Below are 283,587 nucleotides of genomic sequence, written 5' to 3'. Positions count from 1 at the left end.
CAACACCCACTACCTTCATTATGAAGCAGAATGACACAACCATGTCAAACTTGTATGTTTTATCTCAGTGTTTATACCTGACAAGTATTTATACTGCTGTCTTACCCATTTTACCTTTCACTGTGGTTCCCAGAAATCAGTAATAAAAAGGGAGGGAGATTGAAAAATAGGAAGTTGTGTTGTTGCTAAGCTGAAATGCAGAGATAATTGCCTGAGATTCAACTACAAGAATCTAAGCCAGCAAGCCATATGTTACTTCTCTGCTGTTTTCAAGACATTCCTATAAAAGATAAATGTGGCTTAATTTCAAAGAAAATGAGCAGTACTTGTTTGGAAAACTATAGCTGTTAATTGATGAACTCGTTCAAGAAACATTAACTGTTATTTACTTAATAGCTTCATTCCCTTTTGAAGACATTTGTTCTGGGACAGCTATTTTGCTTCTCACTGAAGTGTTCTTTTGTATTAGTGTAGAGTTATTTTGCTTGTGCTGCAAAAAGCTTTAAGTTGAAGTCAATAAGGTCAACTATCACTCTCACTTTGAACGCGAGGAATCACTCTGGGATTTATCAGCAGGGATTGAAAAGTCTCAACAGAGACCGAGTGTGTAGTCTGTCACTTTGAATCCAGATTTGCGTAGACTTTGGTGAAGGGCATTCTGGGAAAAGCAAGCTTTTGATCTAGCCCTGATGTGGTTGGAACGGTCTCTACCCTCCAGTTAGGTTTTAATGAGAGCTGAAGTTTAAGCCCCATGAGCTTTGGTCTTGATGCAAGCCAGTGTCAGTTTTAAATAAGAAAAGGCACAGGCGAAACCAGGGTGTTTCCTGATGAAGTGAATGGTGATGTCATTGATATGGAAACTTTTGCTGTGGCCAAAAACAGTGTTTGGGTCTTTGCTTAGTCAGAAAATGAGCTCATAGTGCAGTTTCTCGTACATTATTGGCGTGCCTTGTTCTTAATGTCCAACAAGCTTAAAAATTGAGACTTGATTGATTGGCTGTTTTGTTTTGTGTTGCTTTTGAATATCCATTTGTCTTCAGAGCTCAAGCACCCAGTCCTGTTTTCTGCAGCTTTGTGTTTTGCACCACTAGGCCCTAAATCGCTGATATTTGCTGCAAGCACTGGATATTCTGACCCCGTGATCTCCCCTTTAATCCCACTTAACCAGAACTTCAGGACTTGTGTTTAGGGAAGGGGTCAGAATCAAGATTTCCTCTCAAAATCCCTATCTGGATCGCTCCGAGTGCACAGCATCATTCTGTTTATCCCACTTAATCCTGACTTTCGTTATTTTTCCACATTTGTAGAAGGTTTATCTCAAACGTCCATGTTGAGGATGATTTAAGGACACATACTCTCATTGACTTGTAAAGAAATTGTATTGTAATTGAGTTGTTTGTTCAGCCATATTTTTTTTTTTCCACAAAATGGTAAATTTGAGGAATTGCAAACTCCTCTGCACTTAAAATGCATGTTTTCAAGTCTTATTTAAAAAAGATCAAACTGTAATGCACTCGTGCCTTTGTGCAAAGGAAGGGTTTTTGAATATGTAAATATTTTCAAAAGGATCATGCATAGTTCTTTTTTTATGTGATTCTTTTGAAGAAATTTTGAATTTAAGGAATTGATTTTTGGTTCTGGTGTCGTGTACTTCCGAATGTATGTATTTTCCATTACTTTTACATTTTAACTTTTTTTATTATGTGGCCTTGACAAAGCCAGTAATATTATCTTGTACACATACACTTAGGTTAATTCCTAAAAGGATGTTCAAGTTACATCCATCAGTCAGTCCTTCAGACTGTTCTCACTTCTTTTCTAATTGTTTGGAGCTTTCAAGCTGTGCTAACCAAACATATTAGAAGTGGCTATATAGTGGCCTAGCTAAGACTTGAACTTCAACAGAACCTTAAAACGTTCAGGCTCAACTTTCTCCAGCCGACATTCAAAGTTTCTCTTGAAGACGAAGAAGTTGTTACTATTTACATTTGCTGTCTTGTACAACCAGGTCTGTAGCGTTAGCAGTGTTAAGCACACATGCACTGTAGAAAATATTGTTGGTTTAACTTAAAAAAGTAAGTAAGCTGGTTGCCTTAAAATTTTAAGTTCATTGAAATGGAAAAAGGGAGTTGATACAATGAAGGAGAATGATTTAATCATCCGAAACTCAAAATGTTGTAATTACTAATCATGAAAAGATTTTTTTTTTTTTTTTTTACAGTGAGAACATGTGCAAATCATTAATGCCCTGACTGTTTGAGAACAAGCCCTTAAACTGTGTTCAGGAGATCAACTTCACACTGCTGCACTGTGTAGCTTCTGAACCATTCTGTGCAGTTTTGAGTTCAGTGTGTTTGTGAGAGAGAGACCTGTATAAGTTCTGGAATTTGACACTCCATCTCATCTTAATCTCAAATTAAATGTAAATATTTATTGTGGGTCCCCCTTTAAGTCTAAAAGCTTGTTAGCCAATTTTATTTATTGATTTTAATTTCCTCTAATTTGTTAATTTTGTTGTAAATATTTACTTAATGCCTGATTTGTATTTTGTACTGGCCATAGCAGAATTATAATTATTTTTCATTGCTTTATGTATTGTGTACAGATTTGTAACCGAAGTGTTGAAAATCATGATCATTTTTGTATCGTCTTTGAAGTAGAAGTGCAGCTATAAGCTCACTGGCCCTGTTTTAATAAAATTGCATTTGTGATTTTACAAATGACGTGTTATGTGTAGTTTTTTATATTTGTATTTTTGCGGTCAAATCCTATTCAGTTGTCATATTTCACTGATCTTTTCAGAATTTGAGTGATTTTAGTTTTAATGCACTTTAAAAACGTATCTTATGTCTCAGTAATGTCACCAGCATCAATGCAGTATCCATTTGTGTACAGTATACTGACTGGCAATACAAACCAATACAGGAAAGTATTGTTTGTGTGTTGTGTAGTTCTGCAGGCCTTTATTTAGATTCTGTGATTTAATCTCATGTTATCAACATGGGTAACATTCACGTATAGTTTCACTTAAGGGAAGGTGGGTAATACGAAACATTATACAAATTTACATTAGTGTGTCAAAGTTAGTTCCTCAAATGTGATAGGCTGAGCAGGGTTCCAAGATACAACAGTAGGCCTATTGCTTAAATGTATTAAATTCGCGTTCTTCACGTTCAAATTCTTAAATTTGTACAAAAAAGTCTTATAGACTTCAAATCCACTGCCATTATAAAGCTTGGAAAAGCCAGGTCATTTTTAATATAGCCTAACTCCAGCTGCATTTGTCTGAAAGAAGAATGTCTATTTACACCTAGGATGACTTGAGGGTGAGTAAATCATGGGGTAAATTTCATCTTTGGGTGAACTATCCCTTTAAGTGTGTTAACTGTGATTTCCAAAGGGGGTGCTAATGTAAACAGCCCACTAGAGGGCAGCAGTAAAACAGTTCAAAAAGGAACAAGAACGATCTGCTCCTCCCGAAGAGGAAAAGGTCCCCTGACATTTTAAACCGTGGAGCAGAAACTTATTAGCATTGAGAATTAAAGAATATGAGCATAGCAAAGACATTCTTGTTTGATATGTTTTTGCTTTCTTTCAAGGCTGTATGTATCTTTCATATTTTACTACGCTGTATACATTGTTATGCTATGTTGTTATAATTCTGTGAAATCCAGTTGTCATTTCCGGTAATTTTGCTTAGTTCCCAACCATTTCTTTTATCCCTCTGAGATGAGTATAGCTTCGAAACGTTTTGTATGCTTTTAACAGTGGCATTCTTTAATCTTTCTTACATAGCACAGTCAGTCTTTGTTTTAGAGTGACACATTCTAGGCTATTCTTAGACTGCTGTCCCACTTTAGCTTTTAATGAAATCAGGAATAGTATTCCGTCTCCTCCCCTTCTCTTATCTGGGTGTTGCACGTTTGTTAACGTCACCTTGAAGTTAATCAAAATACACAATTCTTATTTTTTAATTGAATATTACAGTATCTATTGTATATGATTCATCTATTAATTTATTTATTGATCATTATTTGTTTAGAATTCTTATAATCTTTCAACAAAATAACTTCCCCTCCCTCTTGCAGTGACATCTCTTCTCTTCACTGATGATGCGTTAACTGGCCAACCTGTCACTCACATGACATCACAGCAACAGCAAACCAAACCCATCCAAACCATTCCTTATAGACCATTTCACAAGATGTAAACAACACTGGTCCAGAAGCACTTTCTGTTTCAGTTTGTAACTGTTTTCTTTATTTCACATGTAAAGAAAACATCTTAAAGATGTTTGTTTAACTTTTTGATTCAGTTTTAAATGTTCTGTTGGTTGTATTTTATCCCAGCTTTTATGTAGTGTTAAAAAACTGAAACAGGAAGTGCTTCTGGACCAGTGTTGTTTACATCTTGTGAAATGGTCTATAGACAAAATCAAGTCCCACCCTACCTTTTCACAACTACCCTATCGCAACTTCTGGTTGATGATAAGTCACGACTTTAAAAACTGGCACAAGCTCGGTTGAACAAAACGAATTAAAATCAGGCCTGACCATAAGGCTGTAGCCTACTTGTGACCAATAAATCTCAAGAGTGTCAATGTCTTGACTTACTATGAATTCACAAATAAAGTTTACAGATGATTATGGCTAATGTTATAAGTGACGGAACAGGGAATATTTGGTGGTGTGTGAGAATTCATTATCTTCCAAACATTACAATTATGGTGGCGGTGGCAGCGAGAGGAGAGGGTGACCAGATTTTTTTTTTTTTTTTTTTTTTGATTGTGTCTGAATGAATTCATACACATAGAAATTTCCTGTTCATTTGATGCTGCTTGAAAGTCATTTGATGCTGCTTCATTATGCAATACCACCATCAAGGAGGTTTTAATGTAAAAAAAGCTTTTTTAAGCTAAGCAAAAACAACTAAATTGAAGTCACCATCCACCATTTCTTACTTAAAGTTTGACATAACCTAAAGCCTCTAGAAATACAAAAATTCTCACATAAAACATGATAGTTAGGGATTAGTTGATATAAATCTGTGTTAATCTTCTGGCGTTGGCCTGGGTTCTTTTAGGCACGATTTTCTCATCCTCCTCACTCGTGGTGTATGAGTGTAAGCGTGTGTGGAGGTGGATTACACTTAAAAGGGAGACTCCGTAGACTGTTGCTGTGAAATGATAAGGTCATGTGTATCCAGGACACTAATCTCCCCTGTGCTCGCTGATTTCACACTTCACTGGGGACAGAATGGGATCAGAGGGATTCCAAGGTTTTGACGTTTCCTGGCGTTTCCTTTATAGTCTACTCTATAGACCATTTCACAAGATGTAAACAACACTGGTCCAGAAGCACTTCCTGTTTCAGTTTGTAAGTGTTTTCTTTATTTCACATGTAAAGAAAACATCTTAAAGATGTTTGTTTAACTTTTTGATTCAGTTTTAAATGTTCTGTTGGTTGTATTTTATCCCAGCTTTTATGTAGTGTTAAAAAACTGAAACAGGAAGTGCTTCTGGACCAGTGTTGTTTACATCTTGTGAAATGGTCTATATAGACCTCCGTCCCTTTTTAGCGCTGTGCTCGTTGTCTTTTGTCTTCCGGTCTGTTTTTTCACAGCGAACTTGCCTATGGACCATTTTGCAAGATGTAAACAACACTGGTCCAGAAACATTTCCCGTTTCAGTTTGTAACTGTTTTCTTTAAAATCTTAAAGGTGTTTGTTTAACTGTTTGATTCAGTTTTATATGTTCTGTTGGTTGTATTTTATCCCAGCTTTTATGTAGTGTTAAAAAACTGAAACAGGAAGTGCTTTTGGACCAGTTTTGTTTACATCTTGCAAAATGGTTTGTTAAGACATTTGCTTTAAACATTACAATCCTCATGATAACTTTCGTTAACTTTACATTAAGTAATTCCACTTCAAAAGCTAATTACTCCTGGACAGCGAAGCCAGTGCAGCTGCAAAAACTGACAATATTCTAAAGATGGTGGTGTCCTTTTTTCTCTGGTGCATAAGGTCTATAAGGGAAGTACTAGTAGGTCCAAAACAGTGGGCTATATGACAAAATAAGTATGTCCGAATTCACTTTATTAATAAAGAGTAAGCAAAAATATCCAGATGGCAGAAATTCTGAAGTGCGCATACGATGGCCACTTTACTATCCCATGAGGCCACGGGAGAGGATTTGTGAATGGCAGTGAAGTGACGCAACTGACGCTGGTAGCTCATGTGACAGTGACATAACAGCGAATGTACAACATCCGGATTACATTCATACTAGGTGCTTTTCAATATCCCTCCTCCTCTCCTCTCTCCTCCTATGACCTCAGAGAGATACAGAAAACAAACATTAATCCAAAGATCCCCAAAGTCTGTCAATGCAAACCACTTCAAACAAGAAACGCAAAGGCAGTGCACATATAGACACTGGCTATTATCTTCATTGCAACCTCGGTCAGGAAATAAACTACACCATTTTTCTGAGTCAAGACAAGACTGGGTTATAGACTCATAGGTGAATTAGGACATTCATTTCAAGCCTTTCCTTGTTATCCTTCTGTTTGAGCCTGTAATCTGCTAATGCAGCCTTAATAGCATCTTCTGAAAGTATGGAGCAATGTAGTTTGACCGATGGTAGACAGTGTTTTTGGTTTGCAGGGCTTCATCGATTGATTTCCCCTTCATCCGACCACTCTGTGTCCAGTGAGATGGAAGCGATGGCTGAGCCACAGCTAAATGTTTTGAATCTTCCATCTGTTATCTTTACATTCTCATCCTAAAACCTGTAGTTTCATTACATCACCACATGTGTGTACATAGATTACTTTGAAACATGCAATCCTTTAGGTAGGCCTACTTCTAGAAATAAAAATGTAATTTGCGTATAAAATATAGCTCGTCTTTGCAGTCTACAGTATATACTGTGCTGTGCAACAGTAATGATATAAAAATATTTGGCTACGATAAAATTCTTGAACCACTTATAAAAAAGACCAACAGATACTTGAAAACCAAAAGGTCTGTTCATCCAGAGATAGGAGCAAGCATCAAAGGAACCGTGCTTTTTGTCTCTGCTGATCATTTTCATTTGCAAGCTTTCAGGAATCATTCACTGTTGACAAATTGCATGCAGGAGCGCCTACCAAACCAGTGCCCACATTCTTGGGTTTTCATAGTGGTCCACCACCTTTTTATGATAAGAGTAGGATTTGAGCTCTGAAGAGTGCAGAGGCTGCAGAGAGCTTGGCTGCCGCTGCTAATTCCATGATGACTTACTCGAGGATCGAGGAGTGAGGAGGCTTCCTGAGGAGTCATGAGCGAGGTGTGTATATGCCGAAGTGTTTATCAGCTAAACGTGACACATGTATACATTCTCATTCCCCTTCACATCGGTCACAATAATTGTAATTTTTACTTTACCTTTGCAGTTTATATAAACCACTCATCTCAAGAAGGTATCTTGCTTTATTATTATTTATGAGGACGGAAGGTGCCCACTTGAAGACCCTAGAGATGTCCCCTACTCGGCTCAATCCAGACGGTTGTCGTGCTGGTCCACTGGGGAGACCACACTGTAGTTGCAGCCGTCGTGTGCTGACGCGCCAAGTAGGCTACACTGCAGGACAGAAGGGGATTCACATCACCAAATGGAAAGAAGCGTAAAACAATGGAGAAGCATGTTACTGTAAAGCTACGTCTTAGTTTATGCTTATCTTCGCGAAAGCCGAGTACAAATCAGCATGAAGTTTTAACAACTACTCTTGTGTAATGGAAATCATGAATTTCTTAAATAGGCCTAACCAGACTTCAACAACAAAATTGGGCTGATCCTTTGAGCGCTACTGACGCTAAGTGACGCTCGAGTGATCAAGTATTCCAATCAATGTATACAAAGCTTTCATTTGATTCCTCCGTCCTCATTTTCTTTCCTTGCAGCCTTCCCTCGCATCCTCGGGGTGGAGCTGAGATTCGAGGAAAGGTAATGAGGATGCACAAAAAAGAAATGAGAAGCAGCCAGTTTATAGAATAACACAGTCTCATCCCAAGACGTCATATAACTGACGTCTTGGGACGTCTTTTGACCATACGTCAATATCCGCATTTTTAGGGCCCCCTTAAACGTCGGTAGATGACGTTATTGGATCTTAACTCTACCCCAGACCTAAACCTAACCCTAAACCTACCCCGTCACCTAACTGACGTTAAATGTAAAGCATCAGTTGTATGACGGCCCGAGATCGTCATCTACCGACGTTTAAGGGGGCGCTAAAAAGGCGGATATTGACGTATGGTCAAAAGACGTCCCAAGACGTCAGTTATATGCGCTGTATAACGTTTAGGGCCTAATTTTGAAGCAGTCGTGATGTATTTACTATTAAAGTAAGCCTATACTTGCTCAAGAGAGTAAGAGATTTCGGACGCAGTTTTTCTTCGATGCAATGAGACCTGCTTTGTTTGTTCATGTGACGTTCGCCATAAAGTAAACTAAAGTAACATAAAAAACTGGCTACATTTTTTGCATACTGTAATGATAGGTCTTATTTCTTGCATTTTTTTGAATTCTTAATTTAAAAAAAAAAAAAGATTTTACAATAGATATAGCCTGGGCTATTTTATGATAGATCGATTTTTTATATAATTAAATATGTTTATACATTGTATTAAAATATGAAATAGCATAGCCTATTCCTATCATATGATAAGTTTAGACGCAGCTCCCCGGGCTATATTGCATCCTGCTAATGCTAAGCACCTCTACATATATTTTTCAGACGACATGAAATGTAGCTCACATTGGTCGAGCATGAGGTTGATGTTGTCTCCACCTCCCTCGCATGTGCAGCCCACCCCTGATGATGTGTAAGCTAAACCCCCACCTCTTGTTGTCCCCTCGGTAATACCGAGATGGAGATATAGAGAGATGCGTTCTGCCGGTGGACAAATTAGGGGTAGCCTACAGAAGAAAAGCTGTTGACATTGAGTCGTGGTTTGAAGAATTTATTGATGAAATTAATTCATTCTTAAGGTCTAAATATCCCTGTTATCTTTTTGTTTCTTTCCATTGCTGATTTTTTAACCGCCACCCTGAAGTTTATCGTTGTAATTTTGGCCGCCGGGATGGTGGCATTTATCGGAGCGGTCATCTGCATCATCGCCGCAGTCCACAGCGGATCTCCACCGGCATCCGCGGCCGCAGCACAGCCCCTGGCCGACAACCAGTCGCTGTCACCGGGCGCAACCGGGAAGGCTTTTCCCTCCGGATCCGTCGCTCGATCAGGACCGCTGGACGCTCTCCACGGCACTGATGCGACAAGCAGAGAACGAGGAGGACCGGAGGCGCCAACATTCTACGGTTTGACGGGACTAGGGACCGGTGGAAGCGAACAACAGGTCACCTACAGCAGACTCATCTGCACCCCTGTCCCCGCCGGTGAGTGCAACCCGAAAAACTTTCAGCAACAAGCGGACGACCAGTCGTTATACGCGGGAGAGGACTGGGGGTACCTCCGCACCACCGCCGAGGAGCTCCGACAGACCGTCCTACAGCAGAAAGATGAGATCCTCACCGATCAGAGAACTATACGGGAGCTAACGGTAAAGCTTTCGGAATGCGAGAGTGGCTTGAAGGGACGGAAGGTCCCGGAACGGAGCGCTGGACTTGGGGATGCGCGAAAAGACAATAAGGAGCAACTCATGATGCGGGACGATGCGGGATCCTCAGTGCGGACGGCTCATGCGGTGGAGGAGCTGGGGTATGCCATAACTCAAATGAAAGACCGCATTGAGAAACTGGAGGTAAGAAAACCGTAAGATCTTGTAAGATAGGCTATTTATTGTGGCTGAGAATCAAGTTAAATGATAATAGATGTTAAGAATGGGACATATAGCTTATGAAATAGAAAATTTAGTTTGTATTAATGTAGCAGTCATGTTGATTCCACATATTTGTAAAATAATAATAATAATAATAATAAAACAAATAAATTGGCCTATAGAATAGCCTATGACATACTTATATGTAAGTAGGCGAGAAAAAAAGCGTAGGCCCTAAAGGTAGGCTTAAATAGGCTACTGTTCTTGGATATTATTTTCCAAAAAATAAATGCTGCTGTTTAAAAAAAAAAAGAACATTTAAGAATAAAATATCTGTAAAATTACATTTTTCAGGCGTGAATCTGCTGTCAGTAACCTAATCGTGGCTTTTATAGGCTAAATTAGTTCAAAATTAAAAACTTAATGATTAAAGTCACATGACAACAAAATCGTTTCTTGCATATATTACGTCACACTGTCTTTGAAATGGCTGGAAAAAACTTTTCTCAAATATAAATATAGGCTTTTAAGCAAAATATCTTCTATTGCAGGCTAATTTTTGTTAAAAAAAACAATAGCATACATTTCAGTCATTTAATATAAATGGTCATTCAAAAGTATTTTGAATGAGCTGGTGCTAGATGGCTACTTTCTGACCTGTTGATAAACGCTATTAGTAGGCTATAGCAACCTGTTTTGAACATGTAAGAATAGGTGCTGCAGTGTGCTTGTAAAGTTTATCCCTCCGCGAGTCTTGAATTGCGTTTCAGCTCACGTACGATCGTGCGCCTGTGCCTTGATTTATCGCTGTGCGCCAAGATGCGCGTCTCTGATTGGGGTTCGATGGAAACATGGGCTAAAGTGAGTCGATTTCATGCTTTACGAGCCGATGGGAACAACAAATTACATCCTCATCAGGACCACATTTTAGCATCTGATTAACCTCGATCTAACCCAAATCTGTCAGTCTTATATCTAGATATAGCCTGCTTGAAGGAGCAGTTAAACAGCAGCCTATTTACATACCAAAGAAAAATAAAGGGTAAACAGCAGATATACTGAAGAATGTATGTTTAAAAAGCAAGGAGCCTGAGTTTATCAGTGACTCCAGCATGTGTGACAGCAGGGGAGAGATGAGAAACATGACACACTTCACTGAAAGCATATTATGGACTCCTGCAGCTGTGATTGGGAGCTCTAGGGTGCAGATGCCTTTGTAATGATCCCATCATAATAGAGTAGAAATGAACTTGTTATTTCCATGCAAGTATTGGGAAATTGAAATTGGTCTCATTACACATCCAACCTCTCTCATACTTGCAAGAAGCCCCATCAAGGGATGCATTATTTGCTTTAAAATATGATTCTGTTTAATTAATCATTAATATGACATGATGTATTATTCAATCTTGAATTTAGGCAGTGTTTCATTTGTTCGGGAGATAAGATGCATAATTTACTCTTGAAAGGAGGTTAATAATTGCATTTTGAGTAATAAGAATGAGTAGTTTGTTAAATGCATTCACATTGCATTCACGTAATATTGATAGATGAGGTTGCTACATTACATCACACAGTGAAAAAATGACTGACTGTCTTTTTTCAGTCTGAAATGTCAGTGCCAGCGTTCAATCATTCAGACTCAAGCTCACAGAAAGCAGCAGGTGCTGCCTCTAGCGCTGCCCGTACACCAGTGGCAGCTGCACAGAGACGAGTGGAGGATCTGGAAGGAGAACTGAAGAGAAAGATAAAACTGCTGGAGGAAGAGAGGAAAGCTCTGCGCAAAGAGACACAGAAACATCAGGAGGATATTGATTATGGACTGGACACTGTACACCAACGGATAAGCACTCTGGAGAAAGGTGAGGAAGAGGTCGGATTTACTGCTGGATGAAATATTGATTTTAAAAGACTGATCTGACAAAAACTTACAGAGATATAGTTCGATCAAAAAAATGAACCTGCCATCATTCACTCGCCCTCAGGTTTTGTTGCTTTCTTTCACCTGTGAAACCTAAAAAGATATTTCAAGAATCGAAAAGAAATATGTATACCATTTTTCAATACAATGGAAGTCATTGGGGTCTAATGTTGTTTGGCTCCCAGTGTTCTCCAAAGTACCTTCTTTAAAGTTTTGGAACAGCATGAAATTTGAGAAGATGACGAGATAATTTTCTTTTACATATAAAACATTTTTTTTTTCTAGATTTCCATTGTAAGTGTATTACAATGGAAATCATTTTGCAATGAGTCAAAACTAATGTTCTGATAATCACCACAGATAGATTAACACACTGTCAACAGAGGTTAAATTGTATTGAACCTGCCCAGGAATACTCCACTACTTTTTCATTTTGAACTGTTATTTCCTTAATACAGTTACTCGAGCAGTGGAACTTGACCTAGGACGGTGACACAAAATAAAACGTTGCACTTTTCTAAGAGTGTAAAGTGGATATATATTTATGGCGGAATACCACACCACAGCACTTCGACTTGGCGCAGTATTATCATCACTCGTGAAAAGTCCACTCACTCTCCGGAGTGATGATATTACTGCGCCAAGTCCATATAGGCTATATATGCGCCGAGTCGAAGTGGCAAAAGTAATTCAATGCACTCTTTGCCTTTCATTTGATTTCTCACTTTTTTTTTTCACAGGTGTCTCTGAGAACAAGTTTCCAGAGGGTTACAGGCTCTCATTTCCTGTACGGAGCGCTTCCATGTATGCTATCATAAAGCAGGAAATCCCTGTTCTCCACACTCTGACTGTCTGCATGTGGCTCAAACCTGGAAAGAGCATCTTGGGAACAACAGTTTCTTATGCTGTTTCTGACCAGAGCCACGAGTTTGTGCTTCAGCAGTTGGTTCATGGGCCCATTGAGCTCATCATTAATAATGAGGTAGCGCAACACACCATGATATTTGACAGATGTTTTTAACGATTCTGATTCTGATGTTGGTTCCTTTAAAACAATTTGTTGTTCAACACCGTTAAATCGGTAATTCTGGGAACTCTGTTTTTTTTTTTTTTAAATATAGTGAACATCTGCCTTAGCAAAATAATTCACTTGTGTGATCCATTGACAGAACTGACTGTCATTTGCCGAAAGACTTGAATGTACATGACTAGGTATTTTCTGTGCTTTTAAATTGTAAGCATCTAGTGCATGTTTAGACTTAAAAAACAATAAAAAGCAGTGCAGTGGAATCCAAAAAGGTTCTGTGTAAAAGCCCCTTAGACTATAATATATTTGGTCATGCCACTGATACCTGATCACTGACTCAAATCTGTACTGGAATCTAAAACGTATTGACTTGAATCATCAATGGAACATAACACAACTGGGACTGATCAGACCCATATTAATTAGTTTAGAGCCATTCTCACCAAGAACTATAACTATGAATATAACAATAATGATCCAAACCTGCCGCTTTAAATGCTCAAGCTCGGGTTCTGATTGGTTGTCAAAGTTTTTATCCGTCATAAGCTGGAAAAAAAAACATTCTGAAAGTGATTTCAACAATATTGTTTCTTTTTTTTTATTGTAATAGCTGTCATTCTATTAGGATTTTAAGGGATGTTTTTGGTAAAAGATGAACAGATGCTTAGATTGACCTCTGACAGCTATTACGGAATGTTACATCAATGGAATTTTTTTGCCTGTGTGTTTTTCAGAGCTGTAATAGTGGACAGTAAGATAATCTCTCAGGCTTTCAGGCTGGTCTCAATTATCTAAGCACATGGACCACAGGATCAGTCTTTGGTTTGTAATTTGGGATTTTCTTTTTTGGATCCTCCATCCTTTAGGTGGCGCTGATACCTCTCAACTTAACAGTGGGCAGATGGCAGCATATGTGTGTGAGCTGGAACCGGAGAGCTGGAGCGTGGCATGCCTACCTAGGGGGCAAGCTAAAGAGTGAAGGAAGTGGCCTGGCAACCCGTCACAGCATCCGACGGGGAGGAACCCTCATGCTTGGCCAAGAACAGGTACGTCAGACTTTGGCTCTTGTAACTGGTTGCCAGATGGTGACAGGTCAAGATGAGCAGCATTTAGGATTCACTCTGCACATGCTGTAAAACTCATTATGTTTGTTCATCTTTTCCTTTACCTTTTCCTGCCCTCTTCATCCCTCTTTCATTAAACTCCTGCATACCTTACATTAAAATCATTCTCTGGTCTATGTTGTAGTCTAAGGTTGTGCTTTAAAGGGATACTTCACATCTGGAAAGATGAATGTGTATTTAAAAGGGGTCATTTATGTAGAAGAAATGTGAATTTATTTTTGAATTTTGAGCTTTATAGACTGAAAAGCCAGAAAATGTATTGTTGGCTTATGTGGATGAAAGACAACTCCCAGAATGCACTTGCTTCGCTGATCTAGAAACGGTAATGGAGCACAGTAGTTAAACAACAAGTCTAGGCTACTAGTGAGTCTCCGTGATGAGTCTGCCCGGGATTTCGAGATTGTCCAAAATGTCCGGGATTCGGCTTTTGCGTTCTACAGTCGCCATTTGTTATGTTTACTGTGGCGAGCAGGACGAGACTGGGGACGAACTGGGGGCTTTCGGGAGAATGACGCGAGGTTGGTGGCGTGATTACCGATGAGCAACACCTGTGAGACACCGGTCTCGTTTCTCTCACAGAGGAGCGGGAATTTTATTAGCAATGTTAACATGCACATCAACCGATCACTTGTTTAGCTTTCATGTAAACACTACATTCATTCCAATTGGTGAATCTAAATGTAGTTAGATTGAAACAAAAGGTGTGCAAATAAACTTTGAATGTCGACTGCAGAAAGCAAAAGCTGAATCGCGGACATCGACGGCCGGACATGTCTGGCAAAAAGAGGATGAATGGTAACCCCTACTACTCCGCTTTCTCCACAGAACAAGAGCCTGCTAGCTTAGCTTAGCTTCCAAAAAAGATGGCTGACACTATGTGTACATTCTGTGAGTGATATCCCACCCTCTATGGGCGGGTTGAAAACATGTGGGACAGCCCCTACTACTGACTGTAGTCTTTAGCCCCTGGCCTAAAAATCCTCCGATGATGCAAAATGACAATTTTTGCGTCATCTGAGGATTTTTTCCAGACAAAAAATACATAAATCTCTCGTCTCAGAGGGATATGAGAGTAGAAAGTATGGTAATTTGAAAATACTACTGGTTTTCTACTAATACAAAGCTTAATGCTAAATCATGAAGTATCCCTTTAAGCTGTGGACTGCTGTGATAAATAAATAAATATATATATATATATATATATATATATATATATATATATACAGTATATATATATATATATATATATATATATATATACAGTATATATGTAAAGGAAACCTTGTTTCCTAAAAACTTGTTTCTATGTTTTCATTTAGCATGGAATTTTTCTGGGAATTTTCTGACATGATACAAACGGGGCAGTTTTAGTGTCCTTGGCTATGCAGAGTTTTTATAATACATTTGTGAAAGTGTCCGGGACCATACTTTTAGGGCTGGATGAAGTTTAAGTGCAATTTTGGACAACAACAACAAAATTGTGTATTGGGTTTTCACACTATCAGATTTTACACTGATAACACTAATATTTTTTCATCGTCTCACTGGATGTTGCTTCTTAAGTTTGTTTAGAATTTGACTGTTGCAATGAGTGCTTCTGAGGAATTAATAAATAATTTAATAAAAATCATTAAATAAAATAAAAAAACGTTTTACAAAAAACACACAAAAGCCCCACATTTATTATATATATATATATATATATATATATATATATATATAACCTTATATATATATTCATTTCAAATAATATTTAGAATTTCTAATATGATATTTTTTTTACAATAATTAAAAAATAATAATAATTATATTTTGAATATGATTTCCTGTCTCCTGCAGAGCTCAATGGGCGGTCTTCGTTTCGAGGTGTCGCGGGCTATGGTGGGAGAGCTGTCTCAGTTTAATGTGTGGGACCGGCCACTTTCACACGTAGAGCTCTCTGCTCTTGCCCACTGCAGCACAGGGATGCTGGGTAACGTAGTCCCGTGGACCAGCCGTGAGGTAGAGGTTTTCGGAGGCGTCACCAAGCAACCGGCCGAACATTGCCAGCATCGCACCAGTGCCATACAGTGATGGACACCTGAGGGGTTGTTTAAAGGGTCAGAGATGGTTTCAGAAATAGAAAAGATTCATCAGAAACCCAAGCCACCATCAGATATGTATGTTGATTTCAAGGCAAAGGTTTTTATTAGTGGTGTTTGCTGAAACAAGCCTCACTATCATTACAGCTCAGGGTTAGTGTTTTGAACAAACCCCTAACCCGTAGTGTTAAATTTCAGCGCATATAGCTCGACCCACACCATTTGTGCTACAAACAAGAATGATACCTCAAATTGTGTGACTTGTTGAGGAAGAGTGTGCTCTTATTTTTTAAGCAAGCCAAAAAAAAAATGCACTTGGTGGATGATAAAAAATGGGTGCAAATATCCTATAGATTTACTGAGTCACATTTACTGTTGTTTGGTGAATTTTCGCAAATAAAATACAGTCTTTTTAAAAGGAATCCAGGCGAACAATTTAAATTGGTCATGTGATTGACCAAAAGAAAGCTTCTTGGTTTGAAAGTGACTTGTGAGCTGTTCTTTACATACTGTCTGCGAATTTTGGAGTCTGGGAAATTTTCGGCCAAATTCGACCATATCTAGGGACCAGATTATCTTATCCAATATCATTGGTTCTTTACCACTTATCAATGTCCTAGCAACCACCTTAGCAATGCTAAAGACCATTCTGGACGACTTGGCAAACGCATAGCAATGCCCTAGCAAAACCTTAGCATCATGGGGTGGGTTTTGCATGAGAATGTTTTAAGTTATTGACATTTTTTGTACTAGTGGCAAACATTATTTGATGTTCGATCTTCAGTCTCAGTACTTGATAAAAGGATTTATTTTTTACCACAGTTCAAAGTTTGCATACTCTTTCAGATTTGTTGTTATTTATACAATGTAGCCTATTTGATTGAGATTAGATTTGAAAAACACACACTCAAACTGCTGGGAATTTGTTTGCTTTCACTCTGCCATTTTTTATACTAGGTTTTTTTGTATGTTTGATCTATTCAAGTTTTTTTTTTTTTTGATGTTTTTGAATCACACTGTTTCTATGGTGATCACTCTAACAGACTGAATCCTATTGGTCAGGCCAGTCCTGAATTCTCCTCCATTAAAAACCCTTTAACATCATCAGATTCACAACGAATTAGAACGAACGACAGAAACATGAGCTGTTATAGAAGGCATTTGGCTAGCAATATTTCAACGAATAGCTATTAATTAACCTTTAAAGCCATAGTTTTGAAACCCTTTATAATGTGGCATCTGCAATGACATGCTGTTTTCAGTGTTCCTGTTCAATGTAATCTGCAAATATCCACAGACAAATAAATATCTTCTCATGCTGAGAAATGAGCAAATATAGCATATATAGATTTATATTAAAAAAATCTACTCAAAATTATATTTGTAAAATAAGCAACAAACATTCCATATGATTAATGTATATTATTTACACCACATGTATATCCCACCATCCCCCATGTCTCGACTTCAACTGTGACTGAATAGAGATCTCTTGATAAAAAGCTTATGTAAATTACATCACAAATATGATATGCTTTATGTGGATTATACTCAATATAGTTTCTATGTAAAATGCAGCAGGCTGAAAAAGGCCTATTTTGTGGCCTTGTCAAACACAAGAATGCTGTCCCAAATGTGCAATCAGACAAGACATATATACGGACACACAAAACTGAGATTATGGATGTCATTTTGTGTGTTGCAGTTGTTTTTATTGGCATGTGTTTTGAGATTCCGTGGCCATAATTGAACTGCACATGATCATCATAATGTTTTCAGCTCTGAATATTTTTTCTTTCTGATGTATAGTTGCTATTGTTAGTGTAATGCCTGTTTGTTTGCATTTCAGTGGTCATTTTGTGATGGTAAATTTGTACATGAACAAGCTTTGAATTGTATTCAGAAAGAGTGGTTTACAAATGATTGCTAAATACTGTTACCTTTTCTGGAATATATTTGTTTTTGAGTGAAGTCTTGGAAGTTGGATGTAAAGTTCTCTCTTTTTGCTTGAACGTTTTTCTACACAAAGGATTTACTCATTTACATTTTTCTAATCTTTCTTCTGTCTTAATGTTCATTTCTTGAATTCTGTCTTTGTGTTGAAATTGAGATAAAAATGCGTTAATATCTAAGATGGCAATGAGAATAAAATATATATAGCACAACAAAGGCAGTGTACTCTTTCATCTCTCTCGCCGTGTTGTTTTTCAGTTTTTTTTTTTTGTTTTTTGTTTTTACAGAAGTAGGGGATGTACAAATATCCATGATGTGAGAGAATGTAATGTTTTTGAGAGGCTGTGCTCTATTTCTGTTTATTAGTCCCATTCATCCTTGTACATATTGACTGAATGTAATTGTACACCCAAAATGTCTAGTTTTCTAGTGTTATAAGACAATCATTGCTCAAAAAGAGTAAAATGACTGATAAGTAAAATAATACAAAAATTAGAGTGAATACAGTATATATTAAATAATATTATCAGGAGCCCAAAATAATCTCCAGGGCATCACCAATGCAAAGAGGAGGAGACAGAACAGGAAATGATGTTAGTTTATGACATCACATCAATTAAAGGGGAAACTGTTATCTCAATCAGGCAGGTATATCCGCAAATAAACCATTTTGGGTGACTTCTAACAAGCAATACATGTATTTTAACAGTGTACTTTCTGTACCTGTTAAACCACGTTACACAAGAATGAACCTAATTAGTTCTTGCAAAAGCTCAAATGTGCTGCGTAACACGAGAATGAACCTCATTGGTTCTAAAATCTTCTTCACAAGAAGAAAATGCTTTGTTTAAGAACCATATTCATGTGATTAATCTTAAATCAAGTGTTTAGCAGGGAATCTCCAACTCTGTTTGCTGCTTTGAGTTTTTTTACAACTCTAAAATTCCAATAAATAAGTAATGCATTAAAAAAAAAGACACCAGAGTACCCTGTGGAGATGTGAATAGTTTGGGAAGGATGTGTAGGAGGTATTTTAACCTCTAGTCTCTGTTATGAAATCCTGTTATTTGTGTTGGCGGTGTGGGCGGTGATGGCAGCCAGGCTTAATAACATCTGCACATGGACCAATAAATAATAAAAGACGTGTGAGCCATTTTAAACAATCCTGATCAGAACTTTGGTTAGATTAATGCAGAACACTAATGTGGATGTCCCACATTACCTAGTTTCCTTAATCTCCAAAATGTCATAATTCCCGCTGGGATTACACCTCTCTTTCACAGATGATTCATGATTGAACTGCTTTAATGCCATTATAAGCAAAATAACAAAAGGTTTACTGACATGCGTGGCATACCAACCGGCTGACCCTGTTTTAACCATGAAAGCTTTTAATCTTTTTTTTTTTTTTTACAGTCTATGGTTTAACACAAAAACACATTTTTTTTTTTTTTTACTGTCACTGAGCCACCACTTGCAAAAAAAAAAAAAAAAAAGTATACTGTGGTATTCTTAGATATATGACTTCGAGTACCGTGGAAATACACCAACAAAAAAGTTAATGCTACTGTCCGAAAATCATATGGCATAAAAAGAAATTCAGCGGACGGAGGCGGAAATTAACAGGTCACGTGGGTCGGAGGTTGCCAAGGCCAGTGTGTATCCATGACAACACCAGTGGAGGAAAGTGTCTATGTTCAGCGCGACAGAACGGTACGTTATTGAACTGTGGTGGTAACGTTAAATGAACTATTTCAGAGCTTTAAATGGTTTACATGCTTATATTTGTCGATTGTTTTCAGTAATCTATCTGTCGTAGCGTTTTAAGTCATGGTGTCGAGTTAGCAAGCTAACATTAGCTCAGAGATGCTAAAAACAAACGCTTACTCGACACGTGTTTTTTGTATAATTTTCATTTACTTTTACATTATAAGTTAATGCACTAAATACTGAAAACATGTAATTTTGCACTAGCCGGGTTTTTTTTTTTATTTTTTATTTTTACTTGGACTACGACAACTTGGTGTGAATTTAGTCGCAAGACTGGTTCAGTTTGTTATATAAGCAATCTGTTTTGGGACTACTCTCACCGTTCTCTCTAATAATTAGTTTTAAACAATTCTGTGAACATCTTTAACTGATTAAATAATTGTCTGTTGACTGTTCTTTAGAGTGAAAGTATTTGTCCAATGAATGCAAAATACTTTTACGGTAACAATTTGTGTTACTTAAAAACACGTGATAATAACAGTTTACGCGTTACGAACTTTACATTTGCTGACTTTTCTTTTTCAACATCAAGATTTTAGATTAAAATACATTTACGTTTGTATTAGAACTGGTCAGTCCTTCAAAATTTAAAGTTAAAGTCACCAAGAAATCTAAATTGACAATTATTGTTATTATTATTATTATTTTGTGGAATATTGCAGTGTTATTTATAATAAATCTGACGACATGAGGGTGAGACAACCTGTCACTCACATGAGATCACAGCAATAGCAAACTACAACCATTCAATTAATTTCCCATGGACAAAATATAACCCTAATAGAATATCACAACTGTTTCATGTCTACTTTAAATTTGCCTTTGTTAAAGTTTTTAAGTTTGTTTTAAATGATTTGTGGTTTGACAAATGAAGCTATAAAACTACAAATATTCCATGTAATCTCTCAGTATGAGGTATTGAAAACTCTGAACAATAGTTATCTGTTATACAGTTAGAAAAAAAGGTTGTTTTAAAATTGTTTTAGATTTGTAAGTTTTAAAGTAATCACTACTGTCACACTACTTTCAAGATAACAGTTTTTAAGATATTTTAACATATTGTTTCAGTGAAACTCCTACGGGACTCCATTCCATGTCAAATCAACCAAATTTCCGAAACTTTCCATATTCAAATGTTCAAAAATGTAAACAAACAAAAGTCTTAAGAAAGACAAATGTAAATGGTGATGGAAGCCAATATTTTGTCATGGATGTATATTTACTGAGTAATCCACTATTTTGTAGATTTGGATGTCCTGGCTCTTCCCATCTTTATAATGGCTGTGAATGGCCGTTTCTTTTTTTGAAGTCCATAAAAGTCTATCTATCCATGATAAAAATGCTCCACACTGCTCATGGGGTTAAAAAACGCCTCCTGAAGTGAAGTGATCCCTTTGTATAAGAAAAAATATTAATATTTAAAACTTTATAAAGTAATATAACTAGCTTCCGGCCAAACAAGCATACGAATTCGACTTAAGTGTAAAGCGCAACTTATGCGATTAATGTGACATGCACTACTCCATGACGCACTACGCTACTTCCGACATCACAAGTTGCGTAAGTTGCTGTTTAGACGCAATTATACTGCTTTTGGCCGGTGTGGTGAAGAGATGAGTCCCCCTGAAGAGATGGGTCCCACCTTAGGACCCCATAGTATGCCAGTAGTATGCCTGATCTAAATATGTTCTCACGATAACTTGATAAAAGCAGTTTGTTGCCATCAAGTTAAATGTTTGTTCAGCGCTTTTCAAGTAATACGTTTATTAGTAGGTTGCGTCAACAGAAGAGGAGAAAATATTACTGTTATTGTGTCATGAAATGTAATTTTAAGTCGAGAATATAGTTGTTTAAAGTTCAAATCTGTGATTTATTTATAAAGATTGCGCCTTTTTAAAACATTGTTCTGACGTTTTCGGAGTTGTCAGAACCAGGGATCAGCAGCACATCTAACTAGCCCGCCTGGAACAGCCTTAACTCGGCTAGTCATTCTGACGTTTGCCGCGGATAAATGCTATGCTACTAAGCAAACTAAAAACAATAAGAACGAGAAATGTTTAAATTTACAATCTACAGCTTCGGTTATACTAGTATATGAAACATATAAGTTAAAATACATTAATGATTTCTTATAACGTACTTCAAATGTCTCTTATAATAAACTAATTTTCTCTAATTTGTAACCAGGCACTAAAGCGTTTACCCATAAAACTAGCTTTGAACCAATCGGATTGCTTGGGTCCTAAGGTGGGACTCATCTCTTCAGGGGGACTCATCTCTTCACCACACCGGAAGCTAGAATTTTACTTTGTAGCGTTAGCGTCTTAAATATGAATGTTTTCTTACACAAACTAATTGCTTTGCTTTAGAAGGCCTTTATTAATTTATTTACTTGATGTTGGGGTACTCATTTTCAAAAATCATTATCAAAGTTTCCCAAGAGCTTTATAAATAATAGCAATATATTTAAGAATAGTATTTCTATCCTCAATGTTTTTTTTTAGTTTTTTTTTTATAAATTTACATATTTGCTGACAACAGTCAACCCGCAAGAGAATGTTGGCATTTTGCTTAAAAACACAAAATAATGAATGTCATTTGGTAATTTTGCTCACAAACAAATGTTTTTCATTCTCCCTTGCTGAAAATATACGATTTTTGCTCTTCTGCAATTTTTTGTTACTTAATGGGGTGAGAGATTTGACCTAATGTTCTGGGTTTTTTTCATCACTAATCCCTCTGTTTCTCTTTCTCTCTTTTTAGTAAAGAAAAGGATGGCTGAAACCGGTGATGGTAAAAAAGAGGATGCCGACTACAAAAGACTGCAAAGCTTTCCGCTCATCAGGGTGGGTGCAGCTCGACTGATGCTGTGACCTAGATAGAAAGAACCAGTTATGAATGCATCTGTCTGTGTTTGTCTGTATTAGGGTTATCATTCAAACTGCTCCCTTTTTCATCCTTAAAAAAAAGTTCAACATCTTTATCCATCATGCATTTTATTTTCACAATCTTAATATTTTGCACTGCCTTGGTCAATTGAACATACTGCACCTCATTTTTATTCAACTATATTTTCAAATGTAATTTATCCCTGTGATCAAAGCTAAAATTTTAGCACCATTACTCCAGTCTTCAGTGTCACATGATCCTTCAGAAAGCATACTAGTATGAACATTTGCTGCTCAAGAAACATTTCTTATTATTATTATTATTATTATCATGAAGGTTGAAAACAAGTAACCCCCTTAATATTTTGGTGAAAACTGAATTCTTTGATGAAAAAAACAGCACTTATTTGAAATAGAATGTCGAAATAGTCTTTACTGTCACTTTTGACATTTAATGTGTCCTCGATGAATAAAATAAAATAAACCATACTGAGCCAAAACATTTGAACTGCAATGTATACTTCATATTACTTATGGAAATACTTATGCTACATATAATGTAGGGGCCTCAGAAAATAATCTAGTTTTTTTTTTCTTCTTTTCTACAGCACACGGATATGGCAGAGGAGATGCGCGTGGAGACCATGGAGCTCTGCGTCACAGCCTGTGAGAAATTTGCCTCTAACAATGAGGTCAGTCAGGTTTGTGTGTGTTAATGTTATTAAGCACAGGCTTTCAGATAAATGTGCTTCCCAGGTCACACAGGTAGGGTTGGGCTCTGGGTTTCCGTCTAGTACTGAGTCAGGACGTTTCACACACTCATAGTCGGGCCATCTGGACTGCTCTACTAGCCTACATGCTTTCATCTTGCTCTCTTTCTCGCTGGTTCGCTCTATTTTCAGAATGCTGCCAAAATGATCAAGGAGTCCATGGATAAGAAGTTTGGCAGTTCGTGGCATGTGGTGATCGGTGAGGGGTTTGGGTTCGAGGTGACCCATGAAGTCAAGAACCTGCTCTACATGTTCTTCGGGGGAAGTCTGGCCGTGTGCGTTTGGAAATGCTCCTGATGTCACTTCCTGCAATGCCCACACAATTGCCAATATGAGATATTTATACTCGCGGACCCGTCTTAACTATGCAGCCCTATTTGACTTGACGTGTGTGCGTTAAGCGTGTGAAATTGTGTATGAGGGGACGAAAAGATACAGATTCCTATTTCCTATGCACTTCTCCAGATGAGTCTTTTTCCGTCTTGATTTTTAAAGTATAGGCTACGGTTTTGAGTTTAACACACAGATTGTAAGATTGTTTTTATAGCGTTTATAATAAACGTAAGAAGTTTATTGCAACTGACTGCAGGACCTAGTCAAGAAATAGTTTTCTTTTTGTCCTCTTCCTGTCCCCTTTACTTTCTCAAATCATGTTTCCGGTCTTATCATGCGCAGTTCATCATAGCACATCATTCCAAAGAAAACTTTTGCATTTGTAATCTTTCAACCTTCTCACAAGAGACTTTCCTTTTCAGCTGATGCCACCAATCCATCTTATTTTAAAATCTCGCCTGTCAACATTCTGGTATGAAACAGCTACTTTTCATGAGACATTCAGTTCCCAGTGGATAAAATGAAGTGCAGCCTTACGCTTTTTTCTTAGTGAATGTCATTTTTCATTCAGAAATGCATTGTGTATTACAGTAATTGGGTTGCAAACTAATTTTTCATGTTCCAAACAGAATCTGCTTTCCTTTTCTGACAACACGGTTGTGTGTGCTCTTGAACAATGTTTACCAAGAGCCAAATAGCTATTAGTCAGTCTTTTTTGTCTGGCAGATTAACTGGTATGTAACGCTCACCCACCAATCAAGTCCTGCTCTTGATGATGAATATCCTATTTCACTCAGAAATACACTACCGTCAAATGTTTTGGGTCTGGAAGATTTCCTAAGTTCACTAAGGTTGCATTTATTGCATAAAACACTAATATTGTGTCATTTTATTACATTTTAAAATTTCTATTTGAATCTATTTTAAAATGTAATTTATTCCGGTAATGGTAAAGCTGAATTTTCCGCATCATCCCTCCATTCTTCAGTGTCCTTCATAAATGATTCTAATATGCTGATTTGAGGCTCACGAGTTATTGTTTCAATATTTTTATGGATACCGTGATGCATTTTTCTTCAGGGTTATTTAAATAAATAGAAATTTTTAAAAAGCATTTATAAGAAATTGAAATCTTTTGTAACATTATACATGTATTTACTCTCACTTTAGTTAAATGTTATGCCTCTGATTGATAAAAAATATTAATTAAAAAAATCTTTCTCATCTTAAAACATTTGTACAGTAAAGTGTGTAACATTAAAGAGGTAAATATGTATTGTGAGCATTAATGCTGTTTAATGTAATTCCATCCCAATATCTGTTTCAGTGCATTTGGTACTGAAGATACACGAATGTCACATTTCTGTCTCTCAGAATACTCCGTTGTATTTGTCTGGCAGGTTGTCGTAGGAGTGTGTTTGCTGTGTGAGGCTGTTCAGGACAGAACAGTCTTTGCACTCCATTTCATGTGTCGTTTTAAAAATCCATTCGCTTTCTCTCTTTCTCTTTCATTCTGTTTCCTGTCCAACAGTGTCTCTCTCAGTGGGCTGCTTGGCCACCTGTTTCAGATTCCCCTTTCTTTTTCACTATTGCTTTTTTTTATCCTTTCATTCTCACCCCAGGAATCCTGTGCACTGTCCTTTTCCCAGCATCTGTAGAGCATGAATACTTGAATGTGAGAAAGTTATCTGATTTTTTTTTTTTTTTTTTTTAAACTTCTGCAGGTTTCTGTAGTCATGCAATAATACAATTAATACTCTTTTGTACTACTTTGCAGACTGTAGTTTCACAAATGTCATAATTTTCAACTCGTTATGAACTAAATCCTGTTCTAATAGTTTGTAGCACTATTAGAATGGTACATTTTACCAGGTACATTGTAGTATCTATTCTTCACGTTTGATGCAAGTCTGAAATTACATCTCTGGGTTTTCAAGAATGACCTGTACCAAATGTTATTACAACAAAATTTAATTTTAATATTTTTTGACCATTTCTAAGTTAATTGTTTGCTGTTTTAACACTTTTGACTTTTAACTTGCTGCCAAAGTTTTTTCACAGAGGAGGCATGCAATTTTGTTACAGACTGACATCATCCTGAGAAACTATTATAATGCAAGTAATGGTGCTTTTGATTTGCTGCAAGATTTTATCAGAATGTTCCATCCTAATGTTCCTGCAATGTTTAAATGCACCCCTAAAACCCTATAATGACTTTATTCTGATCTTTTATTCAATGTTTAAATATTTTTATTGTCAACACTGTGCAATAATTGCTGTTTAGATAAATAAACATTAAAAAAAATGTGAATTGTGGGTTTCTCCTATACACCTGACTTACGTTAAACCAGGTGTCCCCCTTCACCTCCACCCTGACTATGTTGGTAACCCCTGACTCCTTACAATAGCTACTCTGAGCGCATTAGACCATAAATTACCATGCCTAATTAGATGCCTAATATTAATATTCTGACTGCATAAGACACCTATAGCTATACTGACCACATCAATTGCCTAAGAAATAGCTACTGAAAGCATCGGTGACCCAGGACGTCTAATAGTCTCACTCTGAGTCGGATGACTTCCCGTCCCCTTTGAACGCTATCGCCCTCGCCCTCGGATCACTTGGACGTGACTGTGATTACAAGAGGTAAGAAAGATATACATACTGTTCATTTTCTCACACAAACCGCTCATTTCGTGTCTTATGCCATCTGTGTACTTACATTTACGAGTCATTAAATCATGTTTAATTTGGACTTCTCTTTGCATGCTCTTTGTGTTGGTGACCATTGACCTCCATTATATGACTGACAGACAAGAACTGTGACCTCAAAATATCAAAATTAAAACTACTGTGGAAACAAAGACACCTACATCTTGGATACCCTTGAGGTAAGCTAAAACATATCAAAAAGTAATTTCAAAGTGAACTATCGCTTTAAATCCAGCATCCTGTTTCATGTTTAAAGGCTATAAGCTCCTCCTAAAGTCCATGTCCTCGTCTGTACACTTCATCAAGCTCCTTCTATCTGTTGCTCAATGAGTTCAAACTGTTTCCTCTCTTAACACAACATCTCCCAGTCTCTTCTCTTTCTGTTCTCTCCCCCTCCTCTGTATTTCTGAAAAACCGAGCTCAGTTGGCAGGGTGTTGCTGTGTGCCTCTGGCTCGCACTCCTCATTAACAGCTTGGCTCTCTCTGGGGGACTGCAGGATCTGCCTGACATTTTGCTGACCAGGAATATACCACAGAGAGACTCGGCGGGAAGAGGAATGAGAGCCAAAGACCAGATTAAACGAGATCATTAGATAGAAAGAATGCATCACGCCTGAGATTTCATATGCAAAAAATATGCACTAAAACCCAAGAGGGTGAAGATGGAAGAGAAAAGAGTTGAAACGAATTTGTCATTTGCTGCAGAACCTTCCTGCAAAAGAAAAGAGTGAGAGAAAGATTGAACGGAGAGATGAGTGATTTATGAAAGACAGAGCAGCAGTTGAGGAAGATCAGCACAGTGATTTGTAGACCATGAATGTTCAGATAAAGCAGAAGAGGGATTACACTGATTACAAAACTGTGTGTGCTGAAAGAGGAATGAAGAAGGGAACAGGATGTGAGGATATCATCAGTGAGGGGATGAGATTGGGTTTGAGGGATGAATACAAATCTTTTCAGCATTCTGTATACTACTTTTTACAATACACATTTCCAGTTTGTGCGGATTATTCAATGCCCTGCACGTTTTGATCAAGCGACAGCAGGTTTTTGTTTTGATTATTGCTTTTGACAGTAGAAAAGGCTGAAGTGTGTTATACAATGGTCGTTACTGTGATTTTGCTAACAATATAGCACGGCTTCACAGATATTAGAGTGCAGTGGTATGTCCACTTGTTTAACAGAATGGGTTCATATTCTTTTCTTCATAGTGATTTAAAAGAATTCTTTGTAACACATTAATTAAAACCATGTAAAGTAACAGTATTTATAATGTGCATGTTATGATGCATTACACCTGAGGTGCTCTATCCTGCAGAGTTTAGCTATAACTTGCCTCAACCCCTGCCTGAAAGTTTTTTGTATTCCTCGTAAGACCTTTGCTGCGTCCAAACACTAAAAAAACGCTGCCTTCGCAGGACACATTCCAAGGTCAGAAGGCATCAAGGAACGTCCGAATGCAATGTTTGTAATTCCTGTCTCCTGAGATGCCTTCATCTGATCGATTTTTGAAGGTAGCATAGATGTAATTGTTATCGTCATTCTTTGATATCCCAGAATCCTGTGCTTTCCAGTCTGTGACAGTTCCAGTCGTCAGTTTGTGTGTAAATGTACATTTTTGATCAATGTTTTCCACTTGTGATGTCATATACTGAGAAATTGCTAGTCATTAAAGCTGCAGTCCGTAATTTTTTGGGTTAAAAATTATCCGAAATAAATTTTTGAGCAAGTACATAACTAGCCAGTGTTCAAAACTCTCTGCTTGCCTTAGCTCGATTCAAAACGGTAAGCTTAGTTGTAATAATCTTTTTAATTCCAGTGGGACTGGTGGATTTCTGCGGGAAATTCAAGCATGTCTTTGGGTCATTATGAATCCCTTTCGCAATTCTTGTTTTATGTTAAATGTTTGATTATTTGTGTTAAAATGTAAAAATGTTAGAATAGAACAATAAATTAAAAAATAGTAGGCCGATTTTAAAAATAAATAGACAGACCTATGAGGCCTATATGTTTATTCACATGTTTAAAATAAAGCCAACATTTAAAAACATTTTGACATGCTTTTTTGCTTTTTGGAAATGTTCTTAAAATATGTTATTATAAACTCATAGGGGCAACAAATGAACTTCCAACTCTCTCCTATGCCACTCAAAGTAAATATAAGATGGGCTGTTATTGGACAGTAAAAACTAGAGCCAGACCGATATATCGGCAGACCGATATTATCGGCCGATATTAGGCATTTTCCAAACTATCGGTATCGGCAGTTATAATGGCCGATAAATGAATATTTCAAAAATAAAATAAAAACGGACGAAACACGCTTGAACCATGTCATGAGTGTATAGTTTGTCCACCAGAGGGCACTCTACGCCGTCCCTGTTGGCAACACTCGTTGAGCTGGTTACGATACATACATTGCTTGAATAACGATTAAAAGAACATCCCCATCAGTTCTCTTAACTCAAATAAGCATGACAAAATTTTTGACTATCATGTCCAGTATCGGCCGATATATCGGAATATCGGATTTTAAAACACAAAAATATTTGTATCGGTATCGGCCTTCAAAATCCTTTATCGGTCGGGCTCTAGTAAAAACTCTGTCGGTCATTAAAGCGTGGTAATGTCTGCACTTAGGTTTTATTACGCATTTAGGAGAGTATTGGAAGAAGCTGCTTAAATTAAATTTACTTTCGATGAAAAAAATACAATCGTGATTTTTCATTAAAAATTATGCTACAATTGTAGGCCTTAGTATCAGATACCTTGGTATCAGCTTGTTTTCAGCAGTGGTATACAATTACAATGAATTTGGTTTGTCATGACTAATTTGTGTTAAAAAAAATTTCTAACAAGAATAAACATATAAACAATTAAATAATTATTGTAATATTAGCTAATTATTTTTAACTATTTTGAAACTATTCAAGCAAACTATTTTGCAAGTAATTACATATTTAATCTTGTCTTGCCTGGATCTTTGGTGTAAACTCGAGAACGCCCCCCTTTCAACAATCTTACTTCCAACGCCCCGCGTTGTCCTCTGAACGCCCCCCTACCGCCCCCATTGAGAACTACAAACCGTAATACTGCCTCAGAAGTCTGTCCGAAACCAGTTTCACAAGGTAGGCCTGTATATCTTCGTGTGCAAATGCTGCCTGCAAAGTTATTGTCTGATAAGGCAGCAAGACAACAAAGTTTTCAGGATTGGACACCCCTGTAAATTTGCAGTATAAAGTTAAAATGCAGACAATTCATTCCATCAATAATTCAGACTTTTGTATTTGTAAAGTTGAAATTACGATTAATAACAGAAGCTATGCCTTGAAAGGTTTATATGGAATATATAAAAATTGATTTCTCTATGATTTTAAAAATATGGCTTAAATGTGTGTCATTTCTGCTCCATTAGTGGCACCTAAATTGCAAAAATGACTGTACTTTAACAGGTTTCTCCCCGTCCGCCATGGCTTAATTATATAACTGTTGACGATAGTTATGACGCCTCTTGTAATCTCTCATCTCTCTCGCTCTATTTTTCTCACTCTGGGCTGAATGAAATATTCATTGCTTGACAGTGCATGCGAGTGAGTTCACCAGCAGAGTGTCTCAAACATGTTCCCTCCTTCACGTGTGGAGATATGTCACTCACACTGTGTTATTTGTGTGCATGAGTTGAGCTTTCATCCATACATTTCTTATCCAGACAGGAATTAGACTGCTATATGCATCACCCCAAGCTTCCTCACCCTCCATCCTGCAGACTCCAGCGGTTCCCTCTGAATTACAAGTAACAGACTGGATGTCCATGTGGAAGTTGTTATGAGGGAGTAAGCTTATTGACAGAATTAGGAAGCTAATACACAAGAAAACGAGCACAAAAAAAAAGATGGGGGATGAATATTTAATCATCTGTCCCTGAGTTTGACAACTAGCCGCTTGACGCATACAGTATTAATAAACATGGCAGGCTGCTCTTGTGTATTTATGAGAAAACAGCAGGCTGTTGTCTTGAAGATGCAGCAAAGGAGTGTAAAGTGTAGTGCTTTGTAAAATTGAGGTAAAAATATGCACAAAAAAAGTGTTTCCAGAACAGGAAAATCAGGAAATGCATCATATTTTAGTGAATTTTAAAAAGCCATTTTGTTTCTTATTTATTTGCTTTCATAATCAACACTGGCAATGTTTGCAATGGAATGACATTCAGATTCCGGCATATGGAACAATATATTGAATATGAACACTTGCTATTTAAAAAATGGTTTTGGTCATTATGTCATTATTAGGGCCCAAGCCCTGAAAGGGCGAAGGCCCTATTGTTTTCCTAACGATTATTATTATTATTATTATTTATACGACTATTTGGGCACTTTTGGGGCCCTTAACATGCTCAAAAACTCTTGAAACTTTGCACACGGGTCAGAATCCGCGGCCATCAGGGCCGGGCTGAAGATGGTACCCGGGCGTGGCAGGGGGGCTAGACAGCGCCCCCTGGAACGGGGTCCGAAAACTTGGTCCATAAATCAAACACGCTTGCATGTAATAATATGAAACTCGGTGCACATATAGATCTCATCGTTCATATATACCTCAAACTATTACTTTTTACCCCAGCCCAACAGGAAGTCGGTTATTTAGGGTTGTTCATAAAACACTCGCAATGGAATTTGAAGTACTCCTCCTAGAGAATTCAAACACACGGCACGAAACTTGGTCAGCATGAAGTCAAGGCATTGAGGATGAAAGTTTGCGAGGGGATTTTTGATATCTCGAACGGTTTGGCCGTGGCGAGGAAACGAAATTATGGCGAGAATCGTGAAACAGGAAGTGTGTCAGAACTTCAGCATACATTAACTGATCTTGATGAAACTTCAGCAGTTTGTTTGCTGTAAGAGGACGATCACATGGATGTGAATATTGTGAGTCAAAGTTATAGCGCCACCAACTGGCAGCAGGAAGTGTGTCACTTTCAAAATGCTTTGAAATCACCCTCTTATTTTTACCCGATTTGCTTCAAACTTAATCTGTATAATGTAAATACATAGCAGATGAATACCTGTGAATGGATTCTTGATATCTTTGATACTGTTGCCGTGGCAACGCATCAAACTTTAAAATTCTTTTTTTTGATGATTTTGAGACTCTTAGCGGCTTTTGGGGCCCTTAACGGGTTTGAAAACTCTTGAAACTTTGCACACGGGTCAGATCCCACAGCCATCAGAGCCGGGCTGAAGATGGTACCCGGGTGTGGCAGGGGGGCTAGACAGCGCCCCCTGGAACGGGGTCCGAACACTTGGTCCATAAATCAAACACGCTTGAATGTATTAATATGAAACTCGGTACACATGTTGATCTCATCGTTTCATCTATACCTCACACTCTTACTTTTTACCCCAGCCCAACAGGAAGTCGGCTATTGAGGTTTGTTTGTAAAACGCTCGCAATGGAATGTGCAATACTCCTCCTAGAGAATTCAAACACACGGCACGAAACTCGGTCAGCATGAAGTCAAGGCATTGAGGATGAAAGTTTGCGAGGGGATTTTTGATACCTCGAACGGTTTGGCCGTGGCGAGGAAACGAAATTATGGTGAGAAACGTGAAACAGGAAGTGTGTTATAACTTCAGCATACATTAACTGATCTTGATGAAACTTCAGCAGTGTGTTCGCTGTAAGAGGACGATCACATAAATGTGACTATTGTGAGTCAAAGTTATAGCGCCACCAACTGGCAGCAGGAAGTGTGTCACTTTCAAAATGCTTTGATATCACTCTTTTATTTTTACCCGATTTGCTTCAAACTTCATCTGTATAATGTAAACATACGGCAGATGTAGACCTGTGAATGAATTCTTGATATCTTTGCAACTGTTGCCGTGGCAACGCATCAAACTTTACCCTTCTTTTAGGATGCTTTTAGGATGCTTTTGAGACCCTTAGCATGCTTCAAATTGCATGAAACTCGACAGACACATAACATTTATTAGCCAGTAGACATGTGCAAAGTTGCAGAAACGGGCGTGGTGAGGACTCAGTAGCGCCACCTTTTGACAAAAGTGGGGTGGTTAGTTTTAACTAGAGTTACAAAAATTGGTATGTATATTGTACTCCTCGAGCCGGACAACTTTCTAATTGACACTTATTAGCTAGGACCCACAGAAAGTCAGATATTTTTGTTTGAATATGGCCACTCTGAGCCTACATGTCTCTGTGTCTCTGTGTCTTTGGCTGGCTGGCTGGCTGTCTGTCTGTGTGTGTGTGTGTGTGTGTGTGTGTGTGCAGGGGGAGGGGGCTTAACCATTTCACTGCTGTGTGTATGACCTGCATAAAGAAAATACATTTCTCAAGCCTGGTATTTTTTAATTAAGTTTTTATTTTTATTTTTTATAAGTAAAGGCATATAACCAGTTTAATTGTAGTGAATTGACAATAGTTTTATATAATTAGTTTATTAATCAGATTAACTTGGTCAATAAACTTGGTCTGAAAATTTGGTCCATAAATCAAACACACTTGCATGTAATAATATGAAACTTGGTACACATATAGATCTCATCGTTTCATATATACTTCACACTCTTACTTTTTACCCCAGCCCAACAGGAAGTTGGCTATTTAGGGTTGTGTTTAAAACACATGCAATGTAATTTAAATTATTGCTCCTAGAGCACTGAACCAAATTCGCCGAAACTTGATCAGCGTGAAGTCAAGACATTAAGGATGAAAAAATGCCACGGGATTTTTGATATCTCGAACGGTTTGGCCGTGGCGAGGAAACGAAATTATGGCGAGAAACATGAAACAGGATGTGTGTTATAACTTCAGCATACATTAACTGATCTTGATGAAACTTCAGCAGTGTTTTCGCTGTAAGAGACCGATCACATGGATGTGACTATTGTGAGTCAAAGTTATAGCGCCACCAACTGGCAGCAGGAAGTGTGTCACTTTCAAAATGCTTTGAAATCACTCTCTTATTTTTAACCGATTTGCTTCAAACTTCATCTGTATAATGTAAATACACGGCAGATGTAGACCTGTGAATGAATTTTTGATATCTTTGATACTGTTGCCGTGGCAAAGAAACAAACTTTAACATTCTTTTTTGATGCTTTTGGGACTCTTAGCATGCTTGAAATTGCTTGAAACTCAACAGATACATCACATTTATTAGCCAGTAGACATGTGCAACTATGGCAAAAGATTAAAGTAATGTCAAAAAAGTAAACACTAAAAGCCTCATATCTTCTAAAAATGTAATTATACATCATTTGTTTCTAAATTAAATTATACAAATATTATAACTTCCCCAATTTTTCCTTTTTTTCATTTAAGAATTATGTTTACGTTCAAAAACAGCCAGAATTGTTGTAAAATTCAGAAAAAAATAATAATCTGAGTCATACGTAGTGCTATACTGCCCTCTTGTGTTCAATATCAGGTAGGCCTATTTTGTATATATTTCCACCGGTTAATCAACGTGTGACTCCGCTGGGACTTGGGAGCTTTTAAATCGCTTACTTAAAACCGAAAGTCGAAATACGGATGTCCGCACAAGACATTAATGGTGTGGAGTAGAGCGAGCATTTTAAATAAATTCCTATTAAGTAGGATTGAACTAAACAGAAAGAATGTTCACTCTGTTCTGCTGGTTCCTCGCTGGTGGATCATATGATTACTTTGTCATAATCTATGACAAAAATGCTATTATAAACCATATTAATAATAGATAATACACATTGCTCTTATTTTTGAAAAATACATTCATGAAAAACAAGATAACAAAAATCATAAAAAAATATAGCCATGGCTGCTATAAATGTTTGAAATGCATAGGACAGATGTTTAATGACGCAGCAACATATAATTGAAAGGCAATTAATAATCTGTCATTACGTCACTGCATTATGATATTACGGCTCCAATACGGTGCAGCACAAAGCACTTATGTGCATCCCGAGCGGAGAATGATGTGCTTGAAGCCACATGAAGTTACAGCGCATTGAGTCCGTATTGAAAAGTTCAAAGCACAAAGGAAATACATATTTATGAACAGTGTATTATACATTATCTATCTATGCAATAGTTTATTGAGCCTTTTCTTTTAAAGGTTTATAATTTCAGTTACTGTGTGCGTGAAGAACAATTATAGTGCTCTGACTCTAGTGTTGTGATCTAACCGACAGCGTCCGACACCCGGTAGAAAGTAACACGGTTAAGTTACAGCAATAAAGTCCAGCAAGAAAAAGTTTCTTCATTCGAAAATATAGACCTTTAGACCTTTATCTTAAAGATCCAGTATAATAGGATTAACATTCAATCATCTTGAAGATCGTTTCATCATTGACTGTAACCGAATGTGACGTGCTGTTTGAATGCTGAATGGAGAATGACTGACAGGCGCAGAGAGGGAAAAGTTTGTGTTCTTGAATTTAATGACTTAAATATTAATTTCTATATCACATAATAGCTTCAGAACACTAATAATACAGTACACAAAAACTTTATGGTACTTTAGAAAGTTTTTGTGCCTTTGTGCCTAACATAGAATAGTATATATGCACAATATAGAATTTGAATCAGCCTCGTCAAAGATGGCAGTGTCAGAGCCGATACCGATCCTGAGTATCTAATCGGCGCACTTCTTTTCAACATTCAAATTTGAAATTGAAATTGAAATTGCTTGAAACTCAACAGATACATCACATTTATTAGCCAGTAGACATGTGCAAAGTTTCAGAAACGGGCATAGTGCAAGGACTAAATAGCGCCACCTTTTGACAAAAGTGGGGTTGTTAGTTTTATCTACAGTTACAAAAATCGCTATATACATTGTACTCCTCAAGCCGGACAACTTTCTAATACATAGTCATTAGCTCGGACCAAGAGGAAGTCAGATATTTTGGTTTGAATATGGTGAGCCTCTCTCTGAGCCTACGTCCCTGTATGGCAAGCCCTTTTAACATTTAAAAGCTAAGTTTGCCTGTCCGGAATTAACATTGTAGATATCAACAACGTCTTTCTGTCTATTCGTAATTACATTTTGGATAGTTTGTATTATCATTTAAGATATCTGTAACATAATTGTGACTAGTCGAAATGACAGAGTATGGCAAGCCGTTTTAATATTTAATCATAAAAGGGCCAAAGCCTTCGGCACCGCCACCCGGGTGCATATAGGTAACTAAAGGAACCGGGGTTGCGGTGCCACCGGCTTGGGCCCGCCATCGCTGCTCGCAGCTATATTTATTATTAGGGCCCAAGCCCTGAAAGGGCGAAGGCCCTATTGTTTTCCTTCCGATTATTAGGGCCCAAGCCCTGAAAGGGCGAAGGCCCTATTGTTTTCCTAACGATTATTATTATTATTATTATTTATACGACTATTTGGGCACTTTTGGGGCCCTTAACATGCTCAAAAACTCTTGAAACTTTGCACACGGGTCAGAATCCGCGGCCATCAGGGCCGGGCTGAAGATGGTACCCGGGCGTGGCAGGGGGGCTAGACAGCGCCCCCTGGAACGGGGTCCGAAAACTTGGTCCATAAATCAAACACGCTTGCATGTAATAATATGAAACTCGGTGCACATGTTGATCTCATCGTTCATATATACCTCAAACTATTACTTTTTACCCCAGCCCAACAGGAAGTCGGTTATTTAGGGTTGTTCATAAAACACTCGCAATGGAATTTGAAGTACTCCTCCTAGAGAATTCAAACACACGGCACGAAACTCGGTCAGCATGAAGTCAAGGCATTGAGGATGAAAGTTTGCGAGGGGATTTTTGATATCTCGAACGGTTTGGCCGTGGCGAGGAAACGAAATTATGGCGAGAAACGTGAAACAGGAAGTGTGTTATAACTTCAGCATACATTAACTGATCTTGATGAAACTTCAGCAGTGTGTTCGCTGTAAGAGGACGATCACATGGATGTGACTATTGTGAGTCAAAGTTATAGCGCCACCAACTGGCAGCAGGAAGTGTGTCACTTTCAAAATGCTTTGAAATCACCCTCTTATTTTTACCCGATTTGCTTCAAACTTAATCTGTATAATGTAAATACATAGAAGATGAAGACCTGTGAATGGATTCTTGATATCTTTGATACTGTTGCCGTGGCAACGCATCAAACTTTAAAATTCTTTTTTTTGATGATTTTGAGACTCTTAGCGGCTTTTGGGGCCCTTAACGGGTTTGAAAACTCTTGAAACTTTGCACACAGGTCAGATCCCACAGCCATCAGAGCCGGGCTGAAGATGGTACCTGGGTGTGGCAGGGGGGCTAGACAGCGCCCCCTGGAACGGGGTCCGAATACTTGGTCCATAAATCAAACACGCTTGAATGTAATAATATGAAACTCGGTACACATGTTGATCTCATCGTTTCATCTATACCTCACACTCTTACTTTTTACCCCAGCCCAACAGGAAGTCGGCTATTGAGGTTTGTTTGTAAAACGCTCGCAATGGAATGTGCAATACTCCTCCTAGAGAATTCAAACACACGGCACGAAACTCGGTCAGCATGAAGTCAAGGCATTGAGGATGAAAGTTTGCGAGGGGATTTTTGATATCTCAAACGGTTTGGCCGTGGCGAGGAAACGAAATTATGGCGAGAAACGTGAAACAGGAAGTGTGTTATAACTTCAGCATACATTAACTGATCTTGATGAAACTTCAGCAGTGTGTTCGCTGTAAGAGGACGATCACATGGATGTGACTATTGTGAGTCAAAGTTATAGCGCCACCAACTGGCAGCAGGAAGTGTGTCACTTTCAAAATGCTTTGAAATCACCCTTTTATTTTTACCCGATTTGCTTCAAACTTAATCTGTATAATGTATACGGCAGATGTAGACCTGTGAATGGATTCTTGATATCTTTTAAACTGTTGCCGTGGCAACGCATCAAACTTTACCATTCTTTTAGGATGCTTTTGAGACCCTTAGCATGCTTCAAATCGCATGAAACTCGACAGACACATCACATTTATTAGCCAGTAGACATGTGCAAAGTTTCAGAAACGGGCGTGGTGAGGGCTCAGTAGCACCACCTTTTGACAAAAGTGGGGTTGTTAGTTTTAACTAGAGTTACAAAAATCGGTATGTATATTGTACTCCTCGAGCCGGACAACTTTCTAATTGGCACTCATTAGCTAGGACCCACAGAAAGTCAGATATCTTTGTTTGAATGTAGAGAAAATCTTAGAATTTTGCCAGTCTCTCAGTGTCTCTCTGTGTGAGTGAGAGGAGGGGCGCCTGTCAGGTTAATTTTAACCCTTTATTTGCTGTGTGCGACTTCTCTGGCATTTTCGGGGGCCTTAACATCCTCTAAAACTCTTGAAACTTTGCACACGGGTCAGAACCCATGGCCATCAGGGCCGGGCTGAAGCTGGTCATCGGGCGTGGCAGGGCGGCTCGACAGCGCCCCCTGGACTGGGATTAGAACATTTGTCCATAAATCAAACACACTTGCGTGAATTAATATGAAACTCGGTACAATTATAGATCACATCAGGCCAAACAAATTTCGTGCTCTAAGTTTTACGACAATTAAAATGGAAGTTGAGAATTATGGGTTGTTTGAATAGTTGTCCTAGGAGAAATGCATCAAATTACAACGCATATGTTTACCAATCACAACCAAACTCGGTGTGCAAGAAGTCAAGACATTGAGGATGAAAGTTTGTGAGGGGATTTTTGATATCTCAAACGGTTTGGCCGTGGCGAGGAAACGAAATTATGGCGAGAAACGTGAAACAGGAAGTGTGTTATAACTTCAGCATACATTAATATATCTTGATGAAACTTCATCAGTGTGTTCGCTGTAAGAGGACGATCACATGGATGTGACTATTTCGAGTCAAAGTTATAGCGCCACCAGCTGGCAGCAGGAAGTGTGTCACTTTCAAAATGCTTTGAAATCAACCTCTTATTTTTACCCGATTTGCTTCAAACTTCATCTGTATAATGTAAATACATGGCAGATGAAGACCTGTGAATGGATTCTTGATATCTTTGATACTGTTGCCGTGGCAACGCATCAAACTTTAAAATTCTTTTTTTTTTTGATGATTTTGAGACTCTTAATGGCTTTTGAGGCCCTTAACGGGTTTGAAAACTCTTGAAACTTTGCACACAGGTCATATCCCACAGCCATCAGGCCCGGGCTGAAGATGGTACCTAGGCGTGGCAGATGGGCTAGACAGCGCCCCCTGGAACGGGGTCCGAAAACTTGGTCCATAAATCAAACACGCTTGCATGTAATAATATGAATGAAAAACTTCATCTGTATAATGTAAACAGATGAAAAACTTCATCTGTATAATGATGAAAAACAGATGAAAAACTTCATCTGTATAATGTAAACATACGGTAGATGTAGACCTGTGAATGGATTCTTGATATCTTTTAAACTGTTGCCGTGGCAAAGCTTCAAACTTTGAAATTATTTTAGGATGCTTTTGAGACTCTTAGCATGCTTGAAATTGCATGAAACTCAACAGACACATCACATTTATTAGCCAGTAGACATGTGCAAAGTTTCAGAAACGGGCATGGTGCAGGGACTAAATAGCGCCACCTTTTGACAAAAGTGGGGTTGTTATTTTTATCTACAGTTACAAAAATCGTTATATACATTGTACTCCTCAAGCCAGACAACTTTCTAATTCATAGTCATTAGCTCAGACCAAGAGGAAGTCAGATATTTTGGTTTGAATATGGTGAGACTCTCTCTGAGCCTACGTCCGTGTATGGCAAGCCCTTTTAACATTTAAAAGCTAAGTTTGCCTATCCGGAAATTAACATTGTAGATATCAACAATGTCTTTCTGTCTAGTCGTAATTACATTTTGGATAGTTTGTATTATTATTTAAGATATCTGTAACATAATTGTGACTAGTCAAAATGACAGAGTATGGCAAGCCGTTTTAACATTGTAGATATCAACAATGTCTTTCTGTCTAGTCGTAATTACATTTTGGATAGTTTGTATTATTATTTAAGATATCTGTAACATAATTGTGACTAGTCAAAATGACAGAGTATGGCAAGCCGTTTTAACATTTAATCATGAAAGGGCCAAAGCCTTCGGCACCGCCACCCCGGTGCCTTTAGGTAACTAAAGGAGCCGGGGTTGCGGTGCCACCGGCTTGGGCCCGCCATCGCTGCTCGCAGCTATATTATTGTATTTATTATTTCATCTTGGAAATGAAAAGAGTCATTATTTTAACCAAACCTTAATATGTGGCCTTGTTAAGGGATGATCAATGATATTTGCTTCACCTGACTGGTCATAATGTTTTGGCTCATGGCATGTGAAACAGTTTCAAATATTATACAGTGTTGTCATGTTGCATGCATTGTGTAAAATTATAACATTGTGGTAAATAGTACTTCATGGAGGGGTTGATTTATTGTCGTAAAATATAGTATTATAATTTAATACATTTTTTAATTAAGTTTTTATGTTTGTATTTTTTGTTTTTGTTTTAAATTTAGTTAAAATTGTAGTATTTTTATTTTTTATTTTATCAATTTAATTAGGGCCCGAGATCGTATTGGAATTGGAATCGGATATTGGAACCGTATGGAATTGCTCTGTTTATAAGTTATTTTTTTTAAATGTCTATATGTATGTATATATATATATATATATATATATATATATATATATATATATATTGTATTTAAATTTGAATTGTTTTATTTTAGTAAGCTCATGGGTGAAAAAAAAAATCAAAGTAGTAGTTTATTCAACTATCCTTTGTTTCCTGTCTGCCATTATTGGACAAACCGATTAATCCAGGTGTGCCTGACCTCAGTAGTCACAACAATAATCAGACACACCTGGATTAATCAGTTTGTCAATAATGGCAGACAGGAAGCAAAGGAGCTGGCTGAAGTTCAAGGAGTATTGCAGCTGTGCATAAAGCCAATTTGCATAGGCCTAGGCCTACTACTATGCACACCATAGTGTGATAGTCTATTTCAAATAGAGGCTTGCTCTTTTCATTCTTTTAGAGTGCACTAGATTAATTACTAACAACTTGGTAATTTGTTTGTGCTTTAGGGTAGCTGTGCATCTGTTGTGCAAGATGAGTTGAGTTGTGTGTGTGTGTGTAGAGACGCAAAAGCTACACGTAAATGATTTTCCACTGGGGATCGGATCTGATTTAATGATGTCTGTGGCGCTGCGCCGTACTTTAAGGATAAAGACATGTCAAATCCGCTCCTGCCTTTAAAGGCTGATTTTCCAGGTCTCTTCTTTTACAACTGCTGTGTGTTATGTAAAGGATCTTTTGAGATAATCTGAGGTCTGTGACTGTCTTTAGGCTGGTGCCGGTCTGCGTATGGCAATCTGATCATGTGCGTATGTTTTCTTTATTCCAGGATTTCTGACGTCAAGTACCTTTTGATGACATATTGAGAGGGTGCCTGACGTCTCTGGTTTGTTTCTTATGTGTTTTCATTACTCTCTGATAAGAAATGTAAATTAGCATTTTAAAGGGACTTCTCACTCAATTTGAAAATCTGTTATCCTTTACTCGCCCTCATTTCTTTCCGTATGTCTTTCTTGTATAAGTTGTGTACTGTAGACTTCTAAAGTAATTTGATATTGCAATCATGTCTTTGCTGTTTGTTTTGTGTTTGTATTGGTGGCCTATTGGTGGTAATGGTGCAGTGGACAAGACACATACCTTTGGTGTGAGAGACCTGGGTTCGAATCCAATGTGAGACACCAATGTGTCCAAGGTTAAGGTCAACTTTATTTATATAGCACATTTACAAACAGTCACTACTGCACCAAAGTGCTGTAAAACAGCATAAAACAACATACAATAAAGCATAATAAATAACCAAATAAGACCCTTATAGAACAATATTTGCCAAACAACAGTAAAAACAGACCATAAATAAAAACTATGTTAAAAACAATCCTGGAAAAAAAAGCAAAGACATTTAACCCCTAGTTGCTCCAGAGGCGTGCGACCTCTGACATATATAGCAATTGTACGTCGCTTTGAATAAAAGCGCCAGCTAATTGAATAAATGTAAATGTATGTAGTTGGTGTTTTTGGTTTGTGATTTTGAAATTATCTTAGTGCTTATGGTTTGTTATCCTATTCCCAGTACCAGATTATCCTTGTTGCTATTTTGTTTTGCCTAGCTTTAGCTCTTGTGCTTTATAATCTAGAGAGTTCTCTTTTTCTTTTAGAATTTTATTTCTAGTTATTTTCTTCAGTTCTTATTTTCCCTGTCAAGTGGAAGGCTTCTCTACTCCAGAAATATCTTGGTTGTTTTTCATTAGTTTGCTTTTTATATATTTGTTTCTCTATGTTTTGTTTCTCTATATGTCATTGGTCTTATCAGTTTAGGTTTGATTATATTTATTGTTGCTTTATCTTGTCTGTCTTGTCTTGTACTGTATGTTCTTCTGTGTGTTCCTGCCCTGTATCCCAAGTTCCGTGCACTGACTCTTGACTGCCTGGCAGCCTGACTGCTTCAGCTATATCTAGCTGTGTCGAGCCTATAGTTTTGTGAGCCTTTACCTGGTGGCAAGACTGCTACATCTGAAGAGAGATAAACAAGTAACACAAATGTTGTGTGTTAAAAAAAATCTTGAGGATACTAGGTGGTTGTCCACAAAAAACTAAATGTATATTAAATGTATATAATGTATATATTAAATAATGTTAATTTAGCTACCAACCTATTCAATCTATTAAAATGTGTTATTGTAAAATATACTGATAATAACACACATCATAGAGGAAGTAGGCCTACACAGGAAGTACAGAAAATTAGCTTAAAGTAACTTCTCCAGCAACAGTGCAGTGTTAAAATACCATAGAGGTAATAAAAATGACAAAATAATGCAGTAAACATTAACTAAACAATATTATGTGCAACATAAAAACTTCAATGTACATAGCTGATAACAATAATAAGAGAAACTAGGAGTTAGCTTTTCTTTTCTTTTTTGTTAGGTCTATTATAGGTTTTCAAACTTAATTTGAACAAACAATAGGCTATCTCACTAGCTGTATTTTGCTAGATTTCCTTTTCTGTGTTATTGCGCCCTCTAGTGGACAAAACCCAACTATCAACACAGATGCCTCAAAAACTATATAGGATGGTCACTTCGAGCGAGTAATTTTATCATTAATTTATATTCATTTTAAACTTGTTTTATTTTTTTCGTGATATATTCGCAAATATTTGTATTTTTAATCCAAGAAGTGAACATTTATTTTAGCATTCGCATAGCCAAGTTAACAGAACTCTGACTCCTAAAATGAAATGAAAATCCCAATCTGAGTCTGAGTTTAGTTTAGTTGGACGTCATTACGTTTCGAACTTTGAACGGGTTGGTTAACATTCGTTTTCCCTACATCACTTCCGCTCATACTTTTTATTATCGTTTATGAGTCAGTTCCATTTACGGTAGTCCTATTCAGGCGGGAGATTTGGAAACAACAATTTCTGTTTCGTACCTGCTCGTATCAAGTACAGAAATATTCTTCCAGACAGCTCGTCATCGACAGGTACGTAAGAGTCAACTATGCAAATGTTTCCGGACTCAGATGAGTGTGAGACATTGCTTCGTAATTATGTAACTTTTTTTGACACACTGTATCTGTTGTGTTGTATTATTCTGCAGGATATTGCAAAGTTGCTAAACGTAATGTTAATCTGTCGCCCTGTAAATATGTGAATTAACAGGACACCGCGGCCCAATGGAACCGTTAGACTTTTTAACGAATGAAGAGTTGTTGCTGTTTCTCCACCGCAAGAAGACGGAGATTTCGTGCATAGACCAACCGCACGCTTTTTTCACTCAGCTGCGCGACCACGACCTGATGACGGAGGAACTGTTTAAGGCAGGAACACGCCCAGATAGCAAACTGACATTGAATCGACGTGGAAATATGACATCGAAACAACGTTGATCTGACATTGTTTTGCTCATCGAATTAACGTTGAACCAACGTCAGATGCGTCATTCTTTCAAAACTAACGGAAAATCAACTTGAAATCAACGCGTTGTTTCAACGTTATGAAAGCAAACTAATTTTCGATTTCATTTAGCTTTGAAGAATGCCGCGTCTGACGTTGGTTCAACGTTAATTCGATGAGCAAATCAACGTTGTTTCAATGTCATGAGAGACGTCGTTTCCACATTGATTCAATGTCAGTTTGCTGTCTGGGCGCCCACCCCCTACATACCCTCTTTACCAACTAAACCACCCATGCATTAAATGATCTGGGCTGGGTTTCCCAAAAGCATCGTAAGCTTAATTGCCACCAATGGTCTACGATCAACTTAGGCGTACGATGCTTTTGGGAAACGCAGCCCTGTCTACTAGTATCTCTTTCATAATCATTCATGTTATGGTTTGATGGGCATGATCTTTTTTGGTTATGTACCATGGCAATAGTTCTGTTTCAGGACATGTAATTCAGGCATGTAATATGGCAAACCCATGTTTTGTCATTTTACCATTAATAATACTATGTTTTTGGACATAACAAAATTGTGACTGTAAATAAATAAACACTGTATAATAAATACATGTCAAATATAGTATGGTAGCATGCTGTGTCCAAAAACAACAACAACAAAAAACATGTTATTACCATGGTACTCGTTTTTTTAAGAAATTGATACAGGAAAGAGGATTGATCGAATGGTCAAAAGTGACAGTAAAGACATTTATAATGTTGCACAAAAAAAAATCCTGGAAAAGATGTATTATGGATTCTGTAAAAACAGTATAGTTATCTTCAACATTGATAACATTTTTCTTGAGCATCACATCAGCATATTAGAATGATTTCTGAAGGATCATGCGACTGAAGACTGGAGTATTGATGATGAAAATACAGCTTTACATCACAGGAATACGTTACATTTGAAAATATAGTCAAATAGAAAACTGAATTGAAATTAAATACTGTTTTTATTGTGTTTTTGTTCAAACAAGAGAAGAGACTGCATTTAAATGAGCAGATAAATGAGCATAAGAGACTTCTTTTTAAAAAAAAACAAAAAAAAAAAAACATCTTTACTGTTAGCCCAGTTAGGTCTTCTTTCAAATATATGCAAACAAATCAAAAACCTTGGAGTGATCTTTGACTCTTCATTAAGTTTTGATAAACAAATTATTAGAGCTTTTTCCATTTAAGATCTATTGCAAAGTTGATGAACAGTCTTTCACGCAAAGATTTAGAAGTAGCCTTCCTCAATCTTCATTATCTTGATTACAAATTGTCCAAAATGCAGCTACAATACTGCTGACTGGGTCTAGAAGGAGAAAAAGGACTTCCTCTTCACCCTTCCCCTTCACTGACTTTCCATTAAGTTTAGAGTTCATTTTAAGATCCTGATGTTTGTTTATAAGGCGTTGTCTGGCTATGCACCAAGGTATATTTGTGATTTTATTGTGCTATACTGTCCTGCCAGGGCACTCAGATCTTCAAATCACTTGCTTTAAATGTGTCACAAATCGATGTCACTACAAATCAAAGTTTCGGGCCTTTTCTGTGGCTGTGCCCAAGCTTTGGCATGCTCTGCCGTATCATGTAAGGTCTGCTCCTTCATTAGACAATTTTTTAAATCTACTTTGAAAACACATTTTTTATTCTTTAGCTTTTGGAAACCTGTAATTTGTTGTTGTTTTATTTAATTTTTATTTTTTATAGTGTAGTCCTGCTATGCAGTATCTATGTACTTTAGATCAATTTTATTGTGTTAAAAGTGCTTTATAAATAAAGGTTGTTGTTGTGACGTAATGTATATCAAAGTACCATGGTATTATCATCGGTTACCATCACTTTACAGTACATCCACTTTTAAAAGCTGGTGTGTAGAAGCACACTGCAGATTTACCTAATATATTTAATTATTGTGCAGATATGTTATTGTAAGCGCTGTTTTTCTTATTGTAACCATACTTCGGTTTTCTTTAATGTCTTTCTCTGTTTTGTCTGTAGAAGGTGAAAGGGATCCGCTCTCGTGACCAGAAGCAGACGCAGAAGCGCATCTATGAGGTTCTGGACCGGCTGGAGAAAGAGAAACCTCTGCACATGCATCAGTTCTGGCACTGTGTGTTTGAAAATCATATCATGCAGCTGTACCCGACGCTACGCCTGCTCAAAAACAGCTTGCTGGACGGTCAGTGCTTTTCACTGTTATCGGCTTAGAGCTTAGCCCTAGGTTCATGCTGCATTATTACACTATTACAGATTGAGACTGTGTTTACAGCAGTGTTACTCTTTAGTATCAAGATTTAAGAATCTTAAGAGGATCAAGAGTTTCAGTTTTAGTATCTTTTCATTCTCAGGCACCTTCAAATTCTATGAGAACGCTGCGGATGTTGAGACGCAGTCGGATAAGAGTGAAGGAAAGGAGGAGAAAGGAAAGGAGAAGAAACATACTCGAAAGAGAAATAAAGATGATAGAAATAGCGAGGATAGTGATGGTCCGGGTCCTTCCTCTGCTTCCACACCAATTAAGAAGAAGAAGAAACCTGCATTCTGTGAGTCCCTGAACTACAGCAGGTCCAGGTTCGCTGGTGTCTTATGCCTGTATGATATGTGTTTCCTTCTGTTCTCTCCCTTTCTCAGCAACTCCTGTGAAGAAAGATTTGGAAGAGATTTGGAACTTTCCTTTATATAAAACTCAGCTTCCTGTAAACTGTGGGGATAAAGAGGGCACTCTTTATCGGGAAAAACTGCGTAAAGGTTCATCTTTAAATTTTTGCTGTAATTCATTACAATATGTATTTATCATACTGTTTATGGGTTTAAATGCATGCAATCTTTCTCTCCTGTAGGGGAGAAGTGCATTTTGTCTAATAAACAATGGTTCACCCCATCTGATTTTGAGAAGTTTGCGGGGAAGGAAAGGTGCAAGAACTGGAAACTCAGCATCCGCTGCAGAAACACACCGCTTAAGAAACTCATAGAGGTAAATAATGGCAGGCACTTGCAGATAGTAAAATAGTTACAGATTATAGGGATCTTTATATTTGCTGGAAACACATTAGGTGTTTCTCAATGTCAAGGATACTTCCTTGGCAGGATGGGTCCTTCCAAGTCATTTCCTTCAGAGGCTAGGCAAGGGTCCTCTTTAGCATTCGGAGAACACGTAAATGGAACAAGCTAGCAAGTGCACGTCATTGCGTCATTACATCAGTGAAAGGTCCACTTCGGCGCTGCAAAAATCATAGTGCTGGTGTACTGCACTGTTTGTTGACAGTCCTTATTTTGTCTTGTCAGTCCTCATAGAAATAAATAAATAAATAAAGTATAAGGGATAATGTATAACCAGGCGGTTGTTATAGTGAATACAACCCCGCAAACTCTAAAGCAGAGGGGTCTTGATTGAATCAGCCTGAAGGGGTTGTACCTACCAAACGGCTACCTACCAAATAAATCAATAATTTGACACAAAATATTTATTTAAAAAGGAGTTTATTCATTCAAAAACGATTATATTACCAGAGTGAACAGAACTAGCACTACATCCATAGCAACATGATCTAGCTGTTAAAACACATGCAATGGTAAAATATGTGACCAACAAAAAAGGCTATAACGTTATATGAAGTAAAAATTAAAAAGTTAATCACCAGTAAAAGGGAACAGCTTTAAATCCCCTCAACAAATTTGAGCCGATATGTTAAATAGTTTAACAAACATTAAATAAATGGCTAAACTGAAATTATACTTGCTTACACATTTGAAAGCATATTGCCGTTATCACTCCGACTCCGCTAACGGTCGACATTTTTTTATTTTTTGAACAAGATAGCAAAGCTGCGCATAGGATTGTGGGTGATTTAAGAGCGCGAAGGCTACACATATGCATCCTTTCCTGTGTATGGGATATTTTCCGAACGAAGGACTCAGTCCTTGGTTGAAATTCTGAGGATCCTCGACATTGGAACAGTCCTTCGACGGACGTCGATGACGTAGCATCCTCGAAATTCCGGCTTCCGAGGATCCTTCCTTGACATTGAGAAACGCCTATTGTCTGCTGCAGAAGTACTTACTTTTTCAGTTATATATTAGACTATTTATTTATCAAAACAATAATGGTTATGTACTATTGAGCTATAGATTAGGCCTGTAATATAATATAGGCTAATTTTTTGTCAATTGTAATTTAAAATGATCTTACATTTAGCTAGAAATAAAAGTGTGTTTTATCGTCTAAACCATTAACATTGACAGTTGTGCATTCGTTTACGCTTTAGGCTTCACACACTTCTTCATATTAAAAGTTAAATGGAACACACACCCCAGGTCACTTAAAAAGGCTGATTTTAGCCAATAGATAATCGCAAAATGATCATGGGACACCACATTTTTTTCTAGTTTGTCTACCTATTACAAACAAACACATTTTTATTAGCATTTTTTTATTCTTTTATTCTACATCACATTAAATGTATATTTATTGCATCGATATAAATTGATATATAAATAATTATCAGTTGTTATGTTAATAATGTTATTAAGTTATATTATTAAGTTAAGTATACATGCCAGGGACCAGTATGTGGTGCTGAAATTCTGCCACAGAGATACACTAAAAACATGCATGCCCATAAACCTTGCACGCTGTATACAATAATATTAGACACAAGAACTTTACTGAACAATTTAAACAACATAAATGGCCTGGTACAAAATATGAAATGTCTTAATCAGACAACAGACAAGCATCATAGCATGAGAAAGAAGTATAAAAGGCTCAGTAGCTTCTGCAGCACGAACACAAGCATGCAATACGCAGTTGTTGTTGCAGTTATGTGACGTAGCCGTGTCTGACTAGCGGGGTGACGACATCATCGTTTCACAAGATATACAAATTGGCTGTACACACGAAAAACGTCGATTTTTCCACTCTTGGACGTGGACGAAACGCTGATATGAGACAAATTGTTTATGTATTCAGCTAAATGCTTCTCTGTGTGGACAAGGCCTTAGTTGAGGGAAAATGTACCTAAAACAAAGCAACAGGAGTACAGCACATACTTTAGTATCGACCATTTAAGATTAAAACATATGAGGTAAATAAGTAGCCACATAAAATACAGCAGACCCCTCAGATACACGTGTGACCTGACATCACTTCCCTTTTCATTCTTTCAGGAGAAGCATCTTCAGTGTCCACCGATGGAGAGAAAGAGGAAAAGTGCCCCAAAAGTACTGGTCTATACGTACAATGTCAGATTTAGTTTTTCCTGTTTCTCTTTTGAAATTCATTAAGTTGACTGTGTTCCCTCCTGCAGAACATGAGAGAGCTGTCTTCTGAGAGCTCAGCCGAGAGCTCCAGCACAGGTGAGCACCGATCGTTCACGCTCATTCGCACACAACCTCTGCTGTCTGTCTGAATGCAGCCGTGTGTTTTATTCCTCAACACTCAGAAACCAGCGTCATTTCGGTTGAGGAAAGCTATGATGAAGATTTCCAGGAACAGAGAGAGAGGGGAGAAGGAACAGAGTTTAGAAGGAGGGTTGAGGACGAGGAGGAGGAGGAGGAAGAAGAGATGACAGATCTGTCTGTTTTCCAAGCTCCCTGTTTACCAGTCACCCGCGGTTTACTTACTGGGACTCTATACAAAGTCCGGTTTGCATCAGGTACGGGTTGCTGCACTGAAGTGTGTACTGCTGCAGAACTCAAAATGCAGGTTGTTTTGTCTGTATCGAATGTTTGAGTGGAAAGTGTTTGTTTACTTTATGTTGCAGGGAGTCGAGGGAAGTGTATACGGACTGAGGAAAGCTGGTTCACTCCGGAGGAATTTGTAAAGGAGGAACCAACTCTCACTGATGGACACTGGAAAAAAGATATACTGTGCCATGGAAAAACTCTCAACTTTTTACTCAAGGTATCAAACTGGATAGAACATGATACAAAAGAGAAAAAACATGATTATTTATTTATGTATTTGTTTATTTATTAATGTCATTTTCAGAAAGAGATCCTGCGCATCCATTCTCTTCTGTGCGAATGTGTGAAATGCAGACCAGAAGACCCAGTAAGAAACATCTCCAGCTGACATGTCTGTCATTCATAATCAGTCAGGATAAATATAATTAATGACATTCACTCGAATTCTTAATAGCATGTTAAATTTATGCATTAACCACACAAGGCAGTAATTAAAATCCCTTTCATAAACTAAAGATAGCGTGAATCTTATGAAAAGTCAACATAAATTATTTAATGAATTTTCTGCTTAAAGAAAGTGACACTTATTTCTATTACCCTTACTTACCCTTTTTTTGCACTGTGATGTTAGTTTCATGACAATTTAGCAAATCCCCCCATTCCCTTGATAAGCCATTCTTGTTACTGTGAAATTGAAGAAATCTCTGTTATTTCTATTATAATCTATTATTCATGTAAGTATTTATGGACTATGGTAATATTTTTAGCACTTTGATTGCTGGTTAAAAAAAACTTGAATGCAGTAGGAAAAACACTGTATTACAGTATGAGAATCTAAACCCTATTGGGAATTACTGAACCACCCCACCCTCAAACAAACAAATAAACTAACATTAGCTTAGTTTTCTCTATCCAAAATGAAATTTATTTTTTCCTTTCACTTTTGGGATAAAAAAAGAGACATCAGCAAATTGCATTGGAGCAAAATGCCTTTGAGCTTATTTCCGTGATAATGATAACATGTTGTATCATGTTGTGTTGTCCTGTGACTAGATGGCACAGCAAAATGATGATGAGTGTTACACATGTCACTCTGGGGGAGATCTGGTGTGTTGTGACGAATGTCCACGAGCTTTTCATTCACACTGTCACCTACCGGCTGTAGATGGAGACTCACCTGGGTGAGACACAGAAAAACAACAAACAAAATCATTAAATCACACAAGTATGTGTGTTGTACATTCATCCTTCTGTATATATGTGTGTGTGTGTGTGTGTGTTTTCTTGTAGGGAATGGATTTGTACCTTTTGTGTGTTTAAAACCAGTCAGCAATGGCGTGACTCCAGTGGCATGACTAAACAAGAAGCTTTAAACGCCCCTGTGTCGCAATTCAGATTGGTAAACACACACACAAACACACACACACACACACACACAAACTTGGCACTTTAATATAAAGGATAACCACAAAAATTTAAGATGACTACATAGGCTGCTCTCTACGTTTAGAAACAGAATAATTGATGGGCCTAATGTTGTGTGTGTGTGTGTGTGTGTGTGTGTTGTTTGTCTTCTTTAGCACTGCCACTATCTCTTGTTACATATGTACAAGGAGGACACCCAGAAGGTGTTTGTAAAAAATCCATATCAAACAGTAAGATGTCTCCTTATTTCAACTTGCGCTCTTTTACAAACCACTATAAATAATAAAAAAAAAATATATATATATATATATATATATATATATATTTATTTATTTATTTATTTATTTCTCATGCCTTTTAATTAATTTAATGTATTTAGAATTGAATGTATTTAGAAATGTATTTAGAAATTTAATGTATTTAGAAATGGTAAACTTTACATTAAGAAAAATAAATAACTAAAAAAGATTAACCAGAATTGTTTTTGAACTTCCAGGTGTCCAAATACTCTCAGTTCATATCTCGGCCAATGTGGCTAGACAAAATAAAGCAAGATCTGGAAAGTGACAAGTATCAGAAGGTTGGGGCGTTCGTCTCGGACTTTCAGCTCCTTTTCAGGAATTGCAGCACATTTAATAGGGTGAGATTACCTGAAACACTGAAATAATTACGACATAATTTATAAAGCGCCAAACAAAAACAAAAAATTAAAAAAAAAAGTAAAAACAATAGATCAAAATCATACAGATGTATATCTTGGTCATGATTGATGATTTTTGTGATTAACATGATAAATAATCAAAAAAGAGAGGACACTTGTTTTTTTTTTGTGTGTGTGTGTGTGTGTGTTTTGTTTTTCACTGTTTTGACATTTGTTTTGTATTTTGTTCTCTTTTGCTCTCTTAAGGACAATCAGTTTGGGCAAATGGGCGCCAGGCTGAGTGAAATGTTTGAGAAGGAGTTTAAGAAGATCTTCAATATCCAATAACAGCCCCCAATAATGCAATAATGCACATTTTTTTCTTCATGGGTTATGAATGGCAATTCCTCCTTATATGTACAGACACTATTCACAGTCAGCGTCCATGTACTGTACCTTAGGTGAAGTGTACCAATACTGTAATTGCAAAAATAACGATCAGCAGGTTACAATTTTATATACAGTACTATGCAAAAATCTTTGGTGCACAGTAGTGTTTTCACTCCTAAAAGACTTTTTTTAAGACTTTTTTTCTGGTTTTAAGACTTTTGCTGTAGTTTGTCAATAGGAAATATCAGCCTACATTTCGAAACATTTCTTCTTTTCCATTAATTGTAATAATTCAGTGAGATTTTTGTATGCACAAAGAGTCTGACAACAGCCGTTAAAATCTGATCTCACCATCATCGAGTCCGTGATAATTATATAGATTTGAAACTCATGCTTTTTCCCATTATTGTTCAATCACGGAGGCTACACCAGTTACTTTGCCAAGAGATCTCATATTTTCTTATGTTTATACATGTATCAGACAGAGAAACAGTCAGAAGGCGAGGAGGTCTTTATTCCAGATTTCTCTGTCCCCATTTCTCTATCCCCTCACCCCTTTATGCCAGCTGTAAATGGTTTCTCTGGGTTTCTCCTCCCTCAGCCCCTCATCTCTATGTTTCTCCTTCCTCTCACCCCCTCGTACAGTAAGGATTGAGCTATACACCCCACTCTGGAACTTACAACTTCCTTGTAAGGTAGCAAAACATGTTCCTTATGTTTAAAATGTATACCTAATGCTTACACATGATACAATCCACTTTCCATATTAAGAAACTTTCTCAGTGTATTAATTTGTGGTACATTTGCATCAGTTCCTTACCTTTTAAGTGCCTAACATGCTTTTTGCACAGTATATTACAGCATTATGTGTAATTTTATTATTTTACCATTTGTTTTTATAAATAAACTATCTTTATTTTAAAAAGTCTTAAATTCTTACTTTAATTGAGTTAATGTAAAAATGTTGTCATGAATTAATTATAATTTTTTTTTTTTTTAGTGTTAGGGTAGCCTAAGATTCACCGAAACAGAACATACAGTAATTAATAAAACACCACATAAAAAAAGATCAAATGCTGTCCACAGAATCAGATTACAGTTACTTTTATGGATTACACCATTACATAAAATTATTCACACAATGGTGGTAAATTATTCATAATTTATTGGTTTTGATATATGCTGCATCTGCGTACAATGCGACCGACATCTCAAGCCAACATCCAAAAAAACAAAACAAAAAGATCTTTTTGGGTGTCATACCATTTAGCTTTGACTATATTCAAAGAATATTGAATGGCCATGTAAAGAATAGTGTTTTAAATGAGGGGACAAAAGCATCTCTCACTACCATGCATCATGCATGAGATGAATAATTATACAAGTTATTAAACACTGCTGATGAAGAGTTCAGATGCAAAAGCCTCTAAATGCCATTTGAAATTTTCTTCTTTAATGATGATTTTTATCAAACTTGTATATTTAAGTTCAGTAATTTCAACAATTAATAGGTAATTATCATTGCCATTTAAGTGAAATTACTGAACTTAAATATACAAGTTTGATAAAAAAATCATCATTAAAGAAGAAAATTCCAAATGGCATTTAGAAGCTTTTGCATCTGAACTCTTCATATATATTGTTGTGAAACACTATCTTCATATTCTGACAGTGACGCTTAATTATGGATCTAAACAAAAGTCAGGACAAAAATATTGAAACCTGCAAAGTAATTCATCATTGCTGTTTTCATGTTTACTATTGTTTAATAGAGGAATTCAGTCAGACAAATTAAGCCTAAAATATTTACTTGGAGACCCCTGCGATTTAAAGTTCATTTTTCAATAACAAAACATTTGCATTTTGATGGCCACATTGACATGCAGGTAAACAAATAACATATTAATATTTTTAGTGTTCAATATTCAATGTTCTATTTTATTTTGATTGTTTTAACTTTCAAATAATATATTATTTGTATATCATTATTTGTATATTTGCAGTCTATGACCCTGCCTGCCTTTACAGCGCTGCACTCGTTTTTCACAGAATGAAGGTAAGATACGGATTTTTGAACTGACTTTTGTTATGACATCCGTTTCAAAAATTCTAATGATAACTTTCGTTAACTCTACTATAAGTAAATCCACTTCAATAACTAATATCTTCGACAGCAATAATGAGATAGAAATATAAAAAGCAACCGCAAAAACAGAAGTTCAAAACAAAATGTTAAAGATGGGTGTGATTGTGCATTTATATTGTTCAATAAAGTTTTTTGTGGGGCGCGCATAGGGGGGCGCGCCTGCATCTTCAGTCATACCATACACGCCCCCTTCCGTGCTTCATTCCCCAGCCTAGATCCCCCCTCGTGCATCACTCAGAGTATTGAATTGAGTTTCAGGTAACTAACAAGGTAATGCTACAGTTGTTATTAATGACGAGTACTATTCGAATTTTGTTGCCAAGTTGCAATTTGACAATAATGTTATCTTGTTTAATGGTTAAAAAAATGATAGCTGATTTCTTCTACTTAATAGTAGTATTGTTTGTATCTTATGCTGCAATCAGAATGTTACGCACAGAGAGCATAAATATTAACTTATCTACTAGTAAGTGAATATTTTATTGTGGCGTTTCCTAAAACAAACACTCCACTGAATGTGCAAGTTTCGGTTCTGTTTGAAAGTGGTCGTTCACACAGAACTTATTTTGTCATTCCTAGGCGCTGCTTTTCCGTCGTTGTTTCCACATCCACGTGCTAGAGCTTGGCGATACGTTGTCGTATTTTGCAGCGTCTCGCTCATGTGTTCTGAAATCGCGCTGCTAAAGTTAAAAGTTGTTCTACTGTTTAAAAAAAAAAAAAAAAAAAAAAACCGCGCGAGAGAACTTCCAAGCTAGTGTGACCAGACAGACACTTGGACCCCCATTTACACCTGGTATTAACATGCGATCTGTATCCAGATAAGTTATCCGGATAATAAGTACCGATTCCATTTACACCTGGCCACATAAAACGGATATAAATCCGATCTTCAACTCCCGCGTTATATGCAGATTTAATGGATTGCACGCCACCAAAAGCAACAGATATGAACTGCATTTTATTGATCATCAGCTAATTTCCAAATCAAGACATCAATAAGAGAGAGTGGCAACAGCCCCTAACATTTTACAACCAATTGTGAATATCCACAACTAAATGATGGCTATGTTTTAGAGACCCACATGAATGTATACATGGATCCGGGCAGCCCTTCAGAATCTCACTGGCTGAGCGAGATGGAAAAAAGTAAAGGAAGACAAGGGGAAAAAAGAAAGATGAATAAAAAAAATGGTAACAAGAAGAAAAGAGTGAGAAATAACACATCCAGACTTCCAGGTAAGCAAAAATCAATGATATCTAGAATACATATTGTCAACTTTGAATAAAAACAAATGAAGTTAATTTGCAGATCCAGTCAAGTAAACTAAATATGACATAACATTTGCCTCTCATAGACCTGACGAAGATGAATGTTGCATCAGTTACGAGGCAGAAGCCAGAATGTGAATTGAAGGAAAACTGCTCAGAAACAGGCTTCCGTAAAGATGAGAGAATGAAAAGATACTCAAACATCTTTGCTCAAAACACAGATGTTTTTCAAGAGGTCAGAGATAAGAAACAACTAGTTGTTCGTTGTGGAAACATGTCAGGTTCTCTTCACAGAGTAAAGTATGACACTGGTAAGTTTTGTGTAGATTTGTTTTTTACATGGTGTGAGAAAATTAAATTGCATGTTTAGTTTTTAAAAGTTAAATTGAACAAATTTTTGTCTGTTTAAAAGGTGAATAGACCATACATATTTTTTAAAATATGTACCTGAGCACTAGTGTATTGTGATTTTCAAATATTTGAACAAACCTACATGTATTATTTCAGTAGCACTTTATTTTACAGTCCTTTTCCGCATGTACATCCTATCTACACCCATTTCTATGTTCTAGGGCTGCAACCAAGTGCGTAACTTTGGGTGTACCATTGGGGGGGTTAAACTCGCACCATATTTATTAATTTATTTATTGAATAATTTTCTTTTGTAAATGATAACATGCTTATTTGCCGTTCCTGTATTAGAAATACATTGTGATACTTTTATTCCCCACTTCTGAGGTGGGAAAGGGTTCCGAGCCCCACCTGTCCCCAATCAACCCAACAAAATGTTAAGAAACTAGGCTTTAAGTTTAACTGTTAAAATGTATTTTATTAACATCACATTGTAAAAACTTAATATCCAATAACAGCATTAAAAACTTTCAAATAGAGGACAAAGAAAGTGCAATTATATTATCACTTTGCATGAAATGCGACTCAAAAGTAGATAGAAAAATTGTGTTTGCATTTATATAGCCTCTAATAACATAAAATTCAGAAACTGAGAAAATTGTGGACTAACGTTGTGCTTTGATTCATTTTGTCACTTTGCAAACTCCATGCTAAAAGAACAAAAAATAAAATCATAATAATAATATTATTAAATTGAGCTGAAGGTGGCAAATTCCTAATAATGTACGTATAAGATACCTAAAATACGTTGCGCATAGCCTACAGCAAAGGTGTTTTAACAACAAAACACATCCACTTGCACATATTTGACAATCGAAATATCAGATCCTAATATAGCTAGCAAATTGTGAAATTCTGAATAAAAAAATAAATAAAAGCAGGTCATCAGTCATTCAGCTGTTGTGGCTGCGGTGTGACAAGCAAGGACTACGATCTCCATGGGAACCATAAAATGATACTACGATCAATAACGGTCGCCTTGAAAAACTTTTAAACTTACCGGTACGTGTGAAAAGGTTAAGTAAGGTTTACATTTAAATGTGTCTTTGTTTTGTTTTGAGTGTATGGTCAATAAATAAAGGAATTAAAAAGATGGGCACAAAACCTGTTTGTCGTGCCCCACTCGTCTCTATTCCCCACCAGTGGGCCGCGCCCACGCGCCGCACTTTGAGAAACAGCTAACTTAGCAATGGGGTACCTCCGTTTGGTCAGGATTTTTCCTTTTTTGGAGCCGACCAACAATTAAAAAATCGTTGTCTGGCTGCCTTTCAATGTCCTTTCCATCTTTCTATCCGTTAGCATGCAACTTCAGCTATTTCCTCAAACCATTCATCCCAGCGACTGCGCAACATAAACAAACTTGGTAGAGAAAGCGGGTTGGGTAATACCAAGTCGGTGCGGTGGGCAGAGGGTACATTAAAATATGATACTATCTATCTTGTTGGCAAAATGTATTTAATATTAATTCGGAATCTGAATGATTCGGAATCTATTCTAATCTGAATGATGTGATGATATTCGGGGGGTTATATTAGCTGGGTCTGATTTTTGAGGGGGTCATAACCCCCCTAACCCCCCCGCAAATTACGCCTATGGCTGCAACTAAGGATTATTTTGATAATCGATTAATTCGGACGATTAATTTTTCGATTAATCGGATAAAAAAATTATATTCCATTTTTTTGTTTATTATAACAAAATAAAACCATAAAAACCACACTCTTTTGTGTGTTAAACAATCTACTTAATACAGACAACTTCATTATAAAGAAAAACAACAAATAAAAAATATATATATATGACCATAACCTATGACAAAAATGATATTGTAAACTAGATTAGTGGATAACTCAGCAAAACTTGGCCTAGAAATATCACAAGTGCACAATAATTGTATAAAATCTGAACATTTAGTGAAAAAAACATTCCTTAGTGGGGAACAAATAAGAGACAATAAGTGTAGCACTAACTCTGGTAAAACGTACACATTGCTCTTTGTATTGTTGTTATACATTCGTGAAAAACATAGTAAAAATCAGATGCACAACTGTTTTAAATGTAAAGCACAGCTGTTTAGTGAGGAAGCAAAATATAATAGATAGGACAGAACAAGAAAGGCTATTAATAAGCTTTCATTGCGCAAAAGTATTATGACATGATCATGAAAGAGCTGCACAAAGTGCTTATGCGCATCGCGAGCGCTGAATGATGCGCTTGAAGCAACACGGAGTCACAGGGCGGCGCGCAGCTCTTCAGTGTCCGCCGCATTAAAGTTAAAAGCACGCACCAAGGAAAGAGAAAGACATACTGACTGTGTATTATACAGTATCTATGCAATAGTTTATTAAGCATTTTCTTTTAAGAGTTTTAAATTTCAGTTAGGCTACTGTGCACGTGAAGAACAATTATACTGCGCCGACACTACTATAGTGTTGTGATCTAACAGACACTCAGTAGAAAGTGATTAAGTTACAGCAATAAAAGTCTAGCGAGATCGAAAAACCATCATAGACCTTTGTTGGCTACTTCACATTTGTACATGAATACTAGTATGAAGTTCCTTACATTCTCCCAGACTCCCACTGGTTATTTTAAAAATTAAAGTAACAAATTGTTGGTCCATTGTCACAATAACAAATTGTTGCTAACTTCAACTTCGTCCCATATCAAAGTGCGCACCTGAAGCGCTCGGACCGGTCTAGCCTGCGGAGGATTGTTCTTGTCGCCTAGCAACTGTGACTGACAAGCTGACGACGACGAGCGGGAGTAACGACGTTTGCACTGGACTTTTTATATCCAACTGGTTTAAAATATTCAAATAGGATTGACAGCCTGTATAATTATATTCACCACGGTCCATTTATTTTAGACAATAAAAATAAAACCCTATTAAATCGCATCAAGGTACGATTAACATTTGAATATAGGCTATATATGTGCCTATGTTTTATCATTATTATTTTTTAGGCTATTTCATTACAATATTTACGTAGGTTAACATTCAATATTTGAACAGTGTACAGTGTAATCTGACTATTCAGGACGCAGCCTCTAGCATTAAACCAGCTCTTGCCAACTCTTGAGCCGAAAATACATGACTCGAAATATTTTTTTAGTGGTTAGCCTATGTGAATTGAAATTATGTGATTTTATATATATTGCCCCTCATTTAAAGACAGGAAAATATAAAACATAAAATTTCCCGTAAAATATAAAACAACAAAATGACAATAGCCTGTCTCCATAGCTGTTTACTCAGTTTCATTAAATGAATGATCAGGGTGGCAGCTGTACTCTCGCTCCGTTGCTTGGCGCCAGGAGCAGTAATAGGGAACACATGGTTGCGCAATTAGGAAATCCCACGAAGGCTACATAAAAGCGTCCTTCGAAGGCCAAATAGGCTGCATCCTTCGAAGTCTACAGCCTTCGAAGTACGCAGCCTTCACATTGGGACACAGCTTGCATGTGCGCCTCATGAAGCGCATGTAAGAAGCGCATGTTCCATGTAAACAATCCCCGTGACGTAATCAGACCAACTAATCGATAATGACATTCGTTGACAACGATTTTCATAATCGATTGTAATCGATATTATCGATTAGTTGTTGCAGCCCTACCATGTTCTGTATCATGTTTCTCTGTCTTAAGGAGAGAAGTGTATTTCATGTAAAGGGAAGTGGTATAGTCCCCGTGAGTTTGAGGTGATCGGAGGGAAGGGGAGTCACAAGAGGTGGAGGTTTAACATCTATTACAAGCCATCAAAAGGCTTTCAACAAGTGCAACTACTGAAACTCATAAAGGTATGTATGTATGTATGTATGTATGTATGCAGTCTGGATGTTTGGCTGGCATAGGAGTAATTTACGGGTGCGACATGTCCCCACCCCCGCCACTTTTTTTTTAACATCTCACTACATGGATATGTCTAATGCAAAGGAAACCTATCCAGTTGATGTTCAAACGTGTTAAATAAGAGGCGATCTGGCACTTGTGTTGTTTTTGAAATCATGCTGAGTGTTTGTTGGCAGTGTTATCACACAGTCAGTGTAGATACTCTATTCTTTTCAGGGTAATCACAAAACAAACTGCACAGAAACTCATCCTTGGTCTTGATATACAATCATTGATGAACATTTTTGATTTTAATGAGGGTGAAAAACTCTTCAAGGGTGATTTAAAACTCAGAACTTCTGACACAAACAAAAGTTTTACTACCAGACCATTAGGGAATCCCATATTCTAATTGTAGATCTATGTCTATTCACTAACGTAAATAATCTCGAGACAAACAGTGAATTGCATTATACATATAGTAGATGTAAGAATGAAACTGTCACATTAAACATGAGTTCTCAATGTACCATAGAAATTGATTTCCGGACATCATAATTTTATTTTTTCCTGCAATTGTTATTGTACATGTCTGATATAGCACCCCCACACACACTCCTTTCCCACCTGCTTTTTAAAACAAAGTTATGCCACTGATGGATGTTTTAATTTTGTTACATTTTCTGAACATATTTAAACCTCATTTTACCGGTCCTCGTCTGATTAAAACAAACTCTTCTGTTTTTCTTAGAGCGGGGTTCTTCCAGAGTTCGGACACCTGAGGAAATCCTTTAGACGGGTATATATATTTTATATACTGTAGCTGAACAAAAGCAAACCATATTCATATTTTGTAGTTCAAACTGACAGCATTACAGATTTGTAATCTGTGAATTAATTTTTTTTACCTTGTTTGCCTTATAGATTTCATAACAAAAATGATGATCCATAGAGGAATGGCATGCTTTATTATCACTACCATTTTATTTGACCATAGGTGACGCAGAAAGATAAAAGGCATGCAAACTCTGTGCAAAATCTGACGAGGAAAAATGAATTGATAAATGCCTTAAAAGGTTTTCCAGAGTCCTGGAAAAGATTGTTTGCCAAGACTGTTTCAATACCTGTGTGTGGAATTGAAAAGGACACACTGCAGAGGGAAACAATCCGGCCGGGTGAGTATCTGTACATTTCTTGTCTTTTAAAACCCACTTATGGTTGCAAAATATATGGGAGAGCATTGCTATAATTTGACTATATCAGATAAGGTGTCGGGTCAGAGTTCATTTTTTTAGGTGGAACCAAACTCGTGTCCGGGCCATTACCAGAAGCCATTGATTCTAGTTTTTGAAGTTATATACTCTAGTCACTCCCATTATAAAGATTGGAAGAGCCAGCACATTTTTTTAAAATATAACTCTGATTGTGATGGTCTGAAAGAAGAATGTCATGTGATCATCTGCATTAACTGAGCCTAAAATGATTATGGCTTTTGCTTGTTTTCTACCACAAATACTTAGACAGTTCTTCAGGTGAATCCGAATCTGTTGCCGGAAGAGTCAAACTGGTAAGGTGTCCGTTTACAGATAAATTGAAAAACAACATTATTATATTATTGTGTATTACATTGTATTATAATGTAAATGAGATTAGCATATACATGATGTATCGTCTAAAATATTATTAGGAGATGTGTATTAATAGTATTGTTGTTGTTGAAGGGATGTCATAAAAGCTGCAAACTCTGCCTATAGTTAAATCAATAGCTATAATAACAATAAAAGAAGTAACAAAAGCTTAAGTTCTGTGGTAGTAATTTTGTGGTAGTAAAAAAAAAACTTTAACTTTATCCTTAACCCTCAGTTACTGAAATGTACCACAGTTATTGTGCCCAACGGCTGTGCCCCGACATTAAGGATTACTTATATCTTATTCTTTCTTTTTCATAACAGAACAGGAGAGAATCTGTGGTGCCAGCTGAAACAGTCAGTAAAAATACCACAGATTCAGTTGGATCTACTGCCAGTGAAAAGGGTTAGTGAGCTCTGCAAATTTCCGTATGTATATGTGTATATATACATATATATTAGTGCTGTCAAACGATTAAAATATTTATCGCACATTTTTATCTATTCTAAATGTCTCTTGATTTCTTTTTGTCCCGTTATTTTTTTTTTTCTCATTTTAATGCTCTTATTGACATGGAAAAGTGGATCGGCTTGCTTTGTGCAAATGTTTTTTTATTGAACGACATTTGCATATACTGCTTTCGTACTTCATTGACTACCAGCTTCCTCCTTGGAGCTGGGCTTGCCTTGTGCCATTTAGGAGGAGCTAAACTGAGCCCAAAACCCCCTCTTCCATGCTGTACCTGTCCCACAATATCCCTAATTTGAAGGGCAGCCTTTGGCTTTACTACAGAATTGATAATGAATTGTGTTTGTATTGTTACATGAATCATACTACAGTGAAATGCACACTCTTTGTCCAGATTCACATCCTGTAGATCCTTCAGAACCTGGAGTCTCTCCTATCGTAGAGGAGGCCGTCCAGACCACAGGTGACCCAGCCGGAGCGGGTCAGCTCGACGTCAGCGCTTCCCCTGCTGAATGGCAGAACCCTGTTGCTTCTGAAGAGACTCAGGGAACAAGACAGCTGCAATTATATGAACTTCTGGAAAAACAGTTTAAGAGCATCAACACCACCCTGCAATCAATCGATTTGTCTTTAAAGAAGCTGGTGGAAAAGCATGACACACTGCCACAATACATCAGTATAACACCGGCTGTTATAGAAAATCCTCAGATTCAGTCCTTAGTCAAGCAGGAGTAAGTCACAGATGTTGTAAGGACTTGATTGGTATTGGATGGGCTAAGGTTTGCGATTAAACAAAAGCAGGCCAGTACTGATGAAGTAGCAGAGTGGTCTGAGAGGCTGTGATTAGATATGAATCTTCATTAACTAATAGTGTATTATTATATATCTTTTTAATGTGCATTGGCCAAGAAAATAAACATCTCTTTTGATAATCATTTACTGTTTTTGTTACATGACAACATTTGTAATGCCACATTCTTGTTGTATTGACATTATTTTCTGTCACTGCTTGAGGACAATACATAGGTCATAGTCATTGTCTATTTTTCACTCCATTTCTGGCCTGTAAACCTTTTTCAAAACTTAAAGCTTTAAGCCAATGTTGTCTTGACAACCATTGCTTTTGTAGTTCATTAGTCTTTTTTTATTTCATTTTTAGTTCTACTGAAATTTGAATTGATTCATTTTGCATACTAACTCAGTTCAAATTCAGGAATAAAAGACATAGGGGGTGCTTCTCAATATCCCTTCTCGTCTCCTCGCTCCTCCGTCCTCCCTCCTATGACCCGGAAACCGATCGAGCTCAGCCATCTTGAAGGACATCTCAATTCTCTAATTGCACCGTGAGGAGTCGAGGATCGAGGAGATAGGAGGCTTCCTGAGGAGTCATAAGCGAGGATACACAGGTGCATCCTACGCGGAACTGTTATATTGACTAAACGTGACGCACGTGTCAATTCTCCTCCCCCTTCACATCGGTCACAATCATTTTAATTTATACTTTACCTTTGCAGTTTATATAAACCACACATCTCAAATATTTCAACAGTATAGCCTATCTTTATTATTATTTATTATGAATTTATTAAATAACCAAACTTCAACATCATAAGGGCAGATCCTTTTAGCGCTGCTGATGACACTGTGGAGTGACGCTCGAGTGATCAAGTACTCCAATGGATATAAAAAAGCTTTTATTCGATTCCTCTGTCCTCCTTTCCTTTCCTCGCTTCCTTCCCTCGCGTCCTACAGGGGGTGGAGCTGAGACGCAAGGAAAGGAAGCAAGGAAAGGAAACGAGGATGCACAAATAAGAAATGAGAAGCACCCCGGGTGTTTTTCACCTTAAAGGGGTGGTTTAATGCCCTTTTCACAGGATGTAAAATAAGTCTCTGATGTCCCCAGAGTGTGTATTTGAAGTTTTTAGCTCAAAATACCCCGCAGATATTTTTATATTATACGTTAAAGTTGTCACTTTTTGAGGGGGGAGGGGGAGCAAAAACACGTTTCTTTTGTATTGAATTTTTTTCTTTTTTTGTATTGAATAGTCTTTCAGTGACTCATAAGGTTAGCGCTGCTGGAAGGTGTGGTTGGGTAGAGCATGTAAAAAAAAAGTGATTTGAAAAGTGTATGTCATCTGTGTGTGCGCGTGTGTGTGTGAGAGAGAGAGAAAGAGAGTGCTAGAAAAACAGACAAAGTTGTGGACACAGCAAGGTGAGTTCATTAATGCTATATTGGTAGTAATTCCAATTTAATGTTTTGAATATTTTCTGGTCTGATGTTTTCTCTCTTTTTTTTTTACTTCGTCTCAAACTGCAAAACAGGAATGAGTCCTGGAAGTAACTTTCATTTGCTTCACTTTCGTGAAGTAACTTTCACTTTTGTTTCAGTGTCAATACTCGTTTTGAACATTCATTAGATCTTAGTCTCATTATTAACTGTAACGTCTTAATTATTTCTTAAATGACTTGGGTAACTTCTGCAAACAGAACAGCCTGGAGATAATTCATTAAAATAATGTTGACAATATGATGGTTTGATGATGATTTCCATGTAAAAAAAAAGTATAATCAATGTTTAGTGTGTTTGAGAACCACAGGTCAAGACATGGAGTCTGAGTCTGAATCAGAATCTGAATGGAATCCGGAGAGCAGCACAGACTCTCACAGTCTGAGTGAGAGCGACAGAGAAAAGAAAGGCAAACGAGGTACGGAAAGAAAGATGAGGAAACAAACGTGTAAGCAAACAAGACCATCCTCTTTGGCCAAGCCAAAGACCCCATTGAGGTTTCCAAAATACATAACATTAAAAAATATATATTTACTGAGGAGAGATTGTAAAGATTTTAAAGAGATCATTAAAAAAGATTTGAGACACAATTAACACTGCTCTGTCTCTTATATGGGCAATCTGAATCTCATTAATGCCTCACATCTGTCCTTTATTTCAGACTCCAGACAGAATTTGAGACAAATAATTGAAAACAAACGTGAACTTCCTGTCACATGTGGAGATAAAGATGGTGTCCTTTATGTGGAGAAATATGATAACCGTAAGTATAGACACTTAAAGTAGTTATGAGTCTCTTGTTGAAGACAAACATTATTCTGAAAGTTCAGTACACACCCAGATGCTCTAAACATAAGTCTGCAAGGCAATCCAGAATAAACTGTACATCAACTTCTGTTTTCAGTGCAGGCGTGCATATTCAGTGAAGGCGAGTGGCTCATGCCCACTGAGTTTGAGGAATTTGGAGGGAAAAAAAGGAACAAAAAGTGGAGGAACAGCATCTTTTACAATGGCACTCCACTCCAGTACCTCATTAAGGTGCATAAGAACAGCTTCATTACTCACAGTTTCAACCAATGAACACTTAAGTTCAGTTATGATTAGCATTCAGTAATTGTTAATATGGCCATGGGGATTTATTTCGGATGTGCCAATACACATAGTGACGTGCCAGATAACATGTCAATTAATGTTAATACTGCTACTGGTGTATTATTAAATCCAAATGTTAGGGTGTCAGTTTAATTGAAACATTAATAATGTATATGTGTTGATTAGAAGCTGAGCACATCTTTGTCTTTTCTATCTGTTAGGATGGTCTTCTGTCGCCCTTTCTGAACCGGAAGAAATTTCCGGTTCAGAATGAACAGGTTTGGCTGTTTTTATACCTAACTACTTTGGAATATTTGTATTTGACATGTAAGATGTGTATATAGAATAGCCTACTCAATGATATAAATGAAAACATGATTTCAGGCCTATGTGATTGACACTGTAGCCTATGTTTCACTTCAGCTGAAATTGCACTTTACTATTATATATATATTGCAATTTGCAGCCATTTGCTAAAATCATTTAAGTTCCATGTGATATTTCAGTTTTTCTTTTTTAATAAATGTGTTTTTTTCTGTCAATATGGGATGCTGTGTGTACAATAATGACGGAAAAAACTAACTCAAATGATTTCAGCAAATGGCTGCAAAATAACAAAGAGTAAAAACTTTAAGGGGGTCTGAATACTTTCTGTACCCACTGTATATGTTGTGAAATATCTTGTATTTTCACATTATATGTTCATGTCTATCGCACAGACTGACTCTCCTGGATCCTCCCCAATTACTGACCGGCTCAGAAAAAGGAAGGTTAGATCCTGATGTAATGACTAATTGTTGTTGATGACAAATATATTTTGTGAAAAATCTTATATGTATTTTCACACAATATGCTCATGACTGTCACACAGAATGACTCTCCTGGATCTTCCCCAATTACTGACCGGCTCAGAAAAAGGAAGGTTAGATCCTGATGTAATGACTAATTGTTGTTGATGACAAATATATTTTGTGAAAAATCTTATATGTATTTTCACACAACATGCTCATGACTGTCACACAGAATGACTCTCCTGGATCTTCCCCAATTACTGACCGGCTCAGAAAAAGGAAGGTTAGATCCTGATATAATGACTATTTGTTGTTGATGTGTAACCCCTCCACCCGGGTCCCACTTGCCCCGCTCCGAGCGGGCCTCGAACCCCGGCCTCCGGTATGAGAGTCAGGCGCTCTAACAAGGAGGCTAAAGACTGCAGCCTCTAGCGTCTGTCGCTAGTGCCTATTGAGATCAGGGGAGTGAGGTTTACTCGCACAGCATCTACTAGCTGGCCTTCGTTACAGATGACTAATATGTTCTTAAAAATCTTGTATATATTTTCACACTATATGTCCATGTCTGTTGCACAGAATGACTCTCCTGGATCCTCTCCAATTACTGACAGGCTCAGAAAAATGAAGGTTAGATCCTGAAGGTTGTCTTTTGTTGGACGAGAGGTTATTAAATGCTTTTCATGTTTGTAAAGCTGTTTGACACATGTTATAACAGTTTAAGTAATTCAATCTCACAGTGCTTTCAGATGTAGCTGCGTTTACAGAGCCGTACATCAGTGACACCTGTGCATACAAAATAATTGAAGCCCTTGCAATTCCAAAATCGTGTTAAGCCATCGTGTTTTAAGTGGGATTACATGGAAATTGCGATTAATTGTGCAGCCCTAGTCCGTAAGCTCAAACATGCTCTGGAGCAGGCTTATTTTAATTTAAACAGGAACTTTTTTTTTTAGGTGGAGGCGTCTCATCGCAAAATCTTTACAGTTCACTGAAGCGTTCACTCCCTAAAAAGTCCTACACTGCACCATGAAACCCAAGGAGCATCAATGCTCACTATAGCTGCGTTTCCACGAAAATTACCCGCAACTATTTGTCCCAGGAACTTGTTTCCCAGACCTATTGCTGTCAGCGTTTCCATCGCGGTCTAAAGTACTGTGAAGATTAAGCAAAAAAGTCCAATGGCGTAGAATGCATGTTACTTTCCAGTTTCTGCTGGATTTCGTCCTCCTCTTATAATCTTAATAGTCTAAACCTCGTCATCGGTCCATCATTCGTATTTTTTTAAACTGCATTGTTGATTTGAATAACAAACAACTTTGAAAAATGGTGGTTGAAATAAAATGCTGCATGGAGTCACCCAATCAAAATGCTGCGTGAACTCAACCATCAGTATGTTCGAAGTCCCAACCCCAAAAGTTCCTAAACTTTGAAAAAGTATTACCCAAGGCAACCTTCCAGTCTCTCCCTCTTGAAACCAACATGGAAGTGACTCGCAATTCATCGACTGGCCACTAGAGACCCTGAAAAGACAAGAGAAAAGTGTTTTTTACAGGAGACAAAAAAGTGTTTACAGCCTGGTGCAAAAAGTTGTTTTGGTCTATATAGATATATGTTGCCCTTCATGACAGCTGTGAGGGGGGTGATTTTTTTTTTTTTTTGTAGCTCATCCATTTAAATTATATTAAGCCTTTTCTGCATAATTAAGGGCGTGGCCACTTGAGTGACAGGTGGATTGGAGCTGCTCTCACTACTAGCCATTTGTCTGCGGTCTTTTAGCCGTAAAGTCACCTCAACTAATCCCGCTTTTTTGCCCATTTTCGGTTAATCGGGAGTGACGCGCTACGAAGATGGCATCGGCCAGTTACGCCCACTTTGGGCTTCAAAAATGCTCTTCAGAAACAGACGTCAGGTGATGCCAGGGGACACTACGTCCTTATTTTTTTTAGTCTATGGTACTACCTCACGAGCAGGGACTTTCTGAGGTTGATTTTTTTTTTTTTTTTTACTCTGAACCACATAAATTGTGTAAACCAACTCACTACACATAATGACACAAATAGATGTATTGAAAAAAACAAATCGTAAATTTTATTTCAGCATAAACATACATCACTAGACACAGGTAGTGATCATAGTGACATAATCTAGCTAATATTTCTAATTAATGTATGGCTAAAATGTTGAAGGTATTTCTAACAAAGAATTTAACCATAGGAAAAACCATAGAAGTCAAATAGGTTGTACTTACTTTTTCGTGTGTGTGTGTGTATAGATACTGTATATAAAAGATCACATCATATGTTAAATATGTTTTCACTTAATGTCTGTCTGTTTCACAGAATGACTCTCCTGAATCCTCACCTGACAGGTTCAGAAAAAGAAAGGTTAGATTTGATTTTATATATATATATATATGAGGGAATTTAACAGCTGTCCTCATGTTCCACATCTCTGACATGCATCTTTTCTTTTTTTTCACAGTGCAGAAAACAGTTGCGCTACTCCAGCTCTGGTCCGTACATACTATGTGTTTGTATGTGTATATATATTTGTATATTTGACAACATATTTAACATATATACAAATATATGTATATTTGTTGTAGAATCAGAGGGGAGGATCAATGGCAGTGAAGATGGGGATGTTCACAACGATGATGTCAGTGACGTTTTTGACATGAGCGTATTTGAAGATCAAACCCTACCTGTCACCTGCGGTTCTGGCTCTGGCATCCTACACAAATATCGCTTTGCCACAGGTGTGTGAGTGGGCATATTTCTTACATTAATGACTACAAATGTTAAGAAATTGTATGTTGGTCATAAATGCTTTACATTTATAAATACAATGGCTCCAAAAAGTTTAAGCACACCTAAAATGTCTGATTGATGTTGCATTCGATACAATTATGAAACCAAGTGTCATAGCACAATCTAGCACAAACATACTTTATTACTTTATTTTTTACATATTATTCAGGCAAAAACATGTTTAGTCAAACATATCCATACATACTTAATCTAATTAACTGCACCTATGGTAGAGTATATATACACTAAAAATCACCAAAATGCCAGCTTATTAAAAGTCACTGAGCTAAGGTAGTCTGTCTCAATTGCAGGTGTCACTTAATTTTATATTTTGTGTCTATGGCAATGACATTCAGATATTTTAAATACATTTTTGTGATGATGCATAACTATAAAAATTAAAAAAGATTCTTAAACTATGGTACAGAGTGTGGTTCAATGTTGTTATCTCAGGGCATTGTGGGAGATGCATAAGGACCAAAGACTTCTGGCTGAGCCCTGAGGATTTCACCATATTGAACAAACCAGATGGAACATGGAGGAAAGACATTGTGACCTATGGGATTCCTCTAGGAAAACTAATAATGGTAAAAATGACAGAGAATTCACATTTAAATCTCTTTGAAATAAATTCACTCACCATTCTCACATTCTTTCCAGAAAAGAGTTTTGGAACCGCATATGATAAACTGTGATTGTGAGATTTGTAAAGGACCAGATCTTTTCCTAGTAAGACTTCCTCATCATCTCCCAATTACCATGTCAGAATATCAGCATGACCACCAAACTTTTCAGAATTTTTGAAATGTTTTATTTCTTTATGAACTTTTGTCCCAGCAGAATGATGACGTGTGTTTCGTGTGTGACTCTGATGATGGAGATCTGGTGTGTTGTGACGAATGTCCACGAGCTTTTCATTCACACTGTCACCTACCAGCTGTAGATGGAGACTCACCTGGGTGAGAGAGAGAGAGAAAACCTTTACCTGGTTTAGATAAGATAAACAGTTGACTTGTGTAATATTGTGTGTTTTGTCTGTACTGAAGCCAGTGGAGCTGCACATTCTGTGTGATAAAGAATATGGAGGACTTCAGTCGAAAGACCCAACAGGACGTTTTGAGCAGTCCAGTCTCTCAGTACACACGGGTAAAAAAGATGTACTTCCTGTCTCCCTTTAAGCCTGTCTTAGGCATCTTACATTATGGACTTTGCAGTTCACGTCTGCAGTCCTCATGCCTCCTGCTGCAGGATTAAGGTATGTTCACACAGGTGATCAGGGAGCCTTCAGCATCTTTCTCCTAGTGTTTTTCAGAGTTCTTAGAAAGGTCTCTTTAGTGTCCTTAAAGGTACACTCTGTAACTTTTGGCCTCTATATAGAAACAAAACTGCATGCATTTTGTGGAATAACATGTATTTGGTTGTGCTTTGCGTGAATGTGCAGATGACTATGGTTCTTTCTCACATATATATATATATATATATATATAAAGAAAGAGAGAGATTATCCTAGTGCTCATAAAATATTCACTACTAATGAAAGATATAATCAGTTTATATGGAAAGGATCTCAAGCTATTAGATGAAGATGTTACTGTAGCTTTACTTTTTAACAGACACGGTACTTCCTTGAAAATAAATTCCAGCACAAAAACCATCATGAAATGACTCTTCACTATAGATAATGCTCTACAATGAACTCTGTTGGATAGCTACATATGGCAGCTTATCTTTTCAATAAAATACCGTACTCGGCTGTTGAGTAATAAAAACACCATCTCTGCGTCACTTTTACAATATTTCCAATCCCTTAGTTCTCACTATCTCCAAAAAGCCAAGCCAATGTTGATTCTCATTTTATTAAACCCTCTGTCACACTTCTCCATTTACGGATATGACGAATGACTTATGTACGCAATTTACCGCGAAAACTATTCAGACTAAAATATAAACACTTGTTTTTGTCCTCTAACCAGATGTACTGTTATGATGAATTGACAATGGCATTAATGTATTTTAAGATATGTATTTTGCTTTCAGTTAAAACAGCTCTACATGCATTTTTTGTCTGGGACTACACTTGAGCCTTGTCTGTGAAACCAAGCATTGGTGTCTTTTATGAACTGTTCCACAGGTGCAATAACTGTTTATGGTTCATCGAACGAACATGAAAAACATTGTTTAAAGCCTTTCCAGTAGATCTGTAACGTTTTTTGGGGGGTATTTTATAAATGTATCTTTAAAATACAGCATCCTGAAAAAGGGACATTTATAATTTTTGGGTGGGTTGAGTAGGATATTTTTAGCCAGATGGCATTTACACCTTCATCCAGTTTGACTGTTTTTTTGTTGTTGTTTTTTTAGTGATCTGATCACAAAATGCAAATTGCCGATCCCTGGCTAAATGCAAATTGCCACTTACATATTACATACGGTTGCATTAAATGAAACCTGTCTGAAAACAGTGCTGTGTTTGGTGAGAGAAATTAGAAAAACAAGATTCTAAGCGTAATCCGAGTGAAATAAGTAATATTTTTGATCAGGTGAGTCAACCATCGTAGTGCAGTTTTGGAAGCAGAAAAAGTAAAGCAATAACCTCATTACATGTTACTTGCATTGCTGAGTGGAGATTATAAAAGCTAATTTGCATTTTCACCTTCATTAAATGAGATCAGCATGTGTTATAGTGATCTAATTTGAGTGGGTCTTGAGTGCATTTACACCTGGCTTTCAATGTTGTCAAGTGTGATGATCCGATCATGACACTGTGACAGATGATGCACATAGAGTACACTGTTTTAACACCGTTTTTTTTTTTTTTTTCCAGCACTGCCAGTGTTTGCTGTTAAAACTGCTGCATGACTGCATGACTGACCCCTGCAGTAATGTAAATCTCTTCTTTATCTGTCTTTATTTGTCATGAAATGATTTGTCTGTCATTATTTAAAGGTCTTATATGTGATGTAAAAAACATGTGACGTCGGGACTGGTGTTCAGGTTCCAGGATACAGTAAGAATTTTTGTGGACCCATGATGCTGGGCAGAGTGAAGCTGGAGCTGGAAAATAACGATTATCAAACAGTGCAAGAGTTTGTCTCAGATATTAGACAAATTTTCAACAACTTTTGCATCTCCAGTGCAGTGAGTTTTTTTTTTTTGTTTTTTTTTTCAAATGTTGAAAGAGTTATTTTTTTTCTATGTTGCCTTTTATATATATATATATATATATACTCACTTTCTCTCTCTCTCTCTCTCTCTCTCTCTCTCTCTCTCTCTCTCTCTCAGTATAATGACTCCAGCAGAATGACCTCTAGACTTAAGGAAGTATTCGAGAAGGAGTTTGAAACTGTCTTTAAGCTCCTATAACATCATATGCAGTGGGTTGATTTGTCAAAACAGAAGTTTCTATCGGGTCTTTCTCTTCCAGGTCTTCTGCAGTCTAAAGTTACGTTCACACTCACACTGCAATTTAAAGCAATAAGAGGACATTCATTTTAATAACTGATAGTTGACGATTTGAATGACAGCAACAATGGCCATCGAATTTTTTTTGTTTGTAAATAAATGGATACCATTGTTAAAAATGTGGACCGATTTAAAAAAAAAAAGTTTTTACATTTTAGAAATTCTTCAAAGTTTTTTGTGTAAATGTCAAGTAGTACAGTAATAATAATTGTCTTTGCGTCGGTCAGAATAAATACAGATATTGGCATATACTATAAGATGACAGGTAACAAATAACTTATTATGTATGCTAATCAAACAAAATATCTCTCACAATGAAATATTTGGGTGAGCACATCTATTGTATCCTCTTATTGAATAATTCTCTTTCCATTGTTGAATGCCAAACAATCAGGCCAAGAACCAAATATTGCTTCCGGCAAGTTTTAAATGTACTAAATAGCATAGCAATGTTATAAATCTGTAATTAAAGTGGAAGTTTATAATGAAATACCTCTGTGTTCATGGTCCGTTCTTTATAATTTAATAGAATTTCTGCTTGTTTTTGCTGAACTTTATTCATTCAGATTAGTGGATTATATGTTTTCTGTTCTTATACTGTGGCGTAATCCATTTTGTCTCTCTATCACATTTGAGTTCAAATTAATAGGCTATATTAAATGAATTGGCAAAAAGAATGTTTTGGCAAAAAGATTTTTACAACCAATTCTGAATATACAAATCATGCTATATTAAATGATAATTTACCAAACCATGTGAGCTGGAGAAAATGAAGCTTACGTACTGTAATGAGAGAGGATATGTATGTATATATGTATGTGTATATATATGTATATATGTATATGTATTAATGTGTGTGTGTGTGTGTGTGTGTAAATATATGTGTGTGTATATATATATATATATATATATGAAGAGTTCAGATGCAAAAGCCTCTAAATGCCATTTGAAATTTTCTTTGTTAATGATGATTTTTATCAAACTTGTATATTTAAGTTCATTAATTTCACTTAAATGGCAATGATAATTACCTATTAATTGTTATTTAAGTGAAATTACTGAACTTAAATATACAAGTTTGATAAAAAAAAAATCATCATTAAAGAAGAAAATTTCAAATGGCATTTAGAGGCTTTTGCATCTGAACTCTTCATATTATAGTGTGTGTGTGTGCGCACTTAAAACCAGGATTTATCTATTCACTGCCAGTTTAGGGACACCTGATAATAACTGATGTGTTATGTTAAAATATGTCAAATAAAACTGTAGGCTATATTAATTATAATATATATGAGTATCGTTTGTTATTATATAAAGAAATGTTATGTGATCAGGGCATGGCAGATCTACAGAAAGGTGTGGAGGTGGAGCAATTAAGGAAAAGGAAAGCAGACTAGGCTATTCGACTGCATAAAGAGAGATCGAGAGACCTCGACAAACAGACAGCAAGGTGAGTAGCCTATATTAATTATTATTATTAATTCCAATTCAATTCGATGTTGTTGTGTTTTATGTGTTGTTTTCTTTCACTTTTATTATCACTCAAATTCCACATAACAGTCAAGGCGTGTGTTTCCCGAAAGCATCGCTATGGTTGCAAGTTCCGTCGTCATCATTCAACAGTCGATGTTTCCCGAAACCATCGTTCCAACGAACATTCGCATGGTTGGAACGACGGCTCTCAAGCTGGTTAGACCTAGACGCATGGTTTCCAGATTTCATGAAATGTTGACTTAACAAATACGTATCTTGTGCAAAATAAGCAGAAATTCGGTACAACCGGTGTTTTTTTTTTATCTATTTTTTATTAGAATAGCCTACATCCAAATGTAATTTACGGGCATGTGGAAACGATGTGAACGAGATTGAATCTGGAAATAGCTGAGACAAAATTGAAATATTCCTCAGATGCCATGTCTGTAATTTATACCAAAAAATCTAGCATTAATTCGATCTCAAACAGTTTCGTTAAAGTAAGGTATTACCACCTGCGTGACGTCATAAACCAACGCGGTTTTGGGTGACTAGCTAGTTACGTAAAATGTTTAATTAATAATAAAAAAAAAAATAGCTTACGTCGTTGTACGGGAAACGCACCCCCAGGTAGGCACGCCACTTTCAGTTTCGTTTCTGTCAGAGTGAGTGGCTTGGTACTGTTACTGCAACAAAGTAGTAGCTATGGGGGAAAGACAAAAAGCCTACAGGTCATCTTTCTGTAAAATTGTGTAATGGTTACAAAAACAAATATATATATAAACATTTTATGTAACTAGACTGTCTCTGTCCACTTGTAAAAATATGTTCAAAAAATAGCTTACAGTTTCTTGTAATTGTCCTGAACTGATTTTAAATGATTTTATTGTTAGTGTTAAATTTTGAATCATGCTGAGCATAGCATGTGTTTCCTGAAATTTTTTGACAGGAGTTTTGAATGCACAATATGTTGTCTGTAAAACTAATAATTTAAAAAAAGTATAGGGCATGGTATGCATGTGAGCAGGTTGTAACTGCATTCCAATGAGTCATTGAAGGTTTGGGTGGATGTTTGTTAGGCGTACAATACAAGGGGGTAATCCATCAGCCTGAAGTTGAAGCCTCGCGGGATCCGCCATTGTAGCAGAACTTCACCTGCTCTTGGCATCCCATTGACTCCTATTCATTTTGGCGTCACTTTGACAGTGAATAACTTTACATCTGAGGGGTCCAAAGACTTCATTTGTCCATTATTTACTTCTAAAGAAACAATGTATAAAATGCCCCATTACTTTGTATCTTACGTTACGGTCCCGTAGAAGCCGTTTTTGGAAAAATAGGCTAAAGATTGCATCATAACCTTGGGATTTTCTGTCTCACAATTGAGACGTTACCATACGAGGAGAAGCTCGCAGGCAATCTTTTACTGTTCATGAGCAATCGGGGGGACATGAAGGCACAAAGTCAAGGTAGAAGCCCATAAATAGAGAGTCATAGGATGACGACAAACAAACATGATAAATGATTGTTTGAGCAGAATGTATTTATTGGTACACTTCACAAAGTCAATAATTGACAATCTATTCTCTTTTGCAGAATCAACTATATTTAAAAGAATCATCACTATGGACTATGGATTTTTCGAAGATGAAAAGTTATTGGAAGTTTTCCGTCAAAACAAGACAAAAATATCTACTATAGAAAAGCCGTTGACATTTCTTCGCCATCTCAAAGACAATGGACTCATTACAGATGAGCTTTATGTAAGATGATTGTAATTTTAAGTGTAAAAGAATAAGAATTCTATAGTAAAAACCTGTTAATTGGTTAACAGTTAGTTTCTAATTCGTTTTTAAAATTGTAGATTTATGGGTTGTTTTGTAAATGTTTACATTTTTACAAAATACTTCTGGCAACTGCCATGTATTTCACCTTAAAAATGATTTTAGTGTTGATATTAACCTTCAGACCAATAATATATCAATATAAAAAACAAAGATTTACCTTTTTTGTCTCTCTTCTTTTTTGAAGCAAAAGCTTCAGAAACGTGATTATGATTATGGTGTGTATGATGCATTGGAGTATATTCAAAAACATGGAACAAAGAAAGTTAGACATTTCTGGAAATGTGTGGACCAGGAGCACATTTTGCAGCATTACCCCCAACTCTCTGAAATCATTGCAACTCTGGAGAAGTGTGAGAAATCATCTGTTTAGCTATCTGTCAGTCTGTCTGTGACTTATCACATTGAGGTCTACAGCATTGCTGATGTATTTCCTAATTCTAGTTTTTATCTCAGCTCTTAGTAGAGAACCAGACAGCAAAATAAGGGAGAAATATGAGGATCAAGGCACAGGAAAAGAAAGAGACGGGATAGAGAAGAGCTATGTGAGTAACCAAGCTGGCCCGTCGTCACAAATCACCGACAGACTGAAGAAGAAAGCCAAACACATGGAGAGAGGTGAGTTCTCTCACAAAATCAGATACAATCTTAAAAATAAAAATTCTTATTGGCATGAAGAACCTTCAACATCTTTGGAACTTTTTCATAGCACAAAATGTTCTTTATACAAGAAAAAAAAAGGTTCTTTAGAATGAGTTCTTAAAAAAAAAAATCTTCGCATGTTCAGTCACTGTTCAGTAAAAGGTTTTTTGAGGAACGTTTCGGTTACATATAGTAACCCTCGTTCCCTGAGGAAACGGAGACGTACATTTATTTGGCAGAGCATATGCATACTTGGACGGAGATGGACAATTATTTAATTCTAGTTTTTATCTCCTCAGCTCTTAGTAGAGAACCAAACAGCAATATAAGGGAGAAATATGAGGATGAAGGCACAGGAAAAGAAAGAGAGGAGATAGAGAAGAGCTCTGTGAGTAACCAAGCTGGCCCGTCATCACAAATCACCGACAGACTGAAGAAGAAAGCCAAACTCATTGAGAGAGGTGAGTTCTCTGGCAAAATCAGATAACCTTCAACATCTATGGAACATTTTCATTGCACAAAATGTTCTTTAACCAGAAAAAAGGTTCTTTAGAATGAGTTCTTAAAAAAAAATCTTCACGTGTTCAGTCACTGTTCAGTAAAAGGTTCTTTGAGGAACGTCTTGGTTACATATGGCAACCTTCGTTCCCTGATGGAGGGAACGGAGACGTACATGACGTAACCAACAAATAGGAATCTTGTAGAGAGGCCAATCTACTTTGAATGAAACTAAACAAGTCAATGCACATTGGCGTGCAATCATCTCCGTTCATGCACATCATCTCTGTGTCCGACTCGGGCAACGCTGCCACTCCCGAAGACTGCCACACACATATTATATATACAGTATATATATATATATATATGTGTGTGTGTGTGTGTGTGTGTGTGTGTGCGTGTGTGTGTGTGTGCGTGTGTGGCAGAGCAGCTGCTGCAAATGATTTTACAACAATGTGCATGGGAGAAATAATTAGTAGAAATGATGGTCCTTTGGCATTACTGTTAACAATTAGCAATCTGTATTTTTTTAATTTTTTTAAAAAAAATTGTATTAGTTTGAGATCCGCAAACTTACTGTTTTGTATTATCTAAAAATTCTCCAGATCTTCAGAGTTCTCCAGACTCTACCAGGGAATCAGAGTCATTTTCCCCTCCATCCTTAAGTATGTAGAACACTTTTTTGTGTGTGAAAAAGTTGCTGAACACTTTAATGTCTTATTTTTTGTTTGTTTTATTTTAATCCCTTTAATTTTGCTTTTTACGCTCACCACCCAAGAGGAAGAAGTGAATCTCTGGGATAAGCCTAAACACAAGAGATGGCTCCCTGTCACATGTGGTAACAAAAAGGCTTTAATTGACAGAGTCGCACTGTCGCACAGTAAGTTACCCTCACTGTTTAAATGTTTCAAAGCAGCAGCAACATATCATTCTCAATCACATCACTCTATGAACATTATAAAAATACAGAGTTTTATTGTTTTATTATATAATTTATCCTCTTTTGTACTGACCTCCACATGACTGTTTCAAAATTAAAATTGTGCTTTATGAATAGTAACTTTAATTTTCTGAAAATGTAGAACCTGAAAATGTAATTCTTAAAAAAATTGATGTATATTAGAAACAAAATATGTGTATTTGTGCCGTAGAATGAATTAATATTTGTATATTAATATTTTAAAACAAATAGAATATTTTGAATGACCCTACAAGTTTGAACTCTCAAAATATGAGAAAAATATTTTATATATGTAATGTGTTCTCAAGATGATGACAGACTGACAGAAGGCAGGATTAAAAGGTTTCACATTGGATTAAAAAACAAAAGACAGACTGGTGTAACAGTGTGTCAAATGCAAACACAAGCATTAACACAAATAACCGACAACTGAAGGAAAACTAAGCAACTTAAAAACTGGCTAGATGTGGGAACAAATAAACAACAACTGTGACGATTAAATGATTGTCCATGACAAAAAAGGAGAAGCTGTTTGGACAAAGAAACATAGAATGCAAACTAAAAGCGTATGAAGGGGACTTCTCTTCCTCAACAAGTCAACAAAGTAGTCTAAGCGCTGTCTTGAAACAGAGATGATGATGAACAAACAGATAGATCACAGGCCATACAGTTCTTAGTGCTATCTTGAAATAGATTCAGGACAAACAGATAATACTGGGTGGGATAAGGTGTAAGGCAGTACCTCCGTATCCACGTCAATCAGCCATTCCTCGAAGTCCTTTCTGCTTTTTCAGAGAACAGGGATTACAGTCAAGTTACTGTCATGTGAGGGAACTTTCACTCAGTCGCCAAGCTCCACGAATAAAGCGGGTGTTCAGAGGGTGTTTCCCCACTGAAAGCCGCCAATCGGAGCGTGGCAAGCCAAAATGGCGGCTACAGATTTTCTGAGAGTTGCAGGACATGTGCCTGCTGACAGCTTTTCCTGCAGAAGCTTGAGTGCTGAAACAATCTGGCAGCGGACTGGGTCTGAATGATGTATTGTACACAACCTTTTCAAAGATGTGCCACTTTAGGGCATACATTCTTCTAGTGGAGGGAGCCCTAGCACTCAGAAGGTTGAAAGTCCAGCATTTCTTAGCTGGTCCCCCTCATGGACCAAACATGAAGATTCCATGACTCGGACCGGGGATCGTCCCCTGCACCTGAGACAAGAGATCACTCCTGTTCGGTATCGCCAAAGGCAAGTCGTCGAGGAGAGATTTTCTGAGAACCAGACACTGGTTGGCCAACGAGGCGCTATCAATAGGCATGGCCCTTGTTGACGGACCTTAGGACTCCAGAGAGCAGAGAGATAGATGGAAACTTATATAGATACTTCCTGGCTCATGCATTGGCTATGCATGGGCAATGGTTTCCAGACCCGGGGGGCTGGAGGAGTCAGTGAGAGTTACAGGGGATATTGCACTGTTTCTTATGAAACAAAGAGGTCCGCCTCTGCTTCATAAAATCTTCCCCAGATCTGACTGACTACATCGGGATGGAAATTCCAATTCCTTTGATCTCCTGTCTGGACAATAGATCTGCTTCCACGTTCATGCTTCCGTGAATGTAAATTAACCTGAGGGACAGGAACTTGTTCCAAGCCCAAAGCAGAACCTGCTGCGCTGGTTTGTTCAGGGCAGTCTGCCCTGGCGATTTATATAAGCGACTACTGCAGTGTTGTCCACCCGCACCATGGTAGCCTCTTGACTGCCGGAGGAATATTTCAGGGCCAGAAATACTGCTATCAATTTGAGGCAATTGATTTGCCATTTGAGATGCCAGCCCTTCCGGAAATCGTCTCTTGTTAGCATCCTGCGACGACAACACCCACCTACAGTGGGAGCCAAGGTGAGGTCTGAGCTACATAGAAAGTGTTTGAAGCCCACAGCGCGTAAACATTGCCATAAGCATTTTAGAAAAGGGAAAAGCACTCACCTTATTTGTCTCTGGGGATTAGCCCTGGGATGAAATCTGCTGGCTCTGAGCCACAGCTAACTGTCTCATGAGCAGAAGGCTCAAAGGTATCACTGTGGACACAACTGCTATAAGACCTAGAACGCTTTGAAGTCATTACAGTGCCATTTACATTTAAGCACCACACATACACATACTGTATTAAAATTCTCATATATTCTCAGGAAAAAGGGATTGCATTAACCATAATGGAAAAATGATCTCCCCTTATACATTTGAGAAAATGGGTGACAAAGAAGCACACAAGAGCTGGAAAACAAGTATATTATGCCAAGGCAAAACCCTCAAGAGTCTCATTGAGGTGAGAACCTTAAAGAGATCCAATTGCACAGTATCTAATGTGTTTCACTTTCAGTACTTATTTAGTCTTTTAAGTTTTGTAACTTTTCCAACCTTGTTTATTTTTCTTTTCAGATGGAAATTTTGAAGATACCTAAAGTTGAGGGAAAATTTACCCTTCGTAAATGATATGTCCTATGTATCATTAATTCAGCATTTTAAATGACTCTACTGAGCTCATAAATCAACTTTTGTTCCACTTTTAATAAAGTCTGTCAATGAATGGATTGTTTCAGTGTGAAATAAAGCTTCCCTAAGTTACATTTTTAACTTCACAAGAAGAGGGCAGCAGTGTGACATTGAAGGCTAATTATAAATATAGGATCAAATATTTTCAGACTACACGCAGCATTTGTTCTTTAGGTGGCCCAAATAGAAAATGGACCTTTGTTTTTGGCTGTTTATCATTGAACTGATAAATAGAAAGTGGGCAATATGGAGGGCCTAAAGTATCCAATAATTATCTATAGCCACCTGACTTCTTTGAAGGGTTTGAAGTATTATCATTCACCTACAAAATACAGATGAGAAAATATGCACAGCCAGTTGTCCATGCACCAAGACGGGTTCCAGCACCACTTCCTGATAAGCTGAGTCAAGAGCTGGAAAGAATAACATTAATGGGAGTCAAAGAAAAAGTGGGAAAGCCTATAGTGGATCAACTCAATAGTGTGTGAAGAAAGCCAATGTTGATCTACGTGTGTGTATGGATCCAAAGGACTTAAACCCCAACATTCAGAGAGTCTTTTTGACTTATAATTTCCTCACGTGTCGGAATTTGACAATTCCGGAATTACATTTGATAATTCCAGAATTGTCAAATTCCGACAGGTGAGGAAATTGTAAGTATGATGGCATGTGCAAAGTTATTTACAGAGCTGGATGCGTCTATGGGTTTTGGCAGCTGAAACTACATGAGAACCGCACAAAGTATTGCACATTCAATACACCCTTGCTTTCGGTCGAAAATACTTCTTCAGGATGCCGTTCGGAATTTCCTCAGCTCATGAAGTATTCCGCAGGGATATGAAACACATAATTGAAAGCATCGAGAGTGTGCGTGTGTATGATTTTGTGTTGTGGGGATCCACAATAGAACAGCACAACAAGAGGCTCATGGAAGTCCTACTACAGCAAGTAAGGAAGTATGGGCTGAAGTTGAATAAAGACAAATGTCAGTTTGGAGTGAAGGAAGTCACATCCGGAGACGAGCTTTTGGAAGGGGGTGTGGAACTAGACAGGAGTAAAGTACAAGCAATAGCCTACTTAAAATGGCCACAGACAGAAAGGCTGTATTGAGAGTGATGATCAATTGTGTTTGAAACTTCATACCAAACTTGTCTTCTAAAGCCTAGTTGACACTACATGATTTTAAAACGTCGGGCTGAACTGTGCGGTGCACAATACATGATTTGCACTCTGTGAAACCAGGAGTGTTCAGGTTGTTGAGCTGTTCACACCACAGGACACAACGTGATTGATCCGCAAAACGATTCGTTGGCCGAACAACCATTACTTATAAAAGTAATTGGATCAAACATAAAAAATTAAGTATTCATGACTTTTCAACGTTTACTTAACATATATAGTGTGTGTAACACAAAAATATAAGTTACTAGGTGCACTTAAATGTATGTATAAATAAAATTAAAAATACATAAGGCATGTCAACTTGCGTCAAAATTAAGTAAATCTAGCATATCATTTTAAGTACTATATGAGCCACGTGATATGCAATTTCCCGTGATGCCTATCCAGACAAAAATTAAGCCATTTTATTTCACAGCACATGTGAAGACGTTGAGAAGAGGTAAGCTTATTTTTTGTACTTAGGCCTACACATGATCATTTATTGCATTTTTTGTCAAGAAATTTACTTTTAACTGAATTTCAGAATTGCTACAAATTTTGCATCAACAATTAGAAACGTGTTACTTACGAATGTAACGTTTGTAGTCTACATGTTAATGAATGAAATAAGTGTTTTGCACGCGAGTATTTGAAGAGTATATTGTGTTTTTTCAAAATATATGACCATGATGTTGGCTTATGCATTAATGGTGTGTTCACACAGAACGTGAATTTAATTATTTGCGATAGCAGATTACATTCATAGTCAATGCAAAGACGCGAAGACGCATCATTCGCGCCGGGCGTCGCGAATTGGGTGACTCGTTTGCCGCGAACGTCTTCCTCGGTAGAAAAATTTGAACTTGAGCGGGCTGCGGAAGATTCAAGCATCTAACTAGACGCGACGTGTTTGACGCGTTCGGTTACCAATTCGGACGGCGCTTTTTCCCCCACGGATAGCCTAGATTATAGGCCTACTTTGTTAGCGAGTTGTTTTTGGATAAAACAAATGTACCTTGCATATTTACAAATTCCCATATTCTCCATCTATACATGGATCGCAGGGAAGGGGGCTTTGGGCGCGGGTTAGCCTACTTTTGGTAACGTTAACATAAATATTACATTCAAAAACACATTGCCTACAGCTCCGTGTGCACAATTTATCATTAAATAATGGCAATCTTGATTCTAGCACAATATTATTCCTAATGACAGCGACAATTCAGTAAATTAAACCTTCAAAATTATTATCAAAATAAGTAAATACCCTTAAAACAAAAGTTTAGCTTCAAATAAAGGTTATAAATTAATAGATATTAATAGACTAATTTTTATATTTATAGGCATTTAATAATGGACTAATTTGTTACATTTAATTGTTTTTTATTGATTTTTGAAAAAAATAAATATATAGGCCTATATATCTTCTGCCCACCAAGCCTTCATTTCTTTGATCCAAGAAAAAACTGTAATATTGTGACTATTATTATTATTATTTAAACAACTGAAGAGTTCAGATGCAAAAGCCTCTAAATGCCATTTGAAATTTTCTTCTTTAATGATGATTTTTATCAAACTTGTATATTTAAGTTCAGTAATTTCACTTAAATAACAATTAATTATCATTGCCATTTAAGTGAAATTACTGAACGTAAATATATACAAGTTTGATAAAAATCATCATTGAAGAAGAAAATTTCAAATGGCATTTAGAGGCTTTTGCATCTGAACTCTTCAACTATTTTCTATTTTAATATATTTTAAGATGCAATTTAAAAGTTTTGGGTAAAAAATAAATAATAAAGTGAAATGCTTTATTGTGTGTGATTTGCATGTTTAATTTATTTTAAGACACGTAAGCTGAAGATCTAAAATAAGTTAAAATGGTTGGTTCAACTGATTTAATTGTCTTTTTTTATATATATAAATGAGCTTAAATGTTAAGTAAACAGAACTAAGATTTGTTTTGATCTCACATGGCCTGCACTGTGTTGGATTTACTTAAAAGATATATGCACCATTTTTGCGTCATACTTTTTAAGTAATCCGTAATCATTTAATTAAGTAAATTTTTAACTTGGAATAATTTTACATAAAAAAAAACTTAAATATTTTAGTTCACGTGACATTCTTTACTTAAAAATATAAGTATCGTGATGCATACATTTTTAAGTAAAGAATGTTGCGTGAACTCAAATAATTAAGTGCATATAACAAAGATTTTCTTGTTAATTTTAAGTAAAATTATTCCAAGTTGGGATTACTTAAAAAGTATGATGCAAAAATGGTGCATATATATTTTAAGTAAATCCAACACATCATTTTTTAGAGTGTACACTAGGTGCTGCTCATCTACATCAGAACAGCAGTGTGTTCACCTTGGGCTGGTCTCATCTGCCACCCTGTCAGCTGGCCTGTCATTGTGCTTTGTTTCCTGCATACTGTTTGGACTGTAATCACCTCCTCACCCACCATTTCTCATCTTGTCATCAGTCTTTCATTAAAACCCATTCTGCGCTTGAGTCTTCCCTCATAGATCCGTAACAGTGAACCGCCGAATTCCTTGATCAAGAAGTGACATCTTTGAGCCAAATATTGGTAAGCTTTATTTTCATGTAACATTCATATATATATATATATATATATATATATATATATATATATACGTATACATATATATATATAGAGAGAGAGAGAGAGAGAGGTTCTGAAAGATATTTGCATTATGTGGACAAGCCAAAAAATTATGTATCCTTTCTCATCTGTTGTGTGTAGATATATATATATATATATATATATATATATATATATATATATATATATATATATATATATATATATATATATTGAAGAGTTCAGATGCAAAAGCCTCTAAGTGCCATTTGAAATTTTCTTCTTTAATGACGATTTTTATCAAACTTGTATATTTAAGTTCAGTAATTTCACTTAAATGGCAATGATAATTACCTATTAATTGTTATTTAAGTGAAATTACTGAACTTAAATATACAAGTTTGATAAAAATCATTATTAAAGAAGAAAATTTCAAATGGCATTTAGAGGCTTTTGCATCTGAACTCTTCCCATCCTTGACAACGGATCGTCAAAAATAGCACTGTAAAAAATATTTTCAAGATTTGTTTTCACAACATATTTTCTTTTGTCAAATCAACTTTATAATAATTTGTTTAGTTGAGTTAACTTATTATTTTGAGTTTCTGATGATTAAATCAATCTCCTTCATTGCATTAACTCACTTTTTCCCAGTTCAATCAACTTAAAATTTTAAGGCAACCCAGGTTGCTTACTTTTTTAAGTTAAACCAACAATATTTTTTTACAGTGATCACAACATTTTTTCTTTTGTCAAATCAACTTAAATAATTTATTTACTTCAGATAACATAATTTTGAGTTTCTGATGATTAAATCATTGCATTAACTCACTTTTTCCAGTTCAATGAACTTACTTTACTTTAAGTTAAACCAACAATTTTTTTTACAATGCATGTCACATAAACTTGATTATTTATATTTTGTACTATAATTCATGGTTAAACTTCACTCTATTATTAGCCATCACTAACTGACACATTAAAGATTAAGTGATATAGATGTTTAAGTTGTCTCTGTGTGAAAGAGGACAGTAAAATAGTTAATAATTTCAGCATGTTAATGATTTTTTTATTTTAAATATTACAACACTGCTCTGAAAATCCATTCCATTATCTTCTAAATATCAAATGAGTTGAATGAATTCTCTATGCTTTTGAGATTTTGCTTTGTTATAAAAGTTACCATTGTGATTACTGAAATTTTGTTTTAATAATGTATTCTCTATTCTCTGTATTTGATATCTGAATGCAGTAACAGTGCTGGCTTATTTAGCTTCCAGAAATAAAATATTAACTTGTTTTGAGTTTTGAGAAAGGTCTTCAACGTGTTAAAACATATACGTCATTGAAGCCAATAGTTTAAGGGACCATTTCTTTGTTTAAGCCTTACTTTCCAGTCAGACTAAAGTCCTCAGACTGCGCTCCTTAAGAGAAAGAACGCAGTATCTTGATGTTTTAAGATGACTCTCCTGTTTATAGTTAGAGCCTGGCCAAATCCAACCTTGGAAAAGCTGTGTGTCTGTGTGTGTGTGTGTGTGTTAGTTATTTTTGTTGCAGGTTAAGGAACCACTGGCATTATTGGAGATTGACTGAGTTGTTGTTCTGAACAGGCTGGCACCCAGCAACCCAAATCTGCGACCTGGAAGGTCACGACGTGCCTAACTTCAGGGTCCGAGTGTCAGCTGCATAACCAATGGAGATATGCTTCCGTCTATCTGTGTGGAAAATTACTGTGTTTGTCTATTTCTTAGCCAATGAGAATCATTCAATCTGTAAGCAAGGACGTAGCTTAGACCTTGGTGAGGGGTTTAACTGCTGTGATCTTTGTAACTGGAACTGGAGCAGCCTACAAACTCCATGTGAGTCTTGAAGCTGACTTTTGAAAATACAAACTATCTTCAGTAAAACTTTTCTTTAATATATTATAATTCTGACTCTGGGTCTTCATTCATCATATCTGGTCCTGGGTCTTTGACTGTTTACCCCTAACAATAGTTTTATTTTTCACTCTCCATCCAGAAGTCATTCCAGCAATGGTTGAATAAACCGAAGTGTAACTTTCTTGAAGGTAGACCAAAAAGCAGCTTTCAGTTTCGCAATGTGAGAGGGAGGCACTGCAACTCAACGTGGTGGAACCCGTCTACTTCCTGCTGTTCAAATAATGCAGACGATGCAATCGCCTCCTTCATGAAATCACTCTTGAAGAGCATTCCAGTAAATGACTGGCTGAGTGAGAACATCGTTAGAAATAAAGGACATCTACGGATACAAAGAGGAAGATGGAGAAACAAAACTCTAAGAAGAGACAGCCGAGGGGATCGTCCTCCCTCTGCACATCAGAGAAGAAACAGGCAGAGGGACAAAACTGCTCCAGTGAGTCTAAAGCATTTTTACAAGACAGACTAATTAACAGGAAGAGGTGCACATTTAATACTCTGCTACTACGTTTTGAAAAGGGTTTTCACCTGATTTGATTGTACTTGTTTCAGAATCATCTACAGGACAAAAAAATGATCAACTTCCTGTTACATGTGGTTGTAAAGAGGGCGTCTTGCATTTGAAGAAATATAATAACAGTAGGTGCATAAATGTTTCTGTGGTAAATAATTCCGTAATGTTTATGAGGAGCTTGCTGTAGAATTGTTGTTGAATGTCTCAAGATTGTTGGAGCATCTAACATCCAAAAGCTCTGAAACAAGTCATGCCAATAGTGGTTGAATAAACTCTTTCTGTCCTTAGAACAGGAGTGCATCCTCAGTGAAGACCAGTGGTTCAAGCCCACTGAGTTCGAAAGGTTTGGGATGATGGACAGGAACAAAAAGTGGAAAACCAGCATCCTTAGCAATGGGATTCCACTCCAGAAACTCATAGAGGTGCATAAGATTGGTTTATACATAATCAATACTAACGCTTTCAACTAAAGCACTTGAGAGCAATTACCCTATTTTTTTAATCATGGCCTTGGTGATTAGTGAGTTAATTAGAGAAATTACAGTTAAATAACATTTCCCTGATATGAAAATGGACACAGGGAAGAAAACATAAAACTGATGATGTACATATTCATGACATATTCTTAATTTGTGCCATTTTTTATTCATAGGATGGTTTTCTTCCATCTAAAACCTTTCAGAAAAGCAAGGTTCAGGACGCACAGGTTTGGCTGTTATTGTATGGTTTTCTGATTTGCACCCTCAAGTTGTGCTAAAACTGAATGTTATTTTCTTCTGGTGAACAAAAAGGAAGATCATTTGAAGTATTTGTAAACAGTTTCTGGTCCCCATTGACTTCCATAGTATAAGAAAAAAAATATTGTGGAAGTCAATGGGGACCAGAAACTGTTTGGTTATCTACTTTCTTCCAAATATCTTATTTTGAGTTCAGTTGAACAACAAATAAATGCATACCGGTTTAGAACAACTTGAGGGTCAGTAAAAAACGACAGAACTTTAATTTTTGGGTGAACTATTCCTTTAACCTTTCTAGACTGAAACAATCACATGCGACTTAAGATGTTCATCAACATTTCTCATTTTATGTTCTACAGAAGAAAGAAAACCCTGTGGGTTTGAAACAACAGGGTGAGTAAATTATGACAGAATTGTTTTGTTTTTTAAATCTAAAATTAATATTCATTTAAATTCATTTTAAACAGTTATTCCGAAATATATTTACTAAAATATTCTGTATCATGAGTGTTTGTGTATTTGTTGTAGAATCGGATGAGAAGGAAAATCATGATGATGATGACGATGATGATGGTATTGACTTGAGCGTGTTTAATTGTCCAACCCTACCTGTTACCTGCGGTTCTGGCTCTGGCATCCTTCACAAACGTCGCTTTGCCAATGGTGTGTGAGTGAGAATAGTTATTTTGAATATTAATATGTTGACAATGTGTTTTATATAATATTAACATATGTTTTACATTTCTTACTGTAAAAACAATTCAAGTTCAGGGAAGAAAGAGGAGGGAACTGACAAACATAACTTTTAATCACCAAAAAAACAAACAACAAGACGACTCGCAGACGACTGCCGCGTATAATAAAACACCAAAATAAATTCCAGGCCTTCATGGTCCTCTTTCGTCCTTCAATGTCGTTGCTCCTCCCAGAGCTCCTCAGTGAGACTCAGCACCGAGCAGGTGACCCTCGTTATAGCACCAGCGCCACCAGCCTTGCTCCCACGGCTCTCGGCCCCGCCCTGCTTACCATACTAACTTAAGTGTTTCGTAAGACATCATTGACAATGAATGTAAATGCAGTGTTTGACTGCAGTTTTCCAAGACTTTTGCACTCAGTTTTGTCTATTTTTCAGGGCGTTATGGGAGATGCATAAGAACAGAGAACTGCTGGCTGAACCCTGGGGAATTCATCAGATCGAACAAACCAGGTGGAACATGGAAGAAAGACATTATTGCCCGTGGAATGCCCCTTGGGAAACTTGTAACGGTAAAAGAAAATATATCATATAAAGCTACAGTATTAACCAGACCATGCTTCAATATCTGACGCTTTAGGCGCCCTTTAGCATCAGTTAGATGACGCCCTAGGATCGCGTGTAACCTACCCCTACCCCAGACCTAAACCTAACCGCGTCCTCTAACTGACTCTTTCCTTTAGCGTCAGTTAGATGACGCCGTAGGATCGCGTCATGTAAGTGATGCTAAAGGGCGCCTAAAGCGTCAAATATTGAAATCATGGTCAAAGGTGACGCCTTGGGGTGAGAATGCGTTGTATTAACTGACAATGCGGTTAAATTGAGCAGTGATGTCCGGGCCCTTCAGAGTCGCCATGAAATCAAAAATATTTTGCTTTTAGTGTGAATATGTCAGTCTTAAGCCTGGGATGCACCATGCCTACAATCGGTCGCCGGGCATTGTCTGGTCGTTTTCGAGCATCCGTCGACAGAGTTTTTTTGGTGTGTTGGCTCTTGTCGGACACCGTCAGGTTTTTTGGGGGATGATTCAGCATGAAGAATTGCAGTCGGGGAGAGAGAGAACAATAGGTTACTGATCCTATCCCCGGTTTTCTGAAACATCAAATGGAGAGATCCACATATGGGAAGGGCATCCACACCAGACCCCTCCAGAAGCATCCAATTGCACCAAGTCTGGCCTTACAGACAGAAGCGCGGGTCCAATGCCCAGTGAGGCACCTGCCCCTTACCAAGTGCCTATTGCTGGTCTGTACGAGCAATTTCAATCTGGGGTTCGACCTTGCGTGTTGAGACTGCTCTAAATAAGATCTCCAATGACATATTATTAGCTGCTGACTCTGGACTTTTATCTATCTTAATTTTACTTGATCTAAGTGCAGCATTTGATATATCACACAGCGTTATGTTGCACAGATTGGAGACTATTGGAATTACTGGTACCCCTTTGACTTGGTTTCATTCATACTTTATGGGTTGTACTCAATTTGTATAGCTGAAGCAGTTCTGCTCAAAGAGTTCGTCAGTACAGGTGTCCCGCAGGGCTCAGTATTGGGTCCTCTTTTATTTATCATTTATCTTTTACCCCTTGGCAATATTTTTAGGAAATTTGGCTTTTAATTCCACCTATATGCCGACGACACTCAACTTTATCTCTCCTTGAAATCTTCCGCTAATTTTCCTCCATCTGTCCTCTCAGACTGTTTGGCTGTGATCAAAGAATTATGCTATTTTGATTCCAGATATTCACTTGTTTTTTCCTGAATGTATTGATGTTTTGACATCTTGTCGCCACCTACTGGTGTTTCCACCACTAGTGCATAGACTACCAGTCTGTCTGGAACTGTCTGTAGGATGGCAGTCGCCGATCAAGTTTTATTGCAGTAAACACAATAACCTGTGATGTGTTTTCACATACTTTCCAGAAAAGAGTTTTGGAACCAAAAACAGTCGACTGTGATCAAGAAGACCCAGTAAGAAATCATCAGTCACAATTATAGTAATTTCAAAACATCACATTCAAAATGTGTTTTAAGATGGAACAGTTTTATTTCTTTATGAACTCTTGTCCCTGCAGAATGATGACGTGTGTTTCGTGTGTGATTCCGAGGGAGATCTGGTGTGTTGTGACGTTTGCCCACGAGCTTTTCATTCACACTGTCACCTACCAGCTGTAGATGGAGACTCACCTGGGTGAGAGAGAGAGAGAGAGAAAACCTTTACCTGGTTTAGACAAGATATACAGTTGACTTACAGTTGTAATATTGTGTGTTTTGTCTGTACTGAAGCCAGTGGAGCTGCACATTCTGTGTCATAAAGAACATTGAGGATTCCAGTCAAAAGACTCAACAGGACGTTTTGAGCAGTCCAGTCTCTCAGTACACACGGGTAAAGTTTATGCAAAAGTCATTGGGGTCCAAAATAACATTTCTTTCATCGTCTAGACAAAAAAGAAAAGAAAAAAAGCTTGTGAGAACCCTCCCTTTAACAAGTTTGTTTGACTGTCTTTTATCTTTCAGCACTGCCAGTGTTTGCTGTTACACCTGCTAAATGAGAGCATGACTGACCCCTGCACTAATGTAAAGCTTCTGCCTGTTTTAGATTATTTAAAGTTGGAATGTAAATATATAGTATGTGTATGTGACATCTGCACTGATATTGTTCAGGTTCCAGGATACAGTGAGAGTATTTGTGGTCCCATGATGCTGGGCAGAGTGAAGTTGAACATGGAGAATAATGATTATCAAACAGTGCAAGAGTTTGTCTCTGCTATCGAATACGTTTTTCACCACTGGGCTTCCAACAGGGTGAGTTTCTCCCAGGCTTGCAAATGTTACAAATTACAGGAGTCTTAATAATGTGCTTATATGTTGTCTTATTTTTATTAACTGAATTTGACATTGTTCTTTGTCTTATTTGTAGGAAAATGACTTCAATAGAATGACCTCTAGGCTAAAGGAACTTTTTGAAACAATCTTTAGGCTCCTATAACATGACGCCTTAACAAGAGGTCCTTCGACGTGACCTTTGAAGGCTATTTCACAATTTAGACTTCATAAACAATCATTACACAATCCTACTTCATAACAATCATACACATTACACAAAAGAACAATCATTATTAATTTGTGAATTTTGTTTCTCTCACTTGTGAGCTTATATGATACTATGGAAGCTTGTTTCAACATATGTCTAATATATCTTGAAATGTATTTTTATCTTGCAATTCTGACTTTATTTCTTACTATTCTGTAAACTTGCCAAGTGTCTGACCATAAAGCCAAAATACTAACTTTGGCAACAAGGTGTTAATCATTTAAGCTACACTGTGTGATTTTTACCTCCATCTAGTGGTGAAAATGTATATGACCATCCAGTGAATATTAGTGTCTGTTCCTCTCATTTTCGATTTCGTTTTAACTCCTACGGTGGCCAATGTAGTCCAAGATTAACATGGCTTCCAGTTCAACCTCGTCCATGAGTGTTAACTCAAACGTAAACGCGAAAGGCGAAGCTTGAATTAACGGGTATGTCCCTCTTTGGCTAATGTAATTTCAAGATGGCCGAGTCCGACATTAGAACCCCTTACCCGTATGTATTTTCAATGGTATATTATACACTCATGAGAATACTTTATTAATGAGCACATATATTTGTGAAAGAACTAAGTGTTTTTAGCTAAGAATAAAAACAATTACACAGTGTAGCTTTTAAAAAAAACAAAAAACTTTTTCCTGAATAGTAAAGGTATGGAGGCGTATTGCATTCTCTTGAAGAAAAAAAATCTATCCTGTTTTTCTGAATTAACGAGTTAATTTTTCATGAGAAAAATTTGTTTTGCTCTGTTTTTCTGAATTAACGAGTTAATTTTTCATGAGAAAAAAATTTTGCTCTGTTTTTCTGAATTAATGAGTTAATTTTTCGTGAGAAAAAAAGTTTTTGCTCTGTTTTTCTGAATTAACTCAGAAAAACAGAGCAAAAAAAATCCATGAAAAATTAACTCGTTAATTCAGAAAAACAGAGCAAAATATTTTTTTTTTCATGAAAAATTAACTCATTCATTCAGAAAAACACAGCAAAAAAAAAAAATTCCATGAAAAATTAACTCCTTAATTCAGAAAAACAGAGCAAAAACGTTTTTTCTCAGGAAAAATTAACTCATTAATTCAGAAAAACAGAGCAATTTTTTTTCCTCATGAAAAATTAACTCGTTAATTCAGAAAAACAGAGTAGATTTTTTTTTTCTTCAAGTGAATGCAATACGCCTCCGTATAAAGGTTCTACACTAACCTGCAATTTTCACTGGTTTCAAAACACACCACGCTAGATATAACCTGCCATGATAACATATCCTTGGATAAACTACTGCGATCCAACAGCTAATGCCAACACAACACATTGCCTTCACATTGCATAATTTATTTCACTCATGTTGGATGTCACATTGGAAGAATACACAAATGGCAAACTGATGTGCCATTAAAAACACTGACACTTTGAAAGGCATACTTGCAGTAGGTAATTTACTGTTGTACATCGGTATATTCTTTTAAGCAGAGGGAGCACTGAGACAGGACAATCCCCAGGATGACGGAATAACATGAGCATGTAGTCAGTGTTAATCGAGTCCTTAAGCATCAACTGGAAGAGGTTCAAAAGAGAGAAAGAATCTCTGACACATCTAAGTGAAACTCAAGAGGAAGGAAAAAGACCCTCACAATTGCTTTACAGCAATGTTGGAAACTGGCCAGCAAAATAATTAGGTTTTAATTTTTATTTCTTTTTATCCTGAATTTATTTTTACACTGTTCTACATATCACATTTAGCAACAGGCAGCAGATGAAATGATACTCAGTTACCCATGTTGTTTTTATAATCATGAAATATTTTCCCCCAGATCAATCAGTGAACAACTTAAACAGATCAGTTGATATAATCATCCCTGACCGGAATTTGAAGAATAATTAGGCTTTGCTTTTTTATTTTGACATTTTATACAGATTTATTCCACTGGAACATTGTGATATTTGAATTTGTCATATTAAATAGCAAGTATTATGGAGATTTGTGTTGCGGTGATTCATTTAGATTGCAAGGAGAAGATATGTTTTGAGGTATCTTTATTATTCATCATAACTTAGTTGCATCATAACTTAATTGAGTAGAATCTTTATTTTAATTTAAGTTTTATGAATGAATAAAATGAATATAGTTCTTCATATCTTAAGGGAGAGAGAGAGAGAGAGAGAGAGAGAGAGAGAGAGAGAGAGAGAGATAATCCTGCTGTTCATAAAACATACACTATTAGGGTTAAGAGATATAACCAGTTTATATGGAAAGAATCTCAAGCTATTAGCTGAAGACATTACTGTAGCTTTACTCATTAATAAACATTCATAAATTCCAGCACAACAACAACAACCATAATGACCCTTCACAATAGATAATGCTCTACAATTAACTCTTTTGGAGAGCTACACATGACAGTTTATCGGTTCAATAAAATACTGTACTCAGCTGTTGAGTAATAAAAACACCAACATTTCAAATCCCCCAGTTCTCGTAAGGGATGCACCTATACAACTTTTTAGAACTAGGCTGATACCGATACTTTCATTTTTGTTAGAATATACTTGTCAATACTGACACCTGTATTTTCATTGTATTTGTAATTTTTTTTATATATATTCGGTAAAGAAACCAAAAGAATATAAATTGTATTCATTGGTTTAATTCATTGGAGCATATATACATTTCTTTCAGTTGTTTTAATGCTTAATTATACCTGTTCAAATGTATTAAGCTACTTACTTCATTATTTAAATGTTGTTAATTTTGAACAAAATAAGGTTGCGTGCGGCTTTAAGGCCATAAACTCTTTCACTGCCAGCATTTTCTTTTCTTTTTTTTAAGTTGCAAACCACCGCCAGCATTTTTGATTGAATTTTCACAAAGATCTCATGGCCCCCAGAATATTTTGTTGAATATTTTGCATAAATATATATATATTCTAGCTTCATGCATTCTTTTTTTAGCAACACTTGAATATGGGCAAGTTTCCATATAAAAATAAAAAAAAGTCAAACAAAAAATATATTAGAAGAATCTTACTGTGCAAGCCAGACAAATATCCATAAAACACAAGCATTGTCAAATATTTGTACAAATAAGTTTCTAAACGGAAGACTTTCGGTCAGGGTGCCGTTTGGCTAGTTTGATTGAGATTTTTTGTTTAGCTGGATTTTCAGCCATTTTTCTTGCATCATTTTCTTCCATCCTCCAGAGTTCCTGCTTTTTTCTCTCCACCTCCTGCTCAGTTTTGCTGTGCATCATCAGCTCTCTCTCTTTCTGAGCAATCTGGTCTTTTCTCATCTCTAAAACTTTCTCCATTTTCTTCTTGATCTTTCTCTCAGAGGCGGGGTAGAAAGACGTTGTGTAACAGCTCTTTCCATTGATGGCCACAAGGGTCTCGACCTTTTTTAGGAGTTCTGTCACGGGCTCATAGTTTGTCGTCTCCTTGTTATTGAAAAACACAAACCCACCGCTGCACTTATGGATGAAACTGCGTAAGTCCTTGTCCGAGTATGCGATAACGTCATTCGCCGACTTCCCCTCCAGACGATCTCCGTGAGTGAACACAATGATGCTGTACTTCCAGATGCTCTCCCCAAACATGCTCTCGATCAGCTTATGCATGCTTTTGTCATCATTACTTAAGTTCCCAATAGGCATAACCAGCAGAAACACGTGTGGTCCTGGAGCATAGAGAGAGGTGGACTTCAGGATCTCTCGGGTCACTCCCTTCTCTGTGTGGCCTATCCTGCTCAGTCCCGGCGTGTCGATTATGGCCACGGGCCGGCCGTTGATGTTTCCAGATGCCCTTTCACAGAACTGGGTGACTCTGCTCAGTTGCATGTCTGATTTAAAAGCACTGTACCCGAGGATGGTGTTTCCAGTTGAGCTTTTTCCAGACCCCCTCGCCCCCAGTAACATGATGCGCAATTCCTCTGCCAAAATCATGAAATACCAAGGTTTCAATCATACAATATAAGAGTTTAATATAATTGCTTAAGATCACTCAAAGATCACTTCTCCAAGTCATCATGAAATCAAAATTTCTAACTTTTTATGAGGAAAAACAGTATTTATTAATTTATATATTTTTTTTAAATTCATGTGCCATCGTAATATTTAATCAAAATAACTTCAGTAGTGCACCAGGTTGACACTACTACATTATGTTTTTGAACTGATTATAAACAAAAGTTTAAAATGTGAATATATGGGTGTCATATAATCTCTTACCTTGTAAGTCCATTGATGCAGTTAAACTGGTTTCCTCTATGTCCTGCACGTTTTCATACAGTTTTTCTGATGTTGCATCTGTGAATAAAATTCTGTTATTGTTTAAGTATTATTCACACACAAATCTCTTTGTGTTGACAGACCATTTTCTATGTTATCTTCACATTTTAAAAAAAAATGATAGACATTGAGCTCCCTGATCTTAAAGTTGATAGTCATTGACTGTTGGAATATTGTATGGAATTGTTAATAATTTGGCTTTTTGGGATGTCATAAGATGTTGTAAACGTTTAACTCCGTGACTCACAGCCCGTTGATGATTCCAATGCTGAATCATTCTCATCTTCCTCAAAGTCAATCTCATCTTCCTCAGACTCGTCTAAATCTTCATCTGCTTTCTTACTGTCCATCTTATCCTGAAGAGTAATTTTCTGATGTAAAAAGAAGAGAATTTCAATGATCATGCTGCAGAATACCATTATCTTATTCAGTTTTTTGTCCTGTTTTTCAGTAAAAATATTAAATTTAAAGATAACATATTTTAAGATATTAAGAGTGTATTTTTCTTATCTTGTTAGCATGTCTTTTACTTGTTTTAAGCATAAACCTCTCCAACTTTCCTTAGATTTATGCTTAAAACAAGAAAAAAAGTCTCTGGTCTATTTTTTTTTTTTTATGAAAGGTTTAGTTTTACTCTGTTTATTCTGAATCATCATATAGTATAACATCAAGAAACGAGACAGTCAGTGACTTACCACAGTTGGTAAAGTTGATAGTGTTAAACCTCTTTATGCAATAAATGCACCGATCAGCACATCCACACTTGCATGAGACGAGGAAAATTGCAGGTTTCATTTGCTGAGTTTAGTTGTGAAAGATATGTCAAATATTCCACACAGGTATCGACTTTAGTTAGAGGGCTGGTCTTGTTAAAGGATGCAATCACTTCTCTCAACAAGCGTTTCTTCCATTGAGGCATGAAGACTCGTTTAACATGTTAGTCAGGAATTTTGAGAGTGTTTGGCAAGTACTTTTTTTTTTGTTTCAATAAAAAAAATGCTCCTCCATCGTTGAGAGTGGAAGCTATTTCAATTTTAGTAACAGTAGATTAAATTGACAACATGTGAGCACCCAAGTCACAAAGATAATTCACTGTAGTCTGACTCTGAGCAATGTTGGTCGGCTGAGTCACCAAGCCAGCATTTATTTGATTAAAAAATGTTATTACAATTTTAAATAAGGGTTTTCTAAATATATAATGTATTTCTGTGATAAATCAAAGCGCCTTACAACAGCACAAAATGTGCACTGGAAAGGCTCTTTCCAGGAAAAACATAAATGGACAACAATGAATAAAAACATAATAAGTGTACATAATAAGCAATTGAATCGAGGCAGAATCTACATGTTTAAATAAGTGTGTTTCAACTGCGTTTTAAAAGTACTCAAAGAAGTAATACTTCGTAGTTGAGGTTGAAGTTGAACAAATCTGAATTTTAATCAGTCTACTCCAGTCTTTCGTGTTTAGTATTTTAGTAGTATTTTGCATGACTGTTTTAGAAATATTTAAAAAAGAAACCCATTTTATTATATCTGAGAAGGTTATTTCTATTTGTTATAGTTCCCCTAGAATGTGTCTTCTCAGCATAATAGCCTAATAAAAAACACTTCCAGTTCCCTTTTATTCAAACATGTAGGAATGGTTTACGTTACTGATTGGCTACACAACGCGAGGTCAAGACAACTTTTGTCCAATCATCGTTGAGGAACTCAAACGGACCCGGAAGTTGATCAGTTTGGTGTTGACAGGGAAATCTCTTTTGGAGCTTTCATTCCCAATTCTGAACTCAGAAGCCATATATTTTGTTTGTTATCTACATAAATTAGGGGAAAAGTCACTTTGCAGCTGCATTTTCCAGTTTTCGAGGATGGGATCCAAAGATCTGAAACTCCTGGATGTTTTTTCATACGAGAGTCTCGTGCATGCAGTCGCCGGTGCGATGGTAAAACTCAGCTTTACATGATCACGTTACATCTGTAAGGTTTTTATATGATCTCGTTTACGGATTTTTGAATGATGACACGTGTAGTTATCACACATGTTGGTCCGCTTTTCTGACGTCCACCTGCTGCACGACAACATTAAAAACAATTCAAGGAAAAATCAATAAACCAATAAGTGTTTATAAAACGTGGATTTAAATTGCTTCGGACCTTTAAAGTCAGCATATTAAATGTGATACAAACAAATTTAATATAGTACATTTGCACTATATATATATATAAATTTGCAGTTACTATACTATAGTTGCAATACTATATATTATATACTTATGCACACACACACACACACACACACATATATATATATATATATAATGTTTTTAATATGAGTCATTTGTTTGCAGGGCAGTGTTACAGCAATGACTGTTTTCTTTCCTCTTGACACAGCTCGGCTTCGGCTGCAAGGTAAACAGTGAATCACATTGATTTTTGATTTCCTTTTTGCTCCTTTATATTCTGGTTTCTGTGTTTCAAAATATGTGACCCTATTTCTTTCTGTTTCTGTGCAGTTGATGAAAAGCGGAAAGCCAAATCTACTCCAGCCATTCTGTCAGAGATCATCAAGGAAGAGGGTCTGTAAGTTATTTCACATGCATTAAATCAAGCCGTAAGGTCTTTTTCATTTTATTTTAAGTTGCAAGCATAACCAATAACCCTCTCTCTCTCTATCTCTCTCTCTCTCTCTCTCTCTCTATCTCTCTCTCTCTCTCTCTCTCTCTCTCTCTCTCTCTCTCTCTCTCTCTCTCTCTCTCTCTCTCTCTCTCTCTCTCTCTCTCTCTCTCTAAATGGATTTAGAAGTCATCTATATATATATATATATATATAAAATAAAAAATAAAAAACAATCCCATAGCGCTCCCATCTCTCAATTCAATTCAATTCAATTCAGAAAGCTTTATTGGCATGACAAAAAATACATTTTGTATTGCCAAAGCGTCAAAACAACATAGAAAATGATTTGGAACATTTAGTACACAAAATATTAAAACTGATATCATAAAACAATAATAATAATAAAATGAACAGATTAATAAATAAAATAAAATGGATTTAGAAATCATATATATATATATATATGTATATATATACATAAAAAGAAAAATATTGAACATTATATACATGTGTGTAGGTCTTAGGCTGTGAGTGAGTGTGTGTTTAGTGTATGTTTGCTGGTTTCTGGTCGTCCCTCAGGATGTGGCAGGATGCTACAAATTTTGCAGCTATATTTGAGCATTTGGCTTCTTCGCCAAGAATGAAACAAAGTTTTTGGGTCGGATTACAGGTGTTAAATTGGGGAAATATATTATTAATTTTGGGGTAATAGTGGTCTCTAATGTGTTCATATTTTGGGCATTCTGTGAGGAAGTGCAGCTCGGTCTCCGTCACTCCCAGGGTGCAGTGCGGGCAGAGTCTGTCCTCACGGGAGAGCCAGGTCTGTCTGCGCCGGCCCGTCTCGATGGCCAGGCTGTGCTCGCTGAGTCTGTAAATCGTCAGGGTTTTCCTGAGTCTCACATCACTCACTGTGCTCAGGTAGTTCGCAACGGTGTACTCTCGATTTAGTGCCGAATAACATTCCAGTTTGTGTTGGTTTTTAATGGTGTTTGTCCAATGGGTGATGTACTTGTCTTGTTCTGTGTTGATAATTTGTGCGGGCCGAATGTGTGTGAGTGTGTGTGTGTGTGCTGAGGCGAGCTGATCTCTGCAGGAGAGAGCCCAGTCAGTCTCAGCACCAGCTGGCACAGGGGACTCCTCGCTATGCTCAGCTCTTGGTGTTTTAGGGCTTGGTAATGGTATGTGTTGGGGTCGCTTGTTTTTAGGTGTTTCCAGAATTTGATGGCTCTTTTTTGGATGTTTAGAAGGAGAGGGTATTGGCCTAATTCTGCCCTGCATCCGTTGTTTGGTGTCTTTCTTTGGACTTTGAGTATTCGTTTACAAAAATCTAAATGTAGAGTTTCAATTGGATGTTTTTCCCAGTTTAAGAGATCAAATTTGTTAGAAGGACCCCACACTTCACTGCCATATAAAACAATTGGTTCAATTATGGATTTGAAAAGTTTGAGCCAAATTTGGATTGGGATGTCAATTTTGATTGATCTTTTTATGGCATAGAAAGCCCTTTGAGCTTTCTCTTTGAGTTCATTCACAGCCAAAGTAAAGTTGCCAGTTGGAGTTATTTTCAGGCCGAGGTAAGTGTATGTTTTTGTGCTCTCGATGGTTCTGTGTGATAGTGTGAATGTGTGTGTTGGTCCCTGAGATCTGGAGCGTTTCTGGAACATCATGACTCTAGTTTTTTGGAGGTTGACGGTCAGGGCCCAGGACTGACAGGACTGACTCTCTCTCTCTCTCTCTCTCTCTCTCTCTCTCTCTCTCTCTCCCCAGGTTAGCTCCATATAGAGGCTGGTTTCCTGTAATCTGCAGCCTCTGTTGCTCAAACTTCGTCTACTTTTATTGTTTCCATAGTCTGAAGGCCACCTGGCTGCAAGGTCAGAGGTCAACGCCAGGGCGAGACCTCATCATTGGCGTTGCTGCAGGTTTGCTTATTTGAAAATGTTCTGTATGTGCTTCTCATTAATTTGCAGGAAAGCTCAATTTCCCTTTACATTACAAGAGGTCTCACTCTGGAACCATTAAGCCACAATTGCCCCATGATATTTGATCATAATTACAGTAAAAAAACAGTAATATTATGACATATTATCATTTAAAATGAATAAATGTTTGATTAACTTTTGTTTGAATAAATTTTATTTAATATTTAATACAAACAACAGCATTAATTTCAAATAGAAACGATAACATGTATAACATGTCACTTTTAATCAATTGAATGCATCCTGAAAAATAAAAATAAAAGCAGTGTTATTTTATAATGGTTTATAAAATAACGGAACATATAATGGAACACCAAATCATCATATTTAATGATTTCTGAAAGATCATGTGACGCTGACGACTGGCGCAATGATGCTGAAAATTCTGCTTTGACATTACAGGAATAAATTATGTATTAAAGTAGAAAACAGTTATTTGAAATTGCAATAATATTTCACAAAATTACTGTTTTTATTGTAGTTATGATCATCAAATAAATGCTGCCTTGGTGAGCATAAGAGACTTCTTTCTAAAACATAAAAACAATCTTGATTTATTCCAAACTTTAGGCCAGTAGTGTATATATTTAAATTATTTTTGGCAATGGTATTAAATTATATAAAATGTTTATTTATTTATTTTTTCATGTTTTCTCATCTTCTACTATATGCATGTACTGTAGCTTGTGCTAGGACTAAAATCAAGCTAACTGTCTGCCTTTAGGTGTAGTGAATGTTCTTGTGACCACTCCACTCTGGGTAGTCAATACCAGACTGAAACTGCAGGGTGCGAAATTCAGAAATGAGGACATACAGCCCACACACTACAGAGGAATTATGGGTAAAATATATCAGACATGATACTAAATGCATTCCCTTTAATTAACATGTGTGATATCATTAGTTGACCTGGCTGTCTCTCCTCAGATGCGTTTGTACAGATCATGCAGCAGGAAGGAGTGGGAGCGTTATGGAACGGGACGTTTCCCTCCCTGCTGCTGGTGCTCAATCCAGCTGTGCAGTTCATGCTCTACGAGGGTCTGAAAAGGCATCTCCTGAGGGGCGTGAACAGACAGGTTAGACTACTGATACAAAAACATTCTGGGGACTTCTTTTATAATGTCCTAAAGTTAGTCTGAAACGTACAATATAAAAGACAATACAGTAATGGATTATCTTCATTTAGAGGTTTTTCTCAGCAGACCCGATTATGGCAGCACACGAATAAACAGATGAGTCTGTTCACAAGATCTCTGTTGCCTGGGAAACAGTAACCGTAGAGTGTGTAAATGATGATTAGAAATGTTAGAGTGGATCTGCTCATTCAGATCAGCGCTCATGAGCGAGCATCTGTCGAGGATGAGTGAACCACAACACAGATAGTGTATTGATACCATAGTGGTATAGCAATACGATTAAAGGATTAGTTCACTTTTGAAAAAACTTTTGCTGATAATTTACTCACCCCCATGTCATCCAAGATGTCCATGTCTTTCTTTCCTCAGTCGAAAAGAAATTTAGGTTTTTGATGAAAACATTCCAGGATTTTTCTCCATATAATGGACTTCAATGGGAACCGGATGGTTCAAGTATCAAAAGACGATTAATAACTGTTTCAGATGCAGCTTCAAATGTCTTTAAACGATATCAGACGATGAATAAGGGTCTTATCATGCGAAACGATCGGTTATTTCAAAACTTATTCCAAAAATTTAACTTTTCTAAGGACAAATGCTAGCCATGCTATATTCTGTGAGGCGCGTTTGCAACGTCACGTATTACGTAATTACGTTCAAAAGGTCACGGGCGACGTAGCCAGAAGTACAGAGTCAGTGTTTACAAGTTGAACGTGCAAACTAACTCAAACACCGTTTACAAAAAAAGGAATTAAAAGGAAAAACAACGATGTCGGACGATTTTGATTCTGTACTTCCGGCTACGTCGCCCGTGACCTTTTGAACGTAATTACGTAATACGTGACGTTGCAAACGCGCCTCACAGAATAGAGCAAGGCTAGCATTTGTCCTTAGAAAAGTTACATTTTTGAAATAAGTTTTGAAATAGCCGATCGTTTCGCATGATAAGACCCTTATTCATCGTCTGATATCGTTTAAAGACATTTGAAGCTGCATCTGAAACAGTTATTAATCGTCTTTTGATACTTGAACCATCCGGTTCCCATTGAAGTCCATTATATGGAGAAAAATCCTGGAATGTTTTCATCAAAAACCTAAATTTCTTTTCGACTGAGGAAAGAAAGACATGGACATCTTGGATGACATGGGGGTGAGGTAAATTATCAACAAAAGTTTTTTCAAAAGTGAACTAATCCTTTAAGCAAACAGGGTTAGTTCACCCAAAAATAAAAATTCTGTCAGTAATTACTCACCCTCATGTTGTTCCAACCCCGTAAGACTTTCGTTCATCGTCGGAACACAAATTAAATTATTATTGATGAAATCTAAGAGCTGGATCACTTCTCCATAGGCTTCTATAGGATTGAAACTTGCCGGCCCAGAAAAGTTATTAAAGACATCGTTAAAATAGTCCAAGTGACTATAGTGACTCAACCTTAAGTTTATTTAGCGTCGAGAATAATTTCTGTGCGCAAAAAACAAACAAAAATAATGACTTTATTCAACTATTCATTTTCTCACTGAAGAGTGGGTTCACGAGAGCACCACGACGCATGCAGGAGACAGCCTATGGAGTGATCCGGCTCTCAGATTTCATTAAACATATTTTAATTTGTATTCCGAAGATGAACAAAAGTCTAACGGGGTTGGAACCACATGAGGGTGAGTAATTACCGACAGAATTTTCATTTTTGGGTGAACTAACACTTTAAATGTGCTGTTTCCTCTGTGTTGATGGGTAAATGGGTTTAAATTGAGATTGAAATGATTGATTTTCATTTTAATTGATATGTTTCACTATGAGTCTGTCTGATTGTTAATAGCTGTCCTCATTGGAGGTGTTTCTTATTGGAGCCATTGCTAAAGCCATAGCAACCACCATAACCTACCCACTACAGACAGTTCAGTCTGTTCTACGGGTAAGACCAGAATACATTTGGATTATATTTACCCAAGCAGGTCTCATTCATTCAAAGGTTTGGGGTCACTAAGAAAGACAAGTTTTAAAATTAATTCATACTTTTTCAAAAGAAAATGTCTTTTTTGATATCCAAAATTTTGTTTTTTATTTTGTTTGTGTACTGATAATATGGTCTATTTAAACTGTCCTGTTCCTCTGTGTTCAGTTCGGACAGCATGGCAGGCCTGCAGATCGGTCCAAACTCCTGAATAGCCTGAGATCTGTCATGTATCTGCTCATCAATAGAGTCAGGTGCAATAACACACACGTATTCCACTCTGCAGCTCATTTTTAGTAGCTTACTCACACTGAACGCCTCCTGTAAAACTGACATGTTTGTTGATTGATTTACTGCAGGAAGTGGGGCATGCTGGGATTGTTCAAAGGCCTGGAGGCGAAGCTGCTTCAGACGGTCCTCACTGCCGCACTGATGTTCTTGCTGTACGAGAAGATTGCCAACACCACCTTCAGGGTCATGGGGGTCAAACGCACAGTGATGTCCCACTGATGTCTTAGGAACTTCACACGCTGACATGAGTCCTTGTGTGTTGAGCAGTGGTCAAATGATGTGTGTTTTATAAATGGATGAAATATACAGTACTATATTAATGCAACGTTGCCTTAAAGCCCTGGTCTCTATTTGATTTAGTATTTTGAACTAACCTTGTTTACGAATACCAGTCCAGATACAAAGTGTCAAATGAATGTAATGCTGATGACGGATCTGTTTTGTGAGAGAGATCATTGCTGTCAACAATGGACCCTGATCTCAGATCAACCCTCCTGCATTGATGTATCATATATACAATATATACTTGATATACAACCAGGGCTGCGTTTCGTATCGTAAGCCTAAATTAATCATAGAACAATTACCACCAATGATCTCTATGATCAATATAGGCTCACGATACTCATGAGAAACGCTGCCCAGGCTGGTTTTTCTGGTTATGTTTAAGTGGTACTTGACAACTCCAAGCCACTGAGACTGAAACAGACCTTTAACCTAAAAAGTCTACAGCCTAAACTTTAAAATATTGTATTTTTATCTTTCTTGAAAAGAGACTGAAATAACCAGTTAGTGAGTCAGAATCACCACATCTGAACTCTGAATGTTGCACTTGTACACAGAAACTGCAAGACACTTGAGGATTACATGCATGCTTCACAGACTCATGGGAATCCATACTGAGATTAGTATGCATTTAGACAGTAAAAGTATTTCAAAAGTCTCTCAGTGCTGATGTCCACACTACTGAAATGTAAGTGGACTCATCAGCATACAGTTACAGATGTTTATGAATGTAAAATGTGGATGTTTTTTTTTTCCTTGAATGTCAGAATGAATATTAACATTGATTGATTAATATATTAATAATCCCAAACCTAGTCAGATGATTCAAACTATAAATACTTAGATATTGTATAAATTGATAACTCTTTTAATTTTATAATTGATGTCACACAAAATTTGTGTAATATATATATATATATATATTACAATAAAATAATTGATCAATGATAATGTGGTACAAAATGGAGTCGTGTGCATTCATTTCAAGTGAAACGTGAAACCTTAATATTGATGGGGACAGACAAATAGATAATTGCATAAATTGGCCAGCAGGTGGCAGTATATCGCTTTTCTTGCGCTGTTCGTCAACTCAAAGAGTAGAGAATTTTCCAAGGCTCAATGATTTTAGTGACTCATTAATGTATTTTTTTTTTAAATAATTGAATTATCATCATTGTTGATTTGTTTGTTTGGAAACTAACAGACAAAAGCAGAATCCTCCATTATTGACCACAAAAAAAAAACTTTTTTATGTTATTGGAGATTTTTGTACACTTTAAAGTATATAGTATTTAACATATAAGATTTTTTATTTTATTTTGTAAATGACGTACAAACTAACTTTCATTTTACCATTTGGTAAATCTCAACGCTGAGCTCCCACCCTAAACCGGTGAGCATTCCGATTGGCTCTCAGATTGCACCGAGAACTGTGAGCAGTGATGTGATTGGTTTAGAAGGTCATCGTTCAACACAGTCGACCTCTTTGTTGTCCCTGTCACGGAAGTCATTCAAATGAGCCTATTGGTTATTTGCAATGCCAGTCTTCTCAGTACTCGCCAACTATTGGATGGATCACAAAAAATGGGCGGGGTTCCGGTTGAAGTTTGCTGGATATCGGAAACGATTAGTGAAGTCCATACCACTGGAATACCAATAGATGATGAGATGAATCAACCATTGTAAAGTAAGACAACTTTTACATTTATGCCTTGGTTTGACGCGCTACCGCTGTGCAGATGCAGGTTTTTATTCCAATATTTTCAGGTTGTTTAATATTGCATCATGAGCTTGCTGGAAGTTGCATTGTGTAGTTGGGAACAAGCACATGGTCTTGAGTTTGTTTGGCAGGAGACTGTGCCATATGTTTGCTGGGTGAGACAGCATATTTTTGGGGTTTGTCCTGGGTATGACTGAAGATTAAAAGGGATACAGGTCACCTTGACCACAGTGGGCATAGGAGGGTGCTTGTGGTCCTGATGCTGTGAAGTTATGTAACGTGCATCATGACATGGTGTCTTTATTTTATTATTGAATGCATCTGTCGTTAGGTGAGTTTGCATATAATGTCAGCTCTTAGAACATGTTATTTAAAGCTTTTGAAGTGTGTTCTTTTGCCAAAAGTACCATGGTTATGCTGCCATATGTTTTGTTTTTGGACAGGATACCATGGTAAATAATACAAACAATACCAAATAGTTTATTTTGACATTTATGGTATTATCATACCACGTGCAATATCTTAGTGTATGTGAATGTGGTATCCAAATTCCATGTGAGTATTTCTTACTTTTTTTAATTAAAAATTTTAATTAAAAAAAATATATAAAAAGAATATATATATATATATATATATAAACATAAATATGTTTGTGATAAATATATCTAAATTAAAAAAGTATTAATAAAATAAATTAAAAGTAAAATAAATGGGTTTTAAGTGTTTTGAGGTGTAATGCATGATGCGAAATATTTATTGATCTGTCTTTGTCACCTCAGCATTTTAAGTGCGGGTTGGAAACATTATATGAGATTTAACATACACAATAATACCACACAGTTTTGTGATCAACAGGCATGCCTTCTACTTCACACACTGTGTGTGTGTATCAACTAGGTCAGCTGATGATTCATAGTGACTAAATAAAGTGGGACAAAATGAACTCCAACTTCTGCGTTTTACACACTTATAGACATTTTAAGGCAAACCAGCTTAAAATGATAAAAACAACAGTCCTCACTTATTTCTGTAATATGTTTCTTGTGCCTGCCTCTTTTTAGTCACTAATACTTGTGCTTTTGTCTTGCAGCTCAGGTTTCAAGGAATGTTGAAGTTCAACTTTATCAGCAGCAGAAATGTGCAGCTTGTACTTTTGATAAAGCACATTAATTATTCTGCTAAAATTGTCTAATTTATCCTTTTAATTTTGGCATGGCTCTTCTATGTGGATAGACTTCTAGTTATGCTCTATCGTCTTAATTCTAATGTCTGGATGTGGGTCTGTGTTAAGAATCTTTGTGCCTACTGAGAGATGACGAGTCAAAATGATTTTCTGTGGCATGCTGTTGATAAAGCTTTTATTGAACTTAGAACATGCCTCTATGCAACAAAACCTAATGTGTTACAACAAAAAAAAAAAAGGCTATACTACAGTCTATACTGATATTGTGTAAATAGGGCTCAATGAGAGAGGGTGAGGGCCAGTGTCTGTTTACATCAAGAATGATAACTAAAAAAAAATAAAGTTATCATTATAGTTGTTATAATAGTTGCTATTCTTTAAAATGTAGATTGATTTTTAGTACTATATCTTTATCATTATTGTTTGTGTTATCATCATCCTTGGTGTGAACGGCTTAACGAGTTTGAGGCCTGTTGATACTAGTGTTGTTATTGTTAACTAAAACTACTAAAAGAATATTTTCTGTAATTGAAATAAGGCTGAAAAAAATATATAGTTATAAGGTTAAACTTAAACTTGAAAACTAGAAATTTTGCCTCGGCAAAAAGCTGAAATAAGTTGAAGTTCTAAAATGACTAAAACTGATATAAAAATATAAAACAAAACTTAATAAAAATGACTTAAACTAATATCAAAGTGAACATGAACATTATTATTAATAATATTATATAAATAATAGTAAAATAACACTGTTGGTGCTGAAAATCTTGAATTGATTGAACTTTTTTGCTAACTTGCAAGCTTTTTGCTTTCTGTTACGTATTGCACATTATCTTTGTGACAAATCAGCAGAATTTGCAACAGCAATGTTATCTAGCTTGTTAACACGGATGAGGGTTTTGTGGGAAATGATTGTTAGCTGATTTCCAGCTTTTTGTTATGTAGTTTAAAGAAAAATCTTGTGAAGAAAAATATGAATATTTCTAAAATATTTATTAAAATGAAATATATTAAAATAAATCATTCTTTTGTGGTGGGGTCAGTGAAAATGTTGACATGGTGAGTAAAAAATAAACTACTGGCAAATCCTTATTGTTGAATCCTGATGATGTTTTTACCTAATACCCCTAATGTAACCAGATCTCAGATATGTTTTTGGTAACACTTTAGTTTTGGGCCCAATTTCACTATTAACTAGTTGCTTGTTTGCATGCATATCACTAGAATATATGTTATTTATTAGTATAAAGCAAGCACATATCAATGCCTTATTCTGCTTGGCCATATTCTACATCCCTTAACTTAACAACAACCTTACTATCTATTAGGCAGTAATTAGGAGTTTATTGAGGCAAAAGTCAGTTAATTCTGAGAATTGGAGTCTAAACAAAAGTGTGACCATGTTTTTATTAACTAATCTGTTGCTCTTTCTTTTTCTATTTTCCTTCTTGTAGTTGGTGGTGTGTCACACCTGATATGGAATTACTCCGAGTCCGGACTCTTTTGAACAGGGAATAATTCAGGTAATTGAATCAAAGGCACCTACACATAAACATCTCTGGGTATTTTCCACCTCACAGCTCCTCTTATTTATTTTACTGCTGTTTTGCATATGCCATTCATCCCCAAACCCTGATATGCTCTTTAATTTGGCGTAGTAGGTTAATATAGTTCAAACGGCATGTGAATTGGTCCTCTCTTCCGCTTTACACTGTTGCGTTGCATGAAATAAACATGAATGAACATCAGAAGGTATGTTGAAAGATACTGTACAACTTAGCGTAATTCGTATCATGTCTCATGTTATCGCTCAATACGCTGATTTTACACAGCTGCCATTTTGAAATCGAAAGCGAGGCTCTGGTGGTAAGAATCCCGGAAGTACAGATAGACAATGATGTCTTGGACTGTATCAACCTGAAGCTGCTGCCGCGATTTAAACTTTTAGATGTTAATATCCAATATAGGATATGTATATAGTTCGTTCCTGCTTCTTTTTTATGTTCTGAATTTATATATAAAATTGTATTTATAAATTTCACTGTATATAGTCTAAACTATGAAAGAAATGTATGTACATTTTTAGAATAACAAATTTCTACATTAAACACAACAATACGCCATCGCTTTCGCGACTCTCCTATGATTAAAGGTGACGCTTCGGGTTTTCTTCCCACTGGAGCCATTTCAAAATAGAGGCTGCGTGCAATCAACGTATTAGCATTTCAACTGTGGCGAGATGTCAATAAACTAGCTTGTAAACAATGTGTCACATAACATTACATTTACCTCAGGAAAGCATTCAGTGACCATAAACGTGTTAGTTAGCTTGAAAAGTTAACAATATTCTACAATATTTCATATGTTTGAATAAATCTGTCATGAAAACAAGCTTTTGACAGCCACCTTTAAATGTTTATGTTTAAAAATTCGACTTAGATTAGAACCATAATTGCATAATTTAAAAGGCATTTATTTTTACACAAATCAACTAATTGTAACCTTTAATAGTCATGTACCAATTTACAGGGTTACAGCTTTTGTTGACAGATAATAAATAATAATAAGTTAAATTGAAATAAAAGGAATCACAAGCTTGTGAATCGAAATCTAACCCAGCCCTAGTTTGTATTCATGTAGCCTAGGCGTAAAAGTCAACTTGAAACACCATGCGCATCCCATTTTGCATTTGTAATCTGATATATCTCAGGAAAACAAAAACAAAAACAGACAAATTCAGTTGGGCTTTCAGGCCACATGGATACTGTTGGCCTGGCCGTTTCTAGCATAGATTAGCCAGCTGCCACTTTGGAGAGACACCAGGCACACGGCATGATATTCTGACTCCGTGACCTCATCTTTTGGCGATGTGTGTAGTCTTAATATGATGTTGACTTGTCTATGCCTCACGTGTTTAGCTTCATAAACAGAAGAAACAACCATCCAACTGCCTGCTGTTGAAGCCATTAATAAGGCCAAAGTGTATTTGTAGAGGGATAATTTATACCGGAGAGAATGGAAATGTCCCTGACCACGATAGTCAAAATAAGAAACTTGACCACAGTTTTACAACTCAAAGACCTGAGGGGAAAGACCTTGCTAATGCTGATTCCATTCCTCACCCATAAAAGTAGCCAAAACCCCCAGAATTTTTTTAATTGGATTGTCTTTTTTCTGGGAGTATATTGGAAAGACTAACTTCTGGGTTAGCAGGGGAAGCAGCAATCTTCAAAGTGATGTACGATTAGTGATGTCAGTAAGTGCAATATGTTCCCAGCAGTTGAGCATCAGTTTCCCATAAAGATCAATAAATCATTTACATTTTGTGTAAGTGTATAGTGTAATTATCGTGAGTGTGTGTTGGATGTCAGAGTCAGGATGTCTCAGTTCCATTCATCCACCCATCCTGCTCATCAAGGCTGCATTTATTTGTTTATTAACGCAAAAAATGTAATATCAAGAAATATTATTATAATTTAAAATAAATGATTTTTATTAGAATCTTTTTAAACAATGTATTCCTGTGATGGTAAAGCTGAATTTTTGGCATCATTACTCCATTCTTGAGTGTAACATACGGAGGCGTATTGCATTCACTTGAAGAAAAAAAATCTACTCTGTTTTTCTGAATTAACGAGTTAATTTTTCATGAGAAAAAAAATTGCTCTGTTTTTCCGAATTAATGAGTTAATTTTTCATGAGAGAATTTTTTTGCTCTGTTTTTCTGAATTAACGAGTTAATTTTTCATGAGAAAAAAAAGTTTTTGCTCTGTTTTTCTGAATTAATGAGTTAATTTTTCATGAGAAAAAAATGTTTGCTCTGTTTTTCTGAATTAATGAGTTAATGTTTCGTGAGAAAAAAGTTTTTGCTCTGTTTTTCTGAATTAACTCGTTAATTCAGAAAAAGAGAGCAAAAAAAAAAAAATCCATGAAAAATTAACTCGTTAATTCAGAAAAACAGAGCAAAAACTTTTTTTCTCAAGAAAAATTAACTCATTAATTCAGAAAAACAGAGCAATTTTTTTTCTCTCATGAAAAATTAACTCGTTAATTCAGAAAAACAGAGTAGATTTTTTTTCTTCAAGTGAATGCAATACGCCTCCGTAGTAACATGATCTCTCAGAAATTATTCTAATAGGCTGATTTGGGGCTATATATGTAAATCTCTATACATCTATATCTATATAAATTCACATTCTGGCCCAAACAGTACATCTGGTGTTTTGCAGTCCCTTTTTCCAAACTTCCCTGTGTTCATCGTCGCTCTCAGCACATTTCTCTTACCACAAATACTCCCACTCATATTTTTAGTATTACTTCACAGAAATGTTCTGTGATCCAATAAAAGGGAAGAAAAAAAAGCATATTACAGAGAAACAAATGAGTTTGCAAAACAATTTTACTGCAGTGCTGAGAATCTGAGATGTAAACACAGAATGCACCTGTCAATCATGTTTTCCCATTGTGACATCATTCATCACCATGGCAATATATTCCAGCAGCACTGTTTTGCTCAGATGGCCTGATGAGAACTAATGTGTGTGTGTTTTGTGTGACTCACTCGGCACATGACTAAGCTGTTATCTGCTCCTCTCTTTATATCTGTACTCGATCCCTGTGGAGAGAAATGCGTTTCTGAAAGCACCTGACACTCCTTCTATCAAAACCAATTCTCTTGTTCTGCAACAGTGTTTTGTTTTCTGCTAACGCTCAGTGTAGAGGGATAGTTTGATCCGGATGACTTTTTCTATTCCACAAAATAAGATTGTTTAGGATATCTTAATGTAGCTTTTTCATATTAAACAGGACAAATAACACCATCAAATCATATAGAACTCAGTGAGAAGCCTTACTACAATGAAATCCACTGACATTTTCATTTGTGATTCATGTCATTGTTAGATGAGAACAGAACGAAACATGCTTTACCAATGAAATAAACTAAATTAATTGAGTTTGAAGCTTTGTTGATGCTTGCAACTTCTCAGTAAACTAGCTGAATTAACAATGTTATTTCCCTATTATTCAAAGTAAAGTGATAGGATCTGGCAATGATCTTTTTTTTGAAGAGGGGATTTTGTAACTTGAGATCAGTTCTGATGGAGAGCTTTAGGCATTTTCATTGAAATATCATTCAATATGAGAAGTCTGTGAATGCTTTCTGGATGTTAAAAACACAGTGATGCATTGTAGAATATTTCAAATTGTCCAGGTCTTACTTGTAGCAATTACAATAAATTATTCAGGACATTTTCCATATTCCATCTTGACAGATCCAAAATTTTGTACACAATTCTGATTATACAGTATTACGTTAACGATATTTTCTACATGTTATGCTTTTTTTTTAACATGCATCCCCTGTAGTCAATAATTTAATCCCTTAAAACTCATATTTGAGCACCAAAATGACATATTTAAACCTCTTAATGTCTTAAAATAGCTTGAATGCAACACGTTCATCATAACATCTCATCATATACATAAATCACTCACTATATTGCTAAATGTACCCAACCAAAAATAAACAGTAATAAAGTTCAGAGAATGTAAGTTATGCTAAAGCCATGTGATTAGTTACAAGGTAGTTTGTGACGCAAGAAACCAGCGATCTCAAACTGCGTTTTGAGACTCTTTGGTTCACTGCAGTTTTAAAGAAGATAAATACTCGGCAATGGTGTTGACTTATTTGCACATATTTTATGTAGCATATTAAAAACACACCACAAATAAACAACATTTGAAAACTTGATTTTTATTTTTCACCACAGTGGTCTTAAAATGTACATTACTTTTTTTTTTTTTTAAACGGATTATGCTGTCATTCTTCAATTCTGCTTTTGAACATTTAAATTTTCCAGATGATGCAGACATTCTAAAATTTAGTTTTTGAACATTCCAATGTTCAAGATGTTGCAGAGTGCAGACATTCTAAAATTCACATTTTTTGAGTGTTCTTGATATTTCTGGCAATCTAAAATTCAAATGTAGATATTGCTGAGAAATGAGACATTTTTTTCAATATTCAAAATGTTATAGATGTTGAATACATTCTAATATTCTGCTTTTGAACATTTAAACAAAAAAATATTGTCCCATTCAGCACCTGAAACTATCTTTCAGGTTCTGTAATTGAGTGTAAAAAGTGTAATCTGAGCTTTAGGTTTGACCGGTACATTTCACCATGACACAGAATATGTAAAGGTCAGAGCAGACACGCTCTCGATTTTCAAATGATCTTTCAAGATTTCTAACATTGGAAGTTGATGGTTGGAAAAAGTGAAGCCCATTAGCAAATGTTGCCATGACTGAATTTCTGACTCAGTGTTGATTCCTTCGCAACCTGTCACTGCAAAGATGCTGCTTTCTGCATGTGAAGTGTTATAACATGTTACCATGGTGATGGTGTTTGTCATCTGCTTAAAATGCTTGCAGAGTTCGTGTTACCACTGTTTTGTTTTTTTTTCCTGTTGCAGTGAGATCATATCTCTTCACTACACACACACATTCTGAGATGAATGCCTCTTTTCTTTTTGAAACTAAAGGTCATATTCACAATGTTGTACTTTTTTCCTGGAAAATATCCTTTTACATACATAAACTGTTGTCAGAAATTACTTTGTTCCCTTTAAAGCAGCATTATGTTATTTTTGAAATTTTGCTCTCTGGGTCCCCCTACAGTTGGGAAACAGTATTATCTTCTACTACTGTCGTAAAATCTGTCATGGTTACACTAGGATAAACGTCAAAAGATTGCGTAGCTCACGTTTACAAGCTATGGCAGACGTATCAACCTATTGTAAGTCGATGTTCCATCTCAAGGATTTTGGAAAACAACATAGTGCTGCTTTAAAGGGACATTAGCCTACTAAAAAATAGCATAAAAGTATAAAGTAGGTTAACGGTGAATGACTAATATAATTGTTTTTAATAATCTGTTCTCTTTTTTCCTTTAGGGCTGTTTTTGACCATGGCGACTACGGGGGAGGAGTCAAGTCCCAGTGTCCCCACCCCTTCTCTTCCTACAGGCTCCGCCTCCAGTCCACAGAGTGAAGCCGTAGCCAATGAGCTGCAAGAACTGTCTCTTCAGCCCGTCCCCAACTTGCTTCCTATTCACGAGAGAAAGAATGGTGAGTTTATTTTAATGCCAAAACAATAACACCTAAACACTAAATCTTAAAACACTGAAACTTGAATAACTGAGTGGTACCGGTTTGCGGTTAGAACTCGAAAGTCTAATTCACTGCTGGTTCCTTCTAGATTTTCCTATGGGGTTTTATAATGGGTTTTTTTTAAAGTTATGAATAAAATAAAGCCTGTGGTAAACATAACTAGATGACTGCACTCACTTACACCTCAAGCTGTCTTTGAAAATGTACATTTAGAAAAATGAACTTAACTGCTTTAAAATTCTTGGTTTTGCTATGGGTGTGTGTAAATCATGTTGTAGAGCAAAATAAAGTAAAGTCAAGTTTTGTTTACCACAGGCTTTAGTTTACTTTAAAATGGTACTATTATGCTTTTTTACATGTTCAGTTTTCTTTAGTGTGTAATGTTGCTGTCTCTTCAAATGCCTCATTGGTTTTTAATGTAGCTTGAGTCACATTAATCAAGTAAACAAAATCATAACACTTAACTTAAATATGGTTCCATTTATTAACATTAGTTAACTACTATAACAAAAACTAACAATGAAAAAAATAACTTCTAAAGTATTTATTAATGCTAATCTCAACATTTGCTTATACAGTATCTGTTAATATTATTTAATGGACCGGAGCTAACAAACTAGCAATTAACAGTTGTATTTTTAATAACTAATATTAACAAAGATCAATCTGATTCTGATCAAATCTGTTCATCATATAAAGTGATCGTGTCTCATTAGGAAATTTGGACTAAACCACTCAATTCATATGGATTTGTTTTATGATCTTTTTATGAACCTTTTGAGGCGTTAAAGTGGTTGTTGTGTAGCTGTCAACAGAGGCACAGAAAGCTCTTAGATTTCATTAAAAAGAAAAAGATTGTGTGTTCTGAAGATGAACAAAAGTATTTCGGGTTTGGAACGATATGAGGGAGAGTAATTAATAAAAGAATTTCCTTTTTTCGCTAACTAATGGAACCTTATTGTAAATTGTTACCAAAATCATAAACGGGACAAAAAGAAAGTGCTTCAACTGATGTGCACAAGTGCATAATAACACACTGGTATGATCTGATATTATAAGCCTAATGTTATGATTAGCAGAAATGTGACATGCTCACATGTGGCTAAGCTGATTAACCGTGTTCTGCCTCATAGCAATGACCTGTTTAGCATGTGGTGACCGGCTTCTGGCTAATAATGGTTTATTTTGTATTGCTTATTTTTGTAAACACCCACACCTGCCTCCCACATTCTCTGTATGTTCAGGGTGAACATTTGGTTGTAGGAACTGTTATCTGTGAGGTGTCGTTACTGCCATCCAGTGGATCCTATCAGCACTTGGTATACTTTTTTTTTTTTTAAATCCTGGAAAAGTATTGGTCAGCCTTAAATTACTTGTACTACAGGGGTTAAAAACAATGATACTGAAACACTGGCCAAATAGTGTTGGTGGTTTCACGCCGTTATAAGCACAGCCTGGTGGCCAATGTTCCCAAATTTACATTAGTATACATCAGAGTGAAGGTTGACTTAGCACAGCAATAGTACAGCTGCACATACACACAACATAATGGGAGACATACAGCATCAGAGTTCAAAAAAGGACAACTTCTCACTGGCTCATCTGTGACCAGGACAGCAAATCTTTGTGGTGAATCAAGAGCTGTGGTTTTTAGGGTAATGTCGGCATATCTCCACATAGAACAAATTTCATCCAACAGGAGTAACTGTAGATGCAAGAGGAAGCTGTCTGAAATGATTGTCCAGTATTAACCCAGATTGTCTCCAAAAGACATAAGTTGCCCAACTCACTGCAGAATTAAATGTGCACCTCGACTCTCCTGTTTCCACCAAAACTGTTTGGTCAATATTAATGGTCGAGCTGCTATAGCCAAACCTTTGGTTACATGTGATGTGCCAATGTCAAACGTCGGTTTCATTGGTGCCAACAGGGCAAATCTTGGACTTGAGCTGTGGACAGTGTGAAACATGTGTTGTTCAACTTCACAATCTTTACTATATCCATGGGAGTTATGGTGTAGAGAAGCTTAACAGCCGGACTGTTGCTGCCCAGAGTGAAGCACGGGGTGGTAGTGATGGTTTGGGCTGCGATATCATGGAATTCCCTATAGTGCTTGATGGACGCTTCACTGACTAGGACTGCCGAAACATTCTAGACGACCGTCTGCACCAAATGCTTCAAACACTATATGATATGATATAAGCTATAAACATGATAATACACCTACATATACATATAGAGCAAGACTTGTGACCAGATGGTTTGATATACATGAAAGTGAAGTTGAACAATTCCCATTGCCTGGATAGTCACCAGATCTAAATATTTTTTCATGCCACTTTGAGGTGTTTTGGAGGAGCAAGTCAGAATTGTATCTGTATGAACTGTATGAAACTAAGTGTTTCAGTTTCATTGTCTAACCGTATATACACAGTCTTGCAAGTAAGTATTCATTTAGCAGATGCTTTTAACCAACCCTGATTGACCTGATTTGAAGTGCCTTGTTCAGGCTAATGGATCGGCCCGAGAGAGAAGGGTCTGGCTGCAGACATGCACTCTACTCTGTCTGGATGTGCACTCTCTTGCACAGGAACTGGAAATAAGTTGTTGTAAAGATTTTGGCACTTTGATTTTTTTAAAATTTGTTTCTTATAATAATTATTTTGAAACAAATACAATGAAACTCACATTGATGTGTGTGTTGAGAGGACATCCCAAAATTAATAGTTGGATGCTTTTATATTTTGTTATTTAATCCAAAGTCATTTATTTTATCCAAAGTCAAGCGTAACTTTCAGCAGGTGTCTGAATAATTTATTTGCAGCTAAATAAGATAAATAATCTTATTTAGGTTAGAAGCGGCTTATCGAAAAAGAAAAAAACGTATGGCGACCCGCCTTTGCGTCAATAAACACGTCATCAGAGAAGTGAAGAGATGTCACTGCAAAAGGGGGAGAAGGAAGGCATTTTGATTTGGACACATGAATTAAAAATAATTTATAATATATGTTGTAGTATTAAATAAAAACACAAGAGTTGTCCATTTTGATTTCGTGGTCACTTTAACTGTAACCACATTGATGAGAGACATTTGTCACTCAGGATGTAGGAGACAGGACTATGTTTGCATATACCGGTACAGCAATTTTATTCTTTAAAGGGTTGGTTCACCCAAAAATGAAAATTCTGTCAGTATTTACTCACCCTCATGTTGTTTCAACCCCGTAAGACCTTCGTTCATCTTCGGAACACAAATTAAGATATTTAAGATATTAAGATCGCTCCTGCATACAGTCCATAGGCTTCTTAAGGGAATGACTCTTGCTGGCATCGAAAAGTCATTAAAGACATCGTTAGTCCAAGTGTCTACAGGGGCTCAATCTTAAGTTTATCAAACGACAAACACTTTTGTGTGCAAAAAAACAACAAAAATAACGACTTTATTTCAACTATTCGTTTATTTCTCCCTCTGCGCGAGTCAGGTTTAATAGCGTAAGCTTCTGTTATTGTACGTCACACGCATCACACACATGACCAGCGTCGGCCAATAGTGAGCCTACGTGTGACGTAGCTTTACGCAATCACGCTACGTTAACTGACTACAGGCCCATGGAGAAGGCAGTGAATAGTTGAAATAAAGTCGTTATTTTTGTTTGTTTTTGCGCACAAAAAGTATTCTGGTCATTTGATAAAGTAAAAATTGAGCCACTGTAGTCACTTGGACTATTTTAACGATGTCTTTGACTTTTCGATGCCAGCAAGAGTCATTCCATCAAGAAGCCTATGGACTAGTAAGCAGGAGCGATCTTAATATCTTAAATATCTTAATTTGTGTTCCAAAGATGAACGAAGGTCTTACGGGGTTGGAACAACATGAGGGTGAGTAAATACTGACAGAATATTCATTTTTGGGTGAACTAACCCTTTAAATGCAGTTTTTAGTTTCATCACTTTTACCCTTGAGCCCATCACATTTATCCATAAAGCACATCTATCTTTCTTGATTCGTCGCCTCCAAGGATATTTTACACCCTCACACTTCAGTGTGTAAAATCAGTGTGCGGATCAGGAAAGAGCCTGGGCCACGTTTGCTAAAAATGGCTCCTAAAACACCCGCCAAACAGAGCGATTTTACACCTCAACAGTGAAGTGTGGCTGTCAGACAGACTTTAGATGCATTTCCAAAAATGCTGCGGTCTTAAATAGCTGCACCAGACAATTATGTTCTCTCCACAGCTGCCAGAAAGTCTGCACATTTTTAGGAAGTCATATTTCTAAGATTTTCATTTCAGCCATGTATCCATACTAAGAAATGAACGTACATATCTTTGTGCCATTCTGTCGGCAGAGTCAAGTCATTGAGTGCAGAGTGGGTTGCTTTAAAAAAAACACACAGCACTCAGCACAAATGTGTGTGTGTGTGTGTGTGTGTGTGTGTGAGGAACGAATGACTTGAGGAACAGCTGCGGTAGTACTGTCACACACACACACACACACACCTTTCCCTGCAGATAACTTCAGTCTCAATGCTGCTACTGCAACAGCAGGAGCTCTGGATCTTTGATGTGGCTGATTCTTCTCATCAGAAATCTCTCTTCTTTTTATATTTTTCATTTCCTTCTTTTCCATCATCTTCTACTCTCTTTTTTCCTCATCTGGATTCCTGTGAGCAGATCAGCAGCTCGAGTGTTCTACATGATTGACTGAAACGATGAAATATGAAAGACACAAAGGCTGAATTAAGTTTTTGAACTTGAACGTCTCTTTGAAGGAAAAGCAGTGAAGCACTTCTTCTTGCCGCAGAAAGATTCAGTTACATTTTGAAAACATGACCACCATGCTGGACACCAGCTCTTGGCTCCACACTGGCCCCGCCCCTTTTGGATCTGCTCCAGTCAGCCGTGTCATGAGGAAAAAAGCTGTCCGATTGGACCGTGAGCGGCGTGCTTGCCTGAGTCTGAGAGAAGGTGTGGAGTCGTGTTGCATGTATGCATTCAGACTGACAAATACACTTAAAGCCTTTAGCAAGTGTCTAAACAAGGCCCTAACTCAACCGCAAATTCCGCATAAATATTGATATTATTCATTATTTAGAATATTGCTAAGAAAGTTATATCTTTAAAGCATTAATAATAACACACCTTATTTAGTGGCACAGAAGTTTGAAAGTAACTATATTGCCCTCTGGTGTACTGAGTTTTGTTACTTTAAGACTAACAGATGAGTGTATTTTAAGTATGTTCAGCCAGGTCATACTTGGGCCAAGTGCTCATGTACTCGCATAGAAAATGTTATTAGCCTAATACAATCTACAAACATGCAACTGTGCAGTTGAAAATCTATCAAAACACAGTATCTTTCTTCTAAAAGCCTGTTTTACATTCATTCAACAAACACATAATTAGGTGTATAACTAGTTTAGAAATTGGCAATCAGATCTAATTAGATGAATTGTGGGCTGTGATGTTGTTTTAGTGAATATTTTATCAGTGAGATATGTAAACACAGGGATGCACTGAGCTGTTTGCATGTGTTTGCGTGACTGTGCGTGCTGTGCTTGGCATGCCGTGGGTGATAAGGGAACCAGAGTGATGACATTTCTCTTGATCCAGGATGAAGAAGCATCAGCTCATGCATGCACATACGCACATATGCTTTAACAGCACATTTAGGTGTCCTGCAGGTTGCAATTTGAAACATGAGGCATAAATTACAATGATATCCCCAATAACTCAGCGGCAGCTCAGCAGCCTGCCACACAGATTGAGTGTCAGGTACAGAATAACTGTCGGGACACAAATAGAAACATATGGAGTACAAGGTATCAAGAAAAATGGAGAGATTCCTAACAACTATACAAGTCTTGCATTGTGAGCTTAACTGTGATATTTGTGGTAAGAACATTGAAACCATTAGTAAAGCAACTCTTTTCAGTTTATATTCTGCCTTTGTTGAATCCTCGATTCTGATTGACACATTTTGCAGGATATTGATTAACTTTCTTTGACTACATGGCTATAGTAGTTTCAGGTTTATAAAATGTATAACAAAATATTATAATTTATTGGCTTTTTTCTTTTGGGGAGACATTATGTGGTGGTCACAAGAAAAAAGTAGTTTGTGTGTAATCTTGCTGGTTGAGCATAAACAACATCTGCAAAATTACGACGTTCAAAGTTCAAAGCAAAGGGAGATTTTCTTTTAAATAAATTGCTTTTTAAAGCTACACTGTGTAACTCTTAGTTTATTCTTAGCTAAAAACACTTAGTTCTTTCAAAAATATATGTGCTCATTAATGTATATTTACTTCGTTCAAGTAATAAAGTATTCTCGTGAGTGTATAATATGCCATTGAAAATACATACGGGTAAGGGGTTCTAATGTCGGTCGCCATGTTGCCCCTCCATCTTGAAAGTACATTAGCCAAAGAGGGACATACCCGTTAATTCAAGCTTCGCCTTTCGCGTTTACGTTTGAGTTAACACTCATGGACAAGGTCGAACTGGAAGCCATGTTAATCTTAGACTACATTGGCCACCGTAGGAGTTAAAACAAAATCGGAATTGTGAGGAACAGAAACTAATATTCACTGGATGGTCATATACCTTTTCACCAATAGATGGAGGTAAAAATCACACAGTGTAGCTTTAAGGACTAACAAATGACTGTTAGGGACTACACAAGCTTTCTCCCGGGTTAGTGATATCATTAACACTAACATTTACATAAACTCCACCCCCGGGAAGGTGATTTATATTATCATGACAAAATATGCTAATCAATGACTAGAAGATTACTACACTTTAGCTACAAACATTCATTCAACTAACCATTCAGAAATGTTGTCTACATGTTGTCACTTCTTCTTGAGTCTCTCCATTTTTGTGTGAATCCGGTTTGAACATAAAAGGCTAAACGTTATTGAAATTTTCAGTGTAAGCTGTTGAAGCTCCGCCCTCTGTGCCAGAAGCAGCGGCTCATTTGCATTTAAAGGGACCGACACGAAAACAGTGCGTTCACTTTCAAAAAGATACAATTTTAACATGCTATATAAAAATATTGGTGTGATATTTTGAGCTAAAACACTCTGGGGACAACTGTGTTGCAAATGTATTTATGGGATATGATTACATAGGCTGTAGTACTATGTTTTTTCTATATTTTTGCTTTTCATCTAAATTACTATTTGTATAATATTTATATATGGATAATATTTACGAATAAATTATATTTTATATGTGATTTCGCAAGAAAGTTTTATTACTGATAAAAGCCTAAAAATATTTTAAATGTTAAACTGTTAAATTCTAAACAAATTTGCCCTTGATTAGTTAGAAGCATCCTCAACATGGGATTAGGAGAAATTATAAACCCACTATAGAGCAGAATATTAGGATGTTGGGCGTGTGTACATTGTACAGCCTATTTAGGACCTGCATCCCTTTATTCTCCTCATTTGTTCACACTCTTCAGGTCTCTGATGTTGATTCACGTTTTCACTTCAATACGTATGAAGTGTTTTGTTTTGTTTTTTGCTCCAATTTGTGCTGAAACAACTAAGAATTCACACACACGTCACATCATACACACACAATCATGCCAGACTATCTTTAAATCCTTAACACTGTGATTATGAGTCATAGGCCTTAATTCTTTCGCTTACGATGGGTATGACGATCATTAACTCGCAGTGTTGAGGTTTAATGTCTGTTAGCGCCGTGGTCTCCCTGAAACGTTTGCACACGCCTCCTGTAAGCCATCTCGATTTCACCTCCCGAGCATCTTTAGTGACCTCATGCCAGATCAAAATTCAGAAGCCCATCAGCTGTTGCGTTGATCAAACGTCAGATCACAAGTTAGCTGCGCAACAGGTGCAACACTGGCTCTACTCCACAACACTAACAGGTGCTATAGACGCTTGCTTAATAAATCGAACCGTACTGACAGGTTCTGACCTCAACAACAGTAGCCATGTAAAAAAAACACACCTTTTCAGGCTTTATGGTTGTCAAATGAATGTTAAAATGATTTTGTTATACAAACTGGTACCTAACTATGTGTGTGTGTACTGTATTTTATTTACAATTCATTTAAATGGTTGGTTCACGCAAAAATGTATATTCTATCATCAAATACTTTTGTTCATCTTTGAAACACAATTTAAGATATTTTTTAAAGAAATCTGAGATTTTGGTCACTCCATTGAAAGTCTATTCATCTTAAACTCGGATGCTTCAAAACGTTCATAAAGAGATCATAAAACTAATCCTTATGGATCGAGCAGTTTAATCCAAGTCTTCTGAAAAGACACAAACACATGGTGAACCCATTTGATTTAGGTTTTATTCGCAAATAAACTCTGATCAGCGAACACACACTCAAATGTAGTAAACAGAAACTCAACCGTACTTTTTTGACGCCCGAGAATCAACTTCATTAGTTCCTGTGGAAGTGTGATAAAAGCATAAATTAAATCTGTTTGTCATATAAAGCGATCGGCTCTCTTCATAAGATTAGATTTATTTTAAGATCTCTTCATGAACATTTTAAAGCGTCAGTTTTGGGTGAATAGACTTTCATTTGAGTGACAGATTACATTGTTTCAAAGATTAACAAAAGTGTTCAACATGAAGGTGAGTAATTGATGAATTTTTTTGGGTGAACTAACCCTTTAAGGGATATTAATAAACAATATTTAATAAAAATGTTGTATCTATAATATATTGTTAGTATTGCAGACTGGATGTTTCGCTTGTCTATGTATTAGCAGCTCTTACTGTAGTTCCACTAACATATAGATTCATGTTCATTTTACACCACCACACGGTTAATGACGACACCAGGGAGCAAATGTGACAAAATGTCAGATGCGAGAACCAAAACCACAGCTAGAGATGGCTCGATATAGTCTCGTATCATTTTATTCATCTAACACAGAGAGGCCTGTTCCCAACACATGGTGTTTAGTTGCAGATTTGTTACATTAACGACTTGGATGCATACTCGTATACTGTTTGAAACCGGCAGGGATATAATGCCAAAATACAATTCTAATGCTTTGTTTCTGATAAAAGCACTGGCACATGGCAAACATTTTTTTAATTGCACTTCTGTTGGTGTTTCTTCTAATGAAGGAGATGATGATTGCCCGACATTTGTACTTGACGAAACTTTAGTGCTGTTGATGAACTTTGGTTAATGCAAATATGAGCCAATGAGCAAGAACCTTGTGCTGTTTGTTTCCTTCTTTTACCTCATGTATTGTGGCTTTACTGCTAAATCACTTGATTAACATAATGTATGTTGTCATTGTATCTTTGAGGTTTCAGTCCAACCCCAGATAACCTGAGAAAATGTTTGCTTGAAGTGTAAATGTCTATAACTCCAGCATCTATATTGTATTATTCATGTTAGAAGTGCCAGGATCGTTTTAATCCAAGTTTCAAGGTTTAATCGCAACACTCTTCAAGGCAGTTTCATGGAATTGACAGTCTTTCGTCCTGTGGTAAGCCGTGGAAATATCTCAAACACTTGCTTCTGTTTTTAATTGTATGTAGAAACAGGAAGAGGAAGTATGTTGTAGTCTGTACTCTCTCCTCTATGACTGATAAGCTCTCTGTCGGCTGTCAGGAAGAGCTTGTTCGAGGGGAGGATGAAGGAGACAGATCGAGCTGCTCGCCGGGTATTTGATCAACTTGTGTGTCTTCTGTCATGATGTGTTTCCTTACGTTTATAGCCTGCTGTCTCCTGAACATGCAAATATTGAGGCGTCGAATCATTTAGTGAAGAGTTGGTAAAGTTTTTTTCAGTTCAGATGCGTTTCTGTTTTGAGAGATTCAAATGTGTTTATTGCACAAGACCTTTTTGCACTCTTGTGTTTTTTACTGGGTTTGCAGCATATGAAATGTTTAATTTTTGCGTGTATATAAGTATGGTTTCGTATTTGTGCACTTTTGACGTACAGTTGATGCAGCTTTTTTTGTATCTAAAAGTGCAGTTTATCAGTATTTTCATTGTGTAACAGTGCAACATTATATCCCAATAATTGATGAAATGAGTTAAATGAGTATTTTTAACCCTCTTTGTTAACCTGTTGTTTAATTTAGAGTTGAATCAGAGTCGCTCCTTTGATAATTGAATATATATCTCTTAATCTTTGACTTTATTTTTTTTTTCCAGTGCTCCAACTCAAACTTCAGCAGAGACGGACTCGAGAAGAACTGGTTTGCCAGGGGATCATGCCACGTAAGAACCACTCACACTCTCCTAGAAGTACTAGTTAATATTCACTTCTGTTAGTGGATCTTTCTGTATTACATCTCAAATGTTTTTGCACAAGTTTTGTCACACCTGGCACACACAAGATTCATTTTCATCCTTAAATGAATCTGGGTAAAATGTAGTTGCGTTGTGGTTAAACTTAGCAGATATAGCTAGTCTCTCTCATCCTGTCTAAGATGCAGGCTGATTTGGTTTGGTAAACATAAGATAGAGTTGAACTCACTTCCTTTGTGCTGTGGTTTCACAGAGCATGAAAGGTTGGCCCATTCATCTCAAAACTACAACTTTGCTGCTTAACTGTCGGGTCATCGTTATTCTAATGGTGCTTACGCACTCGATTTTGTCAGTTTTCCATCTTGTGTTGACTGGAAATGTATGATTTGATTTTAAAATCAAAAGATGATTTAATTTGGTGTAAAACGAGTACCTAGAGGTCTCACCCACACATGGGTGTATGTTTGAACAAGCTTTTTTTTTTAGGTCAAAGCTTCAAAAGTAACTCAACAAATCTCTCACTCTTTTCCTTTTGTACTTGTTCTACTTCACCGAGTCTCATATAGAAGAATGGCCATATTATATGCAATTACTTGTTACATCTCATAGCTAAGTTGGTCATTGCTAAGATGTTGTGCAAGCAGGTTTTTAGACATTTGGAGTTTGTGTCTGCTAATGTTATTTGGGACTTTTGTCATTTTGAAGCCGTTTTTGTCTCATGATGGTTCTGTTTTTTAGCTGTTGTCAAGTTTAGCCAGGTGAGAAGTTTGAGTCACGCCATTCTATGTCAGTGGTGAGTCTGAGACAGTCATGTTAAGGGTCTTGTTCACACATACAGTAACTGAGACTTTAACACAAAACTTGCCTCACACACAGGATGCACAGTTTAAAAATGCAACTCTTTTAGACGCATAAGCTGGGGACGAACTAAAACGCCTGTAAGACCAATTATAAATGTAATTTGATATATATGACTGGACTGATCATGCCCAAACGTGCTAAGTCAGAGAGTTGCATTCAGTCTGTGTTTAAAACCTATGGCCGTCGTTGCAAACAGTCTGTTGTGTGTTCAGTTCAGTCTTAGAATGTTTCAGCTAGTCGTCAAGTGTTTCGGCATTAAAAGATCTGAATACTTAAAGTAATTAATTTATCAGCCTTCAAGAATATTATAAAAACTTTTGCATTGGCTATGGGTGATTCTGATGTGTTCCTATAATAGTTGTACACAGGGCCAAAAATGAGTGGATTTCAGCAGTGATGTTTAAGGCAGTCACTCCCATTAGCCTCTTGGACGCGTTCAATTTTATATAATATACATTTTCAACTGTAGTCTATTTATAAAGCACCTAAAATGATACTAAGTGTAATCTAGTGTTGTCAAAATATAGATTTTTCGGTATATTGATACTAAAATATCTGAAACTATTCTGCAGGATACACAACACAATTCCAGCTCCGCGTTCTCGCTCTCTAATCTCTCCGACAGCGAGTGATACAAACCCGCATCCCTTTATTAACTCGTTTCATTTGCTCCGGATGAATATTGTTGGTTACAGGGCTTTACTCTTGCCGTGGGATTGCATGTATTCAGCATAATACCCCATGTTATCTATTAATGTTAAAATTGTGAATTGTTGTGAATTGAACAGTGAAAATGCTGAGTAGATTCATAGTAACTTTAGAAAACCACTTGCCACAGTGGCTGGTGAGCAGTAAAGTTAATGTCAGGACAAGCCCTGGTTGTGTATTAGATATAAACTTATGAGAATATCGATCTTGTTTTATAATACAAATGATTGGACTGATGTGATGCTTGAAGCTATAGAAACCATTGAAACCATTGCCTTGCTCTGGCCCTTTATCTGAATCTGAATGTGAGTTTGCATTTTAAATATTTATTTAAAGGTCTTAAATTTCATTTTTTCAAATGTGTAAATAACCTGTAACCATGTCACGTTGTCTCCAGAGATCTGGTCTAGCTAATCAGAGATCTCATTTCACAGACTGATTGATATGTATTCTGCATTTTTAAGATTTTAATTTACAGTAGGAAATATGATCGTTTAGTATTTTAGTTTGCTATTTGAATTGGTTAAAAAAATGTCAGTTTATGTTTGTTTTGTATTAAACATTGGTTGTGTGAGTGGCTCTTTAAGAAGCCGCGTCGAAAAGTGGAACCACCAAATGCTTGCTTAATATCACTTCTTAGAATCATCTTAAAAAGAAAATTAAAAGCAGAAACAGAGGGTTCAAATGAGGTGGTGCTTCCCTTTAGTAGTTTTATGTAATACTTCAAACTGGTCCCATAATATCTCCCAGCATCTGTGATCCAGTTTGAACCCAGTGTCTGCTGATATCAGCATCTCGCTTGGCAGTGGCACACTGACTAGACTGTCAACACTGTTCAACTAAAGTTTGGATTTTTTCCTTTTAGAAAGTTATACTTAGATATTAGATTTCCAGATGAAATCATGGAAATCTAATGTTGTCTACATGTAACGATCCCTGAGCAAATTAGAGCCATTTATTACAACATTATTACAGTGTTTTTAATTTACTGACAATGTAGATATGTCCAAAAAAGTTCAGAATGAATTGTTACATAATAATAGAACACTGGAGCAAAGTGTGTGTGTGTGTATATATATATATATATATATATATGAAGAGTTCAGATGCAAAAGCCTCTAAGTGCCATTTGAAATTTTCTTCTAGAATGATCATTTTTATCAAGCTTGTATATTTAAGTTTAGTGATTTCACTTAAATGGCAATGATAATTACCTATTAATTGTTATTTAAGGGAAATTACTGAACTTAAATATACAAGTTTGATAAAAATCATCATTAAAGAAGAAAATTTCAAATGGCATTTAGAGGCTTTTGCATCTGAACTCTTCATATATATATATAAACCTGAAAATGAACAACAAACACATAGTGCAGCAAATAGTGTAAACAATTGTGAAAAATGTCTTATGCAACAAAACTACAAACTATATAAGAAGTTTTAACATATACAAAAATGAACTCTTGGCTGTGCCAGTGATCTCCGTCGGATACAATTCCACTGTGACATTGTGTAGCGACTCGTTTGAAAATATAAATTTTAGTGCCTCATCCGATTTGTAAAGCAGTTATACTTGTTTTTGATTTATGTTATGCTTTGTTAGAGAGTGCTTTCATGCAAATCTGTTATTTTGTGTTTGTTTCCATGGACGCAGATATGCATGCACACACACTCATGCAACTACTTTCAATATGCTTCAGTTTAAATTTCCAAAGAAAGATGCTAATTGGTGGTGCAAAAGACTGAAATCTATGTTTATTGGTTGAGTAGATGATACTTTCAACCAATCTGGGGACAGGGGTGGGACTAAAAGTCATTGCTAAGAAAATTAATTTCCGCTCCTCCGTGAGAGATACGAGACCGGTAACTTGTCACCGCTGTCACTCATCGGTACTCACGCCGCCTCGCGTCGTTCTCCACATGGCGCTCACTCGTCCCGCTCACCACAGTAAACATGATGAATGACGACTGTAGAACGCAAAAGCCGAATCCCGCGCATTTTGGGCGTTCTCGAAACACATTTTCGGCCAGACTCACTCATCACGGAGACTCACTAACAGTCTTCACTGTTGTTTACCTGCTGCGCGGTTACCGGTAGGGCAGCAAAGCAAGTGCATTCTGGGAGTTGTTGTCTTTCATCCACATAAGGCAAAAATACATTTTCTGTCTTCTCAGTCAAGAAAGCTCCAAATTCTACATAAATTACCACTTTTTAAATGCACATTCATCTTTCCAGAAGTGGAGTGACCCTTTAAATGAACGACTACAAGTCGACTAGAGAAATCTTGAGTGTGTAAGATTAAGATGTTTTGTGTGCTTTTACTCGTAATGAGTGCATGACTAGCCATGCTCTTCATTGGGTGGGTTACACACAAACACATGCACACATAGTCGAATCAGTGAGCAGGTGATAAGCAGTGTATTTAAATACATGCCATGTTTCCCATTATATCTGTTAGTAAAAGGTCAGACGCCTGCTATACTCATCAAAGCCATTTGCTTTCCAAATACTTTTGATTATACGAAGCAAACCACATACTCTGTAGAGAGAATATAGCAAGCTGTTTGGAAAGAAATGGTCTTTCCAAAATAGAAATAAACACTAATGACAGCAGATGGCAACTTAAAAGGGGATCTTTACAGCTCTCACCCAATAACTGTCTGGATCTAAATATGGATCCCAAGGGGAAGGAAAAGCCACCAGCAAATCTGCAAATGTGTATCTGCTCTTTTAAAGTATTCCTAGGCCGTTCTTTCACTGTCATCTCCCTTTCACTTCCTGTGTATGTCTGCACTTCCTGTCAACTTGAATGCCCTATTTCACTCTTATCTGCCTTGTCTGATCACCCTTGACTGCGTCAATATGCTTCCCCCATTAAAACACATTGCAACCTTAGAAATAAGGACAATTTGACCTGATGCATCACAATCATCAGCCCTGAATTGAATGCTTATCTGTTTTATTTCCAGTTTGTCCTTCTAATTTAGATTTGTTTTTAATCATCTGTTTTCAGTCTAACTTACTTTTAGCTTTACCTAGTTTAAGTTTAGTTTTGGATTTAGTTTTAGGGTAACACTTTTTAGGGTAATAACTTTGCAAGTACATGCCAACTTATTCTACTAACCCTGAACATCAACCTTAGTCTACTAATACTCTGAGAGTTAATTAGCATGTGGTTGCATAGTAACTTACAGTTAGTAGAAATGAACACACAAATCTAAATAAAGTGTAACCACTTCTGGTTGTTTATGTATTTATGTAATGCCAAAGAGTACTAAATGATGTCATTACAATTGTCAGGGCTGTCTATAGAAGTCACATGTTATAAAATAGTTTGAAATATGACACTATATTATACTCATGTCGACTATTCTGCATCAAAAACTAAAACTGAAATCAAATTGTGGCCAATTTTATATATTGTATTATTTTAAAAATGTGTTTTTCAGAATAAGTTAATACAAAAAATGTTTGGATATATTTTAAGTTTGCGTTACCTTAATGATGCTAATCACACTGTGTTTGTTGGTGATTGATTTAGTCAGTAGACGTGTTACTGTTGAGAATCATTTAAATCTGTGTTATTAGCACAGTGAATCGCATATCCAGGATGCAGTTCAGAAAGGAAACCTGAAGATTTGAGCCTGAGTTATGATATGGATGTGGTTACAGGGACTTTCTGATTACATAACCTAAAACAACACAAAATGTCTAATGGCACTGCATAAAGCCTCTACAGACATCTGGGAATGCAGTTATGAGAGGTTTTACAACACAAACCAATTGTGTATGTGCCCAAATTTTCACCTTTTCTGCCTTAGTAGTTTCTTACCAGACGATAAACGACAAACATCGCCATGTTTTTGACTGTGGCGGACCATTGTGAATGTCAGCTTTAGTAATTGGTCTGTTCCAAGATTTTGATGTCAAATACAGCAACTGTATTTGACCCCAATTAAACAATGATTCTCTAATATCAAGATAAGACATGGTGTTTAATAGGGTTTTAGAGCTGAAAATGACGATGAGCGTCTCACATGAAGTGGTTTTTCGCACTAACCTCATAATTTCTCTCTCATGCATTATTCTCCCTTCAGGCAGATAACTCCATTCTGTCTTTTTGCTGGTCAGGGTTAAAGGGCATTGTGTGTGTATGTGTGTATGTGTGTGTGTGTGGAGCTGAATGAACCACTTTGACCCCATAGGTCATAATCTCTCAACAAAGACTACAGAACTCATCTTTTTTTTTTTTGCTTCTTTTCAGCCCACTCTTTTTTTTCTCTCTTTCCACATGCTGTCATAGAATAATAACAAATCTATAATATAAGAGATAAAAGTCTGTGGATTCTCATTCATTGTAGGCAGAGTGCAATGTATAATGGACATTAAAATGAAAGATTGAAGTGGTCTTAAAAAGTACTTAAATAATTTTACATGTTTTTTTTATATAATTACTGTGTAACATTTTGAAGTATGCAGTATGCAATAGAAAATTGTTAAAAAAAAAATCATTCTCAGTTGTTTCAGACTGAAAATGTTATTTTTAAATCTGTTTCACAATTTTATATATATATATATGTACATGTGTATATACTGTACATACATACATGTACAGGACAACACCTCATGGCCTGTGCATGAATTACGAACCACCAAATGATTGATTAATAAAAAAAGCTATTCTGGTGTAGATTTGTTGGTGTGATTGTGATCATTGTCCTGTTGCGTGACACAGTTTGGTCCAAGCTTTAGCTGTCGGACAGATGGCCTCGCATTTGACTCTAGAATAATTTGGTTTACAGAAGAGGTCATGGTCTACTCAAAGGTCCTGAGGCTGCAAAACCAGCCTAAATATGAGTTGTTTGTGTTGGTATTCTGTGTTTGGTTTTCTACAAACGTGGCGTATTGCATTAAATGGCCAAACATCTCCACTTTGGTTTCGTCTGTCCAGAGGACATTGTTCCAGAAGTCTTGCTTGTTCAGATGCAACTTTGCAAATCCTAATCCGTGCTGCCTTCCAATGTTCTTTTTAGAGAAAGAAGCTTTCTCTGGGCAACCCTTCCAAACATGCCATACTTGTTCAGTCTTTTTCTAATTGTACTGTCACAAACTTTAACATTTAACATGTTAACTGAGGCCTGTAGAGTCTGAGATGTAGCTCTTGGGTTTTTTTGTGATTTCTCTGAGCATTGCACAGTCTGACCTTGGGGTGAATTTGCTGGGACGTCCAATCCTAGGAAGAATCGGCAACCGTCTTGAATGTTGTCCACTTAATAATAACAATAATCTTCCTCACTGTAGAACAATGGTTTTTAGATTGTTTGGAAATGGCTGTATAACTCTTCCCAGCAAGATCATTGCTGATGTCTTTCCTCTTTGACGTTGTGTTTTAACACACAGCTGAACACTCCAGACCAGCAAACTGCCAAAACTTCTGCTTTTATAGAGTTGATCACACTTTCTGATATCAATTTATCAAAGCCATTTGATTAGCAGCGCCTGACAGCTACTTACCCTCCTAATTCCTATGGAAGCAGTAGTTTGTCACACATGGCTTCTCCATTTTGGCCTAGTTTTTGTTAAATAATTAACAAGTACTTAGACTGTGAATCTGCGGGGTTAAACTGTCTCTCAGATGTGCCTGTTGCTGCGATATTATTTTTAGATTTTGCATGCACAAATGCGTATATGCGCCGGAAGTAAAGAGATGCAGTGTAAAATGCTGTTCCTGTTTCAAAGTCTTTATATTATATTTTTATCTGTATAAAAATAACATGTTCACCTAATCCAAACTAAAAAGCTATGAAAGGTTTTTGCAAGTTAACACACTGAAGCAAAACCGGTGCCTGCGATCTGCAGATCACACGTTTGCTATTTATGATTTTTTTCTAATTTACCGAAAAATGTTTTCCATTCTCACAGCTCTTTTTTTAAACAGAGGAACGTTATACATTTATATGTCAACTTAGGCTTTAATAGTCTTTTCACTTTGTATCTTTTTGCCTTCCAGCACTGAAAAGTTCTGCGTCCTTTCATGAGCAGAGACGAAGTTTAGAACGAGCTAGGGTAAGTCCTACAACAAAGATTTGAGTTATTTTCACTCTCACTTTATTCCTCATCATACTTTCCTCCTGAATCTCAGACTGAGGACTACCTGAAGAGAAAGATCCGCAGTCGTCCAGAGAGGTCAGAGCTGGTCAGGATGCACATTCTTGAAGGTGAGTATTTTAATAACACAGTTCCAACACAGACACACACCTCACAGAGAGAGCAGGGGTTAAGACGTACAGTATACAGTGGCTTTCAGAAGGTTTAAAACAAAATAACAGGGTTATATACAGCATGTTTAACTGTATGTATTTCCTGTATATAGAGACGTCAGCGGAGCCATCTCTTCAGGCCAAGCAGCTTCTGCTGAAGCGAGCTCGTCTAGCTGACGACCTGAACGATAAAATCTCCCAGCGGCCTGGTCCAATGGAGCTCATTCACAAAAACATCCTTCCAGTTCACAGCAGCCTCAAACAAGTCATCATAGGTACTAAATTAAAGCCAGAAAAACAATAATGATCACACAGCGGAGTAAAAGCTTTATTTAGTTATAGGTCAATATACAAGCCGAAAACAATTGACCATTTAACATGAGTGGTAGTTTACCCTTGTATTAGTTCTGTTTAATTTGAATTCATTTGCCTTAACTTACTTTATACTATTATGCATGTATGTCAAAAAATGTTCATCATTTTATTGAATTTCTATAATATATTTAGGACTACAAATAACAATTAGGTTGATAATCTGTTGTTAAATAAATATTAAATATATAATAATAATATACTATTACACATATAACAACGAATCAACAAAACTGACAATAAAATAATAATTAACCTATTTCTTAGACAGTTACAATAGGCTTTTGTTTTTCTTTAATATTATATATTAATTTCTTTAACTTATTTATAATCAATATTATTTCTAGTTATTTCAACTGGCAAAAAATGCATTTTGAGAGCAGTTTATATAGTAATCGCTCAAAGTATTTTATATATATTATTAAAGAAAAACAAAAGCACAAACCTACTGTAACTGTCTAAAAAATTGGTTAATTATTTGTATTATTAGTTTGTTCTGTTGATTAGTTTTTGTAATTAAAATCCTTTATTTATTAAATTCAGGAAATTAATTGAATCTTAATTAAAAAAAAAAAAAACTGCAAGCCAATAAAATAAAATAACCACACTTTTATTGTAGGCTAACACACCAAAATTGGACAGAAATATTTTAAAATAATATTAAGACTTATTTATAACCTATATTTTGTAAATATATTGCATTATATCAGTCAAAAAATAGGCATTAAAAAAAAAAAACAAATCGACCCAGCACCAGTTTTGAGTAAAAATCCTCTAAGAAACTCTAAGATAGCGGTTACAACTTTATTGAACTTTCGCCCTCTCTTTCATACCCAGCGTACTTAATCCATCTAAATCCTTGTCTGTCTCTTTATTCACTGTTTTTTGTGAGTGACGAAGCAAAGCTCTATTTTAACGAGTTGGATAATTTCCCCTTCAACACTTATATTCACATTTATATTCCTCTCACTCAACATTTCTTGTGGATCATTTGCTTTTTTCCTCAATCTACAGCATATCCATTCACAGACACTTCAGTTCTCATTCCAGCGCCGCTGTTAGGTGGTATATGCGAATTCATCTTCATATTTATATTCCGCCACATTCCTGCAGCGGTGCAGAGGGCGATAATTTGATGCAGAGTTATGGTAATGAGATCGGTGTGCGTCAAACACCAAGTTAAATTAATTAGAGGGGAATTTACATTCATGTTCATACAGTATATGCCACTCTCAGTCGATTAACCATGAAGTTTATGCAGCGTCACACAATGCAGCACAGAGAAGGAATGCTAAAAAGATGTTTGCACAGAACCACCTAAACTGTTTTAATCCCTAAATAACCTAATTAGAAAGTTAATGGTTATCGCCATAGAAATATAATGCAGCATATTATTCACTGTAGTAGGACAATATTAATGCAGTGTAAGTGAAACAGGGAAATTGTGCTGTTCAGTGGTTTACTTCGTACTTTTTCTTATTTAAGATCACTGAGCATTTCTATTTCTAAAACAATTTATTTATTAATTTATTTATGTAATGGCAATATGGAAAATCCCATGTTTTAGCTATAGGCATGGATCGTATTACTTTACTTATTTCAAAATAAAATTTTATGCAATTGTGAAAATAAACACTCTTTAAAATGCAAAAATAAAAGAGTAAAAACATTTTTTTGTGCCTGTCATCAACCTCTTGGATCATCTTAGCACCCACCACTGATGTTGCCTTTAGAAAATGTTCACATCTTGCATGTCTACCCTAACCGTCCTTCTTTCGCTCTCTCGTCTTCAGAGACGGAGTTTCCAAAAGTAGAAGCGGAGAACTCTTCGTTTGATGAGGAGAGCAGTGACGCTTTCTCACCAGAACAGATACTCTGTCAGGACTCTCCCCTTGTTCACACCCAATTACCTTCTCCGCCTGAGATACCAGCAAATGAAACACCAAAACAGGTACCATAAAATAATTTGCTCATATACTGTAACATTATACCTCAGAGTAATGGAAGTATACTTTGGGCTATAGCGGCGTCGACATGAAGCATTTTAGCTCATTTAAGACTCTGCTTATGAGTATATTTGCACAAAACAGACATTTTTTGACAATTTTGTGTGTTTTTTTTGTATGTTCAAGCATAATAAGGTGCAAAATGAGAGCTCAAACCAGTGCAGGGTACTCTGTTTGAGAGCTTCACAGACAGCACACCAGTACTGAATTTACACGCTTAAATGGTTTAAAACTAATTGAATGAATTATGATCATAGGATAGGCCTACTACAGTACATGCGAACAATCCTTGGCCAGCTGCTCTCTCTCACTTCACGAAGCTGGTAATCCAAAAAGCGGGATCATGCACTGTAACGATAGTCGAAGCATGTCAAGGAAAAAAAATGGATGCTGCATTAATTGTGTTAAATATTTTTAATGCGTTAGTAAGAAAGGAAATATTAATTGGAGAACTTTACATGTAACTTTACATGTTTTAAAAACTATACAAATTCAATATAAATACGAGATATTTATATTTAAGAGCAAATAGCTGAATAAAATAGGTACTAAAATAAAGCTAAATAGAAATATCTTAAAATAACAAATGATAAAAGCACATAACATTTTGAAACAAACTAAAATTTAAATGAAATCTGAAAATTTTCAAATAAAGGTTCATTCATATTCATAAATGGTAATATATGTAAGGATTAATTGTCAACTCGAATCAATAATTTAATGGCCCGGAGTCAATTAATTCCGCTTATACTACTTTTACCACACCTCAAGACATTGCTCAGATCATGTATTTCAAGACATTTGTCAGGTTTTTGTCCTTAAAACTCTATTGAGTGTAAAACTAACTTCTTGCACATCTCATCCCATGCCTCCATTGCTAATTGACGTAATTTTAGAGCTATGGAGGCTTGAGCCACTGATAGCAGACTAACTTAATGGGGTTATTAGAGAGAGAGAGAGAGAGAGAGAGAGAGAGAGAGAGAGACACCAAGATATTAAGCGTATGTGATTTGCCTGAGTTTGTCTCTCAACAGTGTTCATCTCTATTGTAAGTAGTGTATCTGGTCCAAGAACAACGCCATTACCTCGCTAGTGTGAAATGTCCGTACACAATAAAACGTAATTTTGTTGCAAAAACATGTAAATAATTTGTCATTTTTATCCGATTGTTTACTATATCTATTTGCTTGGTCAGTGTCGTTGTTCTTTTGCTGTTGTCGGCTGTAAAAACCTATAACTAAAATAATCGAAATCATTTGGCGGTCAAGAAAGACCTACCTGGGACTACTTTAACTGTGCGTTTCCCTGAAAATAATTGCACACCTTAGAACATCAATCAGACTCTAGCATTCATCATAGCCCTATAATATAATATAATATAATATAATATAATACTAAAACAACAATGCAAACAGTATGTGATAAAGGGATTAGTGGGATGTAGTATGGCAAACGTATATACTTTCCCATCACCAATAGCATGTATACTTCAAGCGCATAGCATTGAGTGTCTCAAAACATAAAGGTAGTCTCAATTTGTTTTCCTTAAACCTGTGCAAATCTTGGCAGTTTCAGTAAATCCCCTCTGGCTTATAAATAATAATCTATCATCATCAGAATATCACTCACACACACTTGGAAGTATTTGTGTAGCTCCTCATGCTCAGTCAGCTCTCTAGAGCTCTGAATTATTTGCAACGCTCACCATCTTCCTTCAGCTCATTAAACATCCACTCAGACACTTTCGCACACACTTTAACTTACTAGCTTTTTCTAATCGCACTTGATCATCTGCATGCATTGATGTTTTGGATAAAGCACACTCTGAAAAAAGTCACAAAGTCGTGATGGAGTTGCTAAAGTTCATGTGCTCCTCCTGTTTCTCTTAGGTCCCGCCCCCTCCGCCTCCACCTCCATTGCCTAACGCAGCTGGCCCCGCCCCTCAGCAGAAACTAGCCAATGGAACAACAGGCCACAAGCAAACTCCTGCACTACAAAAGGTGACGGTTCCTCATATAACCCAGGACAGCTGTAATTACAATTTAAAGTATTGCACATGCATCCTATCATGCACAGTGCAATAATGCCACAATATAAATCCTTTTTCATGCTGGTCTTAGTTTTTGCCCAATATTTTTTGACATATATATATGTATATGTATCCAACACGTATCCAGTTATTATGAAAGACTGGAAACGTCTTTATCATCAAAATGTCATTGATCATTATTATCCCATTATTATCCCTTTGACCAGGGATGGGGGTTTGGATAACTAACATGTTAATATGCTTAATCATAATCTCTTTTTTGTCTTCTTTAGGGTGGTAAAGTGAGTGGTGAGCGCCCTGCTCAGCGCCCTAAGAAGGTGAGAGACAATAAACCCAAAGTAAGGAAGCTGAAATATCACCAGTATGTTCCTCCGGACCAGAAAACTGAGCGTGAGCCTCCGCCTCTGCTCGACTCCTCCTACGCCAAACTCCTCTATCAACAGCAGCTCTTCCTTCAGCTACAGATCATAAACCAACAGCAGCAAAACTACAACTACCACACCATCTTACCTGCTCCGCCCAAGTAAGATACGTCACATACACATATTTGTATGTTGATTATATATTGAACTATGCATGTTTTACAAAAAAAATAATAATAATTAAAAACAATATTGTAATAAAAAAGATTTAAAAAAAATTAAAGGATAAACAAAAATGAAATTATATATTAAATTATAAATATATATATATATATATATATATATATATATATGTGTATATATCTTACAAACTTTAAGATTTTTTTGGTAACATTTACAATAAGGTTCATTAGTTAAAATTAGTTAACTACATTAGTTAGCATGAACTATAAATGAACTGCACTTATACAGCATTTGTTAATCTTTGTTAATGTTAATTTCAACATTTACTAATATTTTATTAAAATCTTGTTAACATTAGTTAATGCACTTTGAACTAACATGAACAAACAATGAACAGCTTTATTTTTATCAACAACGATTAACAAATACAGTAACACGTTTATTGCTTATGGTTAGTTCATTTTAGTTATTACATTAACTAATGTTAACTAATGAACCTTATTGTAAAGTGTTACCAGGCTGCCTTTATTTGCTTAAAAAAAGTAAAAACAGTAATATTGTGGAATATTATATTATAAATTTAAAATTCAATTTCATAATATCTAATGTATTGTTTTATTCCTTTTGATGATAAAGCATTTTCAGCAGTCATTACTCATGTGTTCTGTCACATGATCTTTCAGAAATCATTCTAATATTATATTTTTCTCAAGCTGCTTTGATGAACAGCAAGCACTGCGCTGATTTGAAAATAGAAAATAGGCACTTTTTCACATTTGATCAATTTAATGCTTCGTTGCTGTTTAAAGTATGAACATCTTCAAAAAAAAATTATAAAAATGCACTGACCCAAACTTTTGAACATAAGTGTATATATTACTATTATCATGTTTTTACACTTTATTTAGGCCTCCTGCTGATCAGCAGCTTGCCTCAGCCAATGGCCCGTCATCATCCAGGAATGACACGCAACCTCAATCAACATCCACTAATCTGACAGGTCAAAATCAGCAGAACACTGCAAATGGAGGCGGGATTAAAATTGGGCCTCTGCCTCCTAACCTGGATGAGCTAAAGGTTGAATCACATGCTACACTTATCATTCTTAATTACACTACTTATTACTGACTGGCTATTCAAATTGCATTAAATCAAATGACCTTTTGTCACATCCTGCCGTTCTCTTCATTTCCTGCAGGTGGCAGAGCTGAAGCAGGAGTTAAAACTGCGGGGCTTAACTGTCTCAGGCACTAAAAATGACCTTATTGAACGGCTGAAGAATTTTCAGGAGCAGCACGGTGGCACCAGTGCACCAACATCTTCTAAAACCAGCTCACACTCAACAGCTGCCCCTGTAGCGGGAGGAGACTCTTCCCTCTTCCAGTTAAGAGAAAGGAGCATGGTGGTTGCTTCCTTCCCATTCGTTGCCACTGCTGAAATGGGTGGAGCTCAGGTGACAGCACCACAGATAATGCAGTTTGGCAGCACTAGCTCCTCCCCTCCGGTTTCCCCTGCCCACTCAGAGCGCTCATCGACTGGACTGAGCCCAGATGAAACAAGCTGTAATGGGGATGCTTTTGGGGAAATGGTAAATGCTTTCTTACCACTAGCATTTTCAGACAAACGAAAATGGGTAACTTCTGCATTAGCGATAGTAAATGTTACTAAGTGACATTTACAGAAAACCTTACTCTGGAAGGGAAGCGTCTAGTGTCAAAACGGCATGACGCTTCCGAATGTTCACTCACCACAAACCAATCAGATGTGAGCTTGAGGCTAGACTTCAGCAACAGTAAAATGAAAATAATGAAAATGAAAATTTATTTGTAATGAAAATATGTTTGTTATTTAATTGATGGTAATATAACTAATATTTTTGTTAATAATAATTTAGATTGTTTCAGAATAATAATTCAGCTAGAGTTAAACAATGGTAAAATGAAAATAAAGTCCCACTTTTAATTCAAATCTATTGGTTATGTACAGTAAATTATTATAATATTATAATCAATTTTATAAATAGTAATTTAAATAATTTATTTTATTTAATCAAATAATTTAGATTAAACAGTGAAGTAAAAGTTAAAGCCTACTTTATTTTTAATGAAATTTATCTGATGTAATAATTTATAGCATCATAATTCATTGAATTAATAATAATTTCAAATTAATAATAATAAAATAATTTAGTAATTATTCATCTATATATTAATATATCTGTGGATTATATGATTATAAAATCCATTGCTATGAATTGTATTTGTTAATATTTCTAATTATTCATTCATTTATTTGGTTAAAAAATAAGTTATTACACATTCTACATAAGAATGTGTAATATAGTGTATGTATGTATATATATATAAAACTAAATTAGTGTGTAAAATAGCTGTTTGTAAAGTTTAAATGTCAGAAAAAAATTAAAGATCAAAGTGCATGGCAAATAGTTATTTTCATCAAAAGGATGAGGTCTGACCAATCAGAGCAGAGTGGACCAGTTACAACAGACTGGGCCATCCGACCAATCAGAGCAGAGCAGAGTAGATCAATCACAACAGACTTTGTAACAAATCTGACCAATCAGAGCAGAGTAGATTAATCACAACAGATTGGGCCATCTGACCAATCAGAGCAGAGTAGATCAATCACAACAGACTGGGCAACTGATCTGACCAATCAGAGGATAGTAGGATCGCTGAAATGAGAGGTTTAGAGAGACTAAATTTTCAAACAAACCTCTTTGAGAAATTAGGTATACAATGTATATTGTGATAAAATATATGATAAATAAAATGTATAGCAATCAATTATTTATGTATGTCCCGTTTAGGTGACCTCTCCTCTTACCCAGCTGTCCTTGCAGCCTCCTTCCCCTCTCCCCTCAGCGATTTCCATTAAAGAGGAACCCGGAAGCCGGACGTCTCCTTCCTCCTGCTGCCTGCCGTCCCAGTCTGCTGCGCCCCCTGTAGACAAGGACCAGATGCTGCAGGAGAAAGACCGGCGCATTCAGGAACTCACCCGCATGCTTCTGCAGAAGCAGCAGCTGGTCGAATCGTTGCGCTCGCAGCTGGAGGGCAAACAGGTCGGCGTGTCGGTCCAACTCGGGAAGGAACTTTCTGGTGTCACTATGGAGGCGGTCAGAGCGACCATAAAGCAAGAAGTCATAGAGGTGGTGGAGGAGAGTGAGATGGTAACAGAGCCACAGGCGGAGCAGCAAACGACGCTGGAGCAGGACCGGCAGCAGCAGCAGCTCATAATGCAACAGAATCAGCGTAACCTGCAGCAACAAGCACATCAGAGGAAGAGGAAGACACAAAAACAACAGCACAACCAACAAAAACAAGTCAGTACGGGGTTTCTCTGACATTTTCCGACTGCATTGCACCCCCCCTGGGGATGCGTTTGTGGCACAGCAGTAGTTTGATGCTTAACTTTTATTGTAATGGAAAATCGTGGAGCATCTCATGTTTTTAACTATCCTTCTGTCTTTTCCATTTTTCCAGCAGTTGCCTCAAGCACTTACCAACCAGAAGTCAAGTCCTGTTTCTTCATTCCCAGTGGACGGACTTAACCCAAACTCCACCCCCGCGATAGTGACCGACAGCAATGGCAACCAGTTCCTGCTAACACTGTCAAATCAAAACACAGGCGCACCAGCCAGAGGTCGCCGCCCCCAGGGCAAAGTAACCAACCAGATCAAACTACAGGTAATACTCATGGATTTGAACCTCAATGCATAAAGTTGTCAAAGTCTATGCATTTATTATGTAATCATTGATGTTTATGTCATTTTTAGAGACTACAGTCTACATCCACCAAGTTTCCCAACCAAACAGTGGCTGAATTGCCTAACAATAATACTCAATGGGAACAGCCCATACAAACAGTCATTTTGAAACAGCCAATCAAAAAGGTTTGTTCAAAACCACTTTTTTATTCATTGTACTATTTGGAATGAAGTACTACTGTATACTGCACACTATACATTACATATTGTTGTTGTTTAAGTAGTATGTGAAACAATAGTTTTTGAATACAAAATACATACAAAATCACATGATTTTGTATAAAATGTTTAACTTTTGTCAGTCTGATCAATGAAATGAAAAAAAGATCGATCTGAAGATTTGTCCGATGATATTACTTCTAGTTCATTTGACCTATGGCTAAGCCACGCCCTAAAACGCGATGAGCCAATCACAGTGCGCAGCTAACCCAATACACTTGGACATTCTCTGCTTCCACGTCCATTGAAATGCATTGCAGTTAGTCAGTTTTCATTTGTTTTTTCTTGTCATGTTAAGTTTAAAATGGTCAAACGGTGTGCATGGGGTACATGCAACTCCGACACTATAGGTTCCCGAGAGGCTGTGTGTTTTTTACCCTTTCCCAAGCCACATCTCAACCGATAAATTAAATAAGGATGTCTACATCGGTTCTAAGTTAAGTCAACAACGTATTTGAACATTATCTTTATCTCTAACGTTATGTTAGGCTAACGTTAGCCTAACATTAGAAAACGTTAACTTTTAGCTGCGTTGTACATCATGTCACTTAGCTTCATTAACATATCTGTAAATAACCGAGATAACAAATGTTAACAATGTTGTGCTGAATGATTCATGTAAATACTGTAGCACCAAACGGTGATGGCAACGATACACGGTTTATCACGTTTACACTGTGACCTGTACATTTTTGCCTGGAGCTGAAGCTTTTCATCGACCTTCTCAACAATAAAATGATTAATATAACCCTCCAATGCATATTTAAGCCCCTTTAGGTGACGTCGAGATGATATCTTTCTATCTCCAAAAATCACCAATTGTCTCCTACCGTGACACCTGCCATAGCGCCTGTCCCCGAATGTTGACTGTTTGTCCGAGTGAGTTGAGGGGGTGTGGCTTAGCAATATGTCAATTACCATATGCCAGGTCAAGTCACATTACGACTTTGCGCATTGCATTGTGGGATACAGAATAATGTGCATTGTGCTCTGATTATATACTGCATATATATATACAAATGTTAATAGAGGAATTATATGCATATAGAAAACATGCATACACACAGTATACTTGTTACATACTCCTAAAATCATACTGCATGAGTAGTGTGCTAGTATGCTATTCTGAATATAGCCTTCCTTCTTTAAGCTGTCAGTGTAAGTGAGAGCCAATGATAGCTAATAGGGAAGGACTTTTTCTGTCATATAAATGAATGATATGTATAAAGCAGCATCACTTATTCTTGACAAGTCATTAAACACAATTATGAGGCTTTTAAACTCGCTTATTAAAATGTTAATGACTAATCACTGTCACTGGTGTTCAAATGAGGGCTGCAGGCATGGGCTATTTAGTCCATTAACACTGGGACTTATTGAGATGCATGTTTTTACTTTGACAGGCACTAAAGCCAGACTTAAATGTGACGACCAATTACAAAACATCAAGCTTTACGTCCATATCTGCACCATACAAGCTCCAACCGTTCTTCTCTCCAGTGGAGTCCATGAACGACATTGAGCCCGTCCCTTCATCTCCCAACAACAACAACAACAACAATGTAAGTGTTTTGTTTGGGTATGTACTAACAATCTGTTCCAAAACCTTGTTTGATGCCCATCCATAGATACCTTTTACATTATGGTGCCTTCTAATATCCACATTCAAATGTAGTATCGCATGTATGAAAAAGTATGTGAACCCTTTGGGTTTCAATGGATTTATATATTAAATCAGATCTCCGTTTTAGTCACAATAATAGACAAAGCACTACTGTTCAAAAGTTTGTGATTCCCTAGTCTAACGTCTTCAAAAGAGGGTAACTGGAGTCCTGAATCTGCTATACTTGAGTCCAATCCAAAAAGAAGAAAAAAGGTTTTTGAGTTTGCTCATAACAAGAAGCATTGCCTCATGTAAAGCATGCCTTGAGCGAAAGAGATCTCAGAACACCTAAGATTAAGAATGGTTGACTGTGTAAAGCTAGAAAGAGTTTCAAAAAAGGGTTTTTGGAGTAGAGCTTATGTTTGTGTCTATACTCTATGTAAAGACTGTCTTGGGGCCAGCAAGACTCTTCTACAAGTAAATAAAAAAACCTGTTTCATACGAGGCAGGAATTCTAATAGGAACTTCAGTCGAAATTCAGTCTAGACTGCTATAAGGCACAGATTTTGATAGTGGAGTACAGATTTATAAGTCTGTGATATAAATAGAGCTCCGCTTGTTTGTGGCAACATCTTTAAACTTTTATTGCAACATGCATGGTAACTATTTTGGTAGTTTGGCATGGCATCATTTTCCTCTCCAACTCTACTTAATCCTACTCTAACCACATTAAGTGTCACTTTGTATTACCAAACTCTCTTTGTACCTCTATCTCTTCCCACCACAGTCATTTCATCACCCTCATGTCTTTCCGAACATGTTTGCTTTAATGTATTTTATGTAGAGCACAAAAGGACAACTTTAATGCAATTTTTTTTCATTTTTAATGGTGAACATATCTGTCTATCTACAAAACAAATAAGCACCACAAATGTGATTCAAGCGACTTCTAAAGTCGACTATTACAAGTAAAGCTATCTCATATTCCAAGAAGACTACTCTTATGGTGCAAATGTCATGTTTTGATGTTTTTGTCCTGTAAACTTGCTTATGGAGATTAACTTTGAAAAATTGAGTTAGTGTTCCATGGATAAATGTCCTGGAATAACATGTGGGTGAGTTAATAATGACGGAACGAATCCTGTAATATGCATCCGTGTCTGTCTGTCAGGAGACGATGTGTTTGGACCAGCATGCTTTGCTCTCTCCCTCCACCTTGTGTTCACCCATAGCTCTTTGCCATCAGGTACTGTCTTGTACTTCATCTCTCTTCCATCTTCTGTCAAATTTCTGTTGTTCCTCTGTGAGTTTGTTTCTTTTCATATACATTTTTCTGACCGTTAAATCCATGATTTGTCATCACTTGGTGCTGATTTGGAACAGTTTTCATTTGTTTACTGAATGAGTTAATGGATTTCTGGGAGCAAATCCCAATTCTGATTACTGAACGAAATCCCGTTGGCTCTCCGTGTTGGCATATTTAATGGTGCTGGTGTTCTTGCAGGAGAATGGCTCCCATCAGCAGGTTGACGACCTGTTTGACATCCTAATTCAGCGTGGAGGTGACTTTTGATGATTTTCATTTAATATTTACTGTCATCCAAAGTAATTTAGATGACAAAAGTGTATAGTTGGTCACACTCATGCTTTGTTTCCTGCATCCTACAGAAATCTCTGAGAATTTCAAAGCCGCCCCTGATCCTGTTCTCGAAAGGCTTCGGCCAAACACGCCCCTTTCAAACACGAGCTCCTTCCCTCTCTGTCTTTCCCCTCCCTCTGATCTGCCCGTCAAAACTTTGATTTTAGAATCTCAGCCTTCTTCCATTAAGGCTCACGGCATTTGTGGCACGGGAGGTGGGCGTCTTGAAGATTTCCTGGAAAGCACTACTGGCAAACCTTTGCTGGGATTGGAGCCCGGAGGACCGACAACGCTAATCGTAGACCTCCACAACCAAATGCTCAGCACACCGAGTATCCTAGACCACCCACGTTCCCCAATGGATACGTGCGACATGAGCTTTTCCAATCACTCGGCTTCAGATTTGGTAGACTCCACCCCCGATCCTATGGATTGGATGGAGCTTGGAATGGACGGGGGTGAAGGGGAGGAGTCAGGGATGGTACATAATGGACAAGACTCCTCTAGCTTATTTTCTGCAGACTTTCTGGACACTTCTGATCTGAATTGGTCCAGTTTATAGTGGATTGGCTTCTTCGCACAGTACAGCAGCTTTTATTTTCGTTTCCACCAGTGACTTTTCCAGTTTGGATTGAACATGTTTGGATTCTCGTAATACTAATTTACATTTTGAAGGACTTTATCTCTCACCTCCCCTTGTACAAATGCTCACACCCCTCATAGCACACGTATGTCACAGAGCAGTCAATCTGATACTGTTTTTTTTTTGTTTTTGTTTTTTATCCAGATGCACTTTTTTGAGCATTTTTTTTTAATCTGAAACACATTTCTAAAAAAATTTTGGAAACAAGAAGAGGAAGATGTTTTTATGCTTATATCAATTCAAATATGTGAATTTCTCTTCAAATAAGATGGCACTTAAAACAAGATGCTTTCTAAATGACGCATTTGCTCAAATGTTTTGGTGACATACGTGTACTTATGGAAGTAGGTATACAGACGAGCAACATATCCAGTTGTTGCCTCAATTGTAGTGTATTTTGAATTTAAAGTGACAGTTCACCCAAAAATTCAGAAATGAAAATTTCGTTTACTCACTCTAGTTCCAAACCTGTATGCGTTTCTTCTGTGGAACACAAAAGAAGATATTTTGGAAAGTGTTGGTTACCAGACTGTTGAAGGTAGCCTAACCAAAAAAAAAAAAAAGCTATGGAAGTCAATGGATAATGTTTGATTAACAACATTCTTCAAAATATATCTCCTTTTGTGTTCAACAGAAGAAATACATTCATACAGATTTGGGACAATTTGAGGGTGAGTAAGAGAGCAACATTACAATTTATGGGTGAACTATTTGCTTTAACAAATATAACTGGTCGACTTATGCATACTTGTTATTGAAAACTTAATAACTACAGAATATGCACCTGGATATTACCATTTATAGTATTAAACTAATGTTACTAAAAAAAATTATAGCATATGCTATAACCCCATAAGCCAAACGATTTCTTAACATTTTGATAGCATTTACATTTGTATATTAGCATAAGCATTTTAGTAATACAGCTATTATTAGAACTACTACTTCTATTAATAATTGTTGTTGTTGTTATTATTACTACCACTATTATTATTATTATTATTGCACCGTAAAAATTTCTACCTGCGCCTTATTTTTTTTAAACATAATCAAGTTGTCGTTACAAGTCAACTTAAAAATCAAGTTGAATCTTTAAATTATTTTGATGAGTTAAAGTAATGGGCAAAAAACATATGTTGCCATGACTTCTTGATTGTGTACATTTTTTAACGGTGGTATTATTATTAACTATTATTAATGTTATGTATTAGTATTATATATTATTATTATTATTATTATTATTATTCAATACATAGGACAAGAGACTCAACATGTGTGTATCTCTGTAGCTACTATTCACAACATTATCTGTTAAACATTGTGTACAGGTGCCAAAAATATTATTTTATGGCTATACAGCTAGCCAGTAAGCTATTCAAAATTGTATAAAATTATAATACAAAGGGACTATTCTACTTTAGTTATATTTTATAATATGGAAAGACAAGCCATTCATACCTGTTGTTTTTGCTAGAATTGCCACCCGATGAGACCTGCCAGATGAAGTTTTGATTTCTTAGCTTATATTAGTACAAAATAATTCCCAGAGTGCTTAACATATTGAGTTATAAAGTCGAGAGTACAATTCCTAAAAATATTAGCCTTATAATTCCTTTTCCTTGCCAGGTTTACATTTTCAATAATCACTTAAATACAGTTCAAAACAAATTTATCATCACATTTTAGCAAGCTTAATAGATGTATTCATACATTTTAGACCCAGTAAATGATTCTGTGCATGTTACATACAAGACTCGGTGTGTGCTGGGAAATTACTTTATTACACGAAGCTGCATTTTAATTTAATGTGAAAATTCTTAAAAAATCTTACTTGCCTGTACCTTTCAAAAACATTATGTCCAACTTATAGCTCTGAATGAGAATTTGTTTCATGTATGTTTTACTGTAAATATTCTGCATTGTATATGAACTGTATATGCCTATCACAGTACACTGTGTACTGCACTGCACTGTATTTTATCAATACTTCTGGCTATAGGCTGAAGTTTTGATAAAGAAATATGAGCCTAAGAGATAATGAATGTTTCTAAGATGATTTGAATGTATATATTTTTGTGTATGGAGGATTCTAATCGCATATAAACGAGGCATAACCGCGTTTTATCAATAAGGACATTCAAATTTCAAGGACCCTCAAACACACTTATATTATTACTGCTATTCTCTTTATGCATTGCTTGAATGTGCAATTTTTTCCAGCGTTTCTGCATATTGTACATGAGCTCAGGAATGAATTGTGGTGTGTGTGACGTTGTTTGTGGGAACAGCATTACTGTCCGCAGTATTCACGCTCTCCATCTTTTTGAAATTGCACTGTTTTGGCTGGTGCTTCCTGTGGTTGAGCCCAAATTGAACTTTATGTCCACATGGTCCCCAGTCCACTGTCCCCTGCTGTATGCTGGAGAATCAAACTCTTCAATGCTTCACTGGCTGAATGTGTTCATTTTGGGGGGCTTTAGAGCCTCCCAGGGCTTAATATCTTTTAAGACTTTTTTTTTTTTTTTTTTGAAAATTAAATGTTACAAGAAAAAATAAATGAATCTTGTGCTTTCCAGGGTGGAAAGGGCAGTCTTGGTAAAAAATAAAATATTGTTATTATTGTGTTTGGGGTAAAAAGTATGCAGTAGGCTTGGGTCAGAATGCCAGACCACGTATCATTGCGAATGAGACATGGTCTGGAATCCACGTTCATTTTCTCGTATTTGAGGCATGGTTTACGAATATTATTGGGTGCTACGAATGTCTATCAAATGTGCCTGTACGTAGCTCATAGCCAATCGGTTCAATGATATGATGTAGTGCGACAGATAAGTAGACGATGGGTCAGAGATTTAGGATATTTATGTATACACAAAGCCTGTATCAAAAGGTGACTTTGCGTCCGCTGCCAAGATGGTTCCATAGATATATAAACAGCAAACTGCTTCGGTGTGTCGCATATACGTCATCATCGTCTTGCTGCTCCCTTTCCGTTCTGTGATTGGTTGCCTATCTCAGGCGAAAACTTGGTTCATGGTGTCCAGGCTGCCTCACAGCATGAATAAAATCGTTCTGCGGCAAGGCAGCTTGGGGAAACCCAGGCTAGGTCAATTAGCAAGTGACATCCATATATTTCTTACAAACGTGTTTGGTGAACCGTGAACGTGACCGCAAACCATGCTTCCTTAAAGAGACAGTTCACCCAAATATGAGCAAGTAAGTGAACGATGATTACATCTGATCACAAAGCTTATGGAAGACTTGAAATATACTGCATAAGTTGTGTAGGCAAAGTCTTTTTGGAGCTTGAGAGACCTGATCCCCCTTGACTTTCAATACTATTGACTTAACCTTATCTCCATAGGGTTACTTATGGAAGACAAAGTCATCAGATTTGGAATGACTAAATTGTGATTGAGGTTATTCTTTTTGGTGGACCATTCCTTTAAGACTGTCTTGGTTTGCTGGTTGTTCAGACAGCCCATCAACTAGACTAAGTTTTGTACATCCGTATTTAGTATAGGCCTACATATTATTCCTGAAAGATCTGATTCATCAGAATTATATCCCACAGTTCAATGCATTTGAATTTAAACCTCAATGTAGTTTAACATTTAAACTTTTGGCACTTAACATAATGCAACACAGAATAGAATTTTATTTTATGTTATTCTTGCTGTGGAGGTTTGGCGCTCTCATGATGCCTTGCTGAAATTCTAAGTGACATTTTTCATTCATTCATTATTTCGTTTGAGTGTTAAAGCAGACTCTCAAGCAGATCATTTACTCTTATTTCATCCATGTTCAGTGAACCTTGTGTTTCCAGGCAGCTTGTTGGATTAGAGGATGCGGGCGTGATTATAAATTCATAACTATCCTCTGGTGACATCAGTGTAAGAGCACCTCCCCTGCCCGTAAATTACTAATTCACACCCTGGCGTCGAATACACCTCTGATGAACCCATTAAAGAGTATCTTGACCTTAGGATGAGTGATTCTAGAGAATAAATCACTGCACGTCTGTTGCATAACAGTCAACTGCATCCTGCCAGGATTCTCAAATTGTAACAGAACAGTCTGTTCCCATGTTCCACGCCCTCCTCAATGACATCATCGCCCCCCGTATTCTCCTCCTGGCTGAGTGTTTCAGTGTCCATTCATCACACTGTTTAATCAATTTCCGAGATGCAGAAATCTATCAGCCGTAATGGACTGCTGACCCAACCCCTTTTCCCAGACAGCCCCTAGCTCTCTTAACGACCCGAATTAATTAAATAATGGCTCGTGCGGACGGAAGGGCTTGTCATTGTATTGCTCAATTGACAGAGCATCAAAATATAATTTAGTCAACACAATAAGGTGATTGAGCAGAGCTGGTCAAAACCTGATGGACAAAAGAACTTATGGGTGTCTTGCATCTCATCGTTACCTGATTTCTCTTTATGGACTGTCTGGGGACCCATTTCAGAGATGCATTCTCATGACTTTAGATCTAAGGTCATTTATTAAGAGTGCTTGCAGACCAAGGAAAGCTTTTGACGCACATGAATGTTTAAGGTGTGTTTTGAGTTTAAGTGGGAATACAGCAAATCGGGACCAATTTGTCTGAAACCCTAGTTGTCTGAAACTCTTTTGATTGCGTGACAGATTTTCCCTTTCACACTTCAATTTTTCTTGACGTCATTGCAATGCACCATGGCCGGTTTATTGCTTTCTCCGTGGAGAGGTCGGTTGCTCCAGCTGTGCCAACTTTTTTAGGTTATACAAGATTCAACTTGACAAGAATTTTAAAGATCTAGAGCCTTTGCAAATAGTAAATTATTCAATAAAATTAAACCTTATTATGCGCCCTATACGTTGGTTACACTTTATTTTAAAGGTGTATTGTGTAATATTTTGCAGGATCTGAACAGAAATGCAATATAATATACCTAATGTAGAGAATCTGAAGTCTGTCAGATGGGCCTCCTTCAACCTCACAGTTGAAAAGCTTTTAACCTTTGACTTCCACGTGGTAACTCACCAGCGAGCCCACAGGAAAATCTGCCCTAATGGCTTCAGTTGACACGTTCCACCCCCCGTTTATATTTTACTGTACAGAAATATACAGTAAAATGTATTTTACTGTGTTTTACCATCCTTGAAGATCGAAATGTGACTGTACGTGACTGTAACCCCAAAGACTTTTAACCTTTGTTTGAACGTCCGCCCGCTGGATCATCCTCAAACACGTGACGTGCCAACAACACACACAGGAAGGGTGCTCAATGAACTCAACATTATTCAGCAACACAAAAGAGAACCATTTTCCTGGTTGTCTGCAGTGGTGGAGGAAGTACTGAATCTCAGTACTTAAGTAAAAGTACAAATATCCAGATAAATATTTACTTTAGTAAAAGTAGAAGTAACACAATGACAACCATACTTAAGTAAAAAGTAAAAAGTACCTGATTTTAAATGTACTTTACCTATTAAAAGTAAAAGTACTTGCATAACAATTTATTCTCTTAATGTCTATTTTCTAATAATTAATAAAACATTTAATTCTAACTCATTCCACCTAATACTCCTATAATGATGTTCAATAATGATGGAAAAAAATTGTTGTCACCATTTCTTCCATTACACATCATGCTATTCTTACTATATGTTAATAACTATGTTTGGCAGAAAACGTGATTAATTTATGGTGTTATTCTGAACCTCTTGGCTTGCCATAATCCTTACCAAACGTATATTACACAAAGTGCGTTTCTATGCACGTAAAAACTAATTTCCACATATAAATTGTACGATAAACACACTGCGTGCGAGACGCATTTAGTTGATGTATCTATGGCAACCAAACGTCACTGGTGAGACAAACGTGCAACGGACAGACGGTCACATTCACGTTTTGGCAGGGGAAAAACTGATCAGAAAATGTAATGAAAAAGTAACAGAAGTTGTAGAAATGTAGTGGAGTAGAAAGTATAATAATTGCTGCAAAATGTAACGAAGTAAAAGTAAAAAGTATGCACTATTTATTTTACTTAAGTAAAGTAAAGATACGTGAAAAATTTACTTAAGTAAAGTAACGAAGTATTTGTACTTCGTTACATTCCACCACTGGTTGTCTGAAAGGTAAACTGTCCTGGTGAATTTTGCCAAACTTCTCTCTCCCACTCTTAATAAAACATGCGGCTGATCTGGTCCAAACCTGGATGAATAACTATTAATCATCAATTATTAATTATTGTATACAAATTCCCCATATAGATCAGGTCAGACTCTACAATAACTATATTTTCAGTGGTGTATAAAGACCTTACATAATGACCATTATGTTTTTAGTACCTTAGAATGGTTGTCGCCATTTTGCGCCAGCATGTTTCTACAGTAGCCCTAAATCGACAAACTACTACAGAGCGCGTTTTGTCACTACGTGCAAAGTAACTAGCTAAGTCCGCGAATAAAACACTCACAGATGAACAAGTAAGAATAATATTCGCAATAACATATCGTTTTACTGAAAATTAAAAGTAAACACCATTTCTTTCATTTATCTTTGTAAAGAAACCTCATTGCTTAACTGGCCACTCTCTGCGACTTTTGATTGTTGCAATTCGTAACCTCACCACTAGATGCTGCTAAAAATTACACTCTGCACCTTTAAGGTGTCTTTGTTATGCTGTATTTACATTACGTACTGAGTAATATTAATTAAATACATGCAGCCTACTGTCCTGTGTCCTGTGACAGTAACGTTGTGATTGACAGGTCGAAGTTCTAGATATAGAGCTTTGAACGCGTGCTTGCCATGACCGTGTTCTGTAGAGTCCAACATTTATCTTCCGTGTGACTAGTGTCATGTGTCCACCCTCTTCTCGATCTCACACAAGTGATTGATGGAGCTGGAGCTGACTCTGTCTTTTAATTGTGCGTGTAACAAATAGGGTTGGGGGTTTGCAGGAGCAGTGTGTGTGTGTTTGTGTGTCTGACTAGTGTAATTGTGAAACGGCCTGCATTCTCCACAGACATAAATATACAGGATCAAAAGTGTGTTTGCTCTCTTTATAGTGTCTCTCCCTCTTGTTTCCTTTTTCTATTGATTTAAAACAACAACAAAAAAACGCTTTGCTCTAGAAAGCTTCTATTTCTTTTGTACACAGTTTTCATCCTTTTCTTTCGGCAATCCTTCTCGACTATTTCATCATCTCTCTGTCTCTCTCAGTGTGTTTAAGTCCCGTCTTGCTGCAGTGTGAGAGAGGCATGACCCATTTTAGACATTTATTTAGCACGTAAACACACCTGTTAACGTATACTTTTACGCTACTTTTTCCAAGTTTTTGGGTTGGTTTGAAAATGTTATTCGGGACATTGAGGACAAGTATGTTTTATATATATATATATATATATATATATATATCACGCGTACAATTAAAATGTGAATACATTATAAAATGTAATTTATTCCTATGATGGCAAAGTTGAATCAGTGTGACATGATCCTAATGAAATCATCCTAAATATGCGGATTTGTTGCTCAAAAAAACATTTATCATTATATAAATTTTGAAAACCATTGTGCGGAATAATATTTTTTTTAATAATTTTTTAGGCTTCTTTGATGAATATAAAGTTCAAAAGACAGTTATTTTAAAGAAATCTTTTACATTATTACTTTTGATCAATTGGCTTTATGCACAGCTCCACTACTTCCTAAAATATTGTTGTTTTTTTCTCAATTCATCTGCCATCTTGGATGAGTTTTTTTGCAATGCATTCTGGGATTTTCTTCTGAGCAAATGATGTATGCGATAATGTCTTATAGCATTTGACCAAAATAAGAAGCTTACGTGTCTGTTTATTTCTGCTTTTGGTTTTGTTCTGCAGGTGGTGTTGCAGATATTGCATGTGAATTTCTCCATCTACAAGCCAAGTACAGTATATGTCAAACATCAAGCAAAGATGAGAGACGTCTGACGCCACTTATCTTTTAGGATCTGCTGGTCAGTGGAAACACATTGAGGTTTGATACCATGTCTTGGTGAGCTGAAGCTGGTGTGAAATTATTAATGCACGGTGAATCATTAATTTAGGCTGTTAATCCCTCAGAGATAATGATTGGGTTTTTTTTTTTTTTTTTTGCGGGTAATGCATTTCAAGTAATAATAAATGTTGCTGACTTGGCTCATGTATATTAGGCCTACCTCATGCTGACATATAGAGCTGCAGGAATTATGTATTTTTGTAGGCCAAACTCCGGAAACGTTTTTTTAACCCTTTGACATGTACGATCACTAGTGATGGGACGGTTGATACCGGGGCTCCGATGCAGTTTTGCACTGTAGCCGTTGCACTATTGTAGCACACACTGTACCGATGCTTGTATCGAAATTTGAAGCTTCAACGTCATGCAGTATCGGAAGGTCACAACTTTTACAGAAGGTCTTTTTTTACTGTCTATGTTCGGTACACCTAGTTTAAAAAAATGTATAAATGATGCATAAAAAGCATGATTATGGAGGCATTAAATGATTATGGAGGCATTATTAAAATGATTTAACTACACTTTCGTATGACATAATTTATATATTTTCCTTTACAACAGAACAGCCAGAATATTTTTTCAATTATTAGTATTATGATCACATGCTTATATTTTATATTATTGATCAATATGTGAATTCGTTGACCACATAAAAGGAGTGGTCTCATTGGCACAAATTAATCATGGACTTCGGATGCTTTGTTTGGTCACATGCTTTTTCTGCTCTGCGATGATTTGTTAGATATGGTGGTGAAAACAAGTGTGACCACCCACCAGATCACTAATGCGCATGGTGTTAAAAGCTTTGGTGACGATACACAAGGCAACTTTTTGGGCAATGTTGCCGTCAACGGGCAACCAGGTTGAGAGGGGCCTACAACCGATAAACTATCCAGATAGAAATTTACTGCACACTTTCAATGGGAAAAGTTGACCTGTCTATCATCACCTTAGTAATTAACGTTTTTTTTTTTTCGGCACAATTTGATGAAAGCCTCAAATGCTTCAGAAAGCCTTGGTTTCCCTTCACTAACGATCACGCCAGTGTGAATAATAGAACGTTCCGTGCATCACGTGATCAACTGCTAATTCAAACCAGCTTTCCTTGTAAACAACTGTAATAGTTCCTTTCCTTACAAACAACTGTAAATAGTTGATTTCACGAGTGCACATCCGACTGAAGATGTATTTTAAAATCAGCCGGCTGAATGTGAGCAAAAATTGCAGGAGGTCATTGCCCCCTCTGGTTCCAGCACCTCTAATGTGAATGAATGAGTCAAGATGTCTTTGTTCCTTGAGTTTCTTTCCAATTAAACTGCTGTGATAGATGGCTTTGTGGTTACCTCTTTCCAAATTATTTATTTCTCAGTCTACTAAAAACTGCACACATCGTATCTTCGGTGTATTTCATATTTAACTGCTGAGAGCTGGCTAAATTCACCAGTTCTTTATTTAACCCATTTCTACAGCTCAGTTTATTAGGTATTTGCTGTCAAATGTTTGAAAGCTGCAGGTTCTGCTTTATGTCTGAGGCAACACTTTAAAATAAGGTTCTATTTGATAATTATTTGTAACAGGAGCTAAAATGCGCCACTGTTAAAAGTTTACTGTATGCTCTTTATTCGATTATTTTATTTGATCAAAAAGACAGTAATATTGTGAAATAATATTGAAAAAATTGCATTCTACTAATGCATAATACTAATACTAACGCATATTTAAATCGAAAATCTATTAAAACACTTACTGTAAACATTGCTGAGTAATCACGTCGTCTTTACGATTGGCCCAAATCAGACTTCTTATGTCAGTACATTCTGATGTTGTACGATGTACGTGACCATACCGGTAATCTTCATTCTGTGTTCACACTGAGCACATTACTGGTAATTTACTGGTAATGTTACAACTTCCCTTGCTGGTAAATTGCCAGAACCAATTTCAAGGTATTTTTGAAAAGATCCTGTTCACAAATGATCTCTTACCGGTAATTTACTGGTAAAGACTGTGGCTGAAACCGATATCTACGGAGCCCCAATGGGACGTGGTGGTGCAAAAAATTTAGGATGGGAGATATTTGATTTTTTTAAATATTTTGCGTTCCCCCGAGAAACTTTGCGTTCCCTCGCAAAACTTTTGCGTTCCCACGCAAATGTTTTACGTTCCCTCGCAAAAGTTTTGAGGATAATTAGCTCGTTGTCTAGGTTACTGTGATTGTAAATAGGCGTCGTTTGTGTTTTAACAACGTTTAGCTCAAGAATATTGATCCGGGAAGTTTGAATAGCCTATGTGAATATGAGCCTATCTGACTGCATTTCTTTATATTTGAGTCCTAGTTCAAACACTTGCACCATCAACGTACGGAGCTCTGAAACACTGCCAGCGGGACATTAAACAGGAAGTGTCTGTCCGAGCTCACAACTGGTTTTGTGTGAGAACGCAAATATCTGCGAGGGAACGCAAAACTTTTGCGCGGGAATGCAAATATCTTTGCAAGGGAACACAAAACTTTTGCGAGGGAGCGCAAAACATTTGCGTGGGAACGAAAATATCTTTGCAAAGGAACGCAAAACTTTTGCGAGGGAACGCAAAGTTTCTTGGGAGAACTCAAAAGATTTTAATATCGCCCCCTATAGGGCAATTTTTTTTAGTTGTAGTGTCCCACATTGCACTGCAATAAAGAGTATACACTCATCGACTGTCTGAATTCGCTCTCTCCTTTTTATTCACTCCTTCAAGTGAACGGTATTAGGGGACTAATGTAGGGAATAGTGAATGACGGTTTAGGGGGCGATTTGGATTTAGCCTGTATGTGTGAAAGGGGCTATTAACTTGACTTTTCGGAGATGGTGAGAACTGAGGGATTTGAAATGTTGTTAAACTGATGCAGAGATGGTGTTTTTATTACTCAACAGGTGAGTAAGGTATTTTATTGAACAGATAAACTGCCATGTGTTGCTCTCTAACAGAGTTCATTGTAGAGCATTATTTATTGTGAAGGGTGGTTGTTGTGCTGGTATTAATTTTCAAGGAAGTACCATGTTTATTAATGGATATTGCTACAGTAATGTCTTCAGCTATAATGTTTTATGAACAGCAGGATAATCTCTTTCTTTTTCTCTCTTTTTTTTTGTAATGAGAAAAAAACTTTTTTTTTGAGCACAGTCAGACAGAGTTGAAGCACAACCAAACCATGTTCTTCTGCAAAATGCATTCAGTTTTTTTAACCATCAGGGCCAAAAGTTACATAGTGTACCTTTAACATGAACAATTTATTCTATTAACTTTGTGAGTTCATGATACTGAATGTATTAACTAATGTTAAAGAATTGAACCTTATTGCAAAGTGTTGCCATTTCCGAATTAACATTTAACGTTTAAAAAATACGTCAAGCATACATCTTTACCTGTCTGAGTGTGAAGTGTTTGACCAAACATGCTGCATTTTTAACCAGATTTTACGTCCATAACTGAAAGTCGGGCTAAATGAGACGATTAAAATGCTACAGGTTCGTTTGCAGCATGTGGGTAACATTACACTGTTGCATAAAACATTAGTGCTTATCTAAAAAATTCTCTCACAGTATAAACTCTGTTATTCAGTAAATGTTGAATGTTTTTTTAGTAGATCTCTCCAGAAATTGCAGATAGATACCCGGTGATCATTAACCAGACTAAGCCCAGAGGAGTGTTTCAATCTGCCTTTTATTTTTTTTAAACAAGTTTATACAAAGAACACTTAACAATGTTTCTGTAATAAAGAGATGTTTAAAAAGCCGTTAAATCAGTTGGACCATGTCCGTATGTTCCTTATAAATTGCAACTAGCGTTGTAGAAACAATTGCCGTTTTCTTTGCTGTTGAGTCAGCATGTTTACTGTTGCCATTATCATCATCATCATCATCGCTCTTGTTATCATGAACATCAAATTGCCTCTCTACCATATGTTCAGTTATGTCATTAATTTGTAAAAATTGGTTTCATAATAATAATCATTATTTATTGAATAAGGTTGCTCTCATGCTGACCTAAGAGAAAGCATTTACAGACATCTTTCTACCTGGTAATCGTTGGGATCTGTAGTTTTTATTACTAGACAATTTCAGTAGTCAATGTTCTGTAAATCTTTAAAGGAATAAACCAGCCCAAAACAAGTTCTGTCGGTGATAAGCAATATCATTTGGAAGGTTAGTAAGCAATATTATCAAACATTTTAACACACATAATCTTTCTTTAGCATTTATACTTTTGAGATGGTGTGCATTGTGATCTGTATGCCATAGACTTCCATTGTAAGTGCATTCAATTGTTTTGGGTTGTAATTACAATATTTTCAATGGTTATCAAGCTAAAAGATGCTTTTGATGATATCTTCAAGACCCCATGAAAAAAGTTTTTGTTGCTTTTAGCCCATAAAAGTTGATAAAAAATATCCTATTCTTTGAAAAAAAGAAACTTTCAATGTTTCCTATCTAATAGTTTCTTAGACTAACAGAAATGTTGATTACTCATTTTGCACTAAACAGATTTTTGTCCAATCAGACCTGTAGGGTGAGAATGTCACAATGAGATTTTAATGTGTCCCAGTCAAACTTCCTGTTTCAATCGAAAATGTCAAAAATTCTGCTAATCAAGCAAATTCATGGGGTCTTAAGCTTGTTTTGAACTGTGTATATTCCTTAATAGTCAAGCCAAACCTTCCCAGACATTATAACAGTCCATAAATGTCTTCTAAAACATACAACTTACACACTTATATGATTATAAATGGTATTCTACTCAAATAGGTGCATTTCAGCTTCACTTTTGAATTGCCAGTCGTTCATGTGCTTTCTACAGCAGTGTTTCTCTGACTGACTGTCTCTCTCTCTCTCTCTTTCACCATCCTGTAAATTTTATTTCTGAATTATTCAACATTTCCTCAAAGTGCAACCAGACTTAAGGAAAAAAAAGGCATGGCAGATATGGAAATGGGGCATTAGACGAAGCAAAAGAGATGGAGTACATGGAAACGAGAGGAGAGGATGACAGATCTCCTCTCTCCACCCACAGTTCTTCATCATCATGTACTGTATTATACTCCATTTCTCTCTCTCTCTCTCTCTCTCTCTCTCCATCCTCAGGAGACCCACATTAACTTAGATATCACCGACAGCTGAGTCTTACGCCTCCCACTGTTCCGATGAGAGACTGGGAAACAAACACAAATGAGACAGTGACAGAGAGAACAGGAAGAAGAGAGAGACTACTGTAATGTCAGGTCTGCACTGCAAGTGAGTGATGCGACAAAACTAGATTATAATCAATGAAACTGTCCAAGTGTGAGATGATGCATCAGTTTCTCCACAGGTTCCTGTAGGCAAGGGTATAAGGTACTTATAAATGTTATGTGCTTCTTCATCACTATGTGCAAATTCTTTTATTGAGAAAATATCATTTTGTCTGCCTTATTTAGCCAAAAAGGCATATCAAGAAACAAAAAGTAAAATCAATGTAAAATGTAGGCTACTGTAATTGGTCAAACTATGGTCATTCATCCTTGTTAAAAGACATCTCATCAATCACCACAACATGTATTGTAACCATTGTTGAAGATGAATTTGACTCAAACATGTTCGATCTAGACGCAATGCACAGTTTACGTTTCAACATATTGATTTCAGTTTAGCACTTAATGCAGTTTTATAAAGTCTTATATGTTCAGGACATTAAAGACAACAACAGTTAAATAAGTTGCAATGTCTCAAAAGCTAAGAAACGACCATTTTATGTACAATTACACTACAATTCATAGGTGTGAGTTTGTTAAGTTTTTTAATATTTTTTAAAAGAAGTCTCTTATGCTCATCGAGCCGCATTTATTTGATTGAAAATCGAATTGTTTTGTCCTTGAAATTTTTTGTAACATACTGTCACTTTTCAATTTAATATGTGCTTGATGGAAAAAAAAAATATTATTATTTTTAATTTTTTTTATTTATTTATTTATTTTAAATCGTAGTGACTAAACTTTTGAACCGTAATGTAAATGTAGATATTTTTTTCTTTCACTCAAGTATATTTTAGGCTAATGTAAAATGTTGTCACATTACCCATACAAAAGGTTATTTTCTCAGTACTTCTTACACCCCTGTCTACAGGTCCTTTGAAGATAAATGGTGTTCACACTGACAGTGATTTGCCATTTTTATTGAGGGCTGGCAATTTTTGGGTGACACAAGCGACAGCAGCTCCTAAACCAACAAAATTAAGGTATGCAATTTTATGCAAATAAACTACCATGTAATATGGTGACTACCATTAAGAACACAGACAGGACAGACTCTGTGACCTCCAACAATTTCATCACAGTCGGTGTGAACGTCCATTAAAGGGATACTCCACTTTTTTTGGAAATAGACTCATTTTACCACTCCCCCAGAGTTAAACAGTTGGGTTTTACCGTATTTGAATGTATTCAGCCGATTTTTTTTTTTATATATATATTTAGAAGAATATCAGTAACCACACAGTTTCTGGTCTCATTGACTTCCATAGTATATTTTTTTCCTACTATGGAAGTCAATGAGACCAGAAACTGTCTGGTTACTGATATTCTTCTAAATATCAGATAATCAGCTGATAACTGTTTAACTCTGGGGGAGTGGTAAAATGAGCCTATTTCCCAAAAAATTGGAGTATCCCTTTAAGCCTTGAGGAGTCAGAACAGGAAGCTAGGATCAGTGGAAAAGAGAGAGTGAATGCTGATTTATTTAGCTATTTATCTTATTCTCAGCAAGGTAAACTGTGACTTCTGTTATAGCGTTGTGTCGGGTAGCGCCGCCCATGGTAACATCTCAGTCAAAAATCCTGCTTACTAGAGTAAGTAAAATCCCCATTGGTCCCATAAAGCACTGCCAATGGCATAAATAATGTTTTATGTTTGAATATTCTAACCTAATACTCAATACTATTTTTGATAATCAATGACTTTGATAATTATCATTCTACCATTATAGCTGATGTCATTTGCAGTGCTTCATTGCTTCAAAAAAATGTGAGGTATAGTCTTATATTTTTGTGTCTGTTTCCCATTTTTAAATGCATAAACATTTTTTTGCTGAATGTTGATTGAATGATTTATCTCAGTGCATTGTTTGGTTGCAGGATTTACATGGCATTTTGGACAAATAAATTACTTGGAATCGTGTCGCTTCACACCTAGTTAGACGCCACCTGACTTCACCCAGAAAAGCATTTGAAAACGCGCACAAAACACTGTGTTTACACTGTCAAATCCACAGCTTTAGAGTGTGTGTGTGTATTTGTGAAAGGCTGTAAACTAATGCTGCATTATATTCACATCATATACATACAGTTTTACATAATATTTATATATTCAACTTTTTGCTTTTTTAACCCTGATGTATGAATAAACGGGTATATAATCAGTAAACATGTAAAACAAATGTGACAGGAGATATTTCTCAAAGCTAGTGTTAGGTAAAAAAAAAAAAAACGACCTTGTTTAAGTGAACAGACAAGCCTAATTAGTCTTCATGTCGTTCTTTTTATCGGTGATGTAACTAGTGACTTTTAATTAGGATCAACCTGCAGTGCTGTAGCTGGCTTTGGATTTCCTTTAATGCTGGTAAGTTCAATCTTAGAGCATTTTTTTTTTCACGCCTGTAAAAAGCTCTCATATTACTTAACACGTTTTGCATATATTTTTTCTGGGTTCAAACAAGAAAATATCTGTTTTCTTAAGGAGAGAACATTTTTTTTTTGCTTTGCGATGGATGGTATTACACAACCCACGAGTGTGTTATAGCTATGAACTTCCTCAATTTTTAATAGCTGAACAGAGCATAACTTTCGCAAAGCCTTGCGTATGAAATCTGCTAGAATTTACCTTAGTAAACTCTGTCCACTCCGACACAAGCAACTTTACTCGCTCTCATTGCATTGCGAAAAAAACAAACCCTTTCCAACATGGGCAACTCCTGTTATGAGCACATACCTCTTTAAAAGCCCTTTGTAAAATTCATCCTAATTATACATAGACAAAAGGTACAAATTAGAATAGTGCATAAGATTAGATTGGTCAAACATACCACCAAACGAATAGAGCCATCAAACAAATGGGAACAATGATTCTCTAATATACATATTACATGTCTCTGGACTGGCAACTAAGATGTCATTCAAGCATTGGTTATAATACATCTTTTAAAAATGATTAAATAAAGCATAAGCTTTATACATATACTGTAGCGCAAGCTTCAAATATGGCAAGACATCATTTAAGTTAGTAAGGTAAGTGAAAAGGGTGTTAAAATTCGGAAGCACTTCATCTCGTCAAATGGTTGTCAACTGTGGCAGACTCGACTCTGATTCCATTTACGCTTACGGTACAAAAAAACGACATTGCAAATAGTACATAAACAGTAAAAAGTACATCATGTATTGCTAAAGATAAAATGCTACCTGGTGGCATTCACATCATCACAGGTAGAACACTTTTATGTTGAGAAGAAATCAGAAACAACAGTCATTCAGCTTATTTGTGTGGTTTAAAAAAACCCACTGGAAACAAGTCTTCACACCGAAGGTATTCGGAAGCCGATATTTACACCTTGTGTTTTTTTGTAACAGACATCAACTTGATTTCACTTTTTAGTCCTTAACCTGCAGAATTAAGAAGTAACCTGACCAATCCAGTGCTGCTTTATTGTTTTGTACGAAGATTATTCCTGGAAGTTATTCCACATTTGATTCAGGTTTTAAGATGATCCAGCTAGAGACATTGTCGCTGTCGTGGTTTTATTGACGGCTGAATCTAGTCTCTATTCCAGCATTCCTCATAAGACAGACTTCATGACCTACTGGCCAACAAAGTGGCTCCGTTTCAGCAAGAGGGTTGCGTATAGCTGGCTCACCTTGGCATCGCTTGACATCTCGGTGCCAGGAGAGTCTGACAGCTGTGTCTGTCCTCCAGGGTTTGCCCCTGAAACCCAATGACACCCTGGAGCCATTGCCACCGAGACAGAATAGAGCATCACTGTAGCTAAGGATAGTTTTACTCGATTCTGACCAATGAGGGCATGTTGATATATCCTCGCATCAATTCAACGGTTGAAAATAGCCATCCAGGAACATGCTCAAACTGTACTAGCTGTCATATATATGGAGCTTCTGTCCCTGGAGTTTATCCAGAAGTAGAAATTATTTCCAAAATCTGGTGAGAATAGAGAGAGATAGAGAGAGTACTTCTTTCTTTTTTGTCCTTTTTTATAGTTCATTACAGCCCCAATTGCTGTAAAGTGTACTGCAATGAGTATAATGGAACGTAATGTTCTTGTTCCGAGTTCAATAATCCATCTCTGCTTCTCGCAGTATTGCCGTTTTATTTGCAAGCAGCAGTTTCGTTGAACTCTAAACATTTCACACACCTAAATAGTCCCTAGGTGGCTTGTACACTAACTGTCATTGGCCTGTGAAATCTCACAAGGCTGTTCAAACAAAGTGTGCTACTTTTTAGATACAGGTGTTTGCTCAGTACACTTTATTGTCATGTGAAGAAGAAAGAGGTAACCATCAGACATCTCTGCAGATCTCCGTTAAATCGGTGTATAAAACATCTGCATTTTGTTTTGTCGCCTCGTGCTTGTCTTCGAGGAAGAATGCCAAATCTCCATTCGGATCCAGTGTGGATGAAAAAGACAGGACAGACAAGAAAAAAACGAGTCTACAGACAGTATTGGAGAACATATTTTTGGATCTGCTGTATTAGAAGCAGGCCATCATCAATTACAGCGCCCCCTGCTGTTCTGTGGCAGTGTGGCAGCCAAACGTCTGGCTGGGAACAGCTTGGAACAGCAGAGAGTGAGTGACTTTGACAGTTGTGTCTATCAGTCATTTGGCCCTAGGCAGGAGAGGACTGGTAGGCTTAGTATTGCTACCATTTTCCCTGGTCTCTTGAGCAATTCCAGAGACACCTAAACTCTTCACTCTGAAACCGATGCCCTACTCCAGATTTAGTGGTTTTCAATGCCATGTGCATTAGGATGCTACAATAGGGTGTAGGTATTGCCGCTACATGCTAGATTTGGCCACCACCGATTGGTGAAATTCTGAATATTTCTATTCAGAAGTATTCTGAGGAAACAGGCTGTTTGACAGATATTGCAAAGAATACACATTGGTCATTTTAGCAAAGTTGGCAGTGCTACTTATGACATTGTCACCTTGGTGTGTGCTCCTCCGTCACTATGGCACCTTATCTCTGTGGGCGACTTTTGTCCCCTGAAATGTCTCTCTTGAAGTCTTTCGGTAATAGAGACTTGCTCATTGACCTTGTCTTTACCTCTCGAAAAAGAGATTGAAATAGAATAGCTATGACTTGAAGTGATGTTGGCGTTCCGCTCCCTAGACAAGTGCTGGAATGCATCCTTCGATGAAGGTGTTGAGATAAAAAGTCCTAGGGACATTGGACTTTGCCAATTTCACCTAGACCCTTATCCATTGACTGAAATAACAAACATCAGTTGAAACTCTCTTTCTCTCTCCTTCTCTCTCACAGGACACCTTGGTTAATTCACTGTCCTTTTCCTTATGCTTCCTTGCTGTTCTTTGTCCTCAGTGGTCTAGAATTGTCTGAATAGTAACTCACTGTGTGGTAGCTCTTGGTTGATTGAAGTTGACAGCACAACGGCATTGTCTGAAAGGGTGTGAAGGCTCCTGAGGTGTAGGGCTCCTGCCCTTTGCTATCGGACACATGGGTCTGGGCCATAAGAGACATCTGAAGGCCAGCAGTACAAGTCCAGAATTTTGGGGGGGAAGTAGGATCATTAGGGATTCAAGGCCCATCGAGAATCGGAATCAAGACCATGCAGCGTTTTCCCCTTTCGGTTCTCTGTATTTTAGTACAGTGAATATAAATCTAGTCCAAAATATGTACAAGGAAGGAATATACTTTAAATATAACTGAAGCACATGTGCAGAAGCTTTCATGTCCATCCAGTTGCAATGTCAAATCAAAATCATGCTTTCTTGTGTTTGCGTCTTTTCTAGGCTTTCCCCTCAGACTGTCACTTCCGTTTTGCTGTTCGTGGGCAGTCCCTTGTGTTTCGGGTGAAGGTGTGGAGACTGTCCATACCCCAGAGGCTGGGTGAACAACTCTGGAAGAGTCTCAATGCTAAACTGCCGCTTGTTGGTGAAGGCCTGGCGACGACAGTTTGGTTGGGACAGTGGTGGCTGGGCCATGAGAGGGACCTGATGTTGGACATGGCTCTTGTTGGGGTCCCAGACTTTGAAGGCCGAGCTCGAGGTGAGCGGATGGGTGTTGGTCTTGGAGATTTTGTGCTTGGGGACTTGGGCCGATGTAATGGTGATGGCCAAAGGAGTATGGATGTCTGGAGGCGGGAGGAAGGGTTTATCTTTTGGGTGGAAAGCAATGGGCTGGAAGGTTGCAGGCGAGGTTTGGCGGTGTGCGTAATCCATCATAGGGTAGCTCTTGGGGTAGTAATCCCTTGCTGTAGTATCTGCAGGGAAAAAGGGCCAGGAAAAATGAACAGTTAGAGAGATTAAGGCTAAAATCTAGCATAGCATTGTGACAAATAAGCAATGATTTGTTTGCTTCTACACTCATATACCCTACAGTATGCAGTGTACAAACCTAATGTATTTGTCACAGAACACCTGGAGCAGAGAGTCATCAAATGTGACATGAGGATGCCCTCAACACTTTTGCATCACGCCACACATGCAGGCACGCACATACATGCATTGATTTGAGGGAGCTATGACTGTACAAATCATGGTCATGATGAAAAATGAATATAGGTGTCCCAAGGCCACTGTTTGAAAGAATCAATACAAGAAATTTTAAGCAAAGAGGTGCTGATGCATATAGTTTAAAACACAGTTTGGTCTGGTTTTGTTTGTATGATAAAAATGTTTTATATTGACATTTTGTGCAACAAAGACAACATGTTTAATGCAGGTTTTAAATGTTGTATTGCACTATTTCCTGACTGCAACCAAAAGGCAACATTGTGAAATGTTTTGTACTTGCTAGGAGAAACCATTTACGGTTTTACCTGGTGTTTACTATAGTCTCACTACATAAACACTCACTACTGTTGTGTGTAAAATTTTAATTACTAATATTTACAGCGGCTTGGTAAAAATGAGTCTAAATTAAATTAGGGTTAGGAACACTATTGTAATTGCTGGTTATTTTATTATTTTTCAGGTTGAAGTGGGTTAGCATGTTAGCAACAGTTGACAGCAGAGAGTTAGCCTTTTAGCCTGTCTCGTTAAATTAGCCCATCTCTGTTGAGCACTGCAAGCTATAGACAGGGCCTTTCACTTCACAGCCCTCAGACATAAACAACCTTGCTTCACTGTTTTGTCCTTTTTCTCGTTTTCCATCCTGACTTCCCATACAGTCCCTTCTCGCTATCGATTGAGTCACGGCTAGGCAAATTGAGGCAAATAGCTAGTGGCAAGGCACACGAGCATGGAGCTTCATTTCAATGTTTGTGTACGTGTACTCTCAAACGTATATCCTGGCCCGATGAAAATCATCGTTTCTGCCAAAATATGTAGTCACTAAAGTGAAAGTGTTAACTTGGCATTAGCCGCTAATGTTATGATTAGTTTTGACCGCATCAGTATGGACGAGCTCACTGTTTGTGGTTGTGCATGAGTGAATGTCGGTTAGTATTACAATCAGCTTAGAAGGTCAAAATGAAACCTGAAGGGGTTTTAGAGACAATGCCTCATGCTGAGGGCAAAAGCCATGTCTCAGCGCTGCACAGACTAAGTGTTTAAAGAAGTGACAAAATCTGTGTCTAAAAAATTTCAAAAATTACCCAAATGATGATGTTAATTTATTCCTGTGGATAGTAACTCGAGCAGTAATTTGCTAATGCTGTTAGACATGCAAATAAGCTTTTTGTGCACATCCATTAGCACATTCATGTGCTTTTCAGTTTAGGACTGTTTTGATTTAAACTTGAAGGAGAAGAGAGGAGCTAAAGAATCAAAATTCAGTCGTCTTACAGCGAAGGACCAGTAAATGTGGGCAGTGTGCGTTGAGTAGGCATGAATTATTTAGGAAGTGTGTTTAAAGAGAAGGACACTGAAATATATTACATTGATAATGAGCAAACGAAGAACAGAATTAACACTCACAACCACACACTTATGCCATATACACACAACTAGCCTGAAAAAGAGAACTTCACAGCTACACAACTGCACACTTGCTTTAAATAAGAAAAGGAGTAATAATTTTATCACTGCAAGAGGTGTTATTTAGTCCTAAGGTTAGGGTTATGGTTGGTCTGTAGTAATTACCTTCAAATACATTTAAACAATATACATCCTATAATATGTTGTCATTCATGTGTGTTTTGGGTTTTGGACACCATGAGGAAAACACCAATAGAGAATGATTCCAGATATTGAGAATTAGAAAAAAACGATACTAAAATCTTCTACGATACTAAAAGATTATTAGGAACACCTGTTCAATTTCTCATTAATGCAATTTTATATTAATGTATTACATTATTAATTATTAGGAACACCTGTTAATTAATTATTAGGAACAACATATTAATTATTAGGTTTATTAGGAACACCTGTTCAATTTCTCATTAATGCAATTTTATATTAATGTACTAAATTGCAATTATTTTATATTAATGCACATTTATATTATTAATGTAATTGAATATAATGTTGTGATGTCGAATAAAGACGCAGCAGGGTAGATTTATATCACTTTACTTTTTATTCCCTTTTCTCTCTAGTCACACCACTAACTCATGATTCCCCTCTACTGTCCCCTGGTACCCAGGCAATGTAAAAATATTATAGATCACACCACATCTCCCTTTCTGAAATGCAATAGACTGTGACCCATCATTTATCCTCAGGTTGCATCAACCTCCAAATCTGGCTTTTGTATAACTGAACATTTGGTCTACTATTAACACATTTCTTTACAGTGTTTATTTAGCACTCTTGCTTCCTGAGAACTCAAATTGAAACTGGATTACACTAAAGAATATTACTGTAACACAGTTTCAGCTACTGTATTTAAGAACACATAGTAACCATCATAGACAGTTAACACAACGAGATTTAACCTCCCATTGACCCCTTATATGACTACATTAACAAACTGACCTGTCTTTGTTTTTCAATGTAAACAAATCAGCCCTTAGCTTCAGATAGCTTGGAAGGCATAAGAGGCTCAGTCACATAGGCTTTCTTTAACGCACGCCATGCATTTCAACACTAGCTCTCCTAATTGTAAAATGTAAAAATTCGAAAAGCTTTATGGGAGGGTTGGGTTTAAGATATTGAACACATCATTTGCTCAGTATAAATGGAGCCGCAGTCAATGGAAAGTCCGCACCATGATAGAAAACGTTGTGTGTGTGGTCCTCAGGGCCATTCAGGCACTGCAACAGGAGAGAATGTGACATAACGACCTGATGATGTCAGACGCAGGAAGTGCTCAGAGAGTGAGCATATGCATCAAACTAATGAACAGACGGTAAATGTACCGACAGCCTCTCTCTGTCCATTTCTTCTCTTTTTTTCTTTGTTTTGCTGTCTCTTCCTCTCTTTACCAGGTTCCCTTTCTCTGGATCTCTGTTTGTTTCCTTCTTCACAACTCCCTCTATATACAGTATGTCTGTCTTATTCCAATCGTTATTCTTTAATTAAGATGGTGCTGGGAAGCTTTCTTAGGCACCTGCTGCAAGTTGGCTCCAACCCTATTCATTACACCCCCTCCCCATGCGCATGTTCCTCCTCCCTTTCTCCCATCATCCTCTCATCTTTCCCTCCACTTGCCCTGCTGAACTCTCCCCATCCGCTCTCTTTGCCAGCGCAGTCAGGGCTGATCCACCGCAAGCTTTCCAAATGCAATAATCCAACAGAAGACTCGGTGTCAGAGACTGCAAATGCAATGTGTGCGGATGAACTGTATGACTACACGGCGTTTGAAGGGGGGGAATAAATCCCTCTCCATCTTTGTGTTTTATCATCTTGTATCTCTTTTATGTTCTTGTTTCACATATTTAGAGCGCAATATGTTTACATTAGTAAGATTCCACAATAGCTTTACAGAAATAAAATCAAATGTGCAAATAGTGATAACTGAAGAGAATGCTGTACAGGTCAGGTATAAAGCATATCTTTGAAAAAAAGAATACTTTTGAAAAAGGTTTTGCTCAGCAGGAAAAAAATCAGAGGGAACATTGCTTAAGGGTACTGGCACAGTGACAAGCTGAAAAGCAATTTTACTTTCTTTTTTTTGCATCCATATATAATCATGCATAGTTAAGATAGCAAATTAAATGCACTTATAAACTTCATTTCAGAATCACTTTTAAAATGACTCCTTTTGTGTTCCACAGAAGACAAAAAGGTGAGGAAGAACATGAGGGTGAGCAAATGATTCATTTTAAATTATGCATATGTTGTAGCCATAGTTTCAAAGTAGCTGAAACTAATACTGCATTACTAATACAGCTTACTACATTAGTTTACTGTTTTTTAATGTGACTTAAAATGCAGCTTACTGTTAGAAATATGAGCTTAATAGTTTTGTTTATGTGTATTTATGTGACTTAACAATTTGAGCTTAATGTTGTGAGCAATGTTTCTTAAATGTAAATGTATAAACTAGGGCTGTGCAAAAGTTAATTGCGATTAATCGCATCCAAAATAAAAGTCTGTGTTTACATAGTATATTTGTGTGTGCTGTATATAATTATTTTGTATATATAAATACACACACATGCATGTATATATTTAAGAAAATGTGTTATTCCTATATAAAATATTTATATTTATATAATGTAGATTATGTATTTATATATATATACAGAATTTAAGCGCAAATAATTCTTAAATATATACATGCATGCATAGGTATTTATATATACAAAATAATTATATACAGCACACTCAAATATATTATGTAAAACAGACTTTTATTTTGGATGCGATTAATCGCAATTAACTTTTGCACAGCCCTAGTATAAACCTAATAAAGCAGTTTATTCAAAAACAAAACTTGTATGAAATCATTTTTGAAATCATTAAAACGAGTAAACAACCATATAAAACTGGAAATTTTGAGTCAAGTCTATTTGCCTTTTTAAGTTATCTGTACTTAAACATTTAAGTTAATTCAAGTTAATGATCAGATCAACATTAGGTCAACTCAATTGAATTGAGTTGTCAATTTACCCATTACTCAAATTTCCTTACGCAACCACTTTCCTCAAATCATTTGAGTAGTCTCAACTTATTAGGGTTTACAGTGTGAAGATGGTGAAGTTAAAGATGGTCTTTTGTCCACTTTCAACCATTCATGTCGTAATTTCTTTAAGGGTAGGATCTATGGATGGGTAAATGAATAGGCTTTTTCAGATCTTTCAATATAATGGACAAATGAGCAATTTAGATAACACGTCTGAAGACGACAGAAAAACACACAGAAAGCAGCAGCTTTTGTTTTGTCCTCTGATAGCGACAAGAAATCAGGAATGTGAGAGAACATTGTGCTTGTTAAGTTTTTCGTCTTCAAACCAAATTTGGGTCTCCAGCTGACAAAGTCTAAATCGCTTCTGACTGGTGCACTTCCCATAATGTTTACGCATTAGGTCAGTAGACGGAGAGAAAGCAGTATTTTGTGGCTGTTCAAACACATTCGACCACATGAGCGTTTACACTACGAAAGCAATCCAGTTGAATGTGTTTTAGATACCTCTGAAAGTGGTCGAAAGTGGACAAGCTCAAAACATTTCAGACCCCGTTTACACCTGTATTTGGTGTTATAAACTTGTGATCTGATGGTAGGCTAGTTCCTAGTTCCTCTGAACTCCTCCACCTCCCCCAGCTCCACCTGTATAGGTCTGTAACAGGATTTATGTATGCCTTTTTATGCACCAGCGGCATATACATGTTCACTGCACCGAGTCTGTGTATATAGCAACAGTAAGTCCATACTTCAGCAATAGCAGTGTAGCAGATCTAGTCCTCCAAGACCAAATACATTTAAGTCATACCCTTGGCCCCCTTCAAGATAACATTAGTGATAAAATAAAAAATCTGGGTGTTACCCTTGATTGATCCTGAGTTCAAATTTGACAAACTAATCTACTCTGTAGTTAGAGCCAGTTTTCTGCAGCTTAGGAGACTTTGCAATCTCAAAAATGATCGGAGTTTTCTCAATTTGGAGAATGTTATCCATGCATTCATCTCAACCAGGCTGGACTATGGTAATATGCTGGAATCAATCAGTCCTCTCTTTCACGCCTTTTAACTGGTTCAGAACGCTGCGGCTTGTTTTTTGACAGGAACAAAAAAGAGGGAACATATCACACCCGTGTTAGCATCCCTTCATTGGTTACCTGTTAAATTCAGAGTTGATTTTAAAGGGATACTCCAATTTTTTTGGAAATAGGCTCATTTTACAACTCCCCCAGAGTTAAACAGTTGGGTTTTACCGTTTTTGAATCCATTCAACCAATTTTCTGATATTTACAGTAGAAGAATATCAGTAACCAGACAGTTTCTGGTCTCATTGACTTCCATAGTATATTTTTTCCTACTATGGAAGTCATTGAGACCAGAAACTGTCTGGTTACTGATATTCTTCTAAATATCAGAAAATCTGCTGAATGGATTCAAAAACGGTAAAACTCAACTGTTTAACTCTGATGGAGTTGTAAAATGACCCTATTTCCAAAAAAAAGTGGAGTATCCCTTTAAGGTTTTAGTATTTGTATGTAAAGCTCTTCATTGTCTTGCCCCCACTTCTCCATTATTACTCAGATCTTCCACCCAGCTATTATTGATTGCTCCAAAATCTCGACTGAAGTCCAAGGGTGAAAGGGCTTTCTCAGTTCTTCTTAGTTCTACAAAGCTGTGGAATTCCTCGCCTTTTTCCATTAGATCATAAATGAATGTTTGCTCTGTTTAATATTCACCGTTTTAGTGAATTTGCCTCTACTTTGATTGATAAGGTCACACTACTTTGTGCGTGTTTGTGTACATTAGCATATGCGTATGTGTACTGTGCACGCTACCGAGATCATCCACCACGAGACATTGATAGTGCTGTTATATTAATAACATGTCAAAGGGTTTTTTCCTCTTGATCTGAGAGGTGATATTTGCTTATGTGATTATCATCCTAATATATGCGCAGTTGTTTGTTCTCCCTGCAGTCAATGACACTGAGAGTGATTTGCAATGGTAATCAGTGGTTGTGGGTAAAGTGACCTTGATGAACACGCGTGGCGTTTATGGTGTACATTACAAGATGTGACAGCTGTTTGTGTGGATATTATGTGTGCGTGTGTGTGTGTGTTTCTTACCCATAGTCTTGAGAGAGGAGTATTTGTTGAAGCCCAGGTTGTTGTGTGGCTGGGACAAAGTCATTGCGGAACTCAAAGGAGGAAGCGTGACGTTATTCAGGTGGTTATGCTCTGAAGGAAGAGAGAAAGCACAAAGGAGCAATGGAGAAGGAGCAAAGGGAGCAAAGAAGAGAGAAGGGGACACAAGAAGGTGCGCCATGTTAGTAAATGGGAAGTCAGCACATTTATAGTGACAAGTGCATGCGATTAGGATAAACTCTGCCATTAATTTAAGCCAGTAAAGGGGAACGAAGGACATGCATGCATAGTCAGAGGAAGATCTTATAGCTCGGAGGTTCCCGTAGAGCACAGTACTTGCATCGCCAAAGTCATAGGTTTCAGTTCTGTGTGTCCTGCTCAAGTCGTCCTTGTGATGGAGGTTCGAGTTGAATAACTTGTTCTTCCAATGTTTCATTATTGGAGTCGCACTTGGACAGACTGAGCGAAAGATCTGACCAATCAGAGCAGAGTAGACCAATCCAACCCGGTCTCATCCCAAGACGTCATATAACTGACGTTTTGGGGCGTCTTTTGACCATACGTCAATATTCGCCTTTTTAGGGCCCCCTTAAACGTCGGTAGATGAGGTTATGGGATCCTAACTCTACCCCAGACCTAAACCTAACCCGTCACCTAACTGACGTTAAAGGTAAACCGTCAGTTGAATGACGGCCCGGGATCGCCATCTACCAACGTTTAAGAGGGCCCTAAAAAAGCGGATATTGACATATGGTTATTGACATATCAGTTATATGAATTTTTGGGATGAGACTGTGTTAACCAATCACAACAGACTGGGTCATCCGGCCAATCAGAGCAGAAAATACTAAATCTAAATGTTCATTGAGAGTGTAGAGAGACGATTTTGATTAAGTCATTTGCAATGCTTCATATGAGTGAGCAGTCACTGTTGAGCTCTGTGGATTTCTGCTTCCGTAGTAAAATTGATTTCTTTCGTCAGATGCGTGTAGTGTAAATCGGAGTACAGTTTTAAGGCATTGTTGGGATCTGTAATCTTTAGGCGTGAGATTACTGGCATCTTTTTCTCATGACAAAATTTAAGGTCATTGATGTCTAGTAGATACAACTGAGAGAGAGAGATTTGTCTTTCCTATGGGCATCTTTGTGCATGCATGCAATTACTGCCCATTTCTGATGGGGATGTTTGTTAGACTGCAATATACACGATTATCTGCGGTCTATATGCTGTGCTGAGGTCATCTAAAGGTTATTTGGGACACACACACACCGTGTCCTCCCCTTTGGGCTGGGGTGTGAGGATACTGACCCGATTCTGTCAGACCACTACTTGTGTGTGTGTATATGCACTTAACGTATGCATGTTAGTGTAAGTGCATATGTGCGCTTTTAGTGTGGCGGGACGGATCGTTACTCCACATACACTAACACTCACATAAACACTCACATACATGCAGTCTAGGTACAATTAAATCCCCAGGTTATATCACCGCAAATGGACTCGGGTCACGGACGATGGTTTATGTGCACATGATGACATATAGGCATTGTGTTTATCGACACTATCTGACAGTTTAAAAGGGGTAATTGTGCGCATACAATCACACAGTGTTGTAAAAAGTATGTTAACTTTCAACTTTTCAGTCCAGATATGCTTTCAAATTGCTGGCAAATGTGATTCCTGCATATATTTGTGCTAGTTTGTTTACTTTCCACAGCTTGATGAATTCTGATCATTTTGAAAATGACAATTAAATATTGCAGCACTAAAGGCTGGTGATATGTAAAGTACAACACTGATTTCCAACTTGTTTTGGTTCTGGAAGTGCTTTTCCCATTCATTTTCTCCTCTGGGATTACAAACAATTCATCAGTTAGAAGTTCACGGCAAGGGATCAATCAAACCAACAAAGATAAATCGTAACATCACAAACTTTGATTTGAACCTAAAGAGTATATTAAAATAAAAAAAAATTGTATTGATTAAATGACAACACCATGAAGCATTATGAATGATGGAATCAAAAAAATAATGGTACAATATAAAACGATCAATTTATAGGCAACAGTTTATTTTAAACTGTGTGTGTGTGTGTGTGTGTGTGTGTGAGAGAGAGAGAGAGAGAGAGAGAGAGAGAGAGAGAGAGAGAGAGAGAGAGAGAGAGAAAGAGAAAGAGAGAGAGAGAAACTACCCATCTAAAGTTTTGGGTCGTTAAGAATTTTTTATATTGTTATGAAAGATTTCTATTTCATAGTTTCTCATTTCATATGCTGTTCTTTTTTTTAAATTTAGCTTTGCCATCAAAAATAAATTATATATATATATATATATATATATATATATATATATATATATATATATATATATGTAATATATATTATATATACAGTATATATATATATATATATATTTATATGTATATATAGATATGTAATATTTATATGTATATATGAGGAGTTCAGATGCAAAAGCCTCTAAATGCCATTTGAAATTTTCTTCTTTAATGATGTTTTTGTCAAACTTGTATATTTAAGTTCAGTAATTTCACTTAAATAACAATTAATAGGTAATTATAATTGAAATTTAAGTGAAATCACTGAACTTCAAATATACAAGCTTGATAAAAATGATCATTCTAGAAGAAAATTTCAAATGGCACTTAGAGGCTTTTGCATCTGAACTCTTCATATATAATATTTATATAATATAAAAATTACATGTATTATATTTAAAATATATTCAAATAGAAAACAGTCATTCTATGGGGCCGTTTACACGCATTTTTAACTAAAAACAGAAAACATTTTATGCGTTTTGGCCGTTCATTTACATGACAACAGCGTTTTGGGGGCCTGAAATGCAAACTTTTGAAAACAGGTTTCAAAGTGCACGTATTTGAGGATTCTACCATTATCGTCTCCATGAAAACATCATGAAGGGACATCGCCAACTGGCCTGGCATGAATAATACAGCGATTTTAATAATTTTCACGGATCCAATCATTTTGACAGTGTTGTCGTCTGACTTCTACAGAAGCATATACAATTGATTAATTTTTTTATTATTTTATTAAATTCTATATGGACCTGACTAATGCTTTTATTTGGTTGTGAAAACACAGCCAAAGAGTTGTTTATTTATTGTGTATGGAGCTGCAGCATTGTGTTGACCAATAAGCATTCAGCATTAGAGCTATGTGTTATAAATATGTCAAATACTTTGTATATTTAATGTAAATCATGTTTTATTTAACTAAAAGACACATTTCTTCTTGGCTCTTTAAATAGTTTCAGTCTTTGCAGTAAAATTTTCCTGACATAGACCCATGTTCTGTCAAACTCCAGGCCAATCCAATCTCATTCACAACAGGAGATCTCCTTCTATACCTCTACTTGAATTCTCTTTCATCTCTCTCTCTTCATTCCTTCATTCACTCATAAGAAAAAGTTTCAAACTAAATTCTCAGATGTAATTTGGTCATGCTTACCCACCTGAAATTACTTTTTTACCATTTATCATCACAGCCATGAGCATGTAAAACTATGGAGTGGTATTTTTATATATATATATATATAACTGCTATAAAAGGGTATAATTTGGCCCCTTTAACTAATACCACGCTATATTTAAATACATATAAATTTAATAGCATGCATTTCTCTCTTTGTCTCTTTCTGGATCGTAATAATTCCTGTAACTAGACGCATTCTTGCATCATTCTTCTCTGGACAGACCATGTTCTTTAAGGACATACTGTATATAATAAGACATCTCTAACGCTTCACACCGATCTAGTGTTTTTCTCTAGAGGCTTGTTGAAGAGTAGAACTGTGAGACTCAACATAATTACAACTGCATCCTTTTCTCCCAATTCTTTTCATATTCTCTGTTCGCTAGGCTATGTTGTGAAAGAGGATGGGTAAAAACAGACTGAGGTATTGATGGATAATATGTCAAACAGCACAAATTGCCACTCGTCTGTTCAATGGATTAATTAAGAGTGTCAGTTTGTAATTGAGATTGGTCAAAGGCCCCATTTACACTGCATGGTTCAAGTGACCCAAATCCGATTTTTTTTCCCGTCATGTGGCACAATTGCATTTTTACACACCATTCCCTTAGAAGCCTATGGAGGAGTGATCCAGCTCTCAGATTTAATCTAAAATATCTTCATCATTTGTGTTCTGAAGATGAACAAAAGTCTTACAGGGTTGGAACAACATGAGGGTGCACAATTACTGACAGAATTTTCATTTTTGGGTGAACTATCCCTTTAAGCAGCATCTATTTTACCTTTCAGTCCATGTGCAGTAGCTGTTGATGATGTTTGTTGATAGACTGCTATTACAGACTGGTGATTTTTCTGCCTGAAGAGAGAACTCTTGGTCAGCCTGCGCACAATGCCTGGAAGTCCATGCTGTTCTGCGTTCTTGCACTGGTGGATTGACATTTTGTGCACGAGGCTCTGAGCGATTTTTCTGCGGTCAGGCTGAAGTTGTAATCTAATAATCTAAACTCCATTACACGCATCAGACTCTGATGAAATCAGACATGCAGTATAGTGTCTCACACTGTATCTGCCCCTCAGCCCAACCTCTCTCGCTCTCTTATTTGTCTTGATTCGGTTGCATATTATTCTTTCATTTTCTCCACTGATTCCTGTGAAATGTCTTAATCGGCAAGATATTAAGAACTAAAGTACACAACTCAACCCATTTGAAACTAGAAACTTTTGGGGGATGGGGGCACTTTTTATGAATGATGTTATGTGACTTGTTAAAGGTTAAAAATATATAGCTTGGCCCTATTCTCTGCACTGCATTATTTTTTTTCCATCGCTCGTTCCTTGTTGTTGATAGAGTGATGGATGGACAACCTGTGCTCCTCTCAGTATGGAGTTGCGCAACTTAATGAACTGCTAAATGGCTATCGAACTATAGCTCCCTGTCACGGCCCCTTTTCCCAATGGGAGTCTGACGTAAGCGTCATAATTAATAATAACTGCATGACGATAACTGCAGCAATCTGGTACCCTGGTTAGGTGCCGACACTGAGCTATTGAGGACAAAGGGGGGAGAATAACTAGTTTTGCAACGCATTCTCACCCCAAGGCGTCACCTTTGACCATGCTTCAATATTTGACGTTTTAGGCGCCCTTTAGCGTCACTTACATGACGCTATCTTACGGCGTCATCTAACTGACGCTAAAGGAAAGCGTCAGTTAGAGGACGCGGTTAGGTTTAGGTGTGGGGTGGGGGTAGGGTACACGCGATCCTAGGGCGTCATCTAACTGACGCTAAAGGGCGCCTAAAGCGTCAGATATTGAAGCATGTCCAAATGCTTCCCAAGGCGTCAGTTAGGTGACGCCTTGGGAGTGAGAATGGGCTGAGTTTTGGGGTTAAAAATTATCCAAAATACTTATTTTAGAAAGTAGTGTTTAAAACTATCTGCGTGACTTAGCTCGATTCAAAACGGTAAGCTTGTAATAATGGGACCACCATTGAGACTGGTGGATTTCCACGGGAGATTCAAGCTTGTCTTTACCTCATTACGTCACATCTGTACACATAAAGAAGAGTCTCTAGTATAAGATATGTTGCGTGTTAGGATGTTGGAGGTGGAGATTTATAGCCTTTTCTCACTGCACTTGATATAATTAAACTTATCAGTTTGATGGCAGATCCAGAAAGGTTCAAACGACATAACACAGTCTCATCCCAAGACGTCAACTAACTGACGCTTTTGACCATACGTCAACATCCGACGTTTTAGGGTACCCTTTAACGTCAGTTAGATGACGATCCTGGGGCGTCATCCAACTGACGCTTTACCTTTAACGTCAGTTACATGACACGGGTAGGTTTAGGTCTGAGGTAGGGTTAGGATTAGATAGCGTCATCTGTTGAGGTATGTTGAGGTATGGTCAAAAGCATCAGTTGTATGGCGTCTTGGGATGAGACTGCGCTGAATGACAATCAACTAAAGACTCTCCATTGTAAAATGCAAAAGACTTCGGAGTGTCTACAGAAAAAAAGAGACTGCAACCGGCGCCCATGCGAAAACAAGGATGCATATTGGAAGGACGTTACATGTAGTCACGCAATGTTGACATTGTTAACATTAACAATTTGAGAACAAACTATTTGCACGGTTTTGCGTGATATGATAAGCGATTTTTTAGATTTAATCAGCGTGATTTACTTCAATGCCAGAACCAAAACAAAAGTGGATGTTACAAGTTCAGATTACATTTTCCGGTGAAAATTCTTACGTTGGTCATACTTCCAAAAAGAATAATCTGTGATTCTGAATGCCAGTATCCACACCGTTGTGGTGACTGACCGCCTCACAGTCTCCTCAAACATTGTGTTAATCCACGCTGTGCCGTATCGAGGTTCAACTCGCGTAAAGTTGACAATTCCGTGAATGACTGTAATTGCAGATTTCGAACAGAGATGGCGACAAAGAGGAGAAACTGCAAACTGCAGTGTCCAATAACTGATATGCAGTTGTCTGATTTAAAAAAAAAGTTGAGTTATGATTCAAACAATATATCAAATAACTGCATTATGAAAATTAAGTTTAACTTCACCTCTGGATACCATTCACACCATGGTGGTTCTGTTTTGACAAATTATTGAGTAATCGTGGATAATGCTCACATTAGAACCACAAAAGAAATCACAGTTGAGCTAAAACCTGTAGTGTTTTCTCAAAGTAAAGGTCAGGTATCAATGGAGAATCACTCTGAAGAGACAGAGAGAAGTAGGTTGAACCTCGCAGATTCAATCATCTCCATTTTACTGTATGTAGAAGGAGGTTCCCAGCTGTTTTTGAGCATCCACAAGAGGAACAGCTTAACTTTGTGAGTCAGACTTCGCAAAACTTTGTAGAGACAATTTCTCACTGAAGAACAATGTGTGCGACAGAAAAAGTGTTTGATATCCATCCATGGATCCGCTCCATTGGAGTTGGAGATTTCTGTTCTCTGAGGGCAGGCAGTCCCTCGGGATCAAATTCAATCAAACACACACGGCTCGCCACAGAAAACGCAGTACGGCTCATTAATAATGCATCATTCCGCTCAGGAAGAAAGAGCAATCAACATGCATATTCATTTAGCTTTTTAAATATTACTGTCCAGCCCTTTAAGGCTTTGAAGAGCACTTTACGGCAGGGATGAGAGAGAAGGCGAAAACAAGGCAGGGAAAAAAGAGATAAAGAAAGTGTAAAATAACCTAATATGCAAAAGAAATATTGACTGCCACGAGGGAAAGAGAGAGTAAGGCAAGGCCACATTGCCTTGCTTTATCGCTTTAGAAGTGGAATTGTGTTTGTGCGGTTGTGTGTGTGTGTGTAAGATCAGCTTTTTTGTCACACCTCTCCACATACACACTTACGATTTACTTGAATTGGCTCGGATATAATTTGACGAATAATCAGTAGTGACACTGATGGCTTGTGGGACTGGCTCACACACACACACACAAACCTTTTTCTGTCAAACAACTACATTTGGCCCCAGATCTGAGCCACAACACGCAATCTTACACAGCTTGATGCTGTCAGCATGCATTTAGTTTCCTCACACGTACACACACACCAACACACACACAGACAGAGGGACATAACTTTCCATTTATTAAAGGGTGTATGGAACATGAACTTTGGTGCCTCCCCAATCCATGTAATCACATTGCATAAAAAATGCATAGGCAGATTACGTGGCCTTTGAACATCACAAAATAATATTGAATATGAACAAAAAATAAAGAAGTATTTCTGTGTCATATTAAGCTGAGTAAGCTAAAACTAAGCATAAATGTAGTGTGTGTGTTCTTGTATGGTTTATGAAGGTACAAATGTGTATATTATAATGGCATGGGTATTACAACGTAAATATGGAAACATAGTTTATAACGACACTTCCTGTGTCCTCGTAAACCAAATGGCTTAAAAAATACATTTTAAAAATATTGTTTTTTTTTTTATTAAAACAATGGCAAAAGTGTTCTGTCATAGATAGGTTTAGGGTTGGGAGATAGTTTGTAGAGTATTAACATTACACCTATATGGAGAGTCCCCATAACCACATATTCATGTGTGTGTGTGCATTTCACGAGTGTGAGTGTGTATTATACGTAGGCTAAATCAGGGTTAATAGGACATTCTTTAATCTGAATTTGTTGCCACCTTTATGTGAGAATGCTGTGTTGCATATCTTGCATACTGCCAAGCATACAATGTTCTAATTTTAAGTTGTTTAAAATCCTTATAGAGAACTGAACACCATCACACAAGAGTATAGCATCAAATCATTATAAGAGAAAGGAAGCTAAGAAAAACTGGCTCAAAAAATGGTGAGAGTATGCAATTATGTAAAAAAATGAATTTGTAAATAAAACAAATATTATTTGAATATGTTTCACGAGAAAATACTATTTCAGAGACTACAAAATTTCATGTTCAATTCAATGCGTTACCTGCTGTTTCTTTGTAATTATTTATTAATTGTTACAATTTATTACCTAGTGCTCCATGTTATGCCGTATGTCCACTAAAGCGTTTTTTTCACGTGCCTGGCGTATGTTTTCAATTGTTTTCAATGGGATCGCTGTGTTTTTTAAATGCCATGAGCGTAACGAGGTGCTGAGCGTTTGTTTGTTTTTTTTACACTGAAGCGGCGAGCACACAGTGTTTTTCTGATCGTCGAGAGTTGAAAAATATTCAACTTTGGATAAAACTGCAACGCTCATAACTGTCACATTAACCAACTGTCCAATCACAGTGGAGGAGGGGCGGGGATAATTACTGTATCTATACAACGACATCAACCAGCAGAGCTAACCACAAATTATCTGCAAAGTCAGTTACAAGTAAACTGTCCTGCTGATTTTCTGTATCATAGCAACGAAACGTCTCAATGGAAAAAAACCGCTGCGCTGCCAAAACGCTCTCAAGCGCCCAAATCTCAACATTTTTAGTAAAGCGTCTAGCGTTTTCAGCTCCCTAAAAACACTTCGGTGGACAAACGGCCTAACTGTTGCTCATACTTTGTGCAAATCCCTATCCCTAAGTGTTAAACTTTTGTGTGTCACTTGTCCTGCATGGAGACTTGAGGGTGGGGTCTTTTGAATTTGGGCCATTAGGCAATCACCCCAGCAGCTGCATAACAACAATACAACACATGGTTCTATGTGGCAGCATAGAAACAACATAGAACACCCTATAGCAACCGCATAGCAATACAATGGATACCACCATAGCATCTGCATAGCAACACCCTGGAAACCAGCCAGAACACTCTAGCGTCTGCATAGCAACACCTTGAAACCAGCCAGAACACTCTAGCGTCTGCATAGCAACAACCTGGAAACCAGCTAGAACACTCTAGCCTCTTGGTTGTGTCTTATTCTCGTCTTATCATTAGTAGTTAATCATGAACGATATGCACAAGTCGTTGCGATCACTGTAGTAGGCAAATATCTGTATTAATCAAAAATGTTCATTAACTTCAGCATCATGTGACTATATCAAAGTGATTTCTGTCATTTTGATAGATTATAAATTGCATTTACTGTGAAAACAAAACTGGACAGGGACATAAGGATTAGACCTTATGATTTGAAATGATTTGTTTTAGCCTTTTTGAATGGAAGTTTTCCAAACCGGAAGTGCCACCCATAATTCAAAACACAGTAAGGTCGTCAGGAATAAGGTGGATAGCTTCTTTCTACTTCTTCCTTGCATGTGTTTTGAGAATTTCGGTACTCTTTCAGAAGATGTGTAATAGCGCCCACTACCTTGTAACAGTGAAAACATGGATTGCTTTAAATTTACGCAAATGGCCGGGAAAGAGTATGTAATACCTAAAAAAAGGTTATTGCCAACTGTCTAATGTCTAAAACCATGATACTTTTTTATTAGTGTTGATAAATAGTCACTTTATTAATCCCCAAGGTTAAATTTTGTAGATTTTAAATGTAGTAAATTTAGTGCATTTTTACATTTTCAAAAAAACTAATTCTGTATGATTTATAAGCTGTTTTCCTCATGGGGACTGTTTTCCTCATGATTTTGGATATTGCCATCTTTTATGGACACACACACACACACACACACACACACACAGGCTACATGTGAATTCTCTGCCAGAGCCACTAAGGTTTTATTTTTCCACTTCTCAATGACTGGAACTGATTTACACTAGATCCACAAGCTACATACTGAATAATAACACACACAAACACACATACACACACACAATGATCAGGACAGGAAGTTAGCAAGTCTCCCCAGACTTCATTTGTATGTGTCATCAGATCCCATACAGGAGATTCAGCAATCAGTGGCAAGTACAGCCCAGCCATTTATAACTGTGATGGACCAACACGATTCATACACACAGTCTGTCTGTGTGCGTGTGTGTGTGTGTGTTAAAGAGATGCATGCAGTACAATGCAATTCATTCACTCAGCAGCACAGCCTGATCCAATCTCTCCAAAGTGCTTGCGAAGCAATTGTGTGTGTATGTGTGTGTTTGGCTGAACGCGCTCAGTTAAACCTGATTGATGCTCTTACACACACCGGCAGCTTTCTGACCTTCAAACCACCTCCAATCCCTGTCCCCCCTCTCCCTTTTCTTCAGATGGTACGACCCTGTTCTATCCCTATTAGAGCACAGTAGGAATGGGTCATTGTCCCTGTAGAGAAGGGGTATTCACCATCACTCATGCAGTTCTCTAATTGGACTGCATAAAAGAACCAGAATGAAGGAGAAAAAAAGGCAGCAAATATTGTTGAAAATACCGTGGGAAGATTTTAAGGCCTTTTGAGTCCCATTTGAGTTATTCATGCAGTTACTTTTGTTTGGGGAGAAGGGCGAAAAATAAAAGGGGATGAGGAAAGACAGGACAGAGGGAGAGAACAAGGCATGTATGATGTCTAACACAGAGACCAGCTGCTCTACTGTCACACTAAATAACCCTCACTATTTTCCCTTCTTTTCTTATGCCTCTCTCTTTTGACGTGCTGATGCTGTCACTGCGAATGCATATTTCAAAAGAAGTGTGTGTATGTCAAAGTGTTGTTCGTTGTGGTTATCTAGAGATAAACTGGTGAGTATGCATTTAGTTACAAGGATGTAGATCGTTAGTAGACGAGACTGTACGATAAAGGGATTGTTCAGCCAAAATGACAATTCATTCATTGTTTCCTCACCCTCATGTCATGCCAAACTTTGGGGCTTTCTTCTGCTGTACAATGTCTTTTTCAGACGCAGGGGACATGGTGATGGAGAATAGGCTTTATGCCGAGCGTCACCTGACCAAACCGGAAAACGGGTCTCATCGCATCCACCTGTCAGAGAAAGTGTTAACGGCCGTAAGAACTGACTACGATACCTATGGATTTTTAAGGTAATCAGCTAACCTACCTAGTTCACTTTGTTTTTGGCGTTTTATTCCATTTAAATATCTAAACGTCACTGTGAAGAAGAAAAAACATAAAACGTTTAAATATCAATCTGCACATGTGAGGGACATTGGTTATGCTAATCTTTGCTCGCTCCTTTTAAGTTGTCTTGAGTAAAACCGCAAAAAAATTCATGAAGCACATACTGACCTGAACCAGAAGCGATGCGATCTGTTTTACAGAATGCGGAAGTTGTGCATAGAGCCTATAGATTGGAGGAAAATTGTATTTAATGCATTTGTGTTTTCTTGAAAACATTGAAGTTCCCTTTAGAGTCTTTGAGTTTGCTAGAGCTAGTTTTGCGAGAGAACGCAATTGTTTTGCAATTGAACGCAAACGTTCTCGAGGGAACTAAATAGAGAGAACGCATAAGCACTGAAATATAATTTTACCTTCCATCTCATATTTTTTAACATGCCCTCTAGGGACCATGTATGGACCGATTTATGATGACGATGATACAGTTTTATTGTTTAGAAAATGTGTAAGCCAGGTTTAGACTTACAGATAAAGAAGGCACGAAGATGAGGATAAAGTTCAATTGCAGAGTTTAATAATAAATCCAACAGTAACTACAGATAAAGATGCTAACACAAATGAGAGTCGACAAACTGAGGGAATGTGAGAAAATAATAAACTCATGGTTATAACCCAGATGACGAACAGCTGTGATGATTAGTGTCCATGCAAACTGATGAATGGCGGGAAAGCTCATATAAAGGAACCAAAGGAACACGTGTTGAGTGAAAACAAATTAAAGTCCATGAAAGGTGAACTAACAAACACAACATGAGGCTTTATAAATTATAGATTTATTTTTTTTCTTTGAAATTTAAAAAGATTTAGAAATACTTAATTTGGTTATGCTCGTTTTCATGCACATAAATCTAAAGCAAAGCATTTCTTCTGACATAGCTTTTGCTGGATTTGACCATCCGTTTTCCACAGAGCGATGAATAACAGCTGGATTTGAGGACATCTGAAAACATCGGTCACATATACGAAGGTCAAACTAGATGAGTCTCACACACATACTGCCTACAGCTTGTCCATCTCAATACATATAATTCTTGGAATGTCACATACCAGATTAGATTCTAACTCAAACTCACTCATGCACACAGTTTTCAATCCATTGCATTGAATTCCATGGGAAGTTCAAGAAACTAGGGGTATTAACACATATTCCTTTAAATGTAAAATAGCAAAATTAATATGAAAAGAAATAGGACACCTTAAAGGGATAGTTCACCCTAAAATGTTGTCTCATGCAACCATTTACTCTACCCACATTTTGTCAAAATGCCATCAAGCTTCAAAAAGCACACAAGGGCCAGCAGTGGCTCAGTGGTTCATCTAGTTTGTCTACAAACTGGTGGTTCAATCCCCGGTTCCACCTGACCAAGTGTCGAGGCTCTATGAGCAAGAAGCCTAACCCCAGCTGCTCCCGACGGGCTGGATGGCGCCTTATTTTTTTTAATGAGTTTTTATTACATGATATTACGTAAAAGCTTCAATCATACAAATCCAAAAAGTTTTTTGAACAAAAAATTTTTATGGGGGTACTTAAGGAAATTAGTTTTTGTGCAATTAAATAGTTTATAAATTGTATATGGTTTTCTGTTCTATTCTATTTAATTGCACATTTCTTTTAGAAATTTATAGATTTATATACTTTAGATCTAGATCTATATATTTATAGACTCTTCCTATTGACGTTTCCGTAAAATATTACTGTATTCATTTTTTGCATTGAAGGAGTTTCACCAGACTCATGATAAACAAGGTGCCAAACAAACAAGACTAGAAATCTCAAAAAAAAAAAAAAAAAAAAAAACTGTCCGCACACTTAAATCCTTAAAGCAAATTTAATCACCAAGCTTTCGGTCAAAAGACCGTCCTCATGTATTCATTTTCTACTTGCCACGAGTGCATTCTGAGGTTAAAGTCATGTATTAACAGAAGCATGCATAAATATGTCATCCCGCTATGCTTGACATTTCGGTGTCTCTGCTCAGACCACATGTACTATCTGCCTTGTGACATTTAAACCTCTTTCAGATGGAGGGAGAGGGGTTGAAAGGGCAATGTTTTCCACTGTTCTGAGTTTTTTCGTATTTTTAGCCTTTCCACTCCATTTCCTAAAAAGCATATCTGAAGTTGATGTCTCACTCTTTCTGTCTCTCACTCTCTCTTACCATTGTACTTTTTCTCTTCCCCTTTAGTCATACTCCTTTCACACAGACATCAATGCATGTTTGATTGACATATTCTACAACACCCTTCTTTATTGGTGCATTTGCAGGAAAAAAGCTTCCTGTTGTTAAACAGCCCATTCTCACCCCCAAGGCGTCACTTAACTGACGCCTTGGGAAGCATTTGGACATGCTTCAATATCTGACGCTTTAGGCGCCCTTTAGCGTCAGTTAGATGACGCCCTAGGATCGCGTGTACCCTACCCCCACCCCACACCTAAACCTAACCGCGTCCTCTCATAGACGCTTTCCTTTAGCGTCAGTTAGATGACGCCGTAGGATCGCGTCATGTAAGTGACGCTAAAGCGTGCCTAAAACGTCAAATATTGAAGCATGGTCAAAGGTGACGCCTTGGGGTGAGAATGCGTTGTGTTAAATTGTCATGCTGACTTCGATCCCTCCAAAGTGCAGTGAAGTAACTTGCACAGTTGCACCAGATGACCTGGTCTATTTTGTTAGCTTTGGAAAAAGATAGGAGAGAATGAATTTGGTTGTTTGCACATTTTTTGTTTTTCAATTTTACTTTTCAATCATTATTATTTACACATTTCATCATTATACTTAACAAATATAACTAAAATAAATTGTTTAATTATTTTAAATTCATTGGAATATTTAAATTATATTATAGAAAATATTAAAATAAATTTTTTGTGTGTGTAACATTTTTTTAATATAAAATTGTTTTATCTTTATTTGATATATTTATTATATATTTATTACATCTATTTTATTTATTTATATATTTATATAATTAACTTACATTTTTCCTCTAAACTATCACCCAGAACACCATAGGAACCACATAACAACATGTTACAAAACTACAAACTTTTGCACCGGCAAAGAGTACATTTTTTATTTTATTTTTCTAATTATGTATCCCAATTATATACAGCCTACTTGACAACTTTTATTCTTTTTATTGTTTTATTTATTTGGCAAAGCCCATTTTTAATGCATTTTATGGTTTGCTCGTATCTTGTGTGAATGTATCAAGAACAGGAAACTTCAACGACTAACCCTAACTTCCTTGTGTGCAATGGCCTTTTATTTAAAACATTGATTTCAAATATTGTCCTGTTACAACACACAAACAGCTAATTCCAAATATTTCCCTTCCTTTCTGACCTTAAAGAGATCTTCAAACATTTCATTTGATCTTTTTCTTTCTGAAGCACTTGTGATTTTTGTCCCTCTTGAGATTCTACCTTTTCTAAGATGACCTTTCAGCGGTAACAGACTGTATGCAGAAGGTCACGCTGTAATAATCTTCTTAATTGAGAAATACAAAGGGCTTTGAGATCCTGAGCAGAGCATCACAGGAAAGAATTAACATCCTACCATTACAGTAGAATTTGACATGTTTTAAAGAAAATTGGAGTGGTGTTTGTCTGCGAAAAAGTCGCCATGTTGTAAGGATGATGCTAAGGTGTTTAGAGTGTTTTTTAATACATTGCTATCTAGTTTGTATGGTGTTCAGGGTCATTGTTTACTAGCAAAAAAATCACATTATATATAGTGTAAATATTAGATTGCGTATAAAAGTATTAGTGCTTCTCCTCAACAAGTCACACAATTTGATGTTCATGCTCATTTGAGTCTTTTTGTCTTAGTTTCCAGTAAAAATATCTTATAAATGTGGTTATTTTTTATATTTTAGTCAAAATATCTAAAAATATTTTAAACAAGATAAATGTACTGGAGAAGCAACACTACCTGGAATATTCAGACTTGTTTTCGCATATTGAAAATAAGTGTATTATGTCTTACTGCACTGGCAGATTTTTTTTTCTTTTTTTCGCTTGTTTTAACTTTAAAAAACATGAAAGAAGCAAGACAAAATACATTCATTAAAGATTTTTTTCTCAAGTACATTTATGTACTTGAATAATTTTAGATATTTTGACTAAAACATAGGACAAAAATAACTGTTAAGAATAGTGCTTGAGCAGTGTTTCTCTGTAAGAGAGCATCTTGGCTGCTACCGGATCCTGATTGCTGGTTCTGCAGCTATAGTTTAGCTTGAGGCTCACTGCAGAAATCACCTCTGCTCTGTGGAAACATCAAAAGAGCTCAGATCAGTGAGCATTAGAACAGGCCTCAGATCTGTTTAACCCTGTTATGAAGACGTTCAGCGATGAAATGAATGCTCTGTCCTGCTGCGGCTTTGGAAGATTGGGATAATGTCCAGCTGTTTGTCCACTGTAGATCTGTGTGTGCGTGCTTGTGTGTGTGTTTGTGGTGCACACAGCTGTTGGGGTCAGCGGAAGGCCGCAGGATCCGGTTGGTAAGATGTGAAGGGTGTGAATTTCCACTTCATTACACTTTAGACACACAAACACACACACACACACACGATGGAGGCACAGTAAATGTCTAGCCAGTCACACTGGTGTAGATTCTCAAAGGCAAAAGTGACACTTCTTCTGGATTTAGTCTGTCTCAGATATTTCTGTTTCTTCAAGATGAACTGAACTGAAAAATTTCGACTTTGAAAACGTGTTGTTTATGACAATTAAAAATAAATTACACTAAACATTTTTTTAAAATATATATTAATATAGCTTTTTTAAGCAACGCAAAATTGCGCTTGTTTGCGCTGGCAGTTCCGATGACGTCACTGGCATGGTAGGACCCGCGGAACGCCATAGACAACAGCTGTAGGTCCTGTATACACAGACGAAAATGAGCACTTTTAACGGCATGGATTACGCATTTGAGCCCGTGAGGGACAGGCCGGTAGTGTCTGACGACCACCACATGGAGGACGATCAGTTTCAGGCTTCACTTGCAGTACAGGATCGTTAGGGGGAAAGTGACTGTGGGCGCGAGCGCTGTGGAGCATAGACACTGCACGGAGACGATCTGTTGCAGAGAGGTCAACATGGACATTTATTGATCGGCGAAAAATGCATCACCATGCACCGTTCATTTCGGATGCTGTTCGGTGAGAGAAACGTGTTGAAGGAGGCTATGCTGTCTCTAATGGATGTCCGAGCTGAGACGCGAGCGCCCCATAAGTAGCAGGGTATTTTACGAATAGGTGACGGCTGGGCTAACTTGTTATACTTTTCTCAGATTGTTTAGATTAACAACGTACTGGCAGTTCACTCTATGGGCGAGGGTGCATTTAGGAAGGAGAAAATCCCATCCTTTACAGTAAAAACTATACATCAGGGATCTTTTCCCCCTCACCCGAATATCAAGGATTCGAGTAACGTTAACGTGATGCATTGAACTTGTAACTTGTGTAAATAAAACATTTCATGCATTGTCAGACGTTTCATGTACTCATTGACGAAAGTACACATCTCTAAATAGTGTGTCGCTAAAAAATCTGTTTCCTCAGCCATGTCAGCGAGCCTCAGACTGTTTACAAGCTACGGCTGTTCTGCTGGTGCGGGTAGGCAACGGAGTGGCTTACCATGCCAGTGACGTAGTCGAACGTTGAAATCCAACATGGCGGCGCCCGTGCACCAAAAACAACACTTTCAATGTACTATTTTATCCCTTTTAACAAATTCTGCCATTTTAAAAATTGTACCAATGAGAATAAATAAAATACATCTGTTATATCACCTTTTCTCAAATTTCAGTTCAGTTCATCTTTCATGTAATCACAGACAGACTCGATGATAATGAGATCAGATTATATCGGCTGTTGTCAGACTCCTTGTGCATACAAAAATCTCACTGGATTATTACAATAATGGCGAAGACATTTTTTTTGTAAATGTAAACTGATATTTCCTGACAAACTACAGCAAAATGTATAAATAACTGGCTTAAAGCCATTTTTTACAGTAAATGCTTTATATATATATATATTAGGAGATTTCTGAGGTTTTACCTTTCACTAAACATATTTAGATATATTGAAATCATCTTCCATTGCGATTTCCCGTATATCTAAATATGTTTAGTGAAAGGTAAAACTTCCGAAATCTCCGTGTAAACAATGCGCGATGTAGACGCGTGAGAGATCACTTCCGGCGTAACGTTGGACACGGTTAAGTTCGGTTCAGTTGGACATCTGATTCAGATCAGTTTGACGGCTGTTAACAAGAGGTAAAAACGATATAAATACTGTTCGTTTTCTCACACAAACCGCTCGTTTCGTGTCTTAGGCCATCAGTGTGTACTTACATGTACGAGTCATTAAATCATGTTTAATTTTGACTTCTCTGTGCATGCTCTTTAAGGTGGACCCCTAAACCTGCATTATATGAATGATAGACAACACCGGTTTGACCGAAAAATGTCCAAAATTGAAAATTCTGTGGAAACAAAGACACCTACATCTTGGATGCCCTTGAGGTAAGCTAAAACATATCAAAAATTAATTTCAAAGTGAACTATCCCTTTAAGTAACAACACTAATAAAAATGTACTCCCAGACACGTTGCTCTCAACACGCTCACACTTTTGATTTGACGGATGGGTTTTTCATGGGTGGTCTGTAGTACAACCAGCCTCAGCCCACACACACACACACACACAACTGACACACACATGCTGTCTGCCAAGAACATGATTGGCACATATGGCACAGAGTCGTTCTCTCTTACACGCACACAAACAACGCAATGTCTCATCATCAAATGCAAACAGTGTGACAACTCATGCTGTTGCACTCAGTAGCTGCACATATGAAGCATTTTGCACTCAGTCATACCCGTGAGATCTCCATCTTTAGAAATGCGGTGAACACATGCTTGTATCAGCAGTAAAAATCGCATCTCTCCTGAGCAGGTGAAAAAAAAAACTGTTGTAGTGTTTTTGCCTACAGGCGTTTGAGTGCTCGGTCAGACAGCAATGAACTGTAAGATGAGCATGAACATCTCTCCACCTGTCACAGCCAAGCTGACAATCACACACTCATTTTTTGTGACGTGTAGTACAAATTAAAGTAGTTTTTCAGTAGTCTTGTATTTGTCTTCAAAGCTAATTAGAAGAGCACTATGCAGTTTACCATGCAAGCTACTTAAAAAGGAAAATAAAGATTTGTATTACACTGTAAGAATTGATGCGTGCAGCTTTTAATTAAGTTTATTTTGCCTTCAAATTTCGCCGGTTTAACGTAATGTAGCCAGATTGTTTGGATGCTTGGATGCATTTTTCTCCTAAAAAAATGTTCTTGCCCATGCAAAACTTACTGGGCCATATCAAAAGATCTTTAGATATAGATCAAGCACTCCTTTAATGTAAATCTATGGGATGTTTTCCCTTCATTGAAAATGTAAACACCTGTCCTCAACCAGATGCATGATATTATTTATGTCCACTGCATGAGTACAAACACTGGGTTGAGCTACAGTTTAATGCATTGTATTTATACTAACCTTAGATATTATTAAATTGTGATTCTAGCCATCGCAAACATTACTAACACGCATTATCATAATTGGAACTAACACAATCATAATGATACTTATTGGAAGCATACGCTTTTGCAGAAGGTCATGACCCCAGGAATTCAAAGAGCTGATGAGCTGGGATGGAAGGATGATAAAAGAGGGAGAGACAGTTCTTTCATTCAGTTCTCATTCTCCTTTCTAAACATCACTCTAATTCTCGTTTCATTCGACAGCCTATCACACCCACACCATTCCTCTACCACACTCATTCATCTTTCTTCTTGTCTCATTCTCTCTTTCTTTATTCCTCCCCTCAGGTCTTTTTCCTTCCCCTCCCATCTCACTATTTATTCATTCAAACTGTCTCATTTTCCTTCTATTTTTCTCTGCCATGTTCCCTCACCTATTGGTTTTCTTGATTCTTCAAATCTCATTTTCCTCCCTCAAGGAAATGGGTTCTCAATTTTTTTCAGGTGGTGGACTCGTTCCACAGAGATTGCGGACCACTTTAAACTCCAAAACTACCTGAAGAATTGCCTGCAGTTTGGTCTAAAAAGTACAGTTCATTTTGTAATTACTGTTTAATGCCATGAGGTGGCAATAATTCAACGGCCCGGAGTCAATTATTCCACGTTAGCAGACCTCAAGATATTGTTCAGATGGTGTATTTCAAGACATTTGTCAGTTGTTTGTCCTTAAACCGCTCTTTGAGAAAGAGATTGTGTTTGCCGCACACCGTAAAACGTAATTTTGTGGCAAAAAACACGGGAAGAAATTTGTTGTTTGTTGGCTTGGCCAGTGTCGTTGTGGGTTTTGGTTCTTTTGCTGTTGTAGTCTGTAAAGACCTTTTGAAAATACTGAAATCATGCGACGAAGTGATATAATGCGTTGTAGACCTGCCTGGAATTATTTCAGCCGTGCGTTTGCCTGAAAATAATTGCACACTTTGCACATTTGTCAACCAATAGCTTGTTTTCATATGACGTCACACCACTGCGTTGCCATGGGCGAAATACAAATGGAGGGCAGGAATTTGCTGTATTTAGAAAGCACTGTAACAAACTCAAAATGCCTGTGTTTTGAGTCTTTTATAATTACTTGAATCGATCAAACCACAAGGAGTTTTTATCGTGTACCATATTGTTCATAAGGGGGGGGGAAATGCAAGAAATTGTTCGAAAAACAGCTTGCAAACCTATGTCTAGTGATCACTTCGTCAAAGGTGAGTTAATACAACTTAAGTGACTGTTTGTGTAACGTGTAATGTTTCCAAACTTTCTAAAGTCAAAGTACGTCTGTAAGACGAGGTAGTTGCAGCCTTGATGGCAGGAAAATATTTCAATTCAGTTGAAAAATCGCTTCTCTTCATTATGTAAGGATCACGTCCAACATATGTTTGATTTTTTGTTTATTTCTTCCTCTTGTAATAGCGTGTAAAGTAATACAGTACGAACTTTCCTCCATCTCGTCCATTGCGCTCTTCACTCCCTGCCCTCCGTCATCATAATCACGTGACTGAAACCCAGCTATTAATACAGAACCGTAGTATTATATAAATCATTTTTTGTTTTATTTATACATTTTTGTTATACGTTTTTCAATGCATAATGTTTCCAGACAGCTGTTTTGTTGAAATTAACTTAATCTCTATTTTAGGCTAATTAACCTAAATAAGACTTTATCACACAATAATATCAACATAATTATTCAATACTCTTTGTCAATTATAATTATTAGTTTTTTTAGATTTATTTTTAAGCAGCCAATCTTGGATAACTACTTTTCTAGAAGCTCATCATCCTACTCCATATCATCATTGCATTTCTCTTACTCTAAAAATTTCCATCCATCCTTCCGGACTCCCCGACATGAGTTTACCTGTCACGACTCTGCGTGTATGTGTGAGATGGATCGTTCTTAGACCCTTATGAGCCTTCGTGTGATCAAGCTGGCTTAATGAACACTTAATTACACTCTCAATGAAGAGATGGATTTAGAAAAGGAAGAAGATAAAAGAGGAGTAGAAACACTGACACAGTGGAAATTCTCACACTCCCAAGAAATAATCACACCTGTGATGAAGTCTGTGTGTGTGTGTGAGAAAGATAAATGGGTCCCTAGTTCTCAGACAGAAGGACAGTGTGTTCTTGATCAGCAGGCCTTGGCTTAAATTTCTTAATTATGCCTTAATTAGCACAGTTGCTTCGTTAAGCCACTTCCTCTTCCAAGGCTGAGAGGGAGCAGCAGTGGGATCTCTCATATCCGCAAATTTAATTACTCCCTCTTTCAAGTTCATTACCCTCACTGGGTCAAAAGGTGATAGCCTTTAAAGCCTCTGTGTTTTTGGTTTCATCAATGATGTTGTCAGTCAATGTGTATCTGAAAATAATTTAATGGATTGTAATCGTGCAAGAATGATGTGAAATGATGACATAGCTATTATCGACATTTGGTTTTGTTTTTTGCAACAATTTGGGGATTTATTCAAGCTGTCGTGTGTCCTTAAAAATTACAAAAATAAAAATGACCACCACACGAGTTCTGGGGGAAATGCTAGGTTGTTTCTTACTAGTATAAGCAAAGACTTTAGATATACAAACACAGTGCACTCGTATGAGTGGGAGAAATTGCAACGCCCAATATTGCGGAATAAGTCCTGCCTTCTAAACAAAAGAGCCAATCGCCAATTGGTAAAGTTATTGCTTCACTGCAGAAGCTCTAACTGCGACAGAAACAGTCAGTGTTGTGAGACGCGTGATTTTATGACTGCACATGTGCATTGACTGGCCCAACAAAACAAAATTTATCAGACTGTTGTTGTCAGATTTCACTGGTGATTGATTCAAATATGAAATTGAATCGTTGGCTGGGTGAACATCTTTGGATAATTTGATGTTTTCCCATTTAAAGTGCTCTTCATCTCGTCTGTGAGTCCCTGTGATTGAGCTCAGCAGAAACTCTACAGCTGTATGTCTGGAGCTGTGACTTACCATTGTTGGTGCGCATTGACCTGCCAGAGATGCCATTAGATCCAATGGGGTGATGACCTCCTCCTCTGTCCACGCCCCCAGCCTCGCCTGGCTGTTTCAGCAGTTCAGTCAGGGCCCTAAAAAGAGACGGGTTTCACCATCAGTTTCTCGGCAGGGCACTTGGAAAATAAGGGTGAGCTTTGCAATAACAAATGGCTGGATGTCCATTATCCCTCCATATTATATTCCATTGTTAAACAGGAATCATTCCAATAGGAACTCTAAAATGAAAAACAAAATTGAGTGCCACCTCACACAATCTACTGGTTTATTCTTTATATTAGACTTTAATATTTGATGTATGAATCTTCCCTCTTTTTGTGCATTTCCATTTATTCACTCAGTAGTTATTCCATATTTCAATTCATTTTTTTTCTTTTATTCCCATACCACTTCAGTTATTCTGCCTTTATGCTTTCAAAGAATGTTTCAATCACTGCCTGTCCTTGAATCTCACCCGTCCCTTTATTCACTAACTCCTGTTTGCACTTTCAGAATCCAACCAAATCCCTCACTTGGAGCATCAGTGACTGTAACCTTCACCGATCGTCCACTGAGCCATCTTTGAACTCTCAGTGCTGCCATAACATCTCACTAGCACTTAACTAACAACCAACCAAGTGGTTGCATTAAAATTGTGTAGGTGTGCAGGAAGTGCGAGCGTGACCTGATTCCAGTGCAATTGAAAATACTTTTGGTCGGCTGCTCTTCAAGGTTCCGTTATTTCCCTCGTGACATCATTGTCTCAACATTCAGGGCAGGATGGAACCGTGGGACATTTCTAAAGCAACATTTGCCAGGAACGCTGGGCTGAGGAAAACGAGAAGGGTCTGTGTGTTTCATGATAAGGACCAGGAGAATGAGTCCACTCCACTCCGTTTGTATGTTCGACTGATGTGCTGCCCTGTGAATCACTGCTACCCTCTCCTCAAAGCCAGTATAGACCACACAGGAATATGGCGGTCTGCAAATTTCTACAAGCTTCCTGCCCCTCTGGTGAGCCGTATAATATTCACTCCTGATGGCTTATTTTACACTTTGTGAAGGTAAGGTATGGAAAACAGTTAGAGACTCTACAAGTTTGGGATCAGTAAGATTTTATTTTCCTTAATTTTTTAATTCAACAAGGATGCACTGAATTGATCAAAAGTGACAGTAAAAACTTTTACAAACAATAAATACTTTTTAAAATTATTATTATTCTAGGAAATTGTCAACGAAGCATGAAAAAAGGTATCATTATTTCCACAAAAATATTAAGCAGCACAACTATTGAGCATCAAATCATCATATTAGAATGATTTCTGAGGGATCATGTGACAATGAAGACTGGAGAGATAATGCTGAAAATACAGCTTTGATCACAGGAATAAATTAAATTATAAAATGTATTGAAATAGAAAATAATTATTTTTAATTATAATAATAGACTTATTTAAAATAAGAGACTTATTTCAGAAATATTAATAAATCTATACCGACCACAAACTTTTTAATAGTTTATATAATTTGAATAGTTAATAGTGTAATTAAACTAAATTTTAATTATTATTATAATAATAAAAAGAATACAGATGTTTTGTTTGTTTGTTTGCTTGCTTGCTTGCTTGCTTGGTAGCAACACCATAATGAAATTTTACTCCTAATATATTACACTTTTGGGATTTTAAGCTTTTTTAATGTATTTATATATTTTTTTTTACATTTATTTTCCTGGTAAATATAAATAGAAATCCTAAAATATGATATGTTTACTTTTTAAAAAGTGAAACTGATACAAGACCTGTCATAGATTGTATCACAGATTGTAATAAACTTATTTAAGATAAATAAAAAATAGACAAAAAAATCTTAATATTTTATTTGTGTTAATTGCTTCTCAATTTAATTTTTGATTTTTAGATATTTTAACAGGAAAATAAGACAAACATTCTACTTGAGAACATGTCTTTTTGCAGGTTAAACATCAGAGATGTTCTGATTGGCTGAAGCTAAATTAAAATATTCTAATTAAATTTTTTTCCCCAACTCAAATTTGCAGACAGATAGTTAAGATGGTTTTATTTAATCGGTTCAACATATTTATGAGACATTTCACAAACTTCAAAGTAATTAAGCATTAATGTCAGTTTAAAAAAATTCTCTTTCAACCATCAAAGTGGTCAACTAAAATCTATTTTCTATTTAACTGATTTTTAATTATGAAAATTGGGCTGTGAGCCAGAACAGAGGCAGTTGACTCAATCTTCACATAATCAGTGGGCACAGTTTGTTCTTGGTGTAAAATTTAATACAGATTTTCCATTGGGAAATATAGGTAGCTAATATGTAAAAAGAATGTTTTAAAACAAAACCTGACATGATAATTGAACTGACAAAGCCAATTATATTGATCTTAAATCTGCACCGTGCTAAACTGAAACTAAACACTTGGATTGATCTCTGGTGGATCAAAGTTGTAGGAATGTGTTAACATGATCTTTAAATGCACCTCAGAGCTCGTGTTCACGTCCTACTTTCACCGTGGCTCTCGGGACAATGTTTCCCATGTCATGTTCTCATGCACAGAGCATGTAAACATGGAATCTGAGAAACATCTACACACATCTCCATTCCTCTGCTCCCAGCTGTTATCTCAAGAATATCTCCGTTTACCCCTGCTTTTCTGTTCAGCAATTCAATATATCTTAATGGCTCAATACATCACCTACGGCCGTACTTCAGAACACAGCAGCAATCAACCAACATTCAGTCGTTTATTGATAGAAAATGATCGTTAATCACGCTGATGGTCTTAACTTTCAGGGTTGTTACTGTGTGTGATGAATGAATTTCTAATTGGCCGTTCATATGCTGGATTGGATAGGATTGTGTGAGTGTGTATTTGGTGAAATTATGTGAGCCATTTCCAATCTTGCTGTTGTTTTCTCAGCATGTTCCCTATTCATTATAGAAACATGGGGTCTTTAATTACTGTTACTTTTCAGCTAAATTCTTATTAAGCGCTGCGGTGGTAATCACAGGTGGAAAGACTAACTGCAGGTGTCCCAAATCAGTCTTAAGTGCCCCCAACTGGCATCTAAACTCACTTAAAGACTCATTTGGGGGCTTTTGGAGAAGAACTCGTAACTAGATTCCCTCCTGATTAAGGCCCCGTTTACATGATGGGAAAACGCAGATATTTCCCTGCGGCCTGTCATTTATACGAAAACCCCGTTTTTATCACAGAATACGATTATTTCTAAAAACTCCGGCCAAAGTGGAGATTTCTGAAAACGCTGGTTATGTTTTGTCGTGTCAACTGGGAGAAACCAGAGCCCATCTAACGGAGAGCCTTGGCACTTCCTATTTAGCCCCATTGTGCATCACCTTGGTTGCAGTTCCATTAGAATTCCACTGGAGGTGATCGCGGGCGAGAGCAGAATGAATGGGAGTCTATGGGGCTAAACGGCTAAATGTGTCTCTTTCACCGGCTTGTCGTTAAATCAAAAAGTTCAAAATAGATTATAGGCTAAAAGTCGAATGAACGAGTTATTTCCTTTTGATTTCTTACAGATTTGGCTGTTGTTGGCCGGAACGCGGTAGCATTCTGCTTTTGTGTGACGTCATCACATTTTTGAATGGATTTTTAGAACAGATAAGTGAGTGTATACCCTGAGTGTATTATCTTAGCCCTCCCTTTTGAATGCAACTTTCAAATTACTTGACAAAAAATTACATCCTGAGAAAAGTGGATTTCTGGGGCTGAAACCCCATTGACTCCCATTCATTCTGCACTCGACCGCGAGCGCCCCCGCATGGACCAACCCGGTCTCATCCCAAGACGTCATATAACTTACGTTTTGGGACGTCTTTTGACCATACGTCAATATTCGCCTTTTTAGGGCCCCCTTAAACGTCGGTAGATGAGGTTATGGGATCCTAACTCCACCCCATACCTAAACCTAACCCTAAACCTAACCCGTCACCTAACTGACGTTAAAGGTAAAGCGTCAGTTGTATGACGGCCCGGGATCGCCATCTACCGACGTTTAAGGGGGCCCTAAAAAGGCGGATATTGACGTATGGTCAAAATACGTCCCAAAACGTCAGTTATATGACTTTTTGGGATGAGACTGTGTTGCATGGACAGAGACGCGTTATTGCAGCCAGTCCTTAACCCGGAAGTAACCAGCCAGTGCCAATTCTCTTCAATTAGACATTCTCTGGAGAAACGGGGTTTTAGCATAGACAGTAAAAGAAAGGGTTTTAGGTTCTCTCTTGTCAATTCTGAGGATTCTGATTGGCTTGCATGGTTTTATCCTGCTCCCTACACTGCCGCCCATAGGTTTGGCATAGATATGATGCCGCTCAACAGCGTATTTATGCGGGTGTGTGCACGATGTTATTATTGAAAACGGAGGCGGAGGAAATTCAGACCATTTTGGACCATCTCACTTTTCAGTTATACTTTTTTTTTTTTTTGAGTCACAGTTTGGCAAAAAAGTAAATAGATAATATTATTATGATAAATATAATTGCCAAATAATTATTTTAGCCCAACTCACTCTACTTTGAATGGGATGCACTTTTATTAGACAAAAATAAAAATTTTATGCTAATGCCATAATGTATGAGTGCGATTTCTCCACCAGAGGGTTAAACAATAAAGCATATACAACAGAATTACGCATTCTGACTAGCATGTTAGGGTTGGACTTTAAGCGAATTAATATGCTAACAAAGAAATTCAGGCAGCCTTCAGTTCATCCGGCTCAATCCCCAACAATGTTCTCCGATTAGATTGTTTTCATTGATAAATATAATAATTAAGTAATCGTCATGATGCATCATTTTAGCAAAACATTCTGCCAATACGCATTTTTGCTAGTAATGACCTTGATATAGTAGTACTAGATCAGTTACTGGCACCAGCTTACCAGCTTGACTAGTGCAGTCATGCAAAACCGAGGCTTGAAATTGGCCCAAACATTTGTTTTACATTATTATGCAATAATATGGTTGCAGCTGGTCATTTAACTTGATCATTTAAGCTTGATTAAACCAGTTAGCTTGGTTAGCCTGACATACAACCAAGTTTGGAGCACCAAATAATATCAAAATATGTTTCAGCGGAGAGGTTTAAAAAAAGAATAATAATTCTCGTCATGCATTGTGAATCAGTTAGTTCAAACTTTGAGCTGGTGAGGCAGATGGTTCTTCATGGCCCGGTTAGCTGCAGGGCTAACGCTGCTCCAGTGGGAAGACTGTATGTGTATGTTTGTATGTGTGGAAATATGTGCGCCTGACTGTGTGTGTTTCTGGTGCCTTAGCCATTAGCGATATCACAGTAGGGGAAATATTTGGCCCTGATGTGCCTGACACACTACAAAGAGCCTACTACAATGTGGCTTGCAGCAAACTAGAGATTGTGTGTGTGTGTGTGTGTGTGTGTCTTTGCGCACTAATCTACATAATAGAGACCTTTTAGTCCCGCCCTCCACCCTCATCTTTTACATGAGAAATCATGGGATCTTGTTCAAGTTTGTCTATGTCAAATAATCTATGGGCGGGAAGGGAAGATTGGATGGGTAACGGAAAAGCAATAAAGTTCGACATTCTTCTCTTTCTGACGGATTTTCTGTAGTCAATAACACCGGAGAGCAGCAGATTGTCTCTGCTGACTCCTGGAATTTATAGACGATCTGCTTAACTCAGCCTGAGGCAAGAGCATTGTGGGCAAATGTTATATTGTTATAAGAAAATCAAGCCTGATATGACTGATATGTACAAGATGTTTTCACCCAATTGTTTTGTCTTTTGCTTATAATACACCTCTCCTCAACAAGCTGAGGTCATTTAAATCTTTAGCTTAAACTCAGGCTGTTACATGTTGAAGTTGAATACAAAGGACTTCCACCTTAAATGTTGGCTTGTCTTAACGCAACCAACTACATTTGTGATTTGATATTCCTTGCATGGAGACAAGACCGCAATTTGACTTTGTCTTTTCTGTCTTTTCAAGTTGCCCAGCTGAGAAATACCTTTAAAACACGTGGTCAGACTATTCATGAGCGCCACTCCAAACCCAGTGGTAATGCACGCACAACGTTTTGTCCCTGGGGATGTTTTTGTGGATATTTTGACGCATGAACTGATATTGATCTCCTATTGAAATGACACAGACATATAAAGCATAGGCAAACGCTCACAGTTCAGCCAACAGCAAAAGTCACCCAAATGTCATGATCATAGGTTTGTTTTCCAGCAGCGTCCTCGTCTCTCTTTCTGTCTTTCTGCTGTTATCTATGCATGAATGCAGTCAATTGTAATCTCTTGTCATTCTTCCTCTAAAAAATGGTTCCCTTTATATTTATGATACCTCTCTTGAATTCTAATGAATCTGACAGCTGCCAAGTACAGTCCCGAAATGCAAAAGGGGTGTGTGTGTGTGTGTGTGTGTGTGTGTGTCAGCATCCTGGGAATGCACTGCAAACACAATTGATCTTATTATAAATACAACCATGTTCCTTCTTAGCTGTTTACACAGGTTAAAACTCTGTTCCATTTATATTCATATTTGCATCATGATATGAAATGTACGGACATGGGAGAAAAAAATTCAATGCTTTTGTGTTCGCTCAGAAAATGTTTGTGAAGGAAATAATATTAGGAGGGAGGGAAAACTATATTTCAGTGCTTTCGTGAGCACAAACATAGTTTCTCGGGGGAACAATAGTTTTGCCAGAAAGCATTTTTGTTATTATTTTACTTGTAATCATCATGCAGTTTGCTGTATGTGATGCAAAATACTGGAAACATACTCCACACTAATACGTAGAAGATGACACAAATATTGGAAGTCCGTAGTTAAAGGATTAGTTCACTTTTGAAAAAACTTTTGCTGATAATTTACTCACCCCCATGTCATCCAAGATGTCCATGTCTTTCTTTCCTCAGTCGAAAAGAAATTTAGGTTTTTGATGAAAACATTCCAGGATTTTTCTCCATATAATGGACTTCAATGGGAACCGGATGGTTCAAGTATCAAAAGACGATTAATAACTGTTTCAGATGCAGCTTCAAATGTCTTTAAACGATATCAGACGATGAATAAGGGTCTTATCATGCGAAACGATCGGCTATTTCAAAACTTATTCCAAAAATGTAACTTTTCTAAGGACAAATGCTAGCCTAGCTCTATTCTGTGAGGCGCGTTTGTAACGTCACGTAATACGTAATTACGTTCAAAAGGTCACGGGCGACGTAGCCGGAAGTACAGAATCAAAATCGTCCGACATCATTGTTTTACCTTTTAATTCCTTTTTTGTAAACGGTGTTTGAGTTAGTTTGCACGTTCAACCTATGCGTTCAACTTGTAAACACTCTGACTCTGTACTTCTGGCTACGTCGCCCGTGACCTTTTGAACGTAATTACGTACTACGTGACGTTGCAAACGCGCCTCACAGAATGGAGAAAGGCTAGCATTTGTCCTTAGAAAAGTTACATTTTTGGAATAAGCATTGAAATAACCGATCGTTTCGCATGATAAGACCCTTATTCATCGTCTGGTGTCGTTTAAAGACATTTGAAGCTGCATCTGAAACTGTTATTAACACTATCTTTTGGACCTGAACCATCCGGTTCCCATTGAAGTCCATTATATGGAGAAAAATCCTGGAATGTTTTCATCAAAAACCTAAATTTCTTTTCGACTGAGGAAAGAAAGACATGGACATCTTGGATGACATGGGGGTGAGTAAATTATCAGCAAAAGTTTTTTCAAAAGTGAACTAATCCTTTAAGTCTACTATACGTTTGGCAGGCTTTCTTGCTACAGTAGGTGGTTATAAACATATTAGTCTCAACCTCAGACGTCCCACCCACAGACTACTGGCTTGATTGTCTGATGCACTTGCCACACAAAATTGGAAACACTTCAGGATTTTCGAAGTTGTCATTTGATTGGTTGAATTCTACGTGTGTGTTGCGTTCTTTAACGGTCCACCTGGAAAAAGGATGTCATGACGTGGTAAAATATGTTATCAAAACTTGAATGTGTTAGTGGGTTAGTTCACCCAAGAATTAAAATTATGTCATCATTTACTCTCCATCATGTCGTTCCGAACCCGTAAGACTTTCGTTCATCTTCTGAATACAAATGAGGTTAAATTTGATAAAATCTCAGAGTTTTCTGTCCCTCCATTGACAGTTACGCAACTACCACTTTGACGCTTCAAAAAGCTCATTAAGATATCGTAAAACTAATCCATATGAAAGTTTCAGTTGTGTAGCTCTCAGGTTTCATCAATAAGATATTTTGTGTTTGTGTTAGGAAGATGAACAAAAGTCAACAAGAGGGAGAGTAAATGATGAAAAATTACATTTCGGAGTAAACTAGCCCAAGTTACTACCATTTTGGTTACACTTTATTTTGATAGTCACTTTAGACGTTCTACTAATTATAAGTAACTTTTCAACTGTATGTCAAGTAAATCTCATTAGAGAATTAGTATATTATAGTAGACAGTCAGTAGGCTGTTAGGTTTTGGTTAGGTGTTAGGCTTTGGGTTAGGAGAATAAGTGGTAACACGTTACAATAAGGGTGCACTAATAAGCATTAATTCACGCTTAACTAATGAACAGATAATACTGAATTAATGTGTAAGTAATGATTATAAGCTATTCATTAATGATTACCACATTAGGAACTAATTAAGAGTCTGTAGGTTTAATGTATTAGTTCATACATTAATTGTTTTTAATTCAATATTTAATTGTGGATTAATTCCATAACAACTAATTTTTTTAACTAATAGTGTTAATTAATATGTTAATTACCAGAATGAGCCAAAGCCTTGTATTTCAACTTCCAGATAATATGACAGGTACACTAATATGCATTAATACATGATTACTTACTTAATTGTTAGTGCAAATTCATGTGAAAATTACTACAATTACTAAATGACTAGTTAATAATGATGTGCCTCAACAAGTAAAGTCATAACATAATGATACCTTTGCAAATCATTAGCTAATGATTAATTAAAGCAGACAACTGGAAGTTGAAGTGCATAGCTTTGACTAATTGTGGTAATTAACACATTAATTTACACTATTAGTTAATAAAATATGTTATTAAGGAATTAATCCACATGACACATTGAATTAATAGCAATTCATGTATTACTTAATCTATTAATCATATAGACTGGTTATTAGTTGCTGATGCAGTAATCGTTAATTAATGGTTCAGTTCTTCATTAGTTATACATTAACTCATGATTATCTGTGTATTGGTTAAGTATGAATTAATGCATATTAGTGCACCCATATTGTAAAGTGTTACTGAATAAGTTTAGGCCTATTTGTAGTTGCCAAGTTACTTATAGTCAGTTGAATGTCTGTTTGGGGACCAACAAAATAAGGTGTTAGCAGATATTAAGCTGACAGTCTACTAATACTCTAATGAGAGTTAGTTGACATGTAGTTGAAAAGTTACTTATAGTTTGTAGAATGTCTAAAGTGCACTATCGAAATAAAGTGTTAGCCTTATTTTAAATATGACTTTTATATTCAAGTTTCTAGTTTCTTATTAAGAGTGCTTCCTCCAGTGTGGTCAGATTTGTAAATCTATCCCTTATATCAGATTCCTGTATTTCACCTCACATCGTTATCTAAATGAAAACACCACAAAAGGCTTCCCCCATTCTGCCACACACGCTGCAAATGTCACTGGGGCTGCAAACACACACAAACACAGCACTTTCCAGAACAGATAACGCTTCAGGACAAAACTAAATGATCCCAAACGTCACTGTGATTCATCAAACACACACACTCACAGCAAGCAAACATATGCTGTGAAGTAGAGCTCGTGTGTATATATTCACACTTAAAAACGTAAACATGGATGCGAAGATATCACAAAACCAAAATAAGAAGATTCACACCATAGGACACAGAATGTAATATCAAAACATCCAGACCCCGGGGAACAGATCGAGTGTGTTTGTTTTTTGATGTGATTACACTCTAGACACCCCATCACACACTGCTGGAAGCCAGGCACATGTGGTCAGAGATGAAGTGCTCTTAGCCAAATACAGTAGAGTTTGCAGCAGATGTGGCGTACTATAAATATAACTGTATTGGATGTATGCTCAAGACATGTTGTCGTTCGAATGTTCTCTGGTGTAGTATGATTTGATGTTGGTGAAATTGAGCTTTGCCTGAAAGTTTAAAATGGTTTCAAGGCCTGAAAACTTGTATATTTTACATACATTTTATATAAAGATATATACAGTACATTGTTTTGGTTCAGGATGAACTGTAAAAGGAAGCTAGCGCTAGCAGTATACAGCATTCAGTTTGCTGACAGGCAGGTAGGACATCGTATCATTCGAACCGAACACAATGGTTGGATGAACATTTTTTGGCCATGAGACTTCCACAGACAACATTTTTTTTAAAATTTAGACCACTTTTATTGTTGATTGCTATCAGGTTGCGAAGAGAGTTTCAACCAAAATAACAAAAAGTGCCTCATTGCTTACCCTACCTTTAATCAGTGTTGTGCAAGTTACTTCCAAACTGTAATACATTAGGTATTACTTGTTACTGTTATTTAAAAGTAATTCATTACCTTACAATATTACTCTCCCAGAATTGTAATGCATTACATTACTCATATATTACTTTTGAGTTACTTTCACCAAAATAACTAAGTAGAACTTAACGTTTGGGCTGTAACGATATGCAATATGAAACCGAAATCGCGATTCGCCACATCCACGAACCTACAGAATCGCGACACACCTCTTCCAACTCCAGCGTTATTCTCCTTACCGTCCATACCCAATGCTGCCTTATCTTTAAATTAGGCTATTAGTATTATTTCAAGTTAACATTATAAAATACGTAGACCTACACCACAAAACTAGTTGAGGATAAATTATTTAAAATTGGGCAAGTCCAGCATTATGGACATGACATTTGCAGTCAAAACTTGAAATAAAAATTCTCAGAAAATACATGTATTGAAACGTATATAGGCTACTTCCTTAAAGGACGCCAGACATTAGACAAATATCAGTCTATGTTTTATTTTTAATATGGGAAAAGACACACATTCATGCGTGACAAAAAAAATAGGAGGCAAAATATATTTTTTGTAATTCTGTTAATTACACTGCGCAAATCGGATGAGGAAGGGTTGGCTCTCCAGTCTCCATAGAACTTAAAATATTCATTTTATTTTAGTTTTCGTGTTCGCATTTATGAGGAAAAAACAATGTTACAGACGCGACCGCTCTGAACTGGCACTAAAAGACTGCTTTAAAACTTTCACATAGTCTGTTGCCTTTAAGAAGTAAAAGCAGACAATACAACTGTAATACAAGCCTCACTGAACATGTAATGAGTAAAATATTACTGAAAATTGATTAGTAATACCTTACACTACTGTGTTACAGCAAAAAGTAATATGTTACTGTAATGTATTACTTTTGTAATGCGTTACTCCCAACACTGCCTTTAATACAGACTAATACAGACATTATTAATAAATAGTCATTATACTACAGCAATAATAATAATACAATGTGCATTTATAAATATTTAAATGCTAAATATGAAATATATACTAAATATTATTATTATTAGTAATAATTGAAGCCTTTTTTTCTTTTGCCATGTATCAAGGATTAGTGATATAATTATGGCTTATTTGCAAATGCTGTAATGTAAAATGTAAAATGTTCTTTATAATAATTTGTTTAATTTATATAAACAATACATTGAATAAGTAAACAGTTGTGTCAAGGACTGTGCCAAGTTTGGCGGACTAAAAGCCCATGGAGGAATTATGGAAGAATTTAGGACACAAATGGCATGTATATAATGGGCCAATGGAAATTACATTTTGTTGTCAAAATAATTTTTAGAGGTGGAATATGTCCAGGACATGTTTTTGACAGCGTCTGTGAAATGCCTGTCTTTCATTGCAGCTGCATCTGTACTGAATGCTAAGCTGATTGGTGGCGGCCTACTAACAGTTCATGGCTATTGATTGGATCTCTGCTGTTGAATTAAGAATATCTACATCCCAGCATCATAATGACCTCCTGTGATCACATGACACCGTCACTAACATTGCCACTACTGAATAATGACTTGCGCACATACCCTACATAAATCAAAGGACCATGCACGCTGCATAAAATTGTGTGCATGTTTATGCGATTCTCTTTCTCGCTCCCTGTGTTATAGCGGGCCATTTAGCTGCACTTAGCTACACCTGTCAGCACATATCAGGTCTCGAAAGCTGTAATATCCCAAAATGCCCTGTGATTCACACATACGCAGACATAGATGCTTTTGGCTGCGAATTTGGCTCTGACTGACACTTTAAGCCTTTAAAATCTTGCACAAAATTACACACGCATAAACCAAAAAGATACTACGCCATTATGCAAATCTGGACACAAATGCTTGACCAGAGCATCATGATGGTATCAGTTGACCATTAACACTGTCAGCATGATATCAAAATGAACAATTCTTGTTTTTTATGGAATATTGCAGTATATATTATAAATGATTTATCCATGCACATCATTTTTTTATTCACGTACCCTCTCAGTCTTCAATCGAAAAAGCTTCTCCCTCTTGCAGTGACATTAGTGAAATCAAGCTTGTGTGTCTGTTTGTGTACAAATACTTGGACTGGGTTTGTTTTAGATCTAAGACACCTGTAAATCACATGTAAAAAGGCACTTTGAAAAGCTGTAAGTGACTGTATGAATCGGCCCGAGACAATAAAGAGGATAACCATCCTGTATCTCACCCTGAAACGCCTCATCTATCACACCTACACGCACAAGCAAATTCATGTAGCAATCAGAATAAAGCACAGATTGAAGCTGTACAAGCAAGACGTCAATCCCTAAGGCGATTCTCTCTCTCTCTTGCTCTCACTCTCTCTTTTTAACAGTCTGCCATCAGATTAATGCAGATTAATGAAGTCTAAAGGCAACTCAAGACATATTGGCACCATTCATGAAATTGAGAAAATTGGACCATTTAAATTAAACAAATACACCATGAGACATATTTTGGGCTCTGTAATATGAGTCATGTGTTTACACACACACACTTTATTAAGTAGTGCAAAGCAAAGGTTTCCTAATTATTGCCATCCTTAAATGCTATTAGCTAAATCCTCTCCTGAAAATGTAAGGGTTGAGTCCACTTTAGGGGACTGGGTCAAACAAAGAGTGCATTCTTTTTTTGGTCTATTTTCACTGTTTTCAACTCTGATAATAATAAGAAATGATTCTTGAGCAGAAAATTAGCATATTAGAATGATTTCTGAAGGATCATGTGGAAATTCAGCTTTTCCATCACATGAATGAATTATATTTTCAAATGTATTCAAATTGAAAACAGTTATTTTGAATTGTAATATTTCACAATATTACCACGTTCAGTTATTGTTTTAGGTTGTTTAAAGAGTAACTAAACCCTAAACCAACTTTTTTTAGTTGTTAATTTAGTTTAGTATTAATACCAGTCTTTGATTCGAGTAACTTTTTTGACATTTGTGTATAAAGTGTTTCATTTTTACAATATATGGTGTGAAAACGTCTTAGTGCTGCCCTCTTCAGGTGGAAAGGTGGCTACTGCAGTTGAATTTTGGTACGAGCTATGCCCAAACCAGCTTGTTTCGTGCGCCGCTAGCTTCCGAGTTGTCCTACAAAGTGACATCGTTACTTCGGCACTATATAGTAACCGGAGACGTTTTCCGAATACTATGCAAGTAGACACACTATGGCGTACTGTTTTTCGCTTATTATATATTAGGGAAGGATTCGATTTCAGACACAGTGACTGTGTTTTTAACTGTTTCCTGATTTTCCTTTCTGTTTCCTTGGTTGTCATGATTTCTAAATATGTTTGTATTTGTTGTCATAGTTACTTGTTGTTTGGTTGATTAGCACCACCTGTTTCTTGTTTTCTTTCCTCAGTTATCCTGCTAAGTTTCAGTTGTTGTGGAAAAGTGAAACCAATATGATTCTGCGAAAAGAAACTTGTTCTTGGAAGGACATCAAGGATGTTCCTTTTTGGGTCAAGACAAAACATTAAAGAGTTTAGTTTCTCCTCATGTCTCTTTCTGTGCTTTTGCTGAGGTTGTTTTCTGATCTTTCTCTTACAGAGATCCTGTGATCTCGTCCCCTGTGGAACTCCATCAGAGAACTCATTCTCTCTCCTCTGGACCAACTTTTGTTTTATAATGGCACTTTTCATTATGGCCTTATCAAGAGGAAGATGGAGAGAGAGATTCACACACTCAGAGGGCGAAATGCTGGGTCATACCTCCTCGCTTTCAAATGAACAGGTCAGTTTTCATTGATTGCCTGTTTTTAAACTGGGCCAGTGGGAATATTGGGTTTATATACTGCACTTCACTCAAGGGCACATTCTCTCGCTTTTTATGAATGTGAGTGTGACTTTGTGTCTATCTATGGTTGCGTCACTTTGATCCTAGTTGCATTGCTATAACTGGAAATTGTGTTATTATCTGTAGAGCTGACTGGGCTAAACCGAGCACTGCATTATATGCCTGTGATGTCTAACACACACACACATTCCTACGAGATGTCAGAGGGAGGTGAGAAATAAAACGCTAGATTCAGATAAAATCCGTGAGCGATTTGAGAGTATTTACTGAGGGGAGACAGAGCTTTTAGTCTTAGCGCACAAGAGATTTGAGAATGTGTGTGCGTGAATTGAAATAAAAGTGAAAAGGGGTAGAGAGAGAATTCTGGGATATTTTTGAAACAGAGAGGAATCCTTTTTTTTTAAAGTGAGAACTGATAGACTGTGAGCTGTTTCAAGAAAGAATTCAATTCAATTTAGTGATGTGAAAAAGTAAGTACCCAATGTGAAAACGTTTGCCCTTTTACAACGTGGTCAAACTGATACTGAAACTCATTCTGGACATATTTATGGATGAAGTTGGTCAAATTAAAAAAAATAACCATGCATTAGTTTGGAAATGGTTAAATTCTTTTACAAATTCATGTCTCAACAAACTTACTTTAAAGAGACTCTGGCTCTTCTGATACATTTCAAAGTTTATGGCCAAACCATTTTTTTTTGTATTTTTTTTTTTTATTATGTTCTACTAATTTGCACTTTGAGTCATATAATTGGGGATATATTAGAATATAATTGATTCTAATTTTAACCACTTGATGTTCAGTAAAAGTGGCATTTCTGTTTATTTAACCAGTTTAAATAATTACAAAATACATTCCAAGTGTCATTTGTTAAATTATATTACATTTTTATATCACACAGCCAATATATAATTATATCACACAGCCAATCAGGATGTATTTGATGTTTTAATGTACATAGTATAATATTCATGTTTGATATTTTATATGACATTAGATTTAAGATTTTACTGCTGTGGTGTGGGGGGAATTTTAGTTTTTATATGTATAATACACAATATGTGTATACGTAAAAAAAATATGCCACAAAAATATTTGTTGACGCTTTACTTTAGCCTTTATATATACAGTGTACATTATAATCATTATATCTTTTTCGTAAATAATTATAACCAGGTTAAAATGCATTATAATATTAGCAAATTCCTTGCTACATATAAAATTTAATGTTTGTCATGTATTTAATGCATAAATAGATGTATTATGACTACAATTGTTCAGGCATTATTAATGCATGTTGCCAAATATTTATTCCTGTGATCAAAGCTGTATTTTCAGCATCATTCCTCCTGTCTTCAGTGTGATCCTTGGGAAATTCTAATATAGTTATTTGCTTTTGATTTATTATCAATGTTGAAAACACTGCACATTATACAGAACATTCAATCTGTGTGTGTTTGCTTGTGATGTGGGCCAGAGGTACCTAGTAAATGAAATTTTGTGCAAGCAATTTAATCCCAAATCAAGTTAATCGGACATACTGTCTGAACACTAACAGCCATTTGGTGTACGGCCGCACAGAGAATTCCAAACACATCCACAATGGACATGTGGTTCAAGCCAAGCACTTCAATTTGGGTCAGCTGTTCTCGAGCTAATGTGCTTGTGGAAGAAACACCGAAGGGTTTTCGCTCTGGGTATTGAGGGGCCAGAATGTTGTTAGACCAGGTTCAATGAACTGAGTGGCTGAATGTGATGAGGGGTTTAAATAGAGAAAATAAATCCACACATGTATCACTCCCTTATGAGGATGAATACTTCACGTAGGTATTTAATCCACTTCAAAAAAAACTAAAGGAAACAATCCCTCTTTTACAGACAAACCTCGACTGACTGAACTGGTGCACACACCACAGCCCAAGACGGCGCAATTAGAGAGAAATGATGAACCACCGGGACCTTTGCTGAGTGAAGGTTTATAAAAACATCAATCCTGCACCACTGTACCGACTGGCGCACCAAACGCCCTCCTCTCTGGAAAGAGAGAAAACCGCTCTCCACCTCCAAGATGAATGACCTGAACCTCCATGTGGACCTGCACCTCCTGGAAAGGTCAGACTGCACCAGCATGCTTTATAAAGCAGATATGAAGCCCGTCTGCAGGGGTTAATGCTGTTCAAAACAAAAATCTTTTATAGTAATTAACATTTGTTAATGTTCCTGAGTGATCCAGTGAGTTGTCTTTCATCCACATAAGCCAAAAATACATTTTCTGCCTTTTCTCAGTCTAGAAAGCTCCAAATTCAAAAATAATATTTCATGTTAGGGATGTGCAATTTGGAAATTTTGTCAGCTAAAAAAAGTGAACTTCACATAACTCCGCTAAGTAGTCAGTGTGAAAAAAGACGGACAATGGAGTGCGTTATTCTTATTCTTATTAATTGATGGCATTTGTAAATGCTGTATGATTTATGGATTTTAAATACTGATTTTTCTTTTCAGCATCGCGCACCATAAACGTTTAGTTTTTGAGGTGATGTATGTATCAATTAAGATAGATGCTCTCAATTCCCCATTTTGTTTGCCAGAATGAGCCTTCATTCTTTGATTCGACTTGCTTCACCAGTCAAATGAACTAACACATTTCCCTCCACTTCTCACACTCTGTCCTTCCTTCGCTCGCATACTCGATCTCCCCCAAGTTCCCATCGACTGTCTCCAGTGTGTGTAGCTTGATTGACAGGACAGAGATCAAGATAAATGTCTGTATAATCCCTACCACACCCCCCCCCCCCCCTGGTCTCAATCGGGTCCTCTCTTTCTACACTCGGCCTTGACAAAGCCCCCATCCATCCCTTCCTGGAACAAGTCTGTTCAGGATGACTGAGCAGTGCTGAGCTTCTAAAATGAGGGATGAGACGCGGAGATGGAAATAACCGGTCCTCCCGCAGGGCTACCGCTCTGAGCAGCTCATTGGTGATACTTATCGCTGCGCTGCTTTGTGTTTTCACATTCTTTTTTTTATGGGGAATTAACAGGACACTGTGCAGTGGTAATTCAGGATCAAGGTGAGAGAGAGAGAAGAAGGTAAAGTACTCAATTGTTGTAACAAATTGCAAATTAGCCATCGACTTTCCATCAATGTGATTAAGGCACAAAGCACAGGTACAAACACACTACTCACTGTGAAGGCCAAACACTTGTACTGTTTTACATTCTAAAAAGTGCCTGTTTGGATCATTTTCACGAGCACGAGCAGCACAAATGTTGTCTTTTATCCAAATTAAGATTCACAGGGAAAATTTCTCGTAGCAAGTAGTTTTCAATCAAATTGAAAAATTACTGCACGACACAACAAATCAACATATTTGATTTTGATAACTGTTATGGAGACAAATTTAGACCAATTTCACTGGGGGCGGAGTTAGCCGTGCTGGAAAAGCAATGACATGCATTTTTATTATAATGGACTAATTTTACTGGAGCTGATCCTGGTTGATTCAGCCAAACCAAATGGCCTAATATTTTTACTTATAACCAGTTGCATGCTGAGCTAACATTAAAAGTAATTTCAAAGTATTACAACCGAATTTTGATTCATTAACCATAACATTTGTGTGCAGATTAAATGGTTAAAAAAACATTTACAGCATAGACTTTATTCGCTAACATATAAGCAGCAAAAAGTACATTTTTGATCAATATATTTTTCCTTTTGTGATTTATTAATATTCATGGATCAAGCTGGTAATGCTAAGAGATTTTTATTAGTTAAAAAAAACTCCAATTAACTAGTTTTAGGTTGAAAAAATGAAAAGAAAAACTTTTACCTAGTTATGTAAAACCGAATTACGCAAGACAAAATCAGACAAAACATTTATTTTCTGTGTGGCCCAATGCCACAGGCATAGAAACCAAAATGTCATGTTCTGGTCATGGCTGGTTTGGAGATCAACTCAGATAAACACAGAAAATGGCTTGTCGCACCTGAGTATGACGTGTATCTAAATTGGCTCTATACTCACAAATACAGCTAGTTTTAACATGATGTAGAGCAAACCAAGTGCCGCTTCAGCTTTTGATCCTTCTGTCATGTTTCTCTGTCTGCAGACAGTTGAGGTATGAAGTTCAAGATTGGCCGGAGGAAGTTACTCTGTGTGACCACTAAACATAACTATTTATGAGGTAATGTATCATACACACAGATGAATACCTCCCTCACACACTAGCGGTTCAATATGTTTTTCAATACATCCACTTAAATACAATTTTGAAACCACATGTCTGTATAGCTATAATCTCTCAAAACTTTCTTTCCCTACTTTCCAAGCATTTCCAAAATCCATAGCACGCTCCTGACATGAAGGCTTTTCAAAGATACCTCATTTCAAAATGCATGTTTTCTTCACACAGAAGGCAATCCCAGAATGTATAGGAAAAAAAGTACCTTTTTTTACCTATATGATTATACAACACATTTTCATCCCAAGGCGTTATATAGTGACGCTTTTGCCAATGCGTAGACATCCAACGCACATGGCACCCTTTAGCGTCAATATAATACGCTTCGGTTATGGGTAGGTTTAGGTCTGGGGTAGGATTAGGGTTAGACCACTAGGAGGCGCCCTCTGGCCCATATATATCTGCGTCTCATATTGGCGCTAAAGGATGCCATGTGCGTTGGATGTATACGCATTGGCAAAAGTGTCAGTATATGACGCCTTGGGATGAGAACGGGCTAAGCTACAACCCAGCTAACAAAAATATGACAGTTTTGCTAATGTTCCCCATTACGTTATGAAAATGTTATTTCTGAAAGCTCTCTGAACATTCCAAACGGCAAGTTTTTTAAATGATTTAAACAACAAACTAGTAACATAATTTGTTTTTAGATGAACATCCAGCTAAAACATTTCTGAAAAAAAGAGAAAAAAAAACGTGTCATGAACAATGTACAAATAACATTCTTGTGCTAACATTTTGAGAACATTATTAAATACCAGATAACTTCGAACGAAACATTCTATTAATGTTCCTGGAAGAACGTTCGTTAATTACTTTAAGAGAACCGTTTCTATAATGTTTGCCAAAATTCTTAGAATGTTCCCTGTTAGCTAGGATGCTAATGTTTATTTTACTAATGTTTGTAGTGTGGCACATCAATGCTAGCCTATAGAGAACTGTTGTTAGGTTCTATTTTACTGCCCATTGTATAGACAGCAAAGGCAATTGACTATGTTGGAACAGAGCTTGTATGAATACTGTGTGTGTGTGTATGTTAAGTTTGCTGTTCATTAGCTATATTACAGGGTGGGAAATGAGATGCGTTTAAGTGATGTCACACTGTGCCCGGGGTGTATTCAATATCACCCCACGTTATGCAATGCTGCAAAATGGCTGTGTGTGTTGTGTTTGTGTGCGTGTTACTGTTAAACAGTTGGGGACCACAAATATGCTCTGCATGCGGTGGAAGCCGAAAACAGAACACACGCGCCACGGGTAGCTACGGCTTTTTTAAACTGAAGTCAACACGGTTCAGTGTGTCCATTTTATGGTTTTGCGTAAAAAGGAGATTAGAGTTTGAAGCCAAATGCAAACCAACAAGCCAAAAACAAGCCAAACCTGTTAATCTTATATATTCTATGTACACTCACCTAAAGGATTATTAGGAACACCTGTTCAATTTTTCATGAATGCAATTATATAATCAACCAATCGCATGGCAGTTTCTTCAATGCGTTTAGGGGTGTGGTCCTGGTCAAGACAATCTCCTGAACTCCAAACTGAATGTCAGAATGGGATGACATGGTTGTTGGTGCCAGATGGGCCGGTCTGAGTATTTCACAATCTGCTCAGTTACTACTGTAGGATTTTCACGCACAACCATTTCTAGGGTTTACAAAGAATGGTGTGAATAGGGGAAAAAATCCACTATGCCGCAGGCAAATTGCCACATATATTGATATATGTGAGTATACTCACAAAAAACAATGTAAAATTGTTGCCATATTCATGTTCATCTGTTTCAGAGGGAATTGAACACGCTTTTAGAACCACTCCCTGGACATTTTACTTTAAAAATGCTTTAAAAATATCATTTTGCAGAAATGTCATTGCTGGTATGTGTTTTTACTCAATGAGCCTGGTTTGGCCAGTCTTCATTTACTTACTTTATATCAAAAAGAGTGGCCAGGATGTTTTTTTTTTTTTTAGAAAACCAAAGTCATGACAGTATGAAATTACATAATTTTTGTCCCTTAGTAATGTTTTTCTGCCGTTAGACTAGTTTGCCTTCTGACTTTATTTTTTACGTCGCCCCAGCAAAATGCATCATTTTTTTGCTTTTAGCCTTTTACTCCTCATGGTATTTGAGTCAAAATGAAATCTGGGGCAGAGCCGTATCCTGCGGTGAAGCTCTGTAATCGGTGTCTAATCCATCCGTAGTGGCAGCATCCGTCAATGACATCTTTGCTCTTGAGCTCAGGGTGGCAGTTTCCTAGAGGAATTGCAACAATCATGGGCGCAATGGTCCATTTAGTAGCTTTACAAGACGGTCATCTTTATAGCCGTAATGATGTCCGTCCGTGTGTAACGTGCAGTTCAGCTTCCTCACCGAGGCATTGATAGACAGGTACATGCAGTGAAACTGCAAATCTCAAAGGGCTCTGATAGCTTGAGCCTGGGGCTGCCAAATAGCCCTCTGTACCCTCTCAGTCTTCAGTGAAGCAGAACAAGACGTGTGTGTGAACATGCGCGTCTGTCCATGTGATAGGGTATTGGTGTGTCAGAGGTGCTGAAGTGGGGTTATGGGGTGCAGTTGTTAATGATAGAGTGAATCAATAAAATTGACACGAAATTATGAGGAGATGAGATTTTGCCATCTTCTGTCACCCGCATGGGCACCGCAACTTAATGTGTCCAAGCATGCATATAGAAACAGACAGGTCACGTCTTCAACCAACAGGACATTCTGTAGAGGAACAGTAAAGGCGACCAGGGATAGTCTCACACTTTACTGAATATTTCAGAAGATTAGACAGTCAGTTTCTGTACAGACATAGACAGACATAAAGTTGTGGCTACAAGGAAGCTAGTTAACTACTATTGCCCAGGATAAAAAGATAAGGATCAATGAATACACTAGCAATTGTCATTTTGGGTATCTTTTGGGGAACTGCTAATAGGCTATTTAATATTTTCTTAGCAAAATATAAACATTATCAAGCAGATATTGTAATCGATAAAATTACAAAATGTAATGAACATGATGACATGCCTCGACCTTACATTTATTTAAAAAAAATACCCCTGAGAGGAAAATTGATTTTAGATATTATTATAGTTTTTATTAATATTTTAAATGAGCTTTTATTTTGAGATTTTCAGTTTTCTCTTTTTTCTTATTTTAGTTTAACTTTTAGTAATTTATACCAGTTTATTCTTTTGTTGTCAGTTTTTAAATATTACTTTTTATGTTGAGTTTATTTTCAATTCCGTTTTATTTATTTATGTATTCCAGTTAGTGTAATGTATTGCTTCAACTTATTAGAGTTGCCAAGGAAAGGCAACATTTCTAATTTCTAGATTAGTTTTAATTTTTTATCGAATATTTATGTTTTATTTCAGCTTTACTTCAGCTAAAACAATTGTTGGTTGTATTAAATGATAATAAACCTGCAGTGTAAAAACTAAACTTCAAATTTTAAGTCAGAACAAACAGTTACTTTTAAGTTAAAACAACAATAGTGTTTACAGTGTGTGTACTGTATGTCAGTGTGGTTTTATTCATTTTAATTATAATCAACTGCTATAGAAAAATAAACTTATGATATTGAAATTTAATTTAAGATGGTTTTACAGTAGATATCCAGCAATCAAAGCCACTGCTGAAGAAAACATGTATTTGTGTAATTGGGCTTTTGACTGAAATCCTCCATGAGAGAGTTTGACAGCCTTCCCTTTGTGACAACAATCCCCCAGTCCCCTCTACATTACATTTTTTTCTCTCCAGAGATGCTTTCAAAGACAGTGACTAATCAGACTGTATTCTCATGGCCTGAGCCAGGAAGTAATATCACAATGACACTGATGAGGCTACGCCAGTTAATTGGGAAGCTATATTCCTGGTAAGGACAATATTGTTCACAATGAAATGTTTTCAGTGAGCAAGATTTCAAAGCCAAACACATCATTACAAAAGTCCACTTGCTAGCGTTAACATGCCAACAATGAAGTTCATCTAAGGGTTTTACACAACTCAGCATTTATCATGATAGGCTACTAAGTTTTAATTTATATCAACAATTAATGCAGTTAACATGTTAAGGAGGGCCTTGAAGGTTTATCTTATAGGCTTACAAACATACAGTACAATTGGGTTTACTATGATGTTCATTAAAAAGGGTAAACAAGACGTAGTAGCATATGCATGATTTGTTATTGATGGAAATTTACAGGGTAATTTGTTAACCAATTAACTAAATAGTTAACTCCTCAGGAGGTATGCTTTCTGTTACAGATAATGAAATATTCAAGGAATTTAGTTTTATTATAGCTTTAGAAATGTATACATATTCCGAAAAATGTTCTGTGAGAAAGTAAATATGTAACGCTTTTTTTTTGTTGTTGTTGAAATTCATTTTTATTTCTAGGCCAACTAAAATTGCTTTTTGTTTTTTGCAAATCAAGATTCATTTCTTCCTCATTACACTACCAAATGTGTCAAGAGTCATTCTGCATCAGTTCTCATCATCTTTTTCCTTTCTTCCCTTCTGAAAAGCTGTGAAAAACACCCGGGAGTCTTTGACCTGTGGTAAGTGAAGTGCAGCAGGTTTCAGTGTATTCATGAGGTTTGTATGGAAGGGCCTGTGAGACGTCTCCCGCTGGGTCTGCCTCACTGTGGAGTTCAGTTTGTTTGTCTAGCGCATTAATAGTTCCAATACCAGCTTTGGGGAATCATCTCTAGAAGTCGTAATGCATTTTTAATGGGACTCAACTGTATTCTGTGGCCCAAGTGTGTTGGTCAGTAAAGCTAAATATAGACAATAGCAAAAAAAAAACACTATGAAATCAGAGAAAGGGAAATCTATGGTGAGATTTATTGGTAAAATGAACCATAAGGTCCTCCAATGTACACAGACAGTGTATTTCCATCTGAAAGATCTTGTGTTTTTCATATGTATGCACTACACTGCACGTAACTTAGGAGCCCTCCAAAAAAACTGATAACTTGGGGAAAAAAACATCTACAGTAATATAATGAAATATGTGTGATATGTTGCTTGGAACATTTTAATTTGTCAGAATACACAGCTATACTTTTGAATGGACATCAGTGGTGAAAAATGCCCTTTTGAACCAGATGATGTAGTTACGACATCAACCACCAGGGGATAACTGGATCATGCTAACCAGTCAATCATTGACCCATTCACCTCTGCCTGCTGAAAACAGACATTCTGACCAGGATATGAAGGCTGAAGGTGAAGTTCATCCTCGAGAGCATTTCAGCATAGCCTGAGGTAACTATTTTTCAAGTTTACCAATATTTTCTATTATGCCTAACTCCTGGCAACTTGATAGCTACATGGGTTACACTTTATTTTCATGATCCACTTCAGACATTTGATTCTTAAACCTATAAGTAACTTCGCAACTTTGGGCTCTATCTTGCACCCGGCGCAAATGACTTTGCACACTGACTCATGTCTCATTTCTATTTTGCACCCGCGCATAGCGGGCTTTTTTCCCCTTGCGCTGAACTTGCACTGCCTGAGCGGATCGGCGCAAAAAGGAGGCGTGTTTCGGCGCAAACATTCCCTAGTGCTATTTTGAAGTTCCAGAAAACAAATGTGCCATTGACCAGAAAAAAACTGGTCTAAAGTCAGTGGCGCGTTGCGCGATCTTCATAATGCTATTTTTTGATGTTAGATGACGCCGTAGGATCGCCAACCTCTTTTAAACTTGCATCGGGCGCAAGAGTCATTTATCCCACCGGTAAAATAGCAACAGCGCACAAGGGACCCGCCCACAAACAAGACGCAAGACAAAACGCTTCGCGCTTGATACTTGCGTTACAGATTGTTAAAATAGGGCCCTATATGTCAACTACCAGTCATTAGAGTATTAGTAGACTGTCTGTTTATAATCTGTAAAAACTTTGTTTTGATGGTCTTCCAAGAGACAATCAAAGTAACTTTGCAAGTACAACTTATTCTACTAACCTGAATCTAACAGTATACAGTTGTTAGTCGACATGTAGTTGCAAAGTTACTTAGAGTTAGAGGACTGTCTAAAATGGACTATCGAAATAAAGTGTAACCGCAACAAGTATTAAGAAAATAAATAATTTACATTCTGATGCCGACTTTAAAATAGAAAGCAGGCAGCTTGGTACAGTATATGTGTTTCCTAAGGACACACTGATTAAAAACGTTATGAGTTTCTGCCCTTAATTTTGTCCTCCTCATGTTCTTTCTTTTCCCCCATGTTCACACATTTTAGACATTAACAAAACATTAAAGAGCCACTTCCATTATTGCCGGTATGATCATGTAATAGGGAAGCACTCAGCACGGACGTACCATGTTTACTTTGTAAGCACACAAATACTCTCTCAAACACTCTCTGTCTCTGTTTACTAGCTCTGTCTTGGTAAAACTTGGCATGTCCGACCAAGAGACTTGTCAAGCATGCACTTAAAATAATACAAGTCGAAAGCAGCGCGTTTGTATAGTCCAACCATCACTCATCATTTCATGCTGAATTGGATAGATTTTACAGATGAAAAACAAACCCATAGCACTAGCAGCACACTCACAGTTTGCAAACGGTCTCACATATGATTCGCCCTTGAAATACACTGAAGGTAATTATTAAAGGTCAGATTATGCATGAAAACGTAAAGCCTGAAGGACTCAAGCCAGCACGGTCTGTTTGCTCAAAGCGCACGTGCATTCGCACACCCAAATGAAGCACATCATTTCGGTTTCTAGACATTTCACCAGTCATTAGTCACTGTTCTGACCCTGCGATTTTATAAGGTCAGTGGCATAGAATGGGTTGTGTGTGTGTGTGTGTGTGTGAGCACGTTGGGCTCTACACTGGCTGATGTTAGTGTTGGATGAATCCAGTCATGTTGGCCTCATTGGATTTTCAGAGCTGGTCAATAGAATCACTCTCACTCTCCTCGATGTGCCTCTGTATTTCGTCCCAACACACACTATAGTTGTGCCGTTATGACACACACTTTATATGCTACTTTTGGCACCCATTTATCGAGCCTCATTATGCTTTCCTATGATAAATCGTGTTAAATTACAACAAGCTGGCTACACACTTTGCTAGCTTGCCCTTCCAACACTGCCTGTGTCATACCATAGGGCACATCTTACACACACACACAATTCCTGAGTATGTCCTTACCAAGAGAAACACTCATAAACTTAAAGAGACTCAGAAATATCTCTTTTATTCGTCTCAAACCGTAAAAGATTAGTTTATACCCACCTCACCACTTAAAATAGTCAAACAGTGGATAATCTATCAACCGTTCTCTTGCGCGCACTTTCTATCTCAGGCATGGCATGCTTCCAGCCCTTATCAATAGCCCTCATTAAATCATGGTGGTGTCTGTCTGCCATGCCACATTACGGATGAGAGACAGAAAACTGGACTGACGTCCCACTCTTCCCACCCCCGGAGGACAGCGCTCCGCTTCCCCTCACGCCGAAAAGACCAAAGTGTCAACTTTATTTACGTCGTGATGGGGTTGAGTGCTTTAAAATATATATATATATATATATATATATATATATATATATATATGTATATATATATCTTTTTTTAACTGACGTGATAGTTAAGATTTATGTTAAGAACACAAAACAGAGGAGTACAATTTTTTTTTTTTCCATTGTGCTTCTTTTAAACTGATTGCAGTTAGTGCTGTTCTCAAACAAAAGCTGAGCTCTGAGAAATAAACATGAACATATATCTTAGAAATACAGTGGGATGCAAATGTCTGAGATCATATTGAAAAACTGGGTTTTAAAAAATGGAAATGATTTCGCATTTTGAAATGTGTAAGGCAATGAAGTTATGATGTAAAAGCAAGTATGATTGTTTCGATTCGTCACTATTTCTAGGTTACTAATCATATTTGTGATGATCATGTGACTGTATATACAGACGGTCAGATGTTCTTGCTTCCACTGAAGCACAAATGTGCACTTTGAATCATCCTAAATCATGCAGGAGAATATATATTTTTAAAATACTAAGATATTTTTTTTAGAGTTTTACCTTAAATTGTTATGCTAAAAATATATTTTGAAACAAATATTATTGTATTTCCAAAATAGAAGCTTTTTCAGTAGTGATCTCAGAAGTTTTGTCCTCTCATTGGTTCTTTCCAGAATCTTAATATTCAAGAAAGATCTCTTGTCTTATCAAGAATAATAGAAGGTTCTAAAAGCTATAGTTCTTGAACTGGCTTTATGGTTCTTTAAGGTTAAAAAAAGGTATTGATGTTACATTACAGATCCTTCAGGCATGTTGGCATGAGTATTAGACTCATTCTAAAGAGCAAAACTCTTAAAAAATGAATGTTCCAGATGGGGTTTTACACAGTGATGCCATTTTGAGCTCCCCTATAAGAACATGTAAGTGAATAGTTCTAAAAATAACCATTTCTTTTTCTGTGTAAAGAACATTTTAATCATCTATAGAACCTCCTGCGTGCCAACACAAAATTGCTGTTCTATTGCTCTTCATGGAACTATAGATGGAAGAAAAGAACGTTTTTTTTTAAGAGTGAAGATGATAAAGTTCTTAGTGGAACTCAAAATGGTTCTACTATGTACAGAGCTTGCCTTCAACTAGATTCAATTGAAGATTTCATTATATCAAGATCAAAAATGTGAGTCATAGAAATAATGTCTCTTCTGTATTAGAAAAAAATATATAAATAATAAATAACTAAAAGAAATACCTCCAAATTGAACAAAAATAGCTCTCACAAACTTACAAAAACGAACTAAAAATATATATTTAAATCTTTAGTTTTATTCCTCCTTATCCTGTTTTTCTTCCACATCCTCCTTGTTTGCTCATATCTATATTTTGCTGTAGAGCTGATCTTTCCCAGCAGTTTTGAAAAACAGGACATTTTCATCATTTTATAAAAAAACAGCCAGGACAGGACGTGAAAACAGGACATGTCCTGGGAAAACAGGACTGTTGGTCACCCTAATGTTAAATAAAATCTATTAGCCTACTAAGACATTTATGAAAAAAAAACAATTTTCTATTTATATATTGTCCTTGCATTATTTCTTGTGACACCTGAATGAAATGCTCATTATTATGCAGGTCTGTGTCTTCTCGGGTGAGAACAGCTTAATTATTCGTGATGGGGTTGGGCCGTTTTGGGCCGATTAGGCAGGATCATTTTGAAGAAAAAACTAGGCAACAACATCCATTAGTCAAAAGTAATGTGTATGCATATTTCGTATGTGTTTTATGGCCTTATTTTAGAAACTTTAAGTTTTAGTTTTTTCAAGAACCAACAATATTAAAACATAACAATATACATAAACAATATTCTCTCAAAAATACAAACATGTACATACATGTTGCTCTCATATTATGGTAGCCCTGTTTGTGCTAAATATAGTGTAATTTCACCTGTGCCATTAATATGTTCATAAGCAACTGAAAAACACATAAATGTCACAGCATGTCAAAACATCAACAACAAGGACCCCAAAAACATCTTAGACCCCAGAGGGTTAAAATGCAACAACTAATGCAAAGTTGCACGTTAAAATAGATATGTCCGAGAACTTAATTAACAAGCAAACCTGTGAGAAATGAAGTCATCGTTACACCCACTCACCTGGAGTTTGTCATTTCCGTCTGTCCTCCTTGACTTTTTTCCAGGCCCAGTTTGGTGAAGATCCCAACCAGCACCATGATGGCCACCACTCCACATATTATGTACACGATCATGTGAGTGCGGTCTCGATCCGGTTCCTCCTGGACATCGGTCACCGGAGCCGCCGGCTTGCCCGTGTTGGCCCAAACCGGCGTGTCGTAGTTGGAACAAGACGTCTGGTCCAGGCTGTGAACCTTGAACTGGCAGCAAAATCGATAGAAACAGGAGCCGCAGCAGAACAGGTAGATTCCCACATTACAGTTAAACGGAGGATCCCATTGGCCCATCACGTCGTAGTAACCCCAACAGCGGCTCCCGGATGACGGGATTTCTTCTGCTTCTGACCCCGGGGTCGCAAGAGTAACCTCCGGAGCACCAGACGGAGCAGCCGTCTGATTGGTGTCCTGCTCACCTGTGCTGGCAGTGTTGGGTTTTTGACAGAAAGAGACGTAGCTCAACAGTAAAACAGCAGTTAACACAATCAAAAACAGATGTGAGGCAGCCATAATCTTCTTCGAGTAATCCCAAAATGCGTATCCTAGAATGCAACAGCACCACTGGGGACAATTAAACCAATGGAGTTTGGATAATGTGAACCAAGAAAGCAAGTTTGCTGAGCAAAGAGTTGTCTCAGAGTTTAGAGCAGGTTTATTGCTGACTTGTTGTCCGGCAAGCTGATACAGCCCTCATCAGTGAACGAGACGGAGAGCTTTCCACGGCACTTCAGCACACAACATGCTCGCTGTTGTCATCACTACAGGGAGAGAGCGAGAGCGAGCAAGATTCCTCCCCTTTGGAGAGACTCCAGATTCAAGGATCTCACCCTGAGACAAACTGTTCGTGGCCCGAGAGAGAGAGTGAAAAAAAAACAGCACTTGGTAAATTTCCAATTCAGAAGCCTGAAGGAATCACAGCGTTGGACTCAAGCCCTATCCGTGATCCTTGTCCTACTGAACATTGCGTGATGCCAGCGAGGAAGAGATGCGTCACTCTACAGTTCGTAGGTAATCTACAAGTCATTCTCAGCGTTTTCCGCTCTTCTGTTCTCTCAAAGGAATATCTGTTGTTCTTTAGTCCCCCTGACGCTTTTGTTTTCACAATCAAGGTGTCTTCCTTCTGCTCAGTTCTGTCCCCTGTGACAAAACACCAAACATATTGTCAAACACTCTAAGATGTTTTTTATACAGTGTTCATGTACTAGGTATAATTTACACAAGTTCTAAAAGTTATATATATATAATATGGTTGTATATATTATTATTTTTTTTTTTATATTTATGTGGCCAAATATATAACGTTTGGGTAAAATTATATTTTACCTTGAGCTTAATAGTCTGAATACATAAATCTATAGTCATAGGTCTAAATATAAATGTATATATTACATAAAAATCTAAAATAAGAATAATAAAATAGACCTATATTTTAAATTCAAAGTAAAAACACAGTTCTTGTTTTTGAATATCTCAAACTAAGAGTGCTGATCTGATCTGCTGAACTCTATTCTGTGTGTGAACATGCAGCTGTATCTCACATTGGACACTTTTGATCAGATATTCTCTCTCGTTCAGAGACCCTCTCTGCGTCTCTCTTGCTCACAACACATACTTGCAGTCCCCACGGGACAGAGACATCACAGATTAAATCTCTTTAACATCTTTCTTTCTCCTGTAGACCACAGTCTCCTTTAAATGGAGACTTTCAAGAGAAATCGCAACATTGTCTAAAACTGTGCTCTAATTCGACCAAGACACCAAAGTCTACAGTTCCAATATGATCTCAAACTCATAATCCAAAATCAAAATGATCTGAGCAACACTATCCACATTGTGTTTCACGTTCTGTTTATTTCTCCAAAGAAATTTTAACAGAAACATCTGAGACAAAGTTGGTACTCAAGCAAACTTAAGTGAGAGGTCTCCTGAGCAATAAATAGCAACGTCTGAGCAACATCAACACATATTCTTCTGGGTCTGTGTTGTTACTTTGGGGCCTCTTCTCTTTTTTTCTATCATTTTGCTGCTCTCTTTCCTTTGCTCTTCTTCTGAATCTACCACACACACAGAGAGAGAGAGAGAGAGAGAGAGAGAGAGAATGAAAAAGAGGGTCTCAGCATTACAGCTCCTCGGTTTCTTCACTTAGAAACCACACACAAAAACACAAAAAAACCCTCTCTCTCTCACTCACACACACACACACACACACACACACACATGCTAAAAGTCACAACAGCACACCTAATCCAGCTCCCAAAGCACCTGCTCTAATCTCCCTCTCCATGTCTGTTTTTCTCCATGTGGATGAGGCAAAATGCACGGTGCAGAGGCACACGTCTCAGAATGCAACAGATCAGCTTCCTACAACGGAGGAAATGCTTCTGAAGCGTAGAATCTGAATCCATCGGCTTACCCATACGCTGTTTATGAAAACAGGCATACTGTATATTGATATATGTATAGTATTGTTATAGATATATCTTTATATGTATGTGTTTTCACTAGATGCTCTGAAGAAGTTCTCCTCAGAAAAAGAAAAAGTGACAGTGGATGACAGATGAGTGAGGAAGACCAACAGATGGCAGGTAATCTTTATTCTCCTCAGTTTTTTCGTCCCAGCGCATTCCCGTTTCTCCGCTCCCAGCCTGCCAGATTTCGTGTTCCAGGGATGGTGTGTTCCCGTGTGGAGTCAGGAACGAATGATAGTGGCTTGCTCCCTCTTTCTCCCTCTCTCTCCCCCTCCCTCTCTCCCTCTCTCACTCAGTTTGTCTCGTGAGCGAATGAGAGTATCTCGTTTGCTGACTCGCCCCCTCTCTCTTTTTCTCTCTGTCATTGACACCTTCTCACTCCTTTGTCCCATGTTTTGTTCTCACTGTTCAAAAATATTCCTGTCATTTCCCCGTTTCTGTCTGTTCCTGCCGCCTGTTTGCCATATGTTTACCTGCACTCACTGTCTCCACAACATGCTATTCGTTTTTTTTGTGTGTCAATCAATGGCGTAGGTTTGATTTTGACATGGATGGGGACATAAAAGCAGTTCATGCCAACATTTTTTTTTTTTTTTTTTGCATTTATGATAGACTTTTGACCACAATTTCAAATCAACTATAGCAATTTGCGAAAGTCTTTTCTTCCTTATTGTGAATGAAATATATCTAAGTGAAACGGCTTCTCGAACAATAAAATGTGTGTGGCGGGACTTTATTTTGTCCATTGGGAATCGATTGGATGGGTATGGTTTGCTATTGCTATGATATCATGTGAGTGACAGGTTGTCCCGTCCTCGTGCCAGTGAACACGTCATTTGACTAAAGGTTACAAGGACACATTATTTTTAAAGAAATATTGATGTGCACCAATAAATCATTTATAATAAATACTGCAATATTCCATAAAAAACAGGATTTCATGGAGACTTTATGCCAATACACTTTTGTCTTTAAGGGCTTCTTAATGGCGCTGTTCATCACTTTATTGTAATATTTAAAATGAATTGGACCAATGATGATGAATGAATTTTGCAGTATTTATTAAAACCTATCCGTGGACATCATTGTTTTAAACAAAAATCATGTGTCCTCGTCATCTTTAGTCAAAATAACTTCCCCTCCCTCTTGCAGGTCTTCTCTTCTCTGATGACGAGTTCTCTGGCGTGAGGGCGGGACAACCTGTCACTCACATGACATCACAGCAATAGCAACGCACAATCACCCAATCAATTCCCCATGGACAAAATCAAGTCCCGGCCTAATTTTTTTCTTGTTCGAGAATCCGTTTTACTCGGATATACATCACAATAGGTAAGAAAAGACTATCACAACTTCTGATTCATGTCGATTTATACTTCTCAGCTAAGGTCAGTGGTATGAACCAATTCATATGCGGCTAAAATTACAACAACAGTGGTTACATGTGCATTTTATATGTTTGGCCAAAATTTCTAGGGAGAAGGGATAATTCAATATTCACTGGAAATTGGAATAGGAACATGTGTATCTAAATCCTTATATTTACATTACATTTACATTTATTCATTTAGAAGATGCTTTTATCCAAAGCGACTTACAAATGAGAACAATAGAAGCAGTTACTAACAGTAGGACAACAATATGCAATAGCTACGACCCTTCTCAGCTGAATCTAATGCAGCACATGTCATTTTTTTCCCCTCGGTGTCAATAATCCATTGCTTATTTTACTTTCTGTCTGTCTCTCTCTCAAAATCTTGTGGTTCAACAGATGACTGCAGCAGTTTTTACTGAGACAGCAGGTCAGTGTGTGTGTGTGTCCGTGTGTGTGCGTGTGCGCGCGTGCGTGCAGCACTCTTTGGGGTTTGGCTGAGATGATGGGCAGGAAGCAGCAGGAGATTAACGGAACAGAGGGATCATGGAGAGGAAGGAACGACGAAAGAGTTGAACAAGAAATATGGACTGAGGAGAGAGTAAATTTGAAGGTTTAAAAAGGATGGGTCGTATTTCTCTTGTAAAAACAAAATGTGTGTGAATTTCATGTAGAATATTTTAATCTAAAAAAGCAAAGGAATCATTATTTCCAAATTCAAGACACTTTTATTTTGAAGTACAGGAATAAAATGGTCCTAAAAATGCACCAAAGGGTCTCTTAAACAATAGACCAACATGTAACATATTTCAAGTTTCACAGAACTGTATTTCCAATCAGCCTGTGTTGCAACTGAGTTGGAGAGGCGGGGTTTAAATGTGTCGCTGATTTTCAACCCGCTTTCTATTATTATAATGTTGGTAGTATATGTAAATGAACAGTAGTTATGTTTTAATCCATCTATTTTATGTGCATTTTGGGATATCGCATAAAATCCTGGATGGAAATGCCAAGATGAGCATAAAAAAGTGCATTAAAAACGTATGCACTCATTTGAGTCGGATACATTTTTTATCTGATGAGAAAATATGCCCATAAACAATGCTGGAAACACATTTACCGAATAAATTCCTCGATGCGCATCATAAAAATCATGTGACTTTGCGCGATGGGATGGCTTAACTGCACTAACCAGTTTGCAGATCTCGTTCGCTGCAAAGCATCTGAAATTATGTTTTGCACATTCTGAAGTGCCTTAGAAAAGTTTGGTATAATTACCTGCCAGAACAGTCTTACACGACTGCGTTCCCAAACAGCAGGCATATCTTTCTCCGAAATCTGTGCAAGTAATTTATTATATAGAAAAAATATTATATACACTGGCCTCTCCTACTTTTCTGCTTTTTAGCACCAGTTTATCAGGAAGTGAGGATTTTTTTTCTCTTCTCCATTTTGGGCATAAGTTATATCCACAACTTTGGACACATAGATATTGTTTACTCTTTCTCCGTGTTACCTGGACCAAGAAAAACTGTTTATTTTTCAACACAAGTCTACCAGAGGATGCAAAACGTGCCATCCGGTGGACTTTTGACAGCGCTACAAAATACAAATTATACTTTTGTGTATTCCCGCCCACAGACAGTGACAGAGGGTTATTAACAGAACAGTTATTAAAAGTGTAGGTGTTTCACTGAACATTGTATCATACTTTTTCTACTGTTTAAATAGCATTATGCTAAAAAAAAAAACAGACAACAGATTTCTTAAGCGCGATGGCATTTTGCTTCATCTGAAACTGACAGAACGACAGTTTCTTTCAGTTTTCAACTCTGTTTGACCTACACTGTCTGTGGTCATTCAGTTTGAAATATTGATCACAAAAGAAATGTTTTTCAGATTTTTTTTGTTGAGGCTTCTCTCTGCATTTATGCTTCTTCGCAGCCTTTGGCCGTTGTATTCTTCGCTGGAAACCGAAAGTAACTCATTCCGGCTTCCCTGTAATAATACAAATCGACACCATTATGACTAAAAGTTTGCTAAGAAGTATTTCCAACTAATGCAAGGCAGTAAGACTCTGGTAAGTGTATCCATAGCATACTGGTGGGAGTGGCCTTAAAGGGGTCATAAACTGGCTTTTTAAATTTTATTACATTGTTGTCTGAGGTCAACTTATGACATTTGCTTGGTTTTTGCATTCAAAACCATCAAAATGAAAAAGTAATAGGCTATTTCCTACCCTACTTTTGAGCCCAAAAACGCTCAGTTTTTATGGGCGTCTCGCACTGAAGACAAATGCCCACTGCTGTGAGTGGAGAACAGTTTTTCATATTATAATGAGTTTCAATTCACCTGTTGGTGCACTTGGGGGAAATTGTTCTGAAAACATTCAATGTTGTAAAATGGCAACCGGAATGATTCGCCCATACATGTTCAACCCAGAGTCTGCATGTTGCACCATTCCTGTCAGATCCAATACAGACGGCACAGCACCTTTCTTTAATCTTAATCGGCCTGCAAATACAGTCTTGTTTACAAAACAATCCTCAGTGAAATGAAGCAAACAGATGTCATCAGATCTCTTAGATGTCAAAAGCTCAAGAAAAAATTGATTTCTCAGTTCATCACCCCTTTAAATGGCATCATGCCCAGTGCATTTTGGGTGTTGAAGTGTTCCTACCAATATGTGGCAAAAGTGTTCTGTTTTCTCTAGTCAGGTAGTCATTTAAAAAAAAATGTTCTGCTGTTAAGAAAGCCCATTTTGCCATTGATGAAGTAGCTCTTTAACTATCATGAAAATATTGTCACAACCCAACAAATTTTAAAGGTCAAACCAACTCTTTCCCGGCAGCTTTCGTGAGATTCACCCACTGAGAGTTGGATAAAAAGCAGCAGAGACAAGAAAATAAATGAGGTCAAGGAAAGAACAACAGGAACAGAGAGAGAAGGAGAGACTAATTTGCATATAAGATAATGTTTTCGTTGAGTGTTTTGGTTGCCGGTGGCTCTGTGAGCTCTGATTGCTGTTAAATATTTCTGACTCATTTAAACGGCCTGATCTACAGCAGTGTTGTTTCAGAAAACGAGCTGCTGCCAATGGATACTGGGGGAATTTTAGCCTTCCTCTGGCCACTGGGTATCGTCTCACGTAATCCATTGTCTTACTGCTTTTGATCACTTACATATCCACATTTACAGTCAATCACTTACAGTGCACTCAAGGTGCTCTCTGCTAATTGAACCCATGACCTTGGTAAATTTATCATTTGTTTCCCTACATTTCTGTGTTTCTTTCTCTTCCTGTAGCATCTTTGTATTCAAAATCAGTCTCCGAGTCTGTGTTTTTGAATTATTGCTTGTGGTGCAGCAGCGACTCTTGGCACCATAGGGAAGGAACGGATGAGTCCAGAGGTCTTGTGGGAGAAATAAAGGGCAATGAGCGTTCAGGCCGAGGGTAACTTATCTTTAATCATTTCAGATTCTCTCTCTCTCTCTCTCTCTCTCTCTCTCTCTCTCTCTCTGGCCTGATCATGCCATTTCTCTTCTAAATGGAGGCAAGTAGCCTTGAATAAACCCATGTACTCATTTGCTTTGTGTTTATCTGTCTGTTTGGGTCATCTCTTCCAGGATATGAATTCTGCGGGTCTGTGATTTGCCATGAAAGAGGTTTTACTAGCATTTAACATATAAACCAAGAGGGGCAGTGCATCACACAACAATAAAAACTTTTTTTTTTTAAAGTTGTAAATAAATGAAAATCACTGTAATGCACAACTTTTATAAAGCAATTCTTTTTTTTCATTTTTAAACATAATTATCCAAACAAGCAATTATCATATAAATAGTCCTTACTCTTCCTTGTGACATTTAAACCTTCTGAAGTCATAAAGCTTACAAAAAAATTCCATTATTATTCTAAATAAGTTATTCTAAACTTCTCTTTTAGTTTACAGCAGATAATATTCCATGTTTATATCAACATAAGGGCATATAAGGTAAATTATGACAGAATGACTTGACTTGAGAATGACTAATTTGGTTTCCAAGGTGTCATTTGTTTTTCATTCAAAATAGTTTTCCATCTAATATCTCTTTTTCAGCTTTATTTCAATTAATTTTAGTTGCCATTAGCAACACTGCTTTAAACATGACTCATCCAATCAGAATTTAGTCAGCTCTCTCTAATAAATTTCCTTGTCTCTTATTGTGACCAAACAATACCAATACTTCGACCAAGCTCTTCCTCTCTCACCCCTCTTTTGTTTTTCTCTATCTTTCTCTCTCTCACTCTGTTTGTCAGGAGCTGTCAGTCAGTATAAATTACATTTGACTCCAGGTCCAGAAAGAAAGAAGGCAAAAAGGGGGGAGGGGGTGTTGGTGTTGTTTTACAAAACTAAAAGAGGAGAAGGAAAATGGTGCAAAGAGAGAGAGAGAAGTTGATCACAATGAAGTGTGATCATGATCATAATAAAACATTTGGGTTACATATGTAACCCTCGTTCCCTGAGTAGGGAACGGAGACCAGCAGATGACGATGAATGGGGTTTCGCTTAGAAAGCCTATCAACTTCGATTCTTACAAAACGAGCCAATGGCAAAGAAATGCCATGGGTCTGTGGAATTTGCATGGCGCAACTACGCCCCACCTCGTGGGTATAAAAGGAGAATGCTGGCAACATGCAGATATGTTTCTTCGCTGAGGGGCCAAGGCTGAGCTCAGGCGATCCCCGCGGTACAGCGGAAGTGGCAGGAAAACGAGTTCCGACAAATGGGGATACCAGTCAAATCACGCCACCTTCACAGCTGTCTTCCAGTGCCCTGCATAAATCTGAGATCCTTGTCGTGAGGAAGGACTCCTATTTAGCACAGGAATACCAAGGTACGCTGGGGAGCATATCCCATAGTTTAGAAGAAATATGCAAATTACTGCCAACTCGATATTCTTAGAATATTCTTAGGGAGTATTCTTAGAGAATACACATATGATCCGGAGGGATGCATATGGAGAAATACTGAGGTGTCCTGCCGCAGGTGGAAAATTTCAACCCCAGGGCTGGCAAGGTGGCTTGCCAAGGGAAAGGCACATGCTCAGAGAGGCTTACAGTGGAAATACACATATGGGGGTCGCTCAGAGGAGGGACCATGCACACGGGAGGCTCCTAGCCAATGCGTAGGGAATAGACACTGGCGTCGACGTCAGCAGTATGGGTGGAGTGGGCAGTCACACCAAGGGGGCACAGTTGACCTTGCTGCTGGGATGGCAAAGCAATGGCGTCCACTATCAAGAGGAACAGCCTTTGCATGGAGAGAGCCTTTCATTCAGCTTCCCACCATAACAGACAAAGAGCTGGTCTGGGGTCCTGAAACACTGCGTCCTGTCTATGTAGGCATGAAGAGTGCGTACTAGACAAAGCAGTGCCAAGGCTGGGTCTGCCTCCTCCAGGGGTAGCACTTGCAGGTTCACCACCTGGTACTGGAAGGGAGTGGTAGGAACCTTGGGCACATATCCAGGCCGGGGTCTAGATCACGTGAGAAAAGGCCAGCCCGAATTCCAGGCACGCTTCGTCTACAGAAAATGCGTGCAGGTCCCCTACCCTCTTAATGGAGGCCAATGCAACCAGGAGAGCTGTCTTAATTGACAGGAACTCAAGCTTCACTGATTGCAGAGGCTCAAAGGGAGCACTCTGCAGGGCAGTTAGAACCACTAAGAGGTCCCAAGAGGGAACAAGAGGAGGGTGAGGAGGATTCAGTCTCCTCAGGAACCTGATGATCAGGTCGTGCTTTCCCACAAACTTACCTTCAACTGGGTCATGATGTGCGGCGATAGCGGCAACATAGACCTTTAGGGTGGAGGGAGAACGCCTTTGCTCCAACCCTTCTTGCTGGAAGGAAAGCACGACACTGATCGGGCATTTTCTGGGGTCTTCACGTTGAGAAGAGCACCAGGAGACAAAGAGGTTCCACTTCAACGCGTAAGCATGTCTCGTAGACGCCGCTCTAGCGGAAGGTATGGTAGCCACCACCGCTGGTGGTAGGGTACTCAAACCTACCTCTATAGGGTACCTCCGAGGGTGCTATAGGGTGCCCCGTCCCTGAGAAAGGAGGTCCATCCTCAGAGGATTTGGCCAGGGAGGTGCTGTCACGATGAGTAAAAAAACAATCATCGAGCCGCGAGCACTCAGGACAGGGCGGAGGGTTCCACTCTAAACCCGATGTTCGCGGCTGCCCGGGAAAGCATGGCGGCAATCTTGGGATCTGGCTCAGGCAATGCTGGCACACCCGAAGGAGGCAGCACAGCTGAGTTGTCATCTCCCAATGGCTCTTGCCCACCTTGTGATGCTGTGAACGCCTGCATCATGTGACGGGAAGACCGCGGGACATCATCCGAAAGGCTTGCGGGTTGAGGGTGATGTGGCCCGAGGACGATTGCCTGGGTTCTCCCAAGGTTTTTTTTCTCCATCCAATCTGATGGAGTTTTGGTTTCTTGCCAATGTTGCCTAGCTTTGGCTTGCTCAGTTGGGAATATTTAATATTTAACAATATTAATGATCTATGTTGTACTACTTTCATGTTATCACTGTGAAGCTGCTTTGATACAATCTGTATTGTGAAAAGCGCTATATAATAAATGTGACTTGACTTGACTTGTTGATTCATCAGTTGGTAGTGCCACACCGTCACCCTAAGGTCACCATAAGGCCGAAGTACCAGCTCCCGTGGGAAAGGTAGATCGGGGTGTGGATCAGGGGACTCTCCCTTTTGCAAGATCATTGAGTCTCGACCGATGTGTCGCGATGGCCATGTTTCTGCAATGAAAACATGAGTCATCTACAACTCTGCTGAGTGTTGAAGCAACCAGGGAGAAAACACAAACACTGTCAAACACAAATACTAACATTTTGCCAATGGACTACAGTTGAAAATTTGCCTGCTGGCTAACACTGGCACAATTACAGAAATGTTAATGTGCACTGTCCTAAAATACATAAATGAAATGAAAAACTGCAGATCACTGCACAGATCGCAAAGAAGGTGCTGGGATCGCCGTCACACCAACACCTGGAGAGAAGCTCTTCTTGAAGAGGAAGAAGTTCTCAGGATGGCTTAAGGGAGTGAAGTATACACTGCATGCTGCCGGAATTCTCCTTTTATACCCACGATATGGGGCGGAGTTGTGCCATGCAAATTCTCCAGACCCATGGCATTTCTTTGCCATTGGCTCGTTTTGTAAGAATCGAAGTTGATAGACTTTCTAAGTGAAACCCCATTCGTCATCTCAGAGTGACAACGAAAGGGAACTTTCTAACTCTTTAACTCTGAAACAAGGGTGCTGTAAATGTGTCTGTCCACCTGTTGTCCTTTGCAGCTTTGCATCTATATTTCAGTCTTTCCTCATGATGAATAATTTCTCCATCCATTTCCTGTTTCTGCATCAGGAGAAGTCTTTTTGGTTTGTTTGTTTTGATTTGTGTTTGTGCGTGTGTGTTTCTGTGACATATAATCCCTCATGTTTGTTTTGCCCAGATACGTCTGTTCAGCTCCCCTGGCAGAGAGTGAGTGTGTGAGATGGATGGATGGATGGATGGAGAGAGAGAGAGCTCTCTCTCTCCCAAACAAGCTCATCTCTCTCTCCTGATCCCTCCATCTCAATCAGATCAACTTCCCAATTCCTTTTTACCTCTATTTCTCATCACTCTTTCTTTCTTGCTTGATGTACTCTAGCCATTTTTCTCTCACTTATTTCTACTCTCTCTCCTCACCTTCATCATCTGAGAAACAGGGATGAACTGACATTTTGGGAAACTTGAGTATTCCTTGGCTCTTTGATCAGCCTGATATTTTATTAAGATCATTAAAATATTTAAGACAGACTTATTCATTATTAAAATAGCAAATTTAGCGTTTTAAAAGCCAGTAAGACGGCCAGAAATAGTGTGTAATTCTTCAATTGGATTGTTTTGGTTTTGTGTTTTCATGATAAAAGATGATGTAGCCTGAATAACTTATAATGTATTTGGGTTTAAATCGAGATATGAAGTTGTTGCTTTATATACAACTTCTGTTTCATAAATCTTTTAAAACAAAACAAAAAACATTCACTTACTTTTTGTTTTATCGTTGCTGATGTACACGAAGCTGATAGTTTTTGTGTTCATCAATGTTCAGCAACACCTGTACTCAATACATTTTCAGCTATACCTTGTTTGACTGTAAAATGTTACACGTTCTGTAAAAGTTCATACTTATAGATATAATACTCTAAGGTACTAAATACTTTTTTAGATAAGGTACAGATGTGTCCTTTTAAGGGTACTGACTGACCCAGTGACAAGCTGCTGTACCCCTAAAGGTACAATTTTCTGAGAGAGACTGAATTTCTGCCCTTTGAAGGAGAAGGAAGGTCACGGTTGTGAGCTATTTAACTTGTGAATGTTTCGGAAGCCCCAGAAGTGATCTCTCGCGCGTGTACGTCACTCATTGTTTACACAGAGATTTCAGAAGTGTTACCCTTCACTGTTAAGATCTAAACATATTTAGATATACTGGAAATTGCTATGGAAGACGAACAGACAACGTTGCCTTCAGAATACTTGGACGTGGCTGGTGAAAAGAGGTAAAAACAATATAAATACTGTTCGTATTCTCACACAAACTGCTTGTTTCGTGTCTTAGGCCATCAATGTGCACTTACATTTGAGTCATTAAATCATGTTTAATTTGGACTTCTCTGTGCATGCTCTGAGGTGGACCACATAGCCTAAACCTCCTAACAGACAAGAACGGTTTGACCTAAAAACATCAAAATTGAAAATACTATGGAAACAAAGACACCTACATCTTGGATGCCCTTGACGTAAGCTAAAACATATCAAAAATTGATTTCAAAGTGAACTATCCCTTTAATTTGAAAAACGGTGGAGTTTTCCTTTAAAATCAACTTTGAACTAATCCTTTTTACTACTTTTATAATTAAAAATGTAGCTTACTTTATTTACCTTTTAAAGTATTTAAAAAAAAAAAAAAAAAAAACGTTTTAATTAACAAAAAATAAAAACTTACTGACCCCAAAACTTCGGTTGATAATATGACTCTATCTTTAACTCACTGGGGAAAAAAGAAAAGAAAAAGAAAAACTGGAAAAGCCACAGGAGGTCTCCTCACCCTTGAGATCTGCTAACACTCACGGTTGAAATTAAAGCTCATGTTTCAGACGTCACAGAGGTGGAGGAGTTAGAGAGGAAGGGGAAAAGGAGGACTTAACTCATGGAGAGAGAGATTTCCATGTCAGCAGGAAGTAACAAACCCTTTATGATATGTCTACCTCCTAATAGCTGGAATAGCAACAACCAATGAGACAGTGACCTAGAAACAAGAAGAAAAACATCTTACGGCGCTGTAGCTTGGTCATAAAGACGGCAATGCTCTTGAATTACAAGAGATAATAATTCTGCACTGCCTACAAACAAATTCACAGACAAAAACACAATTATTTGATCACATTTAAGAACGAATACGCAATATTTCACATGTAGAACTGTAATATTTGTCGAAATATCTGTAAATAAAACACATTTCTGTTCTGGGTGCAGCCTCTGTAAACTAGGTTGAATATATGGACTGTCTGTCTGAGAGAGACCTGTCTTTGGTTTCCAATTTAAGGTTTACTTCTTGCTGTGGTTGTCATTGATTCACAAAGAGAGATCTACCCATTCACATTTCATACAGGCGAGTAAATGGCAGTAAATGTCAGATAGAGGCCATTTACTTGTGAAGCAAAGCATCTTGGGAAAAGATGCTGGAAATGGCTGTCAGAGGCTGTTTAAGTCTGTCTTATTCTGAAATTATGAGCTCTATTTTTGTGCCTAGATTACCTGGAGAACAGGGAGACAGCAGGAAAGAGAGAAAGGAGGAGAACATGTGGAGGGCGACTGATTAAGTCATACTTACACGCTTAAAAAAACCCAGAATAAATTTGTAGCACCATCTTTCTGCAGTAATTTGGGTGTCAACAGCTGCTGCAGCCATAATGACGCACATCTGGAATGCAGCTGCAGAGAGTAAATGCCCTCAAATGATGCAGATGAACAAGGAAGCTGAACTATATGCATTATTTGACGATTTTTTTAAAAGCACTGAAAATAAATGGATATCATGCATATTACAGCAATATTTTCCTCAAGCTGCTCTTAAACAATGCACATTGTCAATAGCACTATACAAAAGAAATCTTAAAAATTTTAAGGAAAAAAATTGTATTTTTTTATGCAACTTTATGCACATGAGCAGCAAAGCTATACATAATAGTATGCAATTTTGAATGCAATTTTGAACTTTTTGTTGATTGCATGCGATCTCAAGTAACTAAGACCTCGAGTGTATGTATTTGGACAGCTCTGAGTAACCGGAGCAACTTTTCTCTATTTCCGGATATAATGAGACATACACGGGCCAGAGTTGTATGTTCACAATTTCCCGAGAAAACCATTCCACCCAGTCTAATAGGCCTAAACACATACAACAGACTCATTATTTAATTTAATTAATTTTGAGGGGAAAAAATGTTACTGCGTCTTTTCCATGCTTAAATTGTAAATTAGGGCCCATTACCCCTAGCAAAACTGTTGCTTGTCGAATACTAATATTTCTTGTAAAAAAAAAAAAAAACACCCTTTTAAAGGGACTTATGTGTAACGTTTTATGTAATTTATTTAAAATCAATATTTTTATTCATAAATATGTCCTTAATTGTGTACAAATACCTCTGCCAATTATCTCGTAAACGAAGAATTTATTATCTTATATAAGTCCACGGAGGCTTCCGAGGCTTCCATGTCATTCCGCCATCTTGAAAAACTATAATAGCAGAGAGGGACATAAAAAGTGCAAGGCCACGCGTTTCCACAACATGTTTTCGTTCAGAGCTAGCGTGACGTGACTGTCTGAAAGCAGCAGCAGAAGAGGAGGAGCACAGCGGGAGAGACGCTTCACTGCCCCGGCAAGTTTAAAAGGCTGCATTGCAAATCCTCGTCGCCAGAAAAGTCCAAAAATAGATCGTAAAAGGAAACGTGACCGGAGATTTCAACAAACACGAGTTAATATCGGGATAGCTTTTTCCAGGTGATAGAGCTAATGCAGACGAAAGAGTTCAAAAGAGATGCTGAAGTCCTGCTTTCTTCTTGACAGGTAAATCAATGTTACAGTCTTAATTAACTTACAAGTTTTTTTTTTCATTGTTTGGTTGTGTACTTTATTATATAGACAGATGAACAGGTATAACGTTAGTTAAAAGTTGTTGATGATAGCCTATCTATAATGGGTCATATGGCTGCTTCAGGAAATATAATGAATAGCCTAAATAAGGCTTATACTTATTGCAATAGTTCATGTTATTCACAGTCAGTAATACTGTAATATTTGTTCATTCGTTGTGTCATGTTGCGGTTTGTTTGAAACCTATTCACCTATGGAACACTCCATGAAGTGCTAATCCTGTCATAGATTTTAGGTACATAATAGTTAATGTGGATGCAACACGCAGTTCAAAAAGCAAGGCGCTGGAGAGCACAATTTTTCGTCTGAATGCAAAATTTTCATTGCTAGATGGCAGCAATTCCTACATATAGTCCCTTTAAAGGGATACTTCACCTCTGGAAAGATGAATGTGTATTTAAAAAGGGTCATTTATGTATAAGAAATATGAAATTATTTTTGAATTTGGAGCTTTCTAGACTGAGAAAGGCCAGAAAATTTATTTTTGGCTTATGTGAATGAAAGACAACAACTCCCAGAATGCACTTGCTTCGCTGCCCTAGAAGGCCATGCCTACCGGTAAAAGAGTGCAGTAGTTAAACAACAAGTCTAGGCTACCATTGAGTCTCTATGATGAGCCTGCCCGGGATTTCGAGATCACTCAAAATGTCTGGGATTTGGCTTTCGCATTCTACAATCGCCATTCAGCATGTTTACTGTGACGAGCAGGACGAGTGAGGGCCTGTGGCATGATTACCGGTCTCGTTTCTCATGGAGGAGTGGGAATTTTCTTAGCAATGATAAAACACACAACAACCGATCACTTGTTTAGTGTTCATGTAAAGACTACATTCAGATTCACCAATCAGAATGAATTCAGTAAGATTGAAACAAAAGCTGTACATGTAAACAGTGAATGGCGACTGCAGAAAGCAAAAGCCGAATCCCGGACATTTTGTACGATCTCGACGGCCAGAAATGTCCAGGAAAAAGGGGATGGTAACCCCTACAACTCCACTTTCTTACTAATTTACTCAGATTTCCCCACAGAACAAGAGCCTGCTAGCTTAGCTAGCTTCCAAAAAAAGGTTAGCTTCCTAAAACAAATGACGATTTTTGCGTCATCTGAGAATTTTTTTCCAGACAAAAATAATTCATTTCATTATTCGAAAACACAATAATGTCTCATCATCTGTTATAAAAATGCATTGGCTAACATATGAAGAGGATTAGGGCCAAGCAATAATAAAAAAATAAAACCATCTCGAGATTAAAGACATTATAATGCAAGAGTAAACTCGTTATTTTCGAGAAAAAAGTCGAAATACAATCTTGAGACTCATTAAATATCTAGAATAAAATCGTTGTGTTTCGAGAAAAAACTCACTAAATTTCGTTAAACTGAGATTAAAAAATGCGGTAGAAGTATTGTTCATTATAGTTCATGTTAAATTATGGAGTCAATGTTAACAAATGAGACCTTATTGTAAAGTGTTACTGTGCAATTGTTGAAAAATAATAATACCATAATTTTTGCAGTGAGAAAGAAACAGCTAAATCATAGCCTAGCTTTTTTACTATGACTGCACAGAAATTGAAAACAGAAACTGAAATGCAATCAGCCATATGTCTTTAAAATGAATTGGCAGGTTAACACAAGTTGACACAACAAGAGTGCTATGAAGCAGGAATCCATCACTTTACATTCAGGAAGGGGCTCATCCCACATGATGCCGAGCGGCGTGTGAGGCCGTCCGTTTGCTCAACAGCATTGAGCATCTGCCTTTGCTCTTGCTTCCCATTAATCAAGGCAATCAATTGATCAATTAAGTACATCACCATAGATACCAGAAGCCCCAGAGGCCAGAACAACCTTGCTTGATCCTCCCTTAGTGATGTTTAACCATAGAGTAACAAAATCTCTAAACAAACTATAGAAATCATTGAAGCCACTTTGTGGCTAAATCAATCGCAGAGCTCTTAAACATCTGTCATTGTGACAGCAGTAATCTAACTGTGAGGATCATGGATATGTGTGCTGCTGTCACTTTTTCTGGGACAGTGCGTCAGCTATTGTGATTCACTCTGTTACAAAATTTGTTTGAGAATGTAAATGTCAGATTAAAAATGCAGAAACAAGCTAAAACAAATACTATAGCAGAATATTTATGCCAGTAAGAATAAAATTGAAATTACAGAATTACTTGATAAAGATGATTGTTCAATAATGGTTTAGTTCCCATTACATGCTGTATTTTTGTCTTATAATTATCACTCTATATTGTTTATATTTCCTCCTGTTTAAAAAAAAAAGGGGTCAAATGCAAAGTTCTGTTATGAAACTCTAGATGGCGCAGGCTACTTAACTCACTCTGCTTGCAATCACATCGTTCTCTATAGGGCACATTTGATTGGTTCCTGCTGTATCAGTAGCCAATGAGATCGCTGCTTAACCTTCAAATACTTCTCAGCATTTGCTGTAGCAGTTGCAGTGTACTTTCAGAAACCCTTCACCTTCCCCAGCTCAACCTCCCATGGGTAATTCATGGACACTATATTGTAGAGCAGCAGCATGTCTTACATGCTCACAGAAGAGTGTCTGTGAATGTATTGGCAGTAGCAAGTCCTGTACTTGCTCTCCCACAGCAGCAGCATGGCAGATCTATTCCTCCAACAGCAAACAAATCAACATTGTCATAACCATTACCATGGATAACACATCAAGACTTGTCATGACAGTTCCACCATGTCGCCCACACAGTATTGTTGTAGCATTATTTATTAATAATTTGAACGAGCTTTAGTAAAAAAAGGAAAAAAATTGACATTTTGTCAATTATACTATTTTATATATATATATATATAAAGGCTATAGGCCAATATATATATATATATATATATATATATATATATATATCCAAAATAAAAGTTTGTGTTTACATAATATATGTGAGTGCACTGTGTATAATTATTTTATATATATAAATACACACACATGCTTGTATATATTTAAGAAATATTTTCATGTATATACTGTATATAGATTCATATAATTTATATTATATATAAATATAAATGTTGTATATATAAATAATATATTTTTTCTTAAATATACATGCATGTGTGTATTTATATATATAAAATAATTATATATTTTTATTTTGGATGTGATTAATCGTGATTAATCATTTGACAGCCCTAATATATATATATATATATATATATATATATATATATATATATATATACACACACACACACACACACACACACACACACACACACTGAACAAAATAATAAATGCAACACTTTTGTTTTTGCCCCCATTTTTAATGAGCTGAACTCAAAGATCTAAGACTTTTTCTATGTACACAAAAGGCCAATTTCTCTCAAATTTGTTTACAAATCCATCTAAATCTGTGTCAGTGAGCACTTCTCCTTTGCCGAGATAATCCATCCACCTCACAGGTTTGGCATATCAAGATGTTTATTAGACAGCATTATTATTGCCCAGGTGTGCCTTAAGGCCTGCTCACACGGGGACGAATTTCGCGCGCGTTATTCGCCGACGTTTAACGCCTCGTGACTAAACAAAGGGCGCCAATGTGAGCGTCAAATTTTTATTGTGGCCTTTAGGCTGGCCACAATAAAAGGCCACTCTAAAATGTGCAATTTTACTGTATTGGGGGTCTGAAAACCAGTTAGCATCTGGTGTTAACAACAGTTTCCACACGCAGGGCAACACATCTCCTTCACATTGAGTTGATTAGGTTGTTGATTGTGGCCTGTGTAATGGTGGTTCCCTCCTCTTCAATGGCTGTGGAAAGCTATCGATATTGGCAGGACCTGGAACACGCTGTCGTATACGCCGATCCAGAGCATCCCAAACATGCTCAACGGCTGAGTGTCCAGCCAGCATGCTGGCCATGCAAGAACCGGGATGTTTTCAGCTTCCAGGAATTGTGTACAGATCCTTGCAACAAAGGGACATGCATTATCATGAAGCAACATGAGGTGATGGTCGTGGACGAATGGCAAACACCAACCCTCATTCCAGAATCTTTCCGTCTCGACCACAGCCAGTTGCTGCTCCTCTCTGCTGCTTCAGATACTGCGCAACGCAACTCTTGGCCACTGAATCTGACGTCTCTGAGGAACTGGGTTGTAGAGTGTGCCACAAAACCTTGACAACCCACTTCCACTGGATAAACCTGGACTCTCCATCCTCACTGTTCTGCTTCAGTGGCCAGATGAGCAAACCACAGTTTCTTCTTCATCAGCATCCTCCAGTTGAACAATGCATGCTGATCCAGACCACAACACAATATCTGGCCGGAGGTTAGTGGTTGCAATCTCAGGTGTAAAAATAAGCCGTTGATCAAGATCAGCCAACATTTTCCAGCTTCCAGCAATCAGCAGCTTCCAGTTGTCCTGGTCAAGAATTGGTTTTAACACCTTTTCTTGGCGGTTGCTCACCTGGGCAGAGGAATATTGCCTTCTGTGTGTAATGTTTTGCTAGAACAGCAATATATTGTATTTTTATAATTTTTTTTAAACATTTTTATTGATTTTTATTTCAGTTTCAGTTATTTAATAGCCTACTTCAATAAAGGTAGCATTTATAATTGTCATTTAATTTCTGAATTTTTTCATGTAATGATGTTTTATTAACAAAGTTCGGGAGGAGCTTGTTCAGATAATTAAACCTAATTAAACACATGTGGAGCACATTCAGGTAATCAAACCTAATTAGACATGAGTGGAGCACACTCTGTTAATCAACCCAATAAAGGAGTCAAAAGGTATATATGCAGCATACTTACCTCAGTTCATTGACAGTTTAACTTGTTCTAAATACTGTCCTAAAAACAGGGGGAGCACTCTGGGTTCGGGCAAAAATTCCGAGCTCGGAAACCTTCCCCCGGACAGCACGCCAAATACGCATAATCTTCTCTGTTTAATTGATGTAAGTGTGAACTTGTGAAATGGGCTATTTTATATTACTTTATTTCAATTACTAAAAACTATCGTTTTTTGTAATTGTACATAATCTAACACTGATTTACAGAATCACTGTTAAAAGGGACATTCATAGAGTCATTAGTTCGCGAATCAGACATCACTATTTGGAGTTTTGGAGTTCATTGTTGCTGCTTGCTGTAAACACAGGCGCGCGCTGTGAATACTTCACTAACATTCCTTAATTGGGTGTTATCTAAAGAGAACACATTTATTTATGCACAGAAACTTAATTCGAAGTAAGTCACAGTAATTGTAACCAATGTCGACAACATGTAATATTGTTGTCTACTATTATATAACTATTTTAGCCAATGTACTACTCGATGTTAGTTTCCTTTGCCACTCCACTGCATTGCATTGGTTTGTGATGAGGAAAAGGTGCTGCCCAGAAGGTTATAAAACAGCTCCAAGAGAAGAGTTTATTGCCAGCACTTCTCTTTAGCCCCGCAAAGGTCCTCAGAGTCGCAGTAGATGTTCAGCACCACAGCTGTCAAGGTGAACAACGACATCATCTCGGTAAGCAGATGCTTAGCATTAGTGAGGCTGCAACTTATGCATTAATCTCTGGAATGTGGCAGATGGCCCATAAAGGCCATAAGGTCTTTCCCTCACTGTGGGCGAGAAGTGACCTTGCCAGTATCCCAGTGTGAGATCCAGAGTAGAAGTGAACCTTGATTTGGAATATGGTAGCTTGTAGCTGTCAAAATGTCGGTGCATTCTAGTAGACGACCAGTCAGGCTGGACCAGTCTACAGGAAGCCAATCCTTTACAATCCCAATGTCATTTTCTGCCATGCATATTGTTGGCATACTATGGACATTAACCAGTGATAAAAACATCTATTTGGACAGGCAAATGCTATGCCAGGGCTTAATGCGTCATTGTGTACTTTAAATATTTATGCACTATGTATGTACAGTAGATTAGTAGTTGACATAGACTTGGTACTCCTGAGACATTTGTGCCTTTTTGCACTATGGAAGAAATTTTTTTTAAAGTCAGCCTGCATGAAACTGAAGTTGAGATTGTAATTTTTTCCTTGTTGTGACATATCCGAGTGAAACGGCTTCTGAAATTAGAAAAAAATAAAATCGGGCGGGGCTTGATTTCGTCCTTCTGGAATTGATTGGCTGGTTGGAGGTTGGGCGTTGCAAACAAAATGGAGGCAGATTTGAATGCCAGTTTACATTCAGTCTGAGAGTCTGTGCACTGATAGCCGCACCCTCATCGGCTCTAGCCGCACCCTTTCGCCGTGGCACGTGGCCGAAAGAGAAAAGAGGTTATTTCAATGGGGGAGGGAAGGGTAATGTATTTGTTTAAATATTATAAGGGTACATGAATTAAAAAAAAATAATTAAGTGCACAGATAAATCATTTATAATAAATATTACAATATTACATACAAAAAGAAGATTTGTCAAATTTTATTTCATGCTGACTTTAATATACACCTATGGTATAGTAGTATTGGTTAGATTTTTTTTGTGACTAAATGCATGTGAGTATACATTTTTATTAGAATTTTTGGTGACACTTTATTTTGATGGTCCCTTTTAAAATATTCTGTTGACTATAAGTAACTTTTCAACTACATGTGAACTAACTTTCAGTAGCGTATTAGTTGACTGTCCGCTTATATAAAAAAATATATTAAAAAAAATCCCCCCAACAGACATTTTACTGTCTAAGTATCTTTGCAAGTACATGTTTGTCAGCTCATTCTAACCCTACCAGTCTACTGATATCCACTAACACTCTAATGAGAGGGACCATCAAAATAAAGTGAAAACGATTTTTTTATAGTTGACTTATAGTTGACTGGGATAGTAAAGTAGTGCATTTCTGTTATCTTACATTATTATATTTTTTGTTCTCACTAGTACTGTACTGTTATCATTTATTTATTTGGTGACACTTTACAATAAGGTTTCATTTGCTACCATTAGTTAATGTGTTAACTAACATGAACAATGAGCAATACATGTGTTACAGTATTTATTCATCTTTGTTAATGTTAATTAACAGAAATACAGTCATTCATTGTTTGTTAGTTACCAGTGCATTAACTAATGTTAAGAAATACAACCTTTGATTTTAATAATGTAGATAATGTTGAAATTAAAATGAACTAAGATTAATAATTAGCTTAGAAGATTTGTTCATTCTTAACGTAGTTAACTAATGAAAACTTATAAAGTGTTAAAGCAAATGTATATTATTTTATTTTGAATTGTTTATTGTCTTATTTTAATCAAATTATTAATTTTTCAATTTTTTTAGCACTCCCTTGCTGCCCCCAAGTGTCCCTGGACCCCAGTTTTAATTAAAACCCCTGCACTAGGCGATGACCTGAGTGTATGAAGGAAGTCTTCCACATTATCCTGCTATCCTTTCCTGTACCTTTTGTTGTTTCATGACATGCTGCTGGCAAAGAGTATGTTGGTGAGACATACAAAACCTCATTCTACATCACTGCAGCAAGAAAAATAACAGGTAAAGCTCATGAATATTAAACCTAGAGGGTTTTTGTTAGCGCTTACTAAGTGTGCATACTAAGTGTGGGTAATCTGGTGCTTGTCAAGGTTGTGCTTCAGAGCAGAAAAGTGCTTCTTTTTAATGTGTTAACAAGCAGAAGGATGTTGGGTCATGCAGTTTGTTTGCTTTCTGTTGGAACTAAAGGGGCAAAAATCAGGCAAAATTTGCAGACTTTCAGGTGTTTAAAATGAACAAATCAAACAAAAGTAATGAAATAGCTCAACAAAACAAATGTCTCAAGTTGTTTCCCCAAATTCAATTGAAAATGCAACTTTGGATGACTTCTGCAATCTCACCTGAATAGAATCCCAAATGACAGCACAAATCTGCAAAACATGTATTGTCTGTCAATGGCTTCATTAGTTGCACCAGGTGTGCTTGAGCTAGAACACATGAAATATCTGAACTGGCTCTTCCTACAGTTAAGCCTGGTGGTGCTCGTGATGCTCTGGGGCTGCTTTGCGTCCTCTGGCACTGGAAACCTGCAGCGTGTGGAAGGCAAGATGGATTCATTGAAGTCCTAGGAGAAAACATCATGCCGTCAGAGAGGAAGCTGAGGCTCGGGTAAGTCTAAATTTTGCCAAATTTTGTAATGAGGGTTGAATCATTTTGATTAGATCTTTATTGCACTTTATACATAAATAATATCTATGATCATTTTTATGATGCACTAAAAAACTAAAATATGTATTATGCTTACACTTTATATTTTACTTATTATACTTCGAGCTTAAATAACATAATACAAGAAATGATAACATCACTATGATGAAGAGAGCACACTAATGTTAAGGCTTTGTGGCTTGAATTGTCCCACTGACACTGAAAATCCAAGGAAAAAAGCAGAACAACGACAGAGGAGAAAGGGAAAGAGGGAAAGAAAGATAGGAACCCAAGGTGCCTCTTTTGTTTAATTAGCTGAGCCAAATTAATTAGTAACAGAAGCTTGAATTAATTATGGTTGAAAAGAGGCAAAGAGACTGACAGTCATGGTAACGTCCCCAAAGATTTACTGTTTCAGCTTCTGTTATTGTGCAATTAGACAGTCTCTCTCTTTCTCTCCTGCTCATTATAATATAAATAACATTGCTCCCAAAATACAGCTTTTATTTCCTTTCTACTTGTGTCACGCTGTGTGTTGCTCCTCTGGATCTGTTCTTTCTGATTGGGCTCTGTAATTTGCGGTCTTTTATTTGTTTTAGTGCCTGAGTGCTTGCTGTTATTTGTTTGAGTGCCATGCATTATTGGACATGTTTGGTTTAAGTCACACCACTTTAAAGCTGGATCATGAGGACTTTGGATTGCATGACTGCATGAATCCGCATCGGATGCTTTTGTCCTCACTAGGCTTTTTAACTAGCTTAATCAGCCACGTCAACCTTTTTTATAGTCAAGCATGAGTAATTGAGTATTATTTTTAATTCCAGTTCAATTTCAGAATTTGAGGTAGCAAACAGGATGCAGAATTGAATACTATAAAGTAGAATAAACATTGAAAATTATTACCTTTGAATATTGAAAGTAAAATAAAGAATTCAGTCATTGTATATCATTATACCGGTATATACGAGCAACATTCTTGATAACATTCTTAAATAATTCTTGATTTAAGAATGTGAAAAATATTTAAATACATTTGATCTATTAAGGTTTATATGTCTTGATGGATGGATGTTCTAACTCATGATTTAAAAAGGAACCAATTCTTACAGTTTTTCTTGATGGCTAACACACAGTTCATGAAACAATTCACTTTTGCTTTTTCTTTTCTAATACATTTTAGTCAAAAACATGCTCAAAATCAGTTCTCTTTTGTCAAAATCAAACTCTATAGCCTTAGATGACACACAAAACTAACAAATACACAGACTGCTCCTCTGCCTGGAGAACAACCACGGTGAGATCAATTCAAAACACTGTCAAAAACCTCTAATTGGGAATCAGGAATCGTGCAGGTCAATGACTATTACAGTATTCAATATAAACGGAAGGGTGCAGATACAGTAAAATACAACAGTAAGCTTCAAGAAAAGTTCATTTTTATTACACTACTGTAAAATGAAAAGCACAGTAGATAAAAAGCATTTGATTAAAAAAAAAAAGTTCCAAAGGATTGAACTTTGTATGCAACAAAACACAATATACTGCATTTACTACACAGTAAACAATAAATAAAATCACCAACCACAGCATCCTTGGCACCCTCAGCGAAATGCATTGCAGTATTGACGACTGACCACATTTACAACAGTTATTCGGTCCTCTGACCAAAATGTTTTTTTTTTCCCCAAGGCACAAGGCAGTCGCCTTTCGGTTCTGCGAAATACAGTACATGTCAGTAGCACTTGCTACAAATCAAGTTGACAGTTTAGTTCCGACAATGAAAGTTCTCTCAAATAAAGTATTGTGTAAATATACTGTTTGTGTAAGTAGTGTATAAAACCCCATAGACCAGCTTCCCTTGTGGTCATTTCATGCACAAAAACATGATCAACAAGAGTGCTTCATATCCCTCCCCTTTATTTTCCTCTTTTTCAGCTCTCCCACACCATTGTGGAGACGTGGCCCCATTTAGTGTTAATGTGTTACACTATCAGTTTTTCTACATAATATGTTTACATATGGATAAATGTGAGTTATTTGAGTTTATTATGTGACGGCTTGAGTTATAATCTGTACTTGTGCTTTCTAAATCAAAAAAATAGGTTGTAATTGAGACTGAATGATTAAGAACTGAATGAATAGTTTGGGAAATGTGGCCAAATTAATCTGTTAGAAATCGGGGAAAACTGTCAACCAATTCAATACTGCATGATATAGAAATATGTATTGTGTATGTGATTAAAAATGGACATAAAAATCCATAAACTCTGGTCGATGAACAAGTTCAAGAGCAGAGCAGCCTGGTGGAGACCTACATTTTTCCCAGATGACAACAAATCTTGGTTGTTGTGGGTCATGCATCTGGTCCGTGTGGCAGGAGAAGGTCATGCAGTACTTATATAGGCAGATAGAGTATAAGCAATGTTGTTGGCCGTGATTACTGGACACATTTGTGCTATTTGCACCACTTTATCTTGTGGAACATTCATACTGTTGAGGTGTTTGAACCCTGTTGTCTTGGTTTTATAAGGGTAAATCCAACTTTGCCAGAAATAAAAAATAATTTATAGTGACTACTAGCTAGAAGATTAGCTGAAACCGATAAAAGTACAGCACAGGAACAGGAAAATACTTAGAGCAGTCAATCAAGTGGAGCACTATACTCTAGAAGAGAGTAATGTGTCTGTGTAGTGCTGATAGGACAGTCAGCACTGTGTGATAGTATCATACATCACAGTGCAGTTCTTTGATTTTCTCTGAGGGCCTTTTTACACCTGGTCACTCCATGCGTTTTTACTGATCTCACAGCAATCTTGATTTGTTTAAACGGTTCCATTTACACTTGGGCATATGTGTCTCCACAAAATGAATATAAATCTTTAATTCCCGCTCTATATGCAAATTTAACGGTGTTCACGTAAACGAAAGCCACAGATAAACAAGCTGCATTTTATTTATCAGCTAATTTCAAGATCAAGAAAAGATAGAGAGGCATCAGTACTGGTTAGATCAGATGATTGTGTGTCTGTGACTTGCTTTCAGTTTCATTCATGGCATGATGTAAAAAGGCCGTGAGATTTTTGCCAAGCTCAGTAGGCCTAGTTGATTTTTGCAAAACAAATTGGCAGATGATTGAATATTTGAAAGGTTCTACAAAAAGTGGCTTTAGAAGTCAATATATTGTTTGCATTATTAATTGCTGTATTTAAAAAAAAAAATTTTTTTTATAATTTATTGGTTTTGGCAGTTAAATGGTAGCCAAAGTAAATATACCATTTTTTTTTTTAATTGTTTCTGATGAGCACTGTATCATCACAATTGTTAACAATATCTGTTTCCTGTTTGGCGTGAAGATCAGCTACCATCTCGCAACTTTGCAAAAGATCTGTTTTTGGAGGAGAAACTTTTTTTTTTTTCAGCTCATCTCAATGGGAATTTCTGGGACCTTATCATAGCCTGAGGAATAGCAACACGTCTTTAATGTTGAATTAGGATTTAAATGTTTTATCTCACAAAGAAGATGGGCTTCAAGAGACTTTCACAAGCGTATTTAAAAATTTCACTCATGGCTTTATTTACAAGACTAATTAAAGTAGGAATTACAGACTCGAGTGAAAGTAAAGCAGAGAAAAAAAGTGACACTCTGGGGGAAAAAAAAAATGTTAGATAGGCCTAGTTATAGTGAAAAATGTGTGGTTACCAAAGGAATAACAGGGTTATTTAAAGTGTAACTTCGTAGATTTTCACCCCCTTTGTATTGTTACAATGCCTGTAGATGTAAGAATGAACAATGTTTACTCTTTCTCTGTTGAACCTGGACAGAGAAATTCATGTTTATTTTTCAGCGAAAGTTCACTGGATGATGCAAAACATGTCATCTGGTTGACTTTTGACAGCTCCAGGGCTTTCGTGAAAAAAAAGTGGGCTTTCGTGAAAAATACAGATGACTTCCACATTTGTGTATCCCCACCCACAGACAGTCAGATTGACAGAGGGTTATTAACAGAACAGTTACTAAATGTAGGTTTATCACTGATAATAGCCTACTCTGAAAATAGCCTATTTTGTCCACATCTTTGTACCTGTACGAGGCGGCCTTTTGCTTCATCTGGAACTGACAGAACAACCGTTTCTTTCAGTGTCCCCCTCTGTTTGGCCTAAAACACTGTTCGTGATCCAGTTTGAAATGTTGGCTACAAGCATGGAGGTTTTTCAGATCTTTCGTTGCGGCTTCTCTCAGTATGATTCTTTAGCCATTGCCAGCAACCCGCCGGATCCTTCACTGGAAACCGGAAGTAACCCAGTCCTGTTTACTCTGAATTCTTCCCACGATAAAGTCAACATCATTATGGCTACGACCGATTTCCAGTACGACGGATTTCCGTCAATTGCAGGGTTCCCGCCTGTCCGTATGTTTTAAAATTCACTTTGTGGACCGAAAGCATGTTCACTCCGATCCGGGTTTTCCATTCCCGCTCACGGAAAAACTGCTCCATGTTCGCGCCATTTTAAAAGTTATTCTTATATGTTTCTCAAATTATAATAGGGTACTATATATAACATTTATAATACTATATGTAATGGTTTGGAAAGCATTCTAGAAGTTTAATAAATATGATTAGCTACACAAAAATATCCAAATGTAGTGAACGTTCCTATAGAGAGAAATGCACATTTTATACGGATTACATAATTACATGTTTCTATACGTTTTGAATTGTTTTTCTTAAAAGTATACATTTCAAGATATACACAATTTCTGTTTTATTTTATTTTTACTGTCAATATACATTTGCAAATATGCATAACAATATTGATGTGATGAAACTCTTGATTGTGAATAACCCAGCTTCTACCCTTTAAATTGCATTATGCGTAATTCTCTTTTTCTGTGGCTAGCTGCATCCTAACAGCACATTGAAGCAGAGGGTTGCAACCGTTTCACAGCCTCATATTTTCTATTACGCAGCATGTCATAAGCGATACGCAGCCGGCTCCTGCAGAGACACAGTTTTTATCTGCAGGCGTGTTAGCCAGTGTTAATATGCTCAAAGCTCACTTTCCTAAAGCATCATTTCCCGCCGGTGGTTGTAAAAACCTCAGCGACTGAACCTCAGCAGAGGTCATATGCAAGTGAGAACAGCTACATTTTAGAAAGTCTAAAACTGAATCTTAGAGCTTATTTTCTTAATTTGACATTTCATACGAGTAATTTAACCCGTCAAGATAAAACCTTGAATTACTGTCGATTTATTCAGGTCATGAAACAAGAAACATTAACTAAACATGGAAGTTACTAGTACAGACATGTTGATTGCTTATTAATTTATCTATCCATCCACACAGCAATGCCCTGGCAACCACTTAGCAATGTTTTAATGTCCTAAGTGACCTAATCAAGGATGTTACTAAAGACTTTTTGTTGATAATATATGTTTCTATTTCTGTTGCTCCGCCTACAATCTCATTGTGTCCAAAATTACACTTTGCACATGTTTTCACTTTCATTGTGGACAAACAAATGATTTCTGGCTGGAATATTGTTGATGCTGAAAAGAGTTTCAGATTTTTGTGCCCAGTTTGAGTCTCACTGTCTGGTTTAGGCTAGATCTGTCTGCAGAAAAATCGCCAAAAGCAAGCAGAGGAGCGAACACCCCAGATTTAAGATTCGGTTACACTGTGATCTCTTTAGTGTCCAATGAGATCCTGTTATTTTCTCTTCTAGCTCCCTGTGTCCTGCCTACACATGCACACAAGCATACACCTCAGCCTGCTTGCAGTCTCTCTGTCTCTTTCTCTTGCACATACTTTAGGCCTGTTAAATATTTTGTCTGAGATTAAGTTTGACGTTTAAAGAGAGAGTCCAAGTCTGAACCAGAATACCTGCTTTGCCAGTATTTTGATTGAGCCAAAGGATTCAGATAGAGCTCAGACACAAAGACCATCTCTCTGTCCGTCCATCCATGTATCCATCCATCTGTCTGACTGTCCATCCATCCATTTATCCATCCATCCATCCATACATCCTTCCGTCCATCCATCCATCTGACTGACGGACAGAGTGATAGCTTGTGTCTGAGCTCTATCTGAATCCTTTGGCTCAAACAAAATACTGGCAGTAGCAGGTATTCTGGTTCAGACTTCAGGTCTCTGTCAATCTGTCCATCCATTTATCTATCCATCCATCCATCTGTCCAGTCATCCGTCCATCCATCCTTCCACCCATCCCAAGGTTAGCACAGACAAGCACCTCTTACGTTAGAAAATGTAAACATCCAGTTCTCTCATGCTCATGCATTTGACTTCCTTTCCTCTTAGTTACCTCATATTTGTTATTCTGTATTTTTATCAGAGTGTTCAGAGTCTTTACCAGAGGATGTCAACCAATAAATACCTGTAGATGGGTGAAATCATGCGGAAAAAAAACAAAAAAAACAAAACATTTTCCTCAGTTGGAACCCACTAAACTAAGCCGCAGTCAAACTCATTTTATTTCTTTGTCTAAAGGTCACTGTCTCCACCACTGGGCTGACCCAGATAAATTCACTTGTGTGTATTAGCCATTATTTGACTGCAAACTCTGAGGCGGTTTCCTCAAAATTTCCTCCCCTTCCAAAGCTACTGACCCACATTACAAACACTGGATTTCATTGAAGGTTTTGCTGCAGCAATTCCCGAAAATTCCCAAACTCTACCGCGCATTAAACCCCAGAACAGAAGGGCCTGGTTTACATCACCCACACTTACACACATTTCTGACACATTTAACAACTCAAATTCAGTCTTGGCTTCATTATTTCAGCATCCTGAGAATTCTGCAATTCTCAGGTCTTCTTTTCTGAGCTAAATGTGCTCCTTCCTGCATATATTACTTGTTGTTAATTAATTTAGGTGCACTGATAATTAGAAAGCAGATTCACTTCTTAAACATGCACACACACACACACACACTCATCTGCGAGACAGGCAGGTATTCTTAACACTAACAGGAGCACAGCTATTTTCAGCTCATTCAGTTCCTGCCTGGCTGCTCTGGTAACACAGACACACACACAGAGAGAGAGAGAGAGACAAAGAGAGAGTGAGAGGTGCTGGCACAGTCAAGTCCTGATAGAATTTTTTTTTTTTTTTTTTTGTAAGACTGAGTGATAACCTAGGTGGAATTGCATCATATGTTTCTCTATTTACTGCTGCCATATCTGCTGTCAATGATGTTATCCAAAAGAAAGTATTCAAGATATCCAGTTAACAATGTCAATTCAATATTTTACAATGGCTGATGCTGCTGATTAAAAATAATTATGTTTTATATATATATATATATATATATATATGGTAACACTTTACAATAAGGTTCATTATTTAACATTAGTTAATGTATTAACTAACATGAACTAAGTAACCATGAGCAATACATTTGTTACAGTATTTGTTAATCTTCGTTGATGTTAGTTAATGATAATAAAGCTGTTCATTGTTTGTTCATGTTAGTTCACAGCGCATTAACATACGTTATGCTCAGTTGTTTTGTTCCTGTTTATACCTGAGAGTTTTTGTTTTTTTATGTTCTTGAAACGAAAAGCTACACGGCTGCAATTAGATCCTTGCTTCATATTTGCAACCTAGCGGTGACAATGACACTTAAAATTATAGTAAATGTTTATTATACTAATTATGATATTTATAGTAAATACAAGTATAATATATACAATTACTTTTATATGTATTTTATTAATGCATATTATTTTTATATGTATTATTAAATAATTATATTTTAAAAGAATATTATGTTATAATATATAAGCTATACTTGACAAAATCTGTGTTGTTACCATGCACAGACAATAATTCAGATGAAACCCTCAATTGGTAAGAAGAGAAAACATGTTTACCTAGCACACTTAAAATGGGGCATGTGAGCAGCTCCACTGTATGTAAGTACAGGATACAAGATTTTCCTGCTGGAAATTTGATTTGAGTCAAATTTCCAGCAGGATACCACGCATGCGGAATGTTAACTTGCATTGAGCCTGGAACATTCTTTTAATCTTCGCACTGATATATCCATCAGAGGCCTGCATGACTGGAGTGTTTTAATCCTACAGCGCTGCACTGCAGTGAGCCCTGTTTATGTTTGGGTTTTGAGTTTACATGCTGTGACGTCACCACCTCGGCGTACAAAGCCCGAGCTGGCTCCCCTGCCGTGACGGCCTATAACATCAAAGAATTCACTGAGGCAACACGGCATCCGGCGTGAAGCAAGAGAATTTCTGGGGGATCCAGATACAGATTGTGTGTGTGCGTGTGTGAATGACTAGAGATGTGGTGATTGGGGAAATGTGCATATCAGCAAAGAAGCATCAGTTTATCGTAGATCTGGTGGGAACACAGGCGAAAACAGCAGAGAGAATTATGCTGATTATGGATATGTCCCGAGGTTCCAAAATCTATGTGTATTGCCGTAGAGTTTTATGGGTGTTTAAAAATAAAGGTTCTTTATTGGCATCTGGTTCCATGATTCTTTATAGTGGAAAAAGGTTCTTTAGATTATGTTCTTTACACTAAGACAAAATGGTTCTTTGAAGAACTGTTAACTGAAAGGTTCTTTGGGAAATATTGCTGTAAAAAAGTAACTTTTGGGACCTTTATTTTTAAGAGCGTATGGCTAGTTTATTTGATTTGACTACTGTTTAACAGTGTATATACACATCATCACACTTCTATCATTGTTTCCGAAAGCCATAAAAATGAGTCATTTCCAGCACATCTCCAATCACCTGACTCCTTTGCTTTGCTTTGACTAATTTTATAGCTTGCATCTTATGCATCCTTAATACACAAAAATAAATAATATTTTCACACTTTATGCATAATTCGACAGAATAACAGCTTGACAGTAAATTGTGCACAATATTAAATTATACCATGTCAAAATTGCCTTAAGAGTAAAAACAAAACAACAGATAAGCGGGTGTATGTCATTTTATTCATATATTCAGAAATAATGTAAAATAGTGGTGAATAAAATGAAATGTTTATAAACATTATGTGAACAATATTTTAGTCCCCCGCACTCCATAACAAATTATTTATATTTAAAAGTATTCAGAACACAACATGAAAAATCTAAGTACGAACAAATTATAGTGTTATTATTGCAAACAACATTTATAAGCACCAAGACTAAACAAATTTATTTAAAGCACAACTAAAAATACCAGTGTGTGGGGAAAAAATAGTCAATAGGCTACTAAAGAGAAAGTAAAATCTTAAAAATCAGTCATTGAAAAACCCCACATTGATCTACCATGCAAATATGGGAGAGGGAATATTGCTTCCTCTTTTACTTCACTAAATAGAGTTCATAACCAAGTGGGATCGGGAATAAAACATACACTTTAAAACAAAGCCAATTTCAAAGTCAGAGAAAAGCAAAGTTGAGAGCTTTTTCTGGGGATTGTTAAATACCTCTGTCTACATACTCATAACTTGTTTTTCTTTTTATAAATGACGGTGATTCTTTATGGCCTTTTCATTTATACAAATTGCGAGAAGGAAAAAACATTGATGAGAGTTAGAAATGATCTTCAGGGAATAGCCATATTCTTACTAGTCAAAATGGTCCATGAATCACACTTTCTGCATTAAAGTTGATTTTTCAAAGTGTTTATTGTGCCTGCTGTATTGGTTAAACCAATTCTGTATTGTTGTCCAGATGCTGTGTCCTAGTAAAATGTACAACTCCAGCATTTCTCAGTCCAGTTACATCATGGGCATCCATGTGTCGGACTAAGTAACTGTCTGTCCTGCCCTCAGGAAAATAACTGCTTAGATGAGTCAATATTCACTGTCAATGTATGTCGCTGTGATATCAAGCTTCATATTCTGAATCACTGTTTAAAGTCAGATGGAATAAGGAAAGTCAGTTCTGAATGTAAGTTATGAGGAGCGCTTGAAATGTACTGTACCTGGAGAGCTTGCTGGTCACCCACCAGTGGAATAATAGAATTCCTCGTGTGTGTGTTTGTATCTGGCAACGCAGTAGTTGATGCTTAGTAGTTGATGCTTTTTAAGCTTAGTAGTTGAGGCTTTTTCAATAGCACACACAGAGATGTGCTGTCTAAAACGATTTGAATATAACAGCTGCATCTGTAGTGAAAAGCATTTTTATTGATCTGCTCTTAGATGTAGGAAAAAACACTGCTCACAATTTGCAGAATCAAAACTCACAGATTGTTAATAGACTGTGAGATAGTCATTCAATATACTCATCTTATCAGTTTTTCAAAAGCTGATTCTTAAGACCTTTTTTCTCTGACCTTCAACAACAAAACATCTTTTGATTGTAACAGTGTTAAATAGTTTTCGAAAGAGAAATGTTACTTTTTTTAATAGTTTTTTACAAACTTAGTACACAAAACGTAAAAGATACTACTAGTTTTATGGATATCTGTGTTAGTTTCTGTTGTGGGTGGGTTTTGCTCACGTATGGTTCTGTTTCTGTGTTTGTAGTTTGTTGGTTTCTCATTGTTTGATTATCATTACCACCTGTGGATTGTTTAGTTGATTGTTTTGTTTTGTATTTAACACTTCTAATTTTAGTGGGTGTTACTCAGTTTCCACAACACAAGGTATAGTGCACTGAAAGAAAAGGGTATATAGAAACAATTTTCACTCAGAAATGTCTTGGACAAGATACTTTTAATTTAAATACAAAGCAACAGCAAATAACTTTAAATATATTTTTGAAGTTAAATAATTGAAATAGTATTTTCTTGTAAAACCTGATCCTAAAAGGTCTGTTTTATTTTCAAAATATTTTTTACAGTGTATGTGAGTGATAATTTAATACTCAATTAAAATGTATGGAAGCACTGTCCACAAAACAGCTAAAATCAAATTAAACATTTAATGTTAATGTTAATTCAAATGTTTTTTTTTTTTTGTCATGTCAATATATATCATGTGTTGCATAGGTTTAATGTGTTTGCATGCGAGTTAGGTCTTAATGAGTTTGATACTGCATATGTGGGGAGCGTGTGTGTATTTGTATGCATTGCTCATGTTGACCGTGTGCATGTATTTTGTATCCATGAAGCCAAGTACTGTTGGTCACGGTGTTCCTGCTGTTTCAGGCAAATAAACATGCAGTACTTTTACAACTAAAGTCACACATGCGTGAACAAACTCTGTCCTCTGTGTGCATATGTGTGTTTATCTCGTTGGCCGTGACTGAGGTGGGTCATGCCAGTCTCAGGAGAAACCCATATGGCTCCTGCCCTGCAGTGGTCCCCCTCGGGTCAATGTCACAGAACTTTCTAAAAGACAAAGTATAGTGAACAGAAGGACAAATCAAACTTTAATGGAAAATAAAAGCTTATGGACCCGAAAAAGACTTGATTAGTTTAATTGCAATAGCAATTATTTTTGCTACTGAAGCAACACAATTCTTTTCATACCTAAATGAATCGTGCATGAATCCTTTTTGTTGACGATGTTAGATTTGTAGTTGTGCACAAGACTGGATTGGGAGAGTAAATGCTGAAATAAGTCCTATTTTATGTGTTTTTGAGTGTTTAGTTTTCGGTATGATGATGATTTTGTGGTTAGCATTGAGCAGAAGAGTGTAGCTGGAGCTTAGCTTGAGGGGAACTATACTTGAAAATGATGGAGTCGAGTGGTCATTATACTTCGTTCAGTAGAAAAAAGGGTCATTTCTATACGTTCTAATATATATTAGCTTGTAGTTTAATTAACTGATTATTTTATTTACACCACAGGAACTTTTTGTAAATTAATTACTAATTTTAATTTTACTTTAATTTTATTATCAAGTTATTGAACAAATATTTTTTTTTACTGCAAATAAAACAGATAATTACCTGTTTTTAGAAATCAAGACATATCATGGTTAATACCAGGAAATACTAAACTAATGTGCTTGTCGTCAACATTTGAAGTGGATCAAAAAAGTTCTTCAAAGTTGTCCGACAAGAACGGGTATTGTTCAAAATTCATAACTTTGATGAAAGCTTTTGATCCACTTTAAATGTTGACTACTGTATAATACATTCATCTCTTTAGTGCTTTTTTGTTGTTGGTGGTGGTGTTGTTTTGTAGTTAGAAAAGCTATATGCTCTTGTACTCGGGAGAGGCTTAAAGGAAAAAATGACAGTATATTGAAAAATATGCTTGTTATGGTGCGAAAGTGTATGTCAGTGAACTTAAGAATCTGAAAAGTCATAAGAGATTGTTGTGAGGGACAAGAGATGAGAAAAATCTACGGAGAGAGATTAGAAGCCAAAGTGGAAGAGACACGAGTACATGCACTCAAGCATGAGACTCTCGCTCTCGTTTCAATTTATTCAGTTCATTTCTGACAGTGGCAGAGAGACAAAGTATTTCTGAGAATGTTCAAACTCTCTCTAACCGACAGTCAGACATGAGATCTCCAGATAAGGCTGGAATTAAACCCTTGGAGAAGCTTAGTTCTGCTTCGACCCACTTAAGATGGGACATCACATGCAGTCAGAGCGAGTGTGAGACATCATGTCTGGACATTATGATGAAACACCAAAAGAGTCTCGGGAACGGCTGAGCGGGAGCTAAAACTGGCTATATGACATCATCACCATATCAAATTAAAGGGACAGTTCTGATTTAAAAAGTCACTTGTTTACTCACTCTTATGTCATTCAAACCTCTATGATTGTGACCTTTCACCACACACACAATTAGATGTTTTTTCATTTTTTTTTTCATTTTTTTCATTTTTTTTTATTGGATTTACTTTTTAATTTGTAAAATTTACTAGCCATTTTTGATTGAAAGGTAACATCAAATGAAATGTAAAATCCAATCATCATTGTTTTATTCACAACTTAGAATTTATTATTTTTTATTTTTTTTACATTATAGCTCTCAAATCTCATTTGTGCGTTTCAGAGTTAGCCATACAAGTTTAAAACAATTCGAGGGTGAGTAAATGATTACAGAATTAACATTTTTGGGTAAACTGTTCCTTTAAAAGGTGATATTATTATTATTTTTTTGAATCTCTAGCTGTTTTCGTTACCTATTTTATGCAAATTTGGGAATATTGCACAAAAAATGCTGGATGGAAAAGCCATCTGTCTGTCTGGGCAGCAAATAAATTCTAAAAATGTGCATAAAAATAATTTATGTGGAAAATTTAGGCGGATAGATTGTTTTATCCAATAAGAATACATGTCCATAAACTACGATGGAAACACATTTACAGAATAAATCCCTTGATGCACAACAAAAACTCACTTTCATTGGTTCTGCCTTAAATTATTACATCATTTAAATTAATACATTTTTAGCTAGCTGTGTGATTTGTATACATTGCATCCGGAAAGTATTCACAGCGCTTCACTTTTTTCCACATTTAGTTATGTTACAGCCTTATTCCAAAAAACTGATTCAAATTATTATTTTCCTCATAATTCTACAAACAATATCCCAGAATGCCCAAGCCATAGAGGTGATCCCGACTATCTCTGGACGCACACTCCTCGAGAGAGGATGGACTCTCCACCACTCTGGAGTTGCCCATGGTGAGAGGTGACGGGCTGGTGTGGGTTTGCTTATAGCCCCCCAGCTCAGCCGCCATGTGTTGGAGTTTACCCCGGTGAACGAGATGGTCGTTTCCCTGTGCCTATGGGTCGGGGATAGGTCTCTCACTGTCGTGTGTGCCTACAGGCCAAACGGCAGTGTAGAGTACCCGGCCTTCTTGGAGTCTCTGGGAGGGCCTGAACCTGAGTGGTGTTCATTTATTGGACTTCTGTGCTTGTTACAGTTTGTCCATAACAAACACCATGTTCAAGCATAAGGGTGTCCACCAGTGCACGTGGTACCAGGACATCTTAGGTCGTAGGTCAATGATCGACTTTGTGGTCGTTTCATCTGACCTGCGGCCGTATGTCTTGGACACTCGGGTGAAGAGAGGGGCGGAGCTGTCAACTGATCACCACCTGGGGGTGAGTTGGATCCGATGGCGAGCGAGGAAGCTGGACAGACTCGGCAGACCCAAGCGTTCTGTAAGGGTCTGCTGGGAACGTTTGGCCGAGTCTCCTGTCAGAGAGATCTTCAACTCCCACCTCCGGCGGAGCCATGACCGGATCCCGAGGGAAGCTGGAGATATTGAGTCTGAGCGGACCATGTTCTCCACCTCCATTGTTGAAGCGGCTGCTCGGAGCTGTGGCCGTAAGGTCTCCGGTGCCTGTCGAGGTGGCAATCCCCGAACCCGGTGGTGGACACCGGAAGTAAAGGATGCCGTCAAGCTGAAGAAGGAGTCCAACCTGGTTGGGTTGTGGGACTCCTGAGGCAGCTGACGGGTACCAGCAGGCCTTGCGGACTGCGGCCCGGGTGGTTGTGGAGGCAAAAACTCTGGCCTGGGAGGAGTTCGGTGAGGCCATGGAGAAGGACTATCGTCTGACCTCGAAGACATTCTGGCAAACTGTCCAACTGGGGATGTCGTCGGATGGTGGAAGGAATACTTTGAGGATCTCCTCGATCCCACTGTCACGTATCCCATTGAGGAAGCAGAGGCTGAGGGCTCAGAGGTGGACTCGCCCATCACCCTAGCTGAGGTCACCAAGGTAGTCAAGAAACTCCTTGGTGGCAAGACACCGGGGTGGATGAGATCCGCCCTGAGTACCTCAAGTCTTTGGATGTTGTGGGGCTGTCTTGGCTGATACGCCTCTGCAGCAGCGTGTGGCGGTCGGGGACAGTGCCTCTGGGATGGCAAACCGGGGTGGTTGTCCCTCTTTTAAAGAAGGGGGACCAGAGGGTGTGTTCCAACTACAGGGGGATCACACTTCTCAGCCTCCATGGGAAAGTCTATACCAGGATACTGGAGAGGAGAATACGGCCGATCGTGGAACCTCAGATTTAGGAGGAACAGTGCGGTTTTCGTCCGGGCCGTGGAACTCTGGACCCTTCCAGATTCCCTCCCAGAAACATCTCGCATGATTGCGTTCACCAGGCCTCCGAATGCAAGATAACGTGATAGTTTTTTTTTTTTTTGCACTTTGTCTGCTTGCTCTGAGGCATAAATCAAGGAATCAAGGAAGAGTTTCTTCCCCCGGAAAGGAGAGTAAAGGAAAAGTCAAGGAAAAGTTTCTTCCCCGATTGCAGCAACTTTCATTTTTATTGCAGATATTTTGCGCTCATTTCTGAGGAAAACATGGGTATGAAATGCCTCTTTATTTGCAAATTAATGTTTTATATGATAATCCAATTTTGTTTAATTTGTTTCAAAATAAGTGAAATCTTAACTTTGGAAGGAAACATAGCTGATGCCATGATTGTTTAGATAGATATCAATTTTGCTGTTTGCCACCACTGACATTTCACATAAATGACAAACCATTTAACAGAACAGGATGGAGTACCAAGAGAATCCATCATAGGTCTCTATGTGGGGATTAAGTTTGTGTTAAACTGCTTATTTCTATTCTGAGATGTACTTTCAGAACCTTTCTGGGTCATGTTTACGTGTGCACCAAGACGTTGGGTTGTCAGATCGAGGGTCTGTCACAGTCAAAACACAAAAACACACACACACACACTCTTGCGACCGCAAGTGTGTGAGAGTATTGGCGACGTCTCCGCAGAGGTCACACCTCCCGCAGTGACAGTGTTAGCTGGAGAGAATGAGTCAGTGAATGAGTGTAACCGGGTTGACTTCAGGCGCCCCTTCTCCAGTGAAGCATTCAGTCGCAATGCTACAAATGGACATGCTCAAAAATGGATAAGAAAGCTGTCATTTAAGGAAGTGTGAATGTGTTTTTCACTCACGGACCCTCAAATATCATCTCCTTGTGAGGGACTCCCTTTCTAAAATCATTTGTTCTCTTTGAGAAAATGTGTTTTATAACCTATGTTGTTTGAACAAAAAAAAATATTAGCCTATCTTTTAATATTATCATTCTAAAAGACAAAACAAACAAATATTTAAGTGAAATGTCTTCATTTATGAGAAAAAAAGACTGAATTTGTGTTCCCTTCACCTACTCAAAAATAATCTCACTATCTTTCTTTAAAAGTAGAATAGCAACATGTTATTTGGGGAAAATAATCTTGAAGAAGGACCTGTTTGTCTTGTCTCACAAAGGAGACCTATAGCCTACTATTAATCACAAGCAGCAAATGAGGAAAAGTGTCCCATGCTGCCGCACTCGGTTGTCTTTATTCCATTCTGGAGGAAACTACCAGAGAGCTGATGGAAAGCAGTGTTGCGTTGTGTAACGTCTCCATCTTGTGTTTTTCTAGGGCAGTACACTTTTAAAGAAAGTTTATCTACATAATCTGAAAAAATACCTGTCTTTCTGCCTGTGATAAGAGATGTTCTCTTAAAAGAGTAAGTTTGATTGTACAAAGTAGAGAAAAATATTTTTTAAGAATAAATACAGTTGGCTAAATACAAATAATGTTGTATTATGGATGTATTTATTACTTGATAGCATTTAAATTATTTGTATTCAGATTTTGATGTTATTGTTAGATTTTTACTTCAATCTAAAACGTTATGTATTAACAGTTGGGTACAATATGTAATTTTTTGTTCAAAAGTAAAGCTGAAGTCTGTAGCTTTTTTGGGGGGTTAAAATGATCCAAAATATATATTTGAGAAAATACATAACCAGCCAGTGTTCAAAACTATCTGCGTGCCTTAGCTCGATTCAAAACGGTAAACTTGTAACAAATGTTTTTAATTCCAGTGGGACTGGTGGATTTTTTTATTTTTTTTTTCGGTCGTAATAAGAGAAAAATGTTGTGGATTTCCACGGGGAACTCGAGCTTGTCTTTGCGTCATAGTGCCGAAGTTACGACGTCACTCTGTAGGTCAAAACGTGAAAGTGAGTTCGCATTTAAGCACTCCCGGTTCCCTCGCTCTAAAGTCTATGGGATTTTTGAATGGGTTTTTGCTAAATCGCCTGAAATAAGGTCTGTGGTGAACAAAGCCTCTAAATATTTTCACGTTTTGATCTATGACATAGAACACACAGTTATAACCTGCTTGTGGTTTTTTAAACTTTATTGTGTCTGCTTGTGTTTTTAAAAAAAATTATATAGGCTTCAAAATGTATAGATTTTGGATTAACTTGTAAAGATTATCTTGATAGACAAAACGTGTAAAGGTCACAACTCTTTGTTAAACACAGATCTTATTTTTGCGATTTTCCAAAAGTCTTTGGGGAAAATGCATAGCTTATCGATTGAGGGAACCCAGGCGCGGCTAGCTTCTGAGTTGTCCTACAAAGTGATGTCATCACTCTATTAGGTCACATCTGAACACATAAAGAAAGAGTCTCAGCTAGTAGTATAAGCTATGTTGCGTGTGAGGATGTTGGAGGTGGAGATTTATTTTCTCACAGCACTTGATATAATTAAACTTATAAGTTTGATGGCGGATCCAGAAAGATTCAAACGACAATCACCAGTGACAACAGATTCACCCGCTGTAAAATGCAAAAGACTGCAAACGGCTGTAAACAAGCATAAATATTGGAAGGACATTACATGTAGTCACGCAATGCTGACGTTGTTAACATTAACAATTTGAGGACAAAGTATAATTTGGATGGTTTTGCGTGATATGATAACTTAGCGATTGTTAGATTTAATCAGCGTGATTTATTTCAATGTCAGAACCAGAACAAAAGTGGATGTTACAAGTTCAGATGACATTTTCCAATGAAAAATCTTACGTTGGTCATACTTCCAAAAAGAATTATCTGTGATTCTGAATGCCAGTATCCACATCGACGTGGTGACTGACAGCCTCACAGTCTCCTCAAACATTGTGTTCATCCGCGCTGTGCCGTGTCAAGGTACAACTCGCGTAAAGTTGATAATTCCACGAATGACTGTAATTGCAGATTTCGAACAGAGATGGCGACAAAGAGGAGAAACTGCAAACTGCAGCTTTAAAGGAACACTCCGACTTTTTGGGACTTTAGCCTATTCACCTTACCCCCCAGAGTTAGATAAGTCCATACATACCTTTTTCATCTCCGTGCGTGCTATAAGTCTGTTTGACGCACCCACCGCTAGCCTAGCTTAGCACAAAGACTGGATGTGAATGGTTGCAGCTTTCATACTAATCCAAATGAGTGACAAAATAACGCAAACGTTGTCCTATTTACATGTTGTGGTTTGTATAGTCACAGAGTGTGCAAATATCAAGGCCATATGAGACACAGACATCTTTTGACCGTATAAATACTATATTTTCTGAAGGGGAAGCACTGCTACTTGGGCAGAGTGATAACAATCACCTGAGACGCACCGTGACGAGGAGCAGAGAGTTCGCTTCGCTCAGCGTTGGAATAAAGAGTCAGCAATTACTAACGTTAGATAGAAAAGCAAGGTTTATCATGGGTGTTTGCTTTATTGTATGAGCTGTGACAATAAACAGGGGAGACCAGGTAATACAGTACCATGTTTCATTGATTTCCAACCAAAAACGCACCCAGATTTATAAATATCACATGAATAAATAATTATTATTACAGGAATCAATATATTTTAAATGCAATTTATTAGCTGAACCAAATGTATTCAACAGTAAATACATTTGCCTATATAATATACAGTATTGCATTACTATAGGATAGAATAAGGGGAAAGTAATAGCACAAATTGTTTTTGCACAATGAACTCACAGCCTAGCGTACCCTTTTGCACGCTCAAGTTCGTTATTTCCATGGTTATTTCAAATTTAGGCTACTAGGCGCGCCGCGCGCAGGGTGCAAGTTCAACGCGGTGAACGCGCTCGTTTTTTTTCCCCCAGCGCGTCCGCACCGCATCAAGATAAAAACATATTCATACCCTAATCATATAATAGTGTCACTAACGTTACATTAGATCTGGCTAAAGGCACTGTTACAGTAGGTCATCTAAAAACATAACGGAACACTTACCTCAGCCGCAGGTGATCCACTTGTCCTGTCTGTGCGATGGGATGGCCGTATCCTTCAGCACATTATGGTCCGTGTGGCAAATTCCATTTTTTCAAAATAGTCGTCCTCATTGAAATGTACCGAGCAAACGTAATGTCCCTTGATAATCTTAGGTGTGTTTGGATAAATATCCAGAGTAAGTTAGCCATTTCTTCATCCAGTCAGCGTTTTTAGTTGGAATTCTGTGAAACATGGTATTACCTCCCCTGTTTACAGTCGCAGCTATTTACAATAGAGCGAAAACCCATGACTCTAAACTACGCTTTACTATTTATAAATTGCTGACTCTATTACCCAAACACCGAGCGAACTCTCCGCTCCTCACCACGGCGTGTCTCCGGTGATGCGGTTATTACGCCGTCAAAGTAGCAGTGCTTCGCCTTCAGAGAATAGTTCCCAGGTTTTATACGGGTAAAAGATGTCTGTGTCTCATTTGACTTTGTTATTTGTACATTATGTGACTATACAAATCACAACATGTAAATAGGAAAACGTTTGCGTTATTTTGCCACTCATTTGGATCAGTATGAAAGCTGCAACCATTCACATCCAGTCTTTGTGCTAAGCTAGGCTAGCGGTGGGTGCGTCAAACAGACTTATAGCACGCACGGAGATGAAAAAGGTATGTATGGACTTATCTAACTCTGGGGGGTAAGGTGAATAGGCTAAAGTCCCAAAAAGTCGGAGTGTTCCTTTAACAAAATTTTAATTTTACATTTAAATTTAAAGTCAATATATCATCAATCCTTCTTTCAAAAACGTGTTTTGTCTTACCTTGATTCATGGTACCCTAAGTCTATTATAAGTGTTTATATTTTAGGCCAAGTGGGATTGTTTTTCACAGGAAATATAGAAAAGTTGCTCCTGCTTTGAAGCATGCAGGCCTGTGGTGTGTGAATAGGTTAGTTGGAGCAGCTAAATCTCAAACCAAAAAAAATGGCAAAAAGAAAACTTGACGGCTCGTAAAACAAGAATCAAAATCGCCTTGGTTTTTCAGGGACTGCAAGAACTAGGGGATTTGAAAATGTTGTAAAAGCGACGAGGAGATGGTGTTTTTATCACTCAGCAAGTGAGTATTGTATTTTAATTTGCCATTGTAGCTCTCCAACAGAGTTCATTGTAGAGCTTTATCTATTGTGAAGGGTAGTTTAATTGTGGTTGAATTCATTTTTTTTTAAGGAAGTAGGCTACGCTGTGTTGTCACCATTAGGTTCTGTTTGTTTTAGTTTTCATGGACCTTCTGCTTGTTAGTCACATGTGTTACTAGGTCGGGGCTTTAGAGAGAGCCATCGAAGAAATAAACGAATAATCCGACATGGGGTAGCTGTAGAAAAGGGGAATCAAACACATCCAGCGGAGGCTGATCCAAAGATGTGTCCTCCTGCAGACAAAAAGTTTGTAAAACCATGTACTGGCTGCACGCTGTATCTCAGGCCTACTGTATCTTTAATGGAAAAAATTATTCAAAACATCTGTCAGTGAATCTCCAGTTCTGTTTTTTTAATTAATTCAGAACTGTGAATGTGTTGATTTCTAAGTAGTGCTTAAAATGTATGTGTGGAAAAATATGCATTTTTACTCCATGTCTATTTTTGGATTGTAAAAAGAATATGAGGATAACACACAAAGGGCACTTTATGTAGACTCATTGCTGGTTCTTTAATGACATGACTTCCATTAAAACATGAGGATAAATCTCAAAATAATCAGTGCAGTTTAGGGTTTGCAGCAACATTTTGACAATGAGAACAGCATGAAAACAACTAAATAAAAATTTTCCATCAAACATCTCTGAATGTTACATGCGTCACTTGTGCCAAATAAATAAAGCGCTTCAAAATAGGAGGAACATGTTAATAAATATCAAGAATAAAGACACACATTTAGCTAACACTGACAACAGCAGCAAACTTTTCTTTCATTAAAATAAAACAAGCGTAAAGTATATATAAAAGCATTTAGCTCGGTAAAGAAATGGAGGGGGCATCATCTACCTTAAACAAAACGTGTAGAAATAATGAATACTTTACATAGATACGTTAAAAATATTACAGTACTTGTGCCCGAGCTGCCATGACAAAGGCACAGATGCATACCTATGTGTATTTCTCTGACTCTGAGCCACAAGTATCATGGTCCATTCGGTCACATTCAATGAGATCTTCAGTTCAGAGCAAAAACTAATGCAAGTCATATACAAGTCTTTGTCACAAATTTACACACAAAAATAAATAAATAAAATGAAAGCGTCTTTATACTTTTTGGCTTGCCAATATTAATACGTATAAACAGACATATTAGTGGGGAAAACAGCATGAAATTCAGTGAAATTAATCAAAACTAGCAGGAGTTGGATTATCATCAACAAATATGCATTTTTACTGAAAATGTTTTACACATGACCTTTGCATGTGGTGGGTTGTAGAAATACAAAATAAAGATAGATAATAAAATGAAAACCATAGAGACCAAGAGAAATATGAAAATATGATCTGGAAGGATGACCCAAGACCTTGTGCTTGAAACACTTTCAGCAAAATATTTGGGCAACTGTGAATGTGGATGACAAATGGTTGATTTTTGAGCCAATTTAATTTATAACAGGGCAAATGTGTGTGAATTAACAAGCCTTTGTGAGAATTATTGCATGTGTGAGTATGTGAGATTACAAAGATGATCTAGCTATGATTATTTTGGCTGTTGATCACGTTTCCGCCTGGAGGGGCGATATGTATCGAGTCCAGGATTGGCCGCAACACCTGACCAAATGGCCTGAGAGAGAAAGAGAGAGCATGAAGTTCTGGAAAAACTGTGAAAATAACATTATTATTTATTCCCTGTATGTAGTACTAAATACTTTCCAATTAAGTGGAAATGAAAACAACCCTGAAAATCATGTCTGAGCGAGTTTATGTTTAGCATACTCACGTGGAGAGCACTTCAGAGGGCAGATCTGTGATATAGGAGGGAATTTTATTTCCAGTGAGAAACTGGGCCACCTCATTAGTGAACGTGTTACAGTTGTGTTCAAACAATCTGTACCTGTCACCACTGTAGAGAGAGAGAGAGAGAGATACCAAAGCAGATAAAGAGACTTATTTGCAAGCAATGTACATGTATGTAATGCACATGTTTGTACAGTACAAAAGACTTAATAAGGACTTTAAACTGGAAGGATTTATTTAGGACTTAATTTTCTGAAATAAACAATAGTCAAAAACACACACTCACCTATATGTTGTCTCTCCAAGTGAGGACAGATAATCCATAAAGATCTCCTCTGTCACCTCTGTATTTCCCAGTTCCACCACTGTGTCTGGAGGCCCGAGCATCGTCCCGCCCTGTAAACACACGCACACACTATGGCACATACTGCAGCCGCCCCAGAACAAATGCAATATTTTGTGCCATGGCCATTTAATCTCAACAACCCACAAATAAATTTGACGAAAACAATGTGCGAAGATGTGCCGTTCAATGCTCCACATGGACTATGAACATGTAAAGTGAGAGTTCACAAAGAACACAATATAGAGTACATTAATCGAGTGTATTTTCGGGTCGATGTTTAAGCGCTTGTCCTATCTTGAGTACAAGAAGGATTGCAGTTGGTTGTGATTTTACCGGTGGGCAACTTGAGATCCCAGCACCACCATAGAAAAATTCCTCTCCATAGACCACTATAGATGTGTGCCTGTGTTGACACAACGTAACAGGAAATGCAAATAGTTAAAACATGTTATAAGACATATCAGATAATAACATTTATTTGTATAAAACTTTTCATACATGAAATGTAGATCAAAGTACTTCACAAGCATAAAAACATAAACATTTAAAACAGATATAATATAATTATGTATTTAACTTGTTTATGAATAAAGGATTTTCACCATGATCTGTTATAAGTAGAATATTAATTAAAGGTAATTCACATACCAAATCCCATCAAGCTGTTTTCCTGTAAGAAAGAATATGTTTTAGATATCATATACTTTAAGATAGATATTAATTATATTATATATGCTAAGATTTTGATTGGTTTGACCCATTTAAAGAATTATTTTCAATCTGATGAACCTTAACAAACTAGCAGGGGTTTTCAAACTAAAAATGTTTGATTCAAATAAAAATAATGAGTTCATTATTAATCTACTTAATAGGTTAGGTGAATAAACAAAATATAAATAGACATAGTACATATAACAATACATTACTACAGTGAGTATAATATAATCATAACTGAAACCAATTTTAGCTTAATAATATTAATATGTGTTTAGATGCCTTATACATTTTAGGATGGTGGTCCCGACCCTCACACAGGGATGATCTTTTTGGGGGTCCGTGGCTGGCATCTAAAAGATTGAAAACCTAGAGCATGTGACTCGATTAATTACCATTAAGAACATCGTGTTCTAAAACAGTTTGTTCTTTTTGTTATTTATAAATAATGCAAGATTACTGAGATAGGCGGATAAAAGGGTCTCGCTGTAAAAAATAGCTCGTACGGTTAAGTGAATAAGAGATTTTGTTGAAAAGGTGTTTTCATCGATCATTTGTGTAACGCGCATTTATACATTCTAGAACAGTGAAGGTGTCTCTTACATATTCATAAGCAAGGTCTTCGCCATTGGATGGGAAAAAAGCAACGTCAGTATAATCTCAATAATAAACAAGCCCTAAATCTTCGCTGTTGGTCGGATACAAGTGATGTTAGCATAAAAGAAAATTAATATTCATTAGCTAAGATTTCTTATTGGAAGATGACCAGGCAACGAAGCATGTAGATGTAATATGTAAGAATGAGACCTTCTTCATGGTAGGATTGGAAATTTCTCGGCCCTAACCAATGTAGCGGTAAAGACATCACTCACCCAACATTATCGGACTGAGCTGTCTGGCCATTCCCCGCGATAGATCATAAATGAAAAGCTGCACTCCAAACGTCGAGTTGTGCGGTTCCATGTTTGTGATGTTAGCGGCTAAGTGCGGCTGACTAACCTGCGGTATCCTGCTGCTCTTGCGTGTAACGGCCTTATAAGATTCTCAAATGATCACGACAGCCTGATATCTGAGTTCTGAAATTTCGGAAATACTGTAGCTATATCGGACTTATTGAGAATCGATGGCATTAGGAGGGTTTGAGTAAAAAACACATTGGATAAAAATGGATAACAGGATAAATAGGCTATGTCCTTCCAAGTCGCCAATGGAGAAGCGCATTAATTCAACGGCACGACAGCGCCATCTATCGTATGTGCAAGCGATTACCTCACGACATTATAACCGCATGCCCCTGACTAATAAATGAACTGTAATTTCAGTGTTTGTAGGCCTGTCTTAAATTGGTTTTACCATTAAAAAGAATTGCTGGCACTTCCTTCAAAATAATTTATTTCCCTACTGTAGCCTATGTCTTTATCCATATGAGTCACCAAATTTGACTCATGAAGACAAGTTTACACAACTTATTGTTTGTATAAGTCAAGACGAGTTTATGACACATAGCCTCTATCTATCTATCTATCTATCTATCTATCTATCTATCTATCTATCTATCTATCTATCTATCTATCTATCTATCTATCTATCTATCTATCTATCTATCTATCTATCTTTTAAAGGTACCCTTCTTTTATCTGCCTTTCTTTTCTACCTTTCCTTTCTTCTATCTACCTTTCTTCTACCATCTATCTTTTAAAGCATCTTTAAATTCAAAAAGTTGAGCTATTGATAATACGAATAAAATTTTGTTCTGAAATGAAATCCGATGTGCGAACCTAACGGTAATTTGCATTTACATTTAATTGGGATGCTCATTTTTGCGCTCGTTTTTGGAAATTGTAAAATGCTTACCGTAAAAAAAATGCACTTAAAAGACGATGGGCTACTCGAATTAATTAATTTAGTAGCCTGCCATATAGGCCTACACAACTTATTTGTAACACAGGCAAGGTACGCAACACAAAAAAAGTTTAACGTTAAGCGCGTTAACCCACATTGTTTTCTCCGATTAAAAAAAAAAAACATAATTTAGAACCCGTTGCTTTATAGCCCTAGCCTAGACAGACAGTGAAATTATATGAGGGAGAAAATTCTCATCTGCTTGCCTGTACACAGTATTAGCTTACATCATCGACAAGATATTCTGCCATAGCTAACGTTACTGAATTTAGGCCTACTGAATACTGAATTTCTGTGGGAAAAAGGCTTAACGTGTAACTTTCGGTGATGGCTTTTTATTCTGTGCTCATGTGCTTGTACATCAATAAGTTCAATTTTGAACTTATCCTTCACTTGCACTGTTACACTATCACATTTTATTACATTTTTCATTGTTAGGGTTTTGGGGAATATCGGCGGAATTCTGTCGATTTGGTTTAAATCTGGTAAATAGCCTATCGAATAAAACCAGAACCGTGATAGTAGCACGCAATGGGTGGGAGGGGGCAGATGTGAGGGGCGCAGGAATTCTCTGGAAATTCGCGGAACTTTCTGTGGTATTCCGTTGGCGCAGATTCCGGGAAGGACTAATTATCAATGTTATTCAGCGTGTTTCTCGGAAAACATTATTTAACTTTCGTTCTGTTCTAAGTGTAGGCTATGTGTTGATCACGTTACCATTTACAGGGCTTTACATCAGCCTCTGCAATGATATTCTCGTATGGCTCAAAAGTGACTCATCGTATACATCTTTATCGCTCAGAGAGAGACCACCTTTTCCCGTCTTTCATTTCCATTTCTTGGCAAAAACAGTCGCGCTCCTCAGCGCGCGTGAACTCTCGTGGCTACTAAAGGGACGAATGGCGTTTGGCAAGCCAAGTTAACATTTATTCTTTAGTCCACCCAAAAATAAAAATTCGGTCAGACCCTCCTGTCGTTCCTAACTATATAAGACTTAATTTCGTTCATTTTCGAAATACAATAATGAAGATATTTTAATGAAACTTTATATATTTCTATTTCTGTCCGTCCAGGTGCTTTAATAAGTTCATAAATAGATTGTAAAACTATTCCATATGAATTGAGCCGTTTGGTCCAAATTCTCTGAAGAGACACTATCGCTTTATATGATGAACAGATTGAATTTAGGCTTTTATTCACATGTAAATGTTTTTCATTCATTCAGTCATTAATCAACATACACACACACAGATATGGTAAACATAAGCTTAGCATGCTTGCTTGATCAAGAATCAAGGTTCATTTAGGGCTGGCGAGATAGCCGCAATATTGTAATACCGCAAAACTGCTAAGCCAACCGCAGCAACCACGATATTTGCGTGGAAGCTTCTGCAAGAACCAATGTGGTTCATTCTCATGTTACGCAGCACGTTTGAGCTTTAGCAAGAACCAATGAGGTTCATTCCTGTGTTACGAAGCACGTTTGAGCTTCAGCAAGAACCAATGAGGTTCATTCTCATGTTACGCAGCACGTTTGAGCTTTAGCAAGAACCAATGAGGTTCAGTCTTGTGTTACGAAGCACATTTGAGCTTCAGCAAGATCCAATGAGATTAATTCTTGTGTGTTAAGCTGCGTTCACACTACATGCGACTTTGTTGCTGCAGGTCGCCAGTGGCTGCGACCTGCAGCGGCTGTTTTATTGCCGCTACAAATAAATAATTTGGAAGGAAAAGTCTAAATATAAATGGAATCAGTACATAAATGCATAATATTAAAGATGAATGAGAAACAGCGAGCTCTTTGCCATCGCGGCAATTTAACTGCAGCAAACAAGCAAATACCGGTCTATCACCTAAAACGTATGTACACGGAGATATCATAAATTATAGGACAGTTTCTGACTGCTAAAATGAGCTTCTCGTTCAACTTGCCTCGGTCAGACTCAGCAGTGACGCGCTCCACTGACTTCACTCCTATTGGTTGTCGCTCGCAAAAATCACTCTTCATTTGCATAAAGTTAAACATTTCTCAACTTTGTCGTGTCGCTGGACACGCCCCACCGGCCGTGACCGCGCGTGTCGCCGGAAGTCGCCCACTCACCATTGAAAATGAATGGTATCGTGTCGCTTGGTCGCGTGTAGTGTGAATGCAGCTTTATGCAGCACTGTTTGAGCTTCTGCAAGAACCAATGAGGTTCATTCTCGTATGTTATGAAGCATGTTTGAGCTCCAGCAAGAACCAATGAGGTTCATTCTCGTATGTTACACAGCCCGTTTGAGCTTCAGCAAGAACCAATGAGATTAATTCTAGTTTGTTGCACAGCACGTTAAAAGAACTAATGAGGTTCTGCAAGAACCAATGAGGTTCATTCTCGTAAGTTACGCAGCACCTTTGAGCTTCTGCAAGAACCAATGAAGTTCATTATTGAATTACGCAACACGTTTGAGCTTCAGCAAAAACAAGTGAGGTTGGTTCTCACGCGTCAAGGAAATACGATTGAGCTTCTGGTTATGTTTACTGATCAATGTTTATATATGAATAAAAACATAAATTCTATATGTTCATTGAATAAAGTGATCAAGTCTCTTCATAAAATGTTGACTAAAGTCATATTCACTCGATTGCTCAATTTGCTTGATTCATAGGGATTACTTTTACAATGTCTTAATGAACTTTTTGAAGCAACAAAGGAGTTGGAATGTCAAATGAGAGATGGAAAGCTCTCAGGTTTTATTCAAAATATCTTAATTTTTCTTTTGAAGATGAACAAAATTTGTAGGGGTTGTAATGACATGAGGATTAACTGTAAACTAAATTAAATTAAATAAATTATTATATTACTTGATTTTTATTTACTAGTTAAAATTATATAAAATAACTAGAAGGCTATTCAATAGTGTCAAATAAACATTCTATTGTTGTTTTTTAGTTATTAGCCTATATATATATATATATATATATATATATATATATATATATATATATAGTTTCCAGTTGTTTGAACTCTGGTACCTTTATTAGGCACCATATATCAATTGTTAGTAAAATATTTTTAATCTTTCTAGTATTTTTTTAATCTATAAATTAGGATAGTTACCAGTAAAAAGAAATACGTGCTAACTTTTATTTGACTGCTAATTAGAAAATATATTAAATAGTTACATGTTAGAAGAATAAATGTAAACCTTGCTTGCCATACACGGAGAAGTGGGTGGGCGCGAGCGCGTAAAGCGTGCACGCGCCAAGCCAAGCCAGTGCGTACATGTGTCGCAGATTTTAAAACTCAGAAAGAGCTGGAACAGCGGCGGAACCTGATGGTGCAGTGGGTTTAAATCCAAAAAAAATTAGAGTTTTAGGATTAGAGTTTTAGCAGTAGAGTTAAGCGACATTGTATCCCCTGAGGAGGAAAAACGGGAGAGATCAGAAACTATATTTGCTGCACTGGATGATCTCATTAACATGGAGCTGTCATCAATAGGAGAGCAAGTGTTTGCTGTGGAGGCAATAACGAAGAAGAGGATAAGAAAGGTAAGGACATTGCTGTGCGTGGGGAAATGCATTTATGTTCAGTTGCTTTAATGCTTTTTATTCTGCACACACTATTTACTTTCTGTTTTGAAATGATTAATACCCCCCAAAGTCCGCACAGTTTCTTCTATTGCCAGTTCTGGAATGACTCATGAGTGAATAACACCTAAGCTTGCGTAACATTTCGGAACTTTTTCGGTGCATGACTTCTGGTGTGCAAAACAGTGCGGTGATATGTTATTCTCTAAAGTTTGTGGATTTTTATAACGTCTCGCGCTTGAATTGCGAGCGCTATAGATGGAGGGGGTGTGAGAGAATAACGCGCGTGTCATCATCATCATCGCCATCAATGCGCGTTTCGCTCTTAAAATCGCCGCGTTTCGTAGCTACGCAGTTTATTTTTATACGGGTGCAAGGTCAAGGATGATACGTGTAACATCCCCGCAGTTGTAAAAAAAAGGACCAGTTAGGACCAACTGCAGAATAAACAAGATTAAAGATAGGACCTATTTAAATGGGGATAAATAAATTAGGTCATGTTTATTAATAGGGCACGCACGAGCAAGTATCTCTTTGGTAGGTGTTTATGTTATTTATTTATTTATTATTATGTGTGTATGTGTAGTATACAGCCAGATGTTGTAATGTACAGTAATAGCCTAGCTAGTGATGGTGATGATGACTAACGCTCTATGTGCACGCGGGTTTCGTTTCGTACTCTCGAGCATGACGGGGGAAAGACCATCTTCGTCGCTCCACACGTTGCAAGAAACGAGTTGTTTACGCGTTTCCATGGCCCCACCTATTTCCGAATGTTCTAAACTCGCTGTTCTTTTAAATGGAACTCACTCACCCCTCTGTGACATCACCGCACCGATGTAACAGTAGCGAGTGCAGCTCCGTTTTCATCCTGCATAATCTTCCATGTCAAAATACTACTGAGTGTTGACATCTTAAAGACACAGGCAAGCTTTTTCAAAATATGTGGGGTGTTTGTATCATGGTTTTGTAAAGAATAGAATGGTGACGTATGTGTCCCTCTGAACTTTTAAAGTGAAAGTGACTCCTTTTCGTCCTTACTCTTTTTTTCAGGGAAATGTGGAATATCTCTTAAAGTGGCAAGGATGGTCGCCTAAGTAAGTTCTCATATTAGTCATTTTATTAAAGACCATATGACCTAGAACTGTCACAATATGTGGGTGAATCCCACAACACCACGTCAAGGTCTAATTTCTATGGAAGCTTGTGTTCACTATGGAATAAAATTAAATCTATAAACTTTTTATCAATTTTGACTTTTTATCATTTTTTTTTAATGCGAGATATAAACTTGCAATTGTAAGATATAGTCTCTCGGTGTTGCAAGTTTATATCTCACGATCCCACAGTTCTTTCCCATATTAAAAATGTGTGCAAAAAAAGTCAGAATATATAGTTTATATCTCGCAATTTTGACTTCGTGTTATTTAATTTAAAAAAAAAATGAAAATTAGATTTTGGATAAAACACAGCATCACATTATTTTCTCTCATGTGATATATTTTCAATCTCTAAATCTCTCGAAGCATGTCAAGAACATGTCCTAATCATTTCAACAAAAATAAATAACTAGCTAACTGAATTTTACTTAAAGATAATGAAGTCTATATTTAGGAAATATGATAATATTTTGTAATTATCTTTTAAATCTGACTAATTTCCAAATTATTTGTCAAAAATCTACATTTTAGGAAAATGTTATGGGGTTTCAAATTAGAGTATGACATTCTGTTACGATTACAAAACAGATAATGAATTTCATACATGACTTCTGTAGAGGACACTGGAACTTACATCATGACATATCAGGCATTTAAGGAGACACAAATGAATAGAGAAAGATTTTAAAGATTTTATGTGAGGTATGAAAATATTCCCAATTATCACTCCCACTTTTTTCAATACATGTTAAACACATTTATATGCAAATTAGATACTGTGTACAGATGCATTGCATGGACTGAGAATGACATTTGTGGCCATGTTTACATGCATATTGATAAAGTAAAATGGTATTTCAAATAATTATATTTCACAACATAGTTGAGACTCATTTGTATACTAAAATCTGTATAAAAAAGTTGTTTGGTGAATGAAAAAATTTTTTTTTTTCCTTTTCATATCTTTTATTTTTCTTTCTACAGAGGACACAGCATAACATAGGAACAAACTTAAAAAAAAATCTTATTCCATCTGTTTGTTATGCTCTAAACAGTGTACAGGGTGGCCGCGGGACATTAAAAAGTATTAAAAAGTCTTAAATCAATTTTCCTAAAAATAAGGCCTTGAAAAGTATTAAATTGTCTTAAATTCAGATTGGATAGGTCTTAATTATGTTAGTCATGTCACCGCAAAGATGCAGGCAAAGGCAATCGTTCTGCCAGCCAGGTCAAATATTTTCTACAAGGTAACCTAACGTAACCTGTGTGTGAGACACACGGGTGCGATCAAACAGTGGAGTCATGAAAAACATCCATCATTTTGTTCATACAGGACAACATTCAGTCTGCAAAGTGTTTACTTATATTTGTGTAGCAAAACATATGTATCCAACCCCTATTTGAAACAGTCCGTGTTGTAACGTCTGTCAGAGTTTGAGGTCCCAGAAGAAGAATAGGAAAGACAGTGCAAACGAACTGGTTGTTCCACGAGTCCTTTTATAGTTGCTTTCTTTCAGTTAAGCACACTCTTCACATACATGTCGAAAGAGCGGATGTTAACAGGTTAAAGAAAATACTCTGTAAAACGCTACAAATCAAAGTGGAAGATAGATCGGTCATCTTCTTCCTCTTTGCGTACATACTATAACGAACGCCATAGAAGAAGTCATCTTAAAGGCATATCAACATGTCATGAAGACTACTGAACACTAGGTGGCCATTACAGAGTTCCATCTTTTGGACATTCAGCATACCGCATTGGTTTTCATTTCTTGTCCTCAAAACAGGGCAATATCTGTTTATTTTTAAGTGTTTGTAGTATTATTTTATACGGAAAGCATTTATTTATAGTCCCCCCCCCCCCCCCAAAAAAAAATGACAGTGGTACCCCTTTCGTGTTTTTTTTTTATGGGGCAAAAAAAGAAGTTTCTCCAATCTTCTCCAATCTCTCCTGATAGAGGGCCACAAGACTTAGACCCGAGTGCAAAAATGGAGTCTCTAGACCCTTCCAGAGCTGAGATATTGAGATCCCACATAGCATTTATGCCATTATAAAAATAGTGGGTTCGCGGACGGTGGAATTTCGGGACAGCCCTACATGGGATCTCAATATCTCAGCTCAGGAAGGGTCTAGAGACTCCATTTTTGCACTCAGGTCTAAGTCTCATGGCCCTCTATCAGAATCCAGAGTTTTGAGAAGATTGGAGAAAATCAAAATCCCCCCCCCCCCCCCCCTGAAAAAAACGACAGTGCTACCCCTTTTGTTTTTTTTTTCGGGGGCCGAAATTTTGAGTTTCTCCAATCTTCTCAAAACTCTGGATTCTGATAGAGGGCCATGAGACTTAGACCTGAGTGCAAAAATGGAGTCTCTAGACCCTTCCTGAGCTGAGATATTGAGATCCCACGTAGCACTTATCCCATTATAAAAATAGTGAGTTCGCGGACGGTGGAATTTCGGGACGGCCCTACATGGGATCTCAATATCTCAGCTCAGGAAGGGTCTAGAAATTCCAATTTTGCACTCAGGTCTAAGTCTCATGGCCCTCTATCAGAATCCAGAGTTTTGAGAAGATGGGAGAAACTCAAAATTTCGCCCCCCGAAAAAAAACGACAGTGGTACCCCTTTCGTTTTTTTTTCTGGGGCGAAAAAATAAGTTTCTCCAATCTTCTCAAAACTCTGGATTCTGATAGAGGGCCATGAGACTTAGACCTGAGTGCAAAAATGGAGTCTCTAGACCCTTCCAGAGGTGAGATATTGAGATCCCACGTAGCATTTATCCCATTATAAAAATGGTGGGTTCGTGGACGGTGGAATTTCGGGACAGCCCTACATGGGATCTCAATATCTCAGCTCAGGAAGGGTCTAGAGACTCCATTTTTGCACTCAGGTCTAAGTCTCATGGCCCTCTATCAGAATCCAGAGTTTTGAGAAGATTGGAGAAACTCAAAATTTCACCCCCCGAAAAAAAACGACAGTGTTACCCCTTTTGTTTTTTTTTCGGGGGCCGAAATTTTGAGTTTCTCCAATCTTCTCAAAACTCTGGATTCTGATAGAGGGCCATGAAACTTAGACCTGAGTGCAAAAATGGAGTCTCTAGACCCTTCCTGAGCTGAGATATTGAGATCCCATGTAGCATTTATCCCATTATAAAAATGGTGGGTTCGCGGACGGTGGAATTTCGGGTCAGCCCTACATGGGATCTCAATATCTCAGCTCAGGAAGGGTCTAGAGACTCCATTTTTGCACTCAGGTCTAAGTCTCATGGCCCTATATCAGAATCCAGAGTTTTGAGAAGATTGGAAAAACTCAAAATTTCGCCCCCCGAAAAAAAACGACAGTGTTACCCCTTTTGTTTTTTTTCGGGGGGTGAAATTTTGAGTTTCTTTAATCTTCCTGAAACTCTGGATTCTGATAGAGGGCCATGAGACTTAGACCTGAGTGCAAAAATGGAGTCTCTAGACCCTTCCTGAGCTGAGATATTGAGATCCCACGTAGCACTTATCCCATTATAAAAATAGTGAGTTCGCGGATGGTGGAATTTCGGGATGGCCCTACATGGGATCTCAATATCTCAGCTCAGGAAGGGTCTAGAAACTCCAATTTTGCACTCAGGTCTAAGTCTCATGGCCCTCTATCAGAATCCAGAGTTTTGAGAAGATGGGAGAAACTCAAAATTTCGCCCCCTGAAAAAAAACGACAGTGGTACCCCTTTCGTATTTTTTTCTGGGGCGAAAAAATATTTTTTTTCCAATCTTCTCAAAACTCTGGATTCTGATAGAGGGCCATGAGACTTAGACCTGAGTGCAAAAATGGAGTCTATAGACCCTTCCAGAGGTGAGATATTGAGATCCCACGTAGCATTTATCCCATTATAAAAATCTCAATATCTCAGCTCTGGAAGGCTCCATTTTACATAACAATACATTACACATACAATAACGAACGCCATAGAAGAATTCATCTTAAAGGCATATCAACATGTCATGAAGACTACTGAACACTAGGTGGCCATTACAGAGTTCCATCTTTTGGACATTCATCATACCGCATTGGTTTTCATTTCTTGTCCTCAAAACAGGGCAATATCTGTTTATTTTTAAGTGTTTGTAGTATTATTTTATACGGAAATCAATTATTTATAATTATTATTTTAATTAACAAACTAATTATATGAAACTATTATCAGTACACTACAAATAAACTGGTTCTATGCCTTTATTAGTAAATTAAATCTAAGCCTCTATTAATATACTTTATTATTTTTAAGACATTTATAAAAATGCCTTCTATATTTCTTTTCACTCCACTGTACTCCACCACAGGCGACTGCACGTACGGAATTGGCACTTGGTTATTGTCATTTCACCAGACTTTTGAACAGACAGTGTGTTTACTTATAAATCAAAAATTTTCAGTAATATTTCTATTTCCTTTGTAAGTTTGGTCTTAAATTTAATTTAGAAGTGGTATTAAAAAGTCTTATAAAGTCTTAAATTTAAATTGTTTATACCTGTAGCCACCCTGGTGTAACAAAACTAAATTCACAAAACATTTTTTTCTGGTTCTCAGGAGGATATCACACAAGAGAAGACAATGGGATGCTGTATTTAAAGTAATAAGAATAAATTCATTTAATCTACAAGAACCTTATGGCAATTGACTGGTTTTTAAATTTAAAAGTAGCCCTGAACTATTCAAATGAACATTTCAGACGAAAATGATTGTAGATTTTAGACTTAGATTTTAAACGCCAGGCAAAAAAAGAAATAATCTGTGCATGAAACTGTTTCGGTCATGTTCTGCTCCAATGATTTGTTCGGAACTGTTTGTGTGAATGTCAGGTACAGCACCTGGGAACCAGAGGACAACATATTGGACCCTCGTCTGGTCCTCGCCTACGAAGAAAAGTAAGCCACACTCTGGAAACCTTCAGTTACTGATGTGGAAATGAATAGGCTAGAAGCAACGGGATGTTCTTTCCTTTCCATCTCCCCAGTCCTTAGCATATGTCTCTCTTTCTAACAGAGAGGAGAAGGATAGAGCTCTGGCTTATAAGAGGAAAGGTCTGAGACCACGCCGAGTTATCCTGCGGGTATGAGTTAGCTTCATTATTTATCATTATTAAGCTCAGTTACGGTTCATATGAAATTAAAGTGATTATGATCTTTTTTTTTAACCATAATGGAAAAAATCTGATACATATAATAAATTAAATCTGATGTACTTAAGTGTCCCAGAACTGCTGGTGTATCTGTATTTTGTGTGTTTGTGCATAATCAAACCCTCCAAACAGAATATCTACCCAATGGACCTACGAAGTGCACACAAGCTTCCAGATAAACCCAGCCCGAGAATCCGCCTATCACTCACCCGTTCCATGGGGACAGAAATAGACCAGAATGGACGGCGCTATAGAGAAGGTGTTGGCTACCGCCGTATAGAAATACGCAAGAACAGGCGGTGCAGGTCCAAACTCATGGATGACTTCAAACTATCTCAGCAACCAACCAGACATCCACTTCCTCCAAAAGACTCTTCAGAGAAAGAGTGGAATGGAGACGAGGAAGATGAGAATAAAAAGGTCAAGAAGATGAGAAAAAATGAAGAAAACACAACAGAAGTGCACCAGGACATTCCAAGTGGTAGGTGTTGTGTGGCATTGATACAGCAACTGTTGCTAAGATACTCTGCATGCAACATATTCAGGGGGTCATGAGGGCCGTTTTGAAAAACATTGCCAGAATTTCTGAATCACAGTGACCACTTACTGTAGCTAACACATGTTTGATGTGATTTAGAGAAATATTACTGTGAAGTAATTCACCCAAAAATGACAAAGTATAATCTTTTATTCCAAACCTGCAAGATATAAGTAAGCCATCAAACCATCGTTGAAATTAAAATCTTCCGAAGCCTTTTCACCTTTCGTGTGAAGAACACACTCATTTAAATAGCGGAAAATCTATTAAAACCTCCGTCATAGCACTCATAACTAAGTCAATTTCAACTTATCTTAAAACACAAGGTTGTGTCAGTTTTGTTGACAGTCACGTTGAACATGTCTTGTGATCAACCATCGATGTGAAAACAGGATGCGTCCTCTTGAAGCAAGAAGTCTATATGTGAGCCAAAAACATCATAAACCTAAGTAGATTGTATACCATTGGTGCCAGTAGGTTTTACCATCTATTTGGCTTTACGGTGCTTTTCAGAAACACAACCAAGGTCAGTTACAAAATAAAAAATGGTCACGAGGTAGTCCATTCGACTATATTCCAATTCTTCTGAAGTTATACTGTAGACTTTTGTGTTGACTTAAAAAAATAAAAATGTATATTTTAATTGTTATTCATCGAAAATCTTCCTCACTGTGCAATAGCATTCTAACCCGCTGTTCCCTTTCGTAGTCACTTCGAGTTACGTCAGAAGTGACGGAGATTGGGGGGTTTCGCAATCTCCGTCACTTCTGACGTAACGTCTCCGTTCCCTACTCAGGGAACGAGGGTTACATCCGTAACCGAGACGGTCCCTTTCGTAGTCACTTCGAGTTACGTCAGAAGTGACGGAGATTGGGGGGTTTCGCAATCTCCGTCACTTCTGACGTAACGTCTCCGTTCCCTACTCAGGGAACGAGGGTTACATCCGTAACCGAGACGTTCCCTTTCGTAGTCACTTCGAGTTAAGTCAGAAGTGACGGAGATTGCGAAACCCCCCAATCTCCGTCACTTCTGACGTAACGTCTCCCATTCCCTACTCAGGAAACGAGGGTTACATCCGTAACCGAGACGTTAAATATGCATCACGCCAGGTTTTGTCAGGTCTGTGAAGATCATTGACATCAAACTTAGAATGACTTATCTTAAGGCAACATGAAAGATCCTCAATTCGTTAGACATGTCGAAGACATTTGACTGACTAAATAATGAGAAAACATTCACTTGTACATTAACCGTTCCTTCAAAGTTTATTCCGAGTTTCTGTCGTTTTTCTGCCAGGTAAAGAGATGTCTGAGGTGTACAACTCTTCCACAGAACAGGAATCTGTAATTACCATTCAAGAAACTGAGAATTGCTCTTCCATTTTTGACTATGCTGAGAAGCCAAGCGAGGACACCCGTCCAGTTTTTGAAGCAACAGACAACAGTACAATCTCCGACACAGAAAAGAACGAGCCAGGCACAAATACTGCAGGGGGTGAGGACTCTGTACGGGTATCACATGACACAACAAACACTGACCAATCACTACACCACAGTACCAAGTCAGAAGTCGAGAAAAGTGTGTTTGACAAAGTACAGAACAGACCTTCGGTTATCGAGGTACATTTGAGTGCTAGATGTGGACAGGAAGAGGTAAGAGAAACAGGTGAGGTAGATAGGTTAGAGGCCATAGAAAAGGAAAGACTAGATGATGACGTCACAGCAGAATGCACAACAACATTACAGGTTCCAGTTGACCAATCACATGCTTCCTCCACCACCACAGTGTACCCTGAGAAAGTCACTGTGACTCAGGTGACGATAAATTCCTTGACCGTGACCTTTAAAGAGGCCGTGACTGCAGAAGGCTTCTTTAGCAGCTGTCGGCTTGAGGTGTAAACTGATAAAGGAACCCAAGAACAACATTACAATAGATTTATGTACATGTAGTCAGGACCAAGTGAATAACAGTTCACAGTAGTGAAGCAGATATTGTCTAAGAAGTTAAGAACACCTACAAGGCATTTTTTTCTTCAGTTTGTCCTTGTGTCGTTGTGGTAAAATAATCGTTGAAGGACATCATTTCTGATTATATTCAGTTATGCTGTATCTGAAGACTTTAAGCATGTAAAGCAAATCTTTATATCTGTACCACTACTTTTCCATCAGCAGCAGTCTTTGCACTTACTATGAGAAGAAACTTGTTTTTAAGTTCCAGATTGAAGACATAACTACTGTTACATCGCCTCGTTTGTCCTGTAAACAACCAGGTGGGAAAAGGAAAGGCCACTTGGCTTTGTTTCCATATCTGCGCCTGAGCTCTCTTCACTCTGTGCAGAGGCCTTTGTGCATTTTTAAAGAGACAGTATTGGTTTACATTCACAACTGCTACAGTGGGCGCTTTTGTAGGGGTAGATCCTGTTCATTTGAACACATGTGCTTTGGGTGTGCTTTTAGCATGGCAGAAATCAAAGCCAAGCCTAAATGACATGTTTTGGTTGTGATAGTTGAACATGGCTTGTCAGCTCTGTCGTTGCTCTCACATATGACAACTACACTGTTTTTTGCTTGTATTTACAGCAAATAAATGGAAAAATAAAAGTTGTGGGTGATTTTATTTCATTTGTGAGTAAAACTTTTTGGTGTTTTAAGCCCATTTATGCTTCAGAATAAAAAATCACATTGTGAGATTATATATATATATATATATATATATATATATAGTTTCAGCATATGCAGTCAAGTCCAGAAACAAAGTTGCAATTACGGTCAAATAAATATCAATTGCAAAAACTGCAATATCCAGAAATAGTCCCGATTAGACATAAATCTGCTTTTTTTATGGTGAGGCAGCTTTCATCAAATGCATTAAATATTAACCACAGTTTTACCAGGCAATTTCTTTAGAATCTTTATCACATCTTTATCACCTTTTTCATCATTTGCAGGAGCAACAGGTTCTTTAGCATTGGTCTGAATGTCAATTAGCAATGACAGCTGGCTGATGAGTCAACTATGACCAGGCTAACAGTGCTGAATGAAACCAAATCCAAGAGCATTGCCATTCTGCCAAAAGAAAGAACGTCTGCTTGAACCATATAAAAAGAGAAAGAGAAATGCCATTATAAAAATCTCAATATCTCAGCTCTGGAAGGGCCTAGAGCCTCAATTTTTGCTCTCAGGTCTAAGTATCATGGCCCTCTATCAGAATCCAGAGTTTCAAGAAGATCAGAGAAACTCAAAATTTCGAGGAAAAAAAAAAAAAAACGACAGTGGTACCCCTTTCGTTTTTTTTTTCTGGGGCGAAAAAATAAGATTCTCCAATCTTCTCAAAACTCTGGATTCTGATAGAGGGCACTGAGACTTAGACCTGAGTGCAAAAATGGAGTCTCTAGACCCTTCCAGAGCTGAGAAATTGAGATCCCACATAGCATTTATGCCATTATAAAAATCTCAATATCTCAGCTCTGGAAGGGTCTAGACGAGCCTCAATTTTTGCTCTCAGGTCTAAGTCTCATGACCCTCTATCAGAATCCAGAGTTTTAAGAAGATCAGAGAAACTCAAAATTTCTCAAAACTCAAAAAAATTGAGTCTCTAGAGCCTCCATTTTTGCACTCAGGTTTAAGTCTCATGGCCCTCTATCAGAATCCAGAGTTTTGAGAAGATTGGAGAAATTGAATTTTTCGCCCGAAAAAAAAAACACGAAAGGGGTACCACTGTCGTTTTTTTTTTCGGGTCGAATTTTTGAGTTTCGATATTCTCAGCTCTGGAAGAGTTTAGAGCCTCCATTTTTGCACTCAGGTCTAAGTCTCATGGCCCTCTATCAGAATCCAGAGTTTTGAGAAGATTGGAGAAACTTCATTTTTCACCCGAAAAAAAAAAAAAAAACGAAAAGGGGTACCACTGTCGTTTTTCTTTTTTTGGGTCGAATTTTTGAGTTTCGATATCTCAGCTCTGGGAGGGTCTTAAGCCTCCATTTTTG

At 37.2% G+C, this 283,587-nt stretch overlaps 13 protein-coding genes and 1 long non-coding RNA gene across 41 annotated transcripts; 11 read left to right on the top strand and 3 right to left on the bottom strand.

Annotated features, from left to right (window-relative positions):
• Positions 1–8,798: 8,798 nt before the first annotated feature.
• On the top strand, positions 8,799–18,141 carry nptxra (neuronal pentraxin receptor a). The gene is made up of 5 exons (XM_089128387.1): positions 8,799–9,801; positions 11,426–11,681; positions 12,481–12,722; positions 13,634–13,813; positions 15,731–18,141. Exons 1-5 carry the CDS (start codon positions 9,124–9,126, stop codon positions 15,962–15,964), a joined length of 1,590 nt encoding a protein of 529 aa, XP_088984513.1. The 5' UTR covers positions 8,799–9,123; the 3' UTR covers positions 15,965–18,141.
• Positions 18,142–19,536: 1,395 nt separating this feature from the next.
• Positions 19,537–24,222, top strand: dnal4a (dynein, axonemal, light chain 4a). Of its 2 annotated transcripts, none has more exons than XM_039687313.2 (4): positions 19,537–19,638; positions 22,459–22,541; positions 23,192–23,284; positions 23,486–24,222. In XM_039687313.2, exons 2-4 carry the CDS (start codon positions 22,470–22,472, stop codon positions 23,648–23,650), a joined length of 330 nt encoding a protein of 109 aa, XP_039543247.1. In that variant the 5' UTR covers positions 19,537–19,638; positions 22,459–22,469; the 3' UTR covers positions 23,651–24,222. The 2 variants fall into 2 exon arrangements, with proteins under 2 accessions (XP_039543247.1, XP_039543248.1); XM_039687314.2 differs by having other exon boundaries at positions 19,538–19,638; positions 23,192–23,275.
• Positions 24,223–42,555: 18,333 nt separating this feature from the next.
• Positions 42,556–52,025, top strand: LOC120489990 (uncharacterized). The gene is made up of 16 exons (XM_039687283.2): positions 42,556–42,952; positions 43,131–43,288; positions 45,402–45,582; positions 45,752–45,946; positions 46,035–46,151; positions 46,244–46,377; positions 48,570–48,623; positions 48,710–48,758; positions 48,845–49,057; positions 49,166–49,305; positions 49,393–49,455; positions 50,142–50,269; positions 50,379–50,487; positions 50,669–50,743; positions 51,010–51,153; positions 51,421–52,025. Exons 2-16 carry the CDS (start codon positions 43,145–43,147, stop codon positions 51,499–51,501), a joined length of 1,827 nt encoding a protein of 608 aa, XP_039543217.2. The 5' UTR covers positions 42,556–42,952; positions 43,131–43,144; the 3' UTR covers positions 51,502–52,025.
• A 1,802-nt stretch (positions 52,026–53,827) lies between these two features.
• On the top strand, positions 53,828–62,232 carry LOC120490003 (uncharacterized). The gene is made up of 9 exons (XM_089128385.1): positions 53,828–53,959; positions 54,764–54,925; positions 55,045–55,269; positions 59,018–59,169; positions 59,952–59,999; positions 60,198–60,375; positions 60,721–60,767; positions 61,153–61,234; positions 61,692–62,232. The coding sequence occupies exons 2-9, from the start codon at positions 54,772–54,774 to the stop codon at positions 62,030–62,032; spliced, it is 1,227 nt and encodes a 408-aa protein (XP_088984511.1). The 5' UTR covers positions 53,828–53,959; positions 54,764–54,771; the 3' UTR covers positions 62,033–62,232.
• A 1,064-nt stretch (positions 62,233–63,296) lies between these two features.
• LOC120489991 (nuclear body protein SP140-like protein) lies at positions 63,297–72,229 on the top strand. 14 transcript variants are annotated; one of them, XM_089128374.1, is made up of 19 exons: positions 63,297–63,509; positions 63,877–64,002; positions 64,246–64,347; positions 64,489–64,622; positions 64,898–64,954; positions 65,396–65,446; positions 65,548–65,598; positions 65,700–65,750; positions 66,044–66,094; positions 67,807–67,851; positions 67,949–67,979; positions 68,073–68,225; positions 68,731–68,864; positions 68,938–69,006; positions 69,115–69,236; positions 69,324–69,423; positions 71,102–71,161; positions 71,272–71,415; positions 71,560–72,229. In XM_089128374.1, the coding sequence occupies exons 2-19, from the start codon at positions 63,903–63,905 to the stop codon at positions 71,638–71,640; spliced, it is 1,536 nt and encodes a 511-aa protein (XP_088984500.1). In that variant the 5' UTR covers positions 63,297–63,509; positions 63,877–63,902; the 3' UTR covers positions 71,641–72,229. The 14 variants fall into 14 exon arrangements, with proteins under 14 accessions (XP_088984500.1, XP_088984510.1, XP_088984499.1 ...); XM_089128373.1 differs by having other exon boundaries at positions 63,298–63,509; positions 63,895–64,002; XM_039687285.2 differs by having other exon boundaries at positions 63,303–63,509; positions 63,877–64,032.
• A 660-nt stretch (positions 72,230–72,889) lies between these two features.
• Positions 72,890–79,723, top strand: LOC120490000 (uncharacterized). Of its 3 annotated transcripts, XM_089128370.1 has the most exons (10): positions 72,893–73,189; positions 73,300–73,428; positions 74,809–74,975; positions 75,244–75,409; positions 75,513–75,674; positions 75,998–76,159; positions 76,802–76,861; positions 76,975–77,076; positions 79,338–79,474; positions 79,588–79,723. In XM_089128370.1, exons 3-10 carry the CDS (start codon positions 74,838–74,840, stop codon positions 79,639–79,641), a joined length of 981 nt encoding a protein of 326 aa, XP_088984496.1. In that variant the 5' UTR covers positions 72,893–73,189; positions 73,300–73,428; positions 74,809–74,837; the 3' UTR covers positions 79,642–79,723. The 3 variants fall into 3 exon arrangements, with proteins under 3 accessions (XP_039543233.2, XP_088984496.1, XP_088984494.1); XM_089128368.1 differs by lacking the exon at positions 73,300–73,428 and having other exon boundaries at positions 72,894–73,189; XM_039687299.2 differs by lacking the exons at positions 73,300–73,428; positions 75,998–76,159 and having other exon boundaries at positions 72,890–73,189.
• Positions 79,724–83,271: 3,548 nt separating this feature from the next.
• Positions 83,272–91,246, top strand: LOC120489997 (nuclear body protein SP140-like protein). Of its 3 annotated transcripts, XM_089128365.1 has the most exons (15): positions 83,272–83,460; positions 85,086–85,334; positions 85,495–85,848; positions 85,965–86,051; positions 86,215–86,348; positions 86,579–86,632; positions 87,023–87,056; positions 87,192–87,326; positions 87,796–87,929; positions 89,340–89,387; positions 89,489–89,607; positions 89,703–89,802; positions 89,934–89,993; positions 90,081–90,221; positions 90,337–91,243. In XM_089128365.1, the coding sequence occupies exons 3-15, from the start codon at positions 85,755–85,757 to the stop codon at positions 90,403–90,405; spliced, it is 1,209 nt and encodes a 402-aa protein (XP_088984491.1). In that variant the 5' UTR covers positions 83,272–83,460; positions 85,086–85,334; positions 85,495–85,754; the 3' UTR covers positions 90,406–91,243. The 3 variants fall into 3 exon arrangements, with proteins under 3 accessions (XP_088984491.1, XP_088984492.1, XP_088984493.1); XM_089128366.1 differs by lacking the exon at positions 83,272–83,460 and having other exon boundaries at positions 85,019–85,334; positions 89,492–89,607; positions 90,337–91,240; XM_089128367.1 differs by lacking the exons at positions 83,272–83,460; positions 85,086–85,334; positions 85,495–85,848 and having other exon boundaries at positions 86,220–86,348; positions 90,337–91,246.
• Positions 91,247–91,829: 583 nt separating this feature from the next.
• On the bottom strand, positions 91,830–96,365 carry LOC120489998 (GTPase IMAP family member 7). The gene is made up of 4 exons (XM_039687297.2): positions 95,476–96,365; positions 95,028–95,151; positions 94,721–94,798; positions 91,830–94,422 (listed from the first exon to the last, which is right to left on the bottom strand). The coding sequence occupies exons 2-4, from the start codon at positions 95,128–95,130 to the stop codon at positions 93,590–93,592; spliced, it is 1,014 nt and encodes a 337-aa protein (XP_039543231.1). The 5' UTR covers positions 95,131–95,151; positions 95,476–96,365; the 3' UTR covers positions 91,830–93,589.
• A 130-nt stretch (positions 96,366–96,495) lies between these two features.
• Positions 96,496–103,118, top strand: slc25a17 (solute carrier family 25 member 17). The gene is made up of 9 exons (XM_039687301.2): positions 96,496–96,723; positions 97,129–97,189; positions 97,294–97,360; positions 99,164–99,315; positions 100,100–100,216; positions 100,303–100,451; positions 102,335–102,430; positions 102,638–102,723; positions 102,829–103,118. The coding sequence occupies exons 1-9, from the start codon at positions 96,649–96,651 to the stop codon at positions 102,977–102,979; spliced, it is 954 nt and encodes a 317-aa protein (XP_039543235.2). The 5' UTR covers positions 96,496–96,648; the 3' UTR covers positions 102,980–103,118.
• Positions 103,119–104,646: 1,528 nt separating this feature from the next.
• On the top strand, positions 104,647–152,177 carry mrtfaa (myocardin related transcription factor Aa). Of its 7 annotated transcripts, none has more exons than XM_039687273.2 (19): positions 104,647–104,732; positions 107,403–107,471; positions 112,905–113,078; positions 123,300–123,365; positions 130,976–131,031; positions 131,108–131,183; positions 131,339–131,500; positions 133,391–133,548; positions 135,493–135,603; positions 135,926–136,176; positions 137,107–137,275; positions 137,397–137,786; positions 139,029–139,541; positions 139,705–139,905; positions 139,995–140,111; positions 141,608–141,766; positions 142,979–143,053; positions 143,312–143,369; positions 143,476–146,697. In XM_039687273.2, exons 3-19 carry the CDS (start codon positions 112,919–112,921, stop codon positions 144,006–144,008), a joined length of 3,255 nt encoding a protein of 1,084 aa, XP_039543207.2. In that variant the 5' UTR covers positions 104,647–104,732; positions 107,403–107,471; positions 112,905–112,918; the 3' UTR covers positions 144,009–146,697. The 7 variants fall into 7 exon arrangements, with proteins under 7 accessions (XP_039543207.2, XP_039543205.2, XP_039543210.2 ...); XM_039687271.2 differs by having other exon boundaries at positions 139,702–139,905; XM_039687276.2 differs by lacking the exon at positions 131,339–131,500 and having other exon boundaries at positions 139,702–139,905.
• Positions 152,178–155,808: 3,631 nt separating this feature from the next.
• On the bottom strand, positions 155,809–221,539 carry LOC120490101 (protein shisa-9). Of its 2 annotated transcripts, XM_039687486.2 has the most exons (4): positions 220,995–221,539; positions 192,614–192,729; positions 170,517–170,627; positions 155,809–163,643 (listed from the first exon to the last, which is right to left on the bottom strand). In XM_039687486.2, the coding sequence occupies exons 1-4, from the start codon at positions 221,537–221,539 to the stop codon at positions 163,183–163,185; spliced, it is 1,233 nt and encodes a 410-aa protein (XP_039543420.1). In that variant the 3' UTR covers positions 155,809–163,182. The 2 variants fall into 2 exon arrangements, with proteins under 2 accessions (XP_039543420.1, XP_039543421.1); XM_039687487.2 differs by lacking the exon at positions 170,517–170,627.
• Positions 221,540–221,954: 415 nt separating this feature from the next.
• Positions 221,955–226,127, top strand: LOC148981993 (uncharacterized). Its single transcript, XR_016155089.1, has 4 exons — positions 221,955–222,037; positions 223,535–223,614; positions 224,650–224,829; positions 225,269–226,127. It is a non-coding gene; the product is annotated as an uncharacterized LOC148981993 (long non-coding RNA).
• Positions 226,128–265,664: 39,537 nt separating this feature from the next.
• Positions 265,665–273,619, bottom strand: desi1a (desumoylating isopeptidase 1a). 2 transcript variants are annotated; one of them, XM_039681404.2, is made up of 6 exons: positions 268,148–268,486; positions 267,210–267,231; positions 266,895–266,964; positions 266,502–266,611; positions 266,199–266,321; positions 265,665–266,042 (listed from the first exon to the last, which is right to left on the bottom strand). In XM_039681404.2, the coding sequence occupies exons 1-6, from the start codon at positions 268,236–268,238 to the stop codon at positions 265,949–265,951; spliced, it is 510 nt and encodes a 169-aa protein (XP_039537338.1). In that variant the 5' UTR covers positions 268,239–268,486; the 3' UTR covers positions 265,665–265,948. The 2 variants fall into 2 exon arrangements, with proteins under 2 accessions (XP_039537338.1, XP_088984488.1); XM_089128362.1 differs by lacking the exon at positions 268,148–268,486 and adding an exon at positions 273,560–273,619 and having other exon boundaries at positions 265,812–266,042.
• Positions 272,479–282,226, top strand: cbx7a (chromobox 7a). Of its 2 annotated transcripts, XM_039681400.2 has the most exons (7): positions 272,612–272,706; positions 273,799–273,842; positions 278,476–278,518; positions 278,748–278,813; positions 278,932–278,998; positions 279,200–279,548; positions 280,902–282,226. In XM_039681400.2, the coding sequence occupies exons 3-7, from the start codon at positions 278,505–278,507 to the stop codon at positions 281,501–281,503; spliced, it is 1,098 nt and encodes a 365-aa protein (XP_039537334.1). In that variant the 5' UTR covers positions 272,612–272,706; positions 273,799–273,842; positions 278,476–278,504; the 3' UTR covers positions 281,504–282,226. The 2 variants fall into 2 exon arrangements, with proteins under 2 accessions (XP_039537333.1, XP_039537334.1); XM_039681399.2 differs by lacking the exon at positions 278,476–278,518 and having other exon boundaries at positions 272,479–272,706.
• The last annotated feature ends 1,361 nt before the right edge of the window (positions 282,227–283,587 follow it).

This window comes from Pimephales promelas, chromosome 3 (genome assembly GCF_988280905.1).
Source record: "Pimephales promelas chromosome 3, fPimPro1.hap1.1, whole genome shotgun sequence".
Lineage (NCBI taxonomy): Eukaryota > Metazoa > Chordata > Actinopteri > Cypriniformes > Leuciscidae > Pimephales > Pimephales promelas.
This window is presented reverse-complemented; position numbering and strand designations above follow the sequence as displayed.

What these genes read in the sequence shown, in the direction of transcription:
- LOC120490003 (XM_089128385.1), top strand. Translation starts at nt 54,772, where the DNA reads ATGAATGTATACATGGATCCGGGCAGCCCTTCAGAATCTCACTGGCTG. An exon ending in TGAGGAAATCCTTTAGACGG is followed by an intron (nt 60,000 to 60,197) that starts GTATATATATTT and finishes ATTTGACCATAG; the next exon opens with GTGACGCAGAAAGATAAAAG. An exon ending in GAGGGAAACAATCCGGCCGG is followed by an intron (nt 60,376 to 60,720) that starts GTGAGTATCTGT and finishes ACAAATACTTAG; the next exon opens with ACAGTTCTTCAGGTGAATCC.
- LOC120489997 (XM_089128365.1), top strand. Translation starts at nt 85,755, where the DNA reads ATGGAGAAACAAAACTCTAAGAAGAGACAGCCGAGGGGATCGTCCTCC. An exon ending in ACTGTGATCAAGAAGACCCA is followed by an intron (nt 89,388 to 89,488) that starts GTAAGAAATCAT and finishes CTCTTGTCCCTG; the next exon opens with CAGAATGATGACGTGTGTTT. An exon ending in GTAGATGGAGACTCACCTGG is followed by an intron (nt 89,608 to 89,702) that starts GTGAGAGAGAGA and finishes TCTGTACTGAAG; the next exon opens with CCAGTGGAGCTGCACATTCT.
- LOC120490000 (XM_089128370.1), top strand. Translation starts at nt 74,838, where the DNA reads ATGGACTATGGATTTTTCGAAGATGAAAAGTTATTGGAAGTTTTCCGT. An exon ending in TCATTACAGATGAGCTTTAT is followed by an intron (nt 74,976 to 75,243) that starts GTAAGATGATTG and finishes TCTTTTTTGAAG; the next exon opens with CAAAAGCTTCAGAAACGTGA. An exon ending in CAGAGTCGCACTGTCGCACA is followed by an intron (nt 77,077 to 79,337) that starts GTAAGTTACCCT and finishes ATATATTCTCAG; the next exon opens with GAAAAAGGGATTGCATTAAC.
- nptxra (XM_089128387.1), top strand. Translation starts at nt 9,124, where the DNA reads ATGGTGGCATTTATCGGAGCGGTCATCTGCATCATCGCCGCAGTCCAC. An exon ending in GATAAGCACTCTGGAGAAAG is followed by an intron (nt 11,682 to 12,480) that starts GTGAGGAAGAGG and finishes TTTTTTTCACAG; the next exon opens with GTGTCTCTGAGAACAAGTTT. An exon ending in AGCTCATCATTAATAATGAG is followed by an intron (nt 12,723 to 13,633) that starts GTAGCGCAACAC and finishes TCCATCCTTTAG; the next exon opens with GTGGCGCTGATACCTCTCAA.
- LOC120489998 (XM_039687297.2), bottom strand. Translation starts at nt 95,130, where the DNA reads ATGGACAGTAAGAAAGCAGATGAAGATTTAGACGAGTCTGAGGAAGAT. An exon ending in ATTGGAATCATCAACGGGCT is followed by an intron (nt 94,799 to 95,027) that starts GTGAGTCACGGA and finishes TTTTATTCACAG; the next exon opens with ATGCAACATCAGAAAAACTG. An exon ending in TGCATCAATGGACTTACAAG is followed by an intron (nt 94,423 to 94,720) that starts GTAAGAGATTAT and finishes TGATTTTGGCAG; the next exon opens with AGGAATTGCGCATCATGTTA.
- slc25a17 (XM_039687301.2), top strand. Translation starts at nt 96,649, where the DNA reads ATGGGATCCAAAGATCTGAAACTCCTGGATGTTTTTTCATACGAGAGT. An exon ending in ATCATCAAGGAAGAGGGTCT is followed by an intron (nt 97,361 to 99,163) that starts GTAAGTTATTTC and finishes CTCTCTCCCCAG; the next exon opens with GTTAGCTCCATATAGAGGCT. An exon ending in CATCATTGGCGTTGCTGCAG is followed by an intron (nt 99,316 to 100,099) that starts GTTTGCTTATTT and finishes GTCTGCCTTTAG; the next exon opens with GTGTAGTGAATGTTCTTGTG.
- cbx7a (XM_039681399.2), top strand. Translation starts at nt 272,638, where the DNA reads ATGGAGCTGTCATCAATAGGAGAGCAAGTGTTTGCTGTGGAGGCAATA. An exon ending in TGGCAAGGATGGTCGCCTAA is followed by an intron (nt 273,843 to 278,747) that starts GTAAGTTCTCAT and finishes TGTGAATGTCAG; the next exon opens with GTACAGCACCTGGGAACCAG. An exon ending in GCACCAGGACATTCCAAGTG is followed by an intron (nt 279,549 to 280,901) that starts GTAGGTGTTGTG and finishes TTTTTCTGCCAG; the next exon opens with GTAAAGAGATGTCTGAGGTG.
- desi1a (XM_039681404.2), bottom strand. Translation starts at nt 268,238, where the DNA reads ATGGAACCGCACAACTCGACGTTTGGAGTGCAGCTTTTCATTTATGAT. An exon ending in CTTGGAGAGACAACATATAG is followed by an intron (nt 266,322 to 266,501) that starts GTGAGTGTGTGT and finishes CTCTCTCTACAG; the next exon opens with TGGTGACAGGTACAGATTGT. An exon ending in CCCTCTGAAGTGCTCTCCAC is followed by an intron (nt 266,043 to 266,198) that starts GTGAGTATGCTA and finishes TTTCTCTCTCAG; the next exon opens with GCCATTTGGTCAGGTGTTGC.
- LOC120489990 (XM_039687283.2), top strand. Translation starts at nt 43,145, where the DNA reads ATGGAACCGTTAGACTTTTTAACGAATGAAGAGTTGTTGCTGTTTCTC. An exon ending in CAAAAACAGCTTGCTGGACG is followed by an intron (nt 45,583 to 45,751) that starts GTCAGTGCTTTT and finishes TTTCATTCTCAG; the next exon opens with GCACCTTCAAATTCTATGAG. An exon ending in CAAAGTCCGGTTTGCATCAG is followed by an intron (nt 49,058 to 49,165) that starts GTACGGGTTGCT and finishes TTTATGTTGCAG; the next exon opens with GGAGTCGAGGGAAGTGTATA.
- mrtfaa (XM_039687271.2), top strand. Translation starts at nt 112,919, where the DNA reads ATGGCGACTACGGGGGAGGAGTCAAGTCCCAGTGTCCCCACCCCTTCT. An exon ending in ATCTTACCTGCTCCGCCCAA is followed by an intron (nt 136,177 to 137,106) that starts GTAAGATACGTC and finishes CACTTTATTTAG; the next exon opens with GCCTCCTGCTGATCAGCAGC. An exon ending in AGCACAACCAACAAAAACAA is followed by an intron (nt 139,542 to 139,701) that starts GTCAGTACGGGG and finishes CCATTTTTCCAG; the next exon opens with CAGTTGCCTCAAGCACTTAC.
- dnal4a (XM_039687313.2), top strand. Translation starts at nt 22,470, where the DNA reads ATGGCTGAAACCGGTGATGGTAAAAAAGAGGATGCCGACTACAAAAGA. An exon ending in AAAGCTTTCCGCTCATCAGG is followed by an intron (nt 22,542 to 23,191) that starts GTGGGTGCAGCT and finishes TCTTTTCTACAG; the next exon opens with CACACGGATATGGCAGAGGA. An exon ending in CTAACAATGAGGTCAGTCAG is followed by an intron (nt 23,285 to 23,485) that starts GTTTGTGTGTGT and finishes CTCTATTTTCAG; the next exon opens with AATGCTGCCAAAATGATCAA.
- LOC120489991 (XM_039687285.2), top strand. Translation starts at nt 63,903, where the DNA reads ATGGAGTCTGAGTCTGAATCAGAATCTGAATGGAATCCGGAGAGCAGC. An exon ending in ACAGGCTCAGAAAAATGAAG is followed by an intron (nt 66,095 to 67,806) that starts GTTAGATCCTGA and finishes TCTGTTTCACAG; the next exon opens with AATGACTCTCCTGAATCCTC. An exon ending in CAGTCTCTCAGTACACACGG is followed by an intron (nt 69,424 to 71,101) that starts GTAAAAAAGATG and finishes TTTTTTTTCCAG; the next exon opens with CACTGCCAGTGTTTGCTGTT.
- LOC120490101 (XM_039687486.2), bottom strand. Translation starts at nt 221,539, where the DNA reads ATGGCTGCCTCACATCTGTTTTTGATTGTGTTAACTGCTGTTTTACTG. An exon ending in ACGGAAATGACAAACTCCAG is followed by an intron (nt 192,730 to 220,994) that starts GTGAGTGGGTGT and finishes GTCTCTTTTTAG; the next exon opens with GGCCCTGACTGAACTGCTGA. An exon ending in GTCAATGCGCACCAACAATG is followed by an intron (nt 170,628 to 192,613) that starts GTAAGTCACAGC and finishes CTCTTCCTTCAG; the next exon opens with AGCATAACCACCTGAATAAC.